The 273,710-nt window shown below is 40.8% G+C and overlaps 2 protein-coding genes, 2 long non-coding RNA genes and 3 pseudogenes across 23 annotated transcripts; 4 read left to right on the plus strand and 3 right to left on the minus strand.

Annotated features, from left to right (window-relative positions):
- The first annotated feature begins 14,563 nt into the window (after nt 1-14,563).
- On the plus strand, nt 14,564-110,672 carry LOC134737562 (golgin subfamily A member 6-like protein 1). 8 transcript variants are annotated; one of them, XM_063653115.1, is made up of 12 exons: nt 14,564-14,700; nt 94,586-94,670; nt 97,125-98,194; nt 104,134-104,262; nt 105,060-105,089; nt 105,354-105,404; nt 105,493-105,586; nt 105,682-105,788; nt 107,160-107,218; nt 107,549-107,690; nt 108,326-109,465; nt 110,123-110,672. In XM_063653115.1, the coding sequence occupies exons 3-12, from the start codon at nt 98,102-98,104 to the stop codon at nt 110,183-110,185; spliced, it is 1,908 nt and encodes a 635-aa protein (XP_063509185.1). In that variant the 5' UTR covers nt 14,564-14,700; nt 94,586-94,670; nt 97,125-98,101; the 3' UTR covers nt 110,186-110,672. The 8 variants fall into 8 exon arrangements, with proteins under 8 accessions (XP_063509185.1, XP_063509184.1, XP_063509183.1 ...); XM_063653114.1 differs by lacking the exon at nt 14,564-14,700 and adding an exon at nt 27,515-27,819; XM_063653113.1 differs by lacking the exon at nt 14,564-14,700 and adding an exon at nt 93,150-93,672.
- LOC134737557 (E3 ubiquitin-protein ligase HERC2-like) lies at nt 106,920-168,111 on the minus strand. Of its 13 annotated transcripts, XM_063653122.1 has the most exons (16): nt 162,405-162,542; nt 148,058-148,270; nt 144,758-144,996; nt 144,253-144,353; nt 143,655-143,796; nt 142,244-142,353; nt 140,467-140,559; nt 138,375-138,563; nt 137,594-137,745; nt 134,728-135,086; nt 131,696-131,889; nt 127,200-127,400; nt 124,804-125,032; nt 124,587-124,711; nt 123,037-123,215; nt 121,760-121,994 (listed from the first exon to the last, which is right to left on the minus strand). In XM_063653122.1, exons 5-16 carry the CDS (start codon nt 143,788-143,790, stop codon nt 121,916-121,918), a joined length of 2,046 nt encoding a protein of 681 aa, XP_063509192.1. In that variant the 5' UTR covers nt 143,791-143,796; nt 144,253-144,353; nt 144,758-144,996; nt 148,058-148,270; nt 162,405-162,542; the 3' UTR covers nt 121,760-121,915. The 13 variants fall into 13 exon arrangements, with proteins under 13 accessions (XP_063509197.1, XP_063509192.1, XP_063509194.1 ...); XM_063653124.1 differs by lacking the exon at nt 144,758-144,996; XM_063653121.1 differs by having other exon boundaries at nt 144,253-144,996.
- LOC134738291 (uncharacterized) lies at nt 113,910-117,821 on the minus strand (annotated as a pseudogene).
- On the minus strand, nt 132,356-133,928 carry LOC134738366 (uncharacterized). Its single transcript, XR_010124048.1, has 2 exons — nt 133,830-133,928; nt 132,356-132,679 (listed from the first exon to the last, which is right to left on the minus strand). It is a non-coding gene; the product is annotated as an uncharacterized LOC134738366 (long non-coding RNA).
- Nucleotides 168,112-170,401: 2,290 nt separating the features above from the next.
- On the plus strand, nt 170,402-178,384 carry LOC134738368 (uncharacterized). Its single transcript, XR_010124050.1, has 3 exons — nt 170,402-170,566; nt 171,486-171,679; nt 177,843-178,384. It is a non-coding gene; the product is annotated as an uncharacterized LOC134738368 (long non-coding RNA).
- Nucleotides 178,385-196,107: 17,723 nt separating this feature from the next.
- On the plus strand, nt 196,108-220,471 carry LOC134738372 (WASP homolog-associated protein with actin, membranes and microtubules-like; annotated as a pseudogene).
- Nucleotides 220,472-229,847: 9,376 nt separating this feature from the next.
- On the plus strand, nt 229,848-266,711 carry LOC134738371 (golgin subfamily A member 6-like protein 7; annotated as a pseudogene).
- Nucleotides 266,712-273,710: the final 6,999 nt, after the last annotated feature.

The following is a 273,710-nucleotide window of genomic DNA, read 5'->3' on the forward strand; positions in this document are numbered from 1 at the left end:
GTAGTTTCTTTTGCTGTGCAAAAGCTCTTTAGTTTAATTAGATCCCATTTGTCAATTTTGGCTTGTGTTGCCATTGCTTTTGGTGTTTTAGACATGAAGTCCTTGCCCATGCCTATGTCCTGAATGGTATTGCCTAGGTTTTCTTCTAGGGTTTTTATGGTTTTAGGTCTAACATTTAAGTCTTTAATCCATCTTGAATTAATTTTTGTATAAGGTCCAAGGAAGGGATCCAGTTTCAGCTTTCTCCATATGGCTAGCCAGTTTTCCCAGGATCATTTATTAAATAGGGAATCCTTTCCCCATTGCTTGTTTTTGTCAGGCTTGTCAAAGATCAGATGGTTGTAGATGTGTGGTATTATTTCTGAGGGCTCTGTTCGGTTCCATTGGCCTATATCTCTGTTTTGGTACCAGTACCATGCTGTTTTGGTTACTGTAGCCTTGTAGTGTAGTTTGAAGTCAGGTACCATGATGCCTCCAGCTTTGTTCTTTTTGCTTAGGATTGTCTTGGTAATGCGGGCTCTTTTTTGGTTCCATATGAACTTTAAAGCAGTTTTTTCCAATTCTGTGAAGGAAGTCTTCGGTAGCTTGATGGTGATTGCACTGGATCTATAAATTATCTTGAACAGTATGGCCATTTTCATGATATTGATTCTTCCTATCCATGAGCATGGAATGTCCTTCCATTTGTTTGTATCCTCTTTTATTTCATTGAGCAGTGGTTTGTAGTTCTCCTTGAAGAGGTCCTTCACATCCCTTGTAAGTTGTATTCCTAGGTATTTTATTCTCTTTGAAGCAATTGTGAATGGGAGTTCACTCATGATTTGGCCATCTGTTTGTCTGTTATTGGTGTATAAGAATGCTTGTGATTTCTACACATTGATTTTGTATCCTGAGACTTTGCTGAAGTTGCTTATCAGCTTAAGGAGATTTCAGACTGAGACGATGGGGTTTTCTAAATATACAGTCATGTCATCTGCAAACAGGGACAATTTGACTTTCTCTTTTTCTAATTGAATACCCTTTATTTCTTTCTCCTGCCTGATTGCCCTGGCCAGAACTTCCAACACTATGTTGAATAGGAGTGGTGAGAGAGGGCATCCCTGTCTTGTGCCAGTTTTCAAAGGGAATGCTTCCAGTTTTTGCTCATTCATTGTAATATTGGCTGTGGGTTTGTCATAAATAGCTCTTATTATTTTGAGATACATCCCATCAATACCTAATTTATAGAGAGTTTTTAGCATGAAGGGCTGTTGAATTTTGTCAAAGGCCTTTTCTGCATCTATTGAAATAATCATGTGGTTTTTGTCTTTGGTTCTGTTTATATGTTGGATTACGTTTATTGATTTGCATATGTTGAACCAGCCTTGCATCCCAGGGATGAAGCCCACTTGATCATGCTGGATAAGCTTTTTGATGTGCTGCTGGATTTGGTTTGCCAGTATTTTATTGAGGATTTTTGCATCAATGTTCATCAAGGATATTGGTCTAAAATTCTCTTTTTTTGTTGTGTCTCTGCCAGGCTTTGGTGTCAGGGTGATGCTGGCCTCATAAAATGAGTTAGGGAGGATTCCCTCTTTTTCTATTGACTGGAATAGTTTCAGAAGGAATAGTACCAGCTCCTCCTTGTACCTCTGGTAGAATTTGGCTGTGAATCCGTCTGTTCCTGGACTTTTTCTGGTTGGTAGGCTATTAACTATTGCCTCAATTTCAGAGCCTGTTATTGGTCTATTCAGGGATTCAACTTCTTCTTGGTTTAGTTTTGGGAGGGTGTATGTGTCCAGGAATTTATCCATTTCTACTAGATTTTCTAGTTTATTTGCATAGAGGTGTTCATAGTATTCTCTGACGGTAGTTTGTATTTCTGTGGGATTGGTGGTGATATCCCCTTTATCATTTTTTATTGCATCTATTTGATTCTTCTCTCTTTTCTTCTTTATTAGTATATTTTTAAAGCATTATTTCAGTGAATCCATGGCTGAGAACCTACTCTAATCTAGGTGCTGCCATCGGCCATAACAAGAAAAGGAGAATAAACCATGTATTACAAGGCCTTCCCTTCAAGGCTGGTGTTGTTTCTTTCTGAATGTCTTTACAGAGAACTCAGTTCTGACTTTGCAGAGTTTTATGTTACATACATAGGACAGAAAATAGGAACTAGGGAAGCTCTGAGATCTCTAGCATGTCTGTTGAATAAATAATACTGTTTTTTCAACTTTCTTACTGCTTTCATCTTAGGATCTACAGCACTCTGAAATACTAGTGAAACCTCAGAATGCCCCTGTACTATGCTTATGGCTGATCTTTTTTTCAGATTTACTAAGGGGAAAATTTGATGGATCATAGACCGCCAAGGAGGTTCCCTGGAAGATGCAGATCAGACCAAGGAGCAGCCTTTTTGCTGCAACAGGTAGTCATGTTACTGCTTCAGGACTGCAAGATGGAATACATGAAAATGTGTTCATGTACGTGGCCTTAAAAATGTCGCACAGAATTTGAAAAGCAAAAGCTTATCCTTAGAAAAAGAAAAAGGCTAAAAGCTGGTAGACACGAGATAGGACTGGACACAGAGAACAGGCTGATATCTTCTTAAATGCTGGGCAGACTTTAAAAAAAATTCTATGGTCTGTTTTTGCTAACTAGACCCTATATTGTCTTCTTAGTAACATCCCCACATGGAAATAACCATCAGTCTCAGATGGAAAGAATGAGAAATCATCTAAATAGAGATGCAGAAAAGATTTAGCAGGATGAAAAGAACTGAACAGCACAGAGAGATGGGTGATACATAGTTCTGGAATTACACATTCAAACATAAGCTAGTGAGACATTTAGAGAAAGCACTTTTGCACGCATTTGTCTTCAGCCCTCTGCCAAGAAAGTCCTCTAGCCCATGAAGAAAAGCAATGTTTCAGGACAACCAAGGGTTCTTTGAATCATCTCCTGTGTTCCTGTGGGACTTCCCTAGCCTTTGGATCCCTCACATTGCTCACTGCTCTGTGTCTCAAACCTCATCTCCTTGACATCCATATGGATTAGCTTTCTGGCTCCCAATTTAGCTCCATTTCCTTGATTCTGACAACTTTACACATAGGTGTGCTGCCATTTACATTCCACATGGCTCCTCACACATGTGTACAACATCCATTTAATTCATTTCTTTATAATGCTGAAATTCAGTGAGTTCCAACCATATGCTAAGGGCTGTGCTGGGTGCTGGAAATCAGTAGTGAGCAACACACTGATTTTTAGAAGTGTATATGTTGAGGAGAGGGACTAAAATATTAAAAATTATTTAAACAAAAATTATTGCTATAAATGTCATGTAGAAAAACATAGAATATGTGATGGCAAATAACAAAGCTCCTTGTCTAGGGCTTCAGGTACATTGTCCCAGAGGTGTCACCTCTAGACTAAAGCCTCTGGCTATTGAATATGAGGAGACATGGGATGGAATAGAGTGGCAAGGACTCCTGGGTACGTGCCTTGTGTGAAATTCCGAGTTAGGAAGGATCTGTTCTCTTTGAGGAGTGAGTGTAGGCTAATGCCACTGGAGCAGATTAAGCATGAGGTAAGAAGACTTCATCTTGCTTTCCAAGAGGACAAATGCCTGGATAGCAGAAAGGAAAATGAAGGAAAGGAAATGGATTCAACTGCTGGTTAGGACCTGGGGAAAATTAGGTTGAGGGTGTGAGGAAACTGAGGTGGCCATCATGATTCCATGATTCTAGATGAAGAAAGTCCATCTGGGCAGCATCTGCCTGATGTTGGCCAAGCCTATGATATACAGCAAACAAGTGACCAGTTTCATTTGTCAAGAATAATATAAATGTAGCAACACTGTCCCCCTTATCACATATTTGTGAAAGTAAGAGAGTGTGTGTGTGTGTGTGTGTGTGTGTGTGTGTAAGGTGTGGAAGTCAAGAAAAGGCCGCTATCGTGCTCTCTGGGTAGTTTTTGAAAGGGGAGGAAAGACCCAGGAAATAAAATGTAAATGAGATGCATAATCATGGTGAAATTTAAAAACAGAGTAGGAAGTAACCATGAATTAGATCCTTAAGGCAGAATGTTCTGGAAGAACATGGAGAGGATAAACAGCTTAGCTGAGTTCTTGATTGCATACAGAAGTGAAACCCTTGCATATATGCAAAATTATATTATCATAAGAAGTCTTTGGTATGATTAAAGTCAAGACATTAAACTTCCTGAGCATATATGGAGTCACTATTTGAAATTTTTGTATATTCAGATTATAGTTTTATTATTTCTCTGGATACAGTTTGATTAAAATGAAGACAAACTTAAAATGTGGGAATACTACCTGGAAAGTAGAATCAAATATGTGATAAATTTCTAGAAATTAACAAATGTTTTTATTTACACTATAAGCAATTATTGATGTATAACCATGAATCTTTTCATTTGTTTTCTGATCTGATAAACACTTCAAATAATATTTATTTTAAAACATTTTAATTGATTCAAAATTAATCTGAATAATTATAACAATTTTTGGATAAAGTTTATGTAATCATTATTATTATCCAAAATGTAAAAAATCCAACTACATAAGATTAAACCTTTACAGAAGACCACAAACTTATTCAAGCATATTTTTGCTTTGTCAAAAATATTTATCCCTTAATGTCAAACAAAAGATTATAGAGCTAAGTAGTACTTTTCTATGAAAAGAAAAATAACAATGACAACAATGAAAATAAAAATCAGGACTTAAGCTAAGAAAGAATGGAAAACCTTAAGGAATATAATAGTGACAGGCAATTTTAGCATTAATTATGTAATCTCTTATTTAAAGTTAAACATAGCTATGGAAAAACTGAAACATTTTCTCACTGAATGTGATCTGCCAGCTGACTAGTGAGAAGTTTTGGCTTCTAAATAGCTTAAACTTAGCCTGGAAATGGAGATTGTCGGTATTTTCTCTGCCCTCCAAAATTGTGATAATGAAATCTTTTAGTCTTCCCATTTCTGTTATACACAAATATGATAAAACAAGAACATGACAATATGTTTGCATTGCCTTAGGATGATGCATTTGAACTCAGAGTCTTCATATAATCATTATATTTTCAGAACTTCTACAATGACAGTAGTCAATGCTGAGAGCAAAAGGAATCTCAAAATTCTTCCATAACGAACTGTATTATTAGCAAAGATTTATCTAAGAATTTCAAAGTATTTTATAGTCTAAAAATCAGATACATTCACACATATGTATTATTTGAAGAAATGCCTAAGAAAATGAAACCAAAGTTTAAAGAAAACTCATTTTTAAATTTTAAAGCAAAGATCATTTATAGCTCTAACTAAAATGTTAAATGCCTCTTAAGTGTGTCTACCATTCATAGGCCAAGCAGACATTATTCCTGACGGCTTTTATTTCTTGACAATTTTTGCTCACTTGAAATCCCTAGAAAATATGCCCACCAGGTTAACAACAATTTTAGAATAACTTATGAATTGGCTTTTAGGTAAAGTTTCTGAACATTCGTTGTTGAGCTACATCCTGCTCCACACATAAATTATGATATGAATTGTTCTACATGTAATATATATTATTGTTACATGTGATCAAGTGTCACACATGTCCCCAAATACCTGTTCACCTCCTCCACGTGGCTGCATGGCAGAAGTTTTAGAGCAAATATCCCAAAGCAGCAATGTCAGCTGTCTTCTCCAATCTTCCCTATACTTCTTGCAGCTCTCTCATAGATGACAATATGCCCTTCACCAAGATCCATCCTTTCTTAATTATATGGAAAACCTCAATTTCATAACCCATGAACAGAAAGGGGAAAAACCTCTCATTCTTTTACTCTCTGCAGTGCCAAATACACTGTTAGATTTTTCACTTTCTGCCTCTCTGACCCTGTTTTCCTGTGTCTTTTTCTTTCTCTTCTCTCTTTTTTAGTGATCAGGTAATTACCTCTGGTCCATACTGTGGCCTCTATCCCATAGTTTTATTTTCCAAGTGCTCTCTGCATTATCAATTCCTCTCCCCTCTAGATTACACCAATTCTCTGTTTTTTAGTAGCTTCACTTTGGAAACACCAACACTGGCATTTTTATGAACACAGTACATTTCCGTACACCCACAGACACACACGTGCACACACACACACACATACACACCTCTGTTAAAGACCTTGAAACCCAGAAAGTTCTAAAAAAGTAGATCAGAGATGTACTTTCTTTCAACAATTCAAATTTTGGCCAAAAATATCTTTTTGTGAATACTTTGTAAATGTATATCCTCATCTATTGAAAATTATGCATAATGTTTCCAATTGTGTTGAAATGCTTCAGTATAGGGTAGCATTTTTTCCTATTTTCAGTTAAGAACTGAATAGAACTCAATGCCAAGAAGGAGTGACAAGTGAGATCCCTTCCTGAAGCAACTATGAGGGGAATACAAGGTCCACAATGTAGCTCCTTTTTGAAATATGATTAACCATTGAATTACACTAATCTCTTTGTAAAACCCTGCATTATGGTAGCATGTGTAATACTGGAAATTTAAGAAATATATGTAATTCTTCTATACACTTAGAGTTTTTGTCCAAATGTCAAATGATAAATTATAAATGCTGAACACTGATGTTCTCCCTCCAAATTGCACTAAAAGTGCTCTGCAGCATAGGAAATGGAAATTTTAATTCATTAGTCCACTTATAACTTCAAGTTAATCTTCTTATAAAATTGTCTGTCTTGGATGGGGAATATCACACACCAGGGCCTGTCGTGGGTTTGGGGGAGGGGAAAGGGATAGCATTAGGAGATATACCTAATGTAAATGATGAGTTGATGAGTGCCGCACACCAACATGGCATGTGTATACATATGCAACAAACCTGCACGTTGTGCACATGTACCCTAAAACTTAAAGTATAATAAAAGTAAAAAATATATACATATTATTTACACTATCATAAAAATAAAATACCTATAAATAGAAAAAAAATTGTCTGTCTTACAAAGTATATTTACACATCAATTTACTAAACTGAAATTCGAACATTTGTAAGAATTGCCATATGTATAAAAATATTGATTATGTATAATTAGCATTTTTATTATTGATAGCAATTTTAATTAGAAGAAAAAACAAGGTTTATTATATGATGAAAAGCCAGCAGAAACATGCAATTGCAAGATTACATCCTTAAATATTCACGGATGTCTTGTTTCCATTTTATTTACCCCAGTTTCTTAACTTAGTAACCTTGAATTCAGCAAATATTTATATATGGTGGCTATGTATCATTTACAATACATAGTAAAAATCACTGATAACTTGAATGAAGCATTACAGGAAGTATCCTAAACAACACTAGGAAAAAAATATATTGTTAATATATTGAAAATTACAAAAGAAAATCCATCCCTGTTATGCTAAAATAATGAAATTTATTCTTTGTAATTTCCTAGAAGTAGATGGATAAGGTAATTTACAAGTTTTTGGTTAGTATATTGTTTCACTTATTTTTTATTTTTTATTTATCTTATTTTTTTAAGTTTTTTGAGACGGAGGCTCTCTCTGTCGCCAGGCTGGAGTGCAGCCTATTTATGATCTCAGCTCACTGCAACCTCTGCCTCCCAGGTTCAAGCGATTCTCCTGCCTCAGCCTCCCGAGTAGCTAGGACTACAGGCATACATCACCATGCCCAGCTAATTTTTGTATTTTTAGTAGAGACAGGGTTTCACCATGTTGGCCAGGATGGTCTCGATCTCTTGACGTTGTGATCTGCCCACCTCGGCCTCCCAGAGTGAACTTATTTTTGAAATGTGAAGCAATCTAACATATAGAAAAGGGAAGCACATAATATTCTTTTCACTCACATTCTAGTGATGCCTTCTCATTTTCAGCAGAGCAATGCTTGGAATTTTATATGATTGGGCATTTGCACTTTATAGCAACAAACTGATCAGTTGGTGGGGTGCCCAGATAATATGTGCTAATATTTCATTTATACTGTACTTAGCAGGAAAATTATTGGAGACATGTCAGCTTATGTGTGAAATACATTCAAGGTCAGAATACAAAAATCACAAGTACACACAAGGCATTTAGCATAAGCTTCCTGACCTGGCTTTGAAGTGTTACAACAGAGATTATTTGCCTCCAATTCAAAATGTCTCTTCCCTTAAATTAGGGACATAAATGGGACCATATTTTTCAGTGCTTGAGAAAGCATCCTTTTAGAGCAATGGTACTGAATTAAGAAATTCTGGTTCAGAATACAGTGGAATTTAGTGTCCCATGGACAACCCTTCAACATTTCTTATTTATTTATGAACTCAAAATCAATCCTGTATATTCAGAGCAGACACAAATAATGGCTGAGATCTTTTACAGCTCAGTTGGCTTGATTTTTCTAGGCATAGATATACTATTGCTTAGGATCATAGAAAGAGCACTGGGGCAAGGGTCTGGAGAGCTGAATCCTAGTCCTTGTTTGACTCTTACAGGATGTGGGATTAGCTTCTATTTTCCTATCTGTAAGTACTTTTCCTTTCTTAGAGTTGTGACTCTAAGGATTTTATTTTTATTTTATTTCAACAGAATTATATAAAGTTTTAATTTCTCATCTCCTCCTTCCACAAACATGTAAAAACTAAACATTGTCCCTCAATTATCTTGTTAATGCCTCTTTCTTTTCATTAATTTTATGGCCAAATCACTGTTGTTCTTGGGGAAAAAAGTAAATGACAAGAGCAAATCTCCATCATTTTCAAGCCCCAGTGGTAAATAATGTTAGCAGTTTTGGATGGATCCTTTCAGAAATTTTCAGTATATATATATTCACATTATGTGGTGTGAAATTATTCTCTACAAACTCAATTTCTACTCTTCTTTTTGTAGTGCAATATTTATTGACCACATTTATATTAACATATTCTTTATAACATCTGCATAATATTCCATGGAATGGTCATTTTATGGTGTAGCTAATGAGTTTATATTAGTGGACTTTTTTGCTGTTATAAATAATACTGTAATAAGCATCTTCATATATATTCATCTATATTGATTCTTAGTGTAAATTATTAGTGGTGCCCTTGCTGGATGAAAGGAAGTGAGTGTTTTAATTTGCCACATATTTGCAATGGCTCTTCAAAAATTTGGACCTATTATACTCTCACAGGTAGTGCATTAGCATATTTCTTTCCTTTATCTTTGCTAAAATTGAATGTTTTACAACTAAGATTTTTGTTAATCTGATATTCTTACTGTTTCAATTGACATTTTTTAAACAGTTATGATTGAGCTTGGACTTTTTTTCACATGTATTTTAATTATCAACATACTTTTTCTGATTAACTCAATAATTTTTAGTAAGTTGTCTATGTGCTATGATTTCATTTTTACCACCTACTCCACTTTCCAAATAAAAGAATAATGTATTGTCAATATGGATAATTTGGAAAATGTACAAAAGTTAGCAAAACAATCAAACAGGAAGCTGAAGAAGGAAGGAAAATGCTGCTATCTTGATAAAGTAAGTCAAAAGAAAATTCTCTCAGATTTGGTGACAGGCAGGGTGATCTAAAGCCTAGAATCTTACCACAGACCCAATCAATCACCAACTACCGCCAATTTCTTCCTCTAATATATCACATTCTCTCTCTTCTCAGTCCTTTGTGCTCACCATGGTATTTGATTTCTGATTATTCTTTCTCCAAACTAGCCCTAACTTGCAACTTCCACATGCAGTCCTCCACAATACTGCCAGAGCAACAGCTACAACTGTATAATTGAAGGCATTGCCCTTCTGGGTTCTCTATATTGTTTGCCATCTTTGACAGATAAACTAGATGAGCTCTTTTTACAACACTCAGAGAATGTTTTGAATTCACATTTCTACCATCTTACTCACCTATTCGAATCAGTTCCCTCCCCCTCCCTTGTATCACATATTGTCTCTGATAAGAATAAGTTGAGTTATTTGTAGTTCCTGAAGAATTTCATGTTCTTATAACATTAAATTTTTCCCACACTATTTGTTATAACCAGTTTACCTATTATTTCTGCCAAAAAAAACTTATCTGAATTTCAGATCGGATATTACTTTAGGTGAAGACTTGCAGTCCGACTTCCCTTACCTGAGATAGGTATTTATTGTTTCCTCATCTCACAGGACTTTGCAAATCTCACTATTATGGTAGATAGCATATTAAAATTTAAATTTCTGGCTTGCATGTCTATTTTTCTACTCAGCATGAATTCATTCGCAGTAGTGATCATGTCTTTGGTTCTTAACAAAAGTGGATTTCTTTGGATTTTCCAGAAGCAGAACCTAAGAGAAGAATTCACGTAAAAATAATTTATTAAGGAAGGGCTCCAGGGTAGATAAATAAGGCAACCAGTGAAGTAGGGCAAGGAAGACAAGGAAGTCAGGCAAGAGTGTGATCACCATGCAAAGCCCAAGAATAGCCTTGAGCCTGATTCTGCAGGGAAACTGGAGTGTAAACTAAGCTTCAGCGCTATTATAATCCAGACTATGGATTTGAGGCTTTAGTCAGTATCTTTCAGTCACTGGTTAGTGGAAATCTCAAGGGGATATAAACTCCCAGGCACTTCACACCCTTTTTAAGCAAGGGCCAGTAGCTCCAGTGGCTGAATGGCAGTTCTCCAAAGGAGAAAAAAATCATGTAGGCACTCAATAAATTTTGAATGGCTGGCTGGCAGGACAAATGGATAAATGACAAATTACACAACTTGGGGTTGCTTAAAAGACAACAGGGGGACATTGAAGACTTTTGATGAAGACAGTGGTACCCTCAAAATGATAAATTGAGTAGATTAGTTTAGAAGCATTGAGTAGAATAGATTAATGGAAGGAAAGTCGAAATGCAGGAACAGTATTTAAAAGAAAATTGCCATGGTGATAAAGGCCAGTTCTAGCATGGAAGCAGCAGTATGCAAGGTAAAATATGCCTTGGATTCATACTGCAAATGAAAATTTCATCATTCTTGATGACTGTCCACATTTGTGAGATAAATGAAAAGAGCAAAGAGTGGGGGTTTTGTGCTCAAGTGACAATAGGATTGCTTACAGAAAAGGAAAACCTGAACACATGGGGAGTTGAGATATTAGGATAGGGTGGGGGCAGAGATAATGTTAAAAATTGAGCTCTAGATGTGATGGGAGTCAGTAGGGACGAGCACACATATACAAAGCAGACATATTGGAAAAGTGTTACTTGATCTTGGAAGATATGATGGATTGGAAATATGGATGTGAGATTTAACAGTTAAGACAGAAGAGCTGGGAGGTCGAGGTGGGCAGATCATGAGGTCAGGAGATTGAGACCATCCTGGCTAACATGGTGAAACCCCGTCTCTACTAAAAATACAAAAAAATTAGTCGGGCGTGGTGGCGGGCACCTGTAGTCCCAGCTACTCGGAAGGATGAGGCAGGAGAATGGCGTGAACCCGGGAGACGGAACTTGCAGTGAGCCAAGATCGGGCCACTGCACTCCAGCCTGGGTGACAGAGCGAGACCCTGTCTCAAAAAAAAAAAAAAAAAAAAACAGAGCTGAACATGGAATGGGGAGAGGGAACCTTTAAAACAGAGGTTATGGAACAAAGATATTGAAGAAGAACAGGACTATGACAAATGTCATATGGTGATACAGAAAAAGAGGAGATAGGAAAAGGTAGAGGAGAAACAGGACTTAAATTCACACTGCATTCTTATCTTACTCTAATGGCAATTTAAGCTGGTATAACTTTTCTGAAAATCAATTTGATAATAAATACCAAAAATGTTTTAATATTTGGATATTTTATTCCAGCAATCTTACTTTCATCTCAATAATCCTAAGAAATCAACTAGAAATAATCATGTTAGCAACAGTGTCAAAATCGTAGTCTAAATGTCGAGTAATACGAGAATATTATTATAGAACCAAAGGGTAATATCTCACATTATCATTACAGTCTATGATTTTAGACAATATTTAATGCCATAAAATTATTTTATAAATATTGTTTGAAAAAATAGGCTATAAAATATATACACCAACATTACAAAATTTATTTTGTTTATATTATGTGCATATGTGTAGATATGGGTGGTATGTATACAATCTCATTTAGTGTATATAATTTATACACTGAATATGAATGTTGACCATTGAGTCTTAATTGATTATGATTGTCTATTTTTTCAAATTTTTCCGATTGAGCACAGTAGTTTTTATGTTTTTTGTGTTTTTTGAGAGAGGGTCTTGTTCTGTTGCCCAGGTCAGAGTGCGGTGGCATGATGTGTCTCACTGCAGCCTTCACGTCTCGGGCTCAAGTGATCCTCCCATCTCAGCCTCCCTAATAGCTGGGAGCATAGGTGCACGCCAATACTCCCCGCTAATGATTTGTTATTATTACTACAGATGTGGTTTTACTTTGTTGCCCAGGCTGGTCTCAAACTCCTGAGTCAAGCAACCTTCCTGCCTTGGCCTCCCAAAGTGCTGTGACTGCAGGCATGAGCCACCCTGCCTGCCCTGAGTGAGTTACGTTTTTTTTTCTTTTAAGTGTAAGTGGATGGTGAAAATAGAATCATAGAAGACCTTCTATCTAATATAGAAGTTGCTACCGATGTTAACTTTGAAATAATTATAAATAAATAAAAATAAAAATTCAATTCTTTAGTCAAGAGCTGAATAGCTATGTGTGGTTGGTTAATACTGTGTTGTGCAATACTGATTTATAGAATATTTCCATCATAATAGAAAATTGTGTTAGATTGTGTAGACTAAGAGATCTGTCAGGCAGATTTTTCAGAAAAGAAAGTAATAGAAATTCTAGAACTAAATGTAATACGTGAAATAGCCTAAATTAAGAATTCAATGGATAAGATGCAGAGAGATCATTAAATGCAAGAAAGGGAAGAAGAAAACATCAATAATGAAAGGAGAGACAAAAACAGAAAATATGTTAAAGGAGATAGAATAGTACATAATTTTATATTAGTATTATGCATGAACTTGTGTTTGCATATGTTCATGTTCTTATATATATATATACTTCTTGCTGTTTATTCTAGAGAAATGACGTGCATATGTGTGCCTAGATGTTTCATCATATATGATTTCTGATCACTAGAAACACAGAAACATCAAAACTGTTCATCGTCAAAGCATTAGGTTCATGAATTATTGTTTATTCAAACAAAGAATCCTATCGAGCATCCAAAATGAATGAAATATGTGACTCAAGAACATAAACAAATTGGAAAACAAAATGTACTGTAGGTAAAATCATACACGAAGACTATATGCTTTATGGTTCCATTTATATAAACTTAAAAGGAAATTCTTAAGAGTGGTAACTAAATATAATAAGGAATTATTGCCATAAATATTTGAACAGTGTAGTTACTATTCCTTCAGTGGAAGAAAGGGGGCTGTGACTGGAAGAGCAGACAGAAGGCTTCTAGAGGGCTAACAGTGATGGTTTCATATACAAGCAGTGGTTCCTTGGCTTTCTTTCCACACGGGTTTCTTTCACTTTCTCTGATTCCTTCCGCTCTGCCTTACCACAGGGGTTTTGCACATGCTTGTTCCCATTCTGGTAGCCTTCCTTCCTTTCCTTTTCACTCTCATATCCCAGATCAGCTTTCACTTCCTCAGAGAACATCAGCCCTACCAGATGTGGAAAAGCTACCTTCGTATATACTCTCTGAGGAGGACATTCATTCCTTCCATCAGAGTATGCTTCAGTTTGTAATTTTGTAATGTCTGACATTATTGAAGAAATTGCACCAAAAATGCAATTGGTATGACTTTCACCATTGAACCTCCAATGTCTTATACATTGGCTAATAATGGCTTATTAAATTAATGGATGAATATGGTTAGACAAATTGAATTTAAAGAGTCTGTATAACATGCACCTCTAGTAAGCGGGAGGATATAGGGACCAGTTGTTCCTCGGAGTTTTCTGTCTAGAGATAGGGAGTCATGAATAAATAAGGGCTGGCATAGCTAATAGTGTATTTAACTGCTCTGGAAGAGGCAAAAAAAAAAAAAAAAAAAAAAAAAACAACACTCAACCAAATGAAAAGGCAACCCAGGGAGTGAAAGAAAATATTTGCAAACCAGATGTCTGTTAAGGGGTTAATATCCAAATTATATATGAAACTACAACTCAATAGCAAAAGAAAAACCTGGTTAAAAATGGGCAAAGGACTGGAATGACATTTTTCTTTTTTTATTTTATTTATTTATTTTTATTATTATACTTTAAGTTCTAGGGTACATGTGCACAAGAATGACATTTTTCTAAAGAAAACATAAAAAATGGCCAATAGGTACGTGAAAAAATGGTTAACATCACAAACCATCATGGAAATTCGAATCAAAATCATAATGAGATGTCATTTCACACATGTTAGGATGCTTCAAGTTCCGGGATACAGGTGCAGAACGTGCACGTTTGTTACACAGGTATGTAGCTCAGTGCGCGTGCGCCGGGTAGCGGTGCCCTGCGGGCTTTCCGTACTCCACTCGCGGTAGGTCCCCGCCGCTATTCAGTTGTCGGGCTAAATAGCCGACCGGGTGTGCGGCTAGTCGCGGGCTCTCCAGGAGCTCAGCCTACCGGACGAAGCCGGCGGCGGCGGGGCGGGGACGGCGGCACGGCGAGGACGGCGGCGCACCGGGGCAGCCCCGCGCCCTGGCCAGGTAAGCTGGAGAACCTTGGCTGCCTCACTCGCTGGCGGCGGCAGCCTGGGGCCGCCCGCGGCGCCGCGGGGACCCGGACGCGTGGGGGACGTCGCGGAAGCTGCAGACCGAGAGCCCCCGAGCGCTGCCCTGCGGACTCGGCGGGGCTGCGGGGAGGCCGCCGCTGGGATCTAGGGGTGCAGCCCGGCGGCCCTACGCCTCTTCGACCGGCCCATCCTCCTCCCACGACGGGCGGGCGGGTGCGGCGGGGTCCAGGCGATGGCTTTCGCATCCCGGGAGGGGCTCACCGCGGCGAGGGGCCACCCGGCGCGGGCAAGTGGCGCTGGCTGGCGGGGCCGCCCGCTCGGGTCTCGCCAGGCTGGCCCGGCCGCTGGTGCGTTCCGCTGCCCCGCTTGGCGCCGGCTTCAAGTCCTGGTGCAGGGTGGCGACTGCTGAGTTTGGGGTCGCTTCTGGGTTCGCTGCCCCGGGAGAACCCGAGCCCGGATCTTCGCCCCTTCCCTTTCCCTGTATAATAAGGCCCAGAGGGAAAAACTTCTCAATTAAAAACCCCACAGCTTGTTGCCCCTGGGCTGCAGGCGCCGGGTTGGGGGCACGGCGCGGACCTGCCCCTCGGCAGGGCCCCTTCTCCACGCCAGGCACTGCCTGGCAAGGCTGCTGGAGGGAGATCTGGCCGCAGATGGTGAAGGAGAACATCGAGGCCCCCGGTCCCCAAGCTGGGCTCCATGAGCCGGGCGGCGGGCCTTGGTAAGCCCAGGCGAGGGGCGAACTTCCTTTTCTCGGGGCCGACGCGGAGGGAGGGTGCGGGGAACGCCTGCTGAGGGGCCTGTCCCGCCATACCCCAGTGGAGAGCAGAGCCTTAGAGGGGCCTGCTAGTCTTAGTATTTACTGGCAGAAGGAAGGCTTATTTCTGCAGATCTCTTCAGATACGACCTGGCGGGCAGCAGACGTAAATCTGTGGTTGAGTGCAGTCAGCTCCTAAACGGGCATGCGGTGGATGAAGCGCCCCAAACTTGGCATCTTGCGTCTGGCACTTTGTTTTTGGGCTAAACTGCTTCTGGCGTCTTCAACCTCCTGTGCCTCTTTCTGTTTTTGTTTTTGTTTTTTTTTGTTTTTTTTTCTATTTTCTTCTTCTTTGAGAAAGGACAGTGGTTTTAGAAATAATGACCTGAGAGCTTTGCAGGTTGAAGTGGGACAAGTTTCCCTAAGGTGCAGGTTGGCAGGTGCCAGGAGCCTACAGGTGGCTTTTTCTCAGGCCTCTGGGTCAGGGTCCCTCAGGTGAGGTGAGGCAGGGGTTTCTCCCCTCTCAGAGGTGTGGCCACTACGCAGGGGGACAGGAACTGGGTTTCCCAGTCCGGGGAGTCCAGGATGCCCTGCCCTCTGAGCTGATCCGTGGGTTACCGTGGGGGCTGCCTTCCCCCACAGGCTGGGCTGGAGAGGGTCTCCTGAGCTTAGGATCTGTGGGACAGGAGGGCTGGGGTGACAAGGACACGTGGAACTTGCTGGGGCTCCGTGCAGTGTCCAGGGCGTGAGTAGATAAAGCTGGAGCTTGCAGCTGTGTGCCGGCAGCCCTCGGTGGGCTCTAGCAGTACTGGCAGTGGGGCCCTTGGGCTCCCTGGCTGGGCTGGGACTGGGTGATGGCACTAGCAGTGGGGCACCAAGTCTTCCTGTGTTGAATAGGAGTGGTGAGAGAGGGCATGCCTGTCTTGTGCCAGTTTTCAAAGGGAATGCTTCCAGTTTTTGCTCATTCAGTATAATATTGGCTGTGGGTTTGTCATAAATAGCTCTCATTATTTTGAGATATGTCCCATCAATACCTAATTTATGGAGAGTTTTTAGCATGAAGGGCTGTTGAATTTTGTCAAAGGCCTTTTCTGCATCTATTGAGATAATCATGTGGTTTTTGTCTTTGGTTCTGTTTATATGTTGGATTACGTTTATTGATTTGCATATGTTGAACCAGCCTTGCATCCCAGGGATGAAGCCCACTTGATCATGCTGGATAAGCTTTTTGATGTGCTGCTGGGTTTGGTTTGCCAGTGTTTTACTGAGGATTTTTGCATCAATGTTCATCAAGGATATTGGTCTAAAATTCTCTTTTTTTGTTGTATCTCTGCCAGGCTTTGGTATCAGGATGATGCTGGCCTCATAAAATGATTTAGGGAGGATACCTTCTTTTTCTATTGATTGGAATAGTTCCAGAAGGAATAGTGCCAGCTCCTCCTTGTACCTCTGGTAGAATTCGGCTGTGAATCCTTCTGGTCCCGGACTTTTTTTGGTTGGTAGGCTGTTAACTATTGCGTCAATTTCAGAGCCTGCTTTTGGTCTATTCAGGGATTCAACTTCTTCTTGATTTAGTCTTGGGAGGGTGTTTGTGTCCAGGAATTTATCCATTTCTTCTAGATTTTCTAGTTTATTAGCGTAGAGGTGTTTATAATATTCTCTGATGGTAGTGTGTATTCCTGTGGGATAAGTGGTGATATCCCCTTTATCATTTTTTATTGCGTCTATTTGATTCTTCTCTCTTTTCTTCTTTATTAGTATACTTTTAAAGCATTATTTCAGTGAATCCATGGCTGAGAACCTACTCTAATCTAGGTGCTGCCTTCGGCCATAACAAGAAAAGGAGAATAAACCATGGATGACAAAGCCTTCCCTTCGAGGCTGGTCTTGTTTCTTTCTGAATGTCTTTACAGAGAACTCAGTTCTGATTTTGCAGAGTTTTATGTTACATGCATAGGACAGAAAATAGGGACTAGGGAAGCTCTGAGATTTCTAGCATGTCTGTTGAATAAATAATAGTATTTTTTCAACTTTCTTACTGCTTTCATCTTAGGATCTACAGCACTCTGAAATACTAGTCAAACCTCAGAATACCCCTGTAGTATGCTTATGGGTGATCTTTTTCTGAGATTTACTAAGGGGAAAATTTGATGCATCGTAGACCGCCAAGCAGGTTCCCTGGAAGATGCAGATCAGACCAAGGAGCAGCCTTTTTGCCGCAACAGGTAGTCATGTTACTGCTTCAGGACTGCAAGATGGAATACATGAAAATGTGTTCATGTATGTGGCCTTAAAAATGTCACACAGAATTTGAAAAGTGAGAGCTTATCCTTAGAAAAAGAAAAAGGCTAAAAGCTGGTAGACACGAGATAGGACTGGACACTTGGAGAACAGGTTGATATCTTCTTAAATGCTGGGCAGACTTTAAAAAAAAATTCTATGGTCTGTTTTTGCTAACTAGAACCTATATAGTCTTCTTAGTAACATCCCCACATGGAAATAACCATCAGTCTCAGATGGAAAGAATGAGAAATCATCTAAATAGAGATGCAGAAAAGATTTAGCAGGACGAAAAGAACTGAACAGCACAGAGAGATGGGTGATACATAGTTCTGGAATTACACATTCAAAACATAAGCTAGTGAGACATTTAGAGAAAGCACTTTTGCACGCATTTGTCTTCAGCCCTCTGCCAAGAAAGTCCTCTAGCCCATGAAGAAAAGCAATGTTTCAGGACAACCAAGGGTTCTTTGAATCATCTCCTGTGTTCCTGTGGGACTTCCCTAGCCTTTGGATCCCTCACATTGCTCACTGCTCTGTGTCTCAAGCCTCATCTCCTCGACATCCATATGGATTAGCTTTCTGGCTCCCAATTTAGCTCCATTTCCTTGATTCTGACAACTTTACACATAGGTGTGCTGCCGTTTACATTCCACATGGCTCCTCACACATGTGTACAACATCCATTTAATTCATTTCTTTATAATGCTGAAATTCAGTGAGTTCCAACCATATGCTAAGGGCTGTGCTGGGTGCTGGAAATCAGTAGTGAGCAACACACTGATTTTTAGAAGTGTATATGTTGAGGAGAGGGACTAAAATATCAAAAATTATTTAAACAAAAATTATTGCTATAAATGTCATGTAGAAAAACATAGAATATGTGATGGCAAATAACAAAGCTCCTTGTCTAGGGCTTCAGGTACATTGTCCCAGAGGTGTCACCTCTAGACTAAAGCCTCTGGCTATTGAATATGAGGAGACATGGGATGGAATAGAGTGGCGAGGACTCCTGGGTACGTGCCTTGTGTGAAATTCCGAGTTAGGAAGGATCTGTTCTCTTTGAGGAGTGAGTGTTGGCTAATGCCACTGGAGCAGATTAAGCATGAGGTAGGAAGGCCTCGTCTTGCTTTCCAAGAGGACAAATGCCTGGATAGCAGAAAGGAAAATGAAGGAAAGGAAATGGATTCAACTGCTGGTTAGGACCTGGGGACAATTAGGTTGAGGGTGTGAGGAAAGTGAGGTGGCCACCATGGCTCCATGATTCTAGATGAAGAAAGGCCATCTGGGCAGCATCTGCCTGATGTTGGCCAAGCCTATGATATACAGCAAACAGGTGACCAGTTTCATTTGTCAAGAATAATATAAATGTGGCAACACTGTCCCCCTTATCACATATTTGTGAAAGTAAGAGAGTGTTTGTGTGTGTGTGTGTGTGTGTGTAAGGTGTGGAAGTCAAGAAAAGGCGGCTATCACGCTCTCTGGGTAGTTTTTGAGAGGGGAGGAAAGACCCAGGAAATAAAATGTAAATGAGATGCATAATCATGGTGAAATTTAAAAACGGAGTAGGAAGTAACCATGAATTAGATCCTTAAGGCAGAATGTTCTGTAAGAACATGGAGAGGATAAACAGCTTAGCTGAGTTCTTGATTGCATACAGAAGTGAAACCCTTGCATATATGCAAAATTATATTAGTATAAGAAGTCTTTGGTATGATTAAACTCAAGACATTAAACTTCCTGAGCATATATGGAGTCATTATTTGAAATTTTTGTGTATTCAGATTATAGTTTTATTATTTTTTTGGATACAGTTTTATTAAAATGAAGACAAACTTAAAATGTGGGAATACTGCCTGGAAAGTAGAATCAAATATGTGATAAATTTCTAGAAATTAACAAGTGTTTTCATTTACAGTATAAGCAATTATTGATGTATAACTATGAATCTTTTGATTTGTTTTCTGATCTGATAAACACTTCAAATAATATTTATTTTAAAACTTTTTAATTGATTCAAAATTAATCTGAATAGTTATAACAATTTTTGGATAAAGTTTATGTAATCATTATTATCCAAAATGTACAAAATCCAACTACATAAGGTTAAACCTTTACAGAAGACCACAAACTTATTCAAGCGTATTTTTGCTTTGTCAAAAATATTTATCCCTTAATGTCAAACAAAAGATTATAGAGCTAAGTAGTACTTTTCTATGAAAAGAAAAATAACAATGACAATAATGAAAATAAAAATCAGGACTTAAGCTAAGAAAGAATGGAAAACCTTAAGGAATATAATAGTGACAGGCAATTTTAGCATTAATTATGTAATCTCTTATTTAAAGTTAAACATAGCTGTGAAAAACCTGAAACATTTTCTCACTGAATGTGATCTGCCAGCTAACTAGTGAGAAGGTTTGGCTTCTAAATAGCTGAAACTTAGCCTGGAAATGCAGATTGTCGGTATTTTCTCTGCCCTCCAAAATTGTGATAATGAAATCTTTTAGTCTTCCCATTTCTGTTATACATAAATATGATAAAACAAGAACATGAAAATATGTTTGCATTGCCTTAGGATGATGCATTTGAACTCAGAGTCTTCATATAATCATCATATTGTCAGAACTTCTACAATGACAGTAGTCAATGCTGAGAGCAAAAGGAATCCCAAAATTCTTCCATAATGAACTGTATTATTAGCAAAGATTTATCTAAGAGTTTCAAAGTATTTTATAGTCTAAAAATCACATACATTCACACATATGTATTATCTGAAGAAATGCCTAAGAAAATGAAACCAAAGTTTAAAGAAAACACATTTTTAAATTTTAAAGCAAAGATCATTTATAGCTCTAACTAAAATGTTAAATGCCTCTTAAGTGTGTCTACCATTCATAGGCCAAGCAGACATTATTCCTGACGGCTTTTATTTCTTGACAATTTTTGCTCACTTGAAATCCCTAGAAAATATGCCCACCAGGTTAACAACAATTTTAGAATAACTTATGAATTGGCTTTTAGGTAAAGTTTCTGAACATTCGTTGTTGAGCTACATCCTGCTCCACACATAAATTATGATATGAATTGTTCTACATGTAATATATATTATTATTACATGTGATCAAGTGTCACACATGTCCCCAAATACCTGTTCACCTCCTCCGCGTGGCTGAATGGCAGAAGTTTTAGAGCAACTACCCCAAAGCAGCAATGTCAGCCGTCTTCTCCAATCTTCCCTATAATTCTTGCAGCTCTCTCATAGATGACAATATGCCCTTCACCAAGATCCATCCTTTCTTAATTATATGGAAAACCTCAATTTCATAACCCATGAACAGAAAGGGGAAAAACCTCTCATTCTTTTACTCTCTGCAGTGCCAAATACACTGTTAGATTTTTCACTTTCTGCCTCTCTGACCCTGTTTTCCTGTGTCTTTTTCTTTCTCTTCTCTCTTTTTTAGTGATCAGGTAATTACCTCTGGTCCATACTGTGGCCTCTTTTCCATAGTTTTATTTTCCAAGTGCTCTCTGCACTATCAATTCCTCTCCCCTCTAGATTACACCAATTCTCTGTTTTTTAGTAGCTTCACTTTGGAAACACCAACACTGGCATTTTTATGAACAGAGTACATTTCCATACACCCACAGACACACACATGCACACACACCCACACACGCACACACCTCTGTTAAAGACCTTGAAACCCAGAAAGTTCTAGAAAAGTAGATCAGAGATGTACTTTCTTTCAACAAATTCAAATTTTGGCCAAAAATATCTTTTTGTGAATACTTTGTAAATGTATATCCTCATCTATTGAAAATTATGCATAATGTTTCCAATTGTGTTGAAATGCTTCAGTATAGGGTAGCATTTTTTCCTATTTTCAGTTAAGAACTGAATAGAACTCAATGCCAAGAAGGAGTGACAAGTGAGATCCCTTCCTGAAGCAACTATGAGGGGAATACAAGGTCCACAATGTAGCTCCTTTTTGAAATATGATTAACCATTGAATTACACTAATCTCTTTGTAAAACCCTGCATTATGGTAGCATGTGTAATACTGGAAATTTAAGAAATATATGTAATTCTTCTATACACTTTTTGTCCAAATGTCAAATGATAAATTATAAATGCTGAACACTGATGTTCTCCCTCCAAATTGCACTAAAAGTGCTCTGCAGCATAGGAAATGGAAATTTTAATTCATTAGTCCACTTATAACTTCAAGTTAATCTTCTTATAAAATTGTCTGTCTTGGATGGGGAATATCACACACCAGGGCCTGTCGTGGGTTTGGGGGAGGGGAAAGGGATAGCATTAGGAGATATACCTAATGTAAATGACGAGTTGATGAGTGCAGCACACCAACATGGCATGTGTATACATATGCAACAAACCTGCACGTTGTGCACATGTACCCTAAAACTTAAAGTATAATAAAAGTAAAAAATATATACATATTATTTACAATATCATAAAAATAAAATACCTATAAATAGAAAAAAAATTGTCTGTCTTACAAAGTATATTTACACATCAATTTACTAAAGTGAAATTTGAACATTTGTAAGAATTGCTATATGTATAAAAATATTGATTATGTATAATTAGCATTTTTATTATTGATAGCATTTTTTTAATTAGAAGAAAAAACAAGGTTTATTATATGATGAAAAGCCAGCAGAAACATGCAATTGCGAGATTACATCTTTAAATATTCACGGATGTCTTGTTTCCATTTTATTTACCCCAGTTTCTTAACTTACTAATCTTGAATTCAGCAAATGTTTATATATGGTGGCTATGTATCATTTACAATACATAGTAAAATTCACCGATAACTTGAATGAAGCATTACAGGAAGTATCCTAAACAACACTAGGAAAAAAATATATTGTTAATATATTGAAAATTACAAAAGAAAATCCATCCCTGTTATGCTAAAATAATGAAATTTATTCTTTGTAATTTCCTAGAAGTAGATGGATAAAGAAATTTACAAGTTTTTGGTTAGTATATTGTTTCACTTATTTTTTATTTTTTATTTATCTTATTTTTTTAAGTTTTTTGAGACGGAGGCTCTCTCTGTCGCCAGGCTGGAGTGCAGCCTATTTATGATCTCAGCTCACTGCAACCTCTGCCTCCCAGGTTTAAGCGATTCTCCTGCCTCAGCCTCCGGAGTAGCTAGGACTACAGGCGTACGTCACCACGCCCAGCTAATTTTTGTATTTTTAGTAGAGACAGGGTTTCACCATGTTGGCCAGGATGGTCTCGATCTCTTGACGTTGTGATCCGCCCACCTCGGCCTCCCAGAGTGAACTTATTTTTGAAATGTGAAGCAATCTAACATATAGAAAAGGGAAGCACATAATATCCTTTTCACTCACATTCTAGTGATGCCTTCTCATTTTCAGCAGAGCAATGCTTGGAATTTTATATGATTGGGCATTTGCACTTTATAGCAACAAACTGATCAGTTGGTGGGGTGCCCAGATAATATGTGCTAATATTTCATTTATACTGTACTTAGCAGGAAAATTATTGGAGACATGTCAGCTTATGTGTGAAATACATTCAAGGTCAGAATACAAAAATCACAAGTACACACAAGGCATTTAGCATAAGCTTCCTGACCTGGCTTTGAAGTGTTACAACAGAGATTATTTGCCTCCAATTCAAAATGTCTCTTCCCTTAAATTAGGGACATAAATGGGACCATATTTTTCAGTGCTTGAGAAAGCATCCTTTTAGAGCAATGGTACTGAATTAAGAAATTCTGGTTCAGAATACAGTGGAATTTAGTGTCCCATGGACAACCCTTCAACATTTCTTATTTATTTATGAACTCAAAATCAATCCTGTATATTCAGAGCAGACACAAATAATGGCTGAGATCTTTTACAGCTCAGTTGGCTTGATTTTTCTAGGCATAGATATACTATTGCTTAGGATCATAGAAAGAGCACTGGGGCAAGGGTCTGGAGAGCTGAATCCTAGTCCTTGGTTTGACTCTTACAGGATGTGGGATTAGCCTCTATTTTCCTATCTGTAAGTACTTTTCCTTTCTTAGAGTTGTGACTCTAAGGATTTTATTTTTATTTTATTTCAACAGAATTATATAAAGTTTTAATTTCTCATCTCCTCCTTCCACAAACATGTAAAAACGAAACACTGTCCCTCAAATATCTTGTTAATGCCTCTTTCTTTTCATTAATTTTATGGCCAAATTACTGTTGTTCTTGGGGAAAAAAATAAATGACAAGAGCAAATCTCCATCATTTTCAAGCCCCAGTGGTAAATAATGTTAGCAATTTTGGATGGATCCTTTCAGAAATTTTCAGTATATATATATTCACATTATGTGGTGATGAAATTATTCTCTACAAACTCAATTTCTACTCTTCTTTTTGTAATGCAATATTTATTGACCACATTTATATTAACATATTCTTTATAACATCTGCATAATATTCCATGGAATGGTCATTTTATGGTGTAGCTAATGAGTTTATATTAGTGGACTTTTTTGCTGTTATAAATAATACTGTAATAAGCATCTTCATATATATTCATCTATATTGGTTCTTAGTGTAAATTATTAGTGGTGCCCTTGCTGGATGAAAGGAAGTGAGTGTTTTAATTTGCCACATATTTGCAATGGCTCTTCAAAAATTTGGACCTATTATACTCTCACAGGTAGTGCATTAGCATATTTCTTTCCTTTATCTTTGCTAAAATTGAATGTTTTACAACTAAAATTTTTGTTAATCTGATATTCATACTGTTTCAATTGACATTTTTTAAACAGTTATGATTGAGCTTGGACTTTTTTTCACATGTATTTTAATTATCAACATACTTTTTCTGATTAACTCAATAATTTTTAGTAAGTTGTCTATATGCTATGATTTCATTTTTACCACCTACTCCACTTTGCAAATAAAAGAATAATGTATTGTCAATATGGATAATTTGGAAAATGTACAAAAGTTAGCAAAACAGTCGAACAGGAAGCTGAAGAAGGAAGGAAAATGCTGCTATCTTGATAAAGTAAGTCAAAAGAAAATTCTCTCAGATTTGGTGACTGGCAGGGTGATCCAAAGCCTAGAATCTTACCACAGACCCAGTCAATCACCAACTACCACCAATTTCTTCCTCTAATATATCACATTCTCTCTCTTCTCAGTCCTTTGTGCTCACCATGGTATTTGATTTCTGATTATTCTTTCTCCAAACTAGCCCTAACTTGCAACTTCCACATGCAGTCCTCCACAGTACTGCCAGAGCAACAGCTACAACTGTATAATTGAAGGCATTGCCCTTCTGGGTTCTCTATATTGTTTGCCATCTTTGACAGATAAACTAGATGAGCTCTTTTTACAACACTCAGAGAATGTTTTGAATTCACATTTTTACCATGTTACTCACCTATTCGAATCAGTTCCCTCCTCCTCTCTTGTATCACATATTGTCTCTGATAAGAATAAGTTGAGTTATTTGTAGTTCCTGAAGAATTTCATGTTCTTATAACATTAAATTTTTCCCACACTATTTGTTATAACCAGTTTACCTATTATTTCTGCCAAAAAAAACTTATCTGAATTTCAGATCAGATATTACTTTAGGTGAAGACTTGCAGTCCGACTTCCCTTACCTGAGATAGGTATTTATTGTTTCCTCATCTCACAGGACTTTGCAAATCCCACTATTATGGTAGATAGCATATTAAAATTTAAATTTCTGGCTTGCATGTCTATTTTTCTACTCAGCATGGGTTCATTCGCAGTAGTGATCACGTCTTTGGTTCTTAACAAAAGTGGTTTTCTTTGGATTTTCCAGAAGCAGGACCTAAGAGACAAATTCACGTAAAAATAATTTATTAAGGAAGGGCTCCAGGGTAGATAAATAAGGCAATTAGTGAAGTAGGGCAAGAAAGGCAAGGAAGTCAGGCAAGAGTGTGATCACCATGCAAAGCCCAAGAATAGCCTTGAGCCTGATTCTGCAGGGAAACTGGAGTGTAAACTAAGCTTCAGAGCTATTATAATCCAGACTATGGATGTGAGGCTTTAGTCAGCATCTTTCAGTCACTGGTTAGTGAAAATCTCAAGGGGATATAAACTCCCAGGCACTTCACACCCTTTTTAAGCAAGGGCCAGTAGCTCCAGTAGCTGAATGGCAGTTCTCCAAAGGAAAAAAAATCATGTAGGCACTCAATAAATTTTGAATGGCTGGCTGGCAGGACAAATGGATAAATGACAAATTACACAACTTGGGGTTGCTTAAAAGACAACAGGGGGACATTGAAGACTTTTGATGAAGACAGTGGTACCCTCAAAATGATAAATTGAGTAGATTAGTTTAGAAGCATTGAGTAGAATACATTAATGGAAGGAAAGTCAAAATGCAGGAACAGTATTTAAAAGAAAATTGCCATGGTGATAAAGGCCAGTTCTAGCATGAAAGCAGCAGTATGCAAGGTAGGACATGCCTTGGATTCATACTGCAAATGAAAATTTCATCATTCTTGATGACTGTCGGCATTTGTGAGATAAAGGAAAAGAGCAAAGAGTGGGGGTTTTGTGCTCAAGTGACAGTAGGATTGCTTACAGAAAAGGAAAATCTGAACACATGGGGATCTGAGTTATTAGGATAGGCTGGGGGAAGAGATAATGTTAAAAATTGAGGTCTAGAGGTGATGAGAGTCAGTAGGGACGAGCACACATTTATAAAGAAGACATATTGGAAAAGTGTTACTTGATCTTGGAAGACCTGACGGATTGGAGATATGGATGTGAGATTTAGCATTGGAGACAGGAGAGCTGGGAGGCCGAGGTGGGCAGATCACGAGGTCAGGAGATTGAGACCATCCTGGCTAACACGGTGAAACCCCGTCTCTACTAAAAATACAAAAAAATTGGCCGAGCATGGTGGCGGGCGCCTGTAGTCCCAGCTACTCAGGAGGCTGAGGCAGGAGAATGGCGTGAACCCGGGAGGCAGAACTTGCAGTGAGCCAAGATCGGGCCACTGCACTCCAGCCTGGGTGACAGAGCGAGACCCTGTCTCAAAAAAAAAAAAAAAAAAAAACAGAGCTGAACATGGAATGGGGAGAGGGAACCTTTAAAACAGAGGTTATGGAACAAAGATATTGAAGAAGAACAGGACTATGACAAATGTCATATGGTGATACAGAAAAAGAGGAGATAGGAAAAGGTAGAGGAGAAACAGGACTTAAATTCACACTGCATTCTTATCTTACTCTAATGGCAATTTAAGCTGGTATAACTTCTGAAAATCAATTTGATAATAAATACCAAAAATGTTTTAATATTTGGATATTTTATTCCAGCAATCTTACTTTCATCTCAATAATCCTAAGAAATCAACTAGAAATAATCATGTTAGCAGCAGTGTCAAAATCGTAGTCTAAATGTCGAGTAATACGAGAATATTATTATAGAACCCAAGGGTAAAATCTCACATAATCATTACAGTCTGTGATTTTAGACACTATTTAATGCCATAAAATTATTTTATAAATATTGTTTGAAAAAATAGGCTATAAAATATATACACCAACATTACAAAATTTATTTTGTTTATATTATGTGCATATGTGTAGATATGGATGGTATGTATGCGATCTCACTTAGTGTATATAATTTATACACTAAATATGAATGTTGACCATTGAGTCTTAATTGATTATGATTGTCTATTTTTTCAAATTTTTCCGATTGAGCATAGTAGTTTTTATGTTTTTTGTGTTTTTTGAGAGAGGGTCTTGTTCTGTTGCCCAGGTCAGAGTGCGGTGGCATGATGTGTCTCACTGCAGCCTTCACGTCTCGGGCTCAAGTGATCCTCCCATCTCAGCCTCCCTAATAGCTGGGAGCATAGGTGCACGCCAATACTCCCCGCTAATGATTTGTTATTATTACTACAGATGTGGTTTTACTTTGTTGCCCAGGCTGGTCTCAAACTCCTGAGTCAAGCAACCTTCCTGCCTTGGCCTCCCAAAGTGCTGTGACTGCAGGCATGAGCCACCCTGCCTGCCCTGAGTGAGTTACTTTTTCTTTTAAGTGTAAGTGGATGGTGAAAATAGAATCATAGAAGACCTTCTTTCTAATATAGAAGTTGCTACCGATGTTAACTTTGAAATAATTATAAATAAATAAAAATAAAAATTCAATTCTTTAGTCAAGAGCTGAATAGCTATGTGTGGTTGGTTAATACTGTGTTGTGCAATACTGATTTATAGAATATTTCCATCATAATAGAAAATTGTGTTAGATTGTGTAGACTAAGAGATCCGTCAGGCAGATTTTTCAGAAAAGAAAGTAATAGAAATTCTAGAACTAAATGTAATACGTGAAATAGCCTAAATTAAGAATTCAATGGATAAGATGCAGAGAGATCATTAAATGCAAGAAAGGGAAGAAGAAAACATCAATAATGAAAAGAGAGACAAAAACAGAAAATGTGTGAAAGGAGATAGAATAGTACATAATTTTATATTAGTATTATGCATGAACTTGTGTTTGCATATGTTCATGTTCTTATATATATATACACGTATATACTTCTTGCTGTTTATTCTAGAGAAATGATGTGCATATGTGTGCCTAGATGTTTCATCATATATGATTTCTGATCACTAGAAACACAGAAACATCAAAACTTCATCGTCAAAGCATTAGGTTCATGAATTATTGTTTATTCAAACAAAGAATCCTATCGAGCATCCAAAATGAATGAAATATGTGACTCAAGAACATAAACAAATTGGAAAACAAAATGTACTGTAGGTAAAATCATACACGAAGACTATATGCTTTATGGTTCCATTTATATAAACTTAAAAGGAAATTCTTAAGAGTGGTAACTAAATATAATAAGGAATTATTGCCATAAATATTTGAACAGTGTAGTTACTATTCCTTCAGTGGAAGAAAGGGGGCTGTGACTGGAAGAGCAGACAGAAGGCTTCTAGAGGGCTAACAGTGATGGTTTCATATACAAGCAGTGGTTCCTTGGCTTTCTTTCCACACGGGTTTCTTTCACTTTCTCAATAAAGCAGGGAAGAAAACAGGAGCAAATCATACATCTCCTATAATTCAACCTTGATGCCTTGCTCCAGCTGTAATGCACTTGACCACTTCCCAAGATCTCCACTCCCAGCTCTCTGGGTTACAGGTCTTTTCTAAAGTATCTCTTTTTTTCCCCTCATCTCTGTTTTCTTACGCTTTATGTCATTTTCCTGTAATGCCTATCTCTTCCTTCTTCAGATCACTGTTTGTCTGACAATGTGTTCCACAGTTTAAAATCCTGAAACAACAGCAACAACAACAGTAAAACCAAAATACCAGCTCTTAAAACTAGAAGATTTTTAAATATTGTATTACACAACAAAACTTGGCATGACTTGAACTCATTTGGTGGCAAAACCTGATCTGGAAACATAGGAGGCAAAACGTGGTACCGCCCAGTGCTGGAACCGGTGTGACTTTAAAACGGCATGCATGTCACATTATCATTCTCAAATCCAAATAAATAGAACTCTAAATTTTGCAACAACATAGATGTCCCCAAATGCTCTCTATAAGATTGAATACACACTTTGTATTGTGTCTTGCTCTTCATAGTCATTGTTAAATATTGCCATGTTGAGTGCTAAGCCAATGAGTGATTTTATGGTTTTATAAGGCTGTCAATTTCAAACAATAGATAAAATACCTATGTCATTTATGATGCTGGAAGCTAGCCAATATAATTACGAATATTGGGATATTTTTACCCCAATAAGTTTCCAGTCTCGTGACTAATACCCACACAGATGATAAGAAAGACAGTGACAATCTGATGAGGATTGTATGTAGAATAAAAATGATAGAATGGAGGTAAATGTATAATAAACACCGAGTAAAGTTCTGTGATATTATAAATTAAAGTAGGTAGTTTTAGAGTTTTCAAAGTAAGAAAAGTAATACATTAAGGAACATGTTTGCTTAGAGAAGTATGATTCATACCAGTGTGCAGAAAAATAGAAAAGCAATTCAGATGATCTCAACTTTATGAGTTTTCTAGGAAACACTCAGTATGTGATATAGACTGTAGTAACAGTCTGAAAAGTTAAAAGAATGTAACCTTAGAAATAAAAAATTGCAGAGTGAAGAATCTATTTCCTGTTTTCTGCAGACTCATCTTGGAAAATTTGAAGTATTCATTGTGCAGAGCATGTGGTTACATGTAGGTTACCAATGTTGATGCTACTGAAAGGATGGCCTTTAAAATTGCCCCACAGCTTCACAGGACACAGAATACACTTGTCCATACTTCAATTTTTGAATTTAAGAAAAAAAAAGCCTTCTAGAAAACTAGTAGTTCTGACTCACGCTCTTGCATACCAGTTGTTTCTCTAATTTAGTCATAGTTACTGGTTTTTCCCTTTTGATTATATGCGATTTGTCTTATCCTTGCACCCTGGGATCTGGATTTGGAGTGAAACACACAGGGATCCAGTGTTAGAGCAAACACTTAGAATGAAAAGACTTTAGAACTGAGAGCCAGGTTGAGGCCTCAGGTCAGATCATTAAAGGGTTGCAGTTTTATTTCTGGAATAATGTTTGTACTTTTTATTTGTTTAGTATTTCCAAGAAATTAAATATGACTTTTTCTTTTAGTTTAAATAAATTTATCATACTTAATATACCTTAAAATAATAAATTGAGTTACTACTTCAAGTCATCATGTTTATTATTAGCCTGTCTTTGCCATCACCTACAAAGTTCAGTTAAAGATTCACCATCTAATGAGAGCAAGGAACATTCATGTAGATTTTTAAATTTTACTTAAAATTATGTCTTTTACAATTACCTCAAATTATTTCTTTTATTTTTTAATTATGTTTTGAAAATATCTAGCTGTGTAATACCAAAAACTTTTTTTTTTTTGTGAGACAGGGTCTCTGTCACCCAGGCTGCATTGCAGTGGTGACAGCATAGCTCACTGCAGCCTTGAACACTTGAGCTCGAGCCATCATCTGTCCTCAGGCTTTGTAATTTGGGATTACAAACGCATGCCACCAGGCATGGATACTTTTTGTTGTTGTTGTTGTTTTGTTTTTGTAGAAACAGGGGTCTCACTATATTGCCTAGGCTGGTCTCAAACTCCTGGCCTCAAGTGATCCTCCCACTTTGGCCTGTTTTTGCTATTTTTGAAAGTTGACTGAACTTAGTTTAGTTAAATAGTGAGCCAAATCCATCAAATGTGTTCATAAATAGAAAGAAGTAGGCTAAAATTCATTTGATAGAATAAAAAAGTGTTTGTGAGTGGGTACGTATAAAAATAACTTGAAGGTAAATAACAGAAAATCTGTTTCCTTGAATGTCACCCATTGTACCTGCCTCTCCATTGTGTATCTGGACCCTGCCCTTCATCTTGGGCCTCCTGCCTGGAGAAAACTGCACCATGATGCCACTAGCTTCCACTAACTGGAATCTGCCTTTCCCTTCCCACTCTCTTTCTTTCCCATCTCTACCCCAATTAAATCCCTAAACTTTGCTGATTAACCATTTAAACATCCTTTTATTCCGTCCATTTTTTCACTTTCATTTTTTCATTGCTAACTCTCTATGTGAAGCCACCTCAACTTTTTCTCAAAATGTCAGCTATAATGGCCTAGCTCATCTCCCAGTCATTCCAGGCTTGCATCTGCCCAAACTGCCCTCCACTCTACCCTGTGCTGTTTTCTAAACAACAAATTTTATCCTGTTGCTTCCCAACTTCAAACTCCTCAATGACTTGCAAATGCCTTCAGCATATAGCTGAACATGATATGCCTCATTTTATTTCTGTAGCCTCCTGTTTCCCTTTTCATTGTATATTTCATTGTATATTACAGTCACACTTCAAATTCCTTGAAGTCAGGGAAATTGTCTTATTCAGTGTTGTATTCCCAGAACCTAACACAGTGTTTGCTATGTAGCAGATTTTCAAGATAATTTTTATTTTAAATTTCAGTTTGATGAGTTTAAATCAGATAAATATATGACTTTTTGGCATCCTGAGTCTACTTCTATTCTTTCATTTTAGAGTTTAAGTAAGCTTAGGCTACTATGAGAGTTACTTGAAAACTGTTATCCAGATCCTCTGGAGGTTGAAATACTGGTAATAGAAGCATCTGGTCCGTTGTCAGTTCTAATTTTGCTCAATCCAAACTGGCAGATAGAAAAACTTGCTAATAAAGGCCAACTCTTGATACTCCAAAAGTGGCAATTGGCTGGGTACGGTGGCTCACACCTGTAATCCTAGCACTTTAGGAGGCCGAAGCGGGATGGATTGCCGGAGGTCAGGAGTTCAAGACCAGCCTGGCCAACATGGTAAAACCCCATCTCTACTAAAAATACAAAAATTAGCCAGGCATGGTGGAGCATGCATGTAATCCCAGCTACTCGGCAGGAGAATCACTTGAACCCAGGAGGCAGAGGTTGCGGTGAGCCAAGATTGTGCCATTGCACTCCAGCCTAGGCGACAAGAGCGAGACTCCATCTCAAAAAAAAAAAAAAAAAAAGTGGCAATCAACTCTTCATTTCCAGAATTGATATTCCAAAAAATGTTTGTCAGTGGATGAGAACAGATCTGGTACTGTATTTTATTCTGTATATATTTCTTTGGACTGCTGTAACAAATCACCACAAACCTGGTGACTTCAAACAACAGATATATTCATTCTCTTGTGGTTCTGGAGTCTGAACATTTGAAATGAAGGTGTGAAGAGGATTGGCTTCTTCTGAGGGCTCTGAGGGAAAATCGAGCTCATGCTTCTTCCCTAGTTTTTGGTGGTTGCCATCAATCTTTGGTACTCTTGCCAGTGGCAACCTAACTCCAACCTCTGTCTCCATCTATACACGCATCTCTTCTATGTGCCTGTGTCCGTCTCTAAATTTCCCTCTTCGTATAAGAACATCAGTCATACTGGATTTCAGATCTTTAGCAATCCAGTGTAAATTCATCTTAACTTTATTATATTTGAAAATATCTTATCTTCAAATAAAGTCACATTCACAGAGCCCAGGTAGAAATCAATTTTGGGGGGATACATTTACTTCTACTTTTCTTTGATGAATATAAGGTAAAAAGAGTTGAGTAGAAAAAATAAAAGTAGAAAACTATCTTTAATATGGGATGAGAATATTATTTTCAATGAATCATGTTTGTTAAAACTATTATAATAAAAAATGACAAAATCAAAAATTGTAATAAATGTTTAACAGCTAATTAAATACAGGATCCTGAATCACTGACTGACAGAAATATTCTCTCAAGTTAGAAATATAGAAATGATCAAGTGTAATTTAATATATATTTTTCTGATATATGGTCATCCAATATCAGCACTAGGCAATCTCCTACATATGCCTTTCCTTAAAAGTGATGGTAAATACTAATAAAATATACTTTATCAAATGGAATTATTTTGGGTTCATGGAAGTCAAACAGTTTTTGAATAAAGACTTTATCTGGCAACTCAGGAAAACCATTTTTATTGCTTCATTGAGAAGAGGAAATGAAAATATTGAGTTACAAGAGAAGATGACTTTTTTAAAAAACCAGTCTTTACATCATGATTATTAGAAGATGTGACACTCCCCTATGATGAAGCACTTAAACATTTTAAGGGTATTCATTCACAATATTGAGATATCAATTCATACTTTTCGGAAGGCAAAAGTTAAATGAAGTGCAATCGTGGAATAATTTACAATGAATAGCAAAAGTATTGTGAATGGACTGAAACATTCAACAAAAACCTATTTAGTACTGACTATGTATGAGGCACTGTTCTATTTGTAGGGGGTAGTGCAGGAAACAGAGGGACAAAAATCAGGCTCTCTTGCAACTTACACTGCCCTAGTCATGCTGAATATTCTCCACCTGCTCCTCTGGTTCCACTTCTCATACTTCAGTGAGGTTTGAGCTCTGGCCACTGACTCCTAAGTACTGCTTCACTTTCTATACTCTGGCTTGGTATTGCTTTGACCAACAAAAGACAGAGCAGATCAGAGGTTGGAGGAGAGATCAATCTGATTGTGATTTCTCAGGATCCTTCCCTGCTGAGGCATAGCTTGGCAGTGCCTGATTTCTGTTACTTAAGGCCACATCTAATAGGTTCAATTGTCTGTTCCTTACCCTTGCTCCTTTAGACAATGGAAATAGCTTTAGTCCATCTAGCTTCTTCTAACTTGTGAAATTCTTGAAAACTGCTTACATATTTATAAATAGCCATTTTGTTAAATTCTCTTTAATTATCCCCTTTGACTATGCCTTCTGTTTCCTAAAGAACCTTACATGATGCATAGGGTTAGAAAGGAAATACAAATACATTAGATATTTGAAAAAAAAAGACATTTTAGTAGATGCTGTCAGCAACCCATCCATATCTCCTTGGCTTTCACCATTCTTGGGTATGCTCCCTATTGACAACTCTTCAACTGAGCACTCTCTTTGGCTGCTGCAGTTTTCCAGGCTTAAAGATAAAGTAGATTGGGCATGTTAGAAACTAATGCATTCTTTCCACATCCTTCCCCAAGGCAGCCATCAACCAATAACTGCCAGATAATGTGGACCAAATTCTCAGCTTCTTGGAACCTTGGTTGGAACTCCTCTGGGTCATATTCACCCCATCCTTCTGAGTTTCCTGCTGAGCCTAGGCACCTGGTGCCCACAGCAGTATGCTGCTTGATAACAAAACTTTATTGGCTTCGTTTCTTCCATGCCATACTTTTCCACTCCAGTGTTGTTGATTCCTAGGATTACCTCCACAAATACACATTCTGTCTCACACACACATATACACATGCCATACAAACACTACACAAACACATTCTTGTGCAATAGTAAGCTCTGGAAGGTTCTGAGGAGAGGAGACATGCACAATTTTAGGCTTCAGTGGGCCCACTCTGGATATTGTGTTGACAGAGATTTGAAGGGTTGTGAGGGCAGACACACTGAGACTCTTTAGGGAGGTTAGTTCATCTATAACACTAGTAGACCACCGCAAGAATCTAGAGGAAAGATGATGAGGGATTACATCTTTGCCATGATGCTATGATGAGATTGCTTTTTAGATCATCTGATCAATATTTTTAAAAATATGTTATGTATCAGTTTCTATACTAGAAGTTAGCAAGAAGGATACTGTCCTCATTTTAGACATAAGGAAATTGAGATTAGGAAAGTAAAATAAAATATGCAAATTCTCAGACACAGAGCCCAAATCTGCCCAGAGCTTTACCCTCTCCACCACACTGTCAGGAAGGTTGCCATACACTGGACTGAGTAGAGAGGTAAAGGCAGAAGACAGCCTGTGGTGAACTGACAGAGAAAACTACATAGGGAACTAGAAATAATGACCATAGACAACACCTTCAGGAAATTTGGCAGAAAAAAAATACAGGGTAACTGAAAGGCATAAGGTAGATTTTTGTTTTATTTTGTTTTGTTATTTTCCTCTTTAACCTGGGAGAAACTTATTCTTGTTTACGTGCCTAGCAAAAAGAAGCATTGGAGAAGACACTTGATGTTACATTAATGAAAGGGAATAATGGATTAAGGCAGGCTTGGTAGCAAAAAGAAGTTAAAATATATCTAAGAAAAGCGTTTTAAATCATAAATAACTTACACGTATCTACAAATACATGTTTGTTATAAAATATTCAAATAAGAGAAATGTATAGAAAAAAAGGCCTATGCCCACATTCACCCCATTTTCTACCACCACGTCAATGTTACTGCTATCTTTAAAGTAACCATACTTTAGTGTGTACTCTTCAACTATTTGGGTGTACGCGTATGTGTTCACATTTTTGCATAAAGTGGGTCACAGCAATCGATGTTTTTGCAATTTGCTTTTTTTAGCATAATGTATCTTTGGCTTTCTTCCATATCAGTACACATGAATCTAATTATATTCTTCTTACTAGTTTAATTATAACATCAGCTGCATAGTTATACTACTTTAATTATCAATCACATTTTAAATTTATTTTTAATAAGCTTCCAATTTTAAAATAGTTTTAGATTTACCAAAAAATTACTAAGATAGTACAGAGACTTCTATACAGCCCACATCAAATTTCTCCTATTATTAACATTTCTCATTAATATGGTACATTTTTTACAATTAATGAATCAATATTGATATATTATTAACTAAAGCCCGCACTTTATTCAGATTTCCTTAGTTTTTCTCTAGTATCCTCTTTCTGTTCCAGGATCCCAACCACAATAATATATTCCATTTGTTTGTCATGTCTCTATAGGCTCCTCTTGGCTGTGACAGTTTTGCCAGTCTTCATGTTATTGATGACCGTGATAGTTCTGAGAAGTCCTTGTTAGGTATTTTGTAGAATGACCCTCAACTGGGATTTGATTGATGTTTCTCTCATGATTAGACTGACGTCATGTGTTCTGGAGAAGACCACAGTGGAGAAGTGCCATTTCATCACACCATTTCAATGACATATTATCAACAAGGCATATCGCTGTTGATTTTCACTTTGATTACTTGGCTGGGGTAGTGTTTGTCAAATTTCTCCACTGCAAAGTTACTCGATTTTTTTTTTTTCAGTTTTCATGTGGTGTATTCATCAGGGTTCTCTTAGAGGGACACAACTAATAGGATAGCTATACATATATATAAAGGGGAGTTTATTAAGTATTAGCTTACGTGACCACAAGGTCCCTCAACAGGCTGTCTGCAAGCTGAGGAGCAAGGAGAGCCAGTCTGAGTCCCCAACCTGAAGAACTTGGAGTCCAGTGTTCGAGGCCAGGAAGCATCCAGCCCGGGAGAAAGATGTAGGCTGGGATGCTAGGCCCATCTCTCCTTTCATGTTTCCCTGCCTGCTTTATATTCGCTGGCAGTTGATTAGACTGTGCCCACCAGATTAAGGGCGGGTCCGCCTTCCCCGGCCCACTGACTCAAATGCTGATCTCCTTTGGTAACACCCCACAGACACACATAGAAATCAACACCCTGCATCCTTCAATTCAATCAAGTTGACACTCAATATTAACTCTCACATATGGCAGTCTTTGGAAAGATGTCCTTATGCACAGCCCATACTTAAAAAACAAGGAGTTATGCCGTATCTCACTGAGGGCAGAGTATCCACATAAGCTATTTGGACTTCTTCTGACCAGAATATTTATCCGTTTTTCCCATTTATTTATTTACACATCATTTATTGTTTGTATGAATTCATAGTTATTTATACTTTGAGTTATAATCCAATACTACTGTATTTTTTTCTGTTGCTCAAATTGCTATAGCTTTTGTTGAGAACTCCTTCAGTTGGTTTCTTTGTCCCTGACATATCCTCATCACTGAGCATTTTGGGGTATTTTTGTTTGTTTTGTTTTGTTTTGCTTTGCTTTGCTTTAGCACTTCCTTACTTCAGCACTCCCATCCTCCCCACCCTCGGAGAGCTTATAATGTAGTTAGATCCTTTTGTCACATTCTGCATTCTATCCAGGGATGCCCTTGACCTCTAAATAATTTTTATTTTATTTTATTTGTGTGCGTGTGTATGTGTGTGATGGAGTTTTGCTCTTTTTGCCCAGGCTGGAGTGCAATGGCGTGATCTCGGCTCACTGCAACCTCCACTTCCCAGGTTCAAGCGATTCTTCTGCCTCAGCCTCCAGAGTAGCTGGGATTACAGGCACACGCCACCACGCCCAGCTAATTTTTGGTATCTTTAGTAGAGATGGGGTTTCACCATGTTGGCCAGGCTGGTCTCGAACTCCTGACCTCGTGATCCAAATGACTTGGCCTCTCAAAGTGCTGGGATTACAGGCATGAGCACCCGGCCCAACCTGGTTTATTTCACTTAACAATATGTACTTTAATACTTAGCCATGTGCTTACATGGTTTGATAGCTCCTTACTTTTTATTGTTGAATAATATTCCATTGCATCAAAGTATAATAGTGTGTTTATTTGCCTAATTAAGAACATTTTGGTTGATTCCAAATTTGGCTATTATGAATATAGCCACTATAAACATTTACCTGCAGGTTTTTGTGTGATCATGTGTTTAAAAAACATTCAGTAAATACCCAGAAGCATGACTGCTGGGTCAAATGATAATACTATGTTTACCTTTGTTAGAAACTGCCACGCTGTGTTTTCCAAAGTGACTGTATCATTTTACATTACTATCAGCAAGGAATGAGATTTCCTGTTGTTCCATATCATCAGCAATTGGTATTTTCGGTTTTTTGGATATTAGCCATTCTGATAAGTGCATATCTGGTTGTTGTTTTAATTTGCAATTCCTTAATGACAGATTATTAGAGTGTATTTTCATGTGCTTATTTGTTATCTGTATATCATCCTGGGTAAGATGTCTGTTCAGATCTTTTGCCCATTTTTAAATTAGGATGTTTGTTATTTTAGTGTTGACTTTTAAGAAGTGTTTGTATATGCTGAATACCAGTCCTTTATCAGATTTTTGCTATGCAAACATTTTTTCCCAGTTTGTGGCTTGTGTTTCCATTTTCTTAACTTGTCTTTCACAGAACAGGCACTTTTAGTTTGAATAAAGTCCAACATCAAACTTTTCTTCCACAAATTGTGCTTTTGGTATTAAAGCTAAAAGCATAACCAAACCCGTGTTCACGTGGATTTTTCTCATGGATTTTATTCTAGAATTTTTATAGCTTTATATTGTACAGTTAGATCTGTGATCTGTTCTGAGTTGATTATTGCAACATGTATAAGGTTTGCTGCTAGGTTCTTTTTTTTCCTACAGATGTGTATCTGCTTCAGCATCATTTGTTGAAAATATAATTCTTTCTCCATTGAGTTGTCTTTTCCCCTTTTTCAAAGATAGCTGACTATATTTGTGTGTGCTCCTTCTAGACTGTCTCTTCTCTTCCACTGATCTGTGTATTTTATTTTAACCAATACCATGCTGTCTTGATTATGGTAGCTTTATACTAAATACTAAAACCAGGTAGCATGAGTCTTCAAAATTTGTTTCTCTTCAGTATTGTCTTGCCTACTTTAGGTCTTTTTCTTTTCAACATAGACTTTAGAATCAATTTGCTAAGAGCTATTAAATACAATTTTTTTATTGCTTTTATTTTGAATCTATATATTTAGTTGACATCAAACAATATTGAGTCTTCCAGTCCATGAATATGGAATATTTCTCCATTTATTTAGATCTTCTTTTAGTCTTTTATCATGTTTTGTAGATTTCTACATATAGACTCTCTATATATTTATACATAAGTAATTCATTTTTTGGTGCTAACGAGAAAGTTTTTTGGTGCTATTGTGATTGCATCATTCTTTTTTAAAATTCTGAAATGTTTGTTTATGGAATATAGGAAAGAAATTTATTTTATATATTAACTTTGTATCCTATTGACCTTATTGATCTTGGTGGTATTTTTATTTTTTAACATTTCTTTGGAATTTTCTCCATGGCAAGCCATGTCATCTACAAAGGAAGACATTTTATTTCATTCCTTTGCAATCTATAAACATTTTCCTTCTTTTTCACATATTACATCAGCTATTTCTTCCAATAAAATGTGGGATAGGAGTTATAAGAGAGGGCATCCTAGACTTGCTTCTAAACCTAGCAAAAACACTTCCAGTTCCACACCATTAAGTATAATGCAGGATTTTTTGTAGATGTTTACCAAATCAGTTACTTTTTAAGATGATAGAACGCCTAAGAAGCTATGAATTCAGATGATGGATATTGTTTGTAGATATTAATTCCAGTTAATTATTCTGAAATCATTCCTGTTATCCATTACCTCAATTTAGAAGTTATGGTTTTAGTAAAAATAGACCTTGATTTACTTATATGTGGAAATATTAGCAAAAACAAACAAAACAACCAGGGAACTGGAGGTTGAAAAAAATAAAAGTAAAACTGGCAACAAACTAGTGGTATCAACTTTGAAAAACAAGCATCAGGAAAAGTGAAAGAGGCTGAGATGAGATAACCCTTAGGTAGTTGATGAATGTTGATGGGAAGAGATTGGAATTACTCTAATTGGCTATAACCACAGTTGAGCTAGAGGGAGTCAATATCAGTAAATCATAAAATTAGAAATGGTCTAAGTATTGAAAGAAATATTACATGCATACAAAAATATCTCTAAACATATATATTACTCTCAGTAAAGCAACATATCAACAAAACAATCAGGGAAGTAATCTGGAAAAGTTTCTGGAAATTAAAGGAAGGTAAATAAAAATTCACTGAAAGACAGTTCTCAAGAGAAGATATTTACACAGCCAACAAACACATGAAAAAAAGCTCAACATCACTTATCGTTAGAGAAATGCAAATCAAAACCACAGTGAGACACTATCTCACACCAGTCAGAGTTGCAATTATTAAAAAGTCAAGAAACAATAGATGCTGGCAAGGTTGTGGAGAAATAGGAATACTTTTACACTGTTGGTGGGGAATATAAATCAGTTCAACCATTGTGGAAGACAGTATGGCAATTCCTCAAGGATCTAGGAACCAGAAATACCATTTGACCCAGCAATCCCATTACTGGGTATATACCCAAAGGAATATAAGTCATTCTGCTGTAAAGACACATGCACATGTATGTTTATTGCAGTACTATTTACAATAGCAAAGTCATGGAACCAACAACCCAAATGCCCATCAATGATAGACCGGATAAAGAAAATGTGGTACATATACACCATGGAATACTATGAAGCCATAAAAAGGAATGAGACCATGTCCTTTGCAGGGACATGGATGAAGCTGGAAGCCATCATCCTCAGCAAACTAACACAGAAACAGAAAACCAGACACTGCATGCTCTCACTCATAAGTGGGAGTTGAACAATAAGAACACATGGACACAGGGAGGGGAACAACACACATCAGGGCAAGGGGAGGAAACTTACAGGATGGGTTAATAGATGCAGCACACCACCATGGTACACGTATACTTATGTAACAAACCTCCACGTTCTGCACATGTATCCCAGAACATAAAGTACAATTTTAAAAAAACTTAAAAAAGAAAACCCTAAAAGAAAAATGTCACTGTACATCACCAATTATTATTCATACAAGAGGTATGCTGTCTTTTTTTTAAGTCTATTAATGGGCAAAATCTCCTTAGAGACTTTCATAAATGTGTGCAAATTTTAATTTATCAGGTTTATTCTTCCCAGAAGGTCTTAAACTATTCAAGCATAAGCTCTACTATTATGTGGTTTTTCAAGAATATCTGGCCTATATATGCACTGTATTTCCAGCATAGACCCTAATACTGATGTATAATTGATGCTTTAGTACTAGTATTCATAACACAATTATTAAAATATTAAATTTGAACTAAAATTGGTAACATGTCTAAAACATTTGGAAGCATGTTTGTATTAAGTGAGATTTTCATTTGCAGGCCATTTGCTCTGAAAATCTCTGGAAACAGAGACATTTCTGAGGGCAGAATCCTATAATGGATAAAGGGAATTTCCTTATATAATTATATTTATAAGACATCAAATGGAAAATGAGTCCTTTTGCTGTTTCATTTGTTATCCTGAAAGCCTACGGCATTGACTTCAAAATGCTATAGGCTTTGAAAAATTCCAAACCCTAAATGATCAGCATTGCTACCTGACATAATAAACAATAATGACACTGAAGAATTAGATATATTGTATACTCAGTGAAAAATGAAAAATAACAGACATAAGCAAAGTCAATGACACTATGCTACATTGAAAGTAAGATCTTACAGGTGAACTTATGATGAGAAACAGCAACAAAAAACCCTCAAATCGACATTGCATTTTTATACTTAAAGCTATGCATGTTTTCCTAAATACGACTAATCCATCAACTGTGAATATTTTTGAGGCATAAAATGAGTACAGTGGACATGCCTTGCCTAGCATTTTTAAATTATTCAAAGTATTACCAATAATTAAAGACAATAATCATAAAGTCATAGTTTCAAAGTTTAAGGAAATTAGGTTTTAAAAGTAATAAACTATTTACTGATAGGGAGAATAATGAATTCAATTATTTCTCTCTTACTTTACTGACAAGGAGAGAGACATCAATGAAGCCAACTTTGTTTTACAAAATTATAGGCAGGTGGTTGCTTGGCCAGGAGGATAATGTAAATTTCTTGATTCTTATCAAGGATTGTTTACTTTGTTCTCTACTACAAAGTTTATTTCAAAGACATTTTGGTATCCTTTGTAATTCTACTTGGAACTGAGTCCATTTAACAGAAAAGTGAATTATACTTATCAAGGCTTTAAACTAAACAGTGAGTGTCTCACCACTGGCAGTTTAGACAGTATGACTTGAAACTCAATGCCAATTTTAAAACACAATTAATGGACAATCAAAAATTACCAAGGACTTCAGTGGAGATATACAAATAGAGTTGTGTGTGAAATAAACATAAGGCAATGTGAATAACAAAAGCATCACTTACCATGATGGACAGATTTATTATTGGCAAGAATCACATTATTGAAGAGATGTTATACAGGAAACTTATAGCTATCTGAATTTCCTATAAAACTCCACAGCAACCAAACAAAAACTGTTGGAAGCAATTAAGTTGAACTTGGATTAAATTTTTACATGTATCCTAATGTCAGCAACAAGATTTTGGAATCAAATGTTTGTGGTTTTCAGTGTTCTTATTAATTTAGAAATATTCCATTGTCCGCTTTGGATTAGTGAGGAAATAGAGTTGCATTTTCTGGATATTGTTGTAATATATCAACAACATTCAGCAAAAGCTCCAGCTTTAAAGACCACTATTACACACGAAGGCAGAAGGAAGCCTGTTGCATACTGAATGTGCTAGCTGGTGATTATACACACTTAAATCCTCTTGACTGATGAATAACCACCCTCTCCATGAGAAGGCACTCCTACCGGAAGCTGGCATGTAACAGTGTTAGAGGAAAGTTACACCTAATGAGCAATTCAGAGCCACTCACTCAGTTAACTCTGATGTCAAAAAAATGACATGCCCCAGTTTGATCCTCCCTTCATCCAACAAAACTTAGTACTAAATAGCATGATTTTAACAGGGATTAATGTTTTAATCTATATAGAGAATAATTAGCAAAACAACAACTTGAGTTTTGTTCTGTTAAGTATATTAAAGACCGAATGTAGCTTTCTTAATGTCGGAAATAAATCTGGAAACAACAAATCTAGACATCCACTTAGTTTGTAACTTAGGTAAAATGAGTTTAATTTGAAATTAAATAGTTGAACAAATCAAAATAGGGCAAAAACATTGAAATAACTGTAATTAATTTGGAAATATTTGATAGCAGAGGGGAATGGTGGTTACTCAGATTTGCACTAGGAGGAGGCTTTACTTTGGTGGATAAAATAGCATAAAATATGTCTAATATTGAATATCAGCAATTAAATTTCATATATTTTTATGAAATGATTAGTATGGTGCTATCGATATAAACTGAAGTATGTATCTTAAAATAACCCCAGAAGAATAGATACATTGCAACGACTGAACATGGTGTTATTTGACAAAACAAATAATGTATAGAAGTTGGCTTATTTCATTTGTAGCAACTCAGCATAATTCTATCTAGTAAGAGGTGTATAGAGGATAAATAAATGCAGAAACATTACAAAGCAAAGTAACTTCCAAGAACAAAGCCAGTTTTTATATTATTATTGAAAATAATAATGAAGTGAAGAGATATATATATATAAAATCATATATGTATATGTTTTAGATTATTAGTGATTATTTAGAAAAGGTCTCACAAACATTTTAGGATATAAAAGCACTGTATATCCTAAGGGAGGCTATCATGTTATACTCAGTCAACATGTACTCTAATAAGATGAACACATTTGGCTGCAGTACCATGGAAATAAGAATAATAATCTCCCCTTGGAACAAGACATGGTTTTTCATGTTTTCTTTTCATCATATCAGAGTCTGAAAAACGCTTGGACCCCTAACAGACACATTCCATAAATATCTGTTGAATGAATGAAAAAAATATATACTCTGTCATATATTCTACTTAAATTTCAATACAGTAAGAAGAGTTTAGGAGAGTTAGCTTCCATTATTCTCAACTAAAGATATCATGTGGCCTGTATGGCAGAAATGTCTCTTCAGAACCTTTAGCCTTTGATTCTATAATGAACTCAAAAACAACTTTGATGTTAATGTCTGAAATCAGGAACTCTATTATTATCATTGTATTTCAGATTAGAGTTCAAAATCTGCTTGAGGTTTGATTATCTGCTTGGTGTCCAGAATCAGAGCAGAACCAAGATTCCTTGTCATGTCTCCAACTGGAGAGGAGGAATTTTCTAGTCCCTGTCAACTGAGGGTGCTGCATTTATTCCTGGGCCTATGTAGGCAGCTTAGATTCAGCTTTTTGCTTGAAAGCACATACAGATCTTATTGCCCGGCCCTGCAACAGGAGCACTGCTGACATCCAAGCACCTGGAGGATCTCAATACATGCAGAAATGCACTTGATAAAATTCAACATTTGTTAGTTATAGTTATAAAGATCTTAGCAAATCAGAAAGATAAGGAACACTTTCAAGTTGACAAAACCTACAGTGAATATAATACTAAATTTTGAAAGACTGGTGAGTACCCCCTAAGGTTGAGAACTAGGTAAGGATGTCTTTTCTCACCATTTCTATTCAACATTAGGCTGAGGTCTTAGTGAAAATAATAAGGGAAGAAAAAGAGATAGAGGCATGCAAACTGGGAAAAACAAAACTGTCTTTATTAACAGATGTTATAATTAGCTATTTAGAAAATCTCAAAAAGGCTACAAAAATGCTAAACTGATTTAAACGTGAAAGTTCTATGGTCAGAGAATGCCATGTCAGCATATATATATAATATATGTTTATATTATATATATGTTTATATATGTATAATCACACCCTTGTAGATGAGCTAAAAATAACTGAAAATTGAAATTAAAAAACATAATACCATTTGCAATATATCAAAAACATGAAATTATTCAGAATAGATCTAGTAAAATATAAGCAAGGTTTGTGTGCTGGAAATTAAAGATCGTTGATAAAAAATCAACATAAAAATAAAGCAATGGAGAGATACACTATGTTTATGGAATAAAAGACTGAATAGTATTTAAATCTCAATTCTACCCAAAATTAATTTATAAATTCAATTCAGTCCCTATCAAAATCCCATCGGGGTATTTTTGTTGAATTGACAAGCTGATTTGAAAACTTATATGAAAATGCAAACCTTGAGAATAACTAAAACAATATTTTAAAAGAACAAATGTGGAGGATTCATATGGTTTGACTTAAAGTCACACTATAAAGCTATAGTAAGATAAGGTTGCATTTAGATAAAGTATAGAAATGTACAGAATAATTTGGAACAGAATATAGTGTCTAAACATGGATCTGCACATATATAGTCAACTAGTATTCTACAATGATTGATTCTCAATGGTGAAAGAAGAGAGTTTTTTACAAATGATGCTTGATTAACTTGGTGATCATACGAAAAAAGATGAGTCTTGATCTTCACCTTTCTTGTTATAAGAAATATTAAGTTGAAATAGATCAGAGACCTGAATGTAACATGTAAAACTCTAGAACTTCTAGAAGAAAATATTTGAGAAAATCTTTATGAACATGGTTAGGAAAAGATTTCTTAGATAAGGCAAGAAAATGGGATAAATAATAAAAATTAAAAATAGAAAAATTGGACTTTATAAAAATTAAGAACTCCTGCTGTTAAAAATCACCATTAAGAAAATTAAAAGATAATCCACAGAGTGGGAGAAAATATTTGCAAATCATATATCAGATAAGGAATTTGTATCCAGAATATACAAAGAATTCTTACAACTCAAGAAGCCAAACAATTTGGTTAAAAAAATTAGGTAAAATATTTGAAAAGACACTTCACCAAAAAACAATGATAGTGATGACAAACAAAAAGATGATCAACATTATTAATCATTAGGGGAATGCAAATTAAAATCTTAAGGAAATATCACTATTTATTGGAGCATTTAAAATAAAAATAAAGATAAGATAACAAAACCATGTTCTGGTAAGGATGAACAACCCAACGCTCATATGTTTTTGATGAGAATGTAAATTACTATAGCCACTTTGGAAAGCAGATTAGCACTTTATGTTATAAATTCATACATGCACTTATTGTATGACTGAGGAATTCCATTTCCAGGTTTTTACCAAGGAAAATAAAAATGTAAGTCTATACAGTATCTGTACATGAATGTTTATAGCAATTTTCTATGGAACAACCCCAAACTGAAAACAACTGTAGTGTCCATTAATTGGTAAATAAATAAACTCATTGGGGCATATCCATGCAATGAAATACTATTTAACCAAAAAAAAAAAGTAATGAAGTACTAATACATATAAAGACAAGACTTACTTTAAAATGCATTATGCTAATAAAAATGTTAGATTTTTACTTACTTCTTCATGTATGATTTCCTTTATATGAAATTCTAGAAAACACAAAACTACCAGGACAAAAATTCATTTAAAGATTCCCAGTCAGGAGTTCAAAACCAGCCTGGCCAACGTGGTGAAACCCTGTCCCTACTAAAAATACAAAAATTAGCCAGGCGTGGTGGTGGGCACCTGCAGTCCCAGCTACTTGGGAGGCTGAGGCAGGAGAATGGCTGGAACCTTGGAGGCGGAGGTTGCAGTGAGCTGAGATCGTGCCACTGCACTCCAGCCTGGGCACAGAAGCTGGGCATGGTAGAAAGGAGTTGACTATGTAGGGGCACCAGAGGAGTTTCTGGCTGGGATTGTTTTAAGGGTTGAATGTGGTAGGGCCTATGTAACTGTGCTTTTATCAAAACTTGCTGAACTGTGCAAGTAGAATTAGTGAATGTCACCTTCTGAAATTCTGCAGTAAAGTTGAATAAAAGGAGACTTCCAAACCTATATTTTTGAGAGCCAATTTTGAGTCATAAGTCCAACAAAGTTTACCTTATATGGTTCTCACCTCTTTCCATTTTTTCACAATATCTATGGGTTGCCATCTCCATTTCTTTTCTGTGAACTCCCAGCAATATGCACAAGTTTTATAATTCTCCACCATGTTAATTGTAACAGAAAGCATTTTGAATTAGCACAACTAACCATGTTCCAAAAACAGATGTTCTGTTTTATAGTGTACATGTATTAATATGTTAAAATATTAATGTAACAATAATTATATTACTAATATATTCATTATATAATATATTAATTATATAAATATAAATATATTAATAATACATTAATTATATAAGTATTGGTATAAATATATTAATATATAAATATATTAATATGTTAATAAGATAACTATTAATATAAACATATTAATATTGTGTGCATATATATAAATTCTCATGACAAAATTTTGTGTAACATAAAAGGATAGGAAGAGGAAAATGAAGATCTGCTTTTTTTCCCTCCAATCAAATCCTTCAACTGGGGGCAATTGTTGTTAATACATAGTTTTCTGAACATTTGCATAAGTAGGGCAGTTGTATAGTAGGGCAACATATTTTTTTGTCACATGGCATTATGTGTAAGGGAACTTAACATGTCAGCTTATATAGATGGATTTCAATCTTATGATTGTGACATGTACAAAATAGAGCAAATATACTGTAATTTGTTTAGTCATTTCTCTATTGTTGAACACTTACTTAGTAGTTTTCCAATTTTGATAGTTTCCATTGCAGTGCCAAAATAGATCCTATTAGATGTTTATTTCTAAAGATAACAGCTAAAGTACAGGTATTATATTTGGGCTCACCTGCTATCTAAGTAATAGCCTATTACGTGCTACATAGGTGCTGTACCTGTGTATGAATAAAAACACATCATAGAAATCAGCAAGGAAATCCTTTTTTCTTAAACACTGGATGAGATTGCTCCAAGCTTTCACTGAACACTTTCTTAAAAATCCTCCCCAAATTATCTGTAGGCTTATAATTTTGTGGTCATTCTCCTCCTACCCCCCTGCCCCACTTCCTCTGATTTAACTTCGTTTCAAAATTATGCAACTGTTCTGTGTAGGGTTCTTTTTCTAATTATTTTGGCCTATCATGTAACAAACACAGCATTTTCCTTAGTGTTCATAAAATCAAAATTCTTACTCATGCTATGTGTGTTTTAACTGAACTTACTCAAGTTTTTGAGGGCCAGAAAATTGTATACAACTGACCACTGTAGCACTGCCAACACCTCAAGTTGTGTGTTAGCCATCCTCCTTAAAATCATAAAGTTCCTTGGCCTGGTCTGGATTCTAGCTTCAGTCTGCCGTCATCTGTTGCAGACTGCATTTCTACTTCTCTTTCTTATTTATTCTTCACCTCTTTTCTCCCTTTTCTGTTTCTTTTGTTTCAGGAACAGCAAAAATAACAAGAACATATTTCTCCCACTGCTCTACACAGAACATTTAAGCTTCACTCGGCTAAATTGTGTAACTACAAATTTAACCCAACGCACTTTAGAAACTCAAGGGCTGGGCTAAAACACAAGTGAGTGGTAGCCCATATGTAGTGGCCTACAAATATTGGCCATTTGTAATGGCCTCACACAATTTAGTTGAAAGAGATGGTGTCCTCTTCAATCTCTATCTGGTTGAGGGAGCAGGGAGCTCACAGTCTGATAATGTACAGACCTTTTGAGACACCAGTGGACTACCATGTAACGGAAGAAGAGTCGAGGGAACACTAAGCAGGGTAGGATTAATTCTGCTTTGAGGTAGTCCCAAAGATTGCCAAGAGGAGGCAATACCTAAAGATAAGTCACATGAGTCACAGGTGAGGATGGTTTTCTATGAAAGGTAGAAGCCCTGTAAATTTGAGAAGGAAAATATTCTGGGAGACATCTGCTACCCTGCTGATCAAGAGTCTACTCAGTAAAATTTCACTAGTTTTTTTACTTCAACAATAAATCATCAATCTAATGTAGGTGGGCTCTACCATTCACAGCAAGTGCACACTACTGTTCAGGTAGACCCAAAGCACAGGAAAAGCAGAAATAGTGCCATTGCCATTATATAACTACACTATATTACAAACCTCAGCTTCCATTTTTGAAATATTTTTTTCTGTCAATACCAGCAGTGAAAATTAGACTATGTGCACAGGTTAAACATGCTTTGGAGAGCTACAAATCTGGTAACAGAAATAATAAAATGTTTCAGATCTGCAAATAATTTCAGTTGTCTATTTGATTGATCAGGAGTCATGGCACAGAAAGGAAAAAAAGGAAGGAAAATTAAGGAATATGTCCAGATGAAAGAGAAGTACCACGTGCCTACCACTCCCTTTCTGCCCAAAGTACCAACATCTCTTATTAAATAAACTGCATTTTACTCTATTTATAGAAAAGGATGCTCTGGAACTAGGAACTCCATTTCTATGATACCTGGGAACAGAATAAAAAACATAACTACAAAAACTGCAATATAAAAGCTACTGTAGAAAACAGAAAATATGAGTCAAAACATTTCAGCTGAAGAAATTCTTCCCCCCAAACCAACTAGGAAGAAAGATAAACTGCAATAAAACTCTCCAGACTGAATTAAATATCCTCAAATAAGCATCTGAAGATAATAAAATTCAAGAAATTTAACACTGAAGTAATATTTTCATCTAATCTATGTAGTCCGTATTCCATGTCTAGAATCACATACTGCATTTAGTTTTTATATCTCTTTCACCTTCTTTATTCTATCAGCATTTCTCTGCCTTTCTTTATCAAGGCATTGGGAGTTTTGAAAAATTCAGCCTAGTAATTTTACAGAATGTTTCTTCATTTGAGCTTGATTGATGTGTTCTCATGATTAGACTCGGTTATACAGCTGCAAATGGAATAATGCAACAGTGATGTGGTGTCCTTCTTGGGGTACCATAGTCCCCAAATGCAAGACATCTACATGCTTCTTATTGGTGAGGTTACTTTGCAGCAAAAGGTCAAAGTGTCATTTGCATTCTTCACTGTTTAGTTAGTACTTTTCTCCTTGTAATGAATAGCAGTCTGAGGAGATACTTTGAGAACATGCAAGCAGCCTGCTTCTCATCCAGCTCTTCCCAAAGATAAGTATTCTCCTGATACTTCTTGCCTAAATTATTCTTTACCACCATAGTTGCAAATGGTATTCCCCGCCCCACCTCCCTCCACCCGGCCACTCCATGACTCTTCCTTTCACATGTGTCAGCTGGCATACTAATTTAAAGAAATGTTCTCTTTTCTCTTCTGCCTATTTATCCATTTATGTATGCATGTATCTGTTTGTTTGCTTATTATAATAAACAAATACTTTCCTACTTTATTTAATCATCCTATTTTATGTAATTGTTACAATCCATTGCAATCCTCATTTATTTTGGTACTCAAATTGTCCCTGGATTTGGTCAGTGGGAATCCCTTGAAGCTATGGCCTGTTTCTTTTTGACATGTCCCTGTTGTTTTCCTGAGCACTCCCTTTCTTTCTGGCACAAAATGGTGTTCCAGTTTCATCATGCACCTTCTTTGTCCCAGCCCTGGAACCAGACATTGCTCCAAGAGGCTCTTGTTCCTTTCAGTAGGGACAGGTATTAAAAACCATCTGGGCACAAAATTCACTTATGGCTCTTAAGGTATAAATGCTTCTTTTGTGGGTAGAATTAGGAGAAAAATAATACATATATAGTATGTATATATATATACATGTAAGTATATATGTGTATTGTGCATACATATCTATCTGTCTCATACTGAGACTCTAGTCTGTTTGCTTAGCTACATTTGACTTAGGTGCCAGTTTCAGCCAGAATTAGGAGAGGGAAGACATGAGGGAGGAGGGAGAGTGAGAGAGAGAGAGAGAGAAAGAATTCCTCAGGATCACTTATAAAGTGATTTCTAGAAGCAGTGAGTAGGAGTGGTTGCATTTTACTTCTGGACTCTGAGCATTAACTTTTCCCATTCATGTCTATAAAGATGTTTTCTGTTCAAATGCCAACCTTCAACCAGGCTTCGATGTGGGGAGGGAAGAGTTTTCAATTCATATGCACCTATTTGCTTTTCAATGTCTCCTGCATTTTACTGTATCCTAGAAAACCACTACCCAGGTACAGGTACCTGGTCTGTGCTCACTTCGCTTTAGAAATAAAAATTATAAGGTAGAACTGAAAAGATAGTGTTTGAATAAATGGTTTAATAATGCCCAGATGGGCCGGGCGCAGTGGCTCAAGCCTGTAATCCCAGCTCTTTGGGAGGCCAAGGCGGGTGAATCACGAGGTCAGGAGATAGAGACCATCCTGGCTAACACGGTGAAACCCCATCTCTACTGAAAAAAAATATATATATATACAAAAAATTAGCCAGGCGTGGTGGCGGGCACCTGTAATCCCAGCTACTCAGGAGGCTGAGGCAGGAGAATGGTGTGAACCCTGGAGGCAGAGCTTGCAGTGAGCCGAGATCACGCCACTGCACTCCAGCCTGGGCAACAGAGTGAGACTCCGTCTCAAAAAAAAAAAAAAAAAAGAAAAAGAATGCCTAGACCAACTCAGAGAAAAATGAACACTGTATAGATTATGTTATGCCCACAGATCACTGTGATAAAACTCCATGGCCGGGTGCTGTGGCTCAAGCCTGTAATCCTAGCACTTTGGGAGGCCGAGGCGGGCAGATCATGAGGTCAGGAGATCGAGACCATCCTGGCTAACGTGGTGAAACCCCGTCTCTACTAAAAATACAAAAAATTAGCCGGGCGTGGTGGTGGGCACCTGTAGTCCCAGCTACTCAGGAGGCTGAGGCAGGAGAATGGTGTGAACTTGGGAGGCGGAGCTTGCAGTGAGCCGAGATCACAACACTGCACTCCAGACTGGGCGACAGAGCGAGACTCTGTCTCAAAAAATAAATAAATAAATAAAATAAAAAATAAAAAAAGACTCCATGAACAAACCTTTAATAGTGTGCACATTGTGTGGCCAATTCATTTGCCATTTCAAGATATGCAGCCACTCAAAGGATTTAAATCAGGAAGGATTTCACAGGATCTATGATACAGTCTTTTGTTAAACCACTTTAGATAGTCATTTTATTTTCTCATTTTACTTTTAGCAAGCACAGAACAGGTGAGAAACACAGCTGGAATGGAACAAAGGAAGATTTGATACTTTTTTTAGAAGCTTTTACAATAGAATCTGTTCTTTAATGGATAGCGTTATGAGAGAAAATAAGATTATAATGGAATAAAAAGTGGTCTAATGTTCATCATTCAGTTTAGTGGATATGTTACAAGATTATTTCTAAAATCTTTTGTAGATAAAACTAGATGCCTTTCTTGATTTTGTGACTGGTATTACTCTATCATCATTTCTGAGCCCTTTACTAAAAATTTTTACTGAACATACTAAAGCATATTATGTAAAAGATAGTGAGCTATGATGCAAGATACTATGCAACGTGCCCCTCAATATTATGACTACCTCTCCACCTATTTATACATAGAATTTACGTGGTTTAAACAGATTGGCAAATACTATAATTATTATAAAATGATTTTTCAAAATCTGTATTTGTATCTAACAAAATACTAAAAAAGAACTGTGTCAAAATAAAATATTAGAATTTCATAAGTCTTTTGTGCCTAGAAATTGCTGAGATGTAAACCTTTTTTCATGAATGCTTTCTCTACTGACTCCTCCTCCCCCTGAGTTGATGAGTACTCTGCCCCTTGCTCTTTGTGCTAAACACAGACAAGAGTGAGTGGTGGTGGTCCCTAAGAAATAACTAGATTACAAACATTATTGCATTATCTTTCATAGAAGCCGTAACATTCAGGGGATGGTAATTCATAGGTAGATATAAAGTATATAAGGAAACAACAAAGAAGACGCTTCTGTAGAGCTTAGAGAGAGACTAAGAAGATCTGAGACAGGAGGAGTATAAGAGAAAACAGGAAGCTGACTTGTGGATCTGAGGAAAAGCCCTAAAGATGGGTCTGAATTACAGGGACTGCAGCCAGGTGAGTGGGTAATCCTGTGTTAGAACCATCCTGAGGCTCACAGTCTTCTCACTCCGGACCAAGGGAGTGATGCATTTTTAGTAGAGATGGGGTTTCACCATGTTGGCCAGGCTGGTCTCAAACTCCTGACCTCAAGTGATTTGCCCGTCTCAGCCTTCCAAAGTGCTGGGATTACAGGCATGAACCACCATGCCCAGCCAGTTATTTTTAAATGTACAGTTAATTTTTTTTTTTTTTACTATAGTCACTCTGTAGTGCTAGCAACTAGTACGTCTTATTCATTCTTTCTATTTTTTTTGTACCCATTAACCATCCAACCAACTACCCTTCCCAGCCTCTGGTAACCATCCTTCTGCTCTCTGTCTCCATGAGTTCAATTGGTTTAAGTTTTAGCTCCCACAAATAAGTGAAAACATGCAAAGTTTGTCTTTCTGTGCCTTGCTTATTTCACCTAACAATGACCTCCAGTTCCATCCATGTTGTTGCAAATGACAGCATCTCATTCTTTTTACCGGATGAATAGTACTCTATTGTGAGTATATGTACCACACATCATTTATCCAGTCATCTGTTAATGGACACTTAGGTTGCTTCCCAATCTTGGTTATTGTGAATGGTGCTGCAACGAACATGAGAGAGCAGATATATTTTCGGTAATTGGATATGTACTTAGGAGTAGAATTGCAGGATCATATGGTAGCTCTATTTTTAGTTTTTTGAGGAACCTCCAAACTGTTCTCCATAGAGGTTGTACTAATTTACATTCCCACCAATGGTGTATGAGGGTTCAACCTGGGGAGCTTTTTAAACACACCAATGCCTGGTCTCATTTGGATCTGACTTTTGGGGCTGGGGCCTCGACTTCTGCTCCCCAGGGAACTTTGGTGTGCACCAGCATTGGGACACATCAGACTGTGGACTCTCCCTAAGGTGGCCCCAGACAGGAGTGGTAACCCTTTCCATCCAGGGGCTTTTGGAAATGTGGGAAGGTATTCTTGGTTGTCATGTCAACCAGGTAGGGCTCCTGGCATTTTGTGTATCAGGGAGGCCCAGTATCCTGCAGGTCAGCCCTGTGCAGTGGAGAATGGTTCTGGCCCAGATGCCAATAGCATCCCTATGGGTCCTGCACATTCTCCAGCCAGGACTGGGAGTCCTGTACTCCAATGCTGGTACAGCATTCCCCCAGTTTTCCCCTTCTTCTAAAAATTAGGCTGTCTGTGGTTCCAGCGAGCTTGATCACAGGCCATCAGTTCCTGGGGGAGCTGGCCTTTGACAGGGGCTAGGTGGAACTTGCCCAGCAGGTCTGATGTTGGCCATTTCAACCTTTTAAATAATGCCATCAATTTCTTTAAATAAGCAGATGTTGGTGGATACCTAGTATGCAACTTCCTCAATTTGGGGAACTCACAGATCTGAGACTCTGTCTCACGCAACCTGTCCAGAACAGTGCAATTTCCCTGAGTGGTATTTCTAATATCCCCTCTGACTTTCTGGTGTCATTCTAAGGACACTGAAAGCACAAGTCTGGCTGATCTCTGTTGCATTGTCCTGTGTTGTGGGACTCTTAGGATTTTTAGGTCTCAAATTCCAGACAACATCCCCCAAAATGTACTCAAGGAAATCTGGTGTTCACACATGGTCTAGTCTCAGTCCATCTTTCCTAGTGTGGTGTCAAATGCAAAGAAACAAAGCCTGGAAGAATGCTGAGGGATGGCCAGATTTGTAATAATGTTGTGGAGAGAACAGTTGAAACCAACACACAGGCTGATACCTGCAAAAGGAAATTATAGCATTTTTTACTATGTGTAATATTTCACAATAACAAAAGTTAAAAGAAAAAAATGGCAATAGTTTCAGGTTGTCTGCCAGCCATCTTAAAAACATTTTCCCAGGAAATCCTGACATTTAACCCTCCTAATGGATATTATAATTCCAGTGTTACCACTGAGGCAATAGGCTCTGAAGTTAGGTGACTTGGCTAATGTCACACAGCAAATAAATAGCAGGATTAGAATTTATATTCTAATTCCAAAGCTGACCCTTTGGTCTGGGTGCACCTTTGTTCTTAGGAGATAAATATTTCTTGATGTTAAGATGTTTCATTGTGATTAAACCTCTCGCACTTCTGAGAGATTGAAATCACAGAGCGTTTGGTCAGAATGTCCATGGATAGAATCAGAGCATATTAAAGTCATGGGACTTTTTGTTTGAAAGCCCTCCCTGGCCCCCAGATCTCCCCCATGATGGTCACCTGCCAGGGCTCTGACATGGCTACAGACACCTGGAATAAGAGAAGCAGGCCTTTCTCAGGTGTTCCTCCCTTTTATTGGAAGGAAGACAAGAATTCACCCTTGAATTTCCCAATTGTCTTCCTGCTGCCCGTCTGCATAGAAGAGATGGATGGATGTCTTGGGTGCTTTCAGGATCCATGAAGAGGAGTCGGCAGTGGTGTGCCCAGTGATTGACGTGATCGACTGGAACACCTTTGAATACCTGGGGAACTCCGGGGAGCCCCAGATCGGTGGTTTCGACTGGAGGCTGGTGTTCACGTGGCACACGGTTCCCGAGAGGGAGAGGATATGGATGCGATTCCCCGTTGATGTCATTGGGTCAGGAGTTGACTTCTGGGTGACTTGTTTTTTAAGCATGCCTCGTTGCATCTGGCCGACCTGTCAGCGGAGGCCCTCGGGAGGAATGGTTAGCTGTCAGCTTAACTACCTCCCCTCTTCCCACTTTTTTGTCCGGAGTATTTGCTTATTTTTATTAAACATGTCTGCTACACATGTCAATTTTATATGGGTATATTTTATTTATTTAATTTTTAAATTGTGGTAAAATATGCATCATAGAGAATTTACCATTGTAACCATTTTGAAGTATGCGATATTAGGCTGAGCATGGATTACACCACCTCTAATCCCAGCACTTTGGGAAGCCAAGGGAGGAGGATTGCTTGAGTCCAGGAGTTTCAGACCAGCCTGGGCAACATAGCAAGAACCTATCTCTACAAAAAAATAAAAATCAGCTGAGCGTGGTAGTGTGCATCTGTAGGCCTAGCTAGCTGGGAGGCTGAGATAGGAGGATTGCTTGAGTCAAGGAGTTCAAGGCTTTAGTGAGCTATGATTATGCAATTGCACTGCAGCTGGGGCGACAGAGCGAGACCCTGTCTCTATAAAAAATAAATAAATAAAATAAAGCATGCAATTTTAGCAGCATCGAGCACATTCACAGTATTGTGCAAACATGATCTTTACCTATTTCCAGGGCTTTTTCATCATCCCACACGGAAAATATCCCCACTAAGCAATAACTTCCCGTACCCCACTTCCAGCCCCTGGGAACCTCTGTTCTTTCAGGTGCCCCATGTAAGTGGAATCGTACAATATTTGTCCATTTGTACTTGGTTCTTTCACTTATCATCATGTTTTCAAGTTTCCTAGAGAACATCATTCCTTGTGATGGCTGAGTAATATTCCTTTGTACATATATGCTACATTTTGTTTATACATCCTTCTGTTGGTGGACACTTGGGTTGTCCTTTGGTTATTGTTAAATAATGCTGCTATGAACATCGGTGTACTTTTATCTGCTTGAGTCCCTGTTTTCCATTCTTTCGGGTATACACCTAGGAGTGGATTGCATTCTTGAGGAAACATCATTAGGCCCCTTTGACCCGGGGTGTGGGTGGATCCATGGCAGGTGGAGGAGCCCGCTCTGGCCAGTGGGTGAGTCAACGTCTGAGTAGAGTGGGCCCAAGGGAGGCTCAGCAGCTCTCATTCTGGAGGTGTTGAAGTGATAGCCTGGCTTCTTCCCCCCTTCCAAATTCAGAAGCAAGTGGGAGACAGATGTGGGAGTTGGGCAGAAGGAGGTCAGGACTTCAGCCTCACCACTGGTGTGTTGAAGCGGAAGTAGGCTCTTAGTTCTGCATTCACATTTGGCATTTGGGCTTCTGAATCCTTTCACCAGAGTCCTGACCTTAAGATGACCCGCTGCTGGCTGGAGTGGAGCAAGCAAGGAGAGTGTCCAGAGATAAGGCTGGAGAGATGTGAGCGGGGCCAAGGGAAGGGATTTGGACTTGACCCTGAGCAGGTAGAAGCCACTGAAGGGATCCGAGCAGGAAGTGACCTGAGTATGTGCCACGTGCCAAGTGGTGAGGGCCCTGGAGGGACTGTTGTGGGCAGGGATACCATTAGGAGGCTCTGCAGTCCTCCAGGTCAGAAACAATGGTTCAGGAGATGGTGGGCACTGTGGATTCCAGAGATGGTAAGATGGAAGAACTGGAAGAAATTGAGTGGGAAGTGGGGAAGGAAGGAATTGAGAATGGCACCCAGGCTTCTATAGGAGCCCTTAGTGAGAACATCTTGCTCAATCCCTCACTGAATAGGTTTGGAAACTGAGACACAGAGTAGGAGGCTCTAATCCAGGCTACTTAGGCAGCCTGTAATGAATTCATGGGGGGCCATGAATTCTGATTGCCCCCTTACCCCACATGCTCAGGGCACCTATCCTACCCATCCCATAATATCCCTGTGCCTCAGTTATCTCATCTGTATAATAAGTACCAGCATATCCACCCTGCCTATTTCCTAGATTTTTAGGATAATCACACATGAAGGTGCTTTGTAGTCTAGAACCTTCCCTTCCACTGGGGATGTTGCTGTTTTCTTCTCAGTTGGCCCCACGCTTGGAGTCCAGGGCAGGCCCCGATGCTGCAGGATGTTAACATTTTTAGTGGTTGTGCTCTCAATGTTCTCTTTCCCTATTTCTTTTTTTTTCAAGTTGGGGTCTCGCTCTGTCACCCAGGCTGGAGTGCAGTGGCATGATCTTCGCTCACTGCAACCTCTGCCTCCTGGATTCAAGTGATTCTCCTGCCTCAGCCTCCTGAGTAGCTGGGATTACAGGAGCGGGCCACCACACCTGGCTAATTTTTGCATTTTTTTTTAGTAGAGACAGGTTTTCGCCATATTGTCCAGGCTGGTCTTGAACTCCTGACCTCAGCAGATCCGCCTGCCTCGGCCTCCCAAAGTGCTGGGATTACAGGCGTGAGCCACTGCACCCGGCCGCCCTTTGCCCATTTATTAATGGGATTATTGGTTTGTTTTTGACCACTGATTTGTTTGAGTTCCTTGTATTTTATGGATGTTAATCTCCTGCCAAATGAGTAGTTTACAAATATTTTCTCCCATTCAAAAGGGTGCCTTGTCACTCTGTTGATTATTTCATTTGCTTTGCAGAAGGATTTGTTTTTAATATAGTACTATTTGCCTATTTTTGTAGCCTGTGATTTTGAGGTCTTAGTCATAAAGCTTTTGCCTAGACTAATGTCCTGAACAATTTTCCTTATGTTTTCTTCTAATATTTTTAGTAGTTTTGGGCCTATATTCATCTTGAACTGGTTTTTCTATATGGTGAGAGATAGAGGTCCAGTTTCATTCTTCTTCTGGTTATCCAGTTTTCCCAGCACCATTTCTTGAAGAAGGTATCCTTTCCCCAGTGTTTATTCTTTACCGCTTTGCCAAAGATCAGTTGGCTGTAAATATATGGATTTATTTCTAGATTCTCTATTGTGTTCCATTGGTGTATGTGTCTGTTTTTATGCCAATACCATGTTTTCTTATTCCCTGTGGCTTTGTAATATATTTTGAAGTCAGATAGTGCAATTCCTCCAGCTTTGCTGTTTTTGCTCAGTATTCCTTTGGTTAGCCAGGCTCTTTCTTGGTTACACGCAAATTTTAGAATTTTTTTTTCTATTTCTGTAAAAAAAAAATTGGTGTTTTGATAGGGATTGCATTGAATCTGCAGATTGCTTTTTGCAGTATGTCCATTTTAATGATATTAAATTGAAGAGGACACAAACAAGTAGAAAGGCATACCATGCTCCTGGATCAAAAGAATTAATTATTCTTAGTTTAGACATGCAGCTACCTTATGCTAAGGACACAGTAAACTTAACTGCCATTACAACAAACCGCAAATCTAGGATACCAGGGTCTTTAAGACCAAAATAATGCTATTCCTTATTATACTCAAAGCAGTGTGAGAGGGAAAACATGTTGTGTTCTTTATCTCTCACAGTGACTATGGGAAGTCAGTGGGAGTTGTTTCATGTGGATAATTCAAGAAATAAAGGTTCCAGTGGCTATGTACTTAGAAATGGGATTCTGTGATAACACCTAATATTTTATGTAGTTTAAACCACTTTTTTCTTGGAGAATGGATATTAAAAGTGGAAGAAGGGGTGACTTTTTACTGGTTGTCTTATATTTGTTTACAGTATGGATTTGATGCCATAAGCTTGTGCTATTTTTTATGTTTATTAATATTGGTATAATAATTTATCATTTCCAGTATTTTCAACAATTCTGAATATCTTATATAACATGTTTTTATATTGGATCATAAAGCTCTTCAATAACTATATGCACTTTTGTTTATCAATCATTAGCACTTAATTTAAGTACTTGTGTATACAAAAATAACAGAAAAATAAAATTGAAAAAAGGAAGGAGGGGAGATAGAAAGGAACGGAGGCCTCTAACCAAATGGCTTTGGAAAGAATAAATCAGTCAGTCCCAAAGTAGTTTCATATAAATATGTACTTTTCAAACACCACGCCTAAAGCACAATGATTGAGATTACATTAATAAAATGTTGATTTAAAAGTCCTAACAGTTATTTGCATGAAGAAAAGCATTCAAGATGATATATAGTATTTTATGAATTCTGTTGTTGTTTTGTTAATGTCTACAATCCTCAAAACTAATGATTTCTGATTCACTGGTTATATTTCTTAATTTACCATACCAGCATTACATATTACACATTGCAGAGATTAGCAGTGTATTCATTTATAAGAAAATGTTTTCTCGAATGAGAAAAATAGTTATTTTAGCATATTCTAGAAAGTTTAGGGAAACATGTAAACGTTCATCTACCTCTTAATCATAAGCTGCTAAAATCTTGGAGAAAAATCTATTTTGGGTAAAAAAATAAATCACTTGTTATTACCATCATAATGTAGTTGATAATATTTTATCCATATAGCATACATCTTCTACATTAAAATTATATTATGCCAACATAAACTATACAAATAATATCATATAAAACTTAAGTGTAATATATATGATATTGTTACAAAATTCTTAAAATCGAGTGTGTTCATTTTTTAATGCAGCCATAAAGAATGGCCACAAATATGGTGTCTTAGCACAACACAAATTTATTACCTTAGAGTTCTGTGGATCAGAAGCCCAACATAGATTTAAGGTGTCAGTAGGGTGCATTTCATTCTGAAGATTCTTGGAAAGGAGAATTTGGTCCCTGCCTCTTCCAGCTTCTAGAGTCCACATAGTTTCCTTGGCTCTTGGCCCCTTCCTCCATTTCAAAAATCTGTCGCTTTGAGCCAAGTCCTTCTCATACTGCCATATCTCTGGTCCTCAACACAAATTTATTACCTTAGAGTTCTGTGGATCAGAAGCCCAACATAGATTTAAGGTGTCAGTAGAGTGCATTTCATTCTGAAGATTCTTGGAAAGGAGAATTTGGTCCCTGCCTCTTCCAGCTTCTAGAGTCCACATAGTTTCCTTGGCTCTTGGCCCCTTCCTCCATTTCAAAAATCTGTCGCTTTGAGCCAAGTCCTTCTCATACTGCCATATCTCTGGTCCTCTCTTCCACCTTTATGTGCTCTTGTGATTACATTGGACTGAATATAATCATGCTAAGGACAGCTGATTAGCAACTTTAATTTCATCTACGTATCCTTATTTCCTCTTCGCCATTTAATGTAACATATTAGTAGGTTTCAAGCATTAGAATATGGAAATCTTTGAGGGGCCATTACTCTGCCTATGACACCAAGATATATGGGTGTGCAGTTGAAAATATTAACTGCAAAAAGTAATTATTTCATATTAAATTGTTGTATAAGGTCCTTTTCAAAATGTAGCCTGTCTTAAAAATGAGACTATATGTAATGCATTTGAATAAATATGCAAATTATATATATTTCATAAACTGAATAAAAACTAAAATGCACAAAAGCACATTACTAAAAGTTTTCTCTATCTTCTTTTATTATTATTCTAGCTATTATATTTGAAATTAAGAATTTAATTTGGTTTATAAATTTATATACTATATTACTGAGTAAGGAGTGTAACCATGCCATTTGTAGATGCAACTTTAATCATTATGTTATAAAATTATTTAGTTTCTAAGAAACTTAGATTAAAAATACATATTATTTAGTAAGTATTGTATCACTTTGAAGAGTTTTTCATAAAATGTTAGAAAGAAAAGTAGTCATAAAACTTCAATACAGAGTAATTAAAAATTATTTAGTTTACCAATAATCTCAGTATTAGCCCCAAAATACTAAACTCTCTCTCTCTCTCTTTCTTTTTTCTCTCTGTCACAGACACACACAAACACACTCACATACACACACAGAATGTTCAAATATGTAAAGATATTAAGAATAGAGAGCCAGATTTTCTCTTGATTGAAGAAAGAATTTACAAATTTGAAGGGTAAAAACTTGTGTGGTTGGATCAGAATTAGAAATAAGAGAAATAACAAACACATATTTAATACGCAGACTTTTCATCACCTCTGTCCCTTTCTTGATGCACTGATGCTTCTTCCCCTGCATCAAGATCCTCCCTCCCTTGTCCAGATTTCCCCATAATGTGCAGTCAATTGTTTACAAGAAAGCCCTTCTTGAGCTGGTTTGACTTGAACTTCCAGCCCGAGTGTCCCCTAACAGAATGTTCTCATCCTGCTCAACTTCTAACACCCCACACCAGGCTGCACACCCATTTCTAGGCCCCTCTTGGACTCTGATTTCCATGCTTGAATGCCATATCATTTCTCACCTACAGCACTTTTCTACCCAGCCTGGACTCTGACAACATGCCCTCCGTTTTGTTTCCCCCTTCTTTGCACAGAGACACTTTCCTAATCCACCTCATGTTGGTGTGTCCATCTCTTGTAGAAACAAGCCTCACCCTGCTTTCGCTCTGAAATGATGTCCTGGGTCACCATCCTACTCATTACTTTCTCACACTACTCGAAACACACCACTAATAATCTGTCCCCACGGCACTCTTGTCATCTCCCTCCCACTCCTCTGTCACCTCTTCTGTAACACTGTCTTCCCCGTCCTTAACATAATGCTGCTGTATTTGGCCCTACCTAGGAATAGAGTAGTTGAAGAAGAGAAAGGAATAAAAGCGAGGGAAAAGATGAAGTGGTTGTTTAAAAGAAAGATGATGAGGAAAATGAACAGCCCAATATAATCCTGAAAGTCATCAATATTAGTGTTTATTTCAGGTTAAATTTTTAAATGAAGTATCTTTATATCTTTGATGAAGAAGATACATCCAGTGTACAGTATTCAGCTCAGGGTTTTGTATGGAAAAGAAATGTTTCCTCATGAAGATCTAAAAAACTGTGAGCAGGAAGATCAAGTGTGAAGAAAATCATGTCATAGAAATATCTAAAGGCACAAGATGTGGCATAGACAAGTAAAGTGTTTGGAACATGAATGTATGATGATCTGAGTATTAATCGGAATGCCATATGCAAAACCGCTGTATTTATTCTGTGTGGTTTTGAAGGGATAACTGGGTAAAGCATAAACAGAAAAACCTAAACTAGCCTTTCTAAATATAAAAGCCATTAAAAAATAAGAAAGGCTTTTTAAAAAAATACGGAGGTATGAGCACACGCTTCCAACATTTTCCTCACTGGATATGCCTTCCATCATTACCTAACAAAAATATTTGATGAGCCAAAAAGTATGTGGACACGCTGGAAAAACTGGATGTGTGCTGGTGACTTTAGAAGTGTCTATCTTCAAATTCAAATTATGTGAGCATTCTTTTAGATACTGTACCAATGGATCCAGATGAATAGAAATCAGCAAAGATCAAATAAAAACTTGAGTTCCTGAAACAGGTCCTCCATGGCATGAGAATTAAAAATAAGCAACATGAACAGAACTCTACCAGTAACTTCAGAGAGAGAGAATGCTAGGTCCACTGGGCACACGACTGCTCCATAATCACATCTGCTTTGTTTGGTGTGACATCAGATAGAAAGCCTGCAGCATGGTGGCCTTTACTTGTCAGGGCTTTCTCTGATGCTGACCGTTTCTCCATACTTCTCACCCCTGTGAATTTGGAAAACCCACTTACATTTTGTGAGAAAATAAATGGAAGTGACTACTGAATTGGGTAAATACACCGAATTGGCATTTAAAGCCATTAAAAGTTTAATTAACTGAAAACTGTCTAATTAAAACTCAAAACAGGATTCCATTTATTTTTCTTTTCTCCAAATGCTCACATTTACCTTCACTTTGACCCCTTGTTTAAACTTTTTTTTTCTATTTGTTTGCTTGTTTTTGTCTGTCTTCGGCTAATAAATGGAATGAATAGGGGGATAAAAGTGAAATAAGATGGAAGAGAAAGGGGAATAAAGAGAAGAAATGAGAGAAAATCTTTTTGTGAGGTAAGTTTAGATATATAAAGTGAGCACTGATATATATAAGTACTAGGAACAAACTACAGAGAATGCTCCAATGTGTGAAAAGATTTTAATGTGGTGCTAAAGGAAATGTGTAAGACTGAGTTAAAATGGGATGCCATGCACACAGTCTTTATTTGGTGTGGGATCTGGGGCAGGACAGTTAACCATATACAGCCCTTTCTTATGTCAGTGATTACAGCATCAGCTGATGGAAGAGGTAATAAGGAAAATAATTTAATCTCTGTACTTGAAGTCATGAAATGTAAGGACAGAGAAAGATATGGTATGGACATGACAGAATACTTTTTCTAAAATCTCCTAAAGGTATGAGTTACTAATAAAGAAATAAGGATTTATAGAATTTAAATCAATTCATTCATAGCTGGAAAGAGCTAATATGCCTTATGTATTTTGTTATTTTGTACAAGCCAAACTAATAAATTTATCTTGGTAGGTTTTCAAATAGGAAACCTATTGTGTAAATTTTAAAACCAATTCTGATACCTCATGAACTGTAATTCCCAAGAGCATACTTTTTCTAATTATATCTTCTTTAAGAAAATTTACGATGAATGTAACACCTTAAAATATATTAACATAATCTTTCAGATCCTCTCAACACACATTCAAAGCTAAAATGTTTAAAAGTAACATGTTATAACACAGCTGGATTAGAACTCCTTGACATGACACCTTTTAAAACACCTGTGTTTCAAAGTCTAGTAGTAGGCTCAGTTGGAAGATATAAAGCTGAAAAGAATACTTAGCACAGGGAGAGGGTTTTACAAACTGGAACTACTCATGAAAGTATAGTTCATGTGGGTATTACAGTAATAATACAATTTCTCTTTGGCTTGAAATCCACTATGCATTGCTCACATTCTTCGATAAAGAGGCTTGAGTTCCAATAACCCGGTCTCTTCTGTCATCTCTTTGAGATAGTTCAATTGAAGAACAGGTAGTTTTCTCAGTAGGTGTCTTTACACGAGACCTTAATAACTCAGTACATGCATTGGTCCACAAGGTGAGAAATTGAGTTAAAAACTACATGAAAGATGTCGCTATGCTAAAATTTGTATAATGCCAAATTAAATTTAGTAGTGATTTTACACTAAATTTAACAGTGATTTTTTTTTGGTCTTATAGTGCCAGAAATGTCAACGGGGCATTGTGATGTTGTGTAAGCATCACCTTGAGTACTGTCATAATCACTGGCACAGCATACACAATGTACTCATGAATAAAAAATAGGTGGTAGTTTGATTTAGTTTTTATAATCATATATTAATCATAAACAATTTTATATTCTACTCTACATAAATTACAAGCATAAAGGGAAAATATTTATGCAGTGAGTCAAATATTTTTACCAAAGCAAAAGGTATTCATAAAACACTAGGTAATAAAGAAAATAAATTATGCTTTTTTGCTCCCTTAATAATGCTGGGATGTTAGGAATTCAGTATAATTACACAGATAAATGGAGAGTCAGTATTAGAATTAAAATGTAAGGGAAATATATTAGTGACTCTGACAGCACAACACAACTAATTTAAGGGAAAAAATGCAAGAACACATTTATAAACATTTCAGATTTCCATGAGTTTCAGAAAATAACATGGTACATAGTCATTTGTACTAATATAAAGTAAATATAAAAACTAACAGAATACGAATAAAACATGCAAAAGCTTACAATAATGTACCTTTTACAAATAAGTAGCATATATTTGCTATTCAATTTGTGTGTTGTGTTTGTGTACAAAAACAAAAAAACCCAAAAACGCATATTTAAATTATTAAATTTTATTTTTATCTGGATTGAAATACACACATTGTACGTTACTAATTATTCCCTAATTTGCTAATGTCATGCACTTAGCCAAACTTTGGTTAATAGGTGGTTGTGGTACTGAAGAATGAGAAACAAAAGATCTCCTTCTTCCTTTTATGAAAGTAAATGTAATTTATTTAGTGTATCAGTCTTAAGAACTTACATATTAATAAGTCTTCCAATTGTTGTTTTTTGCATTCCAAAACAAAACTACTGTCTACCATATTTTTAGCCAATTTGAGTGATTTTCCTTATTCATAATCATTTTGTTCTATTGTGGCAAATGGGTACATTTATAAGGTGAAGAGCTGATTGTAAGGTGCCATCTGTTATGCTACATAATAGTCTTTTTGTTTGATGTGCTGTATAAGGATCAGACCCTCAAACTTGACCTCATCAGCATCATGAGATAGATAATGGATCTAGTTAGTACCAATATAACTCATTCATATTCTATTGTGAAACACATTGGAGTCTCAACTCATATTTGATTACATTTCCATTAATCATTATTAAAGATTCCTCTGTGTAAATGAAATGGCATTTAGTTCATTTAACATATAATTGAGTTCTAGTGGAGCAGAAATTGTTTCATAGAATTCTTAAGTACTTTTTGAACGTAAAATAACACAGGTACCAATTTGTCGGTAGTTTTCTGTACCAATGTTTTCCCATTAACTTCAATTTCCATATACTGGACCAATAGCTATTGGTTCATCTTGCCCATCACGGTCCTCATTCCTCATTCAGTTATGTGGTATCATACACTTAATGAAATAAGTTACACCTTTGGATATCTTCTAAATGAAATATTTTTAGTTTTGTATGGAGCGATAAATGTCCTCATCGTGAAAAGAAAGTGTAAGCACGCACTCTTCTGTTAGGGAAAACCTCATATTTAAGAGGATGCTATCTGTAGTTTATGAGTAATTCCTTCAAACAGAATTAAAAGTATCTTATTTACCCTAATCAAAATTATAAATCAGGGTTGGGCATGGTGGCTCAGACCTGTAATCCCACCACTTTTGGAAGACGAGGTGGGTGGATCACTTGAGGCCAGGAATTCGAGACTAGCCTGGACAAAATGGCAAAACCCCGTCTCTACTAAAAATACAAAAATTAGCCTGTCTCAGCTGCTTGGGAAGCTGAGGCATGAGAATTTCTTGAACCCATGAGGCAGAGGCTGCAGTGAGCTAGGGTCGCACCATGGCACTCAGCCTGGGCAACAGAGCAAGACCCTGTCTCAAAAAAAAAAAAAGAAAACAATCTTCATCAAATGTTTTCTTCTTAATTTTTTGCAATTTATTGCAATTTTGCAATAAATTTTGCAATTTATTCCCAATTTGAGAATTCAGTCCTCTATACAAACCATTTTTGTTCATTTTTACATTCATAACTCTGTAAGTGTAAAACCTCTGTAAGTTTAAAACTTTTAATATAAAAGTTTTATTTGTTCTTAATTTTTAATATCATTTGATCCTCATTAATCTTGGATCCCTTGGAAATTTGTCTACTTCATAAAATTTATTTATAACCTCAAAATTAACACTAGCAGCACTTTTGTGGTCATTTGTGGACAAGTGGTGAGTGGCAAAAACTTTCATTCACATTGTGCACAGGTTCCCAGCTAAAATTAAATGAGCCAAAGCTGTTTGTTTCAATTCTATATTGTAAAGAAATGGCCCTTTCATGATCTAATTGGTGCCATATTTTTCACAACTTTGTCCTTTCTCTTGGTGATTTCACTATTTAAATATCTCCCAAAGATAATGCTGAAGTGCTGCTTGGTTTTTCTGAGGGAAAACAGCTGATATGTCTTAGGAAGAAAATCTATGAATTAGCCAAGCTTTGTTCAGACATAATTTATATAGTGCTGTTGGCTGAGTTCATATAAATAAATCTGTATTTTAACATAGATTAAATAACATGTCTTTAAATAGAAATAGACATAAAACTAGGATATGTGTTGATTGCTTGGTAAAATGTGACCAGAGACTCACAGAAATCTAAGCCTGTGTTTCTCCCAGGAGTAAGCTTTCAACATTTGTTAATTCAGTGTTATCTGTGAATTTATAGAACATAACAACTGCATATAAGGAAAAATGCTTGCATGTGAGAGAGTAAGCTGGAAGAATTTGGAAAATAATATTTTTATCAATCTTAATATTTCTAATCTCAAAAAGCTTATAATTTCACTTATGAGACCTAATATAATCAAACTCATAGAAGCAGAGAGTATATTGGTGGTTTCCAGGAGCTGAGAGAAAGAAATGCAGAGCTATTGTTCAATGGGTATGAAGTTTCAGTTACGCAAGATGAATAAGTACTAGCCATCTTCCATAAAACATAGTATCCAAAGTTAACAACGCTCTATTGTGCACTTAAAGAATTTTTGAGAAGGTAGAACTCATATTGTGTTCTTAAAACACACACACACACGCACACACCAACACACACACCAACACACACACACAGCCCAAAACCAAAACAACAACAGCAATCAAGAAAACAAAGGAACCTGAGGAAGCTTTTGGAGGTGATGGATGTTTATATCCCTGTGGTGGTGATTTCATGGGTGTATGCAAGTGTCCAAACTCATCACATTGTACACATTAAATATGTGCAGCTTTTTGATGTATCTATTATACCTCAATGAAGCTGTTACAATCACTAATCAAGACAGAGAATATTTCAATATTTTTTAAAAATCAAAATTAATCCAACAAAGCTATGTTGACCAACATATAAAAATTTAATACATGAAATGTAACTCTGCAAAAAAAGAAAGAAAATGCAAGTATTTTCAATCTAATTTCAGTGTTTCCCGTATGACTCTGAATTTCTCAATCACTCGCTATACAAAATAAAAATTCGTGTATATATTTGACCCTTTGTATCTATAACCTTCTGCATCCGTGAATTCAACCAACCACAGAGCAAAAATATTTTTTAAAAAAACACAAAAAATAACAATACAGTAAAAAATACAGATAAAATTACAGTATGCTATTTACATGCATTTATATTGAAGTAGGTATCATAAGTAATCTAAAGATGATGTAACGCATATGGGAGAATGTACGTAGGTTATATGAAAATACTATGTCATTTTATTTATTTATTTTGTTTGTTTTTGAGACGGAGTCTCGCCCTGTCACCCAGACTGGAGTGCAGTGGTGCGATCTCGGTTCACTGTAAGCTCCGCCTCCCGGATTCACACCATTCTCCTGCCTCGGCCTCCCAAGTAGCTGGGACTACAGGCACCCGCTACCACGCCCGGCTATTTTTTTTGTATTTTTAGTAGAGATGGGGTTTCACCGTGTTAGCCAGTGTGATCTCGATCTCCTGACCTCGTGAACCACCTGCCTCGGCCTCCCAAAGTGCTGGGATTACAGGCGTGAGCCACCGCACCCAGCCAATACTATGTCATTTTATATGAGGAACTTGAGCATCCATGGATCTTAGTATCCAAAGGAGTCCTGAAACCAATTCCCTATGGATACCAAGGGAGGACTGTACATTGTTCTAACATTTGCCTTCATTTTCATCCTATTCTGAGCTGTACCATATCTATTATAAACATATGAATGTGTATTCATTTATTGTAAGCATTTTTTTCTGTAAACTGATGCAAAATATTTTTAGTGATCTTGATCTTGTAAATACATAAATAGGAAGCCAATTAGCATTTTAGGTTCACATTTGCTTTTGAAATGCCAAATCATCATGTTTGAGTTATTCATAGTGTCATTTATAATTGGGGTTGTTTTTATTTTCACTTCAATTTTTAATAATGTTTTAACTTACTTTGTATTTTGTTCATGACTCTACCACAACATTCTGTTGCATCTTTGTCTTATGTTTTCTAGTTACGATCTTTCTTGTTGCAGCACAACATGTAGCTGTTTCACTATAGACCTCTTTGTTTCTTATTTTTTCTCTGTTTTACATACCTTTTCATATTTTTATATTTTTAGAGAATTTCCTTTAGTACTACTCTCATTTCACATTAGTTTGTATTTAAAATCATAGTTTTAATTTCTCAGAGATGCATAGTTTCTATTTTTTATGGCATTTCTATCTTTTTATATACAGTATCTTCTCCAATAACACTGAGAAAATAAATTAGTAATTTCTTAAATATTATCCATTGTGCACTGATCTACTTCTGTTTTATCCTCAACTTTCTAAATATATTGACCTCCCTCTCTTCTTCCTAGATGCTGATTTTCTTCATATAACTATTGATCTATGGCTATTTGTTCATGGTTTAAGAAATAACTGGGTAGCTCCTTCTTTCATGAAGGATTGACTTTTATGAGATTTGCCCTCATGCTAAATACAACTAGAACCTTCCCCCCAAAAAATGTAAAATGATTTATTTTAAGACAAGGAACATTAGGTAGCACAGGACTGTGATACCTGAGAGAAGGAAAACAGAGTAAATTCAAAATCATTGTCAGGCCTCAGAACAAGTAGGGAGAACCCAGGAGGAGCAGTGTTCTTCTGCTTATATGTGGAGATGAGGGCATTAAGTTCAGGAAGGCAAAGATGGCTAGACTGCTGGGTGGGGTACTAAGAGGAAGAAGCTGATACAGAGAGAGTGACAGCTCAAGGGATGTGCTGAGGCATTTCCCTGAATCAGACCAAAGAGTGATGTACACATGTGTGAGGAATCTCTCTAGAATAATGGAAAGACACACCTTGAAGCACACAACAAACCAACTGGAGCTTCCAGAGGGCTAGGAAACATTTTGTTTCCACCAGCTAGGATGGAGAAAGCTTGTAATAATTCACAGGGCATAAGAAATAATTATAAGGAAGGTCATGTTGTAGAAGGGGGCTGCATTTGTACCAAGTAAAGAAAGGCTGTTATGGATATATTAATTAGAAGATTGGAAAATGATATACCATGGAAAAACAAAGTCTGAAGTAGACTTCAGATAAAATACTATTTCTAGAGATAAAGAGAAATATTCCAAACTATAAATGGTGTAAATTCATTAAGAAAACATAACAATCTTAAATGTATATGTTCCTAACAACAGAGCATCAACAAATACAAAATAAATACAAATATGAAGTAAAAACTGAAAAGAAAAATCCTGATTTTTATCAAGTAATTTAAATTCACATTATATATTTATTTATATTATAAATTTATTTATATTATATATTTCTCCAGTCTCAACTCTGAGTGCAAGTTTTTATCTGCTTTTTTCTCAAAACCTATCTGTGGAAAAAGAAATAAAATGGTATTTTGAAGGAATTTTTGCCCCCAAGGTTTACCATTTCATGTTTGTCCTATCCTTACTTGCTTGAAACCTTCCTATTGCATTGTATGCCTTTAGCACCATTCTAAATTGTTTTTACATTTTCAAGGATGGTTTTAAATTCCTAAGATTTGCCTTTTCCCAAATATTTATCTCAGAATTTTTGAGACCTGGGAATTTCGGGTGTCTAAAGCACAGAAAGGCTTTTACCTCACATGTTGAGATACCGTAAGAAACTTAGGCTGTGGTACTTTTCTCTGAATTATCAGTTACCACCTTTCCATCTGCCTTCTATCTTCCAGAAATGTATTGTTATCTCCCTGCTACTAATTGTCCTAGTTTTATAAATGTGCTTGGTCTAAATCGCCAATGTTCTTTTGAAATAAATTTAATGTGGCCTCTTAAAAAGGAGGAGATTAATATATATAGTGAGGCAGCTATGATAATTTCAAACATTGCCATGTTTAATCCATGTTTAATATATTTTATGTGATTTAGTCTTTTTCTTATTTACTCATAAACATCTATTTTTTAATTGACAAAATTATATATATCGTGTACAATATGTTTTGTAGTATGTTTACATTATAAAATTGCTACATATAGCTAAGTAACATATACATTACCTCATATACTTTTGGTGGCAAGAACACTTAACATCTCTTTTCTTAGCAATTTTCAAGAATTCAAGGCATTGTTATTAACTATAGACCTATGTTGTACAAAACATCTCTTGAACTTACTCCTTCTAGCTAACTGAAATTTTGTATCCTTTGATTAACATCACACCAACACTCGTCCGCACTCCTATCTGCAGCCCCTGGGCACCATCATTCTATTATCTAATTCTATGAGTTCAGCTTTTTTAGATTCCAAATATAAATGAGATCATGTGGTCTTTGTCTTTCTGTGCCTGGTTTATTTAACTTAACGTAATGTCTTTCAGGTTCACTATGTGTCACAAATGACGAGGTTTTCTTTTTTAAAAAAAGGTTGAATCATATTCCATTGATTAAATATACCACATTTTATGTATTCATTTATTAATGAACAATTATGTTGATTCTATATCATAGCTAGTGTGAATAATGTTGCAATTAACATGGGAGTGTAAACATCTTTTGGCATACTGATACCATTTTCTTTGGATATATACCCAGTAGTGGGGTGGTATGATATGATAGTCCTATTTTAAGACTAAATTAAAAATTTCCATTCTGTTTTCCATTATGTCTATAATAATTTGCATTCAACATACAACAGTATACAAAGGGTCCCTTTTCCCCATACCTTTGCCAATGTTTGTTATCTCTTGATATTTTGATCCTAAAGAGGATGAGGTGATAACATATAGTTGTTTTGAATGCATCTCCCCGATGATTAATGATATCGAGCAGCTTATTATATAGTTGTTGGCCATTTTTATATCTTCTCTGGAGAAATGTCTCTTTAGGCTCCTTGCCCATTTGTTAATTGGGTATTTGTCTTTCTGAGTTGCATGAATTCTTTACAAATTTTAGGTATTAACCCTTTTTCAGATATGTGGTTGACAAATATTTTCCAAATCCCTAGCTTCCATTTTATTTTGTTGTTTCCTTTGCTTTGAAGAAACTTTTTGAATTTGATGTTTTATTTTTATAGCATTGCTTATTGGTATGGTTTGGCTGCGTCCCCACCCAAATCCCATCTTGAATTGTAGTTCCCATAATCCCCACATGTCATGGGAGGGACCCAGTGGGAGGTAATTGAATCATGGGGGTGGTTACCCCCATGCTGTTTTTCTGATAGTGAGTGAGTTCTCATGAGATCTGATAGTTTTATGAGGGGCTTCTCCCCCTCCGCTGAGCACTTCTTTCTCCTGCTGCAATGTGAAGGAGGATGTGTTTGCTTCCCCTTCCACCATGATCGTAAATTTCCCGAGGTCTCCCCAGCCCTGCAGAACTTTGAGTCAATTAAAACTCTTCCCGTTGTAAATTACCCAGTCTGGGGCATTCCTTCATAGCAGCGTGAGAACGGACTAATACACTTATGTAGCCTGAGCTTTTGATATGATATCCAAAAACACAAACAAAAAAAAAATCATTGCCAAGGCTGCTGACAAGGAACTTTTTCTCTGCATTCTCATCTAAACGTTTTATGGTTTCTGGTGTTACATTTAGATCTTTTGTGCATTTTAACTTTTTTTGTGTTTTGTATAATAAATGGGTCCAATTTTCCTGTTTCCATGTGGAAATCCAGTTTTCCCAGAACCATGTATTGAAGAGACTATGTTTTACCTATTGTAACCTCTTATTGCCCTTGTCAAAAGTTACTGGACCATATAAGTTTGGGTTTGCTTCTGTGGTCTCTATTATATTCTACTGCTCCATGCGTTTGTGAGTGAAATAGATGATTGGAAATCAAATTTGAGCAACCATTAAATGTGTTTTCTTCCTCCTTGTGTTTCTTTTAGTATTGAAGCTTTGCATTTTTAAGTAATTGTACATGCATAAGAAGTTGCAGAAAAAGAACACAGAGGCCCCATGTCCTCTTCATCCACTGAAGAGGATGAAAGTCCCACCTTTCCACTAATCTTCCTACACCACCACCACAGAGGGCAGCAGAAGTTTCTCATTACCTCCTGGTGGTGGTAGAAGTCCAGGTACCTAGTGCCTCTGAAGGCACTATAAGGTTGGGGGGTGGGGTAGAAGATGTTATTTTTTGGTGTTGGTGAAATTTCTGGTTTTCCAATAACCCCCTTCTCACACTACTTGAGGAAGGAGTGGGACAGGCACCTCTTATAGTCATGCAAAGTTGGAAGTATTCGCTTTCCACTCAGGCTTTGCTGATGTGTGTATAGATGGAGACACAGGTTTAGGTTTTTCTCATGGCTAGGGTAGGAGTAGAGAAGTATCATTATTGAAAAATTTTACTGCTTGCTAGGATCTTCCTTTCCTGGCCCTTTGTCTAGAGAGGACAAGCTTTTCTTTTTTCTTGGTGTGACTCTTTGCTGTTTCTAGGTTGTAAGTTTCTCCAGTATCCAGTCCAGTTAAAATGAAGTGAAAAGAAACCCCAGTGGAACTCACCTTCATGTAATTCTTCTGGCACAAGGCCTTTAGCATGTCTGCCTTCTTCTCTCCACGTTTTTATGTTGTTTTACAATTTTAGCTGTACATAGCATGAAGAACACTGAGAAGTATTTCTATTACATCTTTCCTAAAACTTGGAATCTCTTTCCCTTTTTGAAACATGTTCTGTATATAAAAATTAACTTTAAAAATATTCTGCATCTTTTATTTTAGTTTCTTTAAAACATTACAGCAATAAAAAGAATGCAATCTTTAGACAAAAAAAATGTTAACTAAGCTCAAGTGAATATTTACTTTAAAATAAAATTCTTCATTTTGCACAGTAATTCACTTTCAAATTTCAATAATCTCTCTCTTAAATATAATACGTGGTACAATTCCTTTGAATGTAAAAATTTACAGGACTTTTCAGGTACCCATCATTCTATAAAAGGATGCATATTTGTATTGAAAATTCTAAGACTGGCACTGGGAAGCTGATTTTAGATACTGTCTTTATTTATTTTTCTTTGAATTTGTATTAATAGTAGAAATTCACAAGTGCCTCACATTCATAACAGTGTTCTTTGTGCTTTGATCTATAGTTGTAATCTTCCCAGGCACTGGAGGCAATGTTGTTTACTCAACATAAAAAAGTAAGGGTCACAGCTCTGCTTGCATTTTCAGCCTGAATATGCTGAGAATATTCTTATAAGACTCTTGGATCATTATTACATCCATTATGCACATAGCTATTACACTAACTTTAATTTGAACTTTGTTTCCAATGATGCAAAAATCCCTGAGTCTGTAGTTAAGCCAGCATAGTCTGAGTGAGTGTAGAGATAAACCCATTATAGGAAAAAATACATTCTTACTACTAAAAGGTCACAATGTTCCCAGACTCCAGAAAAGGGTGAAAAAAAATACTCGTCTTTTCCCATGAAATGCTGTTTGTCCAGCTTTGATGGTGATGCCAGGCCAGAGCCCCTTCTTCCATTATCTTCTTCTGTCTTCTTTGCTTTAGTCTTTTATCTTCTCTGCCCTGACCCAGACTCCTAACTTCAATACTCTGAGGTCCTTGTAATCGTCATCACTGTTTTGACTTCATGAAAGTTGGAAGACTGACAGCAGTTATTATTCTGCTTCATTTTGGAGGACTTCACCATTTTGGTTTCATCTTGGAGCACTGACAGCAGTTTTCTACTAAGTCCCACTCTGTGCTATTTCAACTTTGAGGTTCTTTAAGGTAGAGCTTTTAAAAATAAATAAATGTTTATCATGTACACAATATAATGTCTTTGCTATACATAAAAATATATATAATATTTAAAATGTTGAGCACATTGATAGCAAAACTTGATGAATCATGCTCACAGAGTCTTTGTCTTTACGCCCCTCAAAGTCAAGCAGAAACAGAAAAAGAGATGAAGTGGAATGAAAATCTTGCTTTGCCATATGAGGTTTAGAATATTTAACTTAGTCTTAAATTTATTTCTCTTACAAGTAGCTGGAAAGATTAGAAATAGGATTTTCAATGTCAGTAAACATTAAGCATGCTGATATCATATTTACATTCCTGATTGTTTTATGTATGTAAACACATATATTGGAAATACATAATATATATAAATACAGTTGACCCTTGAACAACATGGGTTTGAGCTGCACAGTTTCACTTATACATACATATTTTTTCAATAAATATACTGGACAATGTTTTGAAAATTTGCAACATTTTGAAAAAAATTGCAGACAAACTGCACAAAATATAATTTATCAATACAACTTATGGAAAGTTAGGTAGCTCATGAATGCATAAAATATATGTAGATGCTAGTCAATTTTATTATTTACTATCATGAAATACACACAAATTTATTATAAAATGTCAAAATTTATACAAAACTTACAGACCATACATGGCACCATTCACAATGAAGAGAAATGAAAACAAACATAAAAATCCGGTATTAAAACATAATTGCCTAAAATTATAGTACATTTTGTACTACTGTAATGATTTTGTAGCCACCTCCTGTTGCTATTTTGGTGAGTTTGTGTTACAGGCATCCACTAAAAACATGGTGTGGCTCTAGTCAACTTCGAGTGAACAGTTCATCTCTTCAGTAAATTGTGTATTCAAGTAAAAAGTGTTCTCTCACAGTTCTTCTGTTATTTTTCACTGTGTTTAGTGCAATATCATAGACTTTGAATAACACAGGGGACCTATAGGCAGTGCCGCCATTGATGCTAGAAGTGCTCCACAGAAGCATGGAAAATCCATGGCATTACAAGAAAAAGTCAAATTGCTTGGTACATACCAAAGATTGAGGTCTGCAGCTACAGTTGCCCATCATTTCAAATAAATGAAACTAGTGTAAGCACCATTGTCAATGTAAGAAAAAAAACTGCTGCAGCTATGCTAGCAGGTACAGAAACCTTGCACTTTTCATGAAATACATTTTTTATCTCATACCCTTATGCTAGTATAGAAAAATGCAGCTCTTATGTTAGCATAGGATTGTTATAAGGAAAACATACCAATAGACTCTAGTATAATTCAAGAAAAAACTAACCATTATATGGAACTTAAATCAAAAGGAAGATGAAGTATCAAAGCTGGAAAATTTATTGCCAGCAAAGGATGGTTTGATAATTTTAGAAAAAAAAGTTTGGCCTAAAAATGTCTACATAACAGGAGAAGCAGCTCCTATCAACCAAAAGGCAGCAGATGAGTACCCAGATGCCATAAAAAATAATTGAAAAGAAAAGGTATCTGCCTGAACAGGTTTTTAATGCAGGTGAAAGGTCGTAAGGACTTTTAAGGCTCATTATGCATGGCACTCTATGGAAATAATTTTCAACTCTATGGAAGAGAACCCTGATAGAACATCTGGAAGAATTACACTGTTAAATTTGCCATCATTGTTACAGAAAAGCAATGAAAACCATCAAGGTTGAAACAATAAATTGCTGCTGGAGAAAACCGTATCCAGAAAACGGTGCTTGACTTCACAGGATTTCTGGCAGAGCCAATCTAGGACATAATAAGAGAGATTGTGGATATAGCAAAAAAAGGTGAAGTATGAATGGTTTCAAGATATGAGTCTTGGAGAAATTCAAAAGTTAACAGACACCACACAAGAGGAATTAACAGAAGATTACCTGATAGAGATGAGTGTTTCTAAACTAGTGCCAGATAATGATGATGGGGAAGATGTAAAATAAGCAATGCCAGAAAACAAGTTGACTTTTGACAATCGGTCAAAAGGTTTCCAATTATTCAAGACTGCTTTTGACTTCTCTTACTATAAGGAACCTTCTTTGATATGGGACTGAAACATGATGGAAGACAGATTTTTACCATATAGGAACATTTTTAGAGAAATTAAAAAGCAAAAAAGTCAGAAATTATTATGTATTTTCACAAAGTTGGGCCAACTTTGCCTGCTTCTCCTGACTTCCCTTCTATAGCCTCCACAAATCTGCCTGTGCTACCCATGAGATAGCAAGACCAACCACTCCCCTTCCTCCACCTCAGCCTACTCAATGAGAAAATAAGAATTAATAAATTATGGTGACCGACTTCATAAATAGTAAATATATTTTATCTTTCTTATAATAATAATTTTATATTTTTAGCTTAATTTACTGTTAGAATACAGTACATAATGCATATAACATTTAAAAGATATGTTCATCAAATGTTATGTTACTGGTAAGGCTTCTGGTAAACAGTAGGCTATTAGTTAAGTTTTTCAGGAGACAAAAATTATACACAGATTTTTGCCTTTGTGGGAAATCAGCACCCCTAATCCCCACATTGTTCAAGGGTCAACTGTAATACATAACTCATATAAATATATATATTATATACATAGTAATCCAATACTCAAAAACCAGGGAAACACGCTTTTCCTGAGAAATTAATATTTTATTAAATTGAAAATATATTGTGTTTTCATTAGTTTTCATTAGTGACTCCTTTTTGTGAGGTCATAATAAAATCCAAAATAAGGTCCATGTGGCAGTGGAACCAGCAATAAAAAATATTTGAATAGCTAGATGAGCACTGAAATATGACACCCAGAAAATATCATGACAGACAATAGCTGGATGTAGAGCGTAGAAAGCAGTCAAGGAGGCAACAGATGACATAGTGGAATTTGGGTAGATTTAGGTGGATGACCAGAAGACTGGAAGACACAATATAGGGAAGTTAAGGCAGACTGTTGTGACAGAAAAACGATAGCTGAAGGTGTCATTCCTACCATGATCATTTAAATTGTAGCAATGGGTTTAAAGCAGGTGTGGTGATTCATGTGACCACATGAAAAATAAAATCCCCTGGGTAACCACATCAAACATACTCCTACACTCTAGGGAACATACGGGGAAGGAAGCCGATGGACAGTAGATCCCTACAGAGGTTATACAGTAGGCTTGTGGAAAGAGCAGATTGTTTTGTTCAAGACAGAATTAATCTTTTATACTTTTGCTTTTCTGCACAACAAGAACATTATTTAGCTACTATGTATAAGCAGTTAAATTTGATTTCTTTGGTTTATAATAACGTTAAGCATGGTGTGTTTTTGTAATTCTAATCCAGTATTTTAAAGATTATTAAAATTATTATCACAGTTGTGATTGTGCATCCCATTTCATTTTTTTTTTATCCTGATACCTACATTCTGACCTCAAGTTTCAATTTTTTTATAAAACTAGGTTTCTTCTTTGCTCTGGTTCTCTATGTTTCTGTTTGGATAATGTGTCCCTTGCATGATTTTGCCTTCTAACTAGAACCTTAAATGGATCTTGGCACAGAAACGTTCGATAGTTTCTCACTGTTATCAGAGAGTACATCTTTATAATTCTGTGTTTCTACAATTCAAAGAGTCATCAGCCTCACTAGTCTCCATTATTTTTTTCTATATAACTCCAGCCATTTCCTGCCCTTGATATCAAATCACTGATGTCTTGCTGGAATAACCTGCTTGATACCACCAAGTAAATGCCATGAGCCTACTGATTAATTCAAATTTCCCATAAGTCCCCATGCATGTCATATCTCAATGATTAGGTCAGGTTCAAAAAGAGTACATATTTTTTTTTCTGCCAAATTCTCCTTAATTAGTACAGGCTCAGTTATAGCTTCTGGTTTTAGCAGGCAGTTATAGCTGCTGGAATGCAGATTTTAAAATATCCTCTCTGGGATATGTTATGTTTGGAGTAATTTCTTTTTCAGATGCCATTCTTGAAATCTATCAAAAGGCTAACTTAGAGATGACTGATTTTATCTACTATGCTACTCCAGTATTTGTCATGCAGAGGAAGTGTGACCATGTGCTTGCTCATATCTTGACTTTCACTGTGTTATTTTATTTGTGGTTTTTTGTTTGTTTTTTGTTTTTGTTTTTTTGTAATTGAGTAACTGGATGAGGGTTGTGGACTTCTATGAAGATCTAGAAATGGCTATCTTATTTTTTTCAGATAAAACTGGATGTGTGAGTTCAAAGGTCTACATTTTGCATTAGGAGGTAGGATATTAGTGTTAACTTTGTTACCAAGGCATATTTTACTTTTTCATTTTTGAGACAGGCTCTGACTCCATTGCCCAGGCAGGAGTGCAGTGGTGGATTATGGCTCAGGCTCACTGAAGCCTCAATCTTCTGGGCTCAAGTGCTCCTCTTACCTCAGCCTCCCAAGTGGCTGGGACCACAGGCTAGTGTCACCATGCCTGATTATTTTTTGTGTTTTTTGTACAGATGGGGTTTCACCATTTGCCATGGTTAGTCTCGTACTCCTAGGTTCAAGTAATCTGCCCACTCCACCTTCCAAAATGGTGGGATTACAGGTGTAAATTACCCTAAGGCATATTTTTCAATCAAGCTTTTACTTCAGCTTTGCTCTTGGTCTAAAATTTTTGTTCTTTATCTCGATATGCTCTTGTTTGAGAACCTTGTAGGAGATGAATCCTATTTGGTGCATAAACCCAAAACAAAGTAATCTTTAGCAAGACTGCTATATACAGAACACAGCTCTGTGACTGATAGTAATGACACTCAGCAAGTACAAAGTCAAAATGCAGATATAAAAGTAGCAGTTACTAGTAGTGGGATTGATATTTTTGATAGAAGAATGTATCAGAGGCCAAGATTCTAACCAATTTTTTTCTGAATTAATTTTCAGAGAACAGCTGAATTGAACTAGGGAGACATACATTTGTTATGAATAAATCTGGCAGCAGGAATGTGTTCAAACTATGGAGATATGATATACAGTGAATAAATTTGTGGTTAGCAAAATGATGTTACAGTTTTATGATAATAAATTTCTTAGTATCTTGCACAGTGCTGGCGTGAATTAGATATTAAAACTTCCTACTCCCAAATTTAGCAATACATTATTAGAAAATGTTAGTCAATATTTACCAGTATGTATGCCCCAAACATTTTGCAAAGTATGGGAAATGCAAATTTTAAAAGTCATTGTCTTTGCCTAAGGTCTTTCCATTTTATGAGGGAATAACATCAAGAATGGAGAAAGAAGAGCGGACAGTGTTGGATAAAAGTGACATAGAAGTGGAAAAAAGTATGAGGAATAGAAAGTGTACACAAAGCAAGAAATAACAACAGTGATGAGAAGAAAAAGGAAAGAAGCATAGTAGTGAATACTGAAGAGGCGAGAGGATGATGAAAAAGAAGGATAAATAGATGCAAGTGGAGGATCAAGGCAGAAAGGAAAAACAGAGAAAACGTTAAGGGCAAATTAGACCAGAAAGGAGGACTAAAGGGAACAGGACTACAGCCAAATGTTTCTATATCTGCTATAATTAATTCATTACAATAGATGATACATGCTTTTACTCTAATAGGTTTAGTAGTAACTGATTTGAAATTATTAATATATATATAATTTTGAAATTTGTTTTAGAAATATTAAATTGGTGGCAGCAAATAAATGACCACTATGTAGAAAAATAATCGTTAAAATTTAAAAGGATAAATTCTTGACAGAAACCTGCTGCAATAACAATCGCTATCTTATGTAACAAACACAGAACTTCCATTAGCTCCAATTTAAATCAAACTGACATGTTTCACTCAGAATTTGTTATGACTACTAAACGTTCTTGTAAAATTATGTAAGAAATAAATCTTCTTTATGAAATAGCAGTCATATTCCTGAAATAAAATGTAGATACCAGGTTGTTTTACCCACTCCACCCCATTGGAGATTGATAATTAATTATAAAATATGCATACATGCACAATAATGCAATTAGCACATATAAGCATATTACTCTTTATCCCTCACACAGACGTGCACACACACACACACGCACAACCATTCATGCACACACACAGAGTTATTGCATATGGATAATTTTAATTGTTGCTACTCTTTTCAACTGTCATTACCACCCTTGTGTCTTTTTCTTTATGACTAATTGCTCCCCACTGTTAGAATGGAATGAAATCTGATAATCAAAAGAGAAACTTCTTGAGGTTTCTCTCCTACGTTCCCCATATCCCTCAGCAAATTTCATCTTTAGTTTTTTTAAGCTAAGAAAAAAAAGATTAGAGAGCATCTCTGTCTCCTGACTGAAACAACATGCATTCATCATCGTTGCACAGTAAACATGTCGCATTGGTCCAGCCCCAAACATTGCTTATTTGTACAGCCTTGGCCTCTAGCAGTGGGTACAAACTAGGCCCAGGTATGGTTTTGTCCTGTGGATCTAAGTACTTCTGCTGCATTTTCAGAAATTCCAAAGTCTAAAATTGTCTAGTGAAAAGGAAAGACATGCAATCTAAGTCGTTATCTTCAGTAGATTGTCATTTCAGAATATACTAAAGCATGTGCAATGAGTTGTTCGTTAATATCAGGAACTGACAAAGTCTGGAAATGTGCCTAGAAATCAAAATCTATCATAATGCCATTATAAAATATATAAAATAAAGGATCAGGAAGTAACTGCTGCTACAATGAGAAAAATAAATGTCGTTTATGATTGTTTGCTAAGTCTATTTCTGAAATATTTTATGATTATAAAATGATTGACATGCAAATAATTCTCATGATTTTCGGGTAAAAGCTAAAAATTAAATTATATTTATATGACCTGAATCAAGACAGTGGAATAAAACAGTAAATATTCATGAATGTACACATGGAGAGAAATGTATTTTTTTGTTTCCTAAGATTTGACTGTGTTCCCTGAAAACCCAGTGGGTTGTTTTAAACTGGCAAGGAGGAATAATCCAGCTTGTTTATGATGTGGCAGCCCATATCAGCATCCTATTCCACGCAGTCCTTGAAAATCTTGAAAATGAACACATCAGCATTATCATTACCTAAATATACATCCTATGTGAATTTATACAGCTAGAATGTAAGATTAATATGAACAATTCAAAAGCATCCTTCCCTTCCTAGAAATTAATTTATATTACCCTCTTATATTCATATCTTCCATAGTATAGTAAAGGTGCCTTCTCACACTTTTCCCCCTATCTTGAGCTTCTGCCTTCCTTTGTTTTTAAACTAAGTTACTCTCTATTTCCTGAAAATGCCTCCACTTCTAACACTGAGTCTTTACCCACGGAGACCCCAAACCCTTCATATATATTAACTCATCAGTTTTCCTAACATCTGGATACTTCTTACTTCTCTAATCTCCTCAGTCTTCATTCCTTCTCAAGAACCCTACGTGGTTAAAATCTTGCTAGACTGAGTCAGGCATTCTCAAAAGGATATTATTGTCCACAATGCGGTTACGATTGGCTCTTGAGGGGGAAAATATTCTTTAGAATTACAATAGTTTGGGCCGGGCGCGGTGGCTCACGCCTGTAATCCTAGCGCTTTGGGAGGCCAAGGCGGGCGAGTCACGAGGTCAGGAGATGGAGACCATCCTGGCTAACACGGTGAAAACCCATCTCGACTAAAAATACAAAAAATTAGCCGGTCGTGGTGGCGGGCACCTGTAGTCCCAGCTACTCGGGGCTGAGGCAGGAGAATGGCATGAACCCGGGAGGTGGAGCTTGCAGTGAGCGGAGATGATGCCACTGCACTCCAGCCTGGGTGACAGATTGAGACTCTGTCTCAACAACAACAAAAAAAATTACAACACTTTGGGTCTCCGCAGTTTAACACTATAGGACAAGATCTTCATTGTTAAAATTTAATTTCATGACAGAATGGTGGTGATTTTATAAAAGCATCTAAAAGGGATCCTGGTAGGGAGAGGAGTGATAATAAAAGAAGATTGGGAAACACTGGGCACAATCATCATCCCAGTTGCCCTCAATATATTTGGAAAACTCTGTACCAATACACATGTTGTTGTATCTTGCCCGGACCCCAAATCTATGTTATCCAATGTGGATTTCTGGTTTCCAACATTGTTCCTTTATTGCCATAAACCAAGGAGTGATAACCATAAACCAAGAGCCTCCAATTTCATTCCTGTAACACTGAAGTTATTCCTTTCAAGTCTTCCCTATCATTTCTCAGAGTGTATGTTTTCCCTATTTTTCTTCCTCTTATTTTTCCCCGGCACAAGCAAATAAGTAGCTTTCTATTCTCTATTGAAAATATTGAGTATCTAAAATATGACATATATTTTAATATTCATTTTTATATAATATCTTATTTAACCATCACAACTCTACTGTGATATATACAGTTTGTTCTCCTTAAACAGCTGAGAAATATCCTCAGTGAAATGAAGTAAATAATCCAAGAACATACTGCTATATAATGTTAGAACTTGGACATATAGATCTTCAAACTTGAATATAGGTAGATAGATAGATACCTCTATAGACACATATCTCCACTATATGTATATGTATGTGTGTGTTTGTGTGTGTGTATATATATATATATATATATAAAATATATATATAAAAAAATATATATATATAAACTGATTCTATATAACTGATTCCAAAACTTTGCTCTTGAAATATACAGTTATGAGGCAATTACCTAATCTTATTTTTCTCCCCAATTTAGTCAAATTGCTTTAATTTTGATTGAGATCTCTATGCTTTTGGATGTATGTGGCCTAACACATCTCAGGTAGGCAGCCTCCATAGCTCATCTATTCCCTCAGTAACTATGCTGCCGAAATCTTGAACTTCCAGACTTCTCCATCACAACCCAGAGCACACATACACACACAAAATGTATGCTTAGTCTCAGTCTATGTCCTATTCATGGAACAGCCTTTTATCCATTGTTGCTACCTAGAGCCTTCTGACATATTTGGGTCTTGAAGTTTGTCAGCTGGTTGACATACCACACCTCACTTCCCATGTCATTTAACACCTTCCCTTCCCAGGTAGCAAACTCCCTCTTGCTACTTCTTGCTTCTCTTATTATTAAAGAAATATATTGAATTATTTTATAGGATTTATAGTGAAATATTTGTATTTCCTATAATGTAAATAATGTGTACACTTTCCTTTCCATTTTTTAAAAATGCTAATATTGACAGTGGGTTCAAGTGTTAGCCTAATCTTCTGCAGCATTTCTCATAATTTTGGGTAGCCATTGATAATAATTTTTTGTGTCTACAATTTCATTCGTGGTGCAATATGTTGATACTACAATTCTATTAATCTTTTTTTCTTTATCAGCTGGAATTCTTAATTTAAAAAATATTTCATCAATTATTTAGTTGCAGTTGTATAAGAATATTAGGATGAATGCTAGAGTTCTTCCCTTTCTTTCTCAGTTTACAGAATGCATTGGTTACCTAGTATTCACCAAATGTGATTAAGGAATTTTTATTAAGTAAAAAAATTATCACTTTTTATCACTAATTAAGGTCAATCAATTTTTCAGTAACTTCCACTTGTTTTGCTACTAAAATTGCCTCTTCCTAACAATAGAATCCTCTTCCAGTTGTACCATGAGAGTTTTTGATATGAAGTTTTTGAAATCTTCGTTACATTTTTAGGATAATAAGTTGCTTCAGACCAATTCTGTACATTTTTTGCACCGTATCCAGATTTAATCATTTATTTGGGGTCCCTGATTTGTTTTAATGTAAAATGCTACATAAGAGGCTACACTCTGCTTGCCAAGGTCATCAGTGTTACTGGGCTTGTCATTGTTTTTAGGCTTTTTAGAATATGAGGCTTGGAAACATATGGATATAAAAGATAAAATATTTTATGTGTATAATATTTTTTATTGCCAAAGCCAAACTAACAAAATATTACCACCAATAAATGTACTATGGATATTGAAATAGTGATATTTAGTGGTGAGATTTTTTTTCCTTTTGAACCAAGCACTTTTTTACCCACTCCTCCAAAGTCAATCTTTAAACCATTCATTTCCAACATGGGAAAAATTATATTTCTTTTTATTTATATGACAGTGTTATGATGACACATTTATAAAAATGTGAAAATGTTTTAAAAATTAAAATGTTGCAGTCAGCTTTTAATTATCAGAAAGCAGCTTCTTCTTTGGTATATCCTACCTTTGAGAATTATTGAGGAAACTTCTAAATGATTTATTTTATTGGCAAAACTTTCTGAAAATGACACAGACGCAAAAATAAACAAAATCTTTAAACAGAGTTAGCAACCAAGGAGTGTGCATGACAACCAAAGCCAGCGCAATCCCTGCTGACATGTCCTTTGTCCAAACATGAAGGGAATAATTAAGGTGCATATTGATTTCATTGCAAAAAGCAGAATACTATTTTGTGCATCAGACTGCAGCATAAGACTCAGGACCTGTAAAGACCATGCAGAACAACGGGGCCATCTGTAGATGAATGTTTGATGACATTTTTGAAGCACCTGTGATGACATGGGTCGTTCACCCAGACTCCAACTATCTCACACCCTCACTGGGGTTCAGCTGAGTAACTTTGAAGCAACCCAATGAAGAGCTATTATTGACATTTTCTAAAAATAAGACGTGAGAAAGGAAAGTTTCAACAAACGTCTTCCATTCATTTCAACTCAATAAACATTTTTGAAGGCTCACTAATGTGCACTGTCTTTGCTGCTCTATGCATCTCTCTCATCTATTAAATGTTCATCCTGCTTCAGATTCCTGTCAGATGTATCCTTCATGCTGCTGATACAAGAATGTTTTTCAGACATACTCCTGGTAGGGTCACTTCTCCACCTAAAATCCCCAGGATAAAATTCAATAACTTTAGCAAGATATAAAATGTCATTAATTATTTGTTCCCTCCATCTCCTCTCATCATATCTCCTACTTATCCCCATGCACCTGACATGCAAAGCTATTTATATGTCTTCTGGTGTTATTCTCACCTGAGTCATTTGTGCAATGCTTACATTATAGCCTCTTCCTGAAATGGCCATTCTGTCTTAAATGGATTATATGCTAATTGGCTTTTTGATAACTCACACATTGCCTTCTACACAGAGTCTTCCATGATTTTTCAAGCATGCTTAAATATCTGTGGGTTCTTTCTATTAGAATGTGAGTGATTAAAAGGCAGGAGGCCGGCTCATAAGTCTCTTTGTATAACCACCCCCTACTTCTGCAACAGTACTAGGTAAAATAAAATGTAAAAAAAAATTAATGTTTTATTTAATTACTCAACCAACCCTACAATATATCGAACAGCTGCCATTCCATTAGAGTCCTGGGTATCTCAAAGACTTACTCAACATCTCCGTTTCAAGGGGATGTGAAAGAGAACATTTCTTAGTAGAAAGCTTTGTAATTATTTGAAAAGCAAACAAAGAAAATGAAGCACAAAATCGATTACATGGAGTAGTTTTATACTTGTCAGAAAGAAGATTGATTTCTGAATCTTCAGAGTGGCAGTTCATTATTTTATTGATTTCTAGTATAAGTGAGATATCCAAATATAAAAGCAAATAACAAAGGGATTCCATAAACAGATAAATATTATATTTGCATTGACAGTCTTCATTGTCTCATTGCTTTTGAGGGTGCCAAGACATAATCCAGGCTGTCTTCCTACTCAAGCCACTGGAAAAGCACTAGACCTGGAGATGTAGGTGACTCCCAAAGTGAAATAGCTGAATAATAGCAGAAACTGAAAACATCCCTTGGTTTCTGAACTATTAATCCACTGTGCATTTTACTAGAGTAAGGGCTATCAAATTATAAATAATATATATCACAGTAAAACACCTTCATTAAATATTTTGTTTCACAATAAAAAAATTCATTATTGACCAGCATTTAATTTTAGATTCAAAATTCATAAAAATATTAGGTTATACTTTTCTTTTTTGGATAGATATTTAATACCTATTTTTAATTTTTTCAAATTGAATTATGTTTTAGACCTTGTATGAACAGCTTTATAGTTATTTACAAGAGGTAGCCTATTTGATGGTCCAGTTAAGAATGCTGCGTTTAACTTACAGCACTGAGTAAGGTTAGTATGTTACAAACAAAATTAATGAGGGGAGAATGGAGCAACCAACTTTTTATATAAGAAAATAGGATTATTTGAAGAGAAGTAAAAAATCAAATACAAATGATCAAAAATGTCACAATAAAGAAGATTTGAGACAGAAGAAAATGGAAATGAGAGACATTGTGATGTTCAATACTGATTATAAATATTAAATAGAGAAGATACAAAAAATGATATTGATATATATACTATGGCCTGAATGTTTGTGCTCCCTTAAATTTCATATTAAGTGTAAATTAGGTACTAAAACTCATATAGATATGGTATTAGGAGGTGAGGTCTTTGGGAGGTGAAAGAACCTCTTACGTAATTAGTGCACTTATAAAACAGGCCCAGGAAAGCTCCTTTGTTCCTTCCACCTCATGAGGACACAGGGAGAAGGCATTATCTGTGAGAAAATGGGCCCTCACCAGATGCTGCACATGCCTGCGCCTTGATTTTGGATTTCCTAGCTCCCAGGACTGTGAGAAATACTTTTCTGTCGTTTATAAGCCACCCAGTCACCCAGCTGATGTATTTTGTTACAGCAGCTTGACTAGGCTGCAACAATCTGGTAAAAACATAAGAAATTATTTTTATCCCTGAAGGAATTTTTTTTTTTTTTTTTGAGACGGAGTCTCACTCTTTCACCCAGGCTGGAGTGCAGTGGCGAGATCTCGGCTCTCTGCAAGCTCCGCCCGCTGGGTTCACGCCATTCTCCTGCCTCAGCCTCCCGAGTAGCTGGGAATACAGGTGCCCGCCACTACCCCTGGCTAATTTTCTGAAGGGACAGACATCCACAAGAGGCTCTCCCCTGACGATGCAGATTTTGTGGATGTCCCCCACACCTACATGCATTCCTTCAGCTTGAGCACTGGTATTTACATGCCCAGGGGCCACATTGACGTCTATCCCAATGGGGGTGACTTCCAGCCAGGCTGTAGACTCAATGATGTCCTGAGATCAATTGCATATGGAAGGGAGTTCCCTCTTTTCTGCTTTGTGTTTGACTCAGTTTATCCCATTTCCTTCTAAATCAGCCAGAGCCTTTAGTGCCGCAGGCACTATTTGTTCATTATTCTCACCTCTCACCACAGTGGCCCTCCAACACTGTGTTTAATGTATATCGTTGTCCTCCAAGACTAACTGACCTAGTCGTTCCTGCCCTGGTTTCTCATGCTTTAAGGTTGCAGTTGTTATTAGTTGTTTTCTTTCTTTCTTTCCTTTTTTTTTTTTTTTTTGAGAGAGAGAGTTTTGCTCTTTTTGCCCAGGCTGGAGTGCAATGGTACAATCCTGGCTCACTGCAACCTCCACCTCCCTGGTTCAAATGATTCTCTTGCCTCAGCCTCCCAAGTAGCTGGGACTACAGGCACGTGCCACCATGCCCAGCTAATTTTGTATTTTTGGTAGAGATGGGGTTTCACCATGTTGGCCAGGCGGGTTTCAAACTCCTGAGCTCAGGTGATCTTCCCACCTCGGCCTCCCAAAGTGCTGAGTTTACAGGCATGAGCCACTGTGCCTGGCCGATTAATTTCTTTTTATGACAAAAGGAATACACACATTTGTTGAAAGAGAAATCAAGCATTATAGACTTGCATAAAGCAAAAGTGCACTCCCGCTCCCACCTCTACTTCCTCTCTTCAGATGTAGCCAGTATGAATGCTTTTGCGTGTATCCTTCTAGTCTTCTTTCTTTGCAAATTTATTTGCATTTGCATGCAAATTTTCCCCCAAATCACATTGTTCTGCAACTTTCTTTATTTTTATTTTTTTCAGCTTCATTTTTTTCTGTAATAATATATTATGGATACTCTTTTTCTTTTCTTTTCTTTTTTTAAAACACAGAATCTTTTTTTGTTGCTGTTGTCGTTGTTTTGTTTTTGTTTTTGTTTTGTTTTGAGATAGATTTTCACTCATTGCCCAGGCTGAAGTGCAATGGCACGACCTCGGCTAACTGCAACCTTTGCCTCCCAGGTTCAAGCAATTCTCTTGCATCAGCCTCCCGAGTAGCTGGGATTACAGGCACCCACCACCACACCTGGCTAATCCCAAAGTGCTGGGATTACAGGCGTGAGTCACTGTGCCCGGCCACATCCTCTTTCTTTCTTGAGACAGGGTCTTGCTCTGTCACCCAAGCTGGAGAACAGTGGCACAATCATAGCTCACTGCAGCCTCAACCTCATGGACCCAAATGATCCTCCCACCTCAGCCTCCCAAGTAGCAGAGACCATAGGTGTGCACCATCATGTCTGGCTACATTTTTTATTTTTGTAGAGATGTGATCTCACTATGTTGCCCAGGCTGGTCTCAGACTCCTGAGCTTAAGCCATTTTCTCACCTGGGCCTCCCAAAGTGCTGGGATTACAGGTGTGAGCCACCATGCCTGGCCTTGGTATTCTTAATAATATGTCTTGGAGATTGTTTCATATCATTATATTTAGAGCTACCTCAGTCTTTCAACAACTGCATATAATTTCATTGCATGAATGCATCATAATTTATCTGGCCCTTATAAGTGGACATTTAGGGTTTTAAAAAATCTTTTTTAGTTATGAACAGTGCTACAATGAATGCCTTGTCATATTTTTAAGATGAGTTTTAGAGCCAACGTACTAGAAGATGGAAGGAAGCATGTTTCTCACCCATTCCATTTCAGACTTCATTTTTAGGGGAAATTGTGCTATTTGGAGAACCACATTTGGCTTAGAGGTTCAGGAGTACTTGGATCCTACCCTGGTGTAACTCTTCCCTCCCCTACGTCTGGGCCGATGAGAGATGGAGAAAAAAAGCAAGAACCCTCATTCTTAGAGGGGCTGAAAGCCTAAAGCCGTGCTCTCTGGAGGACACCCCTTCCCCTAAGCCAGGGCTTCTCTTTGACGTTTGGGACTAGATAGACCTTTGTTCTGAGGGCTGTCCCATGCATTGGAGCATGTTTAGTAGCATCTCTGGTCTCGACCCACTAGATACCAGCAGCACCTTCTCCCTAGTTGTGACAGTGTCTCCTGGCTGAGATCTACTGCTCTAACCCAACGTGGACCTCAGAATCGTACCACCCACAGGCTGGCACAGGGCAGGAGCCTGAGGCACCAGAAGTGCTTGGCCCAGAATAGAAGTGGAAGTGAGATGACCAGGCTTAGCACAGCAGGATCAGCCTGTCCTGCCAAAGCAGGCTCATGGAGACAGGGGTACTCCTGAGGGCCCCAAGTGCACAGCCTTTTCATGGTGGTGCCCCCCACCCCGCCCATTGGCAAACGTGGCCCCACGACACCCTGGAATCTATCCAAACATATAGTGACCTCTGCAGGAAGGATGGGTGGGAAGCCTGGGAAGATCTTGAGGCTATATTCATGCATGCGCAGAGTGAACCAATGCACCCGCCGACCACGGGTGGCCTCCATCAGAATGGAGACAGTAGATGTGAACTTTGCTTCCACCTCAGGGTCTAAGGACAAAGCTGCTGGAGCTGGCATTTTTTCCCCCACACTTCTGGATCAGGCTGTTTTTGAGTCCATGATCAGCCTGCATTTCTTTAATTAACTTGAACCAGGGGTGATAGATAATCTATACCCTTTTTCCTTGGATGGTTGGTCTTCACTTTTCCCCTGGTTGGCTCCTAGGAATTATGTAATTTTTGGTATTCATCTGATTTGTTGCTGCGGGACACCAAAAGGGAGGAACTTGGCACTCAGACATCAAGGTGAATGTCACAAACAGAGGCCAGTGGAGGGTGGAGGCTCCCAGGGGAGGCACGGGGTACAGATCACAATGTCAGGCTTAGGCTTTCTGATAAAGCTCCCGGTTGTCTTGTGATGGGGGAGGGGAGAGCTGAAATCAGGATTGTGAGCTGTGACTGAAATATCTGCAGCAGCTCCAGGTAAGAGAGGCCCAAGACCTAGGATGGCAACAAAATCTCCCAAGATCTAGCCAGCCAAGCAAGCCTCTATTTTCTTCATGTTCTTCCCAATCCATAAAGATCACAGCTTTTGCCAGCCATAATCCCCGCCTATAATCGCAGTACTTTGGGAGGCCAAGGCAGGAGGATTGCTTGAGCCCGGGAGTTTGAGACCAACCTGGGTAACATGCGAGACCCCATTTCTACAATAAAAAATACAAAAATTACCTGGGTGTGGTGGCATGCACGTATAGTCCCAGCTACTCAGGAGGCTGAGGTGGGAAGATTGCTTGAGCCCAGGAGGCAGAGGTTGCAGTGAGCTAGATCACACAACTGCACTCCAGCCTGGGTGGCAGAGTGAGACCCTGTCATAAACAAAAACAAAAATAAAAACAAAGAAAAAAAACCCCACAGCACACAGCTTTTAAAGAGATGGAGTGACAAAGATCACACAACAAAGAGTTAACAAAAGAACTGGGTTGTAGGGCTGGGCAGCAATTGAAGCTGTTTTTCCTCCCAGATGATTGGACGCCTCACCTTTTAGGGATGAGGGGTCCTCAGGGGCAGGGTCTGGGTATGAGTAGGAGAGAAGCCTCCTTCAAAACCAACTTTCAGAGAGTTGGATGCTTTTTCTTTTTGAGATGGAGTTTTGCTCTGTTGCCCAGGCTGCAGTGCAATGGTGTGATCTAGGCTCACTGCAACCTCTGCCTGCTGGGTTCAAGTGATTCTCCTTCCTCAGCCTCCTGAGTAGCTGGGATTACAGACACACCACCACGCCTGGCTAATTTTTTATTTTTAGTAGAGATGGGGTTTCACCATGTTGGTCAGGCTGGTCTCAAACTCCTTACCTCAGATGATCTGCCCGCCTCGGCCTTCCAAAGTACTGGGATTACAGGCATGAGCCACAATGCCCGGCCAGAGTTGGATGCTTTTTGGAGAGGAATGAATTTGGATTAGGCATTCACATTTATTTATGCCCTTACATGTTAAAGAAGGTGAAACTGAGGCCAGGTGCAGTGGCTCACACCTGTAATCCCAGCACTTTGGGAGGCTGAGTCGGGTGGATCACGAGGTCAGGAGATCGAGACCACCCTGGCTAACATGGTGAAACTCCATCTTTACTAAAAATACAAAAAAAATTTAGCCTGGCGTGGTGGTGGGCACCTGTAGTCGCAGCTAATTGGGAGGCTGAGACAGGAGAATGGCGTGAACCCAGGAGGCAGAGCTTACAGTGAGAGGAGATCACGCCACTGCACTCCAGCCTGAGTGACAGAGCAAGGCTCTGTCTCGAAAAAACCAAACAAAACAAAAAACTCAAGCAAATTCGATCTGAGGAAAAGCCCAGTTCTCAGTGATGAGGATTCTGATCTTGACTTTGATATCAACAAATTGGAACAGCAGAGCAAGGTGCAAAGCAAAGGACATGGAAAACCAAGAGAAAAGTCCATAGTAGATGAGAAATTCTTCCAACTCTCTGAAATGGAGGCCTATTTAGAAAACAGAGAAAAAGAAGAGGAATGAAAAGATGATGATGAGGTGGCAGATACTGATTTTTCTGAAGATACTGATTCTGATGAAGATGAAGGGGGACTGTTTGGAAGTAAAAAACTTCAGGTAAAGTTTTGAGAGAGGAGAGAGCACTTTCCTCCTCCTCAAATTAGCTTTTGTTCTGTTTTTCTAGGAGAGATGTAATTGTGGTTAGAAGATTTGAAGCTAAGAAATGTTGTGCTCTATCTTATCAGTTATAAATGAATCTGTACTTCCATTCAGTTTGTGTTCCAGTTGTTCTTATAACAGTTTTATGGTAATGTTTTTAGTTGCCAATTTCACCTAATAACTATTTTTGGTTTGTAGTGTTATTAAGTTAGAAAGTAATGTAGACATACAGTATACACACAAATATATATGCATGTGTTAATGATGTATTTTTCTATTCCTAGTTAATAGTTTTAAAAACTTTTTATTTTTGTCAGATAAAAGTTCCAGAAATATGAAGTACAAAGATTTTTTTGATCCAGTTGAAAGTGATGAAGACATAGCAAGTGATCACGATGATGATCTGGTTCAAACAAGATGATGAAATTGCTGAAGAAGCAGCAGAAGAACTAAGCATTTCTGAAATGTATTTAGAACCATCCTTTACATTGTTAGCTGGAATTGCCCAATCATGTATTGGTACTTGTGGTTTTCACATATGTTTGTTTTAAGAAGTTAGATTCTCTCCTATCAGATATTCTCAAGATAGCCAGAGGAAAGTCTGCATTTAAAGGGACATTAGAGATCATTTAATGAAGAAAAATATTACTGGCAGTAGCAATCAAACCTTTCTTACCAGGAACTTTGATTTGGTTTTGTGCCCAAAATATCCTGTTATTTTTGTGAGATAGGAGGTTTGTATTATAGATTGATGAATAATTTATTTTCTATATATTGGACACTTTTTGTTCTGTTTCTTACATAGCATGTCACTTAAATGATACCTTCTCTTCCTCCATACCTGAATGATTTTGGAAGTTCTGAGCATTTGGTGGCATTAGGCATATAAAAGAAGAACTTTATTAAGGGAAAATATGTTTCCTTTTGTTTTTCTAATGGAAAGCAGTATATTTTTTTTTGTAAGAGTTTTGGTAGTGCAGGGATGGAGATGATGACCTGGAAGAAAGTGAAGACAGTAAACAAGGTAAAGAAAGCTGGAAAAGAGTGACCTTTGCTTCACCGGATGATGAGGCAACTGAAGATGCAGGTGTTTTAAATGTAAAGAAAAATTCTGATGAAGATAAATCCTCTTTTCAAAAAAGACAGGAAAAGGTAGTTAGGAATTTGAGGAATTTTTAATATGCTTGACATGATTGTGGAACTCACAGACTACTAACAAATCTTCTCTATTTTTCTTTTTTTTTTTTTTTTTGAGATGGAGTCTTGCTCTATCACCCAGGCTGGAGTGCAATGGCACGATCTTGGCTCACTGCAGCCTCCGCCTCCTGATTTCAAGTGATTCTCCTTCAGCCTCTTGAGTAGCTGAGATTAGAGGTGCATGCCACCAAGCCTGGCTAATTTTTATATTTTTAGAAGACAAGGGGTTTCACCGTGTTGGCCAGGCTGGTCTTGAACTCCTGACCTCAGGTGATCCTCCTGCCTTGGCCTCCCAAAGTGCTGAGGATACAGGTGTGAGCCACTGTGCCCCAGCCTTCCCTATTTTTCTTGTGGTAACTAGTAACCATCCTTTGAAAACAAATATGTTGGCCAGGTGTGGTGGCTTACACCTGTAATCCTAGCATTTTGGTAGTCTGAAGCAGGAGGATCGCTTGAGCTCAGGAGTTCAAGACCAGCCTGGGCAACATAGTGAGAACTTGTCTCTACAAAAAATACAAAAATTAGTGGGACACGGTGGTGTATGCCTGTAGTCCAGCTACTCAGGTAGCTGAGGCAGGAGGATCACTTCAGCCCAGGAGTTCAGTGCTGCAGTGAGCTATGATCACATCACTCTCTCCAGCCTGGGTGGTGGAGCAAGATCCTGTCTTCAAACAAACAAAGAAACAGAAAACTGAAAATCTTGCTGCTACTCTCTAATGCAAAAGCACAGTATATAGAGTTGCCATATGGAAAGCATGTGATTTGCAAAAATCAGTGCCCGCATTACCCAGCCTATAGCTTTCATCTTGGGGCCTGTGTGTAAAATGATTGTTTCTTTTCTGTCTCCCTTATGTCTTTATATGCATAGCATATCTCTCCTGACAAAGCTGTCCTGAGAACCTCTTCTTGTAACTGTTTTGACTGCTCCGGAGGATGCCGCCTACGTCTTTAAGGTGCTCCACAGATTTTGATGAGTTCCAAATAGTCATAATTTTAATTAATACCATGAAAAAGATATCTTCCAAAGTATGTCATGATTTCAGACAAGTGAAATTTCATTTAATTTTAGTAGATGTAGTCCGGCTCCAATAATTGGGCTATATTATTTATCCAATCTTAAAATTTTATTATAATAAAAATGAGAATCGCGCCAGGCACAGTAGCTCACACTTGTAATTCCAGCACTTTGGGAGGCTGAGGAGGGAGGATTGCTTGAGCCCAGGAGTTCGAGACCAGCCTGGACAACATGGTGAAACCCCATCTCCACTAAAAGTGTAAAAAATTAGCTGAGTGTGGTAGCGTGAGCCTATAGTCTCTGCCACTCGAGAGGCTGATAGGGGATGATCACTTGAGTCCAGGAGTTCAAGGCCACACTGAGCTATGACTGGACTATGGCACTCCAGCCTGGGCAACAGAGCTGGAGAATAAGCAAATAAATGATACCAAGAATATCAAAAGATTATTTTTAAAATCTGTGAATCTAAGTTAAATTCATCATTGTCAGATTGTCCCTGGAAGATAAATTCTAAAGGAGAAAAAGAAACATAAAGTATCAATGAGATAGTGTCCTCCCATCCTGCTCCTCCCACCCTCCCCCACAAAAAAGAAAGAAAGGTTTGGTTTTGCTATGAAATTATATCAGAGCTTCAAGCAAAGTTTTCAGTAAATCACAAGTAATTTATTGCAATTTCCACATATAAAGAATAAAGTAGAACTTTCAAACTTTTTTCTTTTGAAACTGTTAGAGCATGAAAACCCAAACCTGACAAAGGTACCTGACAAACAGAGCATTAAAACCCACACACTCTCTCATTCATGACTAGTGATGCAAACGTAGCACAGTGGGAAAATTATGCCACACAACCACATGAGCCTTATTCTCTTGAATCACTATTAGAAGATCTGGTATGATTCCTGCTGGCAAGATGTTAAGGAGAGAATACACGGTTCCATCCATATATGTTAGAAAGACCTTTGATAAAATTCAATATTTATTTCTAATTTTTTTTTACTCCTAGTGGATTATAAATACATCTATCCAAAAGCTGCCATCATGCATGATGGGTGAAATTCTAAAAACATCCCTTTAAGATCAGGAATAAGACAAAATGTCCAGTATTACTGTTACCGCTGTTAATTAACATTAACAGTTAATAACCAAATAAGCCAGTGCAGCTACAAAAGATAAAGATAAGAGATTAGGAAAACTGCTGGGAGCAGTGGTTCTCACCTGTAATCCCAGCACTTTGGGAGCTCAGGAGCTCCCAGCACTTGAGCTCAGGAGTTTGAGACCAGCCTGGGCAACATAGTGAGACCTCATCTCTGTAAAAAAAATACAAAATTATCTGGGTGTGTTACATGTGCCTGTGGTCCCAGCTACTTGGGAGTCTGAGGTGAGAGACTGCTTGAGCCTGGGAGGCAGATGTTGCAATGAGCTGAGATTGTGCAGCTGTACTCCAACCTGGGCAACAGAGTGAGACTCTGTCTCAAAAAAAAAAAAAAAAAAAAAAGATTAGGGATACTAAAATGAAAACACTAGTGTTTGGAGAGAAAACTGAATGGATAAACTGAATTGACATTAGGAAAATAAGAGCATTCTGTAAGATAGCTGAAAAAGCTGGTATTTATACACTGAAGTCATAATTGTTGTCTTTTAGAAGTTAGAGATAATAAGAATTTGAGTTTAGAGTCAAAAGGGTCAACCTCCATCAAATACTAATATTCTAATCAAAGAATTACTTAGGCGGACGTGATGGCTCATGCCTGTAATCCCAGCCCTTTGGGAGGCTGAGGCAGGCAGATCACAAGGTCAGGAGATCGAGACCATCCTGGCTAACACGGTGAAACCCCATCTCTACTAAAAATACTAAAAATTAGCCAGGCGTGGTAGCGGGTGCCAGTAGTCCCAGCTACTCAGGAGGCTGAGGCAGGAGAATGGCATGAACCCAGGAGGTGGAGCTTGCAGTGAGCCGAGATCACGCCACTGCACTCCAGCCTGGGCGACAGAGTGAGAGACTGTATCTCAAAAACTAAAACAAAAACAAAAACAACAATTACTTAACTTTAGGATGCTCTAATAATCAGAATTGATAGTGGCTTGTGAAGAGATAAATCACTTGAATAGAAGAGAACCCAGAAATAAACCCAAATGCTTCTGGGGGAGTATAGTATATTATAAACATGACATTTTAAACCAATGAGGAAAAGAAATCATTTGCAGCTCACCCCACCATAGGCAGCAGGAATAGGAAGTCATTGGAAGAATAAAAAGACGGTAAGAACAGAACAGAATTGTAGAACAGTACGTTTCTTGCTTCCCCATTTTTCAAAGTATTTTTTGCTTTTTCACAAATGTAAGTGTAATTTTGTTTTCTAAATGAATACTAATTCTTTTTTCTCTTTCTTAGATGAATGACAAAAATTACATCTTTAGAAAAAGAGTTGTTAGAAAAAAGCCTTGGCTGCGTGTGGGGGAAGTGACAACACAGAAGAGACCAGAGAAGAGCCTCCTGGAGGAGAGCTGCGCTTTGACCATGCTGTCCGGATGGGTGTGGTGCACTCTTCTGCAGTGTTCACTTCTATGCTTTTTCTATGGTCCCATTTCATAGAAAGATTTGGGGTGATGTTTCTTTCCCTCAACTTTTTATTTTAAAAACTTGCAAACACAGAAAAGTTGATAAAATCATGCAGTGAACATATGTATGCTATTCAACTGGATTCACTAGTTAACGTTTTGTCATATTTGTTTTCTCTCTTCCACGTATGGAAGATTGTATATGTGCCCTTCTTCCCCCTGAATGATTTCAAAGTAAGTTGGCAGTATCAGAGCATTTCACTGTTAAGTACTTTTGCAGATATCATCTAAGAACCAGGACATTCTCCTATATAATCACAATGCCATTAATCCACCCAAAAATTTTAACATCAATACACTAATGATATCTAATGTATGGATTATAATCAGCTTTCTGGCAGTAATCTGTTTAGAAGGCTTGCATCCTGTCACTGTCCACCGATTAAATTTTGAACTCTAACTTGAAACCCTGGTCATCTCATTGCCTTCTTTCTTATACCCATTAAATCCAAAGGAGCTCTCATTTTATTTCTACAGAAAAGAGAATGGAAAAGAGGGGAAGAGTCCCTAGTACCTTGGATAAAGTATGAGCACTTACTACCATATGTATTCTAGTTCTGTAGTTTTCAAACTTCAGGGAGCATCTCAAGGCTTATTAAAGCACAGATAGCTGTCCTTCCCCACTCTCTGATTCAGGAGGTGTGAGGCTGGCCCAGGAATTTGCATGTCTAACAAGTTCCCACATGTTGCTGATGCTGAGGGTCTAAGGAATACAATGCGTGAACCCGTGGTTTAGTGGATATCCACCTAATGAATACATGTTGTATTTCCTTTTGCACCTGTGATTACAGAGGAAACACCTTTCAACTGGAAGATATCATTAAACAGAGGATAACAGATCAGGTCAGTAAGAATTAAATTTAACTTAATTGAAATGTCACTCAAAAGTTTAGAAATAATATGACAGGCCAGACACAGTGGCTCATGCCTGTAATCCCAGCACTTTGAGATGCCAAGGCAGATGGATCACTTGAGGTCAGGAGTTCAAGACCAGCCTGTCCAAGATGGGAAAACTCCCTCTCTACTAAAAATAGAAAAATTAGCTGGGCATGGTGGTGCATGCCTATAGTCCCAGGTACTCAGGAGGCTGAGGCAGGGGAATTGCTTGAACTCGGGATATGGAGGTTGCAGTGAGCTGAGATGTGCCACTGCACTCCAACCTGGGCAACAGAGTGAGACTCCATCTCAAAATAAATAAATAAGATAAAAATAAAAATAAAGGGAAGATGGGGCAGCTTTGTGTACTGCATGTCCTGAAAATGGGCTGATTTCTCTCAAGAGGCAGGGATTTAAGCTCTGTAGCCTACATGGGATACATACAGGAGAAAAAAGAAGAAAAAGAAAAGAAATGTAAATATAAATAAATGAAAATAACACTTCTCCATGATTATAAAGGAAATCACATTGTTTTTGTAATAATTTGGATGACAAAATATAAAGAAAAATCTTTAATTTTGCCACTCAAAACATTCCGGTTTGTTGCTTTTCACACTTTTTATGCTACAAACATTTTAAAAAGTAGAATCATAGTACATGGTCTTTTGTCACTTACTATATTTTAAGCATGTTTCTATGGGAGAAATATATCCTGGCATCATCACTTTTAATCGCTGGGTGTATGGTAAGTGAATGATCGCCACCCCAGAGGTGAATTTCCTTCTATATATATTTTAATGGACTCGAGTGAGGATTTTTACACTGAATTCATAGAAGTAGAATTTCTAGAGGAAAATAGTATAAAACAGTTTTAGGATTTTTAAAAGAAATGTTGAAATCATCCTATAGGAAAATTGGTTGGGTTTATACTCCCACCAACAGGGACAGAGCTCCAGGTTCCCCCTTCCATTTGTCATCTTCACTGGTCTTTAAGCAGAAAATCTCATTGTTTTCATTACCTTTCTTTGATTTCTAGCGCTTTTGAATCTTTTTCATTTGCTTATTGGCCATCTTTATTCTTGTGGGAGGTGCCGGTTTCTCCATTGTCCATTTTCTGCTGGAAATCATTCATTTTTTTTTCTGAGTAATTTTAAAGATTTCTTTATAGGCTAAGGATACAAACCTTTAATCTGTCATTGAGGTTACAAAGACCTTCTCCCAGTAAGTAATTTGTCATTTCACTTTATTTATTTATTTTTTGCTAGCAAAGCACCAAAGTCAAATTTCAGTTAATTTTTATCCTGCTGAATGAACACATTTTAACTTAGTGATTTTAGTGGAAACAGGAGCAGGACAGAATGTAATAACTAGATCTTGCTCTGTCACCCTAACTGGAGTGCAGTAGCATGATCATAGCTACTGCAGCCTCAAACTTCTGGGCTCAAGTGATTTTCCCACCTCAGCCTCCCAAGTAGCTCTAGGACTACAGGTGTGTGCCACCAAGCCCAGCTAATTTTTAAATTTCCTTTGTAGAGATATGAATTCACTATGCTGCCCAGGCTGGTCTGGAACTCCTGACTTACCCCACCTTGGCTTGCCAATATGCTGGGAGTAGAGGCGTGAACTACTGCTCCCGGCCAAGAGCTTACTTGTGTTTGCTAGCGAGATTCTTGCTATCTTTTTATATTTGAGGCTTTCGTGCTAGTGCTGAAGTATTACACTCACCATCTGAGGTTTACAGGACTTTTGTTTTAATGTTGAATAGAGGGAACTGTTTAGTTTTGCACCTTTGCAAGTATACAAAATGTGCCTACCAGGACTTTGCTTTATATCCATTGACAAGCAAGAAGTAACACAGTAAAAGTATGCCTGGCTACAGGCTGTGGAAGAATGGAGTATTCTGGTTTAATTCTATTAACTTGGAAGGATGAAGGTGAAAAAAATTCAAAACTTTAATTTCCTGTTGAATGCAATTTGAAAATATAGCCAGTGACTCCACTTTTCTTCTCTAGTAAGTTTGGACATTCAGATCTACATTGCCTTTTATCATAGAATTCCTAGTGCGCCGGAGTCTTATATTGTGAAGATCCTTTTCTAAAACTTTAGATGTAAGAGAATAGAAATGATATTGGATGAGATCAGGCTGGATGAGAACTGATACCTGTAAATATATTTTTTAGATGAAATCTCTGATTGCCACACGTTTTCTTATTGAACTCATAAAAATAAAACACACTGGCTGGAGGGTGGAAGTAGGAAGGAGATTTATGTCTTTTAATTGCATGTCATTGTTTCATATCGAGACAGAACATATAGTATCCCTGGCTTTGGACCTATAGAAGGAAACACATTTTTCTACCTGCTGTATGGCAGAGGTTCCTGAACACCTGGACAGCTTATTGCAGCACGGATTGCTGGGCCCTACTCCAGAGTTTCTGATTCATCAGGTCTAGGGTGGGGCCTGAGAATTTACATTTATAAGAAGTTCCCAGGTGCTCCTGGTCCAGAGACTATATGTTTGAGAGCCACTCTTACATACTAACTGTAAATTGTAGAAGTCTATAAAAAAGCTTAGTTTGGTCTGAGATAAGAAGCACACAGGTAATGGAGCAAATCATGAAAAAGTCAACCCTTGATCCCAGGTAACAAGTAATACACAGTGACAAAACACAATTCTTGGTTTTCATGATTGCAAGTCATAGCCAAGTATCTAGTGAGAAATTCAGTTTCATTTTCAGGGCTTAGAGGCCAGGTGATTCTAGAAAAATAGGATTTAGTGATTAACCTCATGAGAGTGGGAGTTATTTATGTCCTTTTTCTCTCCCCCATCACTTACCATTTAGCCTTACATTAGAAGGGTCCTGTATTTGCTTTAACCCTGTAAAGAACTTTGAGTGCTTATTAAACAGAAAGCTTTGTGTGTGTGTGTGTGTGTGTGTGTGTGTGTGTACGTATATATTTAGAGACAGAGTCTCATTCTGTAACCCAGGCTGAAGTGCAGTGGCATGATTTTGTCTCACTGCAACCTCTGCCTCACAGGTTCAAGGGATTCTCCTGCCTCAGCCTCCCAAGTAGCTGGGATTACAGGCACCTGCCACCATGCCCAGCTACTTTTGTATTTTTAGTAGAGACAGGGTTTCATCATGTTGGCCAGTCTGGTCTTGAACTCCTGAATTCGGGTGATCCACCCACCCCAGCCTCCCAAAGTGCTGGGATTACAGGCATGAGCCATCACGCCGGGCTCAAAAGCTTTGTGTTTTTAAAGATATTAGACATGTTTCTTGTTTTTTTTTTTTTTAAACTTAACACTAATGTAGGAGAATAAGAGAAAGTTTTTCTAAAAAAGAGAAAACATTGTGATTACTTTATCTTATTGGAATGTTGGATACTAAAGTCTGCTTTATCAATCATCAAGCACACTATAAAATTTCCATTTTAATAGGATTTGTACCTCAATTGAGGTAATAAAGTTTTAAAGTTTTTCAAGTGAAAGCCAGCCCCGCCCCTCTCCTGGAGTGGATGGGGACAGCAGTTGCATGGGCAGCTTTCCTTGTGACAACACAGGTCCTTCATGACACGCTGCTGTCTGGCCACACCTCCTTTTCCTTTCATCTTTCTCATTGGCCAATGGGCTTCAAGCATTAAGGCCACGCCCCTATTCTGCATTCTAGTGCAGCCCTGGTTACGCCTCCTCTGGCTCAGTCACACAGCGACGTAGAGGTGACTGGAGGTGTATAGTTGTCCTCACCTGGATCATGCTGATGTGGCCCCAACCCCACCTCCCTGACAATCCCCACCTCCCTGACAATCCCCACCTCCCTACCCATCCCCACCTCCCTACCCATCCCCACCTCCCTACCCACCCCCACCTCCCTACCCATCCCCACCTCCCTACCCACCCCCACCTCCCTACCCACCCCCACCTCCCTACACACCCCCACCTCCCTACACACCCCCACCTCCCTACACACCCCCACCTCCCTACACAGCCCCACCTCCCTACCCACCCCCACCTCCCTACACACCCCCACCTCCCTACCCACCCCGACCTCCCTACCCATCCCAGCCCCCCTACCCACCCCCACCTCCCTACACACCCCCACCTCCCTACACACCCCCACCTCCCTACCTACCCCCACCTCCCTACACACCCCCACCTCCCTACCCACCCCGACCTCCCTACCCATCCCCACCCCCCTACCCACCCGCACCTCCCTACCCAACCCACGATGTACAAAGAAACCCGACAGAACAAATTGGCCGAGGCCAAGGAAAAGGTAAACGCACCAGCACCCCAACCCAAGTTGAGGCTCCCTCTGACAGCCGAACTGCTGCCAGTCTGTGCCACTCCCGAGGCACACCGGGCTGGGCCCCCCCCAGTACCTCTGGGATCCCCACACCAAAATCTTGTCAGTCAGCCCAACCCCCACATGAGTCCTGCCCCTGCCCTGCCCGGCACCCCAGGGTGACTTTGAGCAGGTGACTCCCGGGGCTTCCAACTCCATACTCTGCCCTTACCTCCTGCTACCCCAAACCCGACCTCCCTGGGTTCTTTGGGCTCACATCTCCAAGGACCTGGGTGCCCCAGAACCTGCCCTCACCAGTTGCCACAGGGTGACTTTGGGGACGTGACTCCTGGGGCTCCTTGTTCCTTACTTGGCCCTCACCTCCTGCCGCCCCAAGCCTGACCTCCCGGGGCTCTTTGGGGTCACATCTCCAAGGATCTGGGTCCCAATTTTGTGACCCCCCTCCCCAGTCTCAAAGCGGCAACTTGGGCATTGCACTCATGTGTCCCCCCCACCCCCACCACTGCACCGAGGAGTGGAATGTAGTGATGTCACAGTCCCTCTACAAACTGTCATTACTACCACGAGACCGGCCTTTGGTCTTAGGACCCAGTCCCCTAAGTGTTCTTGCCCACTTCTGTTTCCTCTGGTTGCAGCACAGGTTTCCAGCTGGAAGGGGAATGGGGACCATGGGACCTAGAAGAGAGAGGTTTCAGGCTGCCTGACTTCCTTACCACAGACGTTGACAGTGTGAAAAGCCTACACCTCCCCCATGAGCTCCACATGTTGACAATGTCTCTGGGTGGCAATGGGAGAACGGGTTGGGTTGGATTTTCTCCCAGGCTTCTACTCTCCAGAGAGACTTTAACATTTTTTCTGAGTTCTGCACCTCAGATTTGAATTCTCCATTGTTCTGGGACCAGAGTGCCCCTCAGTCACTGGTTTCTGGAGTGAGATCTGCTTATCTTCTGTGGAACAGATCTTGGGAAACTGGACTTGACAGCTTGAGTCTTCCTCATCTCATCTCAACCTGGGGTACTTTGAGTGCCACAGGATAAATATGGGGCATCTTTCTGAAGCATCAGTTTCCCTTGATTCTATTGAGAGATGAAACATTAATGTACTTAGGGACGAAAGTCACATAGATTTATAAGAGTATACAAAACTTCTCTCTGAAATGAGGCTTGGGTTGTCCTCTTTCTGCTAAATTCCCGGATTTAACAGAAAGGCTGCCTTCTGCCATGAGGATACATTGATGTAAAGGTTTGAGAGGTACTGGTGTACTTCTTAACACTAACAGACGTGTGAGGGTGTACAGTTCCTGCCTACTTAATATTTGCTTTTCTACCTCTGCCTCTGGTTTTGGTCCCTGGCAGCTGCTGATTTGTGGCAAAATCCCAGAGCTCAGAGTCAGAAAACTGAGTTTAAGTTCCATTACTGCCTTTTTTTTCAGCCATGGTATCAATCTCTCTCAGTCACTAAGTGATTGTGACAACACTTCCTACAGTTGGTGGCATTAAATCAGATGGTCTATAAGAGTATTTAGTATAAACTGTAAAGCAGGATGTGACTGTAGGAGCTTGTAGTTCTCATGAGTATCACTGCTCTTCCTTTCCACAGTTGAGAGACCATCATGCCCAGACCAACCCTAGTGTTGGTGCAGGAGCAAGCGACACCAAAAAGAAGAAAATAAATAATGGCACTAACTCTGAGACAACCACTTCTGATGGTTGCCACTCACCTGAGGATGTGAGTCTTGGCTGGCCAGGCTCCTGGGGACAGAGGGCCCAAGGGGTGGTGGAGGGTAATTGTTAAGATTGTGGAAGAACTGCCAGGTACTGGTTAAGAATTCTGGATTTGAATCCTACCTCTCCATCTGCTAGGGATATGATTTAAGGCAAATTGCTTGAGCTCTTTGGGCCTCTCTTTTCACATCTGTAAAACAGGAGTGGTATTGTTTTACTTGTATTTGTGAAGTTTAAATGAGATTTGTCATTGTGTTTTTATGTTAATCCCTAGTCCAGGGCCTGCTGTAAACTCTCCTTCTTGGGCTTGCATTTGCTGAGGTAGAGTTAGAGAGTATCAGAGGTTTCTGTTAGCTCTGAGAGCCTGACAGTTAAAGGCCCACTAGAATGGAAATCTCAGGGCCAAGGACTCCTGTCTGCCTTTTCTAGCCTCTATCCCCACTGTGAGGAACTGTCCCTGGCTCGTATGTGCTCAATGTTTGCTGAATGAATCCACCTTTCTAAATCACAAGCTGGCAGAAGGGTGGGCTTTTCTCACACTCCATCTCTGAAGGTTTCTGTTACTGTCTTTTCAAGAGAATCTAGTTTCAGACTTTGAGTTCCGTGGCTGTGGGCAAAAACCAACAAAGACCCAAATCCTTCTTCTTTGGGAGTTGAGGAGAGTTTACCAGTTTGTGTTCCCATTGGGTCTGAGAACTGTGCCTTTTAAATCCATTCCTGACCCCTGCCTACTGCTTCCTGGCCTGGGGAATAGAGTCAAGGAGGCCACCCTCAGTCACCTTCCTTTGACTCTCCCCACAGAAACAACAGAACCGAGCTCAGCTGGAAGAAGTAACGCGATTTCTTTGTTTGCTCATGACATGACCGCTGGGTTTGGGGGCACTCAGATGTAGAGGCCCCAGTCTCATCTCCCCCACTCCTAGCCTGGGGAAGAAGGCTCACCCCCCTTATTCCACCCCATCCCCACAGGGTCCCTGATGAACTGGTCCCATGGGTGGGCCTGTCCTGGGGCAGTGGTGCCATTCTGGGGGCATGTCTCTTGCTGTGCCATCTCTGCCTCCTCCTAGCAAGAGCTCTGTCTTCCTCTTTCTATAGGAAAAGAAGGCAAACCACCAACATCAGGAAGCTCTAAGGAGGGAGCTAGAGGTGAGTGGAGGGTGTGAAGTTCCCTCCTGTCCTCTGGGGAATGTTTCTTTGCTTCTCTTTCAGCATTTGCTTGTCTTTTCTCCCAAAGGCCCAGGTTCATACCATACGAATCCTTACATGTCAGAAAACCGAGCTTCAGACGGCACTCTATTACAGCCAGCAAGCTGTCAAACAGTTGGAAGGTGGGAATCTGGCACCCCATCATCCTTGAACCTGGCACTTTGACAGGCCTTTAGGGGGAGTCCTTTGGGCCACATCTGAATGTCTCTCATTCCAGGAGAGGCCAGGGATCTGATCGGCCGCCTGCATGATTCATGGAAGTTTGCAGGAGAGTTAGAGCAGGCTCTCTCTGCCGTCACTACACAGAAGGAGAAGGCGGATAAGGTGAGTCCAACCACTGCCCCATACACTGGGAGCCCAGCTTCGCAGATGGAGGAGTGAGCCTAAAGTTCCCTTCTGTAGGATGGAGTGTCCTGCCCAGAAGGCAGCATTGCCATTTCTTGCTGCTTTTGTGTGTGGTTGTTAGAGGCAGACTGGGGCTGAGTGGGCTGCTGCAGATGAGCTGGGGAGCATTGTAGGGAGTGAGCACTGGACATAGAACTCAGAGGCCAAGTGCCCGCCCTGCCCATCCTTGGCTGTGGCCTTGGCCAAGTCCTAAGTGGCGGTTAGGGTACTTTTACCATAAAGGTACAGAAGAGTATCTTGAGTATGTTATTATTTGTGTGGAGAGAGGGAGCAGGTATATATGTGTGTGTGTGTACATATTATGGTAATATACATAAAACATGTTTGTAAGGATTCATAAAAAAAACTCAGGATAGAGGCACAGTGTGGGGGGGAGATATTTCCCTTCTGGACTTTCTGAGTTTTGGACTATGCGAACGTATCACCCTTTCAAAAATTCGACAAAGGATTAATTTCCTCCTTCTTAACTGTGCCCCTACCTCCAGCGAAAGAATGGGCTTAGAGAATCAGATATACCTGGGTGTTGAAATCCCAGCTGTAGGTGATCTTAGGCAGCACTTAACCTTTAATACCATATGTTTTTCATCTACACAATAGAGATAATAATGGTAACCATCTCCTATGGAGGTTATGAGGATTAAATAGGATTATTAGCATAGTGCCTGGTGAAGCACTCAATAAAGGTTCCAACAGTGGTAGTAATAAGAATAATAACAATAGCAATATTATCTGATCTCTCTGGGCCCCTGTTAGCCAGCCCTAAATTCAGTCTCTTTCCCTGTCCCTTCCACCTTCACTGAGTTCTTTGAAAAACAAATGAGGGCCGGGTGCTCTCGCTCATGCCTGTAATGCCAGCACTTTGGGAGGCCGAGGTGGGTGGGTCACCTGAGGTCAGGAGTTCAAGACTAGACTGACCAACATGAAGAAACTCCATCTCTACTAAAAATACAAAATTAGCCGGGTGTGGTGGCACACGCCTGTAATCCCAGCTACTCGGGAAGCTGAGGCAGGAGAATCACTTGGACCCAGGAGGGGGAGGTTGTGGTGAGCCGAGATTATGCCATTGCACTCCAGTCAGGGTAGCAAGAATGAAACTCTGCCAAAACAAACAAACAAACAAACAAATGAAAAACAAATGAGACCATGGGCTTGGAAATGCCTTGAGAACATGTCAGGTGTGATTGAGAGTGAGGGAGTGTTACTGTGGAGTAGTCACAGTAGCTGTTGTTCCTGGTCGTCCAGCTACTCCTCTGCCTGCTCTGTCTTGACTTAACCTTTCTCTATTTGCAGTACATCGAGGAGTTAACAAAGGAGAGGGACACCCTGAGTCTGGAACTGTACAGGAACACGTAGGATGGGGGAAGGTGGAATGGGAGGTCTGGGGGCCCTTAGCGTGGGTGGTGTGCTGGGAGGTGGGGGGTACAGGTGAGCATGGGGAGAGGCTTCTACAGGTTTTCATGTGTGCACAGGGAAGCTCTAGTTCCGGCTGTGCCACTGACTCATGGGGTAGCCTCAGGCAACTCATGTCTTCTCTCTGGCCTGCCACCTGTGACCTTTAATTCCTGGGGTCCCTTCCAGTGCCACGGTTCTGTGGTTGTGGGCTGAAAGTAGAGGGTTGATCACCAAAGCGGTCCTTTCTGTTCTTCGTTCATTCCTTTCTCTACTGCCTCTGGCCATAGCATAACCGATGAGGAGCTGAAGGAGAAAAATGCCGAAATACAAGAAAAACTTCGACTTGTAGAATCTGAAAAGTCTGAGATCCAGCTCAACGTAAAGGAGCTAAAAAGGAAGCTGGAGAGGGCCAAGCTCCTGCTGCCACAGGTGAGCGGCTGCAGCCCCGGGGGTTGTGGGAGCCCCACCCAGCTGGGACCATGGTCTAGGGATCATGCAGGGTATGGGGAGGCTCCCGCCAAGAACTGGAAAATTTGGGTTCCTGTTCTGGTCCCACCATAGAATCCTCTAGAGTGTGCTAAAAATGTACAAATTGGGGCCCTGCCTGGGGAATCAGAATCTCAGAGTTAGTGCTTAAAATATTTTTTTAAAGGATACTGGATGAAAACCATTATTTTATAGATTACATTTATTTATTTATTTATTTTGAGTTGGAGTCTCACTCTTTTGCCCAGGCCAGAGTGCAGTGGCACAATCTTGGCTCACTGCAAGCTCCGTCCCCCGGGTTCACGCCATGCTCCTGCCTCAGCCTCCCAAGTAGCTGGGACTACAGGTGCCTGCCACCACACCCGGCTAATTTTTTGTATTTTTAGTAGAGACGGGGTTTCACCGTGTTAACCGGGATGGTCTCCATCTCCTGACCTCGTGATCCACCCACCTCAGCCTCCCAAAGTGCTGGGATTACAGGCGTGAGCCCCCGTGCCTGGCCTATAGATTACATTTATATGGCTAGCTCATGAGTCTGTTTCCTTCTGAGGTTCAAACCAACACTTTCACTATTCCAGCAGCAGCTGCAGGCGGAGGCTGACCACCTGGGTAAGGAGCTGCAGAGTGTGTCAGCAAAGCTCCAAGCCCAGGTGGAAGAGAACGAGTTGTGGAACCGCCTGAACCAGCAACAGGAGGAGAAGATGTGGAGCCAGGAGGAGAAGATACGGGAGCGGGAGGAGAAGATACGGGAGCGGGAGGAGAAGATACAAGAGCAGGAGGAGAAGATACGGGAGCAGGAGGAGAAGATGCGGAGGCAGGAGGAGATGATGCGAGAGAAGGAGGAGAAGATACGGGAGCTGGAGGAGAAGATACATGAGCAGGAAAAGATATGGGAGGAGGAGGAGAAGAGGCAGGAGCAGGAGAAGATATGCGAGCAGGAGAAGAGGCAGGAGCAGGAGGAGAAGATGTGGAGGCAGGAGGAGAAGATACACAAGCAGGAGGAGAAGATACAGGAGCAGGAGGAGAAGATGTGGAGGCAGGAGGAGAAGATGCATGAGCAGGAGAAGATATGGGAGGAGGAGAAGAGGCAGGAGCAGGAGGAGAAGATGTGGAGGCAGGAGGAGAAGATACGGGAGCAGGAGGAGATGTGGAGGCAGAAGGAGAAGATGCACCAGCAGGAGGAGAAGATACGGGAGCAGGAGGAGAAGATGTGGAGGCAGGAGGAGAAGATATGGGAGCAGGAGAAGAAGATGTGGAGGCAGGAGGAGAAGATACGGGAGCAGGAGGAGAAGATGGGGAGGCAGGAGGAGAAGATACGGGAGCAGGAAGAGAAGATGCACGAGCAGGAGGAGAAGATGTGGAGGCAGGAGGAGAAGATGCACGAGCAGGAGAAGATACGGGAGGAGGAGAAGAGGCAGGAGCAGGAGGAGAAGATATGGAGGCAGGAGGAGAAGATACGGGAGCAGGAGAAGATGTGGAGGCAGAAGGAGAAGATGCACGAGCAGGAGGAAAAGATACGGGAGCAGGAGGAGAAGATGTGGAGGCAGGAGGAGAAGGTGCGGAAGCAGAAAGATATGATGCGAGAGCAGGAGGAGAAGATACGTGAGCAGGAGGAGATGATGCAGGAACAGGAGGAGAAGATGCGGAGGCAGGAGGAGAAGATGTGGGAGCAGGAAGTGAGGCTGCGGCACCAGGAGGAGAAGATGCAGGAACTGGAGGTGAGGCTGCAGGAGCTGGAGGAGAGGCTGGGGGAGCTGGGGCGGAAGGCCGAGCTCTGGGGGGAGCAGACGAAGGTGCGTGGAAACCCTGGAGATCATACAGAACGACCTCACCACAACTTAGCAGATGGTGGTTGGCTCCCTCTGCTTTTCCACCAGTCTGTGGCCTACAGTTTAAATGGTGGGAAGAAGGGTGTGAGATTTGAGGCTGGGGAGGGAGGCATGGGCCTCTAGGCAAGGGAGGTAGTCATTTAGGCCTGGAGGAAGGGGCCAGGGCAAGGGGCCTGGGCAGGCGACAGAGCCCCGCAGTGCCCTCGCCACCCTGTTTATGGGCCCAGAATCTGGAAGCCAGCCACTACCTACCCTGACGCCTATCCTGCAGGTGGAGCTGAAGAGCCAAGAGGCTCAGAGTCTGCAGCAGCAGCGAGACCATTACCTGGGTCACCTGCAGCAGTGTGTGGCCACCTATCAGCAGCTGGCCTCTGAGAAGGAGGCACTGCCCAGCTGCAGCAGCAGGAAGCTCAGGGCGAAGCGGTGGCCGAGGTGGCCCACCAAGAGTTGCAGGAGACCCGGTTGAGGGAGGTGATGAGGGCGGGGCCCCAAGCGGGATGACCTGGCAACCTCCGTGCCTTCTCACTCTCTTTCCTGGCCCCTTAGGAGCACCTGGAAGCTGCCATCTACCGAGCAGATGACAAGAACGCACAAACAATAAACATGTAAAAGCCGGCAGCAAGGCCTGGAGAAGAGTAAGCTGCCACGTGACTGTTTAGAATAGAGTCTGAGCACAAACCTGAAAAAAAACATTTATTTATTTTAAATTGTGGCAAAATACTAGCCAGGCACGGTGGCTCATGCCTGTAATCCCAGCAACTTGGGAGACCGAGGTGAATGGATGACCTGAGGTTAGGGGTTCAAGACCAGCCTGGCCAATACAAAAATTAGCCGGGCATGGTGGCGCGTGCCTGTAATCCCAGCTACTTGGGAGGCTGAGGCAGGAGAATCGCTTGAACCTGCGAGGCAGACGTTGCAGTGAGCTGAGATCGTGCCACTGCACTCAAGCCTGGGTGACAGAGCGAGACTCCGTCTCAAAAAAAAAAAAAAAGTTCTTCCTTACATGTATGTTTCTATTGTGTTTTTTCTTGGTCTTTCTCGTTTAGTCTTGTGTTGTCTTATGGCATTCCTAATAAACTTTGTTCTGCCTCCAGAGAGTATTGACTTTGACTTTATGGCACACAACTGGAGTAAGGGCACATCGCCTTCATCTAGTTTGGGACTAAGCTGGTTCAAAGCAAGTTTTAGGTTTTATGATGGCTGGTCTATGTTTTATTCATTTGGACTCCTAGGGGTGGCCCTTCCAGGGTCCCCACCGAGGTCCCATCTCCTTCCTGGGACCCAAATTCTCATTAGATCATTTCAGCCCTGTGAGAGTGCCAAACATTCAGGTAGGCTCTCCAGCCCCTTAAGTACTACTTCATACTCAGTTTCTTAGCCTCTTAGCCCTCTACTGTTGACCAATCACCAAATGTGGGAAAAGCACCACAGACTGTCAGGGTCACCTCCTAGGCATGGTCACTCAAGTTCTGGCTGAGGTTTTCAGTTACCTTTCAACAATTGTTTTTGATTGGGGGCAGGGCACACTTTTGTCCAGTTTTTCTAACTGCTCTTGTGGGGAGGCGAATCTGTCACAAGCTCCTCTGCCTTTAGTGAAAGTTGAAAACCTCCATCTGTCCTTTTTTTGTTGTTTTTGAGATGGAGTCTCGCTCTGTTGCCCAGGTGCTAGTGCGGTGGCACGATCTCTGCTCACTGTAACTTCTGCCTCCTGGGTTCAAGCAATTCTCCTGCCTCAGCTTCCCAAGTAGCTGGGATTACAGGCGTGTGCCACCATGCCTGGCTAATTTTTTTGTATACCTTTAATAGAGACAGGATTTCACCATGTTTTCCAGGCTGGTCTCGAGCTCCTGACTCAGGTGATGTACCTGCCTCAGCCTCCGAAAGTGCTGGGATTACAAGTGTGAGCCACTGCGTCCAGCCCATCTGTCTTTTAAAAAAATGTTTTTAATTGGAGGTATAATTTATATTCAGTGAAATGCACAGATCTGGTTTACATTTTGATGAGTTTTAACTCATTTAACATTACCCATGGAACCTACCTCCTTTGAAGATACAGAGTATTTCTATCATCCAGAAAGTGTTCCTGTGCTTTCATCCTGTCCGGCACTCCCCCAGCAGCTGATGAACATGCTGAGGATATTGGTACTGGATTCTGGCCACCCCAAAAGAGCTGCTTTGAGAAGGTTTACCCAGCACTAAATCCCTGCCTGCTCTCTCAAAATTTCCATCTTTAAGGTGGTTGTACCTATAACCCTCCCTCATCAACTCAATAGATAGATAAACAAACCCTGAAAAATAAACTCCCCTTCCTGGCCCAGCAGCCCACAGCCTAATATTGACTGTATTCCCAGGCTTTCAGAAATGGAACTCGCCTGCCGGTTCACCCTCACTAGGGCGGCAGCTGCACAGGAGCAGCTGGGCTCACCCATTAAGCCAGAAGCCAATAGCTGGACAGTGACACTCAGACCCCAGCCTGGGCCAGCCTGGCTGAAAGCCCCCTTCTTTCCGTCCCACTCTGGAGAGAGGGGGCGGAGCATACACAACTCTACTGCCCTCTGCATCCTTCAGCTGTGCTTCCTCCTGGGAGAGGGAGCCGCTCATTAATTTGGCCAAAGCCTTCTTGAGGGCTGTAGGTTTCACAGGCTGGGTGTGTGGGGCCCACCGTTCTAGAGAGAGAGGCTGGTGTGTCAGAAGGCAGCCACCTGGCCAGAGGAGGGTCAACCCCCTTGGTGACCTCCTTCCCCCGGCTGGACACAGCGTCCTGCACTCTCTACATGTGACTGTTCCCCTCAGAGCTGCTTCCAGGGGAGGGGTTCTAACCCTGTGGGTGGGGACATTGTGTCACTTTACAGTGGGCCATGGCTCCCTCTGACATCGCCAACTCAGAGGCAGTAGAGAGAAGATGAGAAATTCCCTGGCCCCTCCTCCCTCAGCACCCCCACCTCTGCACACGTCCACATATGGAGGCCCTGACAATGGGCCCTGGGAGTGCCACCACCTGCGCCTCCTTTCCAGGCCTGCAGCAGCCATGTCCACTCTCCAGACCCTCACCCGCCTGGCTCAGTAGACGCTGCACTGCCTGTGGTCCTGCACCTACACCTGGGCCTCTGTACCCGTCAGTTCCCCCAGTCTGGTTCTTATTTTCCCCAACAAGTAGGGAGCCTGTAAGGACACCTGTTGAGCAAGCTGGGGGAGAGAGTAGGGTGGGGCTGGGGGGATGAGGAGGAGAAGCTCATGGTCATGCTGGAGACTCAGCTGAGCAGAGTCTCTGCAGGCCCCTTGGCTGCCTAGCCAGTGGTGATCCCACCCCCACCCTCATTTCTTCTTTGTTAACAAAACCATGACCTCATTAAATACTGGACACCTATAAACCTCATGGACCCTCCTCCAGCCTCCCCACCGTGTACTGGTCAGTCTAAGTCAACTCTAGTCATTTCATTCCTCTGGACATTGACTGCTTGGGGCTTGGGCATGAGCTGCCTCTTTGCCTGAGCCTCAGCCACAGGTATCCTCTGCACCTACCACGCTGATGCACTGGGCCAGGGAGAGCTCCGTCTCGATGGAGATGAGCTGTGAGGAGGTGGCGGCTGGGTGGATCAGGTTGTGGTAACGGGTTTTGTTCAGAAGGTCATCCATCAGTTTCTGCTCGGCATGGGCCACGCGGCAGTCCCCTGGGTAAACACACAGACATGCTGGGCCCTTGTGCAGCTGTCCCCCACTGCAGCTGACAGCTATGAAGCAGGAGCTGAGAGGGCCAGGGAGCACAGACACCCTGAGAGCTGGCTGAAGCAGTGAAGGCGCTGGTGGGCCTTTCTTTCCCTGGGGACTTCAAATGACATTAATGACAGAGCTCAGCTACCTCCTCCCCATGCCATACCTCTTCCTCCTCCCCCTCCCTCGATCAATGAACAGCATCCCACGCTCTACACATCTGATACAAAACTGGGTGTCTCTTCCTGACTCCCCCCTTGGTTCATCCAAGTAGCCCCCAAGTCCTGTCTGTCCTCCCATCTCCACGGCTACAGCCATGTCCCTGCCTCCCCCACCCTGCCCACCTTCTATTCTCTCCACCTGCACTCGGCCCCTGCCATCCGTGTGCCATACAGTGGCAGACTGGTCTTTCTACAGCAAGCTGGTGCAGAACTGGGTCTGAGGTGGTGCTTTCCCTATGAAGAGACAGGGCCTACATGGGGGGATTTTCTGGGTTCAGAGTTAGACCTACAGAGTGCAAGGTTTCTCTGAGGCACCAAATGGAGGGGTCGAGCTAGCAGCTGGCTCCTGGTCTGGAGCTTCAAGGAGGGGTCTCAGCTCAGAGCCACATTCAATAGCCGGCTTACATGCAGCCTCCGGCAGGGAGCCCCTGGAGCTTCCACAGCCTCAGATCTGCCCCTCTGCATACCCCAGATCTCTTGCCAAGGGGTGTTTGGGTCTTCATGTCATCTCCCTCCCATGTCTGGGAGTAAAGGTGAGGTGCAGGGACTTGCGCTTGTGTACTCTGGTGTCTTAAGGGAGAGTGTGTCAAGTAGAGTGGAGGCGGCTTGGAAAGAGGGAGACTCAGAGGAGAGTGAAAGACACATGACCAGGCGAGCCTGGGAGCAGGAAAAGAGAGTGAGCAGAGGAAACCGCTGGGTCAGGGGAGCAGATGGGAGGATCAGGGAATGAGGGTGGCTGGAGATGTGGGGGTGGGGACACTGGTGAGGGGCTGCCTGGCTCGCCAGGCTCAGGAGTCAGTTACATCCTCCCACAAGGGCCAGGTCATCTAGTCGCCCCAAAGCCCTCTCTCTGTGGGTGGGACCAGAGGGCCAAGAGCACAGATAACCCAGTTGAGCAGGACTGAGGCGGACTCAGGTGGGTGCTGGGCTGGACTCCTGGCTCTGGGGAGCAGCCGCCACCCTGCCTACTGCATCCACTTTCCAACTCGCTGCCTATCTGAGCAGATGCAATATTGGGCACCTTGTGAAACATGCTCCTGGTGCACCTGCTGCCTGCTGCCCCTCCTGCAGAGTGCCCAGGCTCTCCAGAGGGGATTCCTGTAGAGGCTTGGCCTAGATTCTGAGTCCTGCCTCTCATACCCGGGGCTGCTACCCCAGAGGCCAGCTGCTTGAGTACCCTGGAAACTAGTCTGTAGCCCCAGGCTACAGCTGGGTCCATCCCACAGCCCTTCTTTAGTGTATCTATTTGGACTGACTGCTCAGTTCATAGAGAGGGGTGTGTCTTGCCCCAGCCCATCTGGCATGTCTAAGGCAGCTGTGGGGTCAGAATCTGCAGCTCCCAGCCCCCAGCCCTGCAACAGTAGGAGAGGCTGGACCCCACATCTCTGAAGTCCCACTGGGCTGGTGCGAGCGGGCTCCCGAGTCCAGAGCTGCTCTGCAGGCTGTGGGGCTCATGCACCAGCTTTGAACCCACCTGATGTGCTCAGGTTGCTCACCTTTGGGCCTGTCCTGACTCTCAGGCATTCGGCTGAGCCTGAGGGCCTCTCCCTCATCTTGACCACCAGCTACAGGCTCTGACTTAGAGGTTCCCAGAACCTTAGACCATTTGGCCGGTCCCCCATTTCTCACCTGAGGAAACTGAGACCAGAGAGGGGAAGCAACTTTCTCAAGGACCCCCAGCAATTCAGAGGCAGAACCAGGTCTAGGAGCCTCTTCTCGATAGATTTTCTCCCTGTCCTCTGAGCCTTCTTTAGTGCCTCATTAACTTCCCTGTAAGGAAACTGCCCCCCTGAGGCTGGAAATGGTGCTGTCCAGAGTGGTGTGCGACAGTGACTGCGCCTGTGTTTCTACTTGTGAGTGTGTATGGGGGTGGGGATGGGGGGGGAATAAACGGCAGGGATTCTGGGGGCTGGATGCACTCCACCTCACCCCAAAAAGGGGCGCAGGAGAGCCCAGCCAAGCACAGCACATGCTTCGACTTTCCAATCTGCTGAATGCCTGTGAGGCCGGCTGGGCCCAGAAGACAAGGGACAGGCCTTACCCCATAGATGGCAGGGGGGGCCCAAGATGGGTGGAAGCTTCTGCTGCAACTTTGGGGGTCACATCCCAGCCCATGGGCTGACACTTAAGCAGAAAAAGCCACCTCTAGGAGTCAGTCGTGATCTAGTGATTCTGATGAGGAGAGGCCCCACCAGCCTGTGTCCAGGGTCTTGTCTGGGAAAAACTGCTCCCTGGCAGAAAGAGGCTAATAATTTGAGAGGAAGCCATAGCTGAAATCCTAAACTGTGTGACTGTGTGTGTCCAGTTTGAAAAAGCGTATCTGACCTAAACATTTATATTGAAAAAATGGAAAGATATTCCCCTTGTTTTGGAATACAAACTACAGAAAGCAACACTTAACAGAATCTCATCAGAAACGTCAGATTCTGCATCTGGAAAGGCACAGTGATTTTCAACTGCGGTGTGTGTCCTCAACTGAGGAAGGGAAGGTGAGATTTATACTTAGTAAAAGGCAGCTATGAATTTACCTTTTATAAAGAGCTTGCTATATACTATTAGTGCTTTTCAATCATGTCAGAATCAGCCAGATGCTTGTGGAAATGCAAATTCCCAGGCTTCATTCCCAGAGATTCTGGTCCTGTGAGCCTAGGGTGGGGCCCAGAAATCTCTATGGGGTGGTGCAGGCTGCCCCAGGACCACACCAACAAACACTGCAACTGGCCCCCACACATCCCAGTCCACAAATATGCAGGCAGGCATCTTATCTCCACAGAACAGATAGGGAAACTGAGGTCCAGAGTGGGGAAAGAAACGTCACGGGGCCACCCAGCAAGTAGTAGCAGAGCCACGATACACCCACTGTCTGCAGACACCATCTCTGATGACAGCTCCACCTCCCCACAGGAACCTTGCCTACCCCCACCCCTACCTCCTGCTGCCCGTATGGTGGGTCTCTGTCCAAGGAAGATGCATCCTAGGTCCTCTAGGCTGACTGGGGCTCAGAGGAAACCTTGGCCCAGAGTGTAGGAGCTAGAAGGGTCCTTGGAATTCATGTGGGGAATTTGAGGCCCAAAGAAGGCAGTGCACATTTGAACTCTGTCTGGAGAAGGGCTGGGTCTCCTTCCTGAGTGGTACGTTTGACTTCACCAGCCTGGCCCTCAGTCAAGCTGGCTGTCCAGGCCCGCCACACCTCAGGGTGGGTGACCAGAGGTGGTGGTGCCATAAAACACATTTCCTGGGAGATCCACCCCCAAAGCTCAAAACATTCCAGGGCTGGTGAGTTGGGCAAGCCCCCTTCCCTCTCAGCCCAGTTTCCCCATCTCTACAACAGCTGTGCTGGTGGAGACTTCTCCCTGAGACTGAGCCACAGATTTTCTCCTGGGTGCCTACACCACCCATGTTGCCGGCTTCTCTGTGCCCACTCTTCAAGAAACTCAGCTCTCAGGTAAGGAAGGTGCCTTGGCTCTATCAGGAGCAGGAGCTGGTGCACCCCCAGCCTCCCAGACCAGTGGGGATGGCCCGGGCTGCCTATAAAGCTGCTGCCCAGCCCAGAGACACCCACCTGGGAGGGTGGTCCTGGCCCTCGCAGCGGCTCTGAGAAGAGGCGGCCCCCACTCCAAAACTGGCAGAGCCACCCACGCCTTCCCTCAGCCCAAAGAGGCTTTTAGGAAAATGAATCATCTCAGGTTCAAACCCATGGGGTTGCTGAAAGACAAGAAAGTGCGGGGCGAGCTGGCGCGAGGGAGCGCTGCTCCATGCAGACTTTGCAGGGAGGGCACTTAGGAAAAGGGACTGGAGTCTGGGAGGGTGACTAGCTCAGGGTTAAAGGGAGGGGATGGAGCTGGAGTGAGCTGGCCTCGTCCTCCCCCTTGGGCCTTCCAGCCTGGGCTCAGGCGATTCAAAGGAGCGAGCACCTCCCTCTCCCGGCCAGGGAGTTCTTGCCACATTCTTCAATCAGTACCATTCCCTTGGGGGCTGAGTGACAGCACCCACCTCCAGACCTGGCTGGAACTGCTGTCTCAATTCTAGATCCAAAAGAACCTCTGGCAGCTTCTCCATCTCCCTCTCAGTCCAGCCTCACCTCTTCGCCCGTGGAGGAGCTCCAACAGCTGCTCTCGCAACTGGAGGAACAAGGCAGGAAGGGCAGGGTCTGAAGAAGGAACCACCTTCGAAACGCAGCTCTGCCACCTTCTCTCCAGGACTCTTAGGCTTGCTATCCTATTGCGCCCTCGACATCCTTTTGCTATAATCTGGCATGTTGACATATAGTCTTTAAAAGCAACAACACTGTTGACGTGGAGCAGACTTCCCATTTGGGATGGTCTGGAGAAGTTAGGTTTGAGGGCATCCTCTCTTCTGCAAACTGCAGCAGTAATAGATGAGATATACAAAGTAAATAAAGGCCACACGCGGTGGTCACGCCTGTAATCCTGTAATCCCAGCACTCTGGGAGGCTGAGGTAGGAGGATCACTTGAAGCCAGGAGTTCGAGACCAGCCTGGCCAATATGGCAACACCCTGTCTCTACTAAAAATATAAAAATTAGCTGGGCATAGTGGTGCACACCTGTAGTCCCAGCTACTCAGGAGGCTGAGGCAGGAGAATCACTTGAACCCGCGAGGCAGAGGTTGCAGTGAAACGAGATCCCGTCACTGCATTCCAGCCTGGGTGAGAGAGTGAGACTCCATCTCAAAAAATAAAAATAAAAAATAAAGTACATAAAAAAGACATGCCCAGGCTGAAAAATAAGTTAATCTTTATCTCCATGAACGAAAAGCAGAAAAGAAATGCAAAGTGGTTGGAGGCTGAAGAGCCTGGACCCTGCTGGGCTTTGGGAACCAATGATGGTGGCAGGTCCTTTGGGATAAAGAGGGACCAAATGACTCCTAGCTAGAAGCTGGGAGCTTGGGTGTACCCCAGTACTTGAAAGGATGCTGGCCGGGCGCAGTGGCTAATGCCTGTAATACCAGCACTTTGGGAGGCCGAGGGAAAGTAACTCTTACATCAGTGTGAAAGCAAATCAGACAGGACAGGGGAACATGGAGGGGAGGAGAGCCAAACCAGGGCCTGGTTCCACCCGCCCCATTGGGCCAGAAGCACAAGTGGTTCTCTGCACAACATCAAGAGTGAGGACATGCTTTCAGCTCCACTTTAACTCAGGTTCCTAATGTGACAGCAGGCTTGTCAATCCCACTTGCCTCCGTGGCTCACACCAGAAAACCACCAGCAGTGTGAGTAAGGACAGAAGCAGGAGACAGAGGAGCCAGGGTTTGGGAATCCCACAGCAACCCACAGGCCCTCATCACACACGGCAAGGATGTGCCCTCACTGGGCTCACCACCACCACCAGACAGCACCTTCACTACCTGATAACCTGCCTGGGTAACACCACTGTAACACAAGAAACAGGTCTAGAATCTAGCATGTAGGCTATACCTGAAGGAGTAAAAGATGGTAATAAAATAAGATAAAATTTTTATTTCTTTAATATAAAATTTAGAGCCATAATCAAAATGTGTAATTCTGACGGGGTTCACTACTTATGAAAACTTCACAGCCCTCTATTTTCAAATGTAAATGGTATTCCACGGCTCCTCACCAGCATGTAACTAGAGTTACTCTGAAATCCATATCACAGCTTATTTTTGGCAAGCGGCGATTTCTTCAACCCATGTTTTCCAAGGGAAAAAAGGACATGAAATGTTTCCAAAAGTTTCTTACAATCTTTAGATAACCTACTGCTCAACAACTGCATCCTCCAAGTCAACACATCAAGAATCCTTCAATCACAAACACTTAAGGTGAGAAAACGGTGTCTATCCATGCGGGAGAGGGACACGTTATCCATGCTTATGAAGACAGCCTGGATATCGGCTACTGAAAAACTGTGAATGCATCTTCCTTTTTCTACTTTCCAAAATTTTTGTGAGGTGATACTTATTTCTATGTTTGTTTCTATTCTTTTTATTTTGTATTTTTTAGTAGGTACATCCTTATTATAAATCTACTGTAGAACCAATGTCCCATACAGGACTCCACATGCCACAGGAACCAAAAAGTCACATGCAGCGAAGATGAAGACACAGCAGACAACCTGTGTGGACACCACAGAGCCACCTGCCCAGGACACCAGTGGAGCCACAAGTGCAATTCAAAATGTTCTTAGTCATATTAATAAACATGGCCATGTGCGGTGGCTCATGCCTGTAATCCCAACACTTTGGGAGGCTGAGGCGGGCAGATTACCTGAGGTTGGGAGTTCAAGACCATCCCGGCCAACATCGTGAAACCCCATCTCTACTAAAAATACACAAATTAGCCAGGTATGGTGGCATGCATCTGTAGTCCCAGCCACTCAGGAGGTTGAGGCAGAAGAATCATTTGAACCTGGGAGGCAGAGGCTGCAGTGAGCTGAGAATGTGCCACTGCACTCCAGTCCAGGCAACAGAGTGAGTCTCCATCTCAGGGGGAAAAAAAATTGTTCTTAGTCACATTAATAAAAGTAAACACACACACACACACACACACACACACACACACACAGATAAAATTAATTGTAATAATGGCTGGGTGCAGGGGCTCATGCCTGTAATCCCAGCACTTTGGGAGGCCAAGGTGGGCAGATTACTTGAGATCAGGAGTTCGACACCAGCCTGGCCAACGTGGTGAAACTCTTGTCTCTACAAAAATACAAAAATCAGCCAGGCGTGGTGGTGTACATCCATAGTCCCAGCTGCTCGGGAGGCTGAAGCAGAAGAATTACTTGAACCCAAGAGGCGGAGGTTGCAGTGAGCCAAGATTGCACCACTGCACTCTGGCCTGGGCAACAGAGCAAGACTCCATCTCAAAAATAAAAAATAATTTTAATAATGTATCATACTTATCCCAAGAGATTGAAAATATTACCATTTCAACATGAAATATAAGAAAAATGATTGAGATATTTTACATAGGTTATTTCATATTAAGTCCTCAAAAACCATCAGCATAGCTTACATATGTAGCACATTTCAATTTGCAGTGAAATTTGCATTGAAAATATCTGATCTGCACTTAGACTCATAAAATATATAGTTGACAAAGGAGACTCACGTGGCCAAGTGACATTCTTAAATGCTTTCTAATAACAGAATCAAGTTTTTAAACCTGCATTTTAATTAATAAAAATTAGATGAAATATTCAGTGTCTCAGCTACGACGGACACACTTCAAGTGCTGATCGGCAAACGGTGTGAGTGCCGGCCAGACTAGCCAACGCAGGCTACACCACTGCAGCTGAAACAGGCCAGTCTCTCTGCGCACGGGAACAGTCTGGGCAAGCAGGAGATGGGAAACGGGCGCTGCCCTCGTGAGAACAAAGGACCCACAACAGGAACCCTGCACTCACCCCCTGCCAAAGACACCAACAGCCCACGACGCAGCCTCCTCACAAAAGGGAGAGGCATTCAAGAACTTAGAAAATCACCTCTTCCTGGAAAATGCTCACTTTAAAACTTTGCACGTAACTTTACACTTTAATTACAAGGTTTTTAACATCCATTTTCTCATGTCTTCTGAACTCTGTGAAAGTAAACACAGCTTTTATTCTTACTCCTATAGTTACTGTGTTAGAAGTTCACCTATGTGAACAAGCTGTTGCAACTGAAATTTTCTGAGAACAAATCTCCAGCTCTTTCCATTAACACAAACTATTAAGTTTAGTTCTCTAATTTCCATTGCTTAAAGGCCAGAATGTGTGAAATATGCATTATCAGATTAGAAAAACAAAACACCAGAAAAATATTTTGCAAAATAGCATTTGCTAAACTCTATGATAGAAACTAGCTCTAAAACTTCCTGTTTCAAAATTTCACTGTGTGTCCACTAAGTTAGTTTTTCTGGCTGTGGACAGCAGGCCCACCGCACGCCGCAGGCCCACCGCACGCCGCAGGCCCACCGCACACTGCAGATGCACCCCATGACACAGGCCCGCCGCACGCCGCAGGCCCACCCCACACCACAGGCCCACCCCACGACACAGGCCCACCCCACGACACAGGCCCACCCCACGCCGCAAACGCACCCCACGCCGCAGGCCCCCCGCACGCCGCAGGCCCACCCCACGCCGCAGATGCACCATGCCCCCCATGAACAGGCCAGCTGAGAGCTGCGGCCACTGCCCAGGGCTCCCTGCTCTGTGCTCAGCTGCCTGATCCAACCTGCCAGGGCTCTGCTTTCTATATGTGTAGAAACAAAAAACCAGGAGCATGATGTGACAAAAAGCAGATTTTTATTAAACAGAGGTACAAATGTGTTTCATTTTCTAATAAATCTCTTTCACAAATCACCTTGTTTTTTCGCTCTTCTTGAATGATCATTTTAGACAACACTGTCTGACTGTTTTGGCTTCTGCCAAAGTTAGTCTCTGTTCACAGGCTGAGTCTGACTTCTTCCCACCTCCTCCTAGTCGGGCCTTCCAAAACAATGCTCACCATTCTTTCACATTGACTTTGGTTTTGAAAAGAAAAGTTATCTTACAAAGTAGTATGTATAACTCTGTAATATATGAAGTGAGGCAATGATACAACCAGTTTTAAAAATAACCTTCCATGATGATTTTCATTTACATCCACCTGCTTATTAGCAAGAATCTTTTTACAGGTTTACTGCACACCCAATTTCTCTTCTGGAAAAACTTTTGAACATCATCATGCCCTCCAACTTCTCCTCTCACCTATATTTAAAAGGGTCTGCTCTTTACCCTAAAATCTATACTAGGTAATTTTCAGAATATTCCTTCAATCATCAAACAAAGTTTTGAGATCCTCGTGCTGGATTTCACTATCTTAATATGAAAACCAATAATCACCTATTAAAATTCAATACAGGCCAGGCACAGTGGCTAACGCCTGTAATCCCAACATCTGGAGAGGCCAAGGCAGGTGGATCACCTGAGGTCAGGAGTTTGAGACCAGCCTGACCAATATGGTAAAACCCCATCTCTACTAAAAACACAAAAATCAGGCAGGTGTGTTTGCAGACACCTCTAGTCCCAGCTACTCGGGAGGCTGAGGCAGGAGAATAGCTTGAACCCAGGAGGTGGAGGTTGCAGTGAGCCAAGATCGTTGACACTGCACTCCAGCCTGGACGATAGAGAGAGACTCCGTCACAAAAAAAAAAAAAAAAAAAGTTAGTAAGTAAAATAAAGAGGCCAGGCGTGGTGGCTAATGCCTATAATCCGAACATTTTGGGAGGCCAAGGTGGGTGGATCACCTGAGGTCGGGAGTTCAAGACCAGCCTGACCAACATGAAGAAACCCCATCTCTACTAAAACTACAAAATTAGTGGGGCGTGGCGGCGCACGCCCGTAATCCCAGCTGCTCGAGAGGCTGAGGCAGGAGAATTACTTGAACCTGGGAGGCGGAGGTTGCGGTGAGTCAAGATCGCGCCACCGCACTCTGGCCTGGGCAACAAGAGCAAAACTCTGTCTCAAAAATACAAAAAAAAGTAAATAAATAAAACACAATACAATACAGCTAATACGATTTACCTAAGACGCTGTTGTATGAGCTGAACCAGAGGCAAACACTGTTTGCCAGAAGACTCACAGATCCCCGTGTTAATAAGGTCTTTATCCAATGGAGTCCTGCTTCTATGAAATGCTGAGGCATTTGCTTCCTGTTCATCAATTTCTTTTTCCTTCTGTGCTTCTTTCTTGGCTTCAATATCCTGTAATTCATAAACAGAAATTGTTTACAAGTGATCTCATTAGCAGGTGTGAAGACACACAGGCTGGCTGAGCCCTGACCCCAATGCCAAGCTATCCCAGCCTCTGTGGCTGCCGCACACACCTACCCACAGGCCTCCACCTGCCCTGTTGGAAACCCCAACTCAGTTGTGCAGTTTCAAACAGTGTCTTCTGTTTACAGATCCAAGGTCCAGGCTGCCTCTGCTGATGCTCTCCAGCCTCCTTCTGTGAAGTCCCTAAAATCCTTAACCCTGCATACTGGCTCTCACAAAACCCAATGTGATCTGCCCCACACATGCAGCATCCAGCTGCTCTGCAAGGACAAGAAGGAGCTAGAATTCTCACACACAGAAGTCCTGGTTCAAATGTAAATGGCAGAGCCACTTGGGGAAACTATGAACACACACTGACCCCAGAACCTAACAAATTCCACTCCAAGTATTTACCCAAAGGGAGGACATATGTTCACTAAAGTACTTGTTCACAGCACAATCGTGGCAGCTCTACACGGCCAAAAACAAGAAAGCCTGGACGTGGTGGCTCACGCTTGTAATCCCAACACTTTGGGAGGCCAAGGTGGGGGGATCCCGAGCCCAGGAGTTGGAGACCAGCCTGTGAAACACAGTAACACCTTGTCTCTATAAAAAAAATCAAAAAACTAGCCCGGCATGGTGACATGCCTGTGGTCCCTGCAACATAGGAGGCTGAGGTGGGAGGATCCTGTGAGCCTAGGAGGACAAGGCTGCAGTGAGCCAAGATCAGGTCACTGTATACAGCCTGGGTGACAGAGCAAGACCCTGTCTCAAAAAAAAAAAAAAAAAAAAACAAAAACCAAAAACAATGTAATGTCCTTCAATAGGAGAATGAACTAACAAAGAGTACTACACCCAGAAAATGGAAAACTTCCCAATAATAAAAACGAAGTCACAATAGACACATCAGTGAGTGAATCTGAAAATCATTCTCCAAGGCCAGGCAGGAACGAGTGCATACTATACAGTTATATTGCTGCGACACTCAGAGCAGGCGAAACGCATCTCATCTGAGGGCAGGGGAGTATCCTGGCTGCAAGTGCCAAGGGCACAGGGATCTTTCCGAGTGACGGGAATGGTCTACCTGAGTAACAGGTTATCTGTTAACTTCACTGAAACAGGCAACATGCAGTATTTCATCACAATTAAATCACCTCAATAATTTTTAAAATTAGCACATAAAAGAATTTTAATTTAAGAAAATACTTGGATATGATAAAAGTTGAGTGTTTTACTGTGTTCTGTTATTCTTCACATGTGTGAGTGTGGTATTTCCGATCTCAGCGCACCACCAGGTCACGTGTGCCTCCAAGGCCATACCTGGATCTCCGCAGTAATGGCTGCGTGTAAGGCTGACTCCAACCCTCCAGCAGCCATCAAGCTGCCCACCAGAAGATCAATCATGAATCGACGACCTGGACTTATGTTCACTTCATTGCCTGAAACTGAACTAGAAAGTGTGTGCCAATTTGAGTGAAACGCCATCCCCTCCCAGCACCCTGACCCATGCCGTCTCCTGTTCCTTCCCCGAGCCCACCTGCGCAGGGCAGGAGAGCAGAGAGCGCCCGGGCCTGCTTCTCGGCAGTGGGCAGCAGCACGGACCGGCCGCTCTGCAGCATGGCCTGGGAGGCTGAATGCACGGTGCTCAGCACGCCTGTGCTGCTGGCCAGGGTCACCACCGTCTGCTTCAGGCTGTTCAGGAGGACGCTGCCCAGACCTAAACCAAGGAATTCCGGGTGAACCTGGTGACTAATGGCAGCATGCAACTGAAAGGAGAAAAACAATTTTCACTTAGAACCCCTAAAAATGAGTGAATTTCAAAGTCTTATTAAACACCGAATAAAACTCAATTTGAAGTATTATTTAAATAGACAAAATAACTTCTCAGCTTATGTATTTTTAAAAACTGGACTAAAAAAACTCTTACCCACAATAGTTGAAGTATTTTCTAGGGGAATTTTTGTAACCCCACTATGAACACATACATGGAAAAGCTCAAGATCAGCAGAAGAGCTAAACAACTAGCAACAGCAACCTCCACCCCACCCCAACCATCTGCACCAAACACAAATAATGGCTACAATGTAACCACAAAAGCTGCCACAGGCGGTGGCTCATGCCTGTAATCCCAGCACTTTGGGAGGCCAAGGTGGGAAGATTACTTGAGATCAGGAGTTCAAGACCAGCCTGGCCAACATGATGAAACCCCATCTCTATAAAAAAATCAGCCAGGTGTGATGGTACACACCTGTAGTCCCAGCTACTTGGGAGGCTGAGGCAGGAGAATCACTTGAACCTGGCAGGCCAAGACTGCACCACTGCATTCCAGCTAGGGTGACAAAGTGACACTCTGTCTTAAAAAAAAAAAAAAGCTGCTAAAAATTAGATTGCGGAGCTGAGAGTACACAAGGAAACTCCTCAAGTGCAAAACCGAAATTCACATGGGCACACACAGCAGGAATCAAGAGGTTCCGGGCTCTGAAAGCAGAGCCAAGCCGCCAGGCTTCAGCACAACCTCCCACACGGGAATGCACACAACAACCCACTGAACCCGAGCTTCCTGCAGAAGGCTGGGAGCCACTCAGGATCACCTGCCTGCCAGCCAACCACAGCCAGGGGGCAACGCACTGCCCGTCCCAGGCTCTGGGTAGCAAGAGGCCCCACGAGAAATGAGAGACCCGGCCCTGCCCTGGGAGTAGAAGTGAAATCAAAAGCACACCACTCATCTAGGTATAGATATCACAGGTCAGGAAATGACCACCGACACTCACCTAGAGTCTGTGAAACCTACAGAACCCTCAGGACCCCGGAGAGGCAAATGCAAAACCATATGCTGGGACACCTCGACAGCCTAAGACATACACGAGGCCACGCCCCACAGCACCGACCAGAACAGAAACATCACTGAAAACCAGGAGGGGCAGCAAACACCTGGGGTGCACCCACGCAAATGCCAGGATGCCACAGGTATGGTGATAAACGCGTGCTACAGAGGACTAGAGAAGCACACTTCAGACCTCTGCTCAGTTCATTACTGCAACTAAACACTACACTCAGTTCTGTACATTCTAGAAGCAGGGCAAAAAGGGGAGGGGCTGGAAGAGGGACATGACGGGTTGTTACACAGAAACCACTGTAATAAAAGGGAAAAATTACTATGTCGAGAAAACTGTGGTTCCTGTCATTAAGTTAGAGGGTTTTATTACAAAGACAAAAGATGATGATCAAACACTTCAGCTTTAGTTTTGCCAGGGAGGAAGACTTTTGCAGCTTTTATTTTGACCGTAACCATAACCTTCATGGTGAGGAAAGGAAGGTATTGCTTTGGGAGCCGAGCTTACTGAGTAGATCAAGCTTGTCCAACCCATGGCCTGAGGGCAGCACGGGGCCCAGGACGGCTTTGAATGCGGCCCAAAGTAAAATTTCTTAAAACATCATGAGATATTTTTGGGATTTTTTTCTAAGCTCATCAGCTATCGTTAGTGTATTTTATGTGTAGCCCAAGACAATTCTTCTTCCAGTGTGGCCCAGGGAAACCAAAGACCGGACCCTCTTGGTGCAGGGTTTTCACAGTACAGAGGAGAGACAGGCCAGCACTGGTGTCTCAGCTGAGCGCTGTCTCTCTCCATCACCTGTGATCTCACCCAGTCATTTCTCCACAAGCAACAACAGTAAAACAGTAACAATGCCAACAAACTAATGATTCTAGCAAAAATAACACAATCCATACACACTCTTCCTGCATGCCGAGGCTGACTTCCAGGACAAACATAAAATAAACAGATCAAGTTTTTTAAGCCTTGCGTCCATTATTAGTGCATTACAATCTTACTTTAAAATACTTCACCCAACAGGCCTTCAAAATACATAAACCTTCTTACAAATTGCTAAGAAACTTATAAAAGGAGCAAGAGGAAGGGAAATCACAAATACCTGAAGTCGTGGAAGATTCAGCGTTGCCACGGCCATGCACTCTTTCTCATGGGGCGGCGGCCAGTCCGCAGAGCCGTCCATCCCCTCACTCACCTGCTGCAGCAGGAGATCCAGCTGCTGAAAAGTCACTGAGCAAATGTCCACCCCCAAAGGGACACGGAGGCCAATGGACCACTCAGAACACGATGACCAAGCGCAGCTCTAAGAGGAAACACGCAACAATCTAAAATGAATCTCCAGATGCAGCTGCTGGTCTGTTCCACAGGAGCCACCAGCGTGTGTGATGGAGCTGCCTTATGTTATTACCTATCATCCCTCTAACTGCCCAGTCAAAAAGCATTCATGGGTGTCTAGCTCACACACTATCAGCTTCCAATTTTCGCGCCCATTTCACTAGCCCCATCTCACTTGGCCATACCTAAAAAAGTAAAAACATTTAAAAAAATTTTTTCACTCTCAAAATGATTAATGCACATTAATGGATGGCAGTGAGGCTCTCCATCCACTTGAAGTGGTATAACAGCAACTCTAACTGGACAATGAATTGTTAAGACACATATAACACACACACTCCCTTTCATAGTGAGAGAACAAGTAATCGGCAAAAATCTAGGAGAACTGTAGAACACCATCAATAAACTGGATCTAATTTATAGAACACTTCACCCAACAACAGCAAAATACATATACTTTTTTCCTTTTTTGAGACAGAGTCTCACTCTGTTGTCCAGGCTAGAGTGCAGTGGTGCAATCTCAGCCCACTGCAAGCTCTGCCTCCCGGGTTCACGCCATCCTCCTACCTCAGCCTCCTGAGTAGCTGGGACTACAGGTGCTCGCCACCATGCCTGGCTAATTTTTTTTTGTATTTTTAGTAGAGACGGGGTTTCACCATGTTAGCCAGGATGATCTTGATCTCCTGACCTCGTGATCCACCTGCCTCAGCCTCCCAAAGCGCTGGGATTACAGGCGTGAGCCACCGTGCCCGGCCATACATATACTTTACATATACTTTTATTTTATTTTATTTTATTTGAGATGGAGTCTAGCTCTGTCGCCCAGGCTGGAGTGCAGTCGCGCGATCTCAGTTCACTGCAAGCTCCGCCTCCCGGGCTCAAGCCATTCTCCTGCCTCAGCCTCCCAAGTAGCTGGGACTACAGGCGCCCGCCATCACGCCCAGGTAATTTTTTTTGTATTTTTAGTAGAGACGGAGTTTCACCGTGTTAGCCAGGATGGTCTCGATCTCCTGACCTCGTGATCTGCCCGCCTCGGCCTCCCAAAGTGCTGGACCATACACATACTTTTTAAGCACAAACAGACCACACATATACTTTTTATACGTATATGTATACATATATGTATACATATATGTATACATATATGTATATACAGACCATACATACACAGACCATACATGTACTTTTTAAGCACATACAGAATGTTCACTAAGAGAGAACATATCCTGACACATAAGTCTTAACAAATTTAAAAGAAATGAAATCATATGCAGTTTGTTCTCCAATCACAATGGTATTAAACTAGAAATCATTAATAGAACAATCTGCAAACACTTCTAAATAAAACAACATACTTAATAATCCATGTGTCAGGCCAGGCACAGTGGCTCATGCGTGTAATCCCAACACTGTGGGAGGCCAAGTTGGGGGGATCACCTGAGGCCAGGAGTTGAAGATCAGCCTGGCCAACATGGAGAAACCCCATCTCTACTGAAAATACAAAACAATTAGCCAGGCATGGTGGCGGGTGCCTGTAGTCCCACCTAATCAGGAGGCTGAGGCAGGAGAATCGCTTGAACCCAGGAGACAGAGATTGCAGTGAGCCGAGATCATGCCATTGCACTCCAGCCTGGGCAACAACAGTGAAACTCTGTATTGAAGAAAAATAATAATAATGATAATAATCCATGGGTCAAAGAACAATTCTCAAAAGAAATTAGAAAATACTTTGAACATAAATGAAAACGCATCAAAATTTGTGGGTTTAATTAAAGCACTGCTTAGAGGAAAATTTATAGCATCAAATCATTATATATTACAAAAAAGATAGGTCTAAATCAGCAATCTAACTTTCCACCTTAAGAAACTAAAAAAGAGCAAAGTGAACACAAAACAAGCCAAAGGGACAAATGACAAGATAAAAGCAGAAAACCAATGAGATTGAAAGCAAAAAAACAAGCCAAAAATTAATGAAACTTACAGATTGTTCTTTGAAAAGATCAACAAAATTGAAAAACTCTAGCAAAACTGACAAAGAAAAAAACAGAAAAGACACAAATTATCAGTATCAGGAATGAATGAAGGGACATCACTGCAGGCCCCACAGAATTCAGATGATTAGCAAGAGAATGCTAAGGAAAACTTGACATGTAAAAATCAGACAACTTAGATGAAATAAAGCAATGTCTGAGTGCCACAAACCAGGAAAATCCTCCTAGAAACAAACAGGTCACCTCAATAGTTCTATACCTGTTAAATAAATTGAATTTGCAAAATCTTTTCTTTTTTTTTTTGAGCCGGAGTCTCACTCTGTCACCCAGGCTGGAGTGCATTGGTGCAATCTCAGCTCTCTGCAATCTCCGCCTCCCAGGTTCAAGTGATTCTCCTGCCTCAGCCTCCTGAGTAGCTGGGATTACAGGCACACGCCACCAAGCTCGACTAATTTTTTGTATTTTTAGTAGAAACGAGGTTTCAACATGTTAGCCAGGCTGGTCTCAAACTCCTGACCTCTGGTGATCCACCTGCCTTGGCCTCCCAACGTGCTGGGATTATAGGCGTGAGCCACCGCGCCCGGCGTATAATCTTTTAGAAAGAAATCTCAGGTTCAGATGGATTCAAAAACATTTAAAGAAGAAGTAACACTAATTCTACACAATCCCTTATAGAAAATGGAAAAGGAGGGAACACATGCCAATACTTTGTATAAGGTCAGCTTTCCCCTGACAGAAAGTCAGACGAGATAGTATAATACAAAGAAAGAAAACTGCAAACCAACATCCCTGATGAGCATCAACAGAAAAATCCTCAAAAACGTGTTACCAAGTCAAATTTAGCAATACAGAAACAGAATAGGGCTGGGCGCGGTGGCTCACGCCTATAATCATAGGAATTTGGGATGCCAAGGAGGGTGGATCACTTGAGGTCAGGAGTTGGAGACCAGGCTGGCCAACATGGTGAAACCCCATCTCTATTAAAAACAAACAAACAAACAAACAAACAAACAAAATTAGCCAGGTGTGATGGTGCACACCTCTAATCCCAGCTACTCAGGAAGCTGAGGCAGGAGAATTGCTTGAACCCAGGATGCAGAGGTTGCAGAGAGCTGAGATTGCACCAATGCACTCCAGCCTGGGTGAGATTCTGTCTCAAAACAAAAAAAATAGAGTAGTAAATTGTGGCCAAGTGATCCCTATCCCAGTAACACAAGGCTTGGTCAGTATTTAAAAATCAGGCTGGTATAGTGTCTCACACCTGTAATCCCAGCACTTTGGGAGGCCAAGGCAGGCAGATCACTTGAGCTCAGGATTTCAAGACCAGCCTGGGCAACATAGTGAAACTCCATCTCTAAAAAAGAAAAAAAAAAAGTTTAAGAAAAAGAAAGTAAAAATCATCAATGTAATACACCACACTAACACACTAAAGAAGGAAAACTGCATGACCATTTCATTTGGATTGAAAGCATTTAACAAATTTTAACACCCATTCAGGATTTTTCAAAAGCTTCTAAAAGGGGGAATTAAGGCCGGGCATGGTGGCTCACACCTGTAATCTCAGCACTTTGGGAGGCCGAGGCAGGCAGATCACAAGGTCAGGAGATCGAGAGCATCCTGGCTAACACGGTGAAACCCCGTCTCTACTAAAAATACAGAAAGGTAGCTGAGCACGGTGGCAGGTGCCTGTAGTCCCAGCTACTCGGGAGGCTGAGGCAGGAGAACGGCGTGAACCCAGGAGGCGGAGTTTGCAGTGAGCCGAGATCACGCCAGCGCACGCCAGCCTGGGCATAGAGCGAGACTCCGTCTCAAAAAAAAAAAAAAAAAAAAAAAATTGGGGGGGAATTAAAGAAACTGCCTTAATCTGGTAATAAGGCACCTATATAAATATGCGCAGCTAACATCACAGTTGATGGTGAAAGACTGAACTGCTTTCCCCTACAGTCAGGAGCAAGGCAGGGCACCCACTGTCACCTCTCCTATTCAGCTTCACACTGCAAGTCCTGGCCAGGGCAATCAGGCCGGGAAAAATACATAAAAGGCAAGCAGACTGGAAAGGAAGAAATGAAACTGCCCCTCTATACAGATAGCATTTAATTGTCCATGAAGAAAACCCAAGGAAACTACAATGAAGCTCATAATAAATGAGTTTAGCACTACTGCAGGACACAAGAACAACAAACAAAACTCAGTGGTATTTCCTATATACTGGTAATGAACAACTGGAAACCAAAATCCTCCAAAATACCAAATCAAGCTCTATATTCAGTACCTGGGCAGGCCCACAGGTAACTCCCACTATGTGTTTGGCGTCGAGTCCTGGCAATGCTGCAGGTTCTGGCTTGGTCACGCGCAAGGTGTCAAAGTGCTGGCACTGGTCGTTGCTCCTCCAGCTGCGGACCTCGCTGTCCTCAGTCAGAGCCAGGCAGTGGGTGGAGCCTGCAGCCACATCAATCACCTTCTTCCCTACAAGGAAAGAGGGATGCAGATGCAGCTTCAAGCCTATGACCTGAATGGCCTAGAAAGATATTTCCACTAGGCCATTCAGGTCAGAAAGCTTTTAATATTAACTTCTTGAGGATAATCTGTTGCTTTAATATTAAGCACAATCATTTGCTTTGGGTGTGTTATTAAAACTCCTGTATTTTGTCAGCTACAATTTGTTAGGACCCACAGCCTACAAACATCATAATGCTGGGATACGAAATGGATCTGTTCTTTTTTCTCCTCCTCATTCAGATTTTCATTCCGAAAGAAACAAGGTGCTTTTAATTAACCATTAGATCACATTCTCCCATCCCAGATACAACAATGCACAGCACACTCTTCACTGAGGAAGGCTTCCTAAGAAGAAATCTATTGTTCTCTCAGAGTTAGGAGATATCACTATTTAAAACGTTGTTTCTATTTAAACACTCAGCAAAATATTCTATTTTTCTTTCCTGGTAAATCTAACATGACCAACACAAAGGGTGTTTCACAGAAATGTCAACATATAAAATAATTCAGCTGAAAAAACACACTGCAGTAAGGGGAACAATTCTATCCTAGGAGCTTACCATAAGTTAACATCAGCAACAACAAAAGGTGTTTTCAACAGTAATTTAAATACCCTCAAAGTAAACGATTTCTGTATCTAATAATTGTCATAGCTTTCCTATACTAATGGAGGTGAATATAAACAAGAAGGCAAGTGAAATTCAAATACCATTCAATGACACAGTAAACTTCTTACTCTGCAACTTATCTCAGAAGCCTAGAAAATAATAAATACCATATGGGCACACAAAACTCTTAGACATCAAGATATTAACATGCTTCAAAATAAAACTAATGGAGAAAGGAACTGGCAAGTCTTAGTTAAAAGTCCCACTTCCAAACACACTTGGTAAAGAAGCAAACACACAAAGAATGTATATAGTAACCAGGACATAACGAACTACAGCCCCCCATAGAACGCAGCCCAAAGCCTGCTTCTGTGAAGACACTGGTGTTGGAACACAGTCAGGTCCACCTGCTTCAAATACAATCTGGCCCTTTAAGAAAAAGGCTGCCCACCCTGAGAGAACCCTAAAGAGTCGATCTGATGTACCTACCTCTCACTGCCTTTTCCCTTCTTCCCTACTTTCTTGTCAACTTGCCTGCCCTTCGCCAGTTCTCGACTAGGATGAAGACTATCTCCCAACCACTAGGCCAGATGGTACGGAAAAGTCCAGTTTTACCTTAGAAAAATCCCTCCATCATCATAGTTTTGATGGCCCCCACCCCAACTTCCTGCAGCATAACATCCCTAGTAAGAACACCACAGAAGAATCTCAGGGTCTTCTTGTGGAGGCTCCCATCATCTCTGCCCGCGCTGGCAGCCCACATTGAAGGCGCTGGCACTCATATCTACATACCTTGGCTTCCATCTGTTCCCTCCAACTACAATGCATGCTGGACACCTTTGCAACTGAGCAAGCAGGAATCACCCATCAAGGATGAGTTCACATGAGAGCGACCCAGGTGGACCCAATCCCACCTCCCAATGTGGCCCCACAGCACAATGCACACTCACGGTCCTCAGTGTGCCTGCAGTACAAGTACAGGTGACCTCACCACACAGAAGGAACCCTTACTGAGTCCAGCCTGCTGAGTGAGGAATGCGTGCCTGCCACAGAAAGTGCCAATGTTTGTAAAACTCAATGGGTTTAAATTAAATTTGGTAAGAGTAACTCAAAGTCATTTTTTAATAGAGACACACCCACTTTCCTCTTAGTATCAATACCTACACCAAGCTGGCAGTAAAAGTTTCTAATGACAGTCCATTCATGGAATGTGAGGTTAAGAACATTAAACCTGCAAACTTTAAAACATTACTAAAGAAACTGTCCTGAAGGGTTTTAAAAGTTTACATTTGCACTCACCTTGCAAGCCTTCTAAGAGTTTTGGATAACGAACATATTCCTCTGTTCTGTGTCCAAGTCTCTGGTTGTCACCTTTTCCCCATGAATAAACTTGGCCACTTTTCATCAAAGCAATGGAAAACTGACTTCCACAGCGGACTTTGACCACATCCAAGTCTTGAAGCTTTTCAATCAGCTTTGGGGTTTTGCAGCCATCACTACCACCTCTGCCCAATTTCCCATAGTCACCATCTCCCCAAGACCACACTTGCCATAAAAAATACAAATGCATTTAAATAACAACAACTCTGCATTTTAATGAAAAATTTTAAATGACTGAAAATAATATAATGAAAAATGCACACTAATCTAGACCACCCATGTGCATAGTTAACACTACAAGGGTGGCTACTGAGCAAATGAAATCTAGATGACACTTGAGGTTGATATAGAAACAATAAAGACAGGGAAAGCTGAGTTTTCTTTTTGTTTTCATTCCATGAAAAACAAAGTCCTGACTCTTACTAGCCTGGGCTCAATGTTCACTGCTTCACAGAACCAAAGGCCCACTGCCTCCGTAACACATAACTGGGGCCCGGCACACTGCAGACGCTTGCAGACCACCCTCCCATTTGCCTGCTGCTTCTGTTGCCACCGTGCGGACTGCTGGTCAACCGTACCACTGTATGTGTTCCCAACTGCATGTATCAGCATAGTTGATAAAATGCTCACATAGAGATGGTGGCAGCTGCGAACCATCTGACAGGCCCCAGGCAAACAAGCCCAGTAACCACCGGGGCCTCTCCACCAATGACACTGAGCCCCACACCCACTGGACGACAGGGTGGGCGGCTTCCTCCAGGGAAGCTGCCATGCATGTCCTCGAGGGCCTGTCGAAGGTGGCGAGAGCTCTACGTACCGTTCTCAGTGACAGCCAGGGTTTGAGCGTCCCCACTCCCACACGCCACATCGATGACCTTCAGTCCTTTAAGCCCAGCTACCAGCATCGGAATGGCCTCGTCCTCACTGGAGCCTTCAAACAGATAGGACGGCCGTTTATTAAGTCCTGTAAGAGGCCACCTCCTGCTGCATGCTCCCACTGATGCAGACCAGATGTACTGTGGCCCAGCCGGCCATAGTTCCCATGGCCCCAGGTGTGCAGCTCCCCCTCGGCAGTGACGGCTGCGCTGTAAGTGCTTCCGACAAGCGATGTGCACCACGTGCTTCCCGGCCTGCTTTCCAGAGAAGGCGGAGATCACCTTAGGCTCCTCCAGAGGCCTTGGGGAGGAAGGGAACAAACATGAACGCCTTTCTTCTTGGTGTTATTTCTTATTAGTGTTAGCAAAGGAAGTTCACTATCCAAATTTAGACCATCACAGCATCAGGCCAGTTTCACCTTCTAGGTACCTAATAAAATAAGAAAGACAGAATTCAAACACCTAACACATCCATGACTTTTTGTTCAGTTGGAACCCGATGCCAAGCATGGTATCCAGTAGAAATATAAAAACAGTGTTTGTTAAAGACTTGTACAATAGGCCAGGCATGGTGGCTCACGCCTATAATCCTAGCACTTTGGGTGGCCGAGGTGGGCGGATCACCTGAGGTCAGGAGTTTGAGACCAGCCTGGTTAACATGGTGAAACCCCATCTCTACTAAAAATACAAAATTAGTTGGGCATGGTAGCGGGTGCCTGTAATCCCAGCTACTTGGAAGGCTGAGGCAGGAGAATCGCTTGAATCCAGGAGGTGGAGGTTGCAGTGAGCTGAGATCATGCCATTGCACTCCAACTTGGGCAACAAGAGCAAAACTCCATCTCAAAAAAAAAAAAAAAAAAAAAAAAGGCTTGTACAATAAAGTCCATTGCAGCTTTATTCACAATGGCCCAAAACCACGGTCCATCTGCAACAGAAGGAATGACTTACCCACACACCAAACAACATGGCTGCATCTCAAGACATCATGCTAAGTGAAAGACGCCAGAAACAAAACACCATACACTGTATGGCTTTGTTTATATTAAATTATGGAAAAGACAAAATCGTAACAACAGAGGGCAGATCAGAGGTTGTCAGGAACTGGAGGTAGGAACGGGCATCGACTCGAATCCCCGGAAGTGACGGGAGCGCCCCATGTCTTGATGGCAGTGACCCAACTGCGTGCACTTGTCAAAACCACCCAACTCTACATCTGAAACTGTCATCTGGCTGTATGGAAGCCTCATAAAGCTGACTAACATTTGTATGTATTTGTTAAATGAATGGGGATGGAATGAAGCCAGCACTCTGCAATCTATACTTTACAAATGAAAAGTATGAGGCAGTGGGGATTAGGGTAGAGAAGTCTTACTAGTTGAAGAAATTGCAAAGTTAGCAAAATACCCTATTCTTAGGATCCAGAATATGTTCCTATGATGGATGACATTTTCTTGAGAATCTATAGAAGCCAGGCCTCTCCAACGACATGGTTTACTCACTTTGAGACCTACTAGTTTGCAAAATACACACACACAGTGGCACAGGCGCTCACAGGGACAGCCCAATGACTCTACTCAGTACAAACTCTCCCTTACTCAGCTTAAGTTTCAACTTCCCCAAAAGGTTATCTCCAGCTTCTGCCATCTGCACTCATCTCTCTTCCTTCCTTGAAGTCCTAGAATAAGGCCTAAGTTACTCATCCCAGCACTTACTCTCCACTGAGAATTGTTTTACTATGAAATATTTTATATAAAGTCAGTTATAAATACCATAAAGGAAGTAAGCAGATATACCACCCTGTCCTGCACCTCTACACCTTTCAAGTCCCATGTACCCCATGTCAATCCCAGCCTTTAGGATCCAGTGTGAGAGTAACAGCTATAAATTCCATGGAGATCAATCTTTTGTTTTTCACTCATTTTACATTTGTCTGAATCCCTTTCAACACTGTCAGGGTTGGGCTGTTCTGAGCTTGGCATACATGTACCACACAATGCGCATCACTCTGCTTTTCTCCCAGTTTGGGATCTTCCCAGCGGATGCTGTCAGCAATGATGACCTCAACTCCACCCTGTGGTGTGCATGGGCCATGCCCCCCAGGCTCCTCTCAAGGGACACAAGTGCAGTCATGACTTCGCTCATTTCAAGCTCTGCAACTGCCTGCTCCCTGCTCAGGGCTCTGGCCCACATGACATGGGCTTGCTGAGTTGGTATGCACACACGTCCTTCATTTAAACCTAATGCCAAAGTTCCACGCACAACAGCAAAGTACAAGAGGGTTCCCCATCACTCCATGGGGCTGTCAGACCTCCCAATTCTTACAGCCTGGCATTTATAATAACTTTGTTTTATCTCTGTTCTTTCACAATAAAAGGTTCCACCGAATAGGATAATATTAGGAAGAAACTGCTGACTTTTGTTCCTGTAAAAATAATATTATGGTTCAAGGAAAGGGTGACAACCTTATCTACGGGAGACAGGGTGAACTGTTTGTGAATGAAGGAACAGTGGTGTAGGATTTGTTTTGGCAAACTCCAGAGTGGCGATGCAGTTTGAGTAGATAAAAGGCTGGCCAAGGCTACACGGGGTGGAGAAGAGCCGAAAGGCCAATTCCTGTTGCCCTCCATGCATGGGCAGAGCTCCTAAGCCATCACCAAGGAGGGGGCATATCGTAGTGTCCTGCTCCACCCCAGCGCTACATGTCAGGGTAGCTGGAAAACACCTGGACACACTTCTGCACTCCATCCTGTTTAGGATATAGCAACATAAAAGAAGAGTGTGTCCCCTACAGAAATGAGCAATACATACACAGTGTCCCTGTGGCCCAGCCATCTGCCATCCCCACAGCCCCAGGAGTACACCTCTCCAGTGGCAGCCAAGGCTAGGTAATGGTGACCATCAGAATGGGCAGCAATTTTTACAATGTTTCTGGAGGCGAGGCCTTGGACCAGCTGTGGGACCTAAAAAAGGAAAAATACCAAGAAAAGTAGTCATCAGTCCAAGGAAAATGAAAGCAGCGCAGCTCTCCGTTATCATGTATCCCTGAGCAAAGCCTGCTCTAACTGGAAGTGGGGCATAAGTCCCTGGGGGCCATGGGGCCGGCTCTCCAGCCCTTCCCACCCAGCACCAACAGAACAGCGGGCAGCCTCCAAGTGCTCTGTGCCAAGACCAGAGCCGATGCAGGGGCAGGACAGGCTAGCCCCATGCCACAGAGACACACAGCCGACAGGGAGGAATACCTCGCTTTAATGAAAACATGCCACGTCCCAATTTGCCACTATCCCCATGAGGCCCATCTCCCTCATCTGTCACCTGTCTGGTCCCAAAGTCAAATGAGTTTACACGTGGAAATGAGTTTACAAATGGGAATCTCATGATTAGCAATGAGTTTCACTGTAAGGACTTCCTAATCTTCACAACCCAAATCTTGACAATATTACAACTGAGATCATTAAACATAATATACAATAAACAGAAGCTTATCAATCTTCAGAAATCAAATGGCTTAAAGAAACACCAGAGCTTGTGCATCTATAGTTCAGACCCTGCTCCACAAGGGAACACTGCAGGCGGTGCCCAGAACACTCACCAGTGTGTCACTATTGTAGGCCTGTGTGTACACGCGGCCATTGCGTGACAGCATCAGGAAGCGCTTCTCTGCACAGGCAATCTGTGTGACTCCCAGGTTGGCCAGGCCTTTGCACTGGATTGGACCAATCACATTGGCATAGTATTTCCATCCTATTAACACCCAACCTATGACCTCTTGCAATGATCCCTGCAAGATGAGAAAGTAAATGTTTTCTTTTACAACAGCAAAAAAAAAAAAAAAAAAAAAAAAAAAATGCTGGGAGTAGCACTGAGATATTATAAGCTAAAAAACAAAGCAAATAAAGAGAAAATATGCTGATTCAAAGCATCAAAATAGCTCGTACCATGCTGTATTACCTCATTTAACAGGTATGATGAAGCAACTGAACAGGTTATTTTTCCGTTTCCATTGCATTTCATTTTAACAGAGACCATTAAAAAGTAGTATAAATGGCCCTTAAATACTAATGTATTTTAAAATGCTCAAACTATATCAGGGTCACCATTTTGTGCTTTAACAGGCAAAATCCCAAAAGCCCACACACAAGGCTGGGAGACCAGCAGCCATATTGGTGGTGAGAGAAATCAAGTTGTACAGGAGCAATCTGGTGACAACCAGCCCACACTAGGTGCATCCCCACCTGTGCATGTGCACAGGCACACACGCATGCACCCATGGAGGACACATGTTCCAGGTCAAGCCTTGCAGTACTATTTGTGTTTTTGGTTGTTTTTGTTTGAGATGGAGTTTCACTCTTGTTGCCCAGCCTGGAGTGTGGTGGCGCGATCTTGGCTCACTGCAACCTCTGCCTCCCGGGTTCAAGCAATTCTTCTGCCTCAGCCTCCCGAGTAGCTGGGATTACAGGCATGTGCCACCACGCCCGGCTAATTTTTGTATTTTTTAGTAGAGACGGGGTTTCTCCAAATTGGCCAGGCTGGTCTCAAACTCCCAACCTCAGGTGATCCGCCCACCTCGGCCTCCCAAAGTGCTGGGATTACAGGCGTGAGCCACCACACCCGACCCTCAGCACTATTTGTATAGCAACACTGTGGCAATAAGCCCAAGTGTCCACCAATAAGAGACTCACTAAAGAAAGATACATAAAAGACACATCCACACACTGAAGACTAAGCTGCTTTATAAAAACAAAGAGCGACACTCTGATAAAGTACTCCAGTATATATGGTTAGTAAAAAAAAACAAGCAACACAAGTAATGCAACATGCTACCACTAGCGTACTCATTCCAGAGAACAAGGTTACAGAGGAGACTGAAAAGTCAGAGGCAGCAGGTGGGAAATGGCTGGAAGGCGTGGGCGGGGAAGCGACAGTGTGTCTCTGCCTAGGTTTGATTTTTGAACCATGTGACTGTATTCCTTTTTTTTTTTTAATGACTGTAAAACAAAATAAATACTCTTCATACTAGAAATAAAATCTTAGAAAAATCTGGATTCAAAACTAGGATTACTGTTATACACTGGCAAAGTTCACTACCATTCCCAAAGGCAGTTTTCTCATTGACATAATGAGATACAACAGCGTGCATGAGGTCCTCAGCAGGCTTGCACCCTACAGGTGCTCCACACATGCAAATCACTACTATTACCATTACTATTACATAACAGATATAATATATAATTATACTGTCACTGCTATAACCAGCATTACATACTAACACAGCCCGTGTTCAGAGTATAAAGAAGGCTGTGGAACCCCCTGCAGGTGGGAGGGCCTGGGGCTGTGGATAAAGGGGAGCTCTCTGGGGCTGTGCCACCTGAACCTGGAATGCGGGCCCCCAGGTTGGGTCCCCAGGCCTGTGTGCCTCAGCTTGCTCATCACTCACTCTCTACACGGATAATACTTTCAACAGCAAACATGTTTAAAAACCATAAGCCAGCTCCCCCCAACAATACCAGAAAAAACAAGTCTCCACATGGGCCCAGGATGAGAACCTAGAAGTGGTACTAGCTACAAAACACATGGAGAACACGGTTCTTGCACACACACCTTATGAGACGTCAGAGAGCTACACAGCGGAAGCATCTACAGGGCGTAGCCAGACGGTCTAAATGGGCCATGACAACAATCACCATTTGTCGCAGATCAATGGCAAGCTCGTTGTCTTGTGGAAGGGTGAGGTACCTCAGGAAACTCTCAATGGGGCTCAGAGGGCCACACAAAAGCTAGAAAGGAAAAGTAAACAAACATTCAGAAATGGTGGGAAAAATTAAAGTAACAATTAGCCTTTAATTATTTTTTTTATTTTGCTATAGACTCATTTGACCCATCAAATGACAATGTCGATGATACAGTTATACTATACAGCTATATATTTATGCAGCATATAAACTGACTGTACAAATGTCTAAATTTGCTGTATACATGTACACAACATTGACTGTGCATATATACATTTATGATACTACAGGTAAGTTGAATCCACACAGATTACTAGCACAACCAAACCACCCTACAGGCCTAGGACCCCCGGAGAAAGGCAGAACCACTTCTGTGGGAACCCAGCACAGCATCTCAAGCTGGCCTTGAAATCTAAAACCAAAAACTTTATTTCCATCTAAACGTTGCCCACTCTGGAGAACACCTACTTTCATTTGCATAATTCTAATTCTTCTAAAGGCAGAAGAGCCCTATTATCATTAAAGACTGCAAATAATAGAAAAACCAAAGCATGATATTGGAATGCCTAAGACTTTCCCAAAAAACCGGCAAAATCCAACTTGTACTTGACCTGTAAAGACCAGCAGTCCTGGAGGTTTAGGCCCAGGGCCCCACACGCCTGCTCCTCCCCCAGCTCGGTGTCCACACCTGTTAAGGGGGGAGCTGGTACTAAACAGAGTGACAGCTCAGGTGACACGCCCTGCACAGAGCCCAGTACATAGGAAGGGCCAACAAAGCAGGCCATTATTTTCATTGTTCTTTTCTGGTATTGATTTAAAAGTGCATGTTTCAAGCTTGGTTCTGTGCTGACAAGGAAGTCAGTGTTCACTGATCCGAGTCTTCTCCACAAACAAGTGGCCTCCCACACCTGTCTCATCTGACTCAATGCTGTTACTACCAAACACACACACACCAGAGAAAAATACTGCCGTGGACACGCACGCCAGTCTTGCTTAAAAAATAACTAGACTCGAGTGTCACCTACACACAAAGTTCCATCATGACACCCACGTGCATGTCGCCCTCGGAGTGGGGCGTATCCTTCCTGCAAATGATGCTCTGGAACCTTTGCAGCAAGGGCAAAAGCGGGGCACTGGTGCCCTGGGCGGAACGCTCATTGTTAGTCTCCTGTGCCTCGCTGTCCCACAGCTGAAGCAACATCAGGATGGCAAACAACATTTGGCCAAAGGAGAAAAGATATTTATTCCTAGTAAAAACAGATTAACTTTTTTTTTCATGGTGGAGCAAAAATAAAAGCAAACAGCTAGATAGAAGTGAAGCAATACTTGGGATATGAAAGGAAACGAAAGTAAAGCCATGGTAATTAAATCACTGAATTGACACCAAGATTTCAGCACACGACATCACCTTTTGCTGATAGGAAAGACCAGTTAAGAAGCTCAAAGAGCATGTTTACATGAAAGATCTAGGATCTTAAATTCATGGAATAAAAATAATTAAATGAGGAAAACTGAAAAAAAAAAAAAATTCCCAGTCTAGAAAACTAAGCATAAAAAAAGGAAGTGAAGAAAAGGAAAAGAGAGAGCGAGCTCTGGGACATGGTTCTCTGGTTACAGAGCACCACATCTGCTGCAGTCACACACGATTCAGTGAAACAAACACAATGTAACAGGTATTTGGACACAGAGCCGCTTCCCCAAAGTGTTCCCAGTCTGTGGCAGCCCTCACCTCAGCGTGCCTGTCTGCACAGCCAGCTCCAGCAGGATGGCCAGGGCCAAGTGCTGGTCCTGCAGGGGGACGCTTCTGGCCCTTTGGTGCCTGGTGTTCCGTGAACATCCCTGAAATGAAAACAGTGGATGCAGGAACAAAGCGACCTCCAGAAAGACAGCATGCTTACAATCACACTAACACGTTTACTACACGCTCCCTCCCAAGGAAGGATATATTTTTAATATTTAGAATCAAGTTTATGAGACTTGCTACTCAAATTTTTCAGAGATTTTTAAAGTGTAAAATTAGCTTACAGAAATATATTTTATTTAAATTATTCATTCAGACACTATATTACAGTAGATGACATACTCCAAGTTTGTGAAACATAAAATAATTTATCTCATTATCAAAAACATGAGTAGAAGAATATCTAGCTATCTTTTCCAGTTTCAATGACTTGTAAGACTATAACAGTATCAACATCCTCCTACGGAATTAGAGAGCCAATCTCCAAAACCACCTGATAATCTGAAGGCAAAATGTCTACACTAATTTTTATCTCTGATCAATGAAATATTTTTAACTTTTCTATGTTACTCAATAATAAATTTTTTAAAATTCTATCCCAAGACTGCGGAGAAAGGATCCTATGGCATCAATATTACAGCTGAATTTTTGAAATCAACTCCATGCCTATGTTCAGGGCCTCCAGCGTTAAAAATTTGTGGTGATGCCTTCACCAGCAGGCTCAGGAAGTGGACTCAGAGCCAGGGATGCAAACGCCAAAGGCCTCCTGCCGGATGGAAGAAGGCACAGTGCTGACCTCTGCAAGGGGAGTGAGGAGTGGCCTCACTTTTCCTCTGCATCTGTCCTCCCTGTTGAATTTTATATTTTCTTTAAATTTAAAAACCTTAACAAAAATGCATAGCACCTAAGACCAGAATTCATGTTTTTCTTACACACAAATGATTCCTATTCAAAATTTTTTACGCTAAAAAGACCAGCTAAAGGACTAAACTATTTGATCTTGAGTAGTTGTTTACTCCCACGTTATCTATAAGACTTCAAACCAAGCGCCACTCTGCACTCAGGACAGCAGCTCCTAATCACAGACAGACACACAATGTAAGTGCTCAACCCTCCACGAATGACTGATGGCCAAATCTCTAAGCATCCTCCCTCGTCCATCTCATTTAGTATCACAGCTTCCTGGGTCTAGTCAGAGTATCATATATCAAATCTCCTGAAAAGCTGAGAACCCAGACCCAGAATCACAGCACTGAGAGCCCGCTGAAAACAGAGGTGAGAAACCAACCTACTAGGCTTCTTAGCTCTAAAGCGAGGGTGGTAAGAACCAGCCTCAAGCAGGCCAGCTGTCTGCGTGCAGAAGGCAAGAAAGGAAAGAACTCACCCCATCACAACGGACCTGAGGAAGCTGGTCGCTCTCTCCACCACCTCCAGCCACAGAGAGGACCCGGTGCTCTCATCGAAGAGCGAGGCCTCGGGAAGTGCTCGCAGGGCGTCCAGGGACTCCTACAACAGCTCACTGCAGAGGTCCGCATTCTCGCCTGGGCACACACGTGTCAGAGGAGCCCGCCCACTCCCCTCACTCTCCTGCTGGGCTTCCCACCCCTCAGCGAGAGATGATGCCACTGTCACCTTTCCAATCCCTCACTCAACAGGCCAAAATCTAGCACAGCTGTTCCAGTCAATTCTGTATTTCACGGCTGTCACATGAGCAATACAGTAACTTCTTATTCTTCTAGAATTAAGTCTGTACTCAGGTGTTCCATGGTAGTGGCTGACGTGGGGGTGAGGGTGCATGCACTCTCTTTTTTTTTCTTTAAAGCACAGACATGAAAAGTGAAACAGCCTCTGCAGCCTCTCATCTCACAAGCAAGGAAACCGAGGCACAGAGAACACAAGGGATCAGCCGAAGGGCACATGGTGGCTGAACCGAGCTCAAAACCCAGACTGTTGATGGATTAGGGAAGCAGAACAACGCATCACACCAGGGACCATACCTGATCGCCAAGCCCTGCACAGGAAGGCGAAGGCGAAAGACAGTGCCGCTCGGGATCCCACTCTGGCGAGCCCCCCCACACCTTTGCTCACAGGCCGGGAACTGCAGACGACACACACGGAACATACAACCAGTCAGCAGCGGAGGGTGCAGATACTACATAAAATCAATACTATGAAAGGGTGTGTACCAAAATCTGACCAATGGTTTTCTTCAAGTGACAGGATCACAAGTGGATTTTTAGTTTCGTTGTTTAACAACTTTGATCAAATGTCTTTTGTAAAGGAAAAGTTTTCTCTTTAAGCATCAAAGAAATGTATAAGGAATTTTAAATGTCTTGGGAAAATGCTCATGAAATGACCTCCCAAAGTGAGATTCTAGTGGGAGGAAGCAGACGATAAACAGATAAATACATAAACAGAGGGAGAATAAACCCCACATGGGAGACCAGGCCGGAGAGGAGCTGGAAGAAGAGCAGCAGAGACGCACAGGCTAGCCTGGCTCACCCCAGCTCCGGCGTCCTCCACTCGGGGTCTGCTCCTGGCCGCGGGTGAAGCCCTGTGTGCTTGAGCCACCCCGTGGGGAGTCGCCCTCTTCTGAGGATGGTGCTCATCACCGTCCTGTGTGTTTTTAAGCTTTTCGCTACTTGCGTATGTTAATTTCACAAGTCAGTTTCATTCCGCATGTAGTAAAAGGTTATGCAAATGGTACACCACAAAAACCATCCTGTACAAGAGAGAAAAGGCTAGAATACAAAAAGGCATAATCTCAACTCAATTATGCATAGAAAATAATTTTATTTTATACTTTATAGTATATCATATTTCTAATATATGTATATTACAGTATTGCTACTATATATTCTCCAAATTTACTAAAATTTGCTTTCATGATCAGGGGATACGCTATAAAAACAGGTGATATGGAGTTCAAGACCAGCCTGGCCAACAGGACGAAACCCTGTCTCCACTAAAAATACAAAAGGTAGCCAGGTGTGGTGGTGACATGCCTGTAATCCCAGCTACTCGGAGGCTGAGGCAGGCAAATCGCTTGAACCTGGGAGGCGGAGGCTGCAGTGAGCCAAGATCGCACCACTGCACTCCAGCCTGGGAGGCAGAGCAAGACTCCATCTCAAAAAAACAAAACAAAACAAAACAAAACAAAAAACAACAAACAGGGATGTTATAGAAGGATCTCCCCAAGATACCATGTGTAATAAAAATGGCAAAGAAGAACATGGCTGGCCGGGGCAACGGTACACGCTTATCCACAAGTGCCTGAATAATGCACCGGGAGCTCAGAGAGGAAACACAAGAACCTCTGAGAAGGGCACTGGGTACCTGGAAGATGGAAATCTTTGCTCCCGAATCCTAAATGAGAAATATGAACATGACAAGACACAGACATGTAACAGGACACACAGTCCTTACAAGAGAAGCACATGGGCCAAGTGTGGTCAGAGGAGGTGGGTGAGTCACTTTAGGTCAAGAGTTTGAGACCAGCTTGGCCAGCATGGCAAAACCCCGGCTCTACAAAAAATACAAAAATTAGCCAGGCATCGTGGCACACGCCTGCAGTCCCAGCTACTTGGGAGGCTGAGGTGGGAGAATCACTTGAGCCCAGGAGGTCAAGGCTGCAGGGAGCCATGATAGCCCCACTGCCCTGGGCAACAGTGAGACCCCCATGTCAAAACAAACAAACAAACAAAATCATCTCTAGATTAACACCTAATACAAGGTAAATGCTCTGTAATTAGTTGTTATATTGTATTGTTATTTGTATTTCTTAATTGTTGTGTTGTTTTTTATTGCTTTTCTTCCAATATTTTCGATCCACAGTTGGTTGAATCTGTGGATGTGAAACCCAGATACAGAGAGCCAACTGTAATGTGATTTCAACTATATTTAAACAGAAGGAAACAAAAAAGGAAAACAAACACAAAAATTAAAACGTAAGAAAACAAGGAAACAAGCTGCAAGTATCGCTCGTGTCTCTGGCGAGCAAGATGATCAGGGTTTTGCTTTGTTTCTTCCTGCCTCCTGTACTTTCTATGTGCTCTCCAGGGAGTCAAAGTCACTATCACAGTCAAATAAAGCCAACACTCCTAACTACACAAAATATAGTTTCATCTGGCAATCTTGTAGTTCAGCCTTCTGAGGACAAAAGTCTGATAGACAGCTTCATTTTGGAAAAGTACAATTTTACATAAGCTTTAAACATTCTAGTGGCTGTCAGCAAATATAGGAAATCTGTAATATATTATCAGGCATCAACAAATTAAAACTCATATGCCCAAAAGCATCCCCACTTTTTTTTTTTCTTTTTGAGACAGGGTTTCATTCTTGTTGCCCAGGCTGGAGTCCAACGGCACGATCTCCGCTCACTGCAACCTCCACCTCCCCAGTTCAAGCAATTCTCCTACCTCAGCCTCCCGAGTAGCTGGGATTACAGGCATGTGCCACCATGCCCTGGCTAATTTTTTTATTTTTAGCAGAGACAGGGTTTCTCCATATTGGTCAGATCTCAAACTCCCGACCTCAGGTGATCCGCCCGCCTCAGCCTCCCAAAGTGCTGGGATTACAGGCGTGAGCCACCGCGCCCGGCCTAAAAGCATCTCTTGTAATAAAAGAATAAGAAAATCACATTAGGAAGGAAAAACATGAAGCATCTAAACTAGATGGGCACTGAACATTACAATCTATCTCCTTACCCAGCAGCAAAACAAAATAAAACGTACACAATGTTCAGAATTCATTTTCAAATTTATACTTGAGCTGATCTAAAGCTTTGGCTGGCTTCCACAGTTACTGACAGAAAAAGGTCTTTAAAATAATGACACAGAGCCAGGCGCAGTGTCCCATGCCTGTAATCCCAGTACTCTGAGCGGTTGAAGCAGGAAGATTGCTTGAGGCCAGGAGCAAGACCCCATCTCCATGCGCGCGCGCACACACACACACACACACACACACACACACACACACACACACACACACACACACACACACACACACACACACACACACACACACACACACACACACACACACACACACACACACACACACACACAATTTTTATTTAGCCAGGCATGGCTGCATGTGCCTGTAGTCCCAGCTACTCAGGTGGCTGAAGCAGGAGGATCACTAGAGACCCAGAGTTCAAGGTTAGAATGAGCTATGATTACACCATTGCACCCCAGCCTGGGTGACAGTGCAAGACGTTGCCTCTCAAAAAAAAAAAAAAAAAAAAAAAGAAACAAAAAATTTTAATTGAATAAATAATGACAGAGATTACATAGTATGGTCTGTTACTACATGAGCAAATTGGCAAATTCATTCTCCAGATTACATAAAACATACAAAAAGGGAAAGCAAGAATAAATTTCAGAAGGTGAAGACAGACACTATATTGAAAATCTTAATTAAACTTTCTGAAACAAAACAGTCTGAATTTTATATTTAACTGGCATTAGGATTCTTTTTTTTTTTTTTTTGAGACGGAGTCTCACTCTGTCGCCCAGGCTGGAGTGTGGTGACACGACCTCAGCTCACTGCAAGCTCCGCCTCCTGGGTTCATGCCATTCTCCTGCCTCAGCCTCCCAAGTAGCTGGGACTACAGGCGCCCGCCACCACGCCTGGCTAATTTTTTTTGTATTTTTAGTAGAGACAGGGTTTCACCGTGTTAACCAGGATGGTCTCGGTCTCCTGACCTCGTGATCCACCCGCCTCGGCCTCGCAAAGTGCTGGGATTACAGGCGTGAGCCACCACGCCCGGCCCATTAGGATTCTTTCTTTGCGTTATATTACCTTTTTCTGTCCACAAGAGGCAGAGAAATGCCACTGCTTTTCCACTTAACTTTGACATTCTCCTGAAAAATGGTTCAAGGCAATGAAACAGTGCTCCAAGATTACCAGCCTCTGCTTGAGTCACGGGGCTGAGAGTGGTGGTGGCTGACTGAATGGCCAGGGCCTGCTGCTCTTTAACCAGCACAGAAAGACACCCCTTCAGTTCATTCACATCTAGAAAACAAGACAAGATAACATCTCACCTGTGGACAATGTGGCCACAGTTTGTTGTAATGTTGAGAAAATGGATGGTGACAACAGGTAGTACTCAAAGGCATGATATGTGGCAACAACGGTTTTAACCACTTTACACATACGAATTCAGGCAACCCTCACAACCAGCACTGTCAAGCAGTGTTGTAAATCCATTTTATGGATGAAGAAACTGAGGCACCAAGTGGTTAAGCAACTTCTCCGAGGCCACACAGAGGAGTAAAGCACATGACAGAGACTCTGAACCACCATGGCATACTGCCTCTCTGAAAACATCATATAAAAGTTGGCCGGGACAGTGGCTCACGCCTGTAATCGCAACACTTTGGGAGGCCAAGGCGGGTGGATCACTTCAGGTCAGGAGTTCAAGACCAGCCTGGCCAACATGGCGAAACCCCTTCTCTGCTAAAAAAAAAATACAAAAATTAGCTGGGTGTGGTGGTGCGCGCCTAGAATTCTAGCTACTCAGGACGCTGAGGCACAAGAATCGCTTGAACCCAGGAGGCGGAAGGTTGCAGCGAGCTGAGCTTGTGCTGCTGCACTCTAGCCTGGGTGACGGAATGAGACTCTGTCTCCCCCAAAAAAAAAAAAAGTTACTAACACAGAACTCTGAAGTCAATATCAATCAATATTTTTCAGCAGCACATCTCCTAAACAGAGAAAAACACTAGCCATTACTTTTATGTTGAAAAACCAAATTCAAAATAAAAACGATGTCTTGATAAAATTACCCAGTACGCATGACTCATGAAACACATTTATGGACATATTTTAGAGGAAGATAAAGTAACCAGTTAGAATACACATTCCAACTAGTAAGTGATATTTCATTATATTATTCTCTTTACTTCTATGTATCTTCAAAAATTTCCATACTAAGAAGTGTTTTGTAAGTAGCTAGAAGGCAATCACATGAGTGAAAATAATTCAAAGGATTCTGGTCTTTCGATTAAGCATGCGTCTACCTCAGAGTACAGATCATTATAGGGGAACTGTAAGTTACCTCCCACCAATCCCCTATAACACCACAGTTCCCAGTGGCAGGGTGAGAGCTGGGCTCTTCTGGGCCTGCCTCTCTGCTGCTTACTAGCCTGGAGGCCAGCAGTCACCAGCCTCGCAGCCCTGGATCCTGACAGGTAATAGCAACACCCCTACTGGCTGCCTCCCCTTGGGCAGAAGACATCAGTTTTCCGGCTACCCATTCCCTGGATATGCTCTCCACGGGACGGGAGGGGCTTAGAAGGCAGGAGAGGGACACATCTCACCACTCCCTGGAAAGGCACAGGGTGACGCACACTGTGCCCAGCACCAGCAGTAGGATGTGAGAGCTGAAGCTTTGCAGCTAAGAGCTAATAGTTATTTAAAATGACATGAAGAATACTGAATTGCACACTGGGCTCAAGATGGAGAAGTGAAAGACTGACAGGTAAAGCAGTGCCCCTGCCCTTCTCAGGGCATCGCCACCGAGCCACCCTTCAGGCAAGGAGGCTGGCCCAGCACTTCAAGGGCTAAGCCCTTCCTGAAGAGTCACTGCATTTTCCGCCTTTAAATAATACATCTCCCTTCTGCTTGGCTGCGGAGCCCAGAAACAACCCCAAAGCTCCAAGAAAGCAGCTCGGCCCTTGAGCACCCACGTGCCCTTCTCCCTGACACCCTCCTGCTTATTCCATTGCAATCCTGACTGCCCAGTCCATCATTCATGTACATTCTAAAACAGTGGGTGAGAAAATACACAAACCATGGACACCACTGGGGAGTCAGAACTCCTACCCCTGCCTCACAGTAACCAGGGGCCTCTAGGCAAAGTGGGAAGCCTGGACTTCGTCTCCAGCTGCCAGCGATGAGGTGAAGCACGCCCTATCCCGGCCAGAGCAGGGTCACAGAAAGATTTAACCACTTACACAGAAGATTTAAGTAAGACCTAGAGTCGCCTAACAACATGTTCCATTGAGAAAGTCACTCATGATACCAAGAACCAGGAAGATCTAAAACCAAATTTTAAACAACAATTATAGAAATACCACAATGAAAGATGTGGGAATAATGTGGCCAATAATTAAAAGCAGTCATGATAAAAAGGCTTCAACAAGCAATTACAAACACATGTGAAATAAATGAAAAAATAGAAAGCCTAAGACAAGAAAAGGAAGACAAAAAAAAAAAAAAAGAAACCAAATAGGAAGTTTAGAACTGAAAAATACAATAACCAAAATAAAAAGCTCAGTGAATGGACACAGCAGTAGAGTGGAGGAAAAAGGGCAAAGAATCAGTGATGTAAAAGATAGAAGTTACCCAATGTGAATAACACAGAAGAAATACACGCCCCTAAGGTGGGGCATGGTGGCTCATAGCTGTAATCCCAGCACTTAGGGAGGCCAAGGCAGGTGGATCACAAGGTCAGGAGTTTGAGACCCGCCTGGTCAACATGGTGAAACCCCATCTCTACTAAAAATACAAAAATTAGCTGGCCATGGTGGCGGGCACCTGTAATCCCAGCTACTCAAGAGGCTGAGACAGGAGAATTGTTTGAACTCGGGAGGCGGCGGTTACAGTGAACCGAGATGGTGCCATTGCACTCCAGCCTGGAAAACAGGGAGAGATTCCATCTCAAAAAAAAAAAAAAAAGAAAAGAAAGAAGTATATGTCCCCGCGGAAAAGAAAAACAAACAAAAAACAAAACAGTCTCAGGGACCTATGGGACTATAACAACTCCAGTCACTGAACTCACAAAGGGACAGGAGAAACAAGGTGGGGTTGACCGGGAGGCGGAGCTTGCAGTGAGCCGAGACTACACCACTGTACTCCAGCCTGGGAGACACAGCAAGACTCTGTCTCAAAAAAAAAAATAAATAAATAAATAAAAAAAGAAGTTGGGGTTGAAAGTGTACTCTAAGAAGTGATGGCTTAAAATTTCCCAAATTTGGCAAGAGACATAAACCTACAGATCTAAGGTAAGCAAACCGTAAACAGGATGAATCCGAAGAAATCCAAACTAAGACATATCATAACCAAACTCCAAAAAACAAAAGACAAAGAAAACATTTCAAAGGCCACTAAAGAAAAACAGTACCTCAACTATCATGGATTAACAGGTCAAATGACAGCAAATTTCTCATCAGAAACCATGGAGGCCAGCTGAAAGTACAAAATATTTTTCAAATGATGAAAAGAACCATTAACCCAGAATTCTTATATCCACCAAAAATGTCCTTCGGGAATGAAAAGGAAAGCAAAACATTCTCAGAGGAAGTAAAACAGAATTTGTCACCAGAAGACCCACACCAAGAGAAAGGCTAATGGAAGTTCTCTAAGCAGAATGGCAACCATCAAAGAAGAAAACCCTGGAACTTCCGGAAGGAGGAGATGACAAGCACACCAATGCATAAATACAACAGACTTTTCCCTCACCTCTGGATTTTGCTAAATTATGTCTGAAGGTTCAACCAAAAATTATAACATTGTCATATGTGGTTATAAATGTAAGCAAATGAAATACTTAAGGCAAGTATATTACGAACAGGAGAACAGAAAGGAACGTCAGGGGAGGTAGTTTCTATATCCCTGAAACTAAATGACAACACCAGGTACAATCTAATAAGTGTTCATACATACACAGGCTGAGTGTCCCTTACAAAATGCTCAGGAGCACAAGTGCTCCGCATTTCAGATTTTTATCAGATTTAGGAATATTTGCATATAAATAATGAGATATTTTGGGGATAGGACCCAAGTCGAAATACATTCATTTATGTTTTATATATACCTTATACAGAGAGCCTGAAGGTGATTTTATATAGTATTCTCAATAATTTTGTGCATGAAACAAAATTCATGCTAAGTACCTATGAATGGAATTTTCTACTTGGGGGCATCATGCTGGGGTGCCCAAAAGTTTTGAATTTTGGGGCATTTCTGATTTTGGATTTTGGGTTTAGAGATGCTCAATCTATATGTAATATAGTACCTAGAAAAGCCACTAAAAAAGCTATACGAAAAGATACACTCTAAAACACTACAGAAAAATCAAAATAAAATGCTAAAAATGGTCAAGTAAACCACAGACAGCCAGGAAGAATCAAACCAAAAAAATGAAAAACAAAAGAAATAGAAAATACAAAATAAAATGGCAGTGTTAAGCCTCAATTTAACAATAATGACATTAAATTAAATGTAAAGTCTGAATACATTAAAAGACACTGGGAGAATAGGCTAGAGAACATGATCCAACTACATGTTGTCCATAAGAAAGTGACTTCAAATAGGCAAACTGAAAACAGAAGCACAGAAAAAGAAAGATCATGCAAACATTACTGAAAGGACAGCAGAAGTTGGCTACATTAATACCAAATAAAGTAAGCTTCACAGCAAAGATAATTACCAAGAGGGCTGGGCACAGTGGCTCACGCCTGTAATCCTAGCACTTTGGGAGGCCAAGGTGGGTGGATCACCTGAGCTCAAGAGTTTGAGACCAGCCTGGCCAACATGACAAAACCCCATCTCTACTAAAATACAAAAATTAGCTGGGCGTGATGGCGGGCCCCTATAATCACAGCTACTCAGGAGGCTGAGGCAGGAGAATCACTTGAACCTGGTGGGTTTGGAGGTTGATGAGCTGAGATCGCGCCACTTCAGTCCTGCCTAGGCAAAAGGACCGAAACTCTGTCTCAAGAAAAAAACAAAAAAAAAGAAAAAGATAATTACCAGGAACAGACGGCAACATTACAGAATTAGAACTTGGTCAATACACCATTAAGATGCAGCAATTTGAAACAAAAAACAATGAACAGAACTGAAAGGAGAAAAAGACATTTATACTTTTATAGTTGGAGACCTCAAAATCTCTCTCTACAGCTAATAAAATTAGGAGACAGAAAGGCTGCCAGGATATAGAACTCAACATCACCATCAATCAACTAGATCCAATCAAAATTTATAGAACACTCCAGCCAATAACAGCAGAATACATAATCTGTTCAAGTATCCACAAATACTAAGTTAGAACATATTCTGAGGCATAAAACAAACCTAACAAATTTTTTGAAATTACAATCACACAGCATATGTTCCCTCAAACAATGGAGACAAATTAGAAGTCAACAAGAGAACAATTACAGGAAAATTGCCTAACTCTCAGAAACTAAACTTTAAAACTTCTAAATAACCCATGGATCTAAGAGGAAGTCTCAAGGGAAATTTTAAAATATATTCTGAACTGAGAGAAAATGCAAGTACTATACATCAAAATGAATGGGAAAGAGCTACAGTGGGTGATGAGAGAGAAATTTACAGCACTAAATGAATGGTACGTTAGAAACTTGGAAACAAATCAATAATATAAGTGCCCACCTCGACAACCTCAAAGAAAAAAAAATAGCAAAATAAACCCAAAAGTAAACAGAAACGAAGAAATAATTAAGGTAAGAGTAGAAACAAACTGAAAACAAAAAAACAATAAACAGTAAAGCAAAAAGCTGCTTCTTTGAAAAGATCAATAAAACTGACACACCTCTCTCAGCAATACTGACCAAAAAAAAAAAAAAAAAAAAAAAAACAGACATAAATTACCAACATTAGTGATGTCACAGACTCTAAAGATATCAAAAAAGATAATTAATTAGGAATTACTAGGAACAACTCTACACACATAAATTTGACAACTTGGGCAAAATGGACTTATTCCTCAAATAATACAAATTACTACAACTCACCAAATATAAAATAGATCATCTGAATAGCCCTAACTACTATTAAGAAAACTGAATTCATAATTCTAAGAATCCCGAGAAAAAAGAAATTACCAGACCCAAATGAATTCACTGGATAATTCCATCAAACATTAAAAAAGAATTAACACAGACTCAAAACAATCTCTTCTGGAAACTAGAAAAGGAAAAACCTCCCAATTCATTTTAAGAAGCTAATATTAGCATGATATCGAACCTAAAGACAGTACAAACTACAGGACAATATATACATAGACACAAAAATATTCAGTGAATTATTAGCAAGTAGAATTAAACAAAATATAAAAAGAATTACACATCATCGCCAAGTAGTTTCACTGCAGGAATGCAAAGCTGGTTCAACAGTCAAAAATCAATGTAACCCACCCTATTAATAGGCTAAAGAACAGAAATTGCATGATTACAAATCAATTGATTTAGAAAAAGCAAATGACAGGCTGGGCACAGTGGCTCACGCCTGTAATCCCAGCACTCTGCAAGGCCGAGGCGGGCAAATCACAAGGTCAGGAGATCGAGACCTTCCTGGCTAATACAGTGAAACCCCGTCTCTACTAAAAATACAAAAAATTAGCAGGGCGTGGTGGCGGACACCTGTAATCCCAGCTACAGGAGGCTGAGGCAGGAGAATGGCGTGAACCTGGGAGGCAGAGCTGGCAATGAGTCAAGATCACGCCACTGGACTCCAGCCTGGGCCACAGAGCGAGACACCGTCTCAAAAAAAAAAAACAAAAGAAAAAGCAAATGACAAAACTCAATACTCATGCATAAAAATTCTCAAAAAACAGTAACAAATGGGAACTTCATCACTTTGATAAGCAGCATTTACAAAACCTTAAGCTAAAACCTATGCTAACAACAATGTCAGAGAGGGTCCTCCTAGACCTACTTTACACAGCAGAGAGAATTATTAGGAATGATTTAGATAGTCACTAAGAGTTTACTCTCCTAAGAGATTACAACACCCAATGGCCAGCAAGCCCTTTTCATTAGACAAAAAGAAAAGCTGTGATTTGTCAACACTCTCAGAAGGTTCACTGTGAAATGTGCACTTCTGAACTCCTGCTGAGGGCCTACACGCTGCAGTGTTGAGAAGCAAGTGTCCAGAGGTCTCCTTGGAAACACTGCAAAAAAAATGTGAGGGACTGATGGATGAATAGAGGGACGAAAAGGTGGAGAGAGCAGTGATAAAGCAAGTGGGATGATGCCAGCGGCACAGTCTTAGGTGGTGAATATGTGGGTGCGCACTGTAAAATTCTTTCAACTTTTCCGTATTTTTTTTTCATAATAAAATATTGGAAAAAATAAACCTGTGAAAAAGGAAGTTTTAGTCAAACGTATCTAAGCAAAAGAAAAAGCAAGTTTTAAATTCCTATGGCTCAAATTAATGTGTTTTTCTTTTTAGGTTGAGATGCAAAAGCAAAAAAGAAAAAAAGGAATGAAAGGAATAGGAGCTATTCTAAAAGCGACAAATTCCACCTGCAGTTTGATTAAAGATGACGTGGCTGAAGAACATGCTTTGAATCCAAGCCCCTTCAAGGCTGCCAGGTAGAGAGTCGGTTCTGCGAAAGCTCCATACCTGTGAGCAAGCAGGGCTTCCAAGTAAACCCTCTTCATTAAAGCTGCCCTGAGTCAACAAGCTGGGCTTTAATCTGAGCAAGAAAGGTATACTTCGTGGCTAGTTACCCACCCATAACTGTAGGTACTTTGATAGCTAGGTGAGGGGAAAGAAGGAGAAAGGCAAAACAACAGATTTTAAAAATCACAACAAATGTTTATCAAACAGTATGCGCCAGGCACTGACTTAGAAGCTTCAAGTGCATTATTTCATGTCATTTGCACAGCAACTCTCTGATAAGTATTCACTTATTTTATATATATTATATAATTTTAATTATTTACATTATATTATACTTATTCCTTTTTTTTTTTTTTTTTTTTTTTTTTGAGACAGAGTCTCACTCTGTCACCCAGGCTGGAGTGCAGTGGTGTGATCTCGGCTCACTACAAGCTCTGCCTCCTGGGTTCACGCCATTCTCCTGCCTCAGCCTCCCGAGTAGCTGGGACTACAGGTGCCTGCCACCACGCCCAGCTAATTTTTTTGTATTTTTAGTAGAGATGGGGTTTCACCGTGTTAGCTAGGATGGTCTCAATCTCCTGACCTCGTGACCCACCCGCCTCGCCCTCCCAAAGTGCTGAGATTACAGGCGTGAGCCACCGCACCCGGCCACTTACTCCTATTTTATACATGAGAGGCCCAAGGTGAGACAAAGTGATTTGTGTAGAGTCAGAGATAAAGCCAAAATTGATAACCAGACAGACTGAAAAACTTCTCTGCCAGCAGATCTAGAAATGATAAATGAAGATCTTCAAACTGAAGGAAAATGATACCAGAGGGCAACTGGGATATAAACAAAACCTTAAGGGCCCAAAATGATAAACATGTAGGTTAACATAAATACTTTTTTTTTGGCCGGTCGTGGTGGCTTTTGGGAGGCCAAGGCAGGTGGACCACCTGAGGTCAGGAGTTCGAAACCAGCCCGACAAACATGATGAAACCCTGTCTCTACTCAAAAATACAGAATTAGCCAGGCCGTGGTGTTCACTTGGACATATGACACAGCAACACAACCAACCAAGAACAGGTCAGAAGCAGGAAGCTGTGGTCAGAGCATTGCCCCGCAGCTCAGGCAGCGTTAATACCATTTGCAAGTGGAGAGTGACAAGTTAAAGATGTACCTGAAAATGCCAGAGATGATAGATTTAAACCCAAGTGGTCTAAAGATTCCAAATAAAAAACAGAGGTTGTCAGGGTGAATAAAGAAGCAAGACCTAATTATATGATACCTAAAAGAAATCCACTTTACATATACACAAAGGTTGAAAGTGAAAAAAGCTAAACCAGGCAAACACACTATGCAAACACCAAATCAGAAGAAAAGAGGGTAGTCAGACCAAGGTTACCTCACAACAAAGAATATCACCGGAGATAAAGGGGGTCAAATTTATGAAAATGACATAAAAATCCTAAAAGTGCATGCACCTGGCTGGGCATGGTGGCTCACGCCTGTAATCCCAGCACTTTGGGAGGCCGAGGCGTGCAGATCATGAGGTCAGTAGATTGAGACCATCCTGGCTAACACGGCGAAACCCCGTCTCCATTAAAAATACAAAAAGATTAGCCGGGCGTGGTGGCGGGCACCGGTAGTCCCAGCTACTCGGGAGGCTGAGGCAGGAGAATGCCGTGAACCTGTGAGGCTGAGGTTGCAGTGAGCTGAGATCGCGCCACTGCACTCCAGCCTGTGGGACACACAACACTCCGTCTCCAAAAAAAAAAAAAGAAAAAAACTGCATGCACCTTATAACATAGTTTTCAAATACATGAAGCAAAAACTGCAGAGCTGAAAGAAAATAATCCATAATTAGCATGAGAGATTTCAATTCTCCTCAGAAGAGGAACTAAGCAGTGAAATTGCTCTTCATGCCTCCCCAGCACAATGGAGATACTCCAGGGAAATAAAGGCCAGTCACTGGGGCTCATCTCCCCAGAACGCTGAGACGCTGAGACTGGCTTCTCTGTAAATAAATGACTAGTATTTGCTAGGAAAAGAGTCCTTATCTATGAAATGTTTTTAGCAAGATGTGGTTAGTTGAGGATTGTGTTTGGTAAACATACCTAAAATCCACAGACTTATGGGACATGGCTCCCTGGAAAAGGTTCCCTAAGGTGTATAAACCATCTGACTACAAAATGGGAACACTGCACATCCTTAATGCTCCTTGTTCAGTGAGATGATGACACACCTCAGTGAGAAGACGACACGCCTCAGTGAGAGGGCAACACGCCTCAGTGAGGGGACAACACACCTCAGTGAGGGGACGACACGCCTCAGTGAGGGGACGACACGCCTCAGTGAGGGGACGACACACCTCAGTGAGGGGGCGGCACGCCTCAGTGAGGGGACGACACACCTGAGGGGACGACATGCCTCAGTGAGGGGACGACACACCTGAGGGGACGACACGCCTCAGTGAGGGGACGACAGACCTGAGAGGATGACATGCCTCAGTGAGGGGACGGCACGCCTCAGTGAGAGGTCTCATCTCTCAGGCGGGGTTCAAAGAGGACGGACTTGGGGGAGTTGCACAGCTTGTCCCACATCTCTCCCCACTTTGCCTGAGCACACAAGTGAGGATATTACTTGTATCTTTAAAGTTACTAAGTAATCAGGAACGGGTAAGATCTCTGAGATTCATGTCAAACTAATGTGGTAATCCAACCTTGTGTGTTAGTTCAACTCCTCTTCTAACAGTGAATAGAACAAGTAGGCAGAAAATTATTTCAAGTCAAGGATACCTGAACACTATCAACTTGATCTCATTAAGCTTTACGGGGCAGCAAAATACACATTTTTCTTTTTTTTTGAGACATAGTCTCACTTTGTCACCCAGAATAAAATGCAGTGGCACAATCGAGATTACAGGCGCCCACCACCAGACCCAGTTAATTTTTGTATTTTTCGTAGAGACAGTGTTTCACCATGTTGGCCAGGCTGGTCTCGAACTCCTGACCTCAAGTAATCCACCCACCTTGGCCTCCCAAAGTGCTGGGATTACAGGCATGAGTCACCGTACCCGGCCACATTCTTATTACGTGTGCATGAAACATTCCACAGAACAGATCATATTCTGGGGCTTAAGACAAGCCTCAACATTGAAATCACAGAATATGTTCTCTGACTACAACTAATTTAGAAATTGTTAACAAGAGATATTTGAAAATCCCCAAACATTTAGAAATGAAATAACACATTTCCAAATAATAAGTGGGTAAAAGAAGAAATTAAAAGGGAAATTAGAAAATATTTTCAACTGAATGAAGATGAAAATAAATAAACATTTCCAAATTTGTGAAATGTGGCTAAACAACGCTTAGAGATAAATTTATGTTATAGTTTTGAACACCTGTTAGAAAAGACAAAAAATCTAAAGTCAATGATCTAAGCCTTTACCTTAAAAAACTAGAAGAGGGACGGGTGTGGTGACTCACACCTGTAATCCTAGCACTTTGGGAGGCCAAGGCGGGCAGATCATGAGGTCGCGAGATCGAGACCATGCTGGCTAACATGGTGAAACCCCGCCTCTACTAAAAATACAAAAAATTAGCCGGGCGTGGTGACGGGCGCCTGTAGTCCCAGCAACTCGGGAGGTTGAGGAAGGAGAATGGTGTGAATCCGGGAGGCGGAGCTTGCAGTGAGCTGAGATGGTGCCAATGCACTCCAGCCTGGGAGTCAGAGCGAGACTCTGTGTCTCAAAAAAAAAAACTAGAAGAGACAGAAGAGCAAATGGAACCCAAAGCAGCAGAAAAAAGGAAATAATAAAGAGTAAACAGAAATCAATGAAAACCAAAACAAACAAAATCAATAAAACCAACAACTGGCTCTTTGAAAAAACTCAATTAAACTGATAACTTCTACTAAAACTGACCAAAATGGAAAGAGAGAAAATACAAGGCACATTTCAGCAAACTTCTGGATAACAGGTAGTATATGCTGGTACTTACTACACACAAGATAACTGCATAGGCACTTTGCCTAGCCTACTGTACTGAGCCCATAATAGCCTACAAGGTAGGTACTATTATTAACCCCACATACGGACTTTTTCTAAGAGACAGGGTCTCACCCTGTCACCCAGGTTGGGTGTAGTGGCACAATCACAGTTCACTGCAGCTTCAAACTGCTGGCCTCAAGCAATTCTCTCACCTCAGCATCCCAAAGTGCTGGGATTACAGGCGTGAGCTACCATGCCTGGCATCACAAATTATTTTTATATATGTACATTTACACAGGTATGTCCATTCAAGGAAAAGAAAGTCTGAATATCCACACTGAAGGGATAATAGTGGCTAACTCTTAGAGGAAAACTGAAATTGGGGTGGGCAGTCACGTGAAATCTTTATCATCTATACATTTTTATAAGAATCCAGGTATATTTTTAATTGGAACAAAAATGCATCACACATTTAAAAAATTTAATTACACAAAATAAAGTAAGCAAAGAATAAATATATGGGTTTCACCGGGTTGGAGAAAGGGAAGAGATTATGAACTCCATCCATGATAAAGAACTCCTATAACCCAAAACAAAAAACTCAATTAAAAAATGGGCAAAAGGGCCAGGCACAGTGGCTCATGCCTGTAATACCAGCACTTTGGGAGGCCTTGGTGGGTGGATCACCCGAGGTCAGGAGTTCAAGATCAGCCTGGCCAACATAGTGAAACCTCGTCTCTACTAAAAACACAAAAAATTAGCCAGGAATGGTGGCAGGTACCTGTAATCCCAGTTACTCAGGAAACTGAGGCAGGAGAATCACTTGAACCCAGGAGGTGGAGGTTGCAATGAGCCAAGATTGTGCCACTGCACTCCAGCCTGGGCAACGAGAGCCAAACTCCGTCTCCAAAAAAAAAAAAAAAAAATGTGCAAAGGATTTGAACAGACATTTCTCCAGTAAATGTATACAAATGGTGAATAAGCATGTAAAAAGATGCTCAGCATGACTAATCATCAGGGAAATGCAAATCACAACAACGAGATGCTGTACCTACTCACACAAAAAAGGATGGCTATCATCAGACAAGGAAAAAAAAAGAAAAAGTGTTGGTGAGGGCGTGGAGAAACTGGAACCTTGGTATACGGCTGCAAGAATGTAAAACAGTGTAGCCACTGTGGAAAACAGTTTACTGGTTCCTCAAAAAGTTACATCTACTGCCAGGTGCAGTGGTTCACACCTGTAATCTCAGTAACTCAGGAGTCTGAGGCAGGAAGATCACTTGAAGCCAGGAGTGTAAGACTAGCCTGGGCAACACAGTGAGAGTCTGTCTCTAATTAGTCAAGCGTGGTGTTGTTCACCTGTAGTCACAGCTACTTGGGAGGCTGAGGCAAAAAGATCACTTCAGCTCAGGAGTCCAAGGCTGCAGTGAGCTATGATTACATCACTGCATTCCAGCCTGAGCGACAGAGTGAGACCTAATCTCAAAAATAACAATAAATAATAAGTTAAACATAAAACTACCACATTATTGGCCAGGCGCGGTGGATCACGCCTGTAATCCCAGCACTTTGGGAGGCCGAGGCAGGCGGATCACGAGGTCAGGAGATCGAGACCATCCTGGCTAACACGGTGAAACCCCGTCTCTACTAAAAATACAAAAAAATTAGCTGGGCGTGGTGGCGGGCGCCTGTAGTCCCAGCTACTTGGGAGGCTGAGGCAGGAGAATGGCGTGAACCCGGGAAGCAGAGCTTGCAGTGAGCCGAGATTGCGCCACTACACTCCAGCCTGGGAGATGGAACCAGACTCGGTCTCAAAAACACAAACAAAAACAAAAAAATCTATTGACCAATTCCACTCCTAGGTATAGACACAAAGAATTAAAAGCAGAGACTCAAGACACTTGTAAACCAATGTTCATAGCAGCATTACTCACACAAGTCAAGAGACGAAAGCAACCTGAGTGTCCACTGATGAAGGGATAAAATGTTTCTTACATATATAATGGACTAGTATTGAGCCTTTAAAAGGAAGAAAATTTTGACACATGCGGATGAACCCCACAGACCTAAGAAGTTCAATAACCCAGTCACAAAAGGACAAATACTGTATGATTCCCCTTATAAGGAGACACCTTGAGTAGTCAAATTCTGAGACAAAAGTAGAATGGTGGTTGCTTGGGGGCAGCAAGGAGTTAAGTGTTTCATGGATACAGAGTTTCAGTCAGAGAAAATGCAAAAGTTCTAGAGATGGATGGTGGTGATGGCTGGGCAACAATGTGAATATACTTAATGCCAATGAACTGTGCACATAAAAATGGTTAAAATGGTTAAGTTTTATGGTATGTATATTTTACCACAATATTTAAATTTTTTAAATTACATTTTTAAAAATTGTTAACAGACCAGGTGTGGTGGCTCACGCCTGTAATCCCAGCACTTTGGGAGGCCGAGGCAGGCAGATCACAAGGTCAGGAGATCGAGACCATCCTGGCTAACACAGTGAAACCCCGTCTCTACTAAAACTACAAAAAATTACCCAGGCATGGTGGCAGGTGCCTGTAGTCTCAGCTACTCGGGAGGCTGAGCCTGAGGCAGGAGAATGGTGTGAACCCGGGAGGCGGAGCTTGCAGTGAGCCGAGATCCCGCCACTGCACTCCAGCCTGGGCAACACAGTGAGACTTCATCTCAAAAAAAAAAAAAAAAAAAAATTGTTACCAAAAAATTACTAATAATCCATCCAAGTTATTTAGAAAAGGAGTGTCAGATCAAGCTTTCCAAAGTGCCAAAACTCAGAAGATTACCTGGTTGCTTGCCCCATACCCAGCTGTCCAGAATTCACTTGGCACTATATACAGGTGTAGGAGTTTCTTCTTCATCTTTTTTCTCTCTGTCATCCAGATCTTCTTTCTTTGTTCCACTTTGTTCAACACTATCATCTGCAGAATTAAAAAATTTTTAATCTGTAACCGCTTTTCAGAATGCCATACCATTAGTCAGTCTCTGCAAATGTCCCTCCCCGAAAAGTTAAACACACATCATGAACTGAATGTTTGACAACTTAAAAATAAAATACATCAGTCATATCTGTAACAGATCCAGTAAAATTTTCATAAAGAAACCAAAACATTGGCCGGGTGCGGTGGCTCACACCTGTAATCCCAGCACTTTGGGAGGCTGAGGCGGGTGGATCACGAGGTCAGGAGATCGAGACCGTCCTGGCTAACATGGTGAAACCCCACCTCTACTAAAAATGCAAAAAATTGGCCGGGCATGACAGCGGGCGCCTGTAGTCCCAGCTACTGGGGAGGCTGAGGCAGAAGAATGGTGTGAATCTGGGAGGCAGAGCTTGCAGTGAGCCGAGATGGTGCCAATGCACTCCAACCTGGGTGACAAAGCGAGATGCCATCTCAAAAAAAAAAAGAAAAGAAAAGAAAAGAAACCAATATATCAAATTATTTAAAGCATGTCTTCCAAAATGATATTCCATCAACTTCCTAATGGGATTTTTAAGCCATTCTACTGAAATCAGTTTCTTAAGAGTGAAAATTACGTAGTATAGATGACTTCTATAAGAAACATCAGTTAACATTTAATTATAGTGTACAGGTAGGCTTACAAATAGAAATTATTTAGAAGCAATAAGATTGTTAAACAATTTGATAACACTGGTGATGAAAACAAAATGACACCTAAAAGGTACAGAAATAGTTTGGTGGTAAAACTTTTCATATTGAAATATAGAGACCCCTCTGTTATCTGAAATAAACATGAACAAAAACTGACACAGAAAATCAGTTCAAGTAATAATTAGCAAAATATTTACCAACCGTTTTCATTTGCATAAATAGGGCAGAATCATGAAATTTCAAAGATACAATATTCGTATTAATATTCATAACTATATATAGTTATATGTAGGTATATACACATATATAACTTTAGTCAGAATTTTTATGGTAACAAATAAACTGTGTGCTATTTAAGTCGTATTTTCCAAAGAATAAACAAAAGTGTAATGAAGAAATAGTGGTGCATTTCAAGTTCTTAACACAGATGACACCTTGGTAAACTTTTTAGATCACAATATTTTTAAGTCATTAAGACCATCTAAAACTATGCCTTAACTTGCTTCGGAAAACAGTTCAGCACATGACCCAACTTTCACACTACTAGGTCTTTATCCTAGGGAAATGGAAACTACATTCACACAAAATCTGTACAGAAATGCTCACAGCAGGATTACAATTGTGAAAGAAAAACGGAAACAACCACAAGGTCCTACAATAGCAGAATGGATAAACACCATGTGGTACATCCAAATGATGAAATACTACTATTCAGCAATATAAAGAACCATTAATACACAGAACAACTGGTAAATCTCAAACATATAACTGGGAGTAAATGAAGATGGTTTCAAAATGTTACTTAAAATACGGTTCTACTTACATGACATTCTCAAAAAGAATACCCTACACCGATGGAGAACAGATCAGTGGCTGCCAGGGTAGGAGCCCAGGGAACATGTGATAAAAAGGAGCACCTTAAGGGAGCTTTTGAGGTGATGAAACTTCTCCATCCTGATGATGGTGGGGGTTACATGAATCTATAGAGGTCAAAATTTACTCAACTAGATACCACAATAAAATAAATTTTATATAAGTTTTTTAATTAAAAAAACATCAGCTGGGTGCAGTGGCTCACACCTGTAATCCCAGCAATTTGGGAGGCCAAGGCGGGCGGATCACAAGGTCAGGAGTTCGAGACCAGCCTGACCAACATGGTGAAACCCCGTCTCTACTAAAAATACAAAAATTAGCCAGGTGTGGTGGCATGTGCCTGTAATACCAGCTACTCGGGAGGCTGAGGCAGGAGAATCGCTTGAACCTGGAAGGCAGAGGTTGCAATGAGCCGAGATCATGCCACTGCACTCCAGCCTGGGCGACAGGGCGAGACTGCGTGTCACACACACACACACACAAAAAGTTAATGGTTCTCATTAATATTAAAGTTTCAATGAAATTCTACAAACATGTATTTAACATTCAGCGTATTCAAAGCACTTTTATACTAAAGTAAAAAGATAACATCTAAAAAAAACTTTAGAAAAACCTATCACATACATATAACTAATCGATGCAAATCTGGCTTTGGAAAGGGTCATGAGAAAATATCTAGGTCCAGGGGCTGGGCACGGTGGCTCACGCCTGTAATCTCAGCACTTTGGGAGGCTGAGGCGGGCAGATCACTTGAGGTCAGGAGTTCAAGATCAGCCTGGCCAACATGGTGAAACCCTGTCTCTACAAAAATACAAAAATTAGCTGGGTGTGATGGCCGGCACCTGTAATCCCAGCTACTCAGGAGGCTGACGCAGAAGAATCACTTGAACCTGGGAGGTAGAGGTTGCAGTGAGCCGAGATTGTGCCACTGCACTCCAGCCTGGACCACCGACCACCGAGTGAGGCTTCATCTCACAAAAAAGAAAGAAAGAAAGAAAATATCTAGGTCCAGGTTAGGGAGGACAGCTGGAATACAGTCTGGTGGAATCATATCAGAGCAGGGAGCTGCATCTGGAGGGCTGGAGTAGGGTGTGGCCCCACTCTAGAAAGAAACTGAGAAACGCATCCTGGGTGAAGCAAGAGCAGAGTCCCATTCTACAACAGGTGAGCATTTATCCCGATCTGAGAAACTACATGCAAATTTATAAGTCTCACTTAGCCTCTTATTTTCCTTAACAACATGTAAAATGAAAGAACAAACAATTCAGAAGGTTAAGACGTGAAATACACTGAATTCAGAAATCATACACAGAAAGGTAGGAAATGAATGGAGGAAAAAAGCAGCTAATGGAGAGTGAAAATGAGCCAGGTGGGCAGCTCACACCTGTAATCCCAGCACTTTGGGAGGCCGAGGCGGGCGGATCACTTGAGGTCAGGAGTTTGAGACCAGCCTGGCCAACATGGTGAAACCCCATCTCTACTAAAAATACAAAAATTGGCCGGGCGTGGTGGCAGCCACCTGTAATCCCAGCAGCTCTGGAGGCTGAGACAGGAGAATCATTTGAATCCAGAAGGCGGAGGCTGCAGTGAGCCGAGATGGCACCACTGGATTCCAGCCTGGGCAACACAGTGAGACGCTGTCTCAAAAAAAAAAAAAAGGAATTTAATATGTATAAATCTATCTATAAATATTTTCTAATAATAAAAAACACACATCATGCCACACTAAAAATAAAGACATTTACTGAGTGCCAAAAAATCTCCCTAAAAATCCCAATCACTTGGGATCTACGTAAAGAACAATTATGCTCTGCTTTCTGACCATGATTTTTAAAAGAACAAAGGGCAAAAAAATTCATCAAATGTGGGCCAAGCGCGGTGGCTCAAGCCTGTAATCCCAACACTTTGGGAGGCCAACGGGGGCGGATCATGAGGTCAGGAATTCAAGACCAGCCTGGCCAATATGGTGAAAGTCCGTCTCTACTAAAAGCATAAAAATTAGCTGGGCGAGGTGGAGGGCACCAGTAATCCCAGCTACTCAGGAGGCCGAAGCAGAGAACTGCTTGAACCCAAGAGGTGGAGGATGCAGTGAGCCAGGATCATGCCACTGCACTCCAGCCTGAGCGACAGAGCAAGACTTCCTCTCGAGAGGAAAAAACAACAACAACAAAATTCATCAAATGTAATGAATAAAACACATAGTTTAGATTTTTCCATGTACTTAGTTTTTCTAAGAGCATCTTTTGGAACTACTGTTTCACAGAAAACACTTCGGGGAACGTTTTAATTTATTAACAAATACTGGAGGGCTAGGAGGAAGAGGTTAAAACTTTTTAAAATATACAGAGTGAATCACTGATACGTGCCCAAAAAAAAAAAAAAAAGTTGCTGATTCCTGTCATGGAAGGCACTGTCATATGGACACTGTTAGCCTCAGCATGTGGAGGTCCAGAAAGGGAAAATTTCAAGTCAGATAGAATTCTATATATACCATTTATTTGGAGCCTTCAGCCCTCAAGATCCTAACATCATGACCTCAGTTTCAACACAATTGTCCTTAGTCCTTGTATTGGTTACAAATACAAACCAAACAGCTCAACTGAACTAACTCTCATCTCTCCAGAAACACAAACACAAGACCTCATAAAATGAGTGAGTTTCTACAGGCCATAATTACTGAACTTACTTCTCCAATTTTCCCCTCCACAGTTAACTCAACAGCTCAAAAACTGTCAGTAACAACAGTCACTGATATGGTTAGGAGTGTGGCAGATTTCTTAACCAGCAATAATAAATAGGAAAAAAATTTTGCCTATTCATATATCTCAAGTTTCGTGCACTTGCAAGAAACTAATTAAAAGGCAGCCGTGCACAATTTACAAAAACAGCCATAAAGACTGTTAACATTATAAGTTACAGGAAATAAACCTGCTCCTCTAATATAGCAAGATACAACTGACTTCCCCTTACATGCCCTAAAAAAAAAGCCTTACCCGAGAAATTTAATGGAAGCAGAAACACATCAAGAAAAAGACATGTCAAACCCCACCTGTATATCTGTTTGCAACCATTTGGAGTCAAGTCGAGCCTGGGCAGCCAAACAGAAAGATTCAGAGGGCATCTTTTCTCCAGCTTCCTCCCAGTTCTCAGGCCTGCAAGTAAACATACATGTTGAAGACCTAACGCTTTTTAATAATTTACAAAGACACTCCCGAAAAAGTTTAATGCAGAAAAAAAAAAAGAGAGACAGAGAGAGAACAGAAAGAGGGGAGAGAAGAGCTGGGGGAAGGGAGTGAGGGGGAGAGAGGGAAAGAGGGAAGAGATGGAGGGAGAGGGAGGTTCGGGGAAGGGAAAGCCTCCTTCCAAGGTAGGCAGGGTGTGCCGGGTTTCTGCACCACGCTGGCGAGACCTGGAGAATGGACGCTCACATGAGGCCAAGTCACAATGTCATCTGCCCTCAAATCCAAAAAGTACACACACACGACAGGAAGTCCATCGTGTTAACGGACAAATGACAGCAGCATAAATCTGCCGCTTTACCCCACAGCAGGGCACGTGCGTGAAACAAATTACTCAAAAGGATCGCCAGTAGAAAAATCCACAGCCACCACCACCTAGAGACGAAGAGAGGCCGGAGGCTGCGCCGCGGACGGTCAGCGCAGGCCCAGGTGCGGCCGCCGCGCCCACGCCCACCAGCCCCGCGCCCGCACCGCCCCCGCAGCTGGCGTCCCCGGTGTCCCAGGCCAGGACCTGACGCGCTGGGCCGGGCAGCCTCGCCCCGCCGGCTTGCGGACACAGCCACACAGCAGCCGCAGGCTCAGCCCGCGCCCACGATCCCGGCGCCTCTCGAGGCCCGAGGGGCGGGCGGACACGGGACTACCTCCCCACGCGTACGGCCAATCGCAACGGGGCTGCTCCGCGGGCGCAGCCAAAGGGGAAGAGAAGCCCTTCGCGGCTCCTCCGGACTCTCCGGCTTCCCGCAATCCCGTTTATCTTCCTGCTTGGTGCTCACGGGCTGCGGCCAGGGCCAACCGCGGGCGCCGGAAGGCGGGATTTCCGTTGCACGCACGCCCGCCCGCACTCCCACAGGAGACTGTCTCTCCCCGCCCAGCGCTCTTAATTATGCCGCGGGTGGTTGCGCTCACGCCAACTGGAGCTGTTCAGGGATCGAGTGGCGAGACCAGCTCCCCTGGGGATGAGAACGGATCTTTGTGTGGTCGGCTGGGGACTGAAGAGTTTCCTGGTGTGTGTTCAACTGAATGCAGCAAGAGTCTTGGGCAGATTACATGGAGCAGCTGTGGAAGCACTCGGCAGGGAATCCAAGAAAGAAACACCTCCAGCGACCACGAAACAAAATTGAAGAAATATAAAACAATGTAGGCCCGGCAAAGTGGCTCACGTCTGTAATTTTCAGAGCTTTGGGAGGCTGAAGCGGGAGGATCCCTCAAAGCCTGGAGTTGGAGGATCCCATGTTGCCCGACTGGGCAACATAGCAAGACCCCATCTCTTAAAAAAAGAAATTAACAATTAGCCAGGTGTGGTGGCGCACACCTGTGATCCCAGCTGCTCCAGAGGCTGAGGCAGGAGAATCGCCTCAGCCTGGGAGATCAATGCTACAGTGAGTTGAGATCATGCCACTGCACTCCCAGCCTGGGCAACAGAGTGAGATCCTGCCTCTAAGAAAAATACTGGCCAGGCCTGGTGGTCACGCCTGTAATACCAGCACTTTGGGAGGCCGAGGCAGGTGGATCATTTGAGGTTAGGAGTTCAAGACCAGCCTGACCAACATGGTGAGACCCCTTCTCTACTAAAAATACAAAAATTAGCCTGGTGTGGTGGCACGTTCCTGTAATCCCAGCTACTCGGGAGGCTGAGGCAGGAGAATCGCTTGAACCCGGGAGGCGGAGATTGCAGTGAGCTGAGACTGCATCACTGCACTCCAGCCTGGGGGACAGAGGCTGCAGTGCAGCCTTGACTTACCGGCTTCAGGTGGTTCTCCACCTCAGCTTTGCCAGTAGCTGGACTGCAGGCACATGCAACCACGCCTGGCTAATTTTTGTATTTTTTGTAGAGACAGGGTTTTGCCATGTGGCCCAGGCTGGTCTCAAACTCCTGGAATCAAGTGATCCGCCCGCCTCAGTCTCCCAAAATGCTGGGATTACAGGTGTGAGCCACTGCACTCGGCTAATAGTAATGAACTTAGAACACAAGGAAAAGATGTTATTATTTTCTTAGTTATATTTTATCTATATTTTCTAATTTTTCTAAACGTGTAAAGATAAAATTCTATTCTTAAAACTCAATAAGACCTCAGAACAAAAAAAATTGGAGTATAAATATTTATTTTAGTTAACTTGTACAAATTCAGTTTCTGGAAAAGGAATGGAATAGATTTTCTGAGAAAAAAAAAATCCACCACTTTGGCCGGGTGCGGTGGCTTACGCCTGTAATCCCAGCACTTTGGGAGGCCGAGGCGGCAGATCACCTGAGGTCAGGAGTTCAAGACCAGCCTGACCAACATGAAGAAACCCCTGTCTCTATTAAAAATACAAAAATTAGCCAGGCATGGTTTCAGGCACCTGGAATCCCAACTACTCAGCAGGCCGAGGCTGGAGAATCACTTGAACCCAGGAGGCAGAGGCTGCAGTGAGCTGAGGTGGCACCATTGCACTCCAGCCTGGATGACAAGCAAAACTCTCTCTCAAAAAAAAAAAAAAAAGAAAAAAAGCAAAGCCGACTGGCTGAAAGTATTAAAAAAGAAAATGATCCACCAATGTGCTATCTACAAGATAAACATTTTAAATTAAAATAAACAGATTGAAAGTAAAAGAATACAAAGATACAACATTCAAATAGTAACAAAAAAGAGCCGAAGTGGCTGTACTAATATCAAATGAAATACACTTTAAATTAAAGCAGGGCTGGGCATGGTGGCTCATGCCTGTAATCCCAGCATTTCGGGAGATGGAGGCAGAGAGATTGCTTGATCCCAGAAGTTCGAGATCAGCCTGGGCAACATGGCATAATCCCATCCCTACAAAAAATACAAAAATTAGGTGGACATGGTGGTGCCCACCTGTGGTCCCAGCTATGTGGGAGGCTGAGGTGGTAGAATCACATGAGCCGGGGAGGTTGAGGCTGCAGTAAGCAAGAGCCGGGGAGGTTGAGGCTGCAGTAAGCCAAGACCAGGCCCCTGCACTCCAACCTGGGCAATAGAGTGAGACCCTGTCTCAAAATAAAAAATATAAAAAGAGGGTTGAGAGACAAACCTTCTTGTTTGGGATTTGCTTCTCATGTAGTACCTTCTCTGAACACCAGATGGCATGAGATCATTGGTCATATCTGGGCCACTGTATCAGAAAAATTGTCATTCAAGAGCAAATGTGAACCTTTCGAAGACGCAGACACCCATTCTGTAACACACCGTCACTCGTTGAGTTTTGGTAGCTTGCGGATGTCCTGCAGTAAGTGATTGGAGCTGAGTTTTAAAATGGGTTTCTGTTTATATCTTGTTAATATCTTGATGTCTAAGAGTTAATATCTTGATGTCTAAGAGTTTTGTGTGCCCATACGGTATTTATTATTTTCTAGGCTTCTGAGATAAGTTGCAGAGTAAGAAGTTTACTCTGTGTCATTGAATGGTATTTGAATTTCACTTGCCTCCTTGTTTATATTCCCCTCCATTAGTATAGGAAAGCTACGACAATTATTAGATACAGAAATCGTTTACTTTGAGGGTATTTCAATTACTGTTGAAAACACCTTTTGTTGTTGCTGATGTTAACTTATGGTAAGCTCCTAGAATAGAATTGTTCCCCTCACTGCAGTGTGTTTTTTCAGCTGAATTATTTTATATGTTGACATTTCTGTGAAACACCCTTTGTGTTTGTCATGTTAGATTTACCAGGAAAGAAAAATAGAATATTTTGCTGAGTGTTTAAATAGAAACAACGTTTTAAATAGTGATATCTCCTAACTCTGAGAGAACAATAGATTTCTTCTTAGGAAGCCTTCCTCAGTGAAGAGTGTGCTGTGCATTGTTGTATCTGGGATGGGAGAATGTGATCTAATGGTTAATTAAAAGCACCTTGTTTCTTTCGGAATGAAAATCTGAATGAGGAGGAGAAAAAAGAACAGATCCTTTTCATATCCCAGCATTATGATGTTTGTAGGCTGTGGGTCCTAACAAATTGTAGCTGACAAAATACAGGAGTTTTAATAACACACCCAAAGCAAATGATTGTGCTTAATATTAAAGCAACAGATTATCCTCAAGAAGGTAATATTAAAAGCTTTCTGACCTGAATGGCCTAGTGGAAATATCTTTCTAGGCCATTCAGGTCATAGGCTTGAAGCTGCATCTGCATCCCTCTTTCCTTGTAGGGAAGAAGGTGATTGATGCGGCTGCAGGCTCCACCCACTGCCTGGCTCTGACTGAGGACAGCGAGGTCCACAGCTGGAGGAGCAACGACCAGTGCCAGCACTTTGACACCTTGCGCGTGACCAAGCCAGAACCTGCAGCATTGCCAGGACTGGATGCCAAACACATAGTGGGAATTACCTGTGGGCCTGCCCAGGTACTGAATATAGAGGTTGATTTGGTATTTTGGAGGATTTTGGATTCCAGTTGTTCATTATCAGTATATAGGAAATACCACTGAGTTTTGTTTGTTGTTCTTGTGTCCTGCAGTTGTGCTAAACTCATTTATTATGAGCTTCATTGTAGTTTCCTTGGGTTTTCTTCATGGACAATTAAATGCTATCTGTATAGAGGGGCAGTTTCATTTCTTCCTTTCCAGTCTGCTTGCCTTTTATGTATTTTTCCCGGCCTGATTGCCCTGGCCAGGACTTGCAGTGTGAAGCTGAGTAGGAGAGGTGATAGTGGGTGCCCTGCCTTGCTCCTGACTGTAGGGGAAAGCAGTTCAGTCTTTCACCATCAACTGTGATGTTAGCTGCGCATATTTATGTAGGTGCCTTATTACCAGATTAAGGCAGTTTCTTTAATTCCCCCCAATTTTTTTTTTTTTTTTTTTTTGAGACAGAGTCTCGTTCTATGCCCAGGCTGGCATGCGCTGGCGTGATCTCGGCTCACTGCAAACTCCGCCTCCTGGGTTCACGCCATTCTCCTGCCTCAGCCTCCCGGGTAGCTGGGACTACAGGTGCCTGCCACCGTGCTCAGCTAACTTTCTGTATTTTTAGTAGAGACGGGGTTTCACCGTGTTAGCCAGCATGCTCTTGATCTCCTGACCTTGTGATCTGCCTGCCTCGGCCTCCCAAAGTGCTGAGATTACAGGCGTGAGCCACCATGCCCGGCCTTAATTCCCCCTTTTAGAAGCTTTTGAAAAATCCTGAATGGGTGTTAAAATTTGTTAAATGCTTTTAATCCAAATGAAATGGTCATGCAGTTTTCCTTCTTTAGTGTGTTAGTGTGGTGTATTACATTGATGATTTTTACTTTCCTTTTCTTAAACTTTTTTTTTTCTTTTTTAGAGATGGGGTTTCACTATGTGGCCCAGGCTGGTCTTGAAATCCTGAGCTCAAGTGATCTGCCTGCCTTGGCCTCCCAAAGTGCTGGGATTACAGGTGTGAGACACTATACCAGCCTGATTTTTAAATACTGACCAAGCCTTGTGTTACTGGGATAGGGATCACTTGGCCACAATTTACTACTCTATTTTTTTTTTTTTTTGAGACAGAATCTCACTCTGTCACCCAGGCTGGAGTGCATTGGTGCAATCTCAGCTCTCTGCAACCTCTGCATCCTGGGTTCAAGCAATTCTCCTGCCTCAGCTTCCTGAGTAGCTGGGATTAGAGGTGTGCACCATCACACCTGGCTAATTTTGTTTGTTTGTTTGTTTGTTTGTTTTTAATAGAGATGGGGTTTCACCATGTTGGCCAGCCTGGTCTCCAACTCCTGACCTCAAGTGATCCACCCTCCTTGGCATCCCAAATTCCTATGATTATAGGCGTGAGCCACCGCGCCCAGCCCTATTCTGTTTCTGTATTGCTAAATTTGACTTGGTAACACGTTTTTGAGGATTTTTCTATTGACGCTCATCAGGGATGTTGGTTTGCAGTTTTCTTTCTTTGTATTATACTATCTCGTCTGACTTTCTGTCAGGGGAAAGCTGACCTTATACAAAGTATTGGCATGTGTTCCCTCATTTTCCATTTTCTATAAGGGATTGTGTAGAATTAGTGTTATTTCTTCTTTAAATGTTTTTGAATCCATCTGAACCTGGAGATTTCTTTCTAAAAGATTATACGCCGGGCGCGGTGGCTCACGCCTATAATCCCAGCACGTTGGGAGGCCAAGGCAGGTGGATCACCAGAGGTCAGGAGTTTGAGACCAGCCTGGCTAACATGGTGAAACCCCGTTTCTACTAAAAATACAAAAAATTAGTCGAGCTTGGTGGCGTGCGCCTGTAATCCCAGCTACTCAGGAGGCTAAGGCAGGAGAATCACTTGAACCTGGGAGGCGGAGATTGCAGAGAGCTGAGATTGCACCAATGCACTCCAGGCTGGGTGACAGAGTGAGACTCCGGCTCAAAAAAAAAAAAAAAAGATTTTGCAAATTCAATTTATTTAACAGATATAGAACTATTGAGGTGACCTGTTTGTTTCTAGGAGGATTTTCCTGGTTTGTGGCACTCAGACATTGCTTTATTTCATCTAAGTTGTCTGATTTTTACATGTCAAGTTTTCCTTAGCATTCTCTTGCTAATCATCTGAATTCTGTGGGGCCTGCAGTGATGTCCCTTCATTCATTCCTGATACTGATAATCTGTGTCTTTTCTGTTTTTTTCTTTGTCAGTTTTGCTAGAGTTTTTCAATTTTATTGATCTTTTCAAAGAACAATCTTTAAGTTTCATTAATTTTTGCTTTGTTTTTTTGCTATCAATCCCATTGGTTTTCTGCTTTTATCTTGTCATTTGTCCCTTTGGCTTGTTTTGTGTTCACTTTGCTCTTTTTTAGTTTCTTAAGGTGGAAACTTAGATTGCTGATTTAGACCTATCTTTTTTGTAATATATAATGATTTGATGCTATAAATTTTCCTCTAAGCAGTGCTTTAATTAAACCCACAAATTTTGATGCGTTTTCATTTATGTTCAAAGTATTTTCTAATTTCTTTTGAGAATTGTTCTTTGACCCATGGATTATTATTATCATTATTATTATTTTTCTTCAATACGGAGTTTCACTGTTGTTGCCCAGGCTGGAGTGCAATGGCATGATCTCGGCTCACTGCAATCTCTGTCTCCTGGGTTCAAGCGATTCTCCTGCCTCAGCCTCCTGATTAGGTGGGACTACAGGCGCCCGCCGCCACGCCTGGCTCATTTTTTGTATTTTTAGTAGAGACGGGGTTTCAACGTGTTAGCCAGCATGGTCTTGATCTCCTGATCTCGTGATCCGCCTGCCTCGGCCTCCCAAAGAGCTGGGATTACAGGTGTGAGCCACTGTGCCCGGCCTCAAGATGCCAGTTTTCTAAAGTGAGAAAAATTAATTTTAAAAATTAAGTTGTATGTTCAATATCGGTGTGAGATCAGATAAACCATGTGTCTTAGAGAAGGAAAGGTTTGAAAGTATAATTTTTATAGTTTCTTATTTATCTATATTTTCCTATATGATTGTTGTTGAAATATCTTAAATTTATTTCACATTACAATTGTCAAATATGTGAATTCATGAGCCACCTGTTGAAGACCACTGAAAGAATATAAATAAATAAAATTGGTAGCTCATTGTTTTTCAATAACGTGTAAGACTAAGCTCTGATTTTTTTATTTTGCCCATATTCCTATCTAAGGGGTCTGGGGAGTCATCCCTTACTAACCATAAATTCTCATCAGATGGATTTTATTTAACCCTATATATCATGGCTTACTTTGCAATCTGACTCTGGCATAACATTATGTGACAAAGAAGAAAGTAAAAAAGAATTTACCCCAAAAGCAAGTTTCTTTGCCATATTTTGAAATGGTCCTGCAAAGCTGCCCTTTGTTGGGGGACATACGCATCTGTAAAGAATCTCTGTTGACATAGCTAGATCTTTTTCTTCCAAGCCCTCCCAATCCTGAAGAAATTAGTAGAAGTCTAGCATTGTTTAAAGGTCTGAATAGGAAATACTTGTCATCTATTATCTCTAAGGGCAGCCACTATAAGACTTCAGAAGAACCTTGGTATCCACAATCTTTTAGCTTAACCTGAACATTTCCTTTCCTTTGATCCCAGGTTTTTAGACAAACTCAACCAATTGTCAATTGGAAAATGTTTAAATTTACCTATAGCCTGAAAGCCCACCCATCCCTGCTTTGAATTGTCCCGCCTTTCTGAACCAAACCAATGTCTTTCTTAAATGTATTTGATTGATGTCTCATATCTCCCTAAAATGTATAAAACTAACCTGCACCCTGACCACCTTGGGCATGTGTTCTCAGGATCTCCTTAGGGCTGTGTCATGTGCCGTGGTCACTCATATTTGGCTCAGAATAAGTCCCTTAAAATATTTTACCGAGTTTGACTCTTCATTGACACTTGTTTTATTGAATGAACTGGATTTCCATTGTTAATATTACCCTAATGTAAAGAGCAGTGAAGTAACAGACTTTTTGTCAGCCTTTTACTTACAGAGCAGATGACCCTGTGATCTGAGCCCTAATTCCTAACAGGGGATGCTTTGGAATGAATAAATCAAGAGGTACCTTGAACTGGAGATTGGTCCTGCTTCATGGTAGCATTTTCCCAGAAAATATGTCTCCATAATAAAAAAGAGTGACTGAATGGCAGATGAAGGTATCCAGTTATAAAGCCAAGAGATAAGCCACCCATTCCAGAATTGCTACTTCCTCCTTTATCTGCAGTGATCAAGTGGCAACTGTGACAGTGTCAACAGGTTGTACAGTGCACAAAAGGGATGTTCTGGCTGAGAACAGAAGGTCTGCAAATGAGTGGATAAGAGAGCAAAAGGAAGAAGTCCTAAATTGAGGAGAAACTGTCCTTTAGGCACAGGAAAAGGAAAATGGGCAAGAAGAATAAAAGATTTTAAAAAGAAATGAAGCTGGAAATCTATCATCATAGCCTAATCCGTAAATACCCCACAGATGTTAGAAGAATGCCAAGCATTCCTGAACTTGATAGACACAGATATAGATAGGTAGGTAGATACATAGAGATAGATTAATAGATAGGCAGATCCATACATACATACATGCATACATAGGTAGCTACATAGACACATAGATGTATTGAATTGTACACATACACGTGTATATATCATATGTACCTATGTATGAGAGAGACAAGTGAGATATTAAATTATAATTAGCTAAAGACCATTTACAATACCCTATACAAAGAGAAATATCTAAAGTGTTTTTGGATAATTAATTCCATATTCTTTAGCAACTCATCCAATTTCCCTCTGGCAGAGATTGAGGGCAAAGACGTTTCAAGCCGTTTTACAATGAGTCTCAAAAAGCAGTAAAATACCTTTATTCTGAGCATCATTTTAAACTTTTTAGCAAGTTGATGCTACTGCGACTGTTATTCCTGTCACCAGAGAAGCAATTCAGAAGAAGTGTTAATATTTCGGAAGTTGCTTAAACTTCCTGTAAAGTGATAGGCCTGACCTTCTGGGGTTAATGTGAGAATCATAACAGTTAATACACGTAAAGTACCTAGAACAATGCTTGACATACGATAAATGCTAGTAAGTGTTAGCCATGATTAGTATTTTCATCAGTCAAAAATGCCTCTTTTCTGTCTCACACCATATTTCCCTAAAGTGCTCTGCCATTTCCTTATCTTTAACCATACTTCCCACTCTTGCTCCAATATTTCTCTTTTATATTTTTATTCCTTCATATACTGCTTCTAATACCTTCCTACTCAAACAGAAAGCTGCCTCTTTCCTTTAAGAATACCCACTAGTAGTCCCTAGAAAGATTATTCTTCAGACACTTACCATAAGGTGGGGTGGGGTTAGCAATCACCTTTTTTCATGCTGCCATTTTAAAAACTACACTATCTCAGTCTCCTTATGTTCAAGATAACACCATTCATAATCTACCCCTTCTTCATTGGGCCTTATGCCATCATGTCCACATTTTTGGAATACACAAACACCTGTCATTTTCCTTGAGACCCCAGAGCCCTGTGCAGGTGTCATCCAATTACCTGGCCTCACTCTTTTGTAACTGATGCGTCAATGACTACCATCATCATTTATGCATTTCTCACCTTAATTAATGGGGAGGGGCTGGGCGCAGTGACTCACGCCTGTAATCCCAGCACTGTGGGAGTCCAAGGCGGGAGGATTATGAGGTCAGGATATCGAGACCATCCTGGCTTACACGGTGAAACCCTGTCTCTACTAAAAATACAAAAAATTAGCCAGGCGTGGTGGCGGGCGCCTGTAGTCCCAGCTACTCAGGAGACTGAGGCAGGACAATGGTGTGAACCCAGGTGGTGGAGCTTGCAGTGAGCCAGGATGGTGCCACTGCACTCCAGCCTGGGCAACAGAGCGAGACTCCGTCTCAAAAAAAAAAAAAAAAAAAAAATTAAGAGGGAGCTTGCCTGAAGGAAATCATTTCCTAGTACTGAATTATGATATAAGTGCCTTTGCTGAGACATTTTATATATATGGGCCATTGAACTATGATACTCTTCAACAATATTTTTGTATTAGGCAACAAAATGGATTTCATATGACTATTTGTTGTATTGTTCTTTTATTAAAAGGAGTAGGGCATGGCCCGAAAACTTAATTCAAGGAAAGAAATTCTGTTGGAGACTAAGGCAATGTAGTTCAAGTTTGTAGCCTCCTGGTGATTCGATTTGACCAAGGCTAAAATTTGTAATACCCAGAGGAGTGACAGCCTTCAAATGATTTTCTGTAAGTATTAAAGTTGAGGTGTTTATTAAATGTCCACTTCTGTTTGGTGACACTTTAAGATTTTCTAGTTATTTTGAAGACTCATAAAATTCTAAAAAAAAAAACTTAGTAAAAAATAGTTTCCTCAAAATAAATATATTGCTCACAATTTTAATGACTCAGCGTTAAAGGTAACAAGGAAAGGGGAATTATCTGTCTTAAACTATTTGTAATTGATAAATAAGAGGTTAAATTTTTCCCTGCAGACTTTTATTATTGAGCCATTATTCAATTATGAGAAAGAGTAAAGTGAAATGTTTGCCAAGTACTTATGATATGACAGATATAGTGCCAGGTTATTTTACATATTGTATATCACTAAATGTCAGAATTAAACTTGTGAAAATCAAAGCTGGCTAAAAGTAGGGATTTAACTTTTGTGGACTTGTTGAAACCCAATACAGAGATGTGTCTACTTAGGATCATGAAATCAAATATTCAGAAGAAATATATTTTTCATGCATATTCTGAAATCAGTGGCTGAAACCACAAGAAATAAGTGAACAGAGCTTATAAATATTGATTTATTGAGTTTATTCCCTTAGGTTCATATCACGGAGATGCTTAAAATACTTAAGCTAGAGTTATATTTCAAGTACTGCTATGTACAGATGTAATACAACTTATTTTACAGAGCTTCCCTTTGGGGGACAAGAATTATTAATGTATGTGGTTATCCTGAGCTCCCTCTTTCTGTGTGCTAATGGGGATTCTGGCTTTGTCTGCTCAATTTCCTCCCCATTGCTCTTCTCTGAAAAGGCACTGCCGGTGGCTGACAGTGATATTCTCTTTCGTTATCTCCACATCAGTACAATGATAAGAGGAAACTGGAACAAAAAGGCAGGAGGGGTGGTAGGTAAAGATTGAGAAGATGCATTTGAATAAGGCTTAGGTGAGCTTTCTTCCAGAAAAGAAAAAATATATATATAGAGTCAGGAGGTGATAACAAATTTTAACCAAAATGATTTAAAGAAAGAGAGATATGGATAAAAGGATATAAAGATGTGTGCATAATATTTTATGTTTTATTCAGATATTACCAAAATACAAATAGACTCGAGGTATTTTTACATTATGTTTCATTATAATAGAATGACTTATATTTCTTTGGGTATATACCCAGTAATGAGATTGCTGGGTCAAATGGCAATTCTGGTTCTAGGTCTTTTAGGAATTGCCACACTGTCTTCCACAATGGCTGAACTAATTTACATTCCCACCAACAGTGTAAAAGCATTCCTATTGCATCTGTTTTTTGCTTCACTATTCACAATAGCACAGACATGGAATCAACCCAAATGCCCATCAATGACAGACTGGATAAAGAAAATGTGGTACCTATACACCATGGAATACTATGCAGTCATAAAAAGGAACAAGATCATGTTCCCTTTGCAGGGACATAGATGGAGCTGGAAGCCATTGTCCCCAGTAAACTAACACAGGAACAGAAAACCAAACACCACATGTTCTCACTTATAAGTGGGAGCTGAATAACGAGAACACACGCACACAGGGAGGGGAACAAAACACACTGGGACCTATCGGGAGGCTGGGGGCAGGGAGAGCATCAGGATAAATAGCTAGTGCATGGGGGCCTTAAAACCTGAGTGATAGGTTGATAGGTGTAGCAAACCACCATGGCACACGTTTACCTATGTAACAAACCTGCACGTCCTGCACATGTATCCCAGAACTTAAAATATTTTTTTAATTACATTTCAGTTTTTTTAAACCAGAGTGTTGTCATGCTATATCATGTGGGTCCCATCATTATAGGCATTATGTATTCTAATAAGATGGCAAGAGAAAAAATGTTTAAGCTGTTCAGGCTAGAGGTAAAATGGAAGAGTTGAGGCTGGTCTTGGCTGAGAGTCAGTTGAGTCTGGACTCTGGCCCTACCTGGCCATGTCTATGGATAAGTTTCTGAACTTCTTTTCTTCAAAATATAACCAGGCTAAGAGCAGCCTGATGGGAGTCTGACTGAGCAGGGTTTGAATCCCAGCTTTGCCATTTAGCATGATGAGATGTGAGGTAAGTTACTTAATTCAAGCCCCACGTCCTCATCTATAAATGGAGACAACAGTATCCACCTTCAGGTTGTTGTCAGGATTAATATAATTTATGTAAAGTATTTTACCCAACATTTGGCATATATTTTTATACAGTAATTGGCATATCTTTGGTATAAAATAAATGTTACAAAACATGAATGTTTTTCTTGTTATTGGTGTGGTACCTTGCATTTTCAAGTTGTCTTAGTCCATTCACATTACTATAACAAAACACCTTAGACAGGGTAATTTAGACAATTATAAAACAGAAACTTATTGCTCACAATTCTGGAGGGTGGGAGTTTAAGACTGAAGTGTTAGCAGATTTGGTATCTGGCAAGAGCTTGCTCTCTACTTCATAGATGGTGACTTCTGTGTGTCCTTACTTGGTGGAAGGGGCTAGGGAGATTTTGGAGGCCTCTTTTATAAAGGCACTAATCCCATTCATGAGGGCTCTGCCAGTCACATTCCAAAGCCTTCACTCTTAATACTATTGCATTGGAGATTGAGTTTCAACACATGAATTTTAGAGACACAAACATTTAGACCATAGCACAAGTCGGTATGTTTCTCTTTTGTTTAGATTTGCTGACAGAGAGAAATTGAGAGACAGATTGAGATTCAGTAAAGGGTAAAGTTACTGAAGTTGTAAAAGTATATTCAAGAACATTATAAGGGAAATGTATAGGGCATTGCAGCAAATAAAATATAATATGGATACTGTGAATGATTTCTAAAAACTCAAGTTTACAAAAAATATATTTTGAACACTTGAACTGTTTGAAACATTCAGTCCTTGTAGATCATGAGTGGAAGAACAGATTCTCTAAGCAGTGAAGAAAAATAGAGCAGTGGTCCCCAGCCTTTTTGGCATCAAGGACTGGTTTTGTGGAAGACAATTTTTTTCAGAGACCTGGTGGTGGTGGGGATGGTTTCAGAATGATTCAATCCCATTACATTTATTGTGCACTTTATTTCTATTATTATTACTTTGTAACATATAATGAAATAGTTATACGACTGACCATAATGTAGAATCCCTGGGAGCCCTGAGCTTGTTTTCCTGCAACTAGATGTTCCCACCTGGGGGCGATGGGAGATAGTGACAGATCATCAGTCATTAGATTCTCATAAGGAGCACACAACCTAGATCCCTTGCATCCTCAGTTCACAACAGGGTTCATGCTCCTATGAGAATCTAACGCTGCTGCTGATCTGATAGGAGGACGAGCTCAGGGGGTAACACGAGCCATGAGGAGCAGCTGTAAATACACTGAAGCTTCGCTCACTCAGCCGCCACTCACCTCCTGCTGTGCAGCCCAGTTCCTAACAGCCATGGACTAGTATGGGTTTGGAGAGCCCTGAAATAGAGGATATCCAGCAAGCCTTTTAAAAGAGTGAATTATTCCATTCCAACCTCTGGAATATAAAAGATAAATAGTCTCTCAGGAATTCACACTGTGTTGCCTTTTGCATTAAAAGAATCACCTAGGTTATCTGGAGCTTCATGTACATGGGTCAGATGTTGCTGGCATTGTCCTAACTCTGCATGGCTGTTCTCAAATCAGTCCTTCACCACCTCCATGAGATTCATGCCGTGAGACCCTAATTTCCTTCATTTTTTCAAAGATGTCTATTTTCCAAGAGGACACATCTGCATTTTTAAGGAAAACTCTGGCTACAGGCCATCAGATGTTTTTCCCCCTGCCAACACTCTGGGTAACGTTAGTGCATTTGTGCAAAATACCTTCAACACCCTGGCCTTACACCTTTTGTTCTCCTTGTCTTCAATAACATGTATTTCTACTCTAATTTAGGCACCCACATTCATTGCCTCATCAGGAATGATGACATCTTCTGTAGTTATTCACATTGTATTTTTGAATTCCAGTGGCCCTCTCACCTTTGACTTCAATACCTGATTCTTTTAGTTCTTTAAAATTTTTATTTTCTCTTCACACATTATTTGATCTCCTGCAGAACACTATTTTCTTCCACCTTTGCCTCAGTTATTTACCAAATATCTCTCCTCCTTTTTTTTTTTTTTCTTTTGAGACGGAGTCTTGCTCTGTTCCCTAGGCTGGAGTGCGGTGGTGCAATCTTGGCCCACTGCAACCTCTGCCTCCCAGGTTCAAGCGATTATCCCGCCTCAGCCTCCCAAGTAGCTAGGATTACAGGCACCTGCCAACATGCCCAGCTAAGTTTTGTATTTTTAGTAGAGACGGGGTTTCACCATGTTGGCCAGGCTGGTCTCGAACTCCTGACCTCAGGTGATCCAACCACCTCGGCCTCCCAAAGTGCTGGTATTACAGGTGTGAGCCACTGCACCTGGCCAACCAAATATCTCTTAAGCACCTCAAGTGCTTTACAACATGGAATGCCAGAATACACCAGTTCCAAGCCAAATCCACATAGGAGTGAAAAATTCTGTTTAGATAAATGCAACTATTCAAACACATGCTTTCAAATAACACTTCCTCCTTAGTGCTGAGGGCCATCTTGATACTTTGTTAAAAGGATTAGATCAAGAGACAGAATAGAGAGATTGAGGGAGAGTGTGATGCTTTCTTTAATGCTCTGATCCTGAGTTAGATGTATCAGCAATGTGTCCTGGAGCTTTTTCTAAACCTCCTGTTTCCGCATCTACCACCTTCTATCACACTGGATTCTTTACATAGTTTCCACCACGACACTGTAAATGTTAAGGATGTCAAATCAAGATTGAATCTGGGTTTTTCCATTGCCTTTATATTATAGCGAAGTACCTGGTACATAGTTTATAGTTAATAAGTATCATCTAAGTGGATTAGTTACCCTACATTATCTTCCCAAATAAATGTTGATTTCAAATAAATACCAAATTTTGCCAACTGTCTATTCAAACCCACATCTTTCATTTTCAGGAAATGACATATTCTCTTTAATGAAAATAAGGACTTAAAGTATCACCTACCTTTATGTAGCCAGTCTCACCCTCCTATAAACTTACCTATAATTGGGTGATGAGTGATCCTTCCTCTTAACTAAATATAATTTTTCACTTGTAGAATTGATCTAGCTCATGCCTTTTATTATATCTTTTATCTTTCCCCATTTGTTATTGTGTCTCATATCCCTGCCTTCACCCCTTCCCACTTCTCTATCTCTTATTTTGCCTGTAAACATGATTGAGGCAAAATGATTGAGGTAGAATGACATAACCAAAACGAGGGTAATTTCAGAATGTCATTCCAATGTGAGAGATCTCCAGTGGGCCCTTTTATCTTCTAAAATCACCTTTTTTGTTATGCTATTCTCTAGCTTCCAACTACATTTTTTTTAAAGAGATGGGGTCTCGCTACATTGACCAGCCTGGTCTTGAAATCCTGACCTCAAGTGATCCTCCCATCTCAGCCTCCCAAAGTGCTGGGATTACAGGCGTGATCCATCACAGCCAGGCCCCAACTACTATCTTGCTGACCCTTTTCTAATTATCTTCTTTTGAAAGGAGTTTTCAATTTGCCACTTTACTTCCTAATATCCCATTCATGCATCAACCCAATGTAGAGTAGCTTCTATTCTAACTACTCTACCAAAGCTGTTCTTCCATACCGTTTCACTCCTTTCACTCAAAGTACCCCGTATTTTTGAAGAATGGTATCATTCATGATACAGTGTTCTCTAGTAAGCAGATTTGGACATGGGGATATATACTAGGGAGTGCCCTTGGATTACTACCTGTGAAAATGAGAAGAAGGAAGCTGGGTTGGGGGAAAGGGAAAAAGCTGGGCTGAAAAAAAGTCCTGGACCACAGCTTTGGCTCATCTCACCAGGGGACTTTGAAGATAAAATGGCCCACTGGCATCCTCTCACATTACAATGACATGACTGAGTCTTTATAGGCCCCAAGTCCCCTCCCCACCTCTTTCACCTGCCTCCTTGCCTCACCTCAATCAGTCATTGGATATGCGCCACAACTGGGAACATCAGGACCTTAGGCAGGGGGAAGCTCTGCAGCTGAGGTGACGTCTGAAGGGGCTCACAGCTGAGTCCTGTCTACTGACACAGCTCTCAGGGAGGACCTAGGTGATGCATCTCTGTGTATATCATATATATGAGTAATGATATTAGAGGTTTTATAATTTAACCTTTTTTCTCCTTTTTATCTTTAATCTTCACTGTATTTCAGTCATGGTCTTCAGGCTTCAAAGTGACCTTTAAGATTCAGCAAAGAAGATACAGCTTTTTAAACACAGGGAATAAAACAAGAACAACGTGATAGCATAGTGTAATGGTGCCATAGAAATAAACAATAAAAAATAATTTAAAGAGAGAACCAGGAATCAATTTCATAAATGCCACCATTACATTACTTAGGTTAAGCTTTTGAATTTATCTAGAAAAATGTCATTGGCCAAGACATTAACATTAGTAGAGGAATGCAAAAGTGCAAAATTAAAGTTCCTAAGAATCAAGTCCAGAAAAATAGAAAATGTGTAAAGGCTATTGTTCTCAGTTTGGCAAATAAAATAAAATAAAAAAAAAAAGCAAACCCAGAATTGGTTAATTTCAAATAACATTTCTAGTATTTCCCACACAATTTTTTTACATATTTTAAAATCACTAATATAGCATTACATTTTAAAAAGGCATATTTCAATACCTTACCTTGAAATCATAAGATGCATTTGTTCAATGAAATCTTACAGTAAAGCAGCATAAAAAATATAAATTGTACAGTGTGATATAAATGCAAACTATTTGATGTTCAATTTAATCATTTTTTTCAGGAACCGAAATATTAGTTATTACTTTAATGACTTAATATTAATTACAATGAAAAGAATATTGCCTTTGAGATCTTCCATTAATGATTCAGTTCCAAGGCCCTGATTTCTTTATAAACTTCTAAATTCTTAAGAGAGAAATGTACTTGGCTCAAATTTAATCATTTTAGAATACAGGTTCTGTATCAACTTAGTTTTTGTAGACACTCTATGGTATAAGAAGACAATGTTTCATTTTATGTCAATTTCTTGCATAAACTTGTTCAATTAATTCATTCAATAAATAGTCATTGAGTTCTTATCATGTCCCATGTCCCAGGTACTTTCTTTTTTTTTTTTTTTTTTTTTTGAGATGGAGTCTCGCTCTGTCACCCAGGCTGGAGTGCAGTGGCACGATGTCCGTTCACTGCAAGCTCCGCCTGCCAGGTTCACGCCATTCTCCTGCCTCAGCCTCCAGAGTAGCTGGGACTACAGGCGCCCGCCGCCACGCCCGGCTAATTTTTTTGTTATTTTTAGTAGAGACGGAGTTTCACCGTATTAGCCAGGATGGTTTCGATCTTCTGACCTCGTGATCCTCCCTCCTCGGCCTTCCAAAGTGCTGGGATTACGGCGTAAGCCACCACGCCCAGCCATTCCAGGTACTATTAAAAACACTGATATTATATGGTGAAAAAGACTGACGGGGTCCCAGTACGTACTTTATATGGAACATACTGATGTCTTTTCTAAAACCTCAAGTATAGTCTCTGATTTGCCTATATAAAGAATGACAAGTTTTATTTTTACTTTCTGCAAAAATTCAGTTTCTTATTGTTTTATCATCATACATACAACTTTTATTCAAATATTCATCTAAGGGCCAGGTGCCGTGATCTCTACTAAAAATACAAAAAATATTAGCGGGCATGGTGGCGGGCGCCTGTAGTCCCAGCTACTCCAGAGGCTGGGGCAGGAGAATGGCGTGAACCCGGGAGGCAGAGCTTGCAGTGAGCCGAGATCGTGCCACTGCACTCCAGCCTGGGGAGAGAGCAAGACTCCTCAAAAAAAAAAAAAAAAAAAATTAAAAAGAAAACCCGATATTAGGGATTTCACAGTGCTGTAGACTGCATGATGGTGCCCCCCAAAATTCAACTGTTGAAATGTAACACCCATATGATGATATTTGCAGGTGGGGCCTTACAGGGAGGGGATTAGATCATGATGGTAGAGCCCTCATGGATGGGATTAGTGCACTTATAAAAGAGTCCCCAGAGAGACTCCTGCCCCTTTCACCAAGTGAGGATGCAGGGAAGAGATGGCAATTCATGAATCAAGAAGCAGGTCCTCACCAAATCTTATGGCAGTTTGATCTAGGACTTCCCACCCTCCAGAACTGTGAACAACAAATTTCTATTGCCTATAATCCACCAATTTATGGTATTTTGTTATAGCTGTTTAAATAGATTAAGACACCTAGGATGGGAAACCCATTAATACTGTAATAGAGAGATGAGCTTTCTTTTCCTCTAACTACTTTTAAAGTCTAAGATAATTAGCAAACGATGTTTTGTGTAGCTATATTTTGATTTAAAATTATCTGCCTCAATTACTGATGAACTAACTTGATTTTTTGCCTGAGTTTTAATAACTGTGATATGTTTGAATCAATGTGAATTATTTGATCAGTTCAAAATATCCAAAAAAAGTGTGTCAGGTTAAGATCATGTGCATCTCCATGATGGGATTAGTGTTCTTACAGGAAGAGAGAGTGAGACCACAGCTCTCTGTCTTTCTCTATTTTGTGCCATGTGAAGACACAGTCAGAAGGCAGGAGCCTGTAGTCTAGGAAGGGGGCTTTCACCAGGGACTGAATCTGCCGGCACCTTGTGGAGGATTTCCCAGCCTCCAAAACTGTGAGAAATAAATGTCTGCTTAAAACACCAGTCTCTGGTATTCTGTTCTGGCAGCTTGAGCTGCCTAAGACACCATGATAATATAAAAATATTAACAAGACTAGCCTGGGCACCATAAGAAGACCCCATCTTTAAAAGTAATACAAATAATAATAATAACAACAAACAAAAACATTTTGAATTTTTAAGTGATAATTTTCTCATTAGATACAGAATCACCTACTTAGAAAGATACAGATCCCAGGGCAGGGCACAGTGGCTCAGCCTTTAATCCCAGCACTCTGGGAGGCCGAGGCAGGCAGATCACGAGGTCAGGAGATCGAGACCATCCTGGCTAACACGGTGAAACCCCGTCTCTACTAAAAATACAAAAAATTAGCCGGGCGTGGTGGTGGAAGCCTGTAGTCCCAGCTACCTGGGAGGCTGAGGCAGGAGAACGGTGTGAACCCGGGACGCAGAGCTTGCAGTGAGCTGACATCGTGCCACTGCACTCCAGCCTGGGTGACAGAGCGAGTCTCCGTCTCAAAAAAAAAAGACAAAGAAAGATAGATACAGATCCCAAACTATTATTCTTAATATTTCTTCTAAAATGTTCATCATTTTGAGGATTAAGATTTCTTAATGCATCTGTACAAACACACATGCATATATTCATACAAATAACTATAGTCATTTTATCAATGTTTTATTCTGACTTTTATTTATTTAAAAATATTAAATGTATTTTATAAATGAATGCATGTGTGTATAATTTATTTATTTATATTTTTATTTTGAGACAGAGTCTTGCTCTTTCGCCCAGGATGGAGTGCAGTGGCGTGATCTCCGGGGTTCATGCCGTTATCCTCTCTCAGCCTCCCGAGTAGCTGGGACTACAGGCGCCTGCCACCAAGCCCAGCTAATTTTTTTGTATTTTTAGTAGAGACGGGGTTTCACTGTGTTAGCCAGGATGATCTCCATCTCCTGACCTCCTGATCCACCCGCCTCGGCCTCCAAAAGTGCTGGGATTACAGGCGAGAGCCACTGCTCTGGGCCTCATTTAAGTATATTTATATAGGAATGTCTGAAATACTGCCACCTAATGTTTAGCAATTATTTTCATTTCTGAGCAGTAGAATTTGAGTGATTTTTATTATTTTGATTCTGCAATGTGATGTATTCTTTAATTTTTTCATAATGTCTTTCGTATTTATTAAAAGGTTAATTAAATCATCCTAAGAATATTTTATGCATATTTTTGTTAAAATGGGATGTTTAATACTCAAAATTCTCCATTTACTAAATCCTTCTCGGTCAATGCTTCAGACTTACCTTTTCTACATTTACTAATAATAAATTTAATTTCAATGTTATATAATAGAAGAACATAAAGTTATCTATTTTAAATTTTACCTCCACAAACATCTTTAACCAGAAAATGAAATAAGCATTTAAAATATCAAATAAAATACTAGTTTTCAGGTCTGTTGCTTTGAAAATGTGCTTCCTCATTGAGCAGTATCTGAATTTTTATTACTATACCAGGGTATAGATGAAATATCTAACTAGTATATTTTTAAATTAAAACTGCAAAAAATATATACAGAATTCAGTAGTGCATATTCAGCATGTAAAACATTTTGCCTATTACATTCTTCATGTTGATGGTAGTTATGGCTAGAGTTTGTAGATACTTGGTTTCATTAGCTTTTAGAGTTGCTTAGGTTAAATATGCTATATACCAGTCCCTGTTGGCTTTGAACTACTTGGAATTCTAAGAAGTGGAGTAACATAGTACAAACCTATAGAAAATATGATAAATGTACCACGAATGACACAAAATATTTTCTGCATGTCACATAAGGAGTCATTCTCTATTTTGTCAATTTCCTTACTTATTTTGTCTATTTTGTCTATTTTGTCAATTTCCTTCAAAAGTTCCTGGCCAGATGCAGTGGCTCAGGTGGGCGCACACCTGTAATCCCAGCACTTTGGAAGGCCAAGGCAGGTGGATCACAGGGTCAGGAGGTCGAGACCATCCTGGCCATCCTGGCTAACATGGTGAAACCCCGTCTCTACTAAAAATACAAAAAATTTGCCAGGCGTGGGGGCGCCCACCTGTAGTCCCAGCTACTTGGGAGGCTGAGCCAGGAGGATGGTGTGAACCTAGAAGGTGGAGTTTGCAGTGAGCCGAGATCCCACCACTGCACTCCAGCCTGGGCTACAGAGCGAGACTCCATCTCAAAAAAAAAAAAGTTCCGAATGCACCAATCAATCAAGAATTTCACCCTCAACAGTGAAAAAAAAAATGTGAAAGCAGTCAGGTTTTAGTCACTGTAAATCACAATTTCAATTCCACCCCATCCAAAGAAAGCTGTGTACGTCCTTCTCATTCCAAATACATACAGGCCATGAGTTAATAATCTTTCATTCTTCTAAAACACCAACAGATTTGCTTTTTTACTTTCATTTGTAGTTTATAGTACTCATGATTAAATTGATCCAAATGTATTTGAGGTATATATCTAAATATATATATATATATGGATCAAAGGTCAACGCTATTGTCTATGCATTAGCCACTCCCATTTATGAGAATTTTCTAAACTTGTTGCTATATATCTCTTAAATGGTGTCAGTTGGCCACACTTCTTTCCTGAGAAACAACTGAGCAGCTGACAATGAAAATGAAGCTCTCTGCATTCCTGTTAGGCATACTGCACACATCTTAGGCTCTCTGCATTCCTGTTAGGCATACTGCATACATCTTAGGCTCTCTGCATGCCTCTTAGGCACTTACACTTACATACATTTGTATCTCATTACATAGTGATACAGTCCTAAAATAAATAATGAGTTATTTTCTAGACAAATTTGATCAGGCTTTTGATAACAAATTAAAATTATGCCACCAGATGCCTATACTTTGACTTATAAAATGTGTTATGTTCTGCATGGGCAAACAGAAAGTGTAGAAACGGCTACCTGGTAAAATTACCTAAATCCACAACGCCACTGGACAACATTGAACTAGATATTTAAATAAGTGAAAGTAATCAAGTAGTTGAGTTCACTGATAAAATTATACTTAGAATCTTACATCATTCCCAGATTAATATATACAATGTATATCAAATGTCATTGCTATGGGAATGCAAACTGTTACACATGAGGTTAAATTTTTATAAAGAATTTTTTTTTCCTCTAGAACTGACCTTGAGAAACTTGATATCCTCTGTTTATGGCATGTCTTAAGAAAATGTCAACCCAATGTCAAAGGATAATTAATTTTTTAAAGAAAAGAAAAATAATGGTTCTCCTACAAATGTAAAATGGATATATGTTCATGATTTTATTTAACTGATTAATAAATAAGAGTGCCACAGGATGTTTTGACTGGTTCAAAGGAGAATACAAAGAGCAGAGAATATATAGGCAGACATTCATGCTGAAATGAATTTGCTTAATAAAGGCAAAATTAGCCAATATCCATAGGGTGACGGTCAAATATATCTACAGTGGATAATTTGCATTTTCATGGACAGGAGTTATTTGCAATTTACACAGTTGTGAAATAGGTAAAACAAACAAAAAGTGAAAGGTTCAGAAACCCCATACAATCAGCTAAACTAACATTTAGTTTTCCATTGAAAATATTTAGTAATTTTTTGAGACCATTTCAAAGTTTTTCTTAATTTTTCTCTGCTCTAAAAAAGTCTATAAATTATTTCCAATGAACATTAGAGCTTTTTCTTTGTTGAATTAGTATTTTGAAAAATTTATGGAAGGAGACAACATAAAAGCAGTCGCCAAGTTTATCAATTAAGTCGGTACGATTACAAATTCCAATTGAGAAATATTTTTAAGTATATTTTTCTTTCCAAGACAAATAGACATTAAACAGTCCTAGTGTTCATATCCTTTATGTTACATATATATGTATGTGTAAGTATATGTATACCTACATGTATATAAAAAGACACAAACTCACATAGTTATTTCAGAGAATTATTTATGCAAATGTGTTGGATTTTCTTTTTGTGAAGCTATGTTATCAAGAAGTTATTCTTAGTTTTACAGAAAATAAAACAGCTCTAGCTCTTGGAATCGTAAGATAAATATCTGTTTATAAATATCAGTATTTTCTAATACTTCTAATGTACTCTTTTGGAGGTAATGGTATATGAAACCCTATAAGAGCAATTCTACTTCATTAATTCAGAAGAAACACAAGTTTTTAAGACCCAGTGTATGCCAACAATTGACAAAGTCATTAAGGTAGACAAAGATGGGTAGAGCCTGGGCTTTGGCTATGAATGTTAGAAAATGAATCACTGAAAGTAAAACATGTTTAAAAGATTAAAATAACAAAAAATGGTTTGAAATTGATTTCAGTTATTGGCCATCAATTGGTTAGAAAGAGTAATTAAGAATGAGTCAAAGCTTTTTTCTCTTCATTTAGGCCAAATATGTCATAAAAATAGTCAGTTTTAGATTATTATAAGTCGATTATGTCAAAATGGTTGATGACATGTCATTGAAATTAATCTTTAGCTCGTAATGCTATCATTTGAGTTTTAATTAATATTGGGGCCAAAATGTTCATTAGATACTGTTTTTAATGACCAGTTTTTATGCAAATGATTTATATAAGGCAGAACTTCAATGTTTGGTAGCTGTTTGATTTTTAGGACATTATATGTTGAAATGTACACTGATTATCCTAAAGTTGTAAATATTTAAGAAACTTTTCAGCAAAAAGTCTAAAATATATATTTATATTACTTCCAAAACAGAAAATTTAAATTGATTCCCTAGTCAAAGAAACTGTTTGTAAATAAAATGTAACAAACTATATATTGCTTGGCCCCCAGACATTTTAAAGTGACTTTTCCTTTTTATATACATGTTCTAATATTATAAACAGTGAGCTCAGAAATATCCTAATTTGTCTTTTGTATATTTTCAGCAGATTGTGCTGCTTCAAATTCTATTATTTTACTCCAATTCTTTTGTTTACATATTGCTGTTTTTGCTAGCGTTTTTCATATTTTAAAATACATTACTATATTGTATATAGTAATATTGTGTTTCTATTTCTCTTTCTTCATGTTTTATTTTGTTCCATAACCTTTGGTTTGTCCTTTTTATTCCATATTCCCATTTGTAGATGTAGTTTTCAAAGGTGCTTTTCTTATTTACACAAACATAAGACTTTTGGGCCAGGTGTGGTGGCTCACGCCTGTAATCCCAGCACTGTGGGATGCAGAGATGGGCAGATCACGAGATCAGGAGATTGAGACCATCCTGGCTAACACGGTGAAACCCCATCTCTACTAAAAATACAAAGAAAAATTAGCTGGGCGTGGTGGTGGGCGCCTGTAGTTCCAGCTACTAGGGAGGCTGATGCAGGAGAATGGTGTGAACCCGGGAAGCGGAGCTTGCAGTGAGCCGAGATCACGCCATTGCACTCCAGCCTGGGCAACAAAGCGAGACTCCGTCTCAAAAAACAAAACAAAACAAAAAAACCACTTTTGAACCAAAATATTCTGAATGAGATCAAAGTCAAAGCTCAAACATTTCTTAAAAATGAGGTTTTTCTGAGTTGGGAACCAGAGTCATCTATTGCCTGATGCAATAGGCATTGAGAATAGAACTTGTGATAACTCTCTGTGCATTAACAATAGAAAAAATGGGATAAGATAGAGGCAAGGAATATACATTCACGGAGCAAGAAGAAACACTGAGGGACTAATAGAAATTGGGCTTATTAAAATAAACTTACCAAGTTATGGTACCAATTCTCCTTTTTTTGTTCAGTCTATAATAGAGTTCTTAATGCTTTCAATTTTTTTCTTATAATAGTTTTCCTAAATATATTTTATTTATTTATTTGTTTGTTTGTTTGTTTTTTACATGGTGTCTCACTTCATCGCCCAGGCTGGAGTGCAGTGGCGTGATCTCGGCCTACTGCAACCTCCGCCTTGTGGGTTCAAGCAATTCTCCTGTCTCACCCTCCTGAGTAGCTGGGACTACAGGTGCCCGCCACCACACCTGGCTAATTTTTATATTTTTAGTAGAGACGGTGTTTCACCTTGTTGGTCAGGCTGGTCTCAAACTCCTGACCTCAGGTGATCCACCCGCTTCGGCCTTCCAAAGTGATGGTATTACAGGTGTGAGCCACTGCGCCCGGCCCTAAATCTATTATTTAAAAATCCACCTGTACAATTGGTATTCACAGAAATCTCCCATATATGTTATTATTTTATTCTTATAACTCTCTATGCCAAGTATAGATACATTTTTGATGTGGAAAATTAGATCACAGAGATAAAGTGACTTTCCCAAGGTCAGTGCAGAAAGGGAAAGGTGAAAATTTGAAATTGTACCTGAAGAGTAAGAGAAAAGGGGTTAAGGAGTTACTCATAGATCTTTGTGCCTCAGAGGTCCTTACTGAGAGTTTTAATCCAAATGGTTTGGTAAATTTGGGGCGACAGGTATAACATGGCTTATGTGATGCTTAGAGTGTTTTGGAACCATCAAGATCTTTGCAATGACATCACAGATAACAACCCCATCATCTTGTAAAACATGGACATGTTGGGAAATAATGTTTTAGTTCAGTCATTGAACTGACCCAAACTTCTGTGTTCATATTTTTATAGACCTCATGATTGTTAAGGTATAAAGGAGCATCAGAAGTTTTGTTTTTGTTTTAATTACAAAGGAGTTAGGATATTCCTAACATCCAAAGCGAATTAAAATAATTCACTTTGATGTGAGAAAGAGCTTATTGTCTTAGGGGCACTGGTGAGGTGAATTCACAACTATGGGTTGTTTTAATTGAATTACATCCTCAGAGCTTTAGTTTTGAGCTCTGAATCTACAGTCTGTATTTTGCAAGTAATCAATGGTATTTATTTAAATGCTCTTGCTAAAGATAATGTGAATAGAGAAATCTGCTTATTTCTAGCATAAAATTGTTTATTAAGCAAAATAATAGAGCACTACAAATTAACTAGTAAAAAATTGAAATCTTTGACTTTCACACCTTCATTTGATATTTACTGAATATTTTGGGGACTAGCTTATATGTAATTTAGCTCAACTTTTGTTTAAAATAGGAAACTGAACTTTCAAAATAAGTACTTTTAAAAATATTTTAGAATGCAAGATAGTTTTCATGGAAACTTTCATGGAATCATATTCTTTATATTTTAGAATGAAGGTATGTTCCTACTTGGTACTTAATCAAGGAAATACCTAAATCAAGAACCATTCCAAATGGCTGTTTATTAAGTGTGATGGTTTACTAATGTCAACAAAAGTGAAAAAAATTATATTGAAGTATAAATTATAAATAGTAATCTTGTTTAACATATTTATAAATATATTTTTGTACATATTTGTATTTTGTACCTATTTATATAAAAAACAAATATTATTATCTTTTGTACAAATATTTTTAAGATCTGGCACTTTTTTAGCACCCCAGAAAAATATTTTTCAGGCTCTCAGCTGATGCTGAGAAAAGAAGTCACTCTCACATGTTACCATAGATTAATATTGCCTATCTTTGTCTTCATATAAATGGAAGCATACGGTATTTATTTTTTTCTGGCTTATTTCACTCAAAATTACATTTGTGAAATCTATTTATGTTATGGACCAGTGATTCATTCCTTTGTGTTTTGTGTAGCACCCTGTTGAATAAATACAGAGCTTTCCAATCCATTCTATCCTGATGAACATCCAGGTGTTTCTGTGGAAACTGCTGGTCATAAATTATGTGTTTAAATGTAGTAGATAATGATCGTTATTTTTCCAAAATGGTTGTATCAACTTAATAACTCATTCAAATATGTGAAGACCCCCTAACAATCTAAAAAGATGGACCTCCAATTTCAAATAATAAAAAGATTAAGTACTTGAACAGGCAGTATATGCACATTTTTAAAAATAAAAGATTGAGTTAAATTTTGAAAAACGTAGGCCAGGCATGGTGGCTCAGGCCTGTAATCCCAGCACTTTGGGAGGCCGAGGTGAGTGGATCACGAGGTCAGGGATCGATACCATCCTGGCTAACACTGTGAAACCCCATCTCTACTAAAAATACAAAAACTTAGCTGGGCGTGGTGGTGGGCACTTGTAGTCCCAGCTACTTGGGAGGCTGAGGCAGGAGAATGGCATGAACCCACGAGGCAGAGCTTGCAGTGAGCCGAGATTGCGCCATTGTACTCCAGCCTGGGCAAGAGTGAGACTCTGTCTCAAAAAAAAAAGAAAAAGAAAAATGTAAGTAAGAATCTCATTTGAGTTACATGTGTGAAAATATTTCTTTTACATTATTATATAACACAGATTTTGGATATGACAAGTGCTGAACTGAGGCTTTTCACTTGATATGCATTACAAATTAGAATTTTTCACTCACAAAACATGCTTATGACAATTTTATATGTGAACAGAATTGTAAAAATTGCCTCGAGTTATTGAATAAAATGTTTAAAGTACCTCATAGGATGAGGAAAAAGTGGAAGAGTTAAAAGGATACAAAGCGTAAAAGAGAATAAGAGTTCAAATAAAATCCAATGAAAAGGCACCATCTTGTGTAACTCCGTAGTTAATTGTGCATGTGTGCTATTTTTCATGACTTGGAGCACGTTATTTTTGGCCAAGAGTTTCCATTCTATCTATGGATATGCCAAAAATTTCCTATTTTAGATCTTCTAGTCTCTAACTCTCAAGATAAAAAATAAAAATCATTAAAACCTCTGGCTCTGATATTGAATGCCTGCATAAAAATCTCCTCCCATCACCGTGCAACAGATGACTTGCTCATACACCTTTTTCACTACCACTCCCCATCAAGGGTTTTCTCCTTCGAGACTACAGTAATTCTCTTTGTATTTCATATTATGTGCAAACTTTACTTTCAAAGAGTTACCTATATTAATGTATTTACATCATTCACTTAATATATTTTCTCTATCAGTAAAATTGGTTTAGATATCTTGGATTAGGACAGAACACATCGCAATTTTTCTCACCTTTATGATCAGTTTTTTTTTTTTTAAGTTGGACCGTTTTTCAGTTGGTGACTGTCAGAAATGAATTAAAGTTGTTAAGAGAAGAATAGGTAAGAGTAAAGAGAAGGGTGTCCTTACGTATCAACTTTATTTAGTTTTTTCAAGTTCAACAAGACCCTCCTCTCCCTTCAAGGAAGATGATTCCTAGGCATGTTTGTTATTTCTATCAAAACAGCTGAGGTTTTCTTTTTTTTTCATTCATATTGTTAAAACACCAATTGTGGAGCGAAAAATGCTTCAGCTGGGACTGTCCTCTGACAGGCCGTGCGACGAGGTCAGGCCCGCGCCCGCCAAGCCCTAGGGCCGCTGCCGCCTACGGCCATGGAGGACGAGCAGCCCGACAGCCTGGAGGGCTCGGCGCCGGTCCGGGAGGGCCTCTTCGCCGATCCCGAGAGGCACCGGCTGCGCTTCCTGATGGCTTGGAACGGCGCGGAGGGCAAGTCCGCTGTGACTTGTCACGACCGCAACCGCGCAGCAGCGGCAGCGGCACGAGGGGGCCCGGCTGGGGCTCGAGCCCAAGCCCGAGGCCGCCGTGTCCCCGCCCAGGTGGGCCGGCCGGCTCTCGGCCGCGGAGTTCCGCGGCGCGCGCCGGCAGCTAGCGGCGCTGTGGCCGCCTCTGGAACGCTGCTTCCTGTGGCTGCCGCCGGAGCTGAACATGCGAGGCGGGGCCTGGGGTCTAGGGCTCGGGCTGTGGGCGCTGCTCTGGCCGGCGCCCGCGGGCCCCTGCGAGGAGGCGCTGCAAGAGCTTTGCGGGCAGCTGGAGCGCTACCTGGGCGCGGCGGTCCACGGCTGCGGCGGCGCCACCGTGCGCGACGCGCTCTTCCCGGCTAAGGGCCGCGCGGCCGACTGCGAGAGCCCGCGCGAGTTCCCGGAGCGGGGCTTGCGCGCGTGATGGGTCGAGGCGGACGCGCGGCTGCGTCAGGTAAGCGAGTCCGGGCCGCCGGCGCGAGTCCCGGCCGCCGGCGCGAGTCCGGGCTTGGGTTACCTGGGACCCTGTGGGAGGCTCCCCCGGCGCCGAGAGCCCTGGCTGACGGGTGACGGGAGGCGCCGGCGGGCGGAGAAGGCCAAGGGTTCCCCGGTGCCCTCACCTGCGCGGGACCGCTGCGGGAAACCGGGGGGTGGGGGGAGCTCCGGGAGGGCCTGCAGAGAGGACAAGCGAAGTTAGAGCCTAGTGTACTTGCAGCTGGGAGCTGGGCTAGGCCCCCCAACCTTTGCCCTGAAGATGCAGGCAGAGCAGGATGTTGTAACGGGAAATGCCAGAAATACTGCAAGCAAAACTCAAAACAACCCATCCATGTAGGAAAGAATAACACGGACTACATGTAAACAATTCCAAGTCTGTGTATGAGGGGACGTCGCAAGTGGGATAAAATGGTTTAAAGGAAGAAATGGCTTTTAGGAGATAGGGTGTTTTGTTTTAAGTAATACAGACTTGGTCAAATGGAAAGCCGGTAGAAAGTGAACTTTATTCATGAGTTTAGAATAACCGCATTAGTGCCCTTTTAAGCTGGAAAGAGGTAGTTTGAGAGAGGAATTATTTGAGTGGTAAACTTACTGAACCTAAGGGGACGGGGAAGTACATGTTCATAGAAGGGTTTAGGAGAAAATATGCCTTCTAAATCCACACTCACGGTTTACTAAGGAGAGCTAGGCTGGAGTCTCAGCTCACTGCTCTTATTAACCTGAATGATATTTTTCTGTGCATTCTTTTGAGGAAGGGGAGGTGAAAAGAATTCAGCCTAAGCTAAATATAGAATAAGCTTTCTAAATTAAAATGGTTTTATAAAAGGAGCTTGTTAGTGGGGTCATTTTTGTACTGTGAGCTTTATGTGTAAATGTGTACACACCCACTTAACGTGTTGATTTCACTTTAGAATATGAGGAAACCACAGGGGAGTTTCAGGCCAGTCAGCTTTTGAGCTTCATTTTCACCTTAGGATATGAGGAACCCACAGGGGAGTTTCAAAAATGGTATCATTTTGTATCAGACTTGTTTTTTAAACACTTGGTTTCTCACAGAGATAGGTGGTTTCTCCTTAAAATTGAACATTTATATGATGTATTTTACTGTAGTTACTATCAGAAAAGTTAGTTTTCCCAAATTTCAGTTCACTCTGGGGTCCTATAGCATGAATGTCGTTCATTCTGTTGAGCTAGCTGTTCACATTAGTGTAGTTCACATGTTTATCTGGAACTCAAAAATGAGGGGTTGAGGGGGAAGCTAAAATTCAAAACATGTCCAAATATAAAATTTTAATATTTACTTTATATTTGGAATAGAAAAGCAATTGATTCTAGAATTAGACCAATTGCTAGCATTGCTAGGATATATAAAATGAAGCTGAATATTTTAACTCTGGAATTTTTCTGAATAGTTTGAGAAATAAGGCTGAAATGTATCACTTGCCTTAAGTTTACTTTTGCGTGTGTGTTTTAATATTGTTCAGTGAGGCTTTCACTTAAAAAAAAAAATAATATTATTACCTGGATAAAAAATACAGCTGAAAGTAGATCACTTTATCCTTAAGCAGAAGGATGGAAATAGAAGAATTTAAGAATGTATTGGTTGAAAAACATCTATATTATTTGATTTTATTTCTCTTGTGGGAGTAAAATAATTTCCAACCAAATCAGTCCACCTAGATTACATACACTGTTCAGTTTGTTTTCTGCCTTGCAGCACAAGCAATAACCAGCAGAGACTGGAACCATAGCTGAGGCTCTGTAAATGAGTTGACTGCTAAGGACTTCATGGGAATATTAACCTGGGGCATTAAGAGAATCAACATGCTAAAGTACTTGGAGACAGCTCTGTGATGTTTTATGAGGTTTGTGTGTGTGTGTGTGTGTGTGTGTGTTTTTTTTTTTTGAGACGGAGTCTTGCACTGTCGCCCAGGCTGGAGTGCAGTGGTGCCATCTCGGCTCACTGCAAGCTCCGTCCCCTGGGTTCACGCCATTCTCCTGCCTCAGCCTCCCCGGTAGCTGGGACTGCAGGCCCCTGCAACCACACCCGGCTATTTTTTTGTATTGTTAGTATACACAGGGTTTCACTGTGTTAGCCAGGATGGTCTCGTTCTCCTGACCTCGTGATCCGCCTGCTGTGGCCTCCCAAAGTGCTGGGGTTACAGGCGTGAGCCACCACGCCTGGCCCTTCTGAGCTTTTAAAAAGGAATACAGCCTCACAAAACCTTTACAGTCAGAAAAGTCAAATGAAAAAATATCCACAATCTCAAGTGTTCTTTTGAGTCCTTTTCGCTGCATACTTAGTGCATAGTTGAGATTAAATTTTGTACTCTGCCTCTCCATTTAATTATAAAAGTCTCTTTTTTTTTTTGAAACGGAGTTTCGTTCTTGTTGCCCAGGCTGGAGTGCAATGGCACTATCTCGGCTCACCGCAACCTCCGCCTCCCGGGTTCAAGCGATTCTGCTGCCTCAGCCTCCCCAGTAGCTGGGATTACAGGCATGCGCCACCACGCCCAACTAATTTTGTATTTTTAGTACAGACAGGGTTTCTCCATGTTGGTCAGGCTGGTCTCGAAGTCCTGACCTCAAGCGATCCACCCGCCTCGGCCTCCCAAAGTGCTGGAATTACAGGCGTGAGCCACGGTGCCTGGCCAAAAGTCTCCATATTATTAAACAATCTTCAGAAGCACAGTGCTGAATGACTATAGTAATAATATTCTGCCATGGATATATCATAATTTATGTAACAATTCTTGTTTTATTGGACATTTTTGATGGAGGATGATAACATTTTCATATTTAATCAATATTTTAAATTGATGTATTGAAAGTTGAGAACATGAAGGGTTCTTTTGTTTAGTTTTGTTTGTTGGGTATGTATTACACTGTCCTGACTTGAGCTTTATTCACATTTGCTCTCTAGGTTATTCAAGGACACGGAAAAGCCAACACCATGGTGGCATTAATGAAAGTTTACCAAGAGGAAGATGAAGCGTACCAGGAATTGGTTACCGTGGCAACCGTGTTCTTCCAGTACTTATTGCGGCCATTTAGGGCTATGCGAGAAGTTGCAACTTTATGTAAGCTTGATATTTTGGTATTTTTTTTAATTTTTATTTTATCACATTTACTATTTGTCATATATTATTTCTTTATTTACACTTAATGTTCGATCTCTGTACTTTGTTTGGGTTTACTCTTATGTTTATTTACTTATTTATTGATAGAGATGAGGTTTTGCCATGTTGCTCAAGCTGGTCTCTAACTCCTGAGCTCAAGCAGTCTGCCCACCTCGGCCTCCCAAAGCGTAGCATTACAGGTGTAAGCCACTATGCCTAGTTCACCCTTATGTTTAAATATTGAATTTATATTTAAAATTGATAGAAAATGAAGACATTTACATAGGTCAGCTTGATAGCTTAAGATTCCTACAAATTTTAAAGAGTTAAATGTTTTTTCTGGCGATGAATTTTTTTTTTTTTTTTTTTTTGAGATAGGGTCTCTTTTTGTCAGCCAGGTTAGAGTGCAGTGGCACAATCTTGGCTCACTGCAACCTCCTCCAGGTTCAAGTGACTCTTCTGCCTCAGCCTCCTGAGTAGCTGGGATTACAGGTGTGCACCACCACGCCCTGCTAATTTTTGTATTTTTAGTAGAGACGGGGTTTCACCATGTCGGCCAGACTGGTCTCGAACTCCTGACCTCAAGTGAGCCACCCGTCTCAGCCTCCCAAAGTGCTGGGATTACAAGCGTGAGCCACTGCGCCCAGCCTGATGAATTGTTTTTGATGTGATGTTTATTTGCTTCAGCTGTTTTCCTCTAAGGACTCATGCAGATTTCTTAAAATAGGATGAAAATTTAAATAGCAGGACCCTAGATTGTAATTCAGTAACTTAAATTTTAGTAAATACAGTTATTGCTCTTGCTTCATTGAGCCATCAAACAACTTTGTGACACCATTCAGAAAAGGCATTCTTATTCCAGTGTTACAAATGAATCTAGAGTCCAGAGTTGTTAAATAGCTTGCCTTGGGTCTCAACAACGGGAATCAGAAGACACCTAAGAGATCTCTTGATTTCTGCCCCCTGCACTGGGCCATCTTTCCACATATAATCTCATGACCCCTGCCAGATGATTGTACTATAAAAATAGTGTCACATTTAGGTGAAACTCATGCCACTCTAACCTGTGGATAAAGTTGTTCTGTTCATTATTTTGAAAGTCTATTATTTGGAGAGTCTACTTCTTGCATATATTTTGCTTTCTTCTTCTTTTTTTTTATTTTTTTTTGACATTGAGTTTCGCTCTTGTTGCCCAGGCTGGAGTGCAATGGCATGATCTCAGCTCACTGCAACCTCCGCCTCCTGGATTCAAGCGATTATCCTGCCTCAGCCTCCTGAGTAGCTGGGATTACAGGCATGTGCCACCATGCCCGGCCCGGCTGATTTTGTATTTTTTTAGTAGAGACGGGGTTTCTTCATGTTGGTCAGGCTGGTCTCGAGCTCCTGACCTCAGGTGATCTGCCCGCCTCAGGCTCCCAAAGTGCTGGGATTACAGGCATGAGCCACCGCACCCGGTCTGTATTTTTCCTTTCTTTAAGTAACAGCTGTTTTAAGATACCATTCACAGATTTTATGTATATACGTATATATATATAAAACACATATACGTATATATGTATATATATAAAACACATATACGTATATATGTATATATATAAAATACATATACGTATATACGTATATATAAAATACATACGTATATACGTATATATAAAATACATATACGTATATACGTATATATATAAAATACATATACGTATATATGTATATATATAAAATACATATACGTATATATGTATATATATAAAATACATATACTATATATGTATATATATAAAATACATATACGTATATATGTATATATATAAAATACATATATACGTATATATGTATATATATAAAATATATATAAAAAGATGTACAATTCAGTGATTTTTAGTATATTGAAAGTTGCACAATGATCATTACTATGTAATCTCAGGACATTTTCACCCCCAAAAGAAACTCTGTACCCATTAGTCACTCCCAACCCTGGGCAACCACCAGTCTGCTTTCTGTCTCTGTGGATTTCCCTGCTCTGGACATAGCAACAGCATTATTCAATATGTGGTCCTTTCACTCAGCACAGTGTTTGCAAGGCTAATCCATGTTGTAGCAAATATCAGGATTTCATTTCTTTTTATTGCTCAGTAATATTCATTGTATGAATATATTGCATTTTATTCATCAGTTGATGGACATTTGGGTTGTTTCCACTTTCTGGCTATCATGAATAATTCTGCTTTGAATGTTTGTAAGTTTCTGTGTAGACATATGTTTTCATTGCTCTTGTGTACGTACTGAGAAGTAGGATTGCTGGGTCCTATGATTACTCAATGTTTAACCTTTTGAAAGACTGCCAGATGGTTTTCCAAAGTGGGTGCACCATTTTATACTCCCAAAAGCAGTAAATGAGGGTTCCAATTTGTCTACATTATCACCAACACTTGTAATTGTGTGTCTCTTTGGTTACAGCCATCCTAGTGGGTGTGAAGTGGTATCTTATTATGGTTTTGATTTGTAATTCCTTGTCAGCTAACTTGTACATATTTCTTATGCTTTGTAGAAGAAAAATTGCATATTGGATGACATAGCAGTACATGTCTTAGTTCAGGCTGTTATAATAAAGTACCGTAGATTAGGGGCTTATAAACAACAAAACTTTTTTTCTCACAGTTCTGGAGGCTGGTTAGTCTAAGATCAAGGTGCTGGCAGATCCAGTGTCTTGTGATGGCCAGTTTTTTAATTTGTAGATGACTGTCTTGCTGTGTCTTCACATGGTGAAGAGCAGAGAGAGAGATCCTGTGTCTCCTCTTCTTTTTATAAGGGCATTCATCCCATTCTTGAGGGTTCCACCCTCATGACCTAATTACCTCCCAAAGGCCCCATCTTCAAATACCATCACACTGGGGATTTAGGCTTCAACATACGCATTTTGGGGGGATCCAAACATTCAGTCCAATACCAGTACATGTTATAAGCATGAATATACAGATACTGTCTTTCAGGTGATTATATTACATATCCCTGAAAGAAATGATAACAACAGCTAACACTTAAGTGCTGTGTTCCAGGCCCTATGCTGAGTGCTTGACAACACAGATGACTCATTTAAACAATTGTGTATTATTATTAATAGAGAGAAGCATAAGTTGACAACATTCCTCTCTAGAAAAAGTTATTCTAGGCATATGAAGTGAAAGTAGGTTTTTTTCCCCCCCTTTATGCCCCAGAGTGTCCTTTTGTCTTCCAGGTGGTGCTCAGCTTAGAGCCTTATTCATATGCAGTAAGGGACTGCTGAATGAATGAAAATTTAATTGAGTAGTAGTGTAGTTAAATTAATCCATGTGACCGATTTCCTTTCAATTTCCTAATGGTTCTATATAACTATTAGCTTTTACTAAGATAATTTTCCCTTCTGTCTGTAGAAGTCCTTGGATGAGGATGACCTAGGTCCTAGAAGGGTAGTTGCCCTGGAGAAAGAAGCTGAGGAATGGACCAGATGGGCTGAAGCAGCTGTCGTCTCTATTCAAGATATCACAGTGAATTATTTTAAGGAGACAGTAAAAGCATTAGCAGGTGATAATCTAAAAAATGCTATATGCAGATACGTGTAATTGATTGTCATTTTATTCAAATACCATTTGAGTCCCTCTTAACGCACTAGGCACTGTGTTTTCTAAGTGGCGAGATTTCAGTGTCAAGCATTAAGAGACATTGTACAGTCTGGTGAAGAGAGAGAAATCTTAATTATCTATTCACTGAAGCACATGGAAAATGGCAGTGACAATAAATGGCACAAAGAAGAGAGACATGGGGCTCTGAGGGTCTGTGAGAGAGAAATTGGGCTTGATCAGGGTGGTCACTGAAGGCCTCTGAGAAGTGGCGCTTGCCCCAATATCTGAAGGGTAAATGGAAGTTGAGAGAATAGAAAAAGTGAGGAGTGTTCCAGGCAGAAGGAATAGCACTGGCAAAGGTCCCCTGGCTTGAGGGAAGTTGGCAAATAGGAGCTTACAGAAAACCTGCGGGGCTGGATCGCAGAGAGTGCAGGACAATGTGGTATGAGGGAAAATGCTGGCAAGACAGGCAGGGATCAGACTGTGCAGGGGCTTGTGGGGTGGGTGAAGGACTTTTTTTCAGTCTTAAATAATTTTTGATAAAAACACCAAGTAGGACACAACTTAATGTCTGTCAGTTTGTTAAGTTATGGTACATTCATGAAAGAGAAAACTACATAGCTATTAAGCATGATTCTTGATTTTTTTTTATGAGTGGCAAGAGTTTCTGATATATTGTGCAGAATCAACAAGATATAAAGCAGAATGATGATCCTGGTTTTTTGGTCAAACTATCCATATGAGCCTGTCTGTCTAGCTAGACATAGAAACGATATGGAAGCAAGTGTGCCAAAATATAAGAAGCAGTTGCCTCAACTAGGTGAGATCATGACTTCTTATTGTCCTTTTAAAAATTGAGTACCTAAAATTTTATATTAATGACCACGTATTATTTTTATAATAATAAAAAAGTTAATAAAACAAAATTTCTTTTAAAAAAGATGTTCTGTAGGTAGTATGGAGGCAATAAAAAAAGGATTAGTTCATGATCAATGTTTCCCTTTTTAATGAGGTGTAATTATATTTTATCTTTATAATCCAACAGGAATGCAGAAAGAAATGGAACAGGATGTGAAGAGATTTGGCCAGGCTGCCTGGGCCACAGCAATTCCCAGGTTGGAAAAACTTAAGCTAATGCTAGCTCAGGAGACTCTGCAACTCATGAGAGCGAAAGAGTTGTTTAAATCACAAAAGAGCTGAAATTCAGGGAAAGGTAAGACAAAGATAAATATAACTTTGTTTTAAAAATACACTTTTATTTTTTTTTATTTTTTATTTATTTTTTGAGACGGAGTCTCGCTCTTTCGCCTAGGCAGGACTGCAGTGGTGCAATCTCGGCTCATTGCAAGCTCCGCCTCCCGGGTTCACACCATTCTCCTGCCTCAGCCTCCCGAATAGCTGGGACTACAGGCACCCGCCACCATGCCCGGCTAATTTTTTGTATTTTTAGCAGAGACGGGGTTTCACCATGTTAGCCAGGATGGTCTCGATCTCCTGACCTCATGATCCGCCCACCTCGGCCTCCCAAAGTGCTGGGATTACAGGCGTGAGCCACCGCGCCCAGCCCCACTTTTATGTTTTAAAAATTTTGTATAAATAAAGGATACAAGTGCAGTTTTGTTCCATGGATATATTGTGTAGTGGTGAAGTTTTCACTTTTAGCGTAATCATCACCTATATAATGTAATTGTACCCATTAAATATTTCTCATCCCCCGTCCCACCCACTTACTCTTCTGAGTCTCCAGTGTCTATTATTCCACACTGTCTGTGTATACACACTACTTAGCTCCCATTTATAAGTGGGACCATGTGGTAAAGCACACTTTTATTTTTAGATAGCACTTTTCTTTCCAGGCATCATTAAGGAGCTTCTTTTCTTCACTTATTCCAACACCGTCTTCTATGGAAGGTTAGACATAAAGTTTTCCTTTGGTTAAGATGTTTCAAAATACCATATTGTAGGATTCACTTTATAGTAACACTGAGCCCAGTATTGAAGTGGGTACTGTACTTGAAAATCAATCCAGCAATGTTTTCAGTACAGCTTTAAAATAATCAAAGAGATACTTCACTGAAGGATCATAGACACTTTTTTCCTATAATCTTATGACTTTAAAGCAGAAAACACTGTAAACACCTGTCTTAGTTGGCTAAGGCTGCTATAACAAGATTAAATATCACAGATTGGGTGACTTAAACAACGGACATGTATTTCTCACAGTTCTGGAGGCTGGGAAGTCCAACATCAAGGTGCCTGCAGATTCACTGCCCGGTGAGGATCCTCTTCCTGTCTGGTAGACAGCTGCCTTCTTAACTGAGTGCTCATATAGCCTTTTTTCTGTGTGTATGTTTAGAGAGAAAGAAAGTGATCCCTGTCTTTCTCTTCTAATAAGGGCACTAATCCCATGATGGGGGTGCTATCCTTTTGACATAATCTGAATCTAATTACTTCCAAAGGACTCACCTCCAAATAACATCACATTGGGAGTTAGAGTGTCAACATATGATTTTGGGGGGACACCAATAGGCAATACATAATAATACCTCATTGCCATTTATGTTTCTCAAAACCTAAATGTTTTTCTGTGTTTCAAGGATGAGATAAAGTATTAGCATCACTAGATGAAATGAAAAAGTGTTTCTTTCCTATTTGCTCTTTTATATTTAGTACTGAACAAGGAATAGAAAATAGCTAGAATGCTTCTAAAGTTTGTTTTTAATATACTATTTATTTTAACTTATTTTTCTTTTTTTTATGAAAATAAGATGGAAGATCTTCCAGAACAAGAAAAAAATATAAATGTTGTAGATGAATTAGAAATACAATTTTATGAAATTCAGTTAGAACTATATGAAGTTAAATTTGAGATATTAAAAAATGAAGAAATACTGCTTACTACACAGTTGGACTCTCTTAAAAGACTTATAAAAGGTAAAGTTTATATTTAAGTATATAGATTACAATGTTTATAAATTTAAGGAAATACAGACCATATTATCAATTACTTTTTGTAAACTGTAACATCTGAAAATTTCCTAAAGTTTTCCTTCAGTGGTTTATTATTCAAATAATATATTCATTGTTAGCACATAGCAAAACAAAGAAAGAAAAATTATTATTATCCCAATCCCATCATCTAGAGATGCTTAATGGTTGGCTGGGCACAGTGGCTCACGCCTATAATCCCAGCACTTTGGGAGGCCTAGGCGGGCAGATCACTTGAGGTCAGGAGTTCCAGACCAGTCTGGCCAACATGGTGAAACCCCGTCTCTACTAAAAATACAAAAATACTAAACCCTGTCTCTACTAAAAATACAAAGTCCCGTGTGGTGGCACGTGCCTGTAATCCCAGCTACTTGGGAGGCTGGGGCAGGAGAATGGCTTGAACCCGGGAGGCGGAGGTTTCAGTGAGCCAAGATCGTGCCACCGCACTCCAGCCTGGAAGACAGAGCGAGACTCCGTCTAAAAAAGAAAAAAAAAAAGAGAGATACTTAGTGGTAATAATTTGCTGTATAACTTTGTAGATTTTAAAATATGCTGATATATAAAAGCATAAATTTTTAACCAAAACTACATAACCAGTTCAGTAACATCTTTTTTAAATTTTTTTAATTTTTATGGGCGCATAGTAGATATATATATTTATGGGTTACATGAGATATTTTGACACAGGCATACAATGCATAATAGTCTCTTTTTCATTTAATACATAATAATTGTCTTTCTATTTCAGAAATAATAAAAGTATCAAAATTTTAATGGCTGCATAGTATTCCATTATATGGATATACCGTGATTTCCAAATTTCTGCTGTTTTGAACAGTAGTGTAGTGAACTTTCCTTTACACATGTCTTTGAGTATACGACAGATTATCTCCTTGGAGTAAATATCTAAGGATGAAATTATTGGGTCAAGGGCAATATATATTTTACATTTTGCTACGTAATAATACAACAATCATCTGAGATACATTTTTCCTCACCTCCGTATTATTTTCTGATTTCTAAATTTCATACTACGTAGTGGCCCTCTAGATAGGTTGTACATTTAAAATGACGCTCCCAGGCTGGGTGTGGTGGCTCACGCCTGTAATCTCAGCACTTTGGGAGGCTGAGGGGGGCAGATCACTTGAGGTCAGGAGTTCAAGACCAGCTTGACCAACGTGGTGAAACCCTGTCTCTACTAAAAATACAAAAATTAGCAGGGCGTGGTGGTGGGCGCCTGTAATCCCAGCTACCTGGGAGGCTGAGGCGGGAGAATCGCTTGAACCTGGGAGGTCGAGATTGCAGTGAGCTGAGATGGCAGACTCTGTCTCAAAAAAAAAAAAGAAAAAAGACACTCCCATCAGCAGAATATGAGTGTGTATGTTTCCCAGACTCATACCATTCTTTTGCATTTTTGCTTACTTGACAGAGAAAATGGCAATTTTCCAATTTTCATTTATTTAATTATGAGTGAATATTGAACAAAATTTTGTATGTTTACAAGCCATTTGTACTTATTTTATGAAATGCCTATTCATAGTCGTTGTCCGTTTTTCTTTGGAATATTTCCTTTCGACATTAAGAATAATATCCTCTATTGTCTGTCATATATTGCAAATAATCTCTCCTTGTCATTTGCGTTTTCTTGCCTTTCAGAAATATTTAATTTTTATGAAGTCGTGTTTATCGATTTTTTCCCCTATGGCTTTTGCTTTTAGTATTATGTCTGGCAATAGTCTCCTATCCCAAAATTATGTCAATATATACTTATGTTTTCTTTTAGTATGTTTATGATGTTACTTTTTAAAACATTTAATTCTTTAGTCCAGGTGGAATTTATTTTGATTGTGGTAGGAACTGAAACTTTCACTCAAATTGTTAAGCAGTCCCAATCACTGATTTTAAAAACATTTTCCCTAAATGTTTAACATTTCTCCAGTTAAACATTAGATTGACTTTGGTCTGTTTCTGAGTTGTTCTCCTCCATTGGTTCGTGAGTGGCTTCTGCTGCTGGCTCCATGCTGTTCTCATGACTGTCTTGGAGGCACGTTTTAGGGTCTGGTAAGGCAAGTACCCCCCCATTACTTCACAAGTTTTCTGACTATTTTCACTCCTTTATTCTTCCAGATGAAATTCAGAATCAAGTTCAAAACAAAAACTCGTTGGAATTTTGATTGTGATTTTGCTTCAAATTAGAGATTACTTTGGGGAGAATAGTGGTCTTTGCAATTTTGAATCTTCCTACCCAAGAACATGGTATGTCTCTCTCCATTTATTTAAATCTTTTTTCCTAAAGTTCCTCCAAGTTTAATAAATTTCTTCACATAGATCCTGAATTTTTAGTTTAATCCTGAGTATTCAGAATTTTTTTCAGTAGTTTCAGGTTATAAGCATTTTACATATTTAGGAAAAAAATTACATTAAAAAAAGAAGTTAATCTGGAAGGATGCATGCCAAATTGTTCATAATGTTTTTCCTCTGAGAATGACTCAGAAGGTTTGGGGAAGAAGCAATAGAATTTCACTGTTTATTTAATGTACTTCGGGAGGGTTTGAATTTGTTACAGTAAGCATGACTTTTAAAAAATCAATATGAAATCAAGATTAAATATCACTAAGGCATCTTAATAATATATTGCTGATAGAATATAAGTTGCCTTTCTGGAGGGCATTGTGGCAATGGGTATCAAGATCCTTAAATACTTATCTGCTAAGGAAGTGATAAAAAGTGTACACAAAGATTTATACAGAGATGTTCATCACAGTGAAATGAATAATGGAACATTGGAACAGCCTAACAACATGGATTGCTTAAATTAGAGAATACTATGCTGCCATTAAAATTTATCTTTTTTAATTTCTTTTTATTTTTGGAGATGGAGTCTTGCTCTGTTGCCCAGGCTGGAGTGCAGTGGCACGATCTCGGCTCACTGCAACTTCTGCCTCCCAGGTTCATGCTGTTCTCCTGCCTCAGCCTCCTGAGTAGCTGGGATTATAGGCACACGCCACTGTGCCCAATTAGTTTTTGTATTTTTAGTAGAGACGGGGTTTTGCCATGTTGGCCAGGCTGGTCTTGAACTTCTGGCCTCAGGTGTGCCACCTGCCTTGGCCTCCCAAAGTGCTGGGATTACAGGTGTGAGCCACCGCACCTGGCCTAAAAATCTATTTCCATCCCATGGAAAATGTTCTTTTAGAACTCCATTGATATGTGTAGCTATGTAAGTAGTATGTGTATGTGTGTGTGTGTGTGTGTATATACGTATGTCTATACAGGTATGTATACATGCATATACTACTTACAGGTATATGCGCACATGCTACTTACATACATGTGTATAGTCATGTATATATACATGTGTATATGTATATTACATTTATACACATACATTTTTTATATGTTAATAGCGATTCTCAGTGGTGGGATTACAAGTGATCTTTATTTTCCTTACATTTAAAAAATTCAGTGCAGTTTTACAAATAATAAAATATGTTTTAAACAATCATTAATACGTTTTTGGAAAAACAGGATGAAGTTGTCTATTATGATCCATGTGAAAGTCCAGAGGAACTTAGTCATTGACTGTGGTGGGGCTGTAGGACGATAAGAATTCAGAAGTGAAAGAACTCAGAAGGCAGTGCCAGCAGCTGGAGTCTATTAAAACGGGCAGGATCTGTGTCAAAAGAGCTTCTCTCCAGAGTAGAAAGGTAGGTACGCTCAGAGCGGCTTTCTTTTCTTTTCTCTTCCAGAGATTTATTCTTGTATGAAGGATAAAGAGGTATTGAAATAAGGTTTTTACCCACACAGTGATTAATTTTTTGTGTGCTTATGCACTTATCCATGGCTATAGTTAAAATGATTTTAAATATTTTTCTTAAAAATATTATTTTTTTCTTTTGGGTTTTAAGCATTTAGCAGATCTCAAGGTTTTAATTTATTCATTCAACAACTATTTGTTGAATGCCCACTGCATACACAGGCACTTTATTTTTATTTTTTTGAGACAGAGTCTTGCTCTGTCACCCAGGCTGGAGTGCGGAGGCACGATCTTGGCTCACTACAACTTCCGCCTCCTAGGTTCAAGTGGTTCTCATGCGTTAGCCTGCCAAGTAGCTGGGTTTACAGGCACGTGCCACCACGCCCAGCTAATTTTTGTATATTTTGTAGAGACGGGGTTTCGCCATGTTGGCTAGGCTGGTCTTGAACTCCTGACCTCAAGTGATCTGCCCACTTGGCCTCCCAAAGTCCTGGGATTGCAGGTGTGAGCCACCGCCCCTGGACCATGGGTACTTTAAAAACTACAATAGGTAGAAACTCTATTTCTAATAACCAACTATAACAATTCTAAATATATTTTACTGTAAATTATTGAGTACACAAAACAATTACAGATAATATTCAGCTCACCTCAGATCTTGTATTTGGTGATTTTTTTCTTAATTTTTAAAAATCCATGAATACATAAAAAGATAACACTAAGAAATTTGTTTCCGACAGAAAAGGAAGCTTCTATATATCATTTTTATACAGACTTTTATATGTATTTACTCATATTTACTATACTTTTCTCCCTTTTTTTTGTTTTGAGACGGAGTCTTGCCCTGTCTCCCAGGCTGGAGTGCAGTGGTGCAATCTTGGCTCACTGCAACCTCTGCCTCCCCAGGTTCAAGCGAGTCTGCTGCCTTAGCCTCCTGCGTAGCTGGGATTACAGGCGCCTGCCACCACGCCTGGCTAATTTTTGTATTTTTAGTAGAGATGGGGTTTCACCATGTTGGTCAGACTTGTCTTGAATTCCTGACCTCAAGCAATCCACCTGCCTCAGCCTCCCAGAGTGCTGGGATTACAGGCATGAGCCACTGTGCCCAGCCTACTATACTTTTCTTGTTAGAATTAAGAAAACGTGAAAATTGTGACTTTTGTAGCTTACAAAAATGTTGATTACTCTTCTATGTAAATACGAATACTTAAAAAAAACTTGTCTAGGTGCTGTGGCTTATGCCTGTAATCCCAGCACTTTGGGAGGTTGCGGTGGGAGAATCACTTAAGGCCAGAAGTTCGAGACCAGGGACAACACAGTGAGACCTCATCTCTGTGATGCGCACCTATAGTCCCAGCTACTCAAGAGGCTGAGGCAGGAGGATCGCTTGAGGCCAGGAGGTTGAGGCTTCAGTGAGCTGTGATTGTACCACTGCACTCTAGCTGGGGTGATAGAACAAGACCCTGTCTCTAATAAAAAATAAAAATAAAAAATTTTGTTAGAAGAATATATTCTTTGCATGTTCGTGTTTAAGAATTGTACTTCTGAATTTAGGAACGGTTATTCAGAGGATTTGAAGATCTACAGGCATTTGCCCTTTGCTCCACATTTCAGAAAACCCATGAGCCCCAAGAGGAGTCTCCTTTGGCACTCCCATGGTGCTGTGGATGAACAGATACCTCCACCTCCTTGGCAGTGTTATATGTATATGTATATGTATATGTATATAAAATGCTCCTGTGCCTTCTCTTATCCAGACTTGGAGCATTAACCTTCACTCTCAAGATATAATCACTCCCCTTACCCCATTTAGAGGAGCTCTTTCCACTGATTCTGGAAATGTTGGAATTTGGAAGGCACTCGGTTCATAGAATGGTAGTTGAGGTGAGCTCTTAACTTGGGTTCAGATCACAGCCTGGCCACTTAGGTAGCCATGTGACATTAGGCAAACTACTTAAATCTCTTTTCGGCTCACAGTTTTCTCCTCTGTTAAAAGACGATGACAGACCGGGCACGGCACCCGTAATCCCAGCTATTCAGGAGGCTGAGGCAAGAGAATCGCTTGAACCCAGGAGGCGGAGGTTGCAGTGAGCCAAGATCACGCCATTGCACTCCTCCAGCCTGGGCAACAAGAGCAAAACTCAGTCTCAAAAGAAAAAAAAAAAAATAGTGGTAATAATACAAATTTCATGTGAAGATAAAGTATCATAAGGCATGAAAAGTACTTGTCATTGAAGCTAAAACCTACTCAATAAATGTTAGTATTATCTGTGAGTATTACTGTATTATTTTTTACATAGATTAAGGATTTTATGTACATATAGCATATTATATATTGGTATAGTGAGTGGTTAAGCACAGGTGAAACAGTGATAACAATTTTTCAGGTTTTTTTAGATTGCTCTGTGTTTGTAGGTATGCTTGGAAATGTAATTAGTATTTATAATGTTATGGGGAAATGTGTTTAAAACAATCACATTAAAACATTGTTGGGACACATCCCATTTAAGAATGGGGGCTGCCTGTATGTCCTCTCATGGTTGGAGGATTGTTTTCATCTCTTAAAGCACTCTGCTGGGAACAAATTATTTCCATAAGCAGCCAGGCAACTCTCATCATAGACTCTGAAGGAGACAGTACCATTGGGCCGCGCCAGAACTAATATTAATGAATGCCTTACCCTATGCCCAAATGCAGTGCTTTCTTCTTTTAACCTTTTATGCTATACCAGGGTAATATTAAAAACCATGTAGGTGATTTGTATTATTCCACCAGGATCAGTGCAAAGAAAATCATCGGCTCAGATTGCAACAGGCTGAAGAAAGCATAAGATATTCTCGTCAGCATCACAGTATTCAGATGGTGAGTGTCCTCTGAAGGAAAATGTTTTGTTTGTGTAGCATGACATGCAGGCCTAGACTTGTGGAAACTGGAGTTGCATTGCCCTGGACCTGCAGCTGTCAGCCATCTCGCCTCCAGGCCTGCAGTCTGGGTGCAGCCTTGGGGTGGTAATGTTGGGGTACAGCCTCTTTCTTTGTCAAGACATTTTTATTGTATGCCAAGACATTTTTTGTAATGTTGAGCAATTTACAAATATACATTTGTTTAAATACAGAAAAGAGACAAGATAAAAAGGAGCAAAAGAAAAAAGAATGGATCAACCAAGAATGTCAAACACTCCAACGATTGAGAGCATTTAAAGAGGTAAGTTCTATAAACCATCACCTCATCTACACTTCTGGGGAAATAAATGAAGACTGCTCTAAAGAGGAAAGTATAAAGTATTAAGAACAGGTCATTCAGAACAAGAAACATTTAAAAATAACATTATTTCTGGTATATCAATAAAAAGCAACAACAAAAATAGAATATCAGTGATTCAAAACCCATGACATAAAATAACTGCTGTTTTTGACATCACAACACACTTGGGTTCCTGCTCTGCACTCCTCACTGAGTAGTCCTAACTGGCACTGGTGGTTTAGATTGGCAGGGAAAACTGAAAACTGTTCAACTCCCTTGACTTTAGCTGGCATTTCCTCTCATTTGTAATAAACAGTTCTTTAAAATGTTATCCAGGCAGCATTGTGATATAAGTGTAGTGAAAGTGCCCAGTTAAAAGTAAAATGTGGTTTTTTTTTTTAATATCTACAACTTTCTTTTTTCTTTTTTTTTTTAAAGTATATACTTAAGAGGGTAATGTTATTTTTTTATGTCCTCTGTTCCAGGCCTACATTTGTATTTCCTCCACAAAATGATCCTGAGTCTGTAATTTTTGTTCTATTTGACTTTATTATTAGAGATAAATTTGTTTAATTAAAAAAAGCTGCTATGAAGATTCAAAAAATAATTTTTTGCTTTTATTTTTAATTGACACATAATTGTACATATTTATGAGGTATAGTGTGATGTTTTGATACAGGTATATAATGTGGAATGATCAAATCAGGATAATTAGCATATCTATCACCTCAAACATTTATCTAAAGGTAAATGGGTTTTTTTAAATAATGTAAATAGGGAGTCCGGCACGGTGGCTCACGCCTATAATTCCAGCACTTTGAGAGGCTGAGGCAGGCGGATTGCTTGAGACCATGAATTTGAGACCAGACTGGGCAACATGGTGAAACCCGAGCTCTCCTAAAAATACAAAAATTAGCCGGGCATGGTGGTGCATGCCTGTAGTCCCAGCTACTTGGGAGGCTAAGGCACAAGAATCACTTGAGCCTGGGAGGCAGAGGTTGCAGTGAGCTAAGCTTGCGCCACTGCCCTCCAGCCTGAACAACAGAGTGAGACTCTTCTGCCTCAAAAAAAAAAAAAAAGTAAATAGGGGCTTATTAAAGAATATCATTGAATTTACCGACTATAAATTGAGAATTCAATTTCCTTCAGCTTAATGAGCCATCTGTGTGATGAAAGCTCATGGGCTTTTGGGATGTATGGACAGCAGCATCCTGTGTAGAATAAGGGAGTTCTGTGTTTACCAAGAAGTGCCACCCTTGAAGGGGACATAGCCAGTTTGAGCACATTTAGAAGGGAGGAAGTAGGAGAGGGAGAAAACTAGAAATAAAATCTTGTGATACATGATATCTGTTGAGATCAAGGAAGTTCTTTGAATATCTGAAGGGCTGCACGAGGTAAAGGATTTAATTTATCGTGGGTGGACAGACTGCCTGTGTAATATAAGGCAGAACTTGGCCAGGCACCGTGGCTCACGTCTGTAATCCCAGCACTTTGGGAAGCTGAGGCAGGCAGATTGCTTGAACCCAGGAGTTTGAGACCAGCCTGGGCAACAAAGCGAGACCCCGTCTCTGCAAAAAAAACAAAGGCAAACTTAATAGTTCAGAGTCACAGTGACATGCTGCAGCCGGGATGCCACAGAGGGCATCCTTGAGTGGTTCAGGGAACCCCAACATCAGGGATGACCTGATCAGTTGGATGGAGATCAGCTGGATGACCACTGCAGTTTAGCCCTCTGGCCCAGTTTCTGGGATTCTAATTCTGCTGGCATGCTCTCTGACAGAAGGCTGCAGGACGGCAGCTGCATGGCTGTGTCTGCATCGGGGAAGTTTGGGGGCTTGTTGCCATGACATTGCTATTTGTCCTGAAAGGAGCAGAATGTGAGGGAAATGGAAATAGTCCTTGAGTTAATCATGGATTGCATGGTGTGTGTGTGTGTGTGTGTGTGTGTGTGTGTTTGTTTGTTTTAGGTTTGCATTAATAGGATCATATTGAATGCATCCTTTGCCAGTGTCTTTAACTTAGGTTTTTGAGATATATTCATGTTAATATGTATAGAGCTAGTTCATTTTAATGAGTTCATAGTATTACATTTTATGTTTTATTGGCTAATCAGCGCCTTCTTTAGGGACCTCCTCTCAAGATTAGCTCTTTGTAGGGCTAGGTTTTTCTTTATCAAATGAATACCTGAAAGACCAGAACTTTTTCAATTTACATTTTTTAAATTATGAAATTAACTCTAAGCCTAAAAGTTAGAGAAAATAAATATCCACAGGCTCTGTAATAGCTGCCACTCAGATGTCCACTGTGCTGGCATTTTTCATAGAACTTTTCTCATTTTTAATTGTAATACATACTATTTTATATCTGGTTTTCATTGAACACTGACTGTATCATCTGATTTTTTCAGGTGTTTCAGGGGTTGTACTATTTATGACTTTTTATGACTACTTAATATTTTGAATAGATTTGTCATTTTTTCAACTAGTATCCTATTATTTGTATTTTAGCATTTCTAATTTTCCATACTAATATTGATGACTATTTTCCTCTATACATATGCTTTTGTGTCTTCATTTTACTACAGAGAAGGTAATACTTGATCAGAGGATATAAATGCTTATCGTTTAGCCCATGAGAAATGGACTCGGTAGCGAGGATGGCTGTGCAAACAGGAAGGAGCCACTTTGTGGATTAGACCATCCGTGCATAGAAACGCATGTGTTTATAGATTTCTAGAAAGTTGCAGCATTTTGAGGGTTTGCACTTGTGGCAGATTCCTCACCATGGTTTTTCATTTTCAGAAATGCCTAGCTCAATCTGTCTGAAACACCTCTGGCTCAGAATCTGTGGCTCCAAACCTGCCAGGTGACCTTTCCCAGCAGACGTGCTTGCCAGCTTCCCAGGTGGTGTCAGTGATTCACCCGTCCTCTAGGAAAACTAGAGGTGTTCCCCTATCGGAAGCTGGTAAAGTGATAAGCCCCAAGTGTCGACTGTCATGGAAATATCCCTGTCCAGCTTTTTGTTCCAGTTGGTGATCAAACACATTCCAAATCCAGTGAGGAACTGTCACTGCCACCACCTCCTCCTCCACCACCACCACCACCCCACCCCCTCCTCTGCCTGCTCTGTCCTCATCCTCTCAAGCTGCAACTCATCAGAACTTAGGCTTCTGGACTCCAGTGAAAGATGACCAGCCACTTCCTCTAGTGTGCGAATCACCTGCTGAGAGACCACGTGACTCCTTGGTAAGTTTTCCATGTCCAGGATCTATGGACGAAGCGTTGGCCTCCTTGAGGCACGGCAGAGCTCCTCTCCAGAAGGTGGAAGTGCTGGTGGTGTGTCCTCCCCGTGCCTCAGTCAGTGAGCACATTCTGGCTGCCATAAGGCAAGGGGTCAAACTGAAGAAAGTTCACCCTGATATTGGCCCAAAACCCAGCAGCAAACCAACCAGCAACAGATGCAACAGTGATCTTGAGAGGAGAATCAGGGCCGCACTCCAGAGGATCAAGAGGGTGTCTGCTGACTCAGGAGGACAGCGACGAGCAGGACCCTGGCCAGTGGGACTGTTAGGCTCAAGTTTGACAAAGGCATCCACCACTGTAGGCTTGAATAAAGTGGGTGAGGCTAAGACCTATTGAAAAGCACACTAACAGGGTGCTGGTAGTTGGGCCACATAACATTCCGGAAGATCAGCAGGGCCTTTTGTGGGATGCTGCAGCATTTTTTTTTTTTTTTTTTGAGAGATGGAGTCTCGCTCTGTCGCCCAGGCTGGAGTGCAGTGGTGCAATCTTGGCTCACTGCAAGCTCCACCTCCCGGGTTCATGCCATTCTCCTGCCTTAGCCTCTCGAGTGGCTGGAACTACGGGCACCCGCCACCATGCACAGCTAATTTTTTGTATTTTTTAGTAGAGACGGGGTTTCACCATGTTAGCCAGGGTGGTCTCAATCTCCTGACCTCATGATCCACCTGCCTCGGCCTCCCAAAGTGCTGGGATTACAGGCGTGAGCAACTGCACCCAGGCTTTTTTTTTTTTTTTTTTTTGAGGTGGAGTCTCACTCTGTTGCCCAGGCTGGAGTGCAGTGGCATGATCTTGGCTCGCTGCAACCTCCACCTCCCGGGTTCAAGCAATTCTCTGCCTCAGCCTCCCAAGTAGTTGGGATTACAGGCACGTGCCACCACATCCACCTAATTTTTGTATATTTAGTAGAGACTGGGTTTCACCGTGTTGGCCAAGCTGGTCTTGAACTCCTGACCTCATGATCCACCTGCTTTGGCCTCCCAGGGTGTTGGGATTGCAGGTGTGAGCCACCGTGCCTGGCTGATGCTGCAGCTTTTATGTGACGCGGTGACTCTTAAAACTGGGGAGGGAAGTAGACATGAGAGTTTCATACACCACCCCATACGTGGGATGTCAAGACCCATCGGATGTGTCGCTGGCCTAACAGAAGAGCACTTATTTCTCACCATGGGTGATCTAGAATTGTTCCCTGATTCTGAAAGAAGTTTGCTCTACTCTGGTAAGCAGCACTATTAGACTACTGACTGTGGCCTCCTATGCATATGGAATAGTGATTTCTCAGATTTATAGGTTTGAATGTGAATGTTATCAATAATCAGAATAAATTGCTTATATTCAGGAAAAAAATACCAATTGTGCACATATTTTTATAAAATTATACATAAACACTTTATTTTTATGTCATTCTAAATAATTTTTTGTATGTTTCTATTTCCAAATGTTTGGTAATAGATAGAAATATGATTGATTTTATTTATTGAGTTTGTGTATAACCACGTTACTAAACTCACATATTGAGCATTTTAATAGGTTATTTTGAATAGTTTTACATAGACTGTTAAGTTGTCTGAAAATAGAAACAGGTTTAATTCTTCCTTTCTGATGTGGATGTTACTGATTTTTTTCCCTACATTACTGATCTGGCTAGCACTGTCAGTATAAAGTTGAATATAAGTGGTAAAAGAGCTGACTTCTTGCCTTGGACCCAGTTTTTAAATCAGTCGGAGAGTCACCATTAAGTGTAATTTAGTGGTAGTTTTGGTTTTTTGTTTGTTTGTTTGTTTTGTAGATGGCCTCTATCAGGTTAAGTTCCCTTTTCTCATTTTGCTGAGAGTTTTTATAAAGAATAGCTATTGAATTTTGTCAAATGCTTTTGCTGCATCTGCTGATATGATACATTTATTCTTCATCTACCTAATGTTGCAATTTATATCTGTTGAGCTTTGAATGTTGAACCAGGCTTGCATTCATGGTATAAATCACTTGTTTGTAAAGTATTGTTTTTAAATATTGCTAGATTTGATATCTTAGTATTGTATTTTTATATTTGTCTTCATGTGTTTTTCTTTTCTCATAAGTGTCTGTACCCCCTTTTTTTTTCTTTAAAGAGAAATGATGAGAAAGATTGTCTCTCTTGAAGTTCTCAGTGCCTGTGCATTGCTGCCACTACACAACTAGTATCATGACAACAGCTTCAGAACCAGAGCTGGCTTCCAGGCAAGGCTGGGTGGGGAAGAAAGAGAAAAACAAAAGAATTATTTCGCTTTGCCGAGACCCTAACCTAGTGGTGCTAGAGGAATTAAAGACATACACACAGAAATATAGAGGTGTGAAGTGGGAAATCAGGGCTCTCACAGCCTTCAGAGCTCAGCCCCGAACAGAGATTTACCCACGTATTTATTAACAGCAAGCCAGTCATTAGCATTGTTTATATAGATATTAAATTAACTAAAAGTATCCCTTACGGAAACAAAGGGATGGGCCGAATTAAAGGAATAGGTTGGGCTAGTTAACTGCAGCAGGAGCACGTCTTTAAGGCACAGATCGCTCATGCTATTGTGTGTGGCTTAAGAATGCCTTTAAGCGGTTTTCCACCCCGGGCGGGCCAGGTGTTCCTTGCCTTCATTCCCGTAAACTCACAACCTTCCAGCGTGGGTGTTAGGGCCATTATGAACATGTTACAGTGCTGCAGAGATTTTGTTTATGGCCAGATTTTGGGGGGCTTGCTCCCAGCACTCTACATATGCTCCATTTTACAGAGGCTTCATTCTTGGTTCTCTAGCTAAAAAGAGTAGAAATTTTGCACACCTGGGTTAGAAAAAAAAAATAGCCATTAAACCCACCCCTGTTACAGGTCACTATTGGTATTTTGATTTTGCTTTCAATCCATCTGTTATTGTTTACTTTTAAGAGTTCTTGGTAGTTGCTTTTTATGTCCAGAGTTTTAATTTCAATCAGAAGGAAAATAGGCCTTGGTGAGCATGCTTTGTCTTGGCTGGTGCCAGAAGTCTATACTCAAATATTTTTAAAATAATTTTTAGTTGAATAACAAGTTAGACCTGTGCTTAGCTTTCTCATTGTTTTCCTAAAAATAGAAAAGGTTTTAAATACTTTAACCACGAAATAATTTAAAGCAGGTTTAAAATAAACGCCTTCGTTTTGCCTATTGTATTACTCTGTTCTCACACTGCTAATAAAGACATACCCAAGACTGGTAATTTACAAAGTAAAGAGGTTTAATTGACTCACAGTTCCACATGGCTGGGGAGGCCTCCCAATCATAGCAGAAGGTGAATGAGGAGCAAAGTCACATCTTACATGGTCGCAGGCAAGAGAGAGCATGTGTGCAGGGGAATTCCCCTTTATAAAACCGTCCGATCTCATGAGACATTCACTCTCATGGGAACAGCATCAGAAAGACTCACCTCCATGAGTCAGTTACCTCCCACTGTGTCCCTGCCACAACATGTGGGAATTGTGGGAGCTAAAAATCAAGATGAGACACAGTCAAACCATATCTCCTATATACATTCACACTAGCGTTTTAGTTTTAGAACTAGTTCTATGTTACTATCTGAATTAATTTTTCCACAATTTTGTAAGGAAAAATAATGCCTTCTTTGAATTTCATGTGTAAATGATATTTTTAGTTTTGTGTCATTTTGTCCAATAAATTCTGAAAATCTTTGTATTGACAGTGTGTATCTCTGCACAACCATCTATGTATAAGAGTGCTCAGTAAAAAGAATAAAGAGGAAAAAGCACTGGATCTATATTTATACAAAACAAGCCACCAGCAGAGCCCACTGGGAGTGGTCATGATATAATCAGGAGTGTATATTCACAGGTTGTAGATCTGCATATCAGAAGAGGGTTTGCAGATAGCAGATTCTAGAAAAGTTGTCTAATCAGACGGTAAATGCAGGTGTCGAAGCACTGAACAAAAATAAGCTGCTTTAATTATTTATAAGAGGGAAGTACAAGTCATTATTCCATCTGCTAATTTACAGCCTGTAAGATACCCTTTAAAAGCAGCAGTAAGTAAACTCCTCATAAAAGTTAGACTCTATGACAAATCCACTGCCTTTCTTCTTTTGCAGCAGGGCCTTTCTTTTTAATGACTATTTTTTGTTTTTGGAGATGAAGTCTCTGTCACCCAGGCTGGAATTCAGTGGCATGACTGATCACTGCAGCCTGGTCCTCCAGCTCACGTAATCCTCCTGCTTCAGCCTCCTGAGTAGCTGGGACTACAGGTGTGTGCCACCATGCCTGGCTTTTAAAAAAAAAAATTTTGTAGAGATGGTGTCTCACTATGTTGCCCAAGCTGACAAGCACTTCTGCCCAAAGTGCTAGGATTATAGGTGTGAGCCCCCATGCCCAGGCTAGTGACTATTTTTGAAAAAAGAAACACATTACCCTCCCTTGTTAATCACTTATGTACAAAAATGCATGTTTTGCTGTTGATCTGTTTTAACTAACTCTTTCTACATAAATAACACATTTGTACATGTATATGTGCAGATATATTTATAATGTTAAAATTGTGTTTAAGTGATGTTTACTAAACAGGATAAAATTTTGTTTGGAAAATTGAGATGTGAAATTTTATCTAGTTAATCTATAGTCCTTTCCCTTATGGTGTCCAGCTCTATGCAGGCTCTGCCTCACTCCAGATTATGTAACTATCAATTCATATTCAAATGAATTTGAAATTTAGCTTTCAACGTTTGCCTTTTCAATTCATCTTGAAATTATTGTGGTAATATTATTTCCTATCCACTAGCATACTTTTTAATCCCAACAGTAATGTTTCTGAAAAGACCACTAGTTCTTCTGTTGAGCAGTTACTGATACCTTGTCATTCAAGAGGAGGATAGAGATGCCCACAGCCCCTCTCCTTCAACCACATATGTCCAAGTAAAACTAGTATTTCTTCCTTTTAAAAATAGACATAATTATTTTCCATATTATTGAATACATTTCTGTTGTAACCTCAGTTCTACTCTTCAGAATCCTTTGTTCGATTTTCTTGTAGTTGATTTGATGATCCCACTCACACTTTCCTACCAGTTGTTCCAGAGACAATGGGCTTAGTCACACGGTGGGGAGACACGTTTGTGGGGGTTGGGTGGAAGTTCTGGTTCAGGTCTGCATCTCTGTTCACCATCATTTATGATGATGCTGTAACTCACATCTGCTCTTTGATGAGAAGTCACACAAGTAATTGCTAAATTAACCCGTCAAATCTAACTATCATTCAGCTATGTCTCACTGAGCCTTTTCTGGACAAATCATGTTCTCAAGAATATTTATGTGACTTTATCCTTTGGGCAAAGGCTATAGGCAACGGAAGTGATAGGGGAAGTATGACCCACATAGCTGTTTCCATATGCAACTTTTCAATCTTCTTGATTTCTGCTTCTCTTCCCAGTTCTTATCACCCATAGTGATTTTTGGAAAAACTGCCACTACGTTGGCATTGTGAGTACTCAGAGTGGTGGGTCTCTTCTCCTTAGCTAGACTGTCAGGACAATTCTATTCACTTTCAGACTTCCAAAGGTCATCACATCTTCTTAGTGCCTGACCTCCTTTTCTCTCATTCGCAAGATATTCATGGCTCCTTTTAAATAGGATAACGGCCCAGTGAAAAGTGTGTATTTCCTGAAAACATTGCTGAAAGGTGACGAAAGTGCCAAATGTATTTGCTTATAACATTTTTAAAGAAAAAAATTAAGGTTGAAATGAAAGTAAGGATATTTTCATCCAATTACCTCATTCAGTTATCATAATCAAGGTCAGAGAAGAAAGAAACTTCAGCCTTTGCTAGAAGCAACTTGCAACAAATCACATATCTAATGACTCTGTGACATTCGTCCAGTGACAGCAGCAATGTTCCACTTATCACATGGTATACAGAAATACAGCAATTAAAATAGTTTTAGATGCAGATCAAGCAGTAATTACTTTTGCCCAGAAATCTTAAAAAATAAATTGTATGTGGAGAACAGGAAGCTTAGGAAATTAGGGTGCCTTTTATCTTTGCAGTGACAATTTACCTTGCGCTCGCAGTGACGTTTTCTAGATTTTAAAAATCAATGTTTTTTATTTTTATTTTTATTTATTTATTTATTTATTTTTTAAAATCTGCTAGCCCTTTTGCTTTTAGCAGCCACAGACTTCTTGGCCTCTCAAAGGCCCGGATGCCTGAAACTTCTGAAGAGATACTGCCTTCAGCTTCTTCTCAGTCACAGCGCAGTGTGAACACGTAGCTCCAGTTATGCCTCTGCTTGCTTCAGCCTGCTGGCGCTTAATTAGGTGCTTATCCTAACACCTTAGAACATACTTTCTGTAGATGGTTTAATTCCAACCATCATATATGCTTTTTCTCAGAGTTTCTCCAGCTTCTCCAAACTTCCCTGTAAACGAGGCCTTGTAGGCAGTTTTCTTGCTATGACCTCACCTTCCATTCAGCGCAGAAACAGCATCCATTGCTGTTATGCAGTGGATAAAATTGTGTAATAATGGTTATGGTTTCATATCTTTAACGTTACCGGCAGACTTTACTCCTGGCCTTCTCCTAATCAATAGGCCAGTCTTCCCCTCCCCACCCCCACATTTTTAGCCATCTAATTTTATTCCTTACATTCGTTCTTAAAAAGGCAAAAACCTGGCCGGGCGCGGTGGCCTAACGCCTGTAATCCCAGTGCTTTGGGAGGCCGAGGAGGGTGGATCACGAGGTCAGGAGATCGAGACCATCCTGGCTAACACAGTGAAACCCCGCCTCTACTAAAAATACAAAAAAATTAGCCTGGCAGCGGGCACCTGTAGTCCCAGCTACTCAGGAGGCTGAGGCAGGAGAATGGCGTGAACCTGGGAGGCGGAGCTGCAGTGATCCGAGATTGCGCTACTGCGCTCCATCCTGGGTGACAGAGCGAGACTCCATTTCAAAAAAAAAAGAGGCAAAAATCTTTTTTAGCCTTCTCTTCAGGATGGTTAAAATATATGGGCAACAAAAACAATTTTTACAAATGATTTAAAACACACAATTTGCTTATTATTTTTCACACTAATAACACAAAGAATATAGACACTATATATATTCCAATCACATTGATCATGCAGAAAATAAATATTCTTTGATACTGGTTTTCCTTTGATCACAAATAGATATGAGGGCAAAATGTCTTATCACTTATTTACAAATAACTGATGGCCAAAATAGATAATTGTCATGATAGAAGTTATTGACACTGGCTGGGTGGGGTGGCTCATGCTTGTAATCCTAGCACTTTGGGAGACCGAGAAAGACGGGATCACCTGAGGTCAGGAGTTTGAGACCAGCCTGGCCAACATGTAGAAACCCTGTCTCTACATAAAAATAAATAAATAAATAAATAAACACACTTTGGTTTTGGTGGTGGGCACCTGTAATTCCAGTTACTTTGGGAGGCTGAGGCAGGAAAGAAGTTATTGATACAAATATTTGCAAAAATAAAAAGTTATTTCATAACCACAAATAATTCCAAAGTATGTCCATGTGCTAATTTGTAAATAGGAAGGAAGTTCTTATTTTGAAACTTGCAGCCTGGGAAATATTTATAAGATTGTTATGGCATTGATAACTGGAGTACTTCCTATATCAACTTACTAGAATTTTGGAGACTGACTTTAAAATATAATAAAAAGGGAAAGACAGGGAATTGAACTTTCTTCTCATGTTTTTTACAAATTTTACAGGGAGCCAGAGTCTCATTTATGTCATCACAGATTTATTTTACAAGTTTGGACTTGCAAAAATGTGCCAAAATTTGAATGCCTTACACATTTTTTTGGGAAGCAGCTAAAATATATAATGCACTGACCTTTTAATGTTCACTTTGACTGGTTAATGGTTACACCTTTGCAGCTCAGTTAGATTGTAAACAAGGGGACAAAACTGTATATAAGGTGAGAGAAGTATAGTGACAAAATTTATGAACCGCTATACATTTCCTATGAATAAAAAATGATTAAAATTCATACATTTGCTTTTTAAATATATATATAAGAAACATCAAAAATTAATTCAAAGCATATATTACCAAATATATTCTTAATTTTGAATAACCTTACTTAGGTGTACCTTTTTCTACAAAGTTATGTCTTCATTAAACATTTTTCAAATTATTAGTATTATTATTTTTAACTGATGCTTCATATTTTATTTCCCCTCTGCTCTCCCATCCCACCCTTGGTGATGGTTGTGCCCATTTGAGCATTTCGGAGCACATGACCGTAAGTAAATCTTGAGAGAGGAGCGGAATTACTGTCTAAACAGTAACAGAAGGGGATTAGCTGTAAGGATAGCATAACTGTTGTGCAGGAAGAGAAGCTGCCCAGATCTTCTTGGTGGACAATGCATAGAAGACTTAGAATTATGAAACATCTGTCCCCGAAACCACCTTTCCCACCCATCCCCCAAACCCCCACTCCCACCCTTCCCCCGCCCCATTTAATAGTGTTAACAAAAGCTTAATCTAACTTTTTTTTTTTTTTTTTTTGACGGTGTCTTGCTCAGTCGCCCAGGCTGGAGTGCAGTGGCGCAATCTCGGCTCACTGCAAGCTCCACCTCCCGGGTTCGCGCCATTCTCCTGCCTCTGCCTCCCGAGTAGCTGAGACTGCAGGCGCCCGCCCCCACGCCCAACTAATTTTTTGTATTTTTTAGTAGAGACGGGATTTCACCGTGTTAGTCAGGATGGTCTCCATCTCCTGACCTTGTGATCCACCCGCGTCAGCCTCCCAGAGTGCTGGGATTATAGGCATGAGGCACCGCGCCTGGCTTCCAGAATATAAAAAATGAGTTCCAAGACGACAGGGCCCTCACTGAGCTGGCAGGCCCCTCCATGGATCACGGGCACCAAGGCTCTGTCCAAATCATTCATGTACTGTGAGGAAGGGGGCTGGCCATGGCTCCCTGCTTGATAGCCAACCTGATCTGAGGCAAGTGTCACACGTAGTCCCAGTTTGGTCATTCCATCTTCCTTCAGAAGCTTCAGGAGCAAGGCAAAAAGCCTTGGCAACATGCTCGATCTACTGTGATCTGTAGGATCACCGAGGCAATTGTGCTGGTAACCGTTTTCTTGTAATCCCAGCACTAGGATTTCTAGGAGATCCTGGGAACCGTTTTCTAGGAAAAACACCTCTGTCCATCTGATGACTTTTCCATTTGCTTTATATTCTGATCCATGGAATATCTTCACATTTGTTACAGTCTCCATTTACTTCCCATCTATAGGACTTAGGACACCCTTGCTAACGTTTTTGTCATCATCCACTCACTGGATGTGGATGTGCTCCTGGGGTTCCTCGCGTCTGCCTTCCCACAGGTGATGGTGAAGTCCCTCATCTCTAGCAGTGCCTGCCTCAAGGAATCCATGTTCTCTGCAGTGATCTGGACCATAACGCCATCTTCCACAATACTGGACTTGGCAAGGTATCCAGAAGAGGATTTCAGAGCGCCACTGAACACAAAAAAACTGCTTTGAGTTTACATATAGTTACAGTAGTACTGAAAAATCCTCGCAATTTAGGTTTTTGTTTTCAGTTTTGTTTCTCTGTTTTCTAGTGCATAAGGACTTAATAAATATTCATTTAACAAAATTGAAATCTCAAAGGTATATATAAATAAACAATATAAATAACCATCCTTATTACAGTTAACTTTGTGCTTTAAAAAAAAAAAAGGCATCCGAAGAAAGACAGACGTATTCATGCAATAAAATCTTAGCAATCCCTGCAATAGTTTTCCAGAATTATCAGCCCTCCCATCTTACTCTGGACAGAATGAAAAAAAAATTAGTTCTCTTGTGTTGCTCTTTGAGTTCCAACTAGGAAAAATTACTGAAAAGAGCTGGATGTTACAACTGTTTCCGGCAGAGAAGTCACACTGTTCAGGAGGACCCCATAGTAGAAACTGTTTTAAAAAAGTTCTTTTTACTTGAAATTACACAAGAAAGCAGAAAATGACATTGCAAAAAGGAAAAAAGTATAGGCAGGAACATTGTTACAGAAGCCAGGTGACAATAAGTAGAGAGTAGAAAGCAATCAACACTTTTGACCATTGAGAATGAGGAAAGTGGAAATTGAATGGCTCACGGATAAAAATAGTCACCCACATGTCAATAACATGGATTCTGAAGAGTCAGACTTACGCACAGAGCATCTACCGCATGCACGAGTTGTGTGTGAGTTTGGTGATAATGAAGAGAGTGAAGAGCAGGATAAAAAAAAACTGTAGAGACCACTACTCTAGGTCATTTAAGTGTTCTAAGGAGAGAAAAATAACATGATAGAAGAAAGTGATAACTATCTGGAATGGTGGGATGGGTGGCTTCTGACACAGCTCCCATGTTTCTGATTCCACCTCCCGATATCTTGTATTATCTCCCCTTCTTGAGTATGAGCTAGACCTGGTGCCTTGCTGCTAAGAAACAGAATTCAACAAAAGTAATGCTGTGTTACTTCCTTGGTTAGGCAACAAGGAACTACGTCTTGCCCCTTGCTAGCCATCCCCAACTCTTGCTGGCATTCCCTCTTGCACTCTCGCTTGCTTGCTTTGATAAAGAGTTACCATGTTGTGTGATGCTTTGTGGAGAGGCCCACGTGACAAGGAACCAAGGGAGTTTACAGCACAACACCTGGCATAAAACTAAAGCCAACAACTATGTGAGTGAGTCTGCAAATACATTATTCCCTGTCCAGCCTTAAGGTGACTGCAGACTTTTAAAAGAGTGAGAGTCAGAGGCCACAGCTAATCCACATGTGGATTCCCACCAACAAAAACTGAAATAATATGTGTTTTAAAATGCTAAGTTTGGGGGTGATATGTTACATATAAATAGATAAATAATAAAGATGGTTTCGCATGGAGATAATGAAAGAAAGGAATTCGACTATTTTAATAGTCCAATGAAGAGGTATGAAAGATCTGAATTTGGATGGTAGCAGTGTGAATGATGTAAAAGATAAATGTGAGATTCTATAAAGTAAGATTTTATAGGACCTACCAATGATGGGGGTGAGAGGAGGATAGAGAGATGGGAGAGAGAAAGGCAGGGGGAAAGGGAGAAAAGGAGAGGGAGAAGCGGTAAATGAACAAGATTTTTAGTTCAAGTCAGTAGGAAAACCATTGGCAGAGTTGTTTTATTTAAGCATTAACAATTACTTCCTGAGCAGCTGTGATGTGTAAGACATTATGTTATCTGTACTAGACACCGAGATGAACCCTCAAAATGGTGATGCCCTCAAAATGGTATAGTGCAAAGTAGAATGTTGTGAAATTTTTCCTAATGGAGAAATTCATCCAATTAGCATTTGAGGAAAGGTATATGTGAGTTGGACTTTGGATAGTAACATATAGAGATTAACATTAGAAAGGAATCAAAATATTTCATTAGACATATAAAGAAGTCAATAGTTTATTTTCACTAGATTGCAAGCATATGAAAAAGACAATGGGAAAATGTGTCTCAATTGTCAGCCTAAATTTAACATCTTATTCTGTAGTGAAATCACAGGACAATTAAATAGATGTCTTGCACTTAGGACAAATTATTTAAGTTTGTTGAAGAAATGAGATGATTGATTTTATTTTTAAGTAATAAGTAATGTGAGAAAATCTGCAATCAGTAGGGTTTATGTAGATCCAGCCTCAACAAACTACTGCCGATGGGCCAAATCTAGTCTGCAGCTCATTCATGTAAACAAAGTTTTATTGGAATATAGCCATCCTCATTCATTACATAATGCTTATGGCTTTGACAGAGACTGTGCCACCTGCAAAGCCAAAAATATTTACTATCTGTCCCTGGACAGGAAATGCTTCTCAATCCCTGGTCTACATCATAAAATGGATTTGAGTAGAGAGAAAGAAAAAAAACTCATTAAAACATATGGGGTGTTACTGCCTTAAACAAGTAGGATACTAACAATAGAAATGGAAAGGAAAAGTTGGAGTGTGCGTGTGGGTATGCATCTGTGTGCATTTGTGTGTATGTGATGAAAACTGCTTAAATGCAGGGTACAATATAGAAGAGGAGGCCGTCGTGGTGCTTAGATGGCTGTGAATTCACAGTCTCCTCCATTAATATTTAAGTGCAATTTTGGAGGAATGAGCCTTTCCACTCAACTCTTAAGTGGTTTAATCAGCTCATCGTATTTTTTTCCTAATGGTTAGAAAGGATAAGTTACTCAGAAGGAAAAGTAGTATTGATTGAGAAAGAATTATAATGGAAGGGAGCGGTGATTGCATACTTCTAGGAAAGCTGGAGGGAACAGCTAAAAATCAGTATGATACCGAACACTTGGATGAACGCATGAGTGAAAGCAGGTGAGAGCAGCCCTAAAAGGAAGCCAGTTTGCACCAAAAGTAAACACTGGTTTTCATGCTGCCTCTTGTATATATGTATCAAAAGATACTGGTACTTAATGTATAAATTAGAATATTAACTTTTTTAGTATGAATTGAAATTATATGGGGTTTAAAAAAATCAATGATTTAAAAACATCACCAGGTTCCTTTTGTTGTTTAAATTCTCTCCTGATAGAACTAAATAGGGGTCTCCTAAATAGGGTTCAAGAAGCAGAAACTTACATAATGGTACTCAGGATTCAATGCATTAAAGATTAATATTCCTTGAATTAGAAGAGCCGAACTAAGCATCTAAACACCAGATATAGGTCTAGAATAGCAGATACATCTAAGTAGGTTTCAACTGTCTAAGGGCACATGCCTGGTGCAGGGACATGAACAAATGGTGGGTAAACAGTGATAAAAGCGCTATGAGGGATGTTTAGCATTGAAATGTGTAAAGTTTTTATTTAATCACAAAGTTTTCTATATTAGCTTAAATTTTATAATGATGATGAATTACTCATGTGAAAATTAAAAACTTTTTTTTGTATTTTTAAAGAAAAAAGCACAAATACACCCATAGAACACTGCGAAATATTATCTTTCACAATTTACACCAGGCCAGGAAATTATTGGGCTGATCTGAGTCTTCAACAAAATTTTACTTTGTGAAGAAATAAGACAATGCTAGAGGGACCAAGATTTCCATTTGCCTGTGCTCCTTCTGATGCCATCTTTACTCTCCAGGTGAAAGGATGTTTGTGAGATCAATATTCCTCTCCTTTGATAGTTACCTTCTTTTAAAACCTACTGAACACTGACTTACTCAGCTCTTCTCTATTCTTTCCCATTTCCTCTGGGTCCTTTGATAATAGATGCTAGTATCCCTGTCTGTCATTCACTCCTATATGGTTCTCAGGGTTTGTTTGCTGTTCTTCCCTCTGTTAACCTGAGCCTTACAGGCCAAAGTAAATTACTCTCCCAGAACCTTTTATACAGAGTGGTTCATAGTAGTTTTCCTGACACCTATGTTATTACACATTTCTCCCCAAGACCATCTCTAAAGCTTTATGATTTACACATGGGTTACCTTAGACCAACTGACCTAAACACAAGATATGCTGTCACATTTGAAGCTGCTTCCTCAGAATATGTTGGTTGAAATCTACTGCTTCTCCCTTGTCCAGGGTTTCTAAATACCTGTAGGGCAGCTTCTCAATAATATGCATTACTAATATCTCAGAATCATTATTATACCAACAAGAACTTTTTACTTTCATTACTGTGTCAGATGACTCGGAATATCATTAGCAAAACCTGTTTAGAACAGCCGTCTTAAATCCTTGTTGAACCAATTCCAGCATGCTTTTAATTTAAGAAGTAATCCTGGCGCAGTGGTTCATGCCTGTAATCCAATCACTTTGGGAGGCCGAGGCAGGCAGATTACGAGGTCAGGAGATCGAGACCTTCCTAGCCAACATGGTGAAACCCCATCTCTACTAAAAATACAAAATTAGTTGGATGCGGTGGCATGTGCCTGTAATCCCAGCTACTCAAGAGGCTGAGGCAGGTGAATCTCTTGAACCCAGGAGGCAGAGGTTGCAGTGAGCTGAGATCGTGCCACTGCACTCCAGCCTGGTGACAGAGTGAGACCCCATCTCAAAAAAAAAAAAAAAGTAATCTTGAGTAGTATATTCCTTCCCAAGATGAGCATGCAAACAAAGATAACATGACTTTTTATTCTATATGTACGTTTGAAGGATCTCTTTAGTTCTTTAAAAACTGCATGTGATGTATAATTTTATAAATATTGAGATGCTTTGGAAAAAATATTGAAGAAAGGCCATTTGATTAGGCATAAAGCACTTAAAGTGAATGCCAAGAAAGTTGCATAGGTCAAAATAGGTCCACAAAAATGTATAGATTAGTGAAGCTTCCAACGTGAACTGACCGTTTCTCTGAGTGTCTTTTATAATTATGGGTGAAGGCTGAGGATTGGGCCTGGCCCAGATGTAGATTAGGGGTAAAATAAGCAGTGGCACACAAAATATATTTTCCCTGAGGCATATTGATTGCATTATTGTGTTATATGCAAGAATGATGGGTTATTCCAGAAGATTTCAAAAGACAGAATAAAATCTTCAAGAGTATCACAGCAACTGGGAGACAAACTCATTGCAAAGAAGACAGCCTGCCTCAAAAGCATGGCTAACTCCCTTGTTCAACACATTTCTAAGATTTTGAATCTGAATAGGGTGCATTGGTAAAGGGCTAGGCCCAATACCCCTGAAATTAAAATTTAATCTCCAACAGCATTTTTTGAGACTAATGAGTAGTTCCAACCAGCTCTCAATCAAAAGCTCAAAAGGAACATACTTCAGAAACAGAGATAAGCCAAAGATGCCGGTCTTACTGAAACTAAAACTGAATCCTGACTGCTCCAATATCTGATTATATTGGTAATGACTTTCTCCCAATACTATCTGCTTAATAGAGAAAAGTGGGAATACATTCTAAAACTATTATTATCAGAATACTTTATTATTCTTGTATACACAATGTCCAGCATGATACAAAAAATGTCTAGATATGTGAAGTGGCAAAAATTTTATTAATCAAAACACAAGTGCACAATAAGCACAGCTCCACTGATTCACAGTTCAGAATTTAGCAGACAAATTTTGAATGACCATTGCTAATATAATAAAAGTAGACAAACTGGATGAAATGATGGAGATTGCAGCAAAGATTTAAATATCTATAAAAAGTCGCACAGATATTCTAAAACAGAAACATAATAATTGAATTTATGTCACTGAATAGGTTTACTTTAGAATAAATGTAGTAAAACAACCTGAAAAGAGATTCATAGAAATATAAATTGATCTATAGAAATAATCTCAACTGATGAGATTTAAAAAAGCAGAACAAAAAAGACATGAGGCACAGTCAAAACATCTACTATAACTGAATTGGACATAAAGACAAGTGAGAGAGAATGGAGAAGAAGCAATATTGGAAGAGCTGTTGGTCAAAAATTTTGTAAAATTGATAAAGAATATCAACCTACTTGCAAGAAACTTAACAAAACCTAAGAAACATAATACAAATAAAACTTTACCTATCCAGATTATAAGCTGCTGAACCAAAACGAAAGTCTCAAAAGTAAGTAAAAGAGCAAAAATAAGTATTCCAACAAAAACAATAGAGGCTGGAGACAATGAAATGGCATTTTAACATGCTGAGGGGCAAATTTGCCAGTCTAAAATGTAATAACCAGTGAAAAAACACATAAAAGTGAAGCGCAGTAAAATATATTCAGACAAGTAATTGTTGAGAGAATGTTTGCCTAGGAGAACTGAACTACAGAAATACTAAGGAAAGTTCTTCAGCTAAGAAAAAAATTATCCCAGAGAGAAGCATACAATTAGAGGAAGCAATGAAATTAACTGAAATAAAAGCCTTAAAATATTGGCACAAGAAGTTCTAAAGATCTGAGTAAGTTCTGTATGTATTATAGAAACTATATTTATGATTAACACATTTTACACACACACACACAAAATTCCAATCACATGTGGATTACCTGGTGACTCCTTACCAAAACTTAAGGAACTAATTGGACTAGTCTTACACAAGTATTTTCAGGAAATAATACAAAAAAAAGAACACTTTAATTTTTTTGTAGGAAGCCAGTAATCATTGATACAAAAATCTGAAAGATATTAAAGAAAAGTAATTTATAAGGAACATTCACCATGAAAATAAACCTGAGAAGTAAGGATAAATATAATTAACTTGTCTTTTACAAAGTTTAAATGTTGAATAAAATATATGACAAAGAGTGGGAGTAGCTAAATAGTGTTGAACTGTTCTAAGGTCCTTATATTGTTGGAGAAGTGGAAAAAGTACGAACATACTTCAGAAATAGTAGTCCACAATAGTCGAGAATAAATATTATATCTTCTAGGATAACCAAGGTACTTAAGATAGTCCACAATAGTCTAGAATAAATATTATATTTTGTAGGGTAACTAAAGTACTAAAAAGGAATTACAAGTATTTTAATAAAATGAAAAATAAATAATTATTCTAAAAATGGGAAAAAGGCTGGGTGAAGTGGCTCCTGACTGTAATCCCAGCACTTTGGGAGTCTGAGGCGGGTGGATCACAAGGTCAGAGTTCCAGAGCAGCCTGACCAACATGGTGAAACCCCATCTCTACTAAAAATACAAAAATTAGCCAGGCGTGGTGGCACATGCCTGTAATCTCAGCTACTCAGGAGGCTGAGGCAGGAGAATCACTTGAACCCAAGAGGCAGAGGCTGCAGTGAGCTGAGATGGCACCACTGCACTCCAGCGGGGGCAACAGAGTGAGACTCTGTCTCAAATAAATAAATAAATAAAATAAAATAAAAGCCAAAAAAAGGAAATAAGAATTAAAAAAAGATAGTACAAATATAAAAATATTAAATCCAGGATTTTAAAGATTAAATCCAGAATTTTAATATAGAAGATTGTTTCAGAAGATGTGGAATAACTACCACTCTTATAGACTGTTGTGTAAATGTAAATCTGAACAACCATCTTGAAAATTCTTTTGCCAATATCTACTACAGTTAAATGTTTGTGTACCGTTTGACCCAGCAATTCCACTCCTGGGTATATATACTCAAGATCAATGAGTACTTCAGTCTAACAAAAGATATGTATAAGATATTCAATTAGCATTATTTATAGTAGCCCAAAATTAGAAACAGATGAATCATCCAATAACACAAAAAGTTATATATTCATAAAATGGAATACCCCTATTAAAATTATAAGGTATGAACTATAGGTATATACAAGAATCTCATAAATGTTTAAAACCTAATGTTGAATAAAATCAGCCATACGCAGGAGCATATATACTGCATGATACTATTTTTATGAAGCTCATTAACAGCCTATTAACATTAATTCATTAATGGAATGAATCTATATAAATAGAGGTCAGTATAGGAGTTATCTTTTTTTGGGTTGTGGTTATTGACTGAGATGGCAAGAAAAGGGTTTATGGGGTATTTGTAAGATTTTTTTTTTTTTTTTGAGATGGAGTCTCTCTCTTGTCACCCAGGCTGGAGTGCAGTGGCGCAATCTCAGCTCACTGCAACCTCCGTCTCCTGGGTTCAAGTAATTCTTCTATCTCAGCCTCCCGAGTAGCTGGGATTACAGGTGCCCGCCACCACACCCAGCTAATTTTTGCATTTTTAGTAGAGACGGGGTTTCATCACATTGGCCAAGCTGGTCTTGAACTTCTAAACTCAGGTGATCCACCCGCCTCGGCCTCCCAAAGTGCTGGAATTACAGGCATGAGCCACCACGCCCGGCCTGTAAGATATTTTTTATCTGAGTTGTTCCACGTGTGTGAAGCTATGTGAAAATTCAATAAGGTGTATACTTAAGATCTGTACATTCTGTTATGTGTAAATTATACATTAGTATTTAAAAGAAAAATAAGTAGATTAATAAAACACAGTTTGGTGTTACAGATACCTATTTATGACCCAACCATTCCACATTTAAGTATATACCCAACAGATACGACTGGGAATTTTTTACACCAAAAGACTTTCATTACAATATTATTTTTATATGCAGACACTCAAAACAGTTCAATTGTCCACCAAGAGCAGAATGTAAAAATATTTTATGGATCATTGATAGAGTGGAATAAAATACAGCAGTTAAAGAACTGCTGCTACATCTGTGGTGTCACAAATATGCCTGCATTCATATAAATTTCCTCAGGAAAAATGAATCTATTGTAGAGGAAGTCAGAAGAGTGTTATATTCGGTAGAAGAAAATTAATGAGGCATGAAAGAGGCTTCTGAGGGGCTCTTGTTTATGGTAGTCACATGACTCAGTCCATATTGAAAGATTATAAAAATTGTACACTTATGATTTATGCACTTTTTAGTCTATAACAATGTATTCATTTGTAGGAGCTACTCTCCAAGGTACCACAAACTGGGTGGCTTAAAACAACTAACAGTTATTGTGTCACAGTTGGGGAAGCTAGAAGTCTGAAAAGAAGATGTAGTCAAGGTAGTTTCCTCCAGAAGGATATGAGGGAGGCTGTCCATGTCTCTTTCATCTCTCCCAGGTTCTGGTGGTTTGTTGGAAATCACTGGTATTTCTGAGTTTACAGATGTGTCAGCCCAGTCTTCCATATAGTGTCTGCATATCATCTTCCCTCTGTGCATGTTCCTCTTGTGTTCAATTTTCCCCTTTTTATAAGAACACTAGTAATATTGGATTAGTACCCACCCTAATGACTCCATTTTAACTAGATAACCTCTGTAAAGACTCTTTCTATATAAGGTCACATTCTAAAGTATTGGGGGTTAGGACATTTGCATATATTTTCGGGAAAAACACAGTTCAACCCATAACAACATATAATTCCATTTTTAAAATCCCAAAATTACATCTAGCCTAAAAAGGAATGAAATTGAAATACAGATCACAGAGGCCTGCAGTAAACCTTGACGATGTAATACCTATTTATAAACCAAATGTTAGAATGGCTTGAAACAGAATTGAACATTTTTGAGCTATAAGACACATAGGAGAAATTTTAAGTTCATTTTTTTTGGATGAGACATTGATTAGTCTCAACAAGACTGAATGATTTTCTTTTAAGGTCACACATTTAAATAGTTAACAGGAGAAATGGCAACCTGAATCATAGTCAAATACCCACCTACCCGCTTTCCAAGACAACTAAGGTCTCAAATTGTGCCCATTTTTCTCAAATTATTTCTAGAATATTTAGCAAAAGAGGCTTTTAATTTGGCATATCTTTGTCTACAATTTTGTTGTTTATGTAAAGAAAGGTAGATTAAGGGAATTTCATTTTAAAGGTGAGAATCAGAATGTTTGTGAAGCTATGATGCCTGTGCCATCTGGCATACACGAGGGTGTTGTACTAAATGGGATCAGAATGAGCTCCTTTTGGAAGGAAAGCTTTAATAGCCTGGGAAACATTAAGGGAATCTCCACTTTTTAATTTTTATTTTATTTTCTTTCTTTCTTTTTTTTTTTTTTTTTTTGAGATGGAGTCTTGCTCTGTTGCCCAGGCTGGAGTGCAGTGGTGCGATCTCGACTCACTGCAATCTCCGCCTCCTGGGTTCACACCTTTCTCCTGCCTCAGCCTCCCAAGTAGCTGGGGCTACAGGTGCCTGCCACCACACCCGGCTAATTTTTTGTATTTTTAGTAGAGACGGGGTTTCACAGTGTTAGCCAGGATGGTCTCGATCTCCTGACCTTGTGACCCACCCACCTCAGCCTCCCAAAGTTCTGGGATTACAAGCGTGAGCCACCGTGCCAGGCCTTTTATTTTTAATAGAGCATTGGAAAATGAATTCTGCATAGCTGGCTAATGAAGGAAATCCAGAGTCATGCCAAAACCAAGTTTTAAAGGAATTTGCAATCCTTCACATTTCATTCAAGGAGGCAATGGAAATTTTGATGAAGAAATTTTTTAAAATCTTTCTTAAAAGGAGCCCTTACATTGGCATTGTATCATGACTAAAATCTTCCTCCCTCTCTCTCTCCCTTCTATGCTTTTTGTTTCTCTTTTCTATCTTTCAATGACATCAGTTTCATGGAGATAAATGGTTAAAAGACAATGATTACAACACATGCAGTTGAGTGACACAAATCTTGTTGTAGTGTTAGAAATACATCAATACATTGGGATCATAAAGAGAAATGGCAAGAAAAAAATCTAAGTTAATAACAGAAAATGCTGATTCTCACAGTCCGTGTAGAAAATAGACGTTTTTTTCTGTCAGTGGAGATAACTGAGACTAGTTAATACTGTCAATTCTGTTCCTTCTGAGTGAGCCAGGTGAGGCAAAATTTGGCAGATGAGTTGAAGGACAAAACTATTACCTTGGCAACATAAAAATTAATACTGTCTACATTGTTTACTAGGAAATGCATGCAAAATTAATACACTCTTGGTAGTACAGGTTGGTTTCACTTCTATAGTGTGTGGTTAATAGAAAGCTGATTCAACAGACGACAGATTCAACAGACGATGTAGAATTGTCTAAAATCCGGCCGGGCGCGGGGCCTCACGCCTGTACTCCCAGCACTTTGGGAGGCCGAGGCGGGCAGATAACAATGTCAGGAGATCGAGACCATCCTGGCTAACATGGTGAAACCCCATCTCTCCTAAAAAAAACAAAAAAATTAGCCGGGAGTGGTGGTGGGCGCCTGTAGTCCCAGCCACTCCGGAGGCTGAGGCAGGAGAATGGCGTGAACCCGGGAGGCGGAGCTTGCAGTGAGCCGAGATCGCGCCACTGCACTCCAGCCTGGGCAACAAAGCGAGACTCCATCTCAAAAAAAAAGAAAAAAAAAGAATTGTCTGAAATTCATCTTCAGTGAGTCCATGGCATGTTTTGGAATTTACTCACTTGTTTGCCTCAGGAACAGTAGCTGTTCAGATTTGTTCTGTCTTTGATTTTGGAAATGAGGTTACCGTGCTCTGTAGTGTCGGGAAGATGACATGGCATAAGTAGGCAAACGGCTAGGCATTTTCTCAGCAGTAAATTACCAGTGCCCTTACTTGCCATGATACCCACAACAGGCAGAGGCAGTTTCCTGAGGCAATCCAGGCCACAAAGAACTGTACATTTGGGGAAAACATATCTTCAAATATATATGTTAAAATCTAAAAAACTGGTTAGTATGTATTACTTTTGTGGATATTTAAACATTCCCTATGCATAAAGACCTAGTTAAAGAGATGCAGGCTTTTGGCATGTTAAGTAACTCCTTGATGAGAAATCACACTACGAATAATAAATATGACTTAATAAAAATGAAAAATAATGAGATTAGTTACTATTGAATTATTCTTGCTTAGAATGCCCCTGAATTTCAGTCATAGAAGTTCACTTGTACCTGGGTAAGTTACAAGTTCTTATTTGTGCTGGTTTCTGTTCCATTGGCAATTAAAATTTTGGTAAGTTGAATAAAAGATCTTTCTAAAAAGGGAGTTCTTTTTTTTTTTTCTTTTTTGGGGGGATGGAGTCTTGCTCTGTCACCCAGGCTCGAGTGCAGTGGCGCCATCTCGGCTCACCGCAAGCTCCACCTCCCAGGTTCACGCCATTCTCCTGCCTTAGCCTCCCGAGTAGCTGGGACTACCGGCGCCCGCCACCACGCCCGGCTCATTTTTTTTTTGTAATTTTAGTAGAAACGGGGTTTCACCGTGTTAGCCAGGATGGTCTCCATCTCCTGACCTCAGGATCCGCTCTCCTCGGCCTCCCAAAGTGCTGGGATTCAGGCATGAGCCACCGCGCCCGGCCAAAAGGGAGTTCTTATATTGGCAATGTATCATGATTAAAGTTATCCTCCCTCTTTCTCTCCCTCCCACATATGTATTTTCGTGGAAGTATATGTACATGTGATTTGTGCCATTTGTGTGTGTGTAGGTAAATGAAAGTGGCATTGAGAAAATCTCACATTAAGAAAAATTTGAGATAGTACAATTCTTATGCATCATATGTTGCATAATGTTTGACTATTAAGAAATTTGCATCACACGTCTACTTATTTCATTAAACATGTTACAGGCAATTAATTTACATATACCCTCCATTTCCTTTTTTCCCCTCTCTGGTTCTCCTGCTGCAGGGTCATTATACATTCCTACTCACAAAATGTCCTTGTTTTTTCCCTTACTCCTGTCATTGATCTTCTGAATCTTTCCGGTGAACTTAGCATGGATGTTTTGATAGAAAGCTCTGGCATTAACTCTGGAGTTGTTTTGCAAGGAAGGTTGTTCGCTTTTTCACCATTTTTTTTTTCAGGTCCTTGAAGTGTTTTCACATAGATATTTCACAAGGGCCATTTCAGAATTGAGAACATTTGGCGTGCACTCTTCCTCTTTTGGTCCCAGAGTTATTATGAGTCCTACTTGAAATTATGTTTGCTCCCCTGTTTCATGAAATATTGCACTTACTCATTAGTTTTTAGTTTGAACTCTCCTGGGAGGTCTAATGTAGAGTTTGGACAAGGACACGTTTGAACTCTCCTGGGAGGTCTAATGTAGAGTTTGGACAAGGACACAGATTCATAATAAACCTACCCAGTCAATTTGGTATAAAGGCTTAGAAGGTGGAACTGGCCACATTTTGAATTGGAGGTAAGGATCAGGAATGGTAATGGAGAGACATACAGGATTTTCTTATGGGAACAAGAAACAACCTCTGGACAGTATTAGAGCCCAGAGAGTGATAAGCCTCTTCTAACTTCAATATTCTATGTACAAATTCACGAGACTTTTTTTTTTCTTTTTTTTTTTTTGAGATGGAGTCTCACTCAGTATCCCAGGCCGGAGTGCAATGGTGCGATCTCGGCTCACTGCAAGCTGCGCCTCCCAGGTTCATGCCATTCTCCTGCCTCAGCCTCGTGAGTAGCTGGGACTACAGGTGCCTGCCACACCGGGCTAATTTGTGTATTTTTAGTAGAGACTGGATTTCACTGTGTTAGCCAGGATGGTCTCCATCTCCTGACCTCGTGATCCGCCCGCCTCGGCCTCCCAAAGTGCTGGGATTACAGGCGTGAGCCACCGCGCCCAGCGGAGACTTTTAATTGCCAGACTGCATTGCATAAACCAAAGGCCAACAGAGAGGTGACGTTTCAAATTACTGGCACAACAAGAGCCGAGATCAGAAAGCTCCAACTTAATGTAAACACTGACAAGAAATCCGACAGAAATGACTTCTGTATCTGCTCAACTTAACATAACAAGACATATTGTCAAGCGCATTTGGCTTTTTAGGTAGAATTGTCTAAAAAGGTTTAACTGCTTTAGAAAATATAAATGTGAAGATTTGTGGTATTCAGGTTTATATACAAGATATTTCTACATTTAAAAGAGACAGAGTGGAAAAGCTTGGTATAAGATTTGTAAAATATGTTTGTAATAATGCTAATGGAAGAGGTGAGAGTTGGGTGGGGTGGGGTGTAGATGGGAACATGGTTTGGGCATTGGGGAAAGGGAAGTCATGCTGTGAATGAAATAGTGAGGCATGTTATTAAGGTGTGTTTTATGTCTCCATTGAAATGTTATAGAGAGAAATTTAAAATAGATCATGATGGGTTTTGAATCTGACTTCTAATTTTAAAATGTTATGAGCTTTGTTGCTTTTCTATTTCATACACATTTCTTTATGGGTTTCACTTAGACTGCATGAAATTGCAGATGCCAATTGCCTTTTAACAAAATTAAATTCACATATATGTATAATTTGCATGTATATATTCATGGAATTTTTTATTCTACACATGATATATTATTTTAAAATGGTTTATCAATGACATAACGTATACTTTTTCTATACTTTCTGTTTTCTGGTTTGGATTTTTTCTGGCAACACTAATTTTCACCGACCTATACTCATTGATAGTATAAAATTGTACAAGTGCATATTTTACCATGATTACATTTGAATAGATGACTGGAGGTACATCTATGATGACTAATACTTTCTAAACACATATTTACTTCTTATATATCTGTGTAAATGATTGTAAGAGGAAGGGGAAAATAGAGATGTATCATTGTGTATACCATCTTAAAGCACATTCAACTGCTCTCATGTTTGGAGAATTTTGAATGTGATGAATGTTTCTCTTTCACCGCTAACAGGTTGTATGTGTGAGCCAGATTTTATTGCAAGTGTTTGAAAGACTATTGCAAATATCGGATATTGCCAGACAGTTGGTAAAAAAGCAAATTGAGTCTATTGAGAAATTAATTTACCAGCTGAAAGAAGTACATTTGCCTTAGAGTCATCAGATATTCTACCCACCAGACTCATCTCCAAGATAGCATCCCTAATGAGCTTCCTAAGCCAACTAAACATAAGCAGGAAGCATCAGTCATCAGAAGTGACTATTTTCAGCCAATCAGCTGACTGCACAAACTGCATGGCATTGAGGAAAGGAAGAACATTCTGAAAGTTTTTTTCTTTTTTCATTCTGCCTTCACTTTGTTGGTTTCTCAATTTTACAGATGCAGTGTCACGCGCAGAACCCTGTAAATGAGCATAGTTCATTCAAGTATATAAAGTGCTTTCATGTATTATTATTCAGTGGAATAAAATGAATTTTAACAGGCTTAAGTGATTTTCCTGAAGACACACAATTAATGTGTGGCTGGAATTCAAAATCGTGTCTTTTCCTCTGTTCTGATTGTTCTATAAATAGGGGTGTAGTGATTGATTTTCTACCCACCATGACAGGGAATAGGTTCAAAACTTAAAACCCTGTTCGTTTCATAATTAGGTAGACTCAGATGACAGGATCAAGGTAGGGAGGGGAGCCAGTCATTTTTACTCCCATATGGGTTTGCTCCTTCAAAGACAGGATTGGGGTAGCAGTGTCAGTTCCTACAGGTTATAACGATCTTAATGATAAAGTTAACTAACCATAACTGAATACTCATAATGTGCTAGCACTTTTCATAATGTATCCCAAATAATACTCACAAAACCTTCCAAATAAATATTACCTTTTTGTTGTCTTTGTTCTATTTTGTTTGAGACAGGGTCTCACTGCTGCCCAGGCTTTAGTGCAGTGATACAATCGTGGTTCACTGCAGTGTCAAACTCCTGGGCTTAAGGAATCCTCCTACCTCAGCCTCCCAAGAAGCTGAGACTACAGGCATGCACCACCACTCCCAGCTGCAAATAAATATTCTTATCCCATTGTACTGATGCAGAAAAACGTATGGCCCGGAGAAGTAATGTTAAGTTTATTGGGGGATTTAACTTGTAAAAAATTATTTTATCGAACCCTAATGTAAACTGTGGACCCTGGGTGATAGTGATGTGTCAGTGTAGGTTCATCGATTATAACAAATGCATCATTCTGGTGCAGGATGTTGACAGTGGGGGAAGCTGTGTGTGTAAGGGGAGTAGGGAGTTTATGGGAACTCTTCTACTTTCCACTCAATTTTGCTGTGAGCCTAAAACTACTCTAAAAAAATTAAGTTTATTAATCAAGAAAAAAATTCTTATATTTTATGAATATATGGGACAGCTATTCATGTATGTGGTAAAAATGAGATTTGTTACAGTACTCAGCAGGAGTGTGTCTAATACGACTGATATTCATGTGTCACTTATAAAAACTGGCTTCATTATCAATCTATAGATTCATTTCATTTGTGTATGTTCGCTTAAGGGCGCACACATGGAAACCCTTTGGTGTTATTAGAGGTCTGTTGGGAGGGCTCCTTTTTGGTGGAAGCTATGTCTGTTTCTCAAAAGTGATTTAAGAGTGAGATGTGAAATAGCACTTGCCCCCGAGGATGGAGCCAACAGAGCATAGGGGATTTATTTGATGCTATCTCTGAGAGACTGGAGAGAGGAATATAAAGAGCTTATCCCTTAAGAAAGAATAGGGGAGGACTTCCTTACCTGATATCTCAGATCATGAAGCTACAGTTCTCTCCCTGCTTTAGGGAAAAATAATAATAACAGACTTTTTGCAAAAATCAATTACTGAACATATTCCTATATTCTAGATTTATAATGAAGCATTTTTGTACATATTCATTAAAAAGAGTAATTAGAACATTTTTCTCTGGTTTATAGTAACTAGGATGGCAACACATATATCTTGGAAGTATTTTGTGGTATGATTCTTCAACATAAAATTATTCTTAAAAACTTCTTAGAAGTCTCCAGGTGCTCAGGAATAAGGTCACTTTAAATCATTCCTTATTGACCATAAGAAAAATAATTAGGCAAGACCACAAAACTAAATGTTTAGACTGTTTCTCCTGTTTCCTGATTTTCAGGTTATTTTTTATCCCAATTTTATTTTGCTGTATAGTCACACATTTCATCTTTGAAATAAAGTATATAATAATCACTTTTTTTTTTTTTTTTTTTTTGAGACGGAGTCTTGCTCTGTCACCCAGGCTGGAGTGCAGTGGCATTATCTCGGCTCACTGTAAGCTCCACCTCCCAGGTTCACACCATTCTCCTGCCTCAGCCTCCCCAGTAGCCGGGACTACAGGCACCTGCCACCATGTCCCGCTAATTTTTTTTTTTTTTTTTTCAGTAGAGACGGGGTTTCACCGTGTTAGCCAGGTTGGCCTTGATCTCCTGACCTTGTGATTTTCAAAGCTGTTCGAGGGCATTTATCAGGCTTTTAACTCTAGGTACTCTTTCCCACAGTGTGAAGGCCAAGAGAAGGGATCCTGGGCTCTCTTCCCTGGCCCCAGGATGGGAATTCAGGGGGAAAAGTTCACCTACTCTTATCCCACAAAAGAAAATTTATTCATCAGTTGTCAAGCTAAGGAGCTTCAGAGTCCATAAACAGGGAAATTGCTAAGAGCTTATCAGTAGCGTCTACCCCTCATCTCCACCTGGGGTCACATGGAGAATGATGGTGGGGGCACCGATCTTGTCCTACTTCAAGTGAAAAGCAGGGGTGTGGGGGGGTTTCATTGTGAAGGGCTCCTTTGTTAAAATTCCTTCCAATTCCAGGAAAAACATGCACTCCAAAGCCATTATCTCTTTTACTTCTTACTAGGGGACTTCCAGGAAAGAGACAGAGAGAGGAGAAAGAAGAGGGCAAAACAGCTGCAGTGAATTTGGTTACCTCTCCAATTGCTTTTCTTGTTGCAGAATATTTCACATCCCAGGATTTTCCTTCTTGACCTCTGGACTGTTGATACACCCAAGATCTTAATATGCTTTCAATCACAGGTTAAAGGCATCAAGCGCCAGATCGGTTGGGCCTAGGAGTTCCAGACCGGCCTGGACAACATGGTGAAACCCAGTCACATTTTTTTTTTTTAAATTTTGTTTTTTTTTAAATTTTTTTAAAATTTGTTGCCCAGGCTGGAGTGCAGTGGCGAGGTATCGGCTCCGGGACCTCTGCCTCCCGGGTTTGGGTGGCTCTCCTGCCACAGCCTCCCGAATGGCTGGGATTGCAGTGTAAGCCACCATGCCTGACTAATTCCCTAACTGTGCAACTACAAGGTCACTAAACAAATAAACTCAAGTCACAAAACATATTTTTCCTTAAATGGTAAAAAATAATATAATGTATGTTTCAATTAAATAAGTATCTTTGTTTCTCTATAATATGCTTCCCCCTGCACAGATCTGCCCCCTCGCCCCACATAATGCTTGAAAGATAACTCTTGGTTCAGTACTCAATCCTTTAAATGTTAATCCGACTGGGCCAGTGCACCTAAATAATTAATAATGTCCTCCTAAACCCCACGAGTCTATCTAATTCCTTAAAAATCCCGCTACAGGATTGCAGGTGTGAGCCACCGCGCCCAGCCCACTTTGTTAATCAGAGAGGAATAGATGGGCCTGGCGTGGTGGCTCACCCTTGTGATCCAGGGACTTTGGATGGCGGAGCGCGGCGGATCGCTTGAGCCTAGGAGATCCAGACAGGCCTGGGCAACATGGTGAAACTCGGTCTCTTTTTTTTTTTTTTTTTGAGGCGGAGTTTAGCTCTTGTTGCCCAGGCTGGAGTGCAGTGGTGCAGTCTTGGCTCCCCGCCACCTCCACCTCTTGGGTTTGGGTGGTTCTTCTGCCTCAACCTCCCTAATGGCTGAGATTGCAGGTGTGAGCCACCATGCCCGGCTAATTTTCGTTTTTCTTTTTCTTTTTCTTTTTTTTTTTTTTTTTGGTACACACAGGGTTTCTCCCTGTTGGTCAGGCTGGTCTCAAACTCAGGACCTCAGGTTATCCGCCCGCCTTGGCTTCCGGGGCTGCTGGGATTGCAGGCGTGAGCCAGCGCGCAAGGCCCAACTGATTAATCAGAAAGGAATAGATCGGCCTGGCTGGTGGCTCACGCTTGTGATCCCAGGACGTCAGACGGCGGATTGCGGGGGATCACTTGAGCCTAGGAGTTCTACACTGGCCTGGGCAACATGGTGAAACCCGGTCTCTCTTTTTTTTTTTTTTTTTTTGGTACAGACAGGGTTTCTCCATGTTCATCAGGCTGGTCTCAAACTCCCGACCTCAGGTTATCCGCCCGCCTCCTCGGCCTCCGGGGGTGCTGGGATTGCAGGCGTGCGCCAGCGCGCCCAGCCCAGTTTATTAATCAGAAAGGAATAGATCGGCCTGGCATGGTGGCTCAGGCTTGTGATCCCAGGAATTTGGATGGCTGAGCGCGGTGGATCGCTTGAGCCTAGGAGTTCCATACTTGCCTGGGCAACATGGTGAAACCCGGTCACTTTTTGTTTGTTTTGAGGCGGAGTTTCGCTCTTGTTGCCCAGGCTGGAGTGCAGTGGTGAGGTCTTGGCTCAACCGGCCTCCGCCTCCCGGGTTTGGGTGGTTCTCCTGACACAGCCCCCCGAGTGGCTGGGATTGCACGCCTAAGCCACCATGCCCAGCTCATTTTGTTTTTTGTTTGTTTTTGTTGTTGTTGTTGGAGATGGGGTTTCTCCATGTTCATAAGGCTGGTCTCAAACTCCCGACCTCAGGTTATCCACCCGCCTTGGGCATCCGGAGGTGCTGGGATTGCAGGCTTGAGCCAGCGCCCAAGGCCCAATTTATAAATCAGAAAGGAATAGTGTGGGGAATCCCTTGAGCCTAGGAGTTCCAGACAGGCCGGGGCAACATGGTGAAACCAGGTCTCTTTTGTTTTTTTGAGGCAGTTTCACTCTTGTTGCCCGGTTGGAGTGCAGTGGTGCGGTCTCAGCTCCCGGCGGCCTCCGCCTCTTGGGTTTGGATCGTTTTCCTGCCTCAGCCTCCGGAGCGGCTGGGATTGCAGGTGTGAGCCACCATGCCTGGCTAATTTTTTTTTTTTTTTTTTTGTACAGACGGGGTTTCTCCCTTCGTCAGGGTAGTCTCAAACTCCTGACCTCAGGTTAATCGCCTGCTTCGGCCTCCCGGGGTGCTGGGATTGCAGGCGTGAGCCACCATGCCCGGCTAATTTTTTTTTTTTTTTTTTGGTACAGACGGGGTTTCTCCCTTCTTCAGGGCAATCTCAAACTCCTGACCTCAGGTTAACCGCCTGCTTCGGCCTCCTGGGGTGCTGGGATTGCTGGCGTGAGCCACCATGCCCAGCTTTTTATTTTTTTTCTTTTTTGGTAGAGACAGGTTTCTCCATGTGGGGCAGGCTGGTCTCAAACTCCCGACCTCAGGTGATCTGCCCGCCTCGGCCTCCCAGGGTGCTGGGATTGCAGGAGTGAGGCACCGCGCCAGGCCCAATTTATTAATCAGAAAGGAACAGATGCGCCTGGTGTGGCGGCTCACCCTTGTGATTCCCAGGACTTCCGATGGCCCAGCGTGGCCGATCGCTTGAGCCTAGGAGTTCCAGGCCGGCTGGGGCAACATGCTGAAACCCAGTCTCTCTCTCTTTTTTTTTTTTTTTTTTTGAGAGGGAGTTTCGCTCTTGTTGCCCAGGCTACAGTGCAGTGGCAGGGTCTGGCTCCCAGCAGCCTCGGCCTCCCAGGTTTGGGTGGTTCTCCTGCCTCAGCCTCTGGAGTGGCTGGGATTGCAGGCGTGAGCCACCATGCCCTGCTAATTTTGTATTTTGTATTTTTTTTTTTTTTTTGGTAGAGATGGAGTTTCTCCATGTTGGTCAGGCTGGCCTCAATCTGACCTCAGGTTATCCGCTGGCCTCGGCCTCCCGGGGTGCTAGGATCGCAGGCGTGAACCACCGCGCCGGGCCCAATTTTTAATCAGACAGGAATAGATCGGCCTGGCGTCATGGCTCACGCTTGTGATCCCAGGACTTTGGGCGGCTGAGCATGGCAAATCGCTTGAGCCTAGGAGATCCAGACCCGCCTGGGCAACATGGTGAAACCTGGTTTTGTTCGTTTTTGTTTTGTTTTGTTTTTGAGGCGGAGTTTCCCTCTTGTTGCCCAGGCTGGAGTGCAGTGGCCTGATCTGGGTTCCCCGGGCCTCCGCCTCCTGGGCGAAGGGTGATTCTCCTGCTTCAGCCTCCTGAGTGGCTGGGATTGCAGGTGTGAACCACCATGCCTGGCTTTTTTATTTATTTATTTATTTTGGTTGAGATGGGGTTTCTCCATGTTAGTGGGGCTGGTTTCCAGCTCCTAACCTCAGGTGATCCGCCGGCCTTGGCCTTCCGGGGTGTTGTGATGGCAGGCGTGCGGCACTGCACCTGGCCCAAAACCCAGACCCTTAACGGAAAAACAAAACAAAAATCACAAAGATTAGCCAGGCCTGGTGGACCCCGCAGCTAGTCCCAGCCACTCTGAAGGCTGATGGAGGAGGATTGCTTGAGCCGGAGAGGGGTGGGGGTGGAGGTGGCAGTGAGCCATCATGCCGCTGCTGCAGTCCAAACTGGGCAATAGGGCGGCACCGTGTCTCAGGAAAAGGGAAAGGAAAATAATAATAAAGAAAAAGAAAGTATACAAAATTGCTAAATCCAGGAACAGCTTCACAATATATCGAGAGAAATAGAGGCAAAGGTTAGCAGACACCAATGCTCACTTAGTGGAACTGCAGGTGTCCCCAAACAGAAGGCTGCTAGTTTTCCAAAAGAAATATATTATTGACCAAAAAAAAAGTTGGTTTGCTACAATATACAAATAGCTAAACTTTATATAGCCACAACCCTCTTGTAGCACTGCTCTAAGCCTTTTCCTGCTCTGAAATAGCTACTATTGTTACCTTCATTGTAGGGAAAACAGATGCCAGAGGTTGTTGTGGAAGGACCGCGAAAACTGACTAGGAAATTGACTTCTAAGTTTAGGACTTAAAGGTTCTTCCTGCTCTGCTCCTTACATTGCTACATTTTAGTTAACATACCTATTAAAATACTGGTCCTTTCTATATTTGGAGGGACTCATCCTGCAGTTTGAAGTTTTTTCTTAGGCTAAGCATTTGGTCAGAAGATCATCTGCGTTTTATGTCAGTTTAAGTTTAGACATTGTTCAGTAAGGAATGTAAATATGAGCAAACAGTTATCTGATTAAATAGAAAACCTAGAAGAAAAATCACCTATGAGGAAGTCAAGAAAATGTGAACTCTGGATTTGTAGCTATTTTCAGACTACTAATTTTTTGGTATTTAATGGCATTGTGAATATATTTATTTTTAAAAATTCCTTGTCTTCTACAGATACATATAAGGTAATTAAAAAATGATATGATGTACAGATTTTACTTCAAAATAATTCAGAAGAAGAAGGACTGTATATAAATGAAGTGGGAATATAAATGAAACAAAACTGGCTGTGGCCAGGTGTGGTGACTCATGCCTGTAATCCCAGCACTTTGGGAGACGGAGGCAGGTGGATCACTTGAGGTCAGGAGTTCAAGACCAGCCTGGCCAACGTGGTGAAACATCATCTCTACTAAAAATACAACAGTTAGCCAGATGTGGTGCCGGGTGCCTGTAATCCCAGCTACTCGGGAGGCTGAGGCAGGAGAATAACTTGAACCTGGGAGGCAGAATTTGCAGTGAGCCAAGATCACGCCACTGCACTCCAGCCTGGGCAACCATAGCAAAATCCCACCTTTAAAAACAAACAAACAACAACAAAAAATAACAAAAAAAAAAACTGTCCATGCCATGAATGAAAAATTGTTGATGATGTGTATCTGTAGGGCAATTATATTATTTTTCTCAACATTTTTTACGTCTGAAACTTTTTATTGAACACATGCACACGTCCCTTGTAACTGGGGCTGCTTCCCCATTATTCTCTCAGTAGCCCTTCTGATTTTCACTTCTTCATTCTTAGAGACTCTGGATTTTTTTTTTTTTTTTTTTTTGGCAAGTTCAAGTATGTCTTTGCAAGGACTATGCAGTATGTCTACCTACTCAGCCATATTATCAGAAACAGAAAAAGTGTCTAGATTCTTGTCTTGTCCTGTTAAGATTTTTTAAATTCCAAGAACAGTCACCTTCTACCAGACACTCTGATGTTGGAAGACAAAGCATATTTTGTAAGTGGCATGATTTCTGGGCTCAAATTTAGAACAAAGCCACAGATTTCAACAACCCAAAAATAACTTACTGTGACTCACCAAATTTAGAAAGATGGAAATTATTTAAAGAAAGAAAACCTTAATTTACTATGTGACCTCTAAGTATCTGGGCTGAAAATTGTAAAGGTAGAAAGGTAAATCAAAAGATATAGAGACTGTAATCATGCACTTAATGAAGTGCTAAATCAAAGTATTTTTGGCATACGTGGAAGAGTTTAATTTTATCACATTTTTTACTGGTACTATAGCTATTTGCAAGTACATATAAAACTACAGTGTTACATATAAACTATAAAAAAACAACTTTTTTAAAAAATTTTATTATTATACTGTAAGTTTTAGGGTACATGTGCACAATGTGCAGGTTAGTTACGTATGTATACATGTGCCATGCTGGTGTGCTGCACCCATTAACTTGTCATTTACATTAGGCATATCTCCTCAGGCTATCTCTCCCCCCTCCCCCCACCCCACAACAGGCCCCAGTGTGTGATGTTCCCCTTCATGTGTCCATGTGTTCTCATTGTTCAATTCCCACCTATGAGTGAGAACATGCGGTGTTTGGTTTTTCGTCCTTGCGATAGTTTACTGAGAATGATGATTTCCAGTTTCATCCATGTCCCTACAAAGGACATGAACTCATCCTTTTTATGGCTGCATAGTATCCCATGGTATATATGTGCCACATTTTCTTAATCCAGTCTATCATTGTTAGACATTTGGGTTGGTTCCAAGTCTTTGCTATTGTGAATAGTGCCGCAATAAACATACGTGTGCATGTGTCTTTATAGCAGCATGATTTATAGTCCTTTGGGTATATACCCAGTAATGGGATGGCTGGGTCACATGGTATTTCTAGTTCTAGATCCCTGAGGAATCACCACACTGACTTCCACAATGGTTGAACTAGTTTACAGTCTCATCAACAGTGTAAAAGTGTTCATATTTCTCCACATCCTCTCCAGCACCTGTTGTTTCCTGACTTTTTAATGATCACCATTCTAACTGGTGTGAGATGGTATCTCATTGAGGTTTTGATTTGCATTTCTCTGATGGCCAGTGATGATGAGCATTTTTTCATGTGTTTTTTGGCTGCATAAGTGTCTTCTTCTGAGAAGTGTCTGTTCATATCCTTCACCCACTTTTTGATGGGGTTGTTTGTTTTTTTCTTATAAATTTGTTGGAGTTCATTGTAGATTCTGGATATTAGCCCTTTGTCAGATGAGTAGGTTGTGAAAATTTTCTCCCATTTTGTCAAAAATCAACTTTTTAAGAAATGAGACTAATCTAGCAACTTTATTTAAAAGTTTATCTTCAGGGAATAATTAAGGATGCCCGTACAAAAGGATTTAGCCATGACATCAGAATGTTCTCCCTGGCAAATCAATGGAAATTATTAAATGTGCAAAAGGGAACTGTTGGAATAAATTGTAATACCTTCATATGATCATATGATCATATATCATAACCTTTTAAAATGATATTGAAGAGCTGCATAAATTGACTTAAATACATCTTCGCAACACATCAGTGAATAGTAGAAATTTGGGCCAGCAAAGAACATAGAGTTGGTCCAATTTCTACAAAAAAAAAGAAGACTCTAATAGCATGACAGCAGGGAAGAGGGAATATATCAACGTATGTGTGTATATGTATGTATATGCATAGCAAGTATGAACTTGAAAGGATATATTTCAAATTGTTTACAGTGATTACCCCAGAGAGGTAAATAACTTTGGCCTTTGGTGTTCTATATTCCACATATTCTGAATTTTCTTTTTTTATTTAAATAGAGATGGGATCTTAGCCAGGAGCAGTGGCTCACCCCTGTAATCCCAGTACTTCAGGAGGCTGAAGAGGGCAGATTGCTTGAGGCAGGAGTTGGAGACCAATCTGGCCAACACGGCAAAACTCTGTTTCTACTAAAACTACAAAAATTAGCCAGGCGCAGTGGCTCATGCCCGTAACCCCAGGTACTTGGGAGGCTGAGGCATGAGAATTGCTTGAACCAGGGGGTGGAGGTTGCAGTGAGCCGAGATCACACCACTGCACTCCAGCCTGGGCAACAGACCAAGACTCTGTCAAAAAACAAAATGAAACAAAATGAAACAACAACAACAAAACAGTAATAAAGAGAAAACCTCATGGACAGGAGCAATGTCTCATGCCTGTAATCCCAGTGCTTTGAGAGGCCAAGATGGGAGAATCGCTTGAGGCCAGGAGTTCAAGACCAGCATAGGCAACATAGCAAGACCTTTTCTCTACAAAAAAATTAAAAATTAGCCAGGCATAGTAGTGCATGCTTATACTCCCAGCTACCTGGGAGGCTGAGGTGGGAGGATCACTTGAGCCTGAGAGTTGGAGGTTGCAGTGATCTGTGATCACACCACTGGGAAGCCACGACCCCATCCCTGCCTCCTTCCTATGTCCAATGCTAGCAATAAATAAGTTTCCCAGCCACAAATAATTATTAGAACCTCCTTCCCAAGTGCCAGCTCCAACCTCTGCTAGGTAGGACACAGGGGCAGCCCTACCCTCTGGAATATACAAAACGTTACAGACACAATATGTACACTGGGGAAGGGGGGTCACCCCAGCAGCCCGTGCCCTCACCTGATCCACAGTTAGCCCCACTGTCCTACCTCAGCTACTTCTCTGAATAAGAAGATTGGAACCCCCACTGAGGGAAAAGTTGCTATGGTGAGAGTAAGGAGACCACGAGGCCTCCTCCAAACAAACCAACTCCACCAGCCTCTGGCTCTTAAATAACAATCATCATCATCCAGAAATTTAAGGACTCAGCCCTGGTCAAGGTGGCAAAGGGTCTGTTTGTCTTTCCCCATTAGACAGAAGTCTTATCTTGCTACCCTAATTGTAAAGGAGTGACTGGGAAGGGGTGGTAGGGACATGGTGGTGGTGGAGACTCCAGCCCCACTTCTCCAGGATTTGCTGATAGGGGCCTGCTTTTAATTTTTATTTTCATTCCATGACTTTTTTTTTTTTTTTTTTTGAGACGGAGTCTCGCTCTGTTGCCCAGCCTGGAGTGCAGTGGTGCAATCTCGGCTCGCTGCAAGCTCTGCCTCCCAGGTTCATGCCATTCTCCTGCCTCAGCCTCCCATGTAGCTGGAACTACAGGCACCCACCACCACGCCCGGCTAATTTTTTTTTTTTTGTATTTTTAGTAGAGATGGGGCTTCACCATGTTAGCCAGGATGATCTCAAATTCCCGACCTCATGATCTGCCCGCCTTGGCCTCCCAGAGTGCTAGGATTACAGGCATGAGCCACAGTGCCTGGCCCCCATAACTTTTTTTTTTAATCCCATAACTTCTTTTTCATAACTTTTTTTTGTAACTTTTCATAAAACTTTTTTCTACTTTTTTGCCACAAGTTTTTTTGCCACAACTTTTTTACATTTTTTATCCTGTAACTTTTCCACCCCATAACTTTTTTATCCCATAACTTTTTTATTTTGTGTTCTTTTAATAAACACTTGCATAGTTACATTACAATTTTGTAAAAATGAAACAGATTATCTCATGCCAAGCATGCCCAGCATTTGCACAGTATCAATACCTTCAATACTATAGTTTTCAAGACATGCAAAATAAAATTTTAAGGCAAAAACAACACTTTGCAACAACTTAATAATTTATTACATTACAGTAGCATCACACCAGCAGTCAATAATGCCACGTGAGGCAAAAGTCTTTCAGTATTTCCATTATACATTCTGTTTACAAGAATTCATAAATTGGAAAAATTCATTCCAAGAAAACTTGGCAAATAAAGCTTTGGACTAGAATTGGCATTTCTTTCTCTAGTTTTCCTTCCCACTGTTTCTTTCTTTTATACTACACTATTCATATTTTAAAATGTTTTAACTTACTTCAGAACATTAAGATAACAGTTACATTTTTTAATAGTTACATTGTTTTAAAATGACTCTTTAAGGTAAAGTTTTAGAGAAACTATATTATGGATAGGGCAGATTTACATTTTCAAATTTTCTAAAAATCAGCTTTGGTATTAGAACTGATTTTTGTTCATTTCTGGAAAACCTATCAGATTTAATCCAATACTTTAAAAATGATTATTATATTTGCAATCTTTAAATAGGTGTTTTGATTCTTCCTACAGAAATTAAAATGTATTCAGTGGAACTCACATTTTAAAATTCTGTTTCTGATGAACTCTAACCTTCCGATGTTGCCTTCTAAGCAAATTGAAAGCTGCCTTATACTGAATGAGGAAGAGCACAAATACTCAGCTGAATGAGGTATCACAAAAGACTGCATACACTTTGAAGAAAGACTTAAGTTATTGTCATACGATTTCCATTGTTTTTAGCTTTTTCTTAAATGTATGACAAATACCTACACAAAGAGTGCTATTTCAGTTAATATAGTAAATTTATTTTCCAGACTGATGTTTAGCTTAAATATGCCAGTGTGTGATTTAATCCATAAGCACCTGATGAACACATTATTGTCAGATTGGTTACAGATGCTAAACACTATCTGAAGGTCATTCCTAGTCATTGACATTTATCAGGGTAAAAGTGAAGTGATTTCAATGATAAAAGTACCTTTGAAATACTTTATCAATGTATTAGATAAACCCAGTTTCAGAATGATAAAGAAAAAACATTAGACCAAATAATGTGGCTAATTAACAGTGGTCAAATTTCTAGCCTGAGGGTTTAAAATGGACTTAAAGTAACTGTCTTTAAACTGAGCCCAAAGAATGCAAAAGCGGCAAGTTCAGAAAATAAAAGGCAAGAACAGGACATTAAGTCCTGTCATGAGGATGCCAAATGCTAAAAATGGAGATGGCCTAGTAACTAGAAATCCCCACCCCAGGGAGCACACATACATATCTCCCTACATCCTAATAATATGATGTGTTTTGAAACACAGACATTAGAACTTCATGAAGTTTGAACTGTTGAGTCTTTCCCAAGCATCATCAAGTTATGATTTAGGCAATGTATGACTGAAATTCATTCATTCATCATGCATAGGCACAATCACATAAATACTGCACAAAATATGTCCCTAACTGAAACCAAGAGGTACAAAAACATATTTCGCTCTTCGTAGTTTGTGAAGAAATATAACTCTGTGATTGTGTGGACGCATTTCCTAATACACTGACATTCACAAATAGTAGATTGCACTGCAGTTTGTAAACGTTTTAAATTGCATAAACTTCTCCTTGATTTTCAAATATAGAATAATACTGTTTACTAAAACTCCTTTTTGTTTCAACTAAGTACTCTCACATATATTAGTTTGTAATAATGTTTATTATTATTTTTTAAAGTGTTTTCCATTCCTTCTTTCTTATATCCATTAAGTCCAAATGAGCTCTCATTTTATTTCAATGGAAAAGAGAATGGAAAAGAGGGGAAGGTAACTTGGATAAAGTATGAGCACTTACTACCATATGTATTCTAGTTCTGTAGTTTTCAAACTTCAGGGAGAATCTCAAGGATTATTAAAGCACAGATAGCTGTCCCTCTTTTGCACTTTCTGATTCAGGAGGTGTGGGGCTGGCCCAGGAATTTGCATGTCTAACAAGTTCCCACGTGTTGCTGATGCTGAGGGTCTAAGGACTACGATGTGAGCATCAGTGGTTTAGTGGATATCTACCTAATGAATACATGTTTTATTTCCTTTAGCACCTGTGATTATAGAGGAAACATCTTTCAACTGGAAGATGTCATTAAACAGAGGATAAGAGATCAGGTCAGTAAGAATTAAATTTAAATTAATTGAAATATCACTGAAATGTTTAGAAATAATATGACAGGCCAGGCACAGTGGCTCATGCCTGTAACCCCAGCATTTTGGGAGGTCAAGGCAGATGGATCAGTTGAGGTCAGGAGTTCAAGACAAGCCTGTCCAAGATGGTAAAACTCCCTCTCTACTAAAAATAAAAAAATTAGCTGGGCATGGTGGTGCACACCTGTAGCCCCAGCTACTCGGGAGGCTGAGGCAGGGGAATTGCTTGAACTCGGGAGATGGAGGTTGCAGTGAGCTGAGATGCACCACTGCACTCCAGCCTGGGCAACAGAGCGAGACTCCATCTCAACATAAATAAGTAAATCAGTAAAGTAAAAATAAAAAATAAAGGGAAGATGGGACAGCTTTTTGTACTTCACGTCCTGAAAATGGGCTGATTTCCCTCAAGAGGCAGCAATTTAAGCTCTCTAGCCTACATGGGATACATACAGGAGAAAAAAGAAGAAAAAGAAAAGAAATATAAATATAAATAAATGAAAATAACACTTCTCGCTGATTATAAAGGAAATCACATTTTTTTCTAATAATTTGGAGGAAAAATATAAAGAAAAATCTTTAATTTTGCCACTCAAAACATTCCAGTTCGTTGCTTTTTACACTTTTTATGCATATAAACATTTTAAAAAGTAGAATCATAACATATGGTCTTTTGTCAATTCCTATATTTTAAGCATGTTTCTATGGCGGAAATATATCTTGGCATCACCATTTTTAATAGCTGGATGTATTTTTTATTTTTTTTGACACAGAGTCTAACTGTGTCACCCATGCTGAAGTGCAGTGGTGCCATCTTGGCTCACTGGAAGCTCCTCCTCCCAGGTTCATGCCATTCTCCTGCCTCAGCCTCCCGAGTAGCTGGGACTACAGGTGCCCATCACCACGCCTGGCTAATTTTTTGTCTTTTATTAGTAGAGACGGGGTTTCACCTGTTAGCCAGGATTGTCTCAATCTCCTAACCTCATGATCTGCCCACCTTGGCCTCCCAAAGTGATGGGATTACAGGCGTGAGGCCCCACACCCAGCCTGTAGCTGGATGTATGTTAAGTGAATAGTTGCCACCCAGAGGTGAATTTCCTGGTATAAACATTTTAATGGACTCGAGTGAGGATTTTTACACTGAATTCATAGAAGTAGAATTCCTAGAGGAAAATAATATAAAACTGTTTTAGGGTTTTTAAAAGAAATGTTCAAATTATCCTGTAGAAAAATTGGTTCAGTTTATGCTCCCACCAGCAAGGACAGAGCTCCAGGTTCCCTCTTCCATTTGTCATCTTTGCAGATCTTTAAGCAGAAAATCTCATTGTTTTCATTACATTTCTTTGATTTCTAGTGCTTTTGAATCTTTTTCATTTGCTCATTGGCCATTTTTATTCTTGTGGGAAGTGCTGGTTTCTCCATTGCCCATTTTCTGCTGGAAATCATTTTTTTTTCTGAGTAATTTTAAAGATTTCCTTATAGGCTAAGGATACAAACCTTTTACCTGTCAATGAGGTTACAAAGACCTTCTCCCAGTAAGTAATTTGTCATTTCACTTTATTTATTTTTTGCTAGCAAAGCACCAAAATCAAATTTCACTTATTTTTCATCCTGCTGAATGAACATATTTTAACAGTGATTTTAGTGGAAACAGGAGCAGGACAGAATGCAATACATAGATCACACTCTGTCACCCCAACTGGAATACAGTGGCATGATCATAGCTACTGCAGCCTCAAACTCCTGGGCTCAAGCGATTTTCCCACCTCAGCCTCCCAAGTAGCTCTAGGCCTACAGGTGCGTGCCGCCATGCCCAGCTAATTTTTAAATTTTTTTGTAGAGAAGTGAATTTGCTATGCTGCCCAGGCTGGTCTTGAACTCCTGACTTACCCCACCTTGGCTTGCCAATATGCTGGGAGTAGAGGCGTGAACTACTGCTCCCGGCCAAGAGCTTACTTGTGTTTGCTAGCGAGGTTCTTGGTATCTTTTTATATTTGAGGCTTTCGTGCTAGTGCTGAAGTATTACACTCACCATCTGAGGTTTACAGGACTTTTGTTTTAATGTTGAATAGAGGGAACTGTTTAGTTTTGCACCTTTGCAAGTATACAAAATGTGCCTACCAGGACTTTGCTTTATATCCATTGAAAAGCAAGAAGTAACACAGTAAAAGTATGCCTGGCTACAGGCTGTGGAAGAATGGAGTATTCTGGTTTAATTCTATTAACTTGGAAGGATGAAGGTGAAAAAAATTCAAAACTTTAATTTCCTGTTGAATGCAATTTGAAAATATAGCCAATGACTCCACTTTTCTTCTCTAGTAAGTTTGGACATTCAGATGTACGTTGTCTTTTATCATAGAATTCCTAGTGTGCCTGAGTCTTATAATGTGAAGATCCTTTTCTAAAACTTTAGATGTAAGAGGCTAGAAATGATATTGGATGAGATCAGGCTGGATGAGAACCGATACCTGTAAATATATTTTTTAGATGAAATCTCTGATTGCCACGCGTTTTCTTATTGAACTCATAAAAATAAAACACACTGGCTGGAGGGTGGAAATAGGAAGGAGATTTATGTCTTTTAATTGCATGTCATTGTTTCATATTGAGACAGAACATATAGTATCCCTGGCTTTGGACCTATAGAAGGAAACACATTTTTCTACCTGCTGTATGGCAGAGGTTCCTGAACACCTGGACAGCTTATTGCAGCATGGATTGCTGGGCCCTACTCCAGAGTTTCTGATTCATCAGGTCTAGGGTGGGGCCTGAGAATTTACATTTATAAGAAGTTCCCAGGTGCTCCTGGTCCAGAGACTATATGTTTGAGAGCCACTCTTACATACTAACTGTAAATTGTAGAACTCTATAAAAAAGCTTAGTTTGGTCTGAGATAAGAAGCACACAGGCAATGGAGCAAATCATGAAAAAGTCAACCCTTGATCCCAGGTAACAAGCAACACACAGTGACATAACACAATTCTTGGTTTTCATGATTGCAAGTCATAGCCAAGTATCTAGTGAGAAATTCAGTTTCATTTTCAGGGCTTAGAGGCCAGGTGATTCTAGAAAAATAGGATTTAGTGATTAACCTCATGAGAGTGGGAGTTATTTATGTCCTTTTTCTCTCCCCCATCACTTAGGATTTAGCCTTACTTTAGAAGGGTCCTGTATTTGCTTTAACCTTGTAAAGAACTTTGAGTGCTTATTAAATGGAAAGCTTTGTGTGTGTGTGTGTGTGTGTGTGTGTGTACGTATGTATTTAGAGACAGAGTCTCATTCTGTAGCCCAGGCTGAAGTGCAGTGGCATGATTTTGGCTCACTGCAACCTCTGCCTCACAGGTTCAAGGGATTCTCCTGCCTCAGCCTCCCAAGTAGCTGGGATTACAGGCACCTGCCACCATGCCCAGCTACTTTTGTATTTTTAGTAGAGACAGGGTTTCATCATGTTGGCCAGTCTGGTCTTGAACTCCTGAATTCGGGTGATCCACCCACCCCAGCCTCCCAAAGTGCTGGGATTACAGGCATGAGCCATCACGCCGGGCTCAAAAGCTTTGTGTTTTTAAAGATATTAGACATGTTTCTTGTTTTTTGTTTTTTTTTTAACTTAACACTAATGTAGGAGAATAAGAGAAAGTTTTTCCAAAAAAGAGAAAACATTGTGATTACTTTATCTTATTGGAATGTTGGATACTAAAGTCTGCTTTATCAATCATCAAGCACACTATAAAATTTCCATTTTAATAGGATTTGTACCTCAACTGAGGTAATAAAGTTTTAAAGTTTTTCAAGTGAAAGCCAGCCCCGCCCCTCTCCTGGAGTGGATGGGGACAGCAGTTGCATGGGCAGCTTTCCTTGTGACAACACAGGTCCTTCATGACACGCTGCTGTCTGGCCACAACTCCTTTTCCTTTCATCTTTCTCATTGGCCAATGGGCTTCAAGCATTAAGGCCATGCCCCTATTCTGCATTCTAGTGCAGCCCTGGTTACGCCTCCTCTGGCTCAGTCACACAGCGACGTAGAGGTGACTGGAGGTGTATAGTTGTCCTCACCTGGATCGTGCTGATGTGGCCCCAACCCCACCTCCCTGACCATCCCCACCTCCCTACCCACCCCCTCCCCCCTACCCACCCCCACCTCCCTACCCACCCCCACCTCCCTACCCACCCCCACCTCCCTACCCACCCCCACCTCCCTACCCACCCCCACCTCCCTACACACCCCCACCTCCCTACCCACCCCCACCTCCCTACCCAACCGACGATGTCCAAAGAAACCCGACAGAACAAATTGGCCGAGGCTAAGGAAAAGGTAAACGCACAAGCACCCCAACACAAGCTGAGGCCCCCTCTGACAGCTGAGCTGATGCCAGTCTGTGACACTCCCGAGGCACACCGGGCTGGGCCCCCCCAGTACCTCTGGGATCCCCACACCAAAATCTTGTCAGTCAGCCCAACCCCCACATGAGTCCTGCCCCTGCCGTGCCCGGCACCCCAGGGTGACTTTGAGCAGGTGACTCCCGGGGCTTCCAACTCCATACTCTGCCCTTACCTCCTGCTACCCCAAACCCGACCTCCCTGGGCTCTTTGGGCTCACATCTCCAAGGACCTGGGTGCCCCAGAACCTGCCCTCACCAGTTGCCACAGGGTGACTTTGGGGATGTGACTCCTGGGGCTCCTTGCTCCTTACTTGGCCCTCACCTCCTGCCGCCCCAAGCCTGACCTCCCGGGGCTCTTTGGGGTCACATCTCCAAGGACCTAAGTCCCAATTTTTGACCCCCCTCCCCAGTCTCAAAGTGGCAACTTGGGCATTGCGCTCATATGTCGCCCCCCCCCGCCACTCCACCAAGGAGTGGAATGTAGTGATGTCACAGTCCCTCTACAAACTGTCATTACTACCACGAGACCGGCCTTTGGTCTTAGGACCCAGTCCCCTAAGTGTTCTTGCCCACTTCTGTTTCCTCTGGTTGCAGCACAGGTTTCCAGCTGGAAGGGGAATGGGGACCGTGGGACCTAGAAGAGAGAGGTTTCAGGCTGCCTGACTTCCTTACCACAGACGTTGACAGGGTGAAAAGCCTACACCTCCCCCATGAGCTCCACATGTTGACAGTGTCTCTCGGTGGCAATGGGAGAACGGGTTGGGTTGGGTTTTCTCCCAGGCTTCTACTCTCCAGAGAGACTTTAACATTTTTTCTGAGTTCTGCACCTCAGATTTGAATTCTCCATTGTTCTGGGACCAGCGTGCCCCTCAGTCACTGGTTTCTGGAGTGAGATCTGCTTATCTTCTGTGGAACAGATCTTGGGAAACTGGACTTGACAGCTTGAGTCTTCCTCATCTCATCTCAACCTGGGGTACTTTGAGTGCCACAGGATAAATATGGGGCATCTTTCTGAAGCATCAGTTTCCCTTGATTCTATTGAGAGATGAAACATTAATGTACTTAGGGATGAAAGTCACATAGATTTATAAGAGTATACAAGACTTCTCTCTGAAATGAGGCTTGGGTTGTCCTCTTTCTGCTAAATTCCCGGATTTAACAGAAAGGCTGCCTTCTGCCATGAGGATACATTGATGTAAAGGTTTGAGAGGTACTGGTGTACTTCTTAACACTAACAGACGTGTGAGGGTGAATAACTCTAAACCACAGAGTGTACAGTTCCTGCCTGCTTAATATTTGCTTTTCTACCTCTGCCTCTGGTTTTGGTCCCTGGCAGCTGCTGATTTGTGGCAAAATCCCAGAGCTCAGGGTCAGAAAACTGAGTTTAAGTTCCATTACTGCCTTTTTTTTCAGCCATGGTATCAATCTCTCTCAGTCACTAAGTGATTGTGACAACATTTCCTACAGTTGGTGGCATTAAATCAGATGGGCTATAAGAGTATTTAGTATAAACTGTAAAGCAGGATGTGACTGTAGGATCTTGTAGTTCTCATGAGTATCACTGCTCTTCCTTTCCACAGTTGAGAGACCATCATGCCCAGACCAGCCCTAGTGTTGGTGCAGGAGCAAGCGACGCCAAAAAGAAGAAAATAAATAATGGCACTAACCCTGAGACAACCACTTCTGATGGTTGCCACTCACCTGAGGATGTGAGTCTTGGCTGGCCAGGCTCCTTGGGGACAGAGGGCCCAAGGGGTGGTGGAGGGTAATTGTTAAGATTGTGGAAGAACTGCCAGGTACTGGTTAAGAGTTCTGGGTTTGAATCCTACCTCTCCATCTCCTAGGGATATGATTTAGGGCAAATAGCTTGAGCTCTTTGGGCCTCTCTTTTCACATCTGTAAAACAGGAGTGGTATTGTTTTACTTGTATTTGTGAAGTTTAAATGAGATTTATCATTGAGTTTTTATGTTAATCCCTAGTCCAGGGCCGGCTGTAAACTCTCCTTCTTGGGCTTGCATTTCCTGAGGTAGAGTTAGAGAGTATCAGAGGTTTCTGTTAGCTCTGAGAGCCCGACAGTTAAAGGCCCACTAGAATGGAAACCTCGGGGCCAAGGGCTCCTCTCTGCCTTTTCTGACCTCTATCCCTGCTGTGAGGAGCTGTCCCTGGCCCGTATGTGCTCAACGTTTGCTGAATGAATGCACCTTTCTAAATCACAAGCTGGCAGAAGGGTGGGCTTTTCTCACACTCCATCTCCGAAGGTTTCTGTTACTGTCTTTTCAAGAGAATCTAGTTTCAGACTTTGAGTTCCGTGGCTGTGGGCAAAAACCAACAAAGACCCAAATCCTTCTTCTTTGGGAGTTGAGGAGAGTTGACCAGTTCGTGTTCCCATTGGGTCTGAGAACTTTGCCCTTAAAATCCATTCCTGACCCCTGCCTACCACTTCCTGGCCTGGGGAATAGAGTTGAGGGGGCTACCCTCAGTCACCTTCCTTTGACTCTCCCCACAGAAACAACAGAACCGAGCTCAGCTGAAAGAAGTAACATGGTTTCTTTCTTTGCTCATGACATGACTGCTGGGTTTGGGGGCACTCAGATGTAGAGGCCCAAGTCTCATCTCCCCCACTCCTAGCCTGGGGAAGAAGGCTCACCCCCCTTATTCCACCCCATCCCCACAGGGTCCCTGATAAACTGGTCCCATGGGTGGGCCTGTCCTGGGGCAGGGGGCCATTCTGGGGGCATGTCTCTTGCTGTGGATCTCTGCCTCCCCCTAGTAGGAGCTCTTTCTTCCTCTTCCTATAGGAAAAGAAGGTGAGCCATCAACACCAGCAAGCCCTAAGGAGGCAGCTAGAGGTGAGTGGAGGGGGTGAAGTTCCCTCCTGTCCTCTGGATGAGGTTTCTTTGCTTCTCTTTCAGCACTTGCTTGTCTTTTCTCCCAAAGGCCCAGGATCATACCGTAGAAATCCTTATGTGTCAGAAAATTGAACTGGAGACAGTGCTCTATTACAGCCAGGATGCTGCCGGGAAATTTGAAGGTGGGAATCTGGGCACCCCATCATCCCTCAACCTCGCACTTTCACAGGCCTTTGGGGGAGTCCTTTGGGCCGCATCTCAACCTCTCTTATTCCAGGAGAGTCCCATTATCTGGCAGACCACCTGCATCATTCCTGGCACTTTGAAGGAGAGTTACAGCCGGCTCTCTCCTCTGTGTCCATACAGCACAAGAAGGCAGACAGGGTGAGTCCAATCACCTGCACGGTCCCATGGGAGCCCAGCTTTGCAGATAGAGGAATGAGCCTAAAGGTCCCTTCTGCAGGATGCAGTGTCCTGCCCAGAAGACAGCATGGGCCATTTCTTGCTGCTTTTGTGTGTGGTTGTTAGAGACAGGTTAGGGCTGAGTCAGCTGCTGTGGGTGAGTTGTGGGGTGCTGTGGGGAGCAAGCACTGGACACAGAGCTCCGAGGCCAAGTGCCCACCCTGCCCATACTTGGCTGCACCCTTGGTCAAATCCTAGGTGGGGGTTAGGGTACTTGTACCATGAAAGTACAGAAGAGTATCTTTAGTATGTTAGCATTTGTGTAGAGAGAGGGAACACACATACATGTGTGTGTGTATGTATTATGGTAATATACATAAAACATGTTTGTAAGGATTCGTAAAAACTCAGGAGATAGGAACAGTGTTGGGGGGAGATATTTCCCTTCTGTACCTTCTGAGGTTTGGACTATGCCAATGTACCGTTCTTTCAAAAATGAACAAAGGATTAATTTCCTTCTCCTTATCTGTGTCCCTACCCCCAGCGAAAGAATGGGCTTAGAGAATCAGATATACTTGCGTTTTGAAATCCCAGCTCTAAGTGATCTTAGGCAGCACTTAACCTCTAATACCCCATGTTTTTCATCTACACAATAGAGATAATAATGGTAACCATCTCCTATGGAGGTTGTGAGGATTAAATGGGATTGTTAGCATAGTGCCTGGTGAAGCACTCAATAAAGGTTCCAACAGTGGTAGTAATAAGAGTAATAGCAATAGCAATATTATCTGATCTCTCTGGGCCCCTGTTAGCCAGCTATCAATTCAATCTCTTTCCGTGTCCCTTCCACCCTTACTGAGTTCTTTGAAAAACAAGTGAGAGCCAGGTGCGGTGGTGCATGCCTGTAATCCCAGCTACTTAGGAGGCTGAGGCAGAAGAATCACTTGAACCCAGGAGGCGGAGGTTGCGATGAGGTGAGATCGCGCCTGTGCACTCCAGCATGGGCAACAAGAGAGAAACTCCATCTCAAAAAAAAAAAAAAAGAAAGAAAGAAAGGAAAACAAATGAGACCATGGGCTTGGAAATGTCTTGAGAACATGTCGGGTGTGATTGAGAGGGAGCAAGAGTTACTGTGGAGTAGTCACTGTAGCTGTCATTACTGGTCGGCCAGCTGCTCCTCTGCCTGCTCTATCCTGACTTGACCTTTCTCTATTTGCAGTACATCGAGGAGTTAACAAATGAGAGGGACACCTTGAGTCTGGAGCTGTATAGGAACATGTAGGATGGGGGAAGTTGGGATGGGAGGTCTGGGAGCCCTTAGTGGGGGTGGTGTGCTGGGAGATGGGGGGTACACGTGAGCATGGTGAGTGGCTCATACAGGTTTTCATGTGTGTGCAGGGAAGCTCTAGTGCCTCCTGTGCCACTGACTCATGGGGTAGCCTCAGGCAACTCATGTCCTCTCTCTGGCCTGCCACCTGGGACTTTTAATTCCTGGGGTCCCTTCCAGTGCCATGATTCTGTGGTTGTGGGGTGAGGGTAGAGGGTCGATCACCAAAGCGGTCCTTTCTGTTCTTCATTCATTCCTTTCTCTACTGCCTCTGGCTATAGCATAACCAATGAGGAGCTGAAGGAGAAAAATGCCAAACTACAAGAAAAACTTCGACTCGTAGAATCTGAAAAGTCTGAGATCCAGCTCCACATCAAGGGGCTAAAAAGGAAGCTGGAGAAGGACAAAATCCTGCTGCCACAGGTGAGAGACTGCAGCCCTCAGGGTTGTGGGAGCCCCATCCAGCTGGGACCATGGTCTAGGGATCATGCAGGGTATGGGGAGGGTCCAGCCAAGAGTTGGAAAATTTGGGTCCTTGTTCTGGTCCCACCATAGAATCCTCTAGAGTGTGCTAAAAATCTACAAAGTGGGGACCTGTCTGGGAAATCAGAACCTCAGGGTTAGGGCTTAAAATTTCTTTTTAAAGAATCATAGATGAAAACTGTTATTTTATAGATTACATTTATATAGCTAGCTTATGAGTCTATTTCCTTTTCAGGTTCAAACCAACACTTTGCAGGAGGAGAAGATGTGGAGGCAGGAGGAGAAGCTACAGGATCAGAAGGAGAAGATACGGAAGCAGGAGGAGAAGCTACAGGATCAGGAGGAGAAGATATGGAAGCAGGAGGAAAAGATGCGGAGACAGGAGAGAAGCTGTGGGCACAGGAAAAGGAGCTGCGGGAGCAGCAGGAGCACATGTGGGAGCAGGAAAAGGAGCTGCGGGAGCAGGAAAAGAAGATGAAGGAGCAGGAGCAGCAGTTGAGGGAGCAGGAGGAGAAGATGTGGGAGCAGGCAGAGAAGATTTGGGAGCAGGAGGAGAAGATGTGGAGACAGGAGGAGAGGCTGTGGCAGCAGGAGAAGCAGATGTGGGAGGAGGAGGAGAAGATGTGGGAGCAGGCAGAGAAGATTTGGGAGCAGGAGGAGAAGATGTGGAGACAGGAGGAGAGGCTGTGGCAGCAGGAGAAGCAGATGTGGGAGGAGGAGGAGAAGATGTGGGAGCAGGAGAAGAAGATGTGGAGACAGGAGGAGAAGCTGCAGAAGCAGGAGAAGGAGCTGCATGAGCTGGAGGAGCAGATGCGGAAGCAGGAGGTGCAGATGTGGAAGCAGGAGGAGCAGATGAGGAAGCAGGAGGAGCAGATGAGGAAGCAGGAGGAGCAGATGCGGAAGCAGGAGGAGCAGATGAGGAAGCAGGAGGTGCAGCTGTGGAAGCAGGAGAAGGAGCTGCGTGAGCTGGAGAAGCAGATGCGGAAGCAGGAGGAGCAGATGAGGAAGCAGGAGGAGCAGATGCAGAAGCAGGAGGAGCAGGCATGGAAGCAGGAAGAGCAGAGGCCCGAGCTGGAGGAGCAGATGCGGAAGAAGGAGGAGAAGATTTGGAAGCAGGAGGAGCAGATGCAGAAGCAGGAGGAGCAGATGAGGAAGCAGGAGGAGCAGATGCAGAAGCAGGAGAAGGAGCTGCGTGAGCTGGAGAAGCAGATGTGGAAGAAGGAGAAGCAGATGGGAGAGGTGGAGGAGCAGATGTGGAAGCAGGAGGAGCAGATGCACGAGCTGGAGGAGCAGATGCGGGAGCAGGATGAGAGGCTGCGATTGAAGGAGGAGAGGCTGTGGGATCAGGATGAGAAGATGCGCGAGGAGGAGGAGAAGATGTGGATACAGGAGGAAAGGCTTCGGGAGCAGGAAAAGGAGCTGCGGGAGAAGGAAGAGGAGATGCAGAAGCAGGAGAAGATGTGGGGGCAGGAGGAGAAGATGCGGGAGGAGGAGAAGAAGATGCGGGGGCAGGAGGAGAAGATGCGGGAGAAGGAGAGGATGGGAGAGCAGGAGGAGAAGATGCAGGAGGAGCGGTGCTCAGAGCCCTGCCTCCCTCCCTCCAAAGACCTTTCTGATAGGAGCCACCCTGGCAGCGTGGAGCCTGCGCGAGAGGCCGGGAAGGGTTATTCCCATGACAACCGCACTGCACAGCAGATGATGCAGCTGCTTGGTGGAAGGAAGAACGCCCAGGAGCGCCCAGTCTTAGGCAGCACCTCCTGCATCCCATTCTTCTACCGAGGAGATAAGAAAAAGATGAAGATCATCAATATCTAAAAGCCGGCACTGTCAACAAGGCCTACAGAAGTGTAAGCCGCCGTGTAACTTTGTGAATATAGTCTGAGAACAAACTTGAAAAAAAGAAAAAAAAAAGAAAATTTATTTTAAATTGTGGCAAAATACTGGCCTGGCGTGGTCGCCCACACTTGTAATCGCAGCACTTTGGGAGGCCTAGGCAGGTGGTTCACCTTAAGTCAGGAGTTCAAGACCAGCCTGGCCAACATGATGAAACCCCGTTAAAAAAGTTAGCCAGGCATGGTTGCGCATGCCTGTCATCCCAGCTACGCGGGAGGCTGAGGTTGCAGTGAGTCTATATCACACCACTGCCTCCAGTCTGGGTTGACAGAGTGAGACTACACCTCAAAAAAAAAAAAAAAAGTTTCTACCTGAGGACTATAATACCTATGTACGTTTCTATTGTTTTTTTTCTTGGACTTTCTCGTTTAGTCCTGTGTTGTCTTGTCTTATGGCATGCCTAGTAAACTTTTATCTGCCTCCAGAGAGTAATGACTTTGACTTTATGGCACACAATTGGAGTAAGAGCAGACCGCCTTCATCTGGTTTGGGACTAAGCTAGTTCAAAGCAGGTTTTAGGTTTTGTGACAGCTGGTCTATGTTTTATTCATTTGGACTCCTAGGAGTGGCCCTTCCAGGGTCCCCACCAAGGTCCCATCTCCTTCCTGGGATCCAAATTCTCATTAGGTCATTTCAGCCCTGTGAGAGTGCCAAACATTCAGCTAGGCTCTCCAGCCTCTTAACTATCACTTCACACTCAGTTTCTTAGCCTCTTAGCCCTCTACTGTTGACCAATCACCAAATGTGGGAAAAGCACTATAGACTGTCGGGGTCACTTCCTAGGCCTGGTCACTCAAGTCCTGGCTGAGGTCTTCAATTGCCTTCCAACAACTGTTTTTGATGGTTGGGGGGACACATTTTTTTGTGAGAGTCTAAATAGTTTCTGTGGCATAAATGCATGGTTTAATGGTGCCTGGGTTGTAACAGAAAAGTGTATGGGCAAAAATCATAAGGGAAAAATGATTCATATTTTATGTCTGTCTACATTAGACCTGCTCAGGGAATAGAATTTGGGAATCACATAATAAATAAGAAACTGCATGCTTGATTGAACATTTGCTTTCTTCACTATCAGGACATGGGGACATATATTTTAAGGCTTTTAAAGGCATTTGGGAGAGATTTTATATAGGCCATAAAATGCATTACCCCTCAAAAATAAGAATCACTGAAGAATATAGTTGACTCACAGAAAAAAAAAAAAAATCCTCTCTAATTTTAAGCCGCTATAGTTCTCTTTACAAAAAACTTGGGAAAGTTATTATTTTTATTTTTTTGCAAACTTTAACCATGACCTCGCTTTACTTCCATGTATTTAATTTCACTGAAATTATATTTCAAAGAAAAGTCTTTCTGGAAATTGTTTTTACTTTAATACCCAAAATTGGAACAACAGCACTCACAGGAGCAAGGCTCCAACCAGTGGATCAGCTGTTTGGCATGGATGTAGAAGAAGGTGCATTGAAACTCAGTACCTCTGTGTTTAGCCTTAGGCAGAAAGTCTGTTTCTTCAAGTAAACCTAATGTACTAAAGATACTCCCTGCAGATGGCTTGTTTCCAGCCCATGGCAAGGTAGACAAGTCACATGGCTTTAAAGGCAAAGCCGTCTTGTCTGTCTCATGGGGACATAAGAACAATCGATTGTTGAAGGAATCCTAGGGCTTTTGGCTTCCAGTACAGACAGACAGATGTGCCTCTCTCGACCTTGCTGAAGCAGGCCCCAAATATTCACTCCTAGAACATGGAGACAAAGAAAGAAATTGAACTTTCCAATATATTCCAGTTTCTTCTAGATTCAAATATAGCTCTGAAATGAAGATGAGATTGTTTGCATTGTTGCATTGTTTTGAAATTTTATTATTAAACCCCACAATTCGAAGGCACGGAAATGATTGCCTAGCATTCAGCACACCCCAAACATTTCCAGATGGGTTGCAAGAAGTCAACCTCATCCAGATTTTGTTTCTGCTGGAGATGTCATCCCTTGCTGTATGTCCTTGCATATTTTTCCTGCCAGCTGTGGGAAGTGACAGGACATGGTTTAATTTGGGCTGCTGTTCTGTTTCTTTAAGCCTGCAGCAGACAGCCCTTTTGAAACTCACCCTTTGCCTCTCCTCCCTCCTATAATTCATTTTTTTCCTCATTTTTTTTTTCTGATAGTGCATATTACTTGAGATTTTCCTGGAAAAGTTGTGATTATCTGGAATTGGATCTTCTGCCACCTTCAACAGCTCGAATCCTTGTAGGCTAGCAGCTAACCTAGAGCTGGCAGACTCAAATGGAATCTTGATCTCTTCATATTTAAGTCTCAGAAAACTCAAAAGGAGTGCTTTGTAAAATACTTCTGTTTATATTATATGTATGATAATTAGCATGAGTACAAAATGGGCAAAATTTAGCTGGGCTCAGGTAGACTTTCCTATGGATCAGATAAATGGAAATGAAAAAAAGTATGAGGACACAGATTTGCTGATGGTTCTCCATCTTTTATATTTATTTCTTAACTTGTCTTGGTCTACTGTAGAATGTTCCAGAAATGTCATTGGGTATAATGTCTGATTTAGCACTGACTTATTTGTGGGTTTGCTTCGAGTGTATTTTCCTTGGGCTTTCGGTATATGACTGCCACAAATTTTAATTACACTAATTAGACATAGGTGGATGCTTAAGCCCAGTTGGAGTCCTAGCCCTGTTCAGCTGCCTCTGTCATTAGTTTTTCTGGTGACATGGTTTGGCACCATCTTCCCACACATTTTCCGGAAATTAGTTTTAAGTTCAAAAATAACTTGTCTAATAAAGCTACTGACATTCAACTAGTGTCTTTAACTTGTTGAAGTGGACTTGAGTAAAATGCATACATTTAAACTGTAACTTGTGTACCCATTTCTTTCCTTAACTGTGGGCTTTCAGATTTGTTTGGTGGCTAGAGAGGGAGTCATGCCTGATCCTCATGAGTCCCTGTGCTCGTGTCTAGTTTAGGTGAAGCCTGACTTGGCTCAGGGCTGGGTGGCAGGTTTTAACGTGTGTGGCAATGCTAGTCAGTTGGGGATATCCACATGGCTCATAGTGTAGAGAAGGCTTCTGAGGTCTAGACCCAGCAGGTGGGAAGCCAGCCTTGGTTAGTGCCGTGGACCACGGGCACAGGAGGAGTCAGTCTCAGGAGCACCTCTGCCCTGCATCTCCCTCGGAGGATATAGGGCCATGTGTGCCTGCCACTTCCCTGTTCTCATAGCTCTTTGTGATGTCAGAGAAGCCTTTGGATTTTGTTTTTGGGAGAGTATGCCAAACTATGGCCTCCACAGCACGGGGTTCAGGTTGATTTTGCCATTCCTAGTTTCTCCCTGGAAACATATCCCTCCTCTTTAACCCTACTTAAAGGGTTTAAAACATTCTACTCTTACTTTTAAAGGATGCTTTAAAAACAGGCCACATCTGTTTCACTTAATCTGCATTCAACAGCACCTCATGACACAAAAAGTAATGCAGTCTGTTTGCCAAGCAAGCACTTGGAAATTTCGAGGCACGGAAACTGAAAGGAGCCTCCGTTTTTCCACCTTGAGGATTTCTGCACTTTGCATCCACCCAGGTCATCTCTCAGCAGCATCCACGCTCACAGGGCTGCCTCTCGTCCTCTCACATATTTTCAGGCGTGTTTGTTCACTATTCAATGCACTCAGCTTTTGTCGAGTGCCCACTTGCTCTCTGCAAGGTGTTTTGAATTCACGTATGGCCAGGGGCTCTGGTGCAGGGAGGAGCACACAGAACCAGAAGACATGGAGCATGGGGCTTCGAAGGTCTTCCCTTCAGGAAGCCAGATGATGAGGGCATTTCTCCTTTGTTACTTTGCTAAAGCGGCTGACAGTCGTTAGACACAGCTGAGGAGGCGGGAGGCCTGCAGCGCTTCTGGGGGTCCAGCATGCTGTTTAGCTACTGAAGAAGAAGAAACAAGCAGACTCCCTCCTGCTCTGGGACAGTTTCACGTAGGAAACCAGGAGTCTGAGCCGCCCAGAGTATGGGCATGTTGAGGGCTGCTGGCCTTTTTGTCAGGTCTTCGGAACAGGCACGATGGGGTTATTGTCATCTCGAATCTCAGGCTAAGGGAGCTTCAGGAAAAGATTTCTGCACCATTTTTTTAGGACATTGTTTCCAAATCCTTTAAAGTGTAAGGGTCACTTGGTGCAATCATTTCACTACTTATTTGGCAAAGGGAGTTTACAGAATCAGTGTGGAACGTGGAGACGATGTGAAGATGGCGTTTTCAGTCCGCTGATGTCCTTGTTTCCTCCCTGTCTCTCTTGCAAAGTCACCAACATCCAGCAGCAGCTGGCCCAGCTTGACAATGAGTCCCGGCCAGGCACCGCCGAGGCTGACAGGGACCGGCTGCAGCTCATCAAGGAGAAGGAGGCCCTGCGGCAGGAGCTTCAGCTCATCATTGCATAGCGCCGCTCCGCGGGAGATGTGGCCCTGCTGGAGGAGGAGCGGGAGCGCCTGGAGGAGGAGCTGCGATGTGCACGGGCCACCTCCGCACAAAGCGCCATGGAGAGATGGGTCAGCGGGGACAGGACCTCCAGCGGAAAGCCTGCTGGAAAAACTCCACGGGGTGGCTTGTGTGTGGCTGAAGGGTGTTCCTGATGATCGCTCAGAGCTTCTCCTGCCTGGATGTTCCCTGGTCTAGGAGGGGCATGCAGTGGGGGACACTGCCTTCTGCTCCCTGGGTCTCTGGAGCCTCTGCTCTGAAGCAGGAGGTGATAAGGGGGAAGGAGTGAGGGAAGATGGGTGACCTCCACCTCCCACCATGCCCCACCCTTCCCGAAGTTTGTGCTTGGTGCTTTCACCTGCCTTTGTGGGACAGTGCCCTGAGCAGGCTGTGGTCCCACTCCGGCCCGGGCAGCTCTGTTGCATGGGGGGAAGAATTCCCTGTTCCTGACATGGTGAGCATGGTGGGTATCCACCTACTGCTTTCCTTTCCAACTTTGATTTCTAACCAGGAGAGCCTGCTCTTCTCTGGCATTGGGAAGCTGGCCACCTGTCGTGCATCTGTCCCAAGGCTCCTTCACCACGCAGGACAAGCAAAGCCAGCATGGCGGCTTTGGTATTCGGTGCCACTCGGTTGTTCAGCCTTTCCTCATGTGCCATGTGTCCTGGTTTCCACTTGCTGTGTGAGATTGCAGATTGTGTCAAAGGCTGGGCCTGCCTTCCACACTTAGCAGCAGTTTCTCTGTGGCTATCAGCTGGGCTTTGGAGAGCAGCCCCTCCCCCACGTGTTAAAGTCTCGCCCCCGGAGCTCAAATGAGCAGCTCCACAGAGACTCTAATAGACGCTTGGATGATTGGATCTGTTCAGATGCTCTTACTCCTACTGTTTCACAATGGGTGTCTGTATTGTTGGCGTCCTTTATGCTTGGATGTTCATGGGTCATCTTCATAGGAGACAAGTCTGTGGCTTGGCACGAGGGGCTCATGGCAGCCTGAGGGAAGCGGTGGTGTCTGGAGAGTTGAGCTCAGAGCCCTGGGCAGGTGAATTTCATTTTGCCTGAGATGGTGGCATGCCCTGTCACTTCACCTGGAATCAACCACGAGGAGAATCTGAATGTAAAAGGGACTGTGCAGCTGAAGTTTTCTACTGTGCTCTTGCACGGCTGCGTTTGTTTTCAGCTAAACATTTCCTTCTGTTCCACCCCTGATATTCTTGTATGTGTGTTCTGCATAGGAGGGCCTGGGAGTTGCTGTTGCTTCTCTGTGAAGGGGGGAGGACTTGGCCCCACAAATGTCGCCTGCATCTCAGGGCCCCACACCCATGCTCCTTTGACTGTGGCTGCTGTCACCATGTGGAAATCCAGCACACACACGTGCTGTGGCCCCTGAGTACAAGTCTGCAGCCCTCCATGGAGCCAGTGTTAGCCCCGATGCCTGGGTTCAAGGGTGGGGACAGCAAAGCCAGACCAGCTTTGACTCACATGGGGGCCTCACGTGAGACCAGCCCAGGTGCTGAGTCCTGGGACTCAGAGCCCTCGACCAGGACCTAATAGCCCCAAGTGTGTTTCCTGAATCTGCCGCTAAATGACCTTGGCGGGAGAAGCACATCCACATGTGCTAAGCACTGGCACGCACATCTCATGGGGGTGGGGCGCTTGTAGCTCTGGGCCTTCTGTGCCGGTACACACAGGGCCCATTTCTCCATGCCACCTCCCTTCAATGGAGGGGTGCTTGCAGTGTGCAAGTATGGGGCCACATGGTAGGAGGCTTCCCCCAGCACAGGCTGGCAGCATTAGGAGACCCGGCGTGGGCCAGGTGCAGAGAGAGTGAGGTTGGCGCCTTAAGGCTGAGCTGTGCCAGCTGTAGAGCTGGGCCCAGTCTGCCTGTCTCACCTGCAGTGTCATCAGCAGCAAATGGGAGGCGTTTGCCTGGCTGGGGTGTCATCCGGGGGGAGAAAGAGAGAGATGCTCACCTCCTTCAAGCCTCCCGCCCTGGCAGATGATACGTGCAGCGGCCTCCCAGCTGCTCAGAGCCGGCATCTCTGGAGGGAGCTGGTGCACATCTCCTGGGCTGAGGGAGCAGGCTGGAGATGAAGGACACATACCCTAGATAATCTCTCGGAAGGCTTGTGTCAATGCTTGTGATATCCTTTGTTATTTTAGCTTGCTCATGTTAGTGTGTGGCAGGCATTTATACAAGATGCTGATGTTCAACAGAGAACCCCACGTCTCTATTGCAAGATGCCTGTCATCCTGAGAAATCCTCTTTCCAAGGATGACTGCTTTTATTATAGGGGTGATTATAAAATGAAAGATCTATCAAAAAGCAAAAATTTGGTTCTGCGGAACCTGAAGTCACGTTTTCCTTTGTCATAATTTAATGGCATCTTTACAATAAAGTACTTTATGTAAAGTAAATGAAGACAGTAAATTAGACTTTATATTTTCTTAATCTGTTAGCTTACTTTTCTACTCCTTTTCATAGCAGTGGTAAATATTCTTTGAAGTTAGTTTCCTTTGAATTGGAGACACAAGGCTATGTGCTTTAGGAGTTGGGCCCTGGCCAGTTTTCTGCCAGGAAACTGTAATCCCTTTTCTTTTTGTTGAAAATATAAGTACAGAAGTCAGGCAAATGCCTAAGACTCTTATTCTAGCAGTTTATGTTCCAGCCAGTTTTTAGATGTCTCAGTTATTGCCAGCGTGGCCCCTGTTTGGTAAGGAAGTTACATTTCTAGTCATCTGCAACTTTCAGAATAACCAGCATAAAATTAGACTGCACATGTGGCACTCATGGGCACTTGTGTGTGATCTTGTATCCAGATGCACTGTCTCTTGCACACTCCAAAATGCACCTATTTGTATAATGACAAATGTGTTGTATTGGATAGAAGGGGGGAATTTGATCTAAAACTTTTTTCACTACAGATAAAACAATCTGAAAATAAGTCATGA

The sequence above is a fragment of the Pongo pygmaeus genome, chromosome 16 (genome assembly GCF_028885625.2).
Source record: "Pongo pygmaeus isolate AG05252 chromosome 16, NHGRI_mPonPyg2-v2.0_pri, whole genome shotgun sequence".
NCBI lineage: Eukaryota > Metazoa > Chordata > Mammalia > Primates > Hominidae > Pongo > Pongo pygmaeus.

Coding starts and splice junctions, on each gene's coding strand:
- LOC134737562 (XM_063653109.1), top strand. CDS start 101,983: ATGCTGATGTGGCCCCAACCCCACCTCCCTGACAATCCCCACCTCCCT. Junction 105,587..105,681: donor AGCTGTCAAACAGTTGGAAG/GTGGGAATCTGG, acceptor CTCTCATTCCAG/GAGAGGCCAGGGATCTGATC. Junction 105,789..107,159: donor AGAAGGAGAAGGCGGATAAG/GTGAGTCCAACC, acceptor CTCTATTTGCAG/TACATCGAGGAGTTAACAAA.
- LOC134737557 (XM_063653124.1), bottom strand. CDS start 143,790: ATGCGGACCTCTGCAGTGAGCTGTTGTAGGAGTCCCTGGACGCCCTGC. Junction 142,354..143,654: donor AGAGCGACCAGCTTCCTCAG/GTCCGTTGTGAT, acceptor TTTTCATTTCAG/GGATGTTCACGGAACACCAG. Junction 140,560..142,243: donor GTGCAGACAGGCACGCTGAG/GTGAGGGCTGCC, acceptor TTTCCTTTCTAG/CTTTTGTGTGGCCCTCTGAG.